Source organism: Rattus norvegicus, chromosome 5 (genome assembly GCF_036323735.1).
Source record: "Rattus norvegicus strain BN/NHsdMcwi chromosome 5, GRCr8, whole genome shotgun sequence".
Taxonomy (NCBI): Eukaryota; Metazoa; Chordata; class Mammalia; order Rodentia; family Muridae; genus Rattus; species Rattus norvegicus.
In genome coordinates this window covers 163709288-163952324 of record NC_086023.1, presented here as the reverse complement: position 1 = coordinate 163952324, position 243037 = coordinate 163709288, and the positions used below count along the sequence as shown (strand labels likewise).

General features: G+C 51.1%; 10 protein-coding genes, 3 long non-coding RNA genes and 2 pseudogenes across 73 annotated transcripts; 8 read left to right on the top strand and 7 right to left on the bottom strand.

Annotated features, from left to right (window-relative positions):
* Positions 1 to 20349: 20349 nt before the first annotated feature.
* Positions 20350 to 26472, top strand: LOC108351059 (uncharacterized). Of its 2 annotated transcripts, none has more exons than XR_001838111.2 (2): positions 20350 to 20661; positions 25859 to 26472. It is a non-coding gene; the product is annotated as an uncharacterized LOC108351059 (long non-coding RNA). The 2 variants fall into 2 exon arrangements; XR_010052009.1 differs by lacking the exon at positions 20350 to 20661 and adding an exon at positions 20672 to 22973.
* Positions 26473 to 70816: 44344 nt separating this feature from the next.
* On the bottom strand, positions 70817 to 76246 carry Fbxo2 (F-box protein 2). Its single transcript, NM_053511.2, has 6 exons — positions 76168 to 76246; positions 72832 to 73209; positions 72347 to 72476; positions 72182 to 72277; positions 71497 to 71626; positions 70817 to 71296 (listed from the first exon to the last, which is right to left on the bottom strand). Exons 1-6 carry the CDS (start codon positions 76187 to 76189, stop codon positions 71162 to 71164), a joined length of 891 nt encoding a protein of 296 aa, NP_445963.2. The 5' UTR covers positions 76190 to 76246; the 3' UTR covers positions 70817 to 71161.
* Positions 76247 to 76396: 150 nt separating this feature from the next.
* Positions 76397 to 85808, top strand: Fbxo44 (F-box protein 44). 11 transcript variants are annotated; one of them, XM_063288301.1, is made up of 6 exons: positions 76707 to 76841; positions 78020 to 78306; positions 80369 to 80495; positions 80587 to 80682; positions 80791 to 80926; positions 84914 to 85808. In XM_063288301.1, the coding sequence occupies exons 1-6, from the start codon at positions 76822 to 76824 to the stop codon at positions 85055 to 85057; spliced, it is 810 nt and encodes a 269-aa protein (XP_063144371.1). In that variant the 5' UTR covers positions 76707 to 76821; the 3' UTR covers positions 85058 to 85808. The 11 variants fall into 11 exon arrangements, 10 of the variants coding, with proteins under 10 accessions (XP_063144372.1, XP_006239460.2, XP_063144371.1 ...); XM_006239395.5 differs by having other exon boundaries at positions 76791 to 76819; NM_001191576.1 differs by having other exon boundaries at positions 76826 to 77113; positions 84914 to 85296.
* Positions 85809 to 86631: 823 nt separating this feature from the next.
* Fbxo6 (F-box protein 6) lies at positions 86632 to 92416 on the top strand. 6 transcript variants are annotated; one of them, XM_006239374.5, is made up of 6 exons: positions 86632 to 86814; positions 88876 to 89161; positions 91064 to 91190; positions 91484 to 91579; positions 91785 to 91920; positions 92057 to 92416. In XM_006239374.5, the coding sequence occupies exons 2-6, from the start codon at positions 88903 to 88905 to the stop codon at positions 92291 to 92293; spliced, it is 855 nt and encodes a 284-aa protein (XP_006239436.1). In that variant the 5' UTR covers positions 86632 to 86814; positions 88876 to 88902; the 3' UTR covers positions 92294 to 92416. The 6 variants fall into 6 exon arrangements, with proteins under 6 accessions (XP_006239436.1, XP_006239437.1, XP_006239434.1 ...); XM_006239375.5 differs by having other exon boundaries at positions 86652 to 86818; XM_006239372.5 differs by lacking the exon at positions 86632 to 86814 and adding an exon at positions 86818 to 87147.
* A 57-nt stretch (positions 92417 to 92473) lies between these two features.
* On the bottom strand, positions 92474 to 105647 carry Mad2l2 (mitotic arrest deficient 2 like 2). Of its 12 annotated transcripts, none has more exons than XM_039110095.2 (10): positions 105469 to 105647; positions 97644 to 97813; positions 96832 to 96881; positions 96634 to 96752; positions 95103 to 95174; positions 94498 to 94598; positions 93760 to 93854; positions 93380 to 93453; positions 92910 to 93002; positions 92494 to 92821 (listed from the first exon to the last, which is right to left on the bottom strand). In XM_039110095.2, the coding sequence occupies exons 3-10, from the start codon at positions 96869 to 96871 to the stop codon at positions 92780 to 92782; spliced, it is 636 nt and encodes a 211-aa protein (XP_038966023.1). In that variant the 5' UTR covers positions 96872 to 96881; positions 97644 to 97813; positions 105469 to 105647; the 3' UTR covers positions 92494 to 92779. The 12 variants fall into 12 exon arrangements, with proteins under 12 accessions (NP_001012106.1, NP_001381170.1, XP_038966023.1 ...); XM_063287831.1 differs by lacking the exon at positions 105469 to 105647 and adding an exon at positions 102115 to 102248; XM_063287830.1 differs by lacking the exon at positions 105469 to 105647 and adding an exon at positions 101727 to 102029.
* A 68-nt stretch (positions 105648 to 105715) lies between these two features.
* On the top strand, positions 105716 to 139017 carry Draxin (dorsal inhibitory axon guidance protein). 2 transcript variants are annotated; one of them, XM_006239423.5, is made up of 7 exons: positions 105716 to 105862; positions 120850 to 121288; positions 123967 to 124160; positions 127121 to 127232; positions 127556 to 127645; positions 129597 to 129686; positions 134710 to 139017. In XM_006239423.5, exons 2-7 carry the CDS (start codon positions 120859 to 120861, stop codon positions 134820 to 134822), a joined length of 1029 nt encoding a protein of 342 aa, XP_006239485.1. In that variant the 5' UTR covers positions 105716 to 105862; positions 120850 to 120858; the 3' UTR covers positions 134823 to 139017. The 2 variants fall into 2 exon arrangements, with proteins under 2 accessions (XP_006239485.1, XP_038967283.1); XM_039111355.2 differs by lacking the exon at positions 105716 to 105862 and adding an exon at positions 115463 to 116273.
* Positions 125044 to 125499, bottom strand: Rpl35a-ps7 (ribosomal protein L35A, pseudogene 7; annotated as a pseudogene).
* Positions 132073 to 141650, bottom strand: LOC102551596 (uncharacterized). 7 transcript variants are annotated; one of them, XR_010066735.1, is made up of 4 exons: positions 141429 to 141650; positions 140575 to 141012; positions 132703 to 138985; positions 132073 to 132312 (listed from the first exon to the last, which is right to left on the bottom strand). It is a non-coding gene; the product is annotated as an uncharacterized LOC102551596 (long non-coding RNA). The 7 variants fall into 7 exon arrangements; XR_010066738.1 differs by lacking the exon at positions 141429 to 141650 and having other exon boundaries at positions 132703 to 132868; positions 133126 to 138985; positions 140575 to 141319; XR_010066736.1 differs by lacking the exon at positions 141429 to 141650 and having other exon boundaries at positions 132703 to 134778; positions 134965 to 138985; positions 140575 to 141319.
* Positions 141651 to 142848: 1198 nt separating this feature from the next.
* LOC102551534 (uncharacterized) lies at positions 142849 to 150058 on the bottom strand. Of its 13 annotated transcripts, none has more exons than XR_010066730.1 (4): positions 149539 to 150058; positions 148366 to 149223; positions 146606 to 146678; positions 142849 to 146234 (listed from the first exon to the last, which is right to left on the bottom strand). It is a non-coding gene; the product is annotated as an uncharacterized LOC102551534 (long non-coding RNA). The 13 variants fall into 13 exon arrangements; XR_010066732.1 differs by having other exon boundaries at positions 142849 to 145042; XR_010066729.1 differs by having other exon boundaries at positions 142849 to 143977; positions 144920 to 146678; positions 148917 to 149223; positions 149539 to 150054.
* A 92-nt stretch (positions 150059 to 150150) lies between these two features.
* On the top strand, positions 150151 to 161760 carry Agtrap (angiotensin II receptor-associated protein). 2 transcript variants are annotated; one of them, NM_001007654.1, is made up of 5 exons: positions 150151 to 150218; positions 154908 to 154942; positions 156806 to 156911; positions 157411 to 157606; positions 158703 to 160469. In NM_001007654.1, exons 1-5 carry the CDS (start codon positions 150192 to 150194, stop codon positions 158819 to 158821), a joined length of 483 nt encoding a protein of 160 aa, NP_001007655.1. In that variant the 5' UTR covers positions 150151 to 150191; the 3' UTR covers positions 158822 to 160469. The 2 variants fall into 2 exon arrangements, with proteins under 2 accessions (NP_001007655.1, XP_038965624.1); XM_039109696.2 differs by lacking the exon at positions 150151 to 150218 and adding an exon at positions 150321 to 150455 and having other exon boundaries at positions 158703 to 161760.
* A 1773-nt stretch (positions 161761 to 163533) lies between these two features.
* On the top strand, positions 163534 to 181830 carry C5h1orf167 (similar to human chromosome 1 open reading frame 167). 6 transcript variants are annotated; one of them, XR_010066727.1, is made up of 11 exons: positions 163552 to 163654; positions 164879 to 165076; positions 165502 to 166606; positions 166720 to 166763; positions 167183 to 167390; positions 167790 to 167923; positions 169183 to 169355; positions 169781 to 169967; positions 170756 to 170942; positions 171674 to 176841; positions 180610 to 181830. XR_010066727.1 is itself a non-coding variant. In XM_008764315.4 (10 exons), exons 3-10 carry the CDS (start codon positions 165560 to 165562, stop codon positions 171944 to 171946), a joined length of 2232 nt encoding a protein of 743 aa, XP_008762537.1. In that variant the 5' UTR covers positions 163534 to 163664; positions 164879 to 165076; positions 165502 to 165559; the 3' UTR covers positions 171947 to 181830. The 6 variants fall into 6 exon arrangements, 4 of the variants coding, with proteins under 4 accessions (XP_008762537.1, XP_006239481.1, XP_006239482.1 ...); XR_010066726.1 differs by having other exon boundaries at positions 171674 to 180026; positions 180148 to 181830; XM_008764315.4 differs by having other exon boundaries at positions 163534 to 163664; positions 167811 to 167923; positions 171674 to 181830.
* Positions 181831 to 181960: 130 nt separating this feature from the next.
* Positions 181961 to 183005, top strand: LOC103692509 (NHP2-like protein 1 pseudogene; annotated as a pseudogene).
* A 1178-nt stretch (positions 183006 to 184183) lies between these two features.
* On the bottom strand, positions 184184 to 203979 carry Mthfr (methylenetetrahydrofolate reductase). 5 transcript variants are annotated; one of them, XM_006239414.5, is made up of 12 exons: positions 203801 to 203979; positions 201267 to 201512; positions 199364 to 199602; positions 198439 to 198549; positions 194838 to 195031; positions 191696 to 191946; positions 191389 to 191523; positions 191108 to 191288; positions 190700 to 190882; positions 189730 to 189831; positions 188345 to 188464; positions 184184 to 188051 (listed from the first exon to the last, which is right to left on the bottom strand). In XM_006239414.5, exons 1-12 carry the CDS (start codon positions 203803 to 203805, stop codon positions 187836 to 187838), a joined length of 1983 nt encoding a protein of 660 aa, XP_006239476.1. In that variant the 5' UTR covers positions 203806 to 203979; the 3' UTR covers positions 184184 to 187835. The 5 variants fall into 5 exon arrangements, with proteins under 5 accessions (XP_006239476.1, XP_006239479.1, XP_006239475.1 ...); XM_006239417.2 differs by lacking the exon at positions 203801 to 203979 and adding an exon at positions 203533 to 203794 and having other exon boundaries at positions 201267 to 201509; XM_006239413.5 differs by lacking the exon at positions 203801 to 203979 and adding an exon at positions 201762 to 203406 and having other exon boundaries at positions 201267 to 201509.
* A 44-nt stretch (positions 203980 to 204023) lies between these two features.
* Positions 204024 to 236732, top strand: Clcn6 (chloride voltage-gated channel 6). Of its 5 annotated transcripts, none has more exons than NM_001106479.1 (23): positions 204127 to 204243; positions 204989 to 205048; positions 211878 to 211943; positions 212922 to 212987; positions 214759 to 214825; positions 217089 to 217195; positions 217826 to 217952; positions 219800 to 219867; positions 220985 to 221043; positions 221839 to 221971; positions 222815 to 222928; positions 223178 to 223344; positions 223805 to 223931; positions 226249 to 226375; positions 226587 to 226740; positions 226839 to 226998; positions 227078 to 227184; positions 228070 to 228256; positions 229796 to 229953; positions 230116 to 230272; positions 231809 to 231916; positions 232006 to 232131; positions 234144 to 234886. In NM_001106479.1, exons 1-23 carry the CDS (start codon positions 204157 to 204159, stop codon positions 234222 to 234224), a joined length of 2613 nt encoding a protein of 870 aa, NP_001099949.1. In that variant the 5' UTR covers positions 204127 to 204156; the 3' UTR covers positions 234225 to 234886. The 5 variants fall into 5 exon arrangements, 4 of the variants coding, with proteins under 4 accessions (XP_038965303.1, NP_001099949.1, XP_006239440.1 ...); XM_006239378.5 differs by lacking the exon at positions 204127 to 204243 and adding an exon at positions 204381 to 204787 and having other exon boundaries at positions 234144 to 236732; XR_592730.4 differs by lacking the exons at positions 232006 to 232131; positions 234144 to 234886 and having other exon boundaries at positions 204032 to 204243; positions 230150 to 230272.
* Positions 236733 to 238831: 2099 nt separating this feature from the next.
* Positions 238832 to 240141, bottom strand: Nppa (natriuretic peptide A). Its single transcript, NM_012612.2, has 3 exons — positions 239946 to 240141; positions 239515 to 239841; positions 238832 to 239122 (listed from the first exon to the last, which is right to left on the bottom strand). Exons 1-3 carry the CDS (start codon positions 240063 to 240065, stop codon positions 239111 to 239113), a joined length of 459 nt encoding a protein of 152 aa, NP_036744.1. The 5' UTR covers positions 240066 to 240141; the 3' UTR covers positions 238832 to 239110.
* Positions 240142 to 243037: the final 2896 nt, after the last annotated feature.

The following is a 243037-nucleotide window of genomic DNA, read 5'->3' as shown; positions in this document are numbered from 1 at the left end:
AGGAAGCTGAGAAGCCCGTGGGGCCAGCTTGGCACCATGTCTGGCTAGCAGTCAAGCCGTGATCAAGCGTAGATCAGACTCCCCGCTGACAGTAAACAATTAGTGTTGGGGGACCCTGTGTTTGGGGATGTTTGTTATGCGGCAGTATGGCAGCAGTAACTCACTGAGGCACTGCCCGCAGCCCCTCAGGAAGATGAGGGTTCCTCGGGGCTCTGCAGGCTCTCACTGATCATGCCCCCATCATCATCTGAAGCCACGCCCTCCATTTTGGCTCTGGGGCCTCTGAAACCAAACTTCACCCCTAACCCGTGCAGTGCTGCGACTCACCCCAGGCCTTCGCACAGCTGTCCTCATCTTGAACACACTGCACTAGGTAGTGCCTTCTTGCCCTGAAGAAGTTGGCTTCCCCTCAGAAGCCTTTGTGGGGACCCTCAGGTGTGGGTTAATCACCACACGGCACCTCCTCGCCTTCCCCTTGTGATGTCTGTTGTGTCCTGCTACTTGGCTGTCTACCCCACGATGAGGGGATGTTCCATGCAGGCAAAGGAGGGATAGCTAAGCTCTCACATAATGTGTTCCTTGGAGCAGTAGCTGAGAGCTTACATCTGACCCTCAAGCAGGAAGTAAAGAAAGCTAGACTGGGTCTGGCGTGGCCTTTTGAAACCTCAAAGCCTACCCCCAGTGAGGCCACACCTCCTAATCCTTCCTAAATACCTACCAACCAGGAACTAAACTCAACTGTGTGAACCTATGGGGACCATTCTCATTCAAACCCCCACAGGGGCAGGGTAAGGTTTAGGGGTTGGAGGGACCGCAGTGTCTTCCACCCCTCACCTACCACTCTCTACTCCTTTTTGTTTTGTAAGAAGAAGCTAGCTACCAGGTTAGCTCCAAACTGCCTGTGTTCCTAAGGACAACCTTGAACTTCTGATCCTCCCTCTATCTCCTGAGTGCTGGGACTGCAGACTTTGATCACCATGCCCAGCTTCTTGCTTTGACTCCTGCCGGGGGTGGGGGAGGGGGCTCAAGAATGTTTCAACACTGCTAGATCCTGAGGTACAACCATTTGGCTCCTAACTTCAGTGCTTTGACCTTGAACATGTCCCTGTGCCTCTGAGACTCTGTGTATCCGTTACTTCTTGGTGCCCGACAAACTTCTTCAAAGTCTACTGGCTTAAAACAACTACCCTGGGCCAAAGAGATGGCTCAGCAGTTAAAACCACTCGCTGCTCTTACAGAGGACCCAAGTTTGACACCCAGTACCCATGTTGGACAAGTCACAACTGTCTACGACTTCAGTTCCTGGGGACTCAGGACCTTCTTCCAGCCTCTGAAGGAACTGCAACACATACACAAAAATACACACACACACACACACACACACACACACACACACACACACACACATCATTAAAAACAATAAAAATATTGTCTACAAAAAGTCATGCTTACCTCATGACCCCAGTACCACATAATAAGCCAGGCTCTTCTGGGCCCCTCTAGGTGGTTTTGTTACCCTAGTGGGGTTCTTTTATAAATCTGCATAAAGCTGTAGGTTAGCTGGATAGCTATATTTTGGGGGGTTGGAGGCTTAGATAGTTCTTGGACTGAAAGATGATGGGTCACTATGCCATGGGTCATCCATCATCCAGCTGTCAGGCTTGCTCACAATGCCAGGTTCCCAGAGGGCATAGGAATGTACACACACACCCCTTTTATGAACTGAACATCCCCCCCCAAAAAAATGATACTTTGAAATCCTGACCTCTGGTGTGTCACCATGTGACCTTGTTTGGAAACAAGCTCTTAACAGATTGAACCAAATTAAAGTGAGGTCAGTAGGGTCAACTCTGCCTGAAATCAAGTATGGCCGGTGCTTTGGCCTGAACTGTGCCCCAGCCCAGCCCAAAAGTCATATACTTAGGCCCTAATCCTGGAGGCTCATGTGTGACTTCCTTGGAGATAAGGCCTTTAGTGACGAATCGTCACAGGGCTGACGCAGAGGCCCTGACCTAGTCCGGCTGCCATCCTTACAGTAAGAAGATATCCGTGTGCAGATATTGAGATCAGGTATCAAAATCGTGTAGGACTGGTCACGGAGGACACAAGGTGAAGGTGCCATCTGCAAGCCAGGCAGAGGGGTCTCGGCAGAACCAGCTCTGCCAGCACCCTGTCATCAGTGTCTGTTGTTGAAGCTCCATTCCGTGGGATGTCGTGGTGGCAGAAAAGGAATGCAGCTGATGCCCTATAAAATGACCTCTGGGGCTGGGCGAGGTGGCTCAAATGACACATAAATGTGAGAGCCTGAGTTCAGATTCCCAGAACCCATGTTGTCAGGAATCTGTGAACTTAATGCTCTGTAGAAAAGTCTACAGATGCTCATGGGGTAGCTACCCCAGCACAGACAGTGAAGAACAAATGGGGGACCCCCATCTCAGAGAGGTGGAATGAGAGGCCCAACCTCAGAGGCTGTCCTCCAACTACAAATGCACTGTGGCACACAAACCGGTGTTTGCACACACGCATGCGCACCCTCACACACAGAGAGGGGGTTGTTTGATGAAGGGTTTGGAGTGTAGACATTTACATGTCCACTTTCGGTGCATCATTAGGCCAGATAGGCGAACGAAACACCAGCATTCTCCCTGCCGCAGAAGGGACACTTGCATCTGACGCAGGCCTGGTATCAGGTTCAGATGGACCAGGAAGTGGGGGTCCATCGGGTCAGATGCCAAGCAAGGAATGCTCTCTGTCCATCCTGCGAAGGCTGAAGAGTCCCCCGCCGCAATAGATTACAGATTCAGAGTCTGTGAGAGAGTTGAAGACTTCCTGCAGCTCACAATCAACCACTCCCAGGGCTTCGTCTGTTGAACAGGGCCAGGATACACCCTGCACAGCATTGTTGCAGACGGATCTCAGTAGGGCCTGTGGCACAGAGACCACAGCACAATGAATTGTTGGAGTCAATATTTTTTTTTAAGCAAAAATCTTTATTCAAACTTTAACTGTAATTTCCAGAACAGCGCTGGCACGGAGCAGAAAGCCAGAGACTAATGAATTCCAGCTGGCTTGACATCGAGGTCCCTGCCTGCCCACAGGGGCCCACCTGATGCTACCTCCTATCCACAGGTAGCCGAGTCCACAGGAAGAAAGCCGCCTCTGACGGCAACAGCCTCATTCCTATGACAACTGCTGTGGGAAACCCACAGGCCATCAGCCACTCTGAGCTCCCTCATCGCCAGGATCTGCTTCACAGGCAGTGCCCCTGCCTCCCGGTCCAGACAGAGGCACTGACCCCTAGTGAGTAGAGCACCGCGCCTGCCACTCTGAAGCGGGCAGAGGCAGCTGAGAGGCGGGTCAGCCCCGCTCTACTCTACCCTCCTGACAGAGCTGTCACTACTGTGGAGGCAGTGGTGTACGTTGGGCTTGCAAGCGCTCGCCAGAATCCCTCTCCTGCCCTAATTATCTTAAACACTCAAAAGCTCTCAAGTAGCTGCAGGTCACCAGTTCAAAAGCACAAGGTAGATGGCCAAGCTTCGTGCCAGAGTGGAGCCGGGAGAGCGGCGACACCCACACTCGCACGGGCCAACCCCAAAACCCAATTTATGAAATGAAAATCTGGTGTGACATTCAACTAAATTAACAATTTATAGATAATTCACAATGCTCATATCATTAAGCAAATGCACTTTAAATTGATTTCAAATTAGTGGGCTAATGATTTCCCTCGGGCCCAGTCTCCTCCAGCCCCCAGCATGGTGTTTCTAATAAGAGGTAGGTGTGTGATAACAGCCTCTTTATTCCATAATTGAAGCCATAATTGAACTCGAGGTCACATCCAAGGGCCCTATTGATCCTCACAGAGAGGGAAAGTGCTGACAGTGACCATCCTTGGGCCAGCGGGGCTAGCCGGGCCACAGAGACTCCTGCAGTTGTAGCAGATTTGAGAACATTTCCTGTATGACCTGCAGGTAACCTGGATGGCTGACAGGAAAGTTAAATACCCTTGAGACAGAGTGTTTCCAAACCCAGATTCAGAACATTCCAAGAAGTGTAGAGAGAATCTACGGGAGCCTCCAGTGTAGAAGAGAACCCACAGGTAGACATGACCTCAGGGTAAGCACTACATCCTACCATGCTATACCTTGAGTCCTTTAACTCTCACCTCAGCCCAGCAAGAGCTCCATGGGTGTCAACTAGGAGAGACAGAGTCAAGAACGCTGCTGACCCATCCCTGGGCCAACATCGCATAGCACAAAACATTGCCTGTCTCCACTGCTACTGCTGAAGGGTCCGTGAGCATCCTCTGCGCCATCTCAAGAGAACTAGCCTTTTGGATATTTTGAATTGGAAATCTTTTCTCCAAAGAGTAAGTGAGGGCAGGGGAGTGAGAGGAGAAACAGTGGAGAGAGAGAAAGGAGGGCAGAAGAAAGGAAGGGGGAGAGGGAGGCCAGAAACCCAGTGAAGAAAGGGGAGTGAGAAGAGAAAGGGAGACAGGCATGAGACACACAGAGACTGGGAGACGCAGAAGAGGTGGATACAGCAGCAGGAAGAGCAGAAGCATGCAGACAGACACACAGATATACATATACACACATATGGACAGACACACTCACATACAGATATACACACCCATAGATGTAACACACAGACCAGTGTGTCTCAACCTTCCTAATGTTGTGACCCTTTAATACAGTTCCTTATGTTGTGCTGACCCCCAACCACAGAATTGTTTCATTGCCACTTTCATAAGTACAATTTTGATACTATTATGAATCATGATATAAATATATGATAGGCAGGATATCTGATATGCAGCCTTGTGGGAGCTGCAACCAAGGTTGAGGACCACTGATATAGACATAGCACCCAAGCATATGCACATATGCAGACCTATGAACACACACAGACACAGACACAGACACACACACACACACACACACAGAGAGAGAGAGAGAGAGAGAGAGAGAGAGAGAGAGAGAGATGAACCGCAGATTGGTTTCACAGAAAAGTAACTGCAGTGTTGAAAACCTCATGACTCCAGAGTCAGAATGTCCAGTCACTAGGGTAACAGGAACAGGGCCTTCAAGGAAGGATCAATGTTGAGGACAGTGTAAAATGTCGCACGTGTGTCCTTGTAATTATTACACTACGGCACAGATTACAGCTTGTGCCTTAGCCTTACCTAAACTCAGAGGCTGGGTGATGGCTTAGTAAGAGCACTTGCAAGCGTGAGAACCAGACTCAGAAGCTGGTTGCAGCCTCAAGCACACCTCTCACCCTAGTGCTGGTGGGGTCAGGAGGAACCCCGGGGCTTGATGGCTGACAGCCAAGCTCCAGGTTCAGTGACAGACTTTATCTCAGGGGAAGAAAATGGAAACTGGTAGAACGAGATGCTCAGTGCCCTCCTCTGTGGTCCTTGTGTGCACACAAATGGATGTGCAAATACACACACACACTTTCCTGGGCACAATGCAACAGCAGTCAATATATCACCCATGGATCTCACAAGACTTGGAGAGAACTGAAAATAACAGTAAAAATGTTTGTACACTTCTCTGCCTCTGTCCCCGTCTTGATTTTGGAGCATGAAGCCCCCTGCTGATTTTAAGTTGTCTTTTCAGTGCCCAGGTGGCTGTCGGGGTGGAGACCGAGACCCGCTTGGCTGAATTCTTCTCTCAGTCAAGATCTAGCCCCGGATGTGGAAGGTGAAGAGAGGGCATTCACTGTGGGCCGTTTATTATCTCATTTAGATTCCATTACAGAGCGGGTCATGTCAGTGATAGAGAAGAAGGAAGGTTCATGGAGATGTCTCTGTTGCAGGCAGAGGTTAGCAGGGAAATCATCTAATCGATATTGATCAGTAAAGTGTCCCAGAAAACTTTCAGGCCTCAATTGTCCAGACGAAGACTTCAGAACATCTTCTCCCCTGGTCAGGAGATGTGGAAAAGGCAAAGCCAGGGAGGAGGAATGAATTTTTTAATGACTGCTCATCAATGTGACCGATTTGAAAACAAATGTCTGTGCCATGACCCATCCATCCCAGTCCTGAATACATATCTGGCACATCTGTGTGTTTTTCCCATCCAAAATAAATGTATAAAAACATCCTTAATTCTCTTCCAAATGGCTCGAACTGGAGACAACCCCACTGTATATCAATGATGATGCAAATGAATTACTGTGGGATTATCACACGCAAAAGTGCCATACAGCAACAAAAAAATGAACACTGGTACCCAACGTACCAGAACTGAAGATCGAAGGAAGGAAGTGAAGCTGGCTGTGACCACATGGTGTCCAGGGCAAGGCCCAGGCACAGTAGGAAACGGAATGAGGCGTTTCAGCACGTTGGACGATGTCATCTTGGAAAGTCCATGACACGAATATTCAGCACCGTGGACAGTGACCCGCTCATTATCTGGCTGTGGAAACTGGCCAGGTCAAGTTTGCAGAGAGCAGTCTTCTCACTGTTTGCTATTTACACGCGGCGCTGCTGTCTCCAGCTTTTTATGACAAATTAAACTCTGACAGTGTTGAAAATGTGTGCATAATGAGAAGATTGTCTTGGAAAACACCCAAATCTACCTCCCACTGCCATCTTCTTCCTCCAATCCAGGTCTCTCCCTAGGTTCCTACATGTCAGGAGATGCTCTGCTAAATTGTGTTCCCAGTAGCTAGAACTATCAGAGTACATGCAAAAAAAAGAACAGGACCCTTAGGACTCACCACCTTTGCCCAAAACCTACACTCAAGAATACGTTCCCGGAGAGTGAAAGGAGAGGCTGTTTTAGAACAGTCCTTTAAAGTTTGACAGGGGGCTGTTTCAAAAGATGGCTCCGTGGTTAAGAACACATATGTAATGAGAACCCGAGTTCAGTTTCCAGCACCCACATCCTACAGCTCAGAACCTCCTGCAACTCCACTTCCAGGGAATCCAATACCCTCTTCTGAATTCTGATGATACACACACACAAATACACACAGAGACAAATACACACACACACACACACACATAGTGCACATAAATGCATGCAGGTGCATACATGTGTGCATACACACACATCAAACACACACACACACACACAAACCATCAATTCACACATTGGACTCTTTCTTAACCCATGTTTTATCTTTATTTTTACATGTATGTGCTTGTGTGTATGTGCACCTCATGTATACAGTGCCCAAGGAGGACAGAAGAGGGTGTCAGAACCCCTGGAACTGGAGTTACAGGTGATTATTAGCTGCCATGTGTGTGGATACTGGGAACTGACCCTGGGTCCTTTGGAAGAACAGCCACAACTCTTAACTACCGAAGAATCCCTCCAGCCCCAACACACTGAACTCTTCTTAAAGTCTACGATGTGCCAGGCACTGGAAATACAGTGGCTAGCCAATGCGCTCTCCTACCCTCAAGAAGTTTGCCTTCCAGTAAGGGTGAAAACATCAATATAAGCCACAGGACTGGGACAACCACACTTGGCAAACCCATGCCAGCTATAAAGCAAGGGACTCATTTGGACCTTGTGACTCTGTAGCAGTAGCATCTGTAACTCTGCAAATGGCTCCTGACCCTACATTCTGGCAATAATTGGTCTTCACACCTGTGTGTCTCTTGGGGTCCTAAAACTCTCAAGTATAGACTGTATGTTTTCTGCTCATTCACCTACCACAGATTGGATGCAAAATGTCTACATTTGGTCCTCAGCCAGTGGCTGTTTAGGAGGTCTTGGGACCTTGGGGTGTAGGGCTTAGTTGTAGGAAGCATATCTCTGGGCTGGGCCTTGAGGTTAACAGCCAGGTCCCGCTTTTGCATCCTGTCTCTGCTGGATCCACCAAGATATGAGCAAGCTGTTACACGTTCTACCTGCTATGAAAGCCAGCCGCTCCCATGGCTACATCTCCCCCGTCATAACGGACTGTACCTTTAACTGAGAACCAAAATAAAACTTGCATCCTTGTCAGAGGCAAGGCTGCAGAGACAAGAAAACTAACATGGTTTTCTAGAACACTGTTTTACAGGCAGGGACAATGAGTCCTGGAGGCCTTGTGCGAATGCTCCCAAGATTTCTGCTGCTTCAGCTACAGGGTGCTGAAGGAGAGTTCATTATAGCTTGTCCAGACTCAGTGATGTGGAGGGCACCAACAGTCTCCCTGCCTCGTTTTCCAGATGTCCTCTTCCCCTCCTCCCAGCCCCTTCTAATCCTTCTCAGGCCCTGGCTGGACTGCAAAATCCTGGCTATCACCAGAAGGCACGACAGGGTTGGGAAGCTGCCCTTGCCCCAGGCATAGCAGATATTCCTTTCAAGGCCTTCGTTGGAGCTCATCACACAGGCCTTTCCACCGTAATTGTTGTCTTGGCTCATTAGCATGGGGAAGAGGAGGAGGACACTGGGTTCTTCCTGAAAGTATTCATTCAGAATGTGTTCCCTGCCAGGCTCCTGGGTTTGGAAGGATGATGTTTGTTATGGAAATCAGCGCTCACCCATTCATGCAAATCTACCGCAGATCATCTTACCAGGTTCTGCACAAGAGGACTCAGAGTCCACACTGGGCTGCAGACACTGAGGTCTCCATCTCTGAACTGGCATGGCCTGGATCTCGGTGACCAGAAGATCCCAGGTCACCCAGGTTCAGGTCCCTGAGAGTTTGTTGTGTGCCTTGTACTACAATTGGCTTGCGCTTCTGGTCTCGTTTAAAAATTTTATTTATGTGTGTGAGAGAGAGAGAGATAGAGAGGGGTGAGGAAGCTGGAGGTACAGGGGTTGTGAGGACTGTGATGGCTAGTTTTATGTCACCTTGATACAAGCTATAGTCAGTTGAGAAAGAATGGCTCCACAAATTGGCCAGTAGGCAACTCATGGTCTTGGGTGCTATAGGAAGGCAGGCTGAGCAAGCCATGGGAAGCAAGCCAGTAAGCAGCATCCCTCCATGGCCTCTGCCTCAGCCCCTGCCTCCAGGTCCCTGCCTTGTTTGGGTTCCTTCCTGACTTCCCTGAATGATGAACTACAACCCATAAGCTGAAAGCCCTTCCTTTCCTCCTCCCCAAGTTGCTTTTGGTAGTGATGTTTTATCATAGCAGTGGAAACTTCAACTAAGGCAGAAACCAAACCCTGGTCCTCTGGAAGAGCAGCACGCACTCTTAACAGCTGAGCCTTCTCTCCAAGCCACAGCAAGTGTGTAAGGACACATGGGTGTGCTAGTGTGTGTATGTGTGTGTACATGTACGTGTGTGTGTGTGTGTGTGTGTGTGTGTGAGAGAGAGAGAGAGAGAGAGAGAGAGAGAGAGAGAGAGAACACATGAGAATGTAGCAGTCAGGGACAACCACAGGTATCATTGCTTGGGTGCCTTTCATCTCTCCCCCAAACCTTTTTTTAAAGATGGGGTCTCTTACCACCCTGGGACTTGCCACATAGGCTAGGTTAGCTCAACAGAGTCCCAAGGCCTCTCATGTTTCTGCCTTCCCACTATTGGGATTTTTAAATACCCAGATTTCCTGTTTTTAAAACATGGCTTCTAAGGATCAAACTCAAGTTCTTATGCTTGCAAGGCAAGCACTTCACCAACTGAGTCATCCCCCCCAGCCCCAACTGGGACATAAAATCACACCGGAGAGAAGAAGGCATAGGGTGGTGATATGCTGTGGATGAGTCCTCCCCTAAACCATCCCTGGGCCGTTTCTCCCCTGAATGATGATGTGCGTCCTCTTCAAGGATGGCTTGGTGGTGCAGTTATCTCTGCTTCCTGCTCAACTGTTAAGAATTATTGAGTAGTGGACATGGTTCAAGGACAGCCAAAGCTATAGAGACCCTGGAGAGAGAGAGAGAGAGAGAGAGAGAGAGAGAGAGAGAGAGAGAGAGAAAGTGAAAGTGAAAGTGAAAGTGAAAAGAAAGAAAAGAACGAAAAGGGAGAAAAGAAATATTACTGTATTACCAGGCAAAGTACTACCTGGAGGGTCAGATAGTGTGCAGACATCTGTCTGTCCAGCGTTCAGGCCTACATATTTGCTGTACATCACCTGCTGCCATGGGCATTCCAGAGGGTCACGGGCAGGCCAGACTCACTTTTTAAGAACATTGCTCTCCCATGTCTAAGGGCCCACTTGACCCATATGTCCATCCCTAATCATGACACCATTGCCAGAGGAATGGGTAGCATGATCAACAAAAACAGAAGCTACCCCTTGGGGGGGACAGAAGGGTACCCTTTAGTGATCACCACACCAGTCTTTCCAGAAGTGTGTGAGGTCAAGATGGAGCCCCAACCCTTCTGCCCTGTGTGCTTTTCTTAATGTGTGGCAGGGATACTCAACAGAACAGATTGGTAGCTAACCTTATACTGGCCTGGAGTAAAATAGCTGAGGGTATTGGTGCCCTAGGAAGATGGGCATGACATCTTCAGTACAGAGACACTGCCCTGGACAGTTGTTCCCCATTCTTCCAGAAACAGTCTTCAAACCTTTAGTCCAGTGAGTCATGTTGCCTCTGAGATATAAGAGGTGAGACAGGGTTTTCCAGCCTTAGTCCAAGTGGAACCCAGTAGTAAGGGAGAGTTATATACATTCATTCATTCATTCTCATTCATTCATTCTCATTCATTCATTCTCATTCATTCATTCATTCATTCTCACTCCTCTCTCCCTCCCTCCCTTTTCCCCTTTCCTCTATCTCTTCTCCCTTCCCTCACACCATCGCCCCCTCCAAGCCTCCCTGCTTTTGATAGTGTAACCCAGGCTGGTCTCAAACTCATGATGGAGCCTTAAACTTCTGACTCTCCTGCCTCCAACTCTCTAGTGCTGTAATTAGTCTTGTGCTACCCACCATGTCTGCAGGGCTGGGGAATCAAACCCAGAGACTCCTCCATGCTAGGTAAGAGCTCTACCCCCTGACCCACATCTCCAGCCCTTTTCTTTATCTCTTTCTTTTGCCTTACAAAGTTCTGCAGATGAGGCCAGAAGTCCTGGGCTGGTGCTACCCTTCCATCCAGGGTCATAACACTTGGTTTAATCTCTTCATGGTCAGATTGTCAACTTCTGCCCAGGGATGCACAACACATCAATGCGGGCTGCACACTGGGCACCAGCCTTGTTGTCTGGTCGGCTTGGCGGAAGGTGAAAACACTGAGGATCTTCTCTGAATGTTCCTTTGTCATTCACTGAGGACCTGGACAATCTTTAAGCCTGCTCTTTCCAAGCAAGCTCTGCATCCTACCCAAGTCCAACAGTCCCCTGAGCTGTACCACACCACTTGGCATCAGCCTTGAGTCCCCTCTCACCCTACAGAACAACATCATTTATTCTCGAAGCACCTCCTTCACAACTCTCCGTGTCCTGTCGTCTCCTGTGCCCACCCCACCTCCGCCACCTGGCCCTGACCTGAGTGAGAACCCTCAGTTCCTTCCTGTGCTCTGAGCTGCTTCTCTCTTCCTTCCTGGCTGCTGAGATCCTGCTGCTGGGACTCCCCCTCCCCCTTTCCACCCGCTGGATTCCCCAAAAGGCTCTGGCTTCTTCATTCGCTGCTTCTCAACTCTGCAAACAGCAGCACGGCCCTACCCCCCTACCCTCCATTAGCAGGGTGGCCTCCGGGTCGGCCTACCGTGCTCCACCATCTGCCAGCCGCGCAGCCTCTGGCACTCTGTCATCTCGGCTCTGTCTCCCTGTCCTGTCTGAGGAGGAGATACAACACAGAGTCCATCCGGCTGTCTATGGAGATCTCGAGATCGCCCGAGTGAAGAATCGCACGGAGCTTGTGGTACCTGTGTGTCCCCTGCGCTCCAGCTCCTGCTTCAGATAGGAATCCCCAGGATTCCTTTTGCTTTCATCGATACCCGTGGCTCTCCTCTGCTTCCGGGACCACTCACAAAGAGAAAGGACAGTCACTTAAAGGGCGATAAATTATGCAGGCAAACAATCTACCGGGATTATTGAATTTTGTTAAGAGTGAAGAGTCTGCCTGGGAAACTCATCTTCGGAAGTGCATCTGCAAGCGCGGGTTTTTCTGAAGCTGATTAAAATCGGCTTCCTATCGCTGGAGGGAAGGCAGAGCACTTGTCCTGCATCTTATCTCACTGAAATGCATTTATAGAAGTTGTACAGAAGCAACACACCTGGATCAAGTGGAAAAAAAAATCTCTTAGGCCGTACGGATGGGAGGCAGGAGGATGGACGCAATCTGATGAAGTCAAATCTTACACTACAAAACGGGAGAGGAGAGCTTGGAGATGTGGCTCAGCGGGTAGAGTGCTGGAAGCCCTGGGTTCCAGCAACAGTACCGTGTAAGCTGGGCATGGTGGTGCACACCCGGAATCCCCCAACTTAGGGATGGAGGGAAGGAGGCCAGAAACTCAAGGTTGTCCATCCTCAGCTACATAGTGAGTCTGGAGCCAGCCTGAGCTATGCAACCTTGTCTCAGAAAATTAAAAATTAAATAGATAAATAAAATTGAAAGGGCAAATCGGGTTTCATCCCTAACCAGAGAAGAAGACAATGAAGAACAGAAGAGGGAGGAGGGCAAAGAGATGGAGCAGAAGACAGGAAATACTCTGCACATAAATAGTCATGACAGTACTAGTGGTAAAGTACCTATGCGCTTAAAATCCAATGTCAGTCTGGAATATGGCTAGGTGACAGAGTACTTGTTTTACATTCATGAGTCTCAGTCCTCTATACTACAATCATGCATACATGCATACACATGCACATACACACATACATGCACACATGCATAAACACACATGTACATACATGAACATGTGCAAACATACATGAACACACATGCATGCACACATGCATTCACATACATACACATACACACATACATGCATGAGCATATGTGTACATGCATATACATGTGCAAACAGACATGAACACGTGCATACACACATACATTCACATACACACATACATGTATGAGCATATGTGTACATACATGTACACATGCAAACATACATGAACACACATGCACACATGTATACATTCACATACACATAGGCAAATGTATATGCACACATACACAAAATTCCATTAACTGGACAAACAAGATGCAGACTAGCCATACAGTGGAATATTATTCAACAGAAAAAAGGAATGTGTCATTGATACCTGGCATGATGCAGGTGAGCAGGCTGAAGCTGGACACTGGAACCACATGTCGTGTGGTTGTGTTTATATGAAATGTCTAGAATGAGTAAAGCCAGGGGGACAAGACGGATCCGTGGTTTTCAGGGGCCTCGGGGTGGGTGTTGAAAACCAGTGCTGAGGGGACTGGGGCTGCCTCAGAGGCGGCTCTGTCGCAGTGTTCAGCTGTCGAGTGAGGAACTATATGACAAAAGAATCACACAGCCAAGTCCTGAACTTAGAGCAGAGAAGCAAGCCAGAGCCCCATTGGTTCATGCTCTCCCTCCAGAGGAGGGTCAGGGAAAGGCAGGCATCCTGGGTGTCCCCTCCCAAGCCTGTGTGGTACCGCTGTACCAGGCCCCATCGAAAGGCCTGAACTCACATCCTTCACAGAAGGGTGAAGACGAAAGGCCCCATTTCCTAAGCATAAGGGAGCTGGCTGAGTACCCTGCAGGAAGCTCGGTCAGTGAGGGGGCAAGAATCACCCCTTCCCAGAGGACCCGGGTGCAGAGAGACTGATTCTGAGAAGGTGCTGTCCAGAGAGGGGGCTTCTGGGCCAAGCTTTGTGGGGGCCCCAGCCTGGGTCAGTGCTTCCCCGCATAGTCTGACAACTGATCAAGTCGGGATCCCACTCAAACCCCGGAGCCTTGCTCTATAGTCTGGGGACCAAGGAGTCCACAACATCCTCTGGATAGGTCAGCTGTTTTCTGGTGTAGAGAAGTATATGATTGGGAAAGGAGAAGGAAAAGACAAGGACAGGAACCCTTGAGAGGTCCAAAGCACTGGGCTAAGGAATCTGAGACTCAGGAAGCACCCCCTCCATCAGCCCCACTGTCCTGCAATGTCCTGGCTGCTGTCCTGAGAGGGACCAAGCATTCAGGGGAGTCCATTCTCTGCTTCCCCAGAGGCTGTTGCAGGCAGCTTTGTTGTGCACTGCGTGTCCAGTCAAGAGCAGCGCCCAGCTCCTCCCTCCCAGCGCTCCTCCGTGGGTCCCCAGAACACTGGAGTGTCTGTTTACAGTTCATTAGCTACTTGACAGAGAAGCTCCCAGATCGAGAGACATAAAGAGGAAGTGTCAGGGCTGGACCACTGCAGAGCCATCAGAAATGAAGATAAAGCCACCCGCCGGGAAGGAGGGCTGACAGCAGGGACCGTAGCTCCCGCTGGGCATACAGCTGTGCAGATGGCTGATGACCACAGCTCAGGCAGATTTTCAGACACACTGTGCCCCCAGCTCTGCGGCTAGCTCTTCCAGCTCCTCACGCCTGCTCTGACCACTGCCACCGTCCTGGAAAAGACCATGACGTCCGAGAGCACTGACTAAGGCAGTGGTTCTCAACCTTCCTAATCCCGAAATGCCTCATGCCGTGGTGACCCCCAACCATAAAACCATCTCATTGCTACTCCAGAATAGCAATTCCGATACCGTTGTGGATCGTAACGTAAATATCTGGGTTTTCTTGTGGTCTTAGGTGACCCTTGTGAAAGGGTCATTTGACACTCAAAGGGGTCACGACCCACAAGATGAAAACCGCTAGTCCAAAGCAACGGCCCCACGTTCACCCTGTGACATTATCTGGCCATTAAAAAATGGCATCTGTGAAGACTTTTCCTCAGGTGGGGAAACAGGCTAGAAGAGAAAACAAGATTCTAAATGAAAGCAAAATGAACCCTGTGAATGAAAGTTACACATAGGAAAAGAGTAGCAATGCCATGGCGAATGCCTGTCATCCCAGCACTGGGAAGGTAGAGACAGAAAACTGGGAGTTCGAGGCCACCCTCAGCCAGTTAGTGAGCTCTAGGCCAACGTAGGCTACATAAAGCCCTATCTCAAAAAACTAAACACGGGCTGTGGAATGAGATTCCCCAGCCCCCACCAATGACGATTGCCACTGGGTGGATGGGACAGGAGAGACTCTATGTCCCTCTCCTTCTAGCTCATTGTCCAAATCCTGTGAGCTTAATAGCTAAACGATGCTTATTTTAAGAACAAAAGACTTGACGCCTATCTCCATCTGTGTTCATCCCATCCTGCTACCCACAAGCAAAGACAGGCCCAAGAAGACAGGAGGCTTTCTCGCCTAAGGTTCTGAGGGCCATTATGTCTTGACTCAAGTTGGGAGAATCTCTGGCATCCACCTCAGAGCTTCCTAGAGGAATCGACAGCAGAAGCTGGGGTACATTTCCACATTCGTCCCTCCAACAGCATTTGGAGATCCAGGAGCTTCCTGAGAGCCAGCCATCACCTCACATGGTACAATCTGACGTCCTCATTGGTACTCACAGAGAGGAGCCCACTGTGGGTACCTGCAGGTTGCCGGGTGTCTGCAAGTCTTTAGCCCCACGATCGAGAGATGGAGACCCAGAACAGAGCCTGTGAAGACTGAAAGTCAACGTCATGTATCTTCCTCCGTCGGTCTCCTCCTTAGTTTCTGAGGCAGGCGGACTCGCTGAACATGGAGTTTACTGAACATTGTCAGCCAACATGGTGGCTAGTGAGCCCAGGATGCTCCCATCTCTAGCCCTCCAGCACTGGGATTGGGAGCGCCCACCGTGAAGCGTAAATTGTTTTCAACGTGGGTTCTAGGGATCAGATTCAAGTCCCGTGCTCGTGCAGCAAACACACTGTCACCGGAGCCAACACTTCAGCCCACAGTCAAGCATCTTGTGATGAGAGTGTTCTGTATGAACCCTGCCAAGGGACATGTATCCTTACCGGAGACAGAAGAGGATCAGACAGAAGAGGATCAGAAGGTCAGGGAGACAGGGATGGAGACAGGCATAGCTGAGAGATAGTCACAGAGGGTCAGGGATGGCTAGATGCCACCAAAGCCAGAGCCCCCTACACACACACCCTCCCTCTACCACAACCCCACCTGAGCCTCCTGAAGAATCAAACGGCAGGTTGTGGCCAAGGCCTTCTTACCATTGCTTTGTCTAAGAGCCTAGTTTCTCTCCTCATCCTCACCTTAGAGAGATACAGAAGCTGCAGTTCAGAGAGCATGGATAACTGCTTTCCAGTGCTTACACAGCTGTGATTACCTAGACAGAACTGCCAGGGTCCCTAACAGTAGCAAGACCTGCTAGACTGCCCAGGTCTTATGTATGCTGTGCGATCCCCATCTAAGTTACTTTGTATCTCTGAAACTCAGTTTCCTCGGTTACAGATTAGGAAGGATATCAGAGATGACTTCGAGAGATGTCATGAAAATCTGAGAACCGAGGCAAGATTTGCTGAGGGAGAGACCCTACCCTGGGGATACCCTCTGCACCCTATCTGCTCTGGAGACACCCCCATGGCTGCAGGAGCCCCGCCTCGCTCTGCCAGCTCCCAGTAGTCTCCAGCTCACTCGGTCTGGCTCTCACAGGCAGCCAGGACAGCACCAGTTCTCTCAGCCACTGCTTGTGCTCATAAATTAGGCTCTGGCTAATTGTGGCTTTACAGGCTGGTGGGAGACGTGCGTTTAAAAACGTCAGTAAACACACAGCGGCCCTGCTGAGTGAGTGCCTGGCTGTATAAAACTCTGTTAGGCAGAAACGTATGAGCTGCTCAGAGCTGGCTCTCGGGGATGGCGGCTCATCTGTCATGCTTTCTCCTCCCAAGCTAAGTGGCACGCAGGAAGCTGCTCCAACCAGCAGCCCTGCCACTGCGTCCTCAGATCGATCCTGCCTCACGCTGTCTCCAGCACAACACATGCAGAGGGCACAGGGGCCAGGGGCAGTTGGGTCTGCCTCCTGCAGGGCCTTCCTCTCATGACGCTGATGACACTGAGGATGTCTGCAGAGGAGATCCGCTACCGGCCCCCTTCTCTCCATCCCAAGACTGTGCCCCAGGCCCATCTTTGTCAAGGTTTCTATTCCTGCACAAACATCATGACCAAGAAGCAAGTTGGGGAGGAAAGGGTTTATTCAGCTCACACTTCCACATGGCCGTTCATCACCAACGGAAGTCAGGACTGGAACTCACACAGCAGGAGCTGATGCAGAGGCCATGGAGGGGCGCTGCTTACTGGCTTGCTTCCTCTGGCTTGCTCAGCTTGTTTTCTTGTAGAACCCAGGACCACCAGCCCAGGGATGGCACCGCCCATAGTGGGCTGGGTCGTTCCCAACTTGATCACTGATTGAGAAAATGCCTTACAGCTGGGTCTCACGGAGGCATTTCCTCAAGGGAGGCTCCTTTCTCTGTGATAACTCCAGCTTGTGTGAAGTTGACACACAAAACCAGCCAGTACAGCATCTATACAGGGAACGAGGCTTGAGGCATCCACAGAAGGATGGCCCATGTTGACTAAGACACTGGAAACTGGCCAAAAGGATAAGAACAGACCTTATCCCTCCCTCTGCTGGGCAAGACTGACACTTTCATGTTTAAGTTCCAAGCAGTGCTCACAGGGCGTTTGCTACTGCAGTCCAAAACTAGTGCACAGAACCTTCCAGAAATCACTTATAAAAGCTCCAACTGTAACGTAGGATCACATGTGGTCTGTGGTTGGGTTCCTGTCATGCCTAGTTTCTGAATTAAACCTTAACTAGTGTGTCTGCTCACAGAGGACTCTGTGCTCTGTGGCTTCCATTCTTCCTGTTGGGCATGGAGCTTGCCCGAATCCTGAGCAGTAGGTACGGACTGCGGCCCTGTTCTGCAGATGCGGAAACTGAGGCACGAGACAGCTGTGAGCTTGCCCAATGCCAACTGCAGAGTGTGGGAATAGGGTCCAAACCCAAGCACCGATGCCAGCCATCCTCCAGCTCAGTATAACAGCTGTGAACTAGCCTGAGCCCCTGTGAAGGGAGTCTGGCCCTCATCTGTGCTTATAGAGCATCGTTGGAAGACAGTTGTGCTTGTTGGTTTATGCTTCTCTACAGAGAGGAGCTGAGTAGTGGTGGTCAGCAGGGGAGGGGGAAAGGAAACAGGGGAGGGGGAGAGAGATCAGGGGAGGGGGGAAAGGGATCAGGGAAGAGGGGTAGGAGGGAGCAGGGGAGGAGGGTGAGAGAAAGCAGCGAAGGAGGTAAGAGAAAGCAGGAGAAGGGTGAGAGGAAGCAGGGGAAGAGAGGTAGGAGGGGTCAGGGGATGGGGTGGGAGGGATCTGAAGAGGGGGGAGAGGAATCAGGGGAGGGGGAGAGGGAGCAGGGGAGGGGGAGAGGGAACAGGGGAGGGGTGAGAAGGAGCAGGGAAGGGTGGGAAGGAGCAGGGAAGGGGTGAGAGAAAGCAGGGAAGGGGTGGGAGGGAGCAGGGGAGGGTAGGAGGGAGCAAGGGAGGGGTGAGAGAAAGCAGGGAAGGGGTGGGAGGGAGCAGGGGAGGGGGTGAGAAGGAGCAGGGGAGGAGGGGTGAGAGGGAACAGGGGAGGGAGTGAGAGGGAGCAGGGAAGGGTGGGAGGGAGCAAGGGAGGGGTGAGAGAAAGCAGGGAAGGGGTGGGAGGGAGCAGGGGAGGGGTGAGAGGGAGCAGGGAAGTGGGGGTCACAGGGAGCAGGGAGAAGGGATGAGAGAGAGGAGAGATGGGGGATGAGAGGGAGCAGCAGTAAGCCCTGGCGATCCACTCCATTGGAGCCATAACCCTACGAGAGGCTTTTCTGCCATTCACACTGAGCTGAAAGTGTCAGCTAGCTTTCTCTACAAACTATGGGTAGCTTTTCAGGTGAGGGGACACATGTCATCACTACCACTGGGGTGTGTGTGTGTGTGTGTGTGTGTCTGTGTGTGTGTCTGTGTGAAGGTGCCCTTAGAGGGCAAAGGGGGGCATTAGTCCCCCTGAAACAGGTTTCAATCTGTCAAGCACAGGTGCTGGACCATACCCAGGCCCTCTGGAAGAGCAGCAAGTGCTCCTAACCCCAGTCCCTAGAAAACTTCTTGTTCTAATGTGTACTGGTGTTTTGCCTGCATGTATGTCTGTGTGCCTCGTGCATTTCTGGTGCCCAAGGAGTTCAGAAGAGGATGTCCAATCTCCTAGAACTGGAGTTCTATATGACTCTGAGCCAGCATGTGGGCTCTGGGAACTGAACCCCGTGAACCCGGGTCCTCTGCAAAAACAGCCAGAGTGCTCCTAACCACTGAGCCAACTCGCTACGCCTAAAAGCATTTTTTAATTAGATTACATGTGTGTGTGTGTGTGTGTGCATTTGTGTGTATGTGGGTGTATGTGCACGAGTGCACGTGTGTGTTTGTGTACATGCGTATGCACACAGGCATGGGAAGGTATGCTGGTTGCTACAACTAGAACTCAGTGGACAACACACAGGCTGGTTCTCTCCATCAAGTGAGTGCAGGAATTGAACTTGGGTCTTCAGACCGCATCAGGTGTCTTTACCCTCTGACCTATCCCACAAGCCCTGGAAATCTATTTTTAAAAGGGAAATTTGATATCCTATTAAGTCTCCAACGGTGCGGCCACACACACGCCAGAGAAAGTCACTAAGTAAACAGCAGCTAATTTGCACAGGGTTGAGCCCTGACCCACTTTAAGGTCTAAACAGCCTCTTTATGAGAGTCTATTTATCACTGACCCAGTTTGCTTCCCTTTTTACCAAAGCTCGGACTCCTCAGCCCTAAGCGAAAACTCAGTTTGTTATTTAAATGATTTGGTTTGCACGGCCAAGCATTTGAACTACGTTATAGTTACAGCTGCAGCCCGTTGTTAAATACATGATGCCCCCAGACTGTCGTGCACAGCCGTGCTGACTGTGCACTGCATAGAGCTAAGGACCACTGCTTACACTGTGCTCCGGGGTTCGGACATGAATTAGGACAGCTGTCTATCAAGCGGCAGGAGACCATCTCAAGGAAGGGATGTGGATTTGCTCAGAGGACCTTGAGCCCGGTGTTGAGGAGACAGCTGTCAACACAAAACCCAGAGTCACCATTCATTCACAGTTTGGTTAAAAAAGAAGTCAGACAGTTGGAGAGGTGAGGACAGGGCTGGCCCTGGGAGGACGGTGGTAGGGGAGCTATGGGAGTCTGGCTATGGAACTGCAAGCTACAGAGATGAGGTAAGGGACGGGGGCAGGAGTGGGGAGGATGTTGTAGCCTAGAATGCAGTGGCAGTGTGAGCTGAAGGGGGTTCTGCCTAACTCATTCCCCTTAGCACAGAAAGCTTTCTATTGGGGCGAGTGCAGCACACCGTCTCCCTGACCCACTGGGAGCAGGGACAATACCTCCTGTCCAGTGGGAGGATCTGGGATGCTGTCTTTCCTCTTGCCTGAGGCTTGCCAGGCAGAATCAGCCAGGAGAGAAGAACATTTGGTGCCAGGATTTAGTCACGGGTTCGGGGGACCTGGAACATTCTGTGTCCGGAGAAATGAGCCCTTGGCTTGGCCGTCACTCAGCTGCCAACTTGCTACAAACAGAACCAGACTCACAGGGGCCTAGTGTGAGCAGGAGTCTAAGGCTTCCATTCAGCTCATCCTGGACTTCAGACTTGACTTCATCCTGTCTGAGCAGCCTCTGGAAACCAGGGACGTCCCCAGAGGCTGCCTCTGCAACCAGGGACGTCCCCAGAGGCTGCCTCTGTTCAGGCTATGCACCTGTCATCTCTGAATTCTGTGGCTCTGGGTGAGTTACTATACCTCTCTGAATCACTTTGTGTTTCCCACCCATCTCACAGGGTTCTCCCTCCTTTCAACCATTCCCTGTAGACCTTCCCCGAGAATCCTGGTGTGCAGGAGGCTTGAAAGCAAAGTTGAGCAGAGCATCCGTGCATATGCAGAGCTTGCAGTCCTGGGCTGGAGCACAAGACTGCAGAGCTGAGAGCTGAGGTCTTAAGAATAATGGGGCTGGGGATGGCGGAGGTGACAATCCAATGGGGACACTGGTTAGAGAAATTCCTCTCCATATGAATGTACACACAGCCGTACAGTGGCCTGGGAGGCTGGGCTACTACTCCCTCAGCCTAAGAGAAGGTGGAGAGCCTTGAGATTTGGGGGATCACTGGCCTTTTGGAGACCTGGAGCTGGGCCACGTGCGGAGGGTCCTAGGGCAGTCACTCTCAGCTCACGCGTCTGACGAAGTTGCACTTCTGACACAGGCTTATCCTTCCGTCCTCTTGGCTACAAATATCTGTTGGTCTGGGCGTCAGTTACTAGACACCAGCCTGAAAGATGTGAAGTCGAGCTTCCACATCCTTGTGGCTGCCATGAGGAGAAAACCCATCTGAAGGTGATAAAGAGAAAACCCTTAGACACTGGGAGCCTGTGAGGACAGTGGCTCAGCAGCCAAGGGTGTGCTTAGCATGGGACAGGACAGGTGGGTCTCTGACCTCATTATGGGGACCAGTCAGATAGTTCCCCGATTGTTCTCGGCTGCCTGGACCCTGGTGTGGGGAAGGATGTTGAGCTCGGTGAGGGATGCCAGGGAACCTCCCGAGACCGTTTCCTGGATTCAACCCATATGCGGGGGAGGGGGGGGGAATGGAAGGTGCTGGTTACCTGCTGGGTGTTCTGTTTCAGACACATTGGGCAGAAGTAAGGGACCTGCAGCCACAGCAGAGATGGGGCAAAAGGCCAGGGAGCCACAGGGGGCACCACCCAGAGTGGCAGCTTGACCATAATCTCTGGAGCAACATTGCGAGGGTACAAAGAATAGAACCCCAAGAAATACACTGCACAATGCGCCACCCGGGTCTGTGCAGGGATCCCCCTCCGAGACTCAAGCTACTAGAATTCTCAGGGTGGAAACCTCTCTAGTCACACTCAACAGCCATGAGGGCTCCCTTAAACAACTGAGGAGACAGGAGAGACTGGGTATGGAAACAGGGCAGGGCTACTACTTGAGCTCTCCAGCTGTTCCTCACAGAGACCCTAATGGAGCTGCTGACCCAAGACTCTGGCAAAGAAGTACCTGTTGCCAAGAGCAAATGGATCCCAGGAGGGGCCCTGTGTGCAGCCTAATGGTCTAGCCTGGGCTCACATCAAGAAGAAGGGATATGACAAGCTTGAAGCCTCCACCCCAACCCCATAGCCACGGCCAAAGCAGGACTGTGGCCTCGCTCCAATCGCCGTCGCCCCAAATCAGGTCCGCCTGATCCGTTGAGGGTTCAGGTCTACCCTAGCCCCTCAGCCTAAATGAGCTCCTGAGGACTGACTCCCAGACATGGCTCCCAATTAAAAATACATCGATCGCTAGTGTGGGACATGGCAATTAAATCTGTTCTCTACTCCCAACACTTTGTTGAGTTTATCTGTGTGGCTTGGGAAATGACCCTAGCTCACGCAGAAGGAATTGTCCCACGTACCAGGCACTCTGCAAATCAATTCTAGATCATGAACTCTTCACAGCCAATCTCTGTGGGTCAGGCACAGCTAAAGCAGTGCAGGAGCTAGGCTGCTGTGAAGTCTGACTGCAGAGCTGGGGCCTGGGTCTCTTCCTCCATTCTGCCTTGCCAATATGGCCGCCGATCTTCAGGCTTCACAGTCAGTTGCTGCTTTAGCCGCATGTTCATGTGTCCCCTCTAACAGCTGAGACAAGGGTCTTAACTCTACGGCTGAAACACACCCCACTCCCATCCTATCAAAACAGTTCCAGGAAACCTGGTGGAGCCTTGAATCTGTTCTAGCTCTCCAAAAGACAGAGGTGTTTGTGTCTCACCTGTCAGCTCTGAGAATCACGTACGTTTGTTTGTTTTTGTTTGTTTCCAGACAGGGGTAGCCCTGGCTGTCCTGGAACTCACTGTGTAGACAAGGCTAGCCTCAAACTCAGAGATCCGCCCGCCTCTGCCTGCTGAGAGCTGGGATTAAAGACGTGTGCCACCACACCCTGCCAGTACGGAGAATCACATTCTAACAAGGTCCTTACACAGTGGGGACAGGAACTCAGAGTGAAATCCATCCCAAAGAGCACAAGGCTGCCATCGGGTGACGGATACATGAGTGAGTGTGGAAGCAACCTAGATAGAATGAAAGAGAGGCCGGAAAGATGGCTCGGGGGCTAAAGGTCTTACTGGCGAGGCTGAGGGTCTGAGTTTGATTCCTTAGAACCCACCTGGTGGAAGAGAACTGACTCCCACAGTTGCCCTCTGAGCCCCGCATGTGGGCTGCTGTAGAATGCATGTGAGCACACACGTGTAATTCATTCGTTTTTAATGAGAGAGGCTCCGACAGAAGGCACTGGCAGGGCCAGTCTGTGTCATCAGGTATGACGGACTGATAAATATTGTAGCGCTAGAGTTGAAACCTCGGATCCTGGTCTGCTGAGCACAAACCACGCCCCGAGTGAGGGACAGACACACCTTGGCTTCTGTCTCTTTTGGAAAAGTGACATGAAGTGCACGATCCAGAAAAGCACGGAAGTAACCCCCTCAAAAGAGGGAGATCAGGCCGGGACTCTGACATCAAGTAACTGGGAGCTGGTCTCAGCTCCACCCTTCCTGGCTGTGTGACCCCAGCCAAGTCTTTCAACCTCTCTTGTTTACCTCTACAGAACGCAGGTGTTGTAGACATTCAATAACCCGGTCTTTACCTACTCCCCCTTTTTTTTCTATAATTACATTTCATAGTATATAAAACCATATGCCTACATCATTCAATATACACGACGTAACACAGACACCATTTCAAATACGCATCAGGCACGCCGCCAACGATAACAGCTATTACCGCTACTGCTACACTTACAGCCATAATTCTATCGCAGGGAGCACTGTTAGAGAGAGACAGCCAGCCTGGGCTTGATGAGGGTTCTGGCCCTGGTGGACAGTGGAGGACTTCCTTCAACACCATTCAACACACGAGTGACTGGGGGCTCTCCAGCCACGGTAATGAGGACCAAGGCTGCTAACACAGCTCACACCTAGGTTTGCTTTAATCAAAAGCAAGCTGAGGCCGTCGCTCGTCTCAGGGTCCCTCGGGCTCATTTCCTCTCCGCTGGGCTCGGCAGGCAAACCCCCGCCAAGTGGGGAAACGACAGCTCAGAAAATTGCAGGAGTCTATGATTGAGGGGACCTCGCTGCACTGGAGGTGAACGAGCTCGACTTCCCCTGTCTCCTCACAGTGCTGCAATTGGAAGGAGGACCACACAGGGGAAGCAAGCCCAGCTGTAGTCAGCCTGCCTGGGTAGGATCAGTGTCCTGTACCCTTGGAGATCACCCTCAGCCGGTCATTTGACCAGTGGCAAGGGAGGGCACAGTCTCTCAGAGATGGCTGGGAAGCAATAGAGAAGCATGGGCCTCCTGGTTCCTCATCCAGGGTGACAGTGTTCCAAAGGTCCCCAGAACAAAGAGCCCTTTAGGATTGGTGGGATGGGTCAGTGGTTAGTGTTACTTGCTGCCTAGCATAAAACAGCAGGAATTCGATCCCCAAATCCCATGTGGTGGAAGCAGAGAACAGACCCTGCTAGCACGCGCGCACACACACACACACACACACACACACACACACACACACACACACACACACACTAAATAAAGAATTTGTTTTAAGAGCCTCCAATCCCAGGATGGTTACCTGAATATCACACACCCAGACTAGTGTCTCTTCTCCTAACTGCTGTCTGCTGAGATCACAAAGGAAATTAACATGCACGTGTATCCCCTCAGCCAGTAACTAGAGAGGTCACCCTCAGATGGCTCGGCTGACCTTTGCCTTGATGACAATCAGAGGGGACATTAATCAGGGGAGACCCTGATCCCCACAGACATCTTGCTAAAGCTGGATTGAGCCGTGGAGGTCACCCACAGACCTTTGGTTTTTTTCCCCCTAAATATTGATGGAATAAAACAATAAGTTGTCTAGACCCTGGCTGCAGTAGAGACATGATTTCTCTACTGGAGTAAGCAGAGAGGGAGACAGCAGCCATCTTTCTCCATCTCCAGGATATGTGCTTTCTACAGCAGCCTCCCCAGGCTCTTTTCACCGGCTCAGGCTTCCTCAACCATGCAGGCAAACTCTCTGAAGCCACATGGGTGAGTCCTCTAACAAACAGCTCTGTCTGTCCTGGCTGCTGAAACCTGATGGAGCCAGTCGGACTTTTTGTCACCATGACTAAGACCTGAGAGGAACCATCCGAAGAGAGAGGGAATGGTTTCTTTGGCTCCTGGTTTCAGAGGTTTCTGTCCATAGCCTGTGGCTCTGGGGTTTCTGGGCTGTTGGGAGGCAGAAGGGCATAGCAGAGAAAGAAAGAAATGACAGAGACAAAGGGAAACACAGGCGGAGCATGTCCTTCTACAGTGCACCCTAGTGACATGCTCCTTCCAACCTAACCACCCCCTACTCTCCCAACAGTACTTACCCCCTCCCAACAGTACTCCCAAAACCTGACTCCGCTGGTTGATCAATGAAGTCACAACCCTCAGGATCCGGTCACTGAGAGAAGACTGGATCCAGTGCCAGTGACCAAGCCTCCAGTGACAGAGGCAGCACCTCATGCACAGACCACAGCACTGACCAAACCATCATCACTCTGTGATCACTGAGACAAAAATGAGTTCTAAGCATTGCAGGGGAATTTCCCCCTAATTAATTGATTGGCTCACAAAGACTACAAGAAGCCAATCACTGGGTGAAAAGGAGGAGGAGGGCTTCCAGGTCGAAGAGAGGAAGAGAGGATGAGGGAAGAAGAAACAGCTCTTTTTACAGCAAGGCAGGGAGCGAGAGGGAACAAGATGTAACCGGGAACTGTTAGACCTGATGTCGGCTTCTGCCACAAGGTTTCCAACATAGAATAGTTGATGAGTTTAGGATGATAGATTACGCACCCAACCTAGCGGTTGTCATCTGTTGATTTTAAACTAAGACTGTCTGGTGTTTTCCATTCTCAGTGACTCAGGTGAACCGGAGGGAAAAACAGAGATGGGATGGAATTCAGCCAGGCTTTGGATGGGAAGATTGAGCAAGGACCAAACTCCGTGGGAGAGTTGAACGCAGCGGACCTCGGGCTGGCATGAGTGCACCCAAGCTTGCCACAGAGACCAAAAGAGAGATCTCAGGGCTCTGGAGAGACAGAGCTGGTGTTTATGGGAGAGGCATTGGCAAGAAGAAACACCGGACTAGGAACAGACAGAGACCTCCAATGCCAGTGCTTAGCCAGTTAGCATGGTTTTTTTTTTTTTAACTACACACTACCATGGGCCACCCAATGTGTCTTTCTAGGGAATTTTGAAACAGTCATAATTGAACAGGGAGGAAATAGTTAAAATTGATTACGTAGCCATAATCTCATTTGGTTGAAATCTTTATAATTGTTACAAAGTTGAAGTTTTAATTTTTTACATTGGTATAAAATTTATTTTGATACAGATTTAATGTTTTCATGGTATGAGTTTCTTCTATCGATACAAAAATTTAAGAATGCAAAGCTTAGACGCAGTCCTTCTATAACTACCATTAGAAACTGTTTCTAGATGATTAAACATGGAAGTTAAGGGCCAGATAACAAACTCCTGGTTCTGAGTTCATTGTAAGGGTGTTTCCATGATATTTCCATTAGAAACAGCTGAGAGTGGTTAAAGGACAACAGTCCAGATTACTTTGCATAGAGAGATAGTTTTCAAAAAGTCAGAAACCCACAGAATGTGACCTTTGATGTTATTTAACCATTTGTTGTTGAGACATAGCCGTTCCTGACAGCTCCCCATTCTTGGATTCAAAGAAACTGAGCATCTTTACCTCCAGGTGAGGTTGTACATCCTGACAAGGTAGCCACCGCGCAGAAACTGCCTATTCATCCACAGACAAAAAAGTTGACTGATAATCTCTGCCAAGACAGGGTAATCTGTCCTTCTTAATTCTGCATCTCAAAGGTCTGTCAGATGATCCTGGGCCAAACAACCACAAGCTGATGCTTCAACGTGTTGAGAAACAGAGGACTGTGTAGACAGGCAGCTGTCTCTGCAATTTATTTCAGTTTGGGAAGCTATGTTAGTGCTTCCTATATTTTCAGGTAAATTTTATGTCGCTCTTGGAATTCTGGTGGGATTGAAGACTAACCATAATCTCTTAGCCAACCCAAGCTATTTAACATTGAGGAAAAAAAATATATATATGGTTTTCATATAGTATAAAGCTAAACCAGGACATAACAGGTGTAGAATTATAAGCCTTTTAAAGTTAGATAGATGGTAGAGTGCTTTATCTAAATTGACAGATTAATGAACTAGATGTCATTTATACCTCACACCATATAATTTACTTTGTTATGATTTTTTTCAATGGTATCTGGGAGAAGAGTTTTGTTTTGCTTTTTGTTTTTTTCTTGGGTTTTTGTTGTTGTTGTTGTTGTTGGGTTTTTTTTGTTTTGTTTTGTTTTTTTGGTTTTTTTTTTTTTTGACAGAAAAGGTGAGATGTGTGGGAATTTCCCCCTAATTAATTGATGGGCTAATAAAGACTATAAGAAGCCAATCACTGGGTAAAAAGGAGGAGGAAGACCTTCCGGGTCCGGGAGAGGAAGAGAGGATGACTGAAGAAGAAACCGACCTTTTTATGATGAGGAGGGGAGCGAGAGGAAACAAGATGTAACCGGGAACTGTTAGACCTAGTGGTGCCTTCCACCACCAGATTTCCAACACAGAAAAGTTGATGAGTTTAGGATGTTAGACTCTGTGCCCAGCCCAACAGTTGTGTCATCTGTTAATTTTAAACTAAGACTATCTGGTGTTTTTCATTTGCAACAACTCAGGGGGGGGCGGAGGAAAAGAACATAGAGGGGTGGAATTCGGCCAGGCTTTGGGACAGAAAAATTGGGCAGGGACCAAGCTCCAGGAGAGAGATAAATGCAGTGGAGCACAGGCTGGAGTGAGTGCGCCCAAGCTTGCCCTGGGACCTAGAGAGCAATCTCAGAGCTCTAGAGAGGCAGAGCCCACATTTATGGGAGAGGCGTTGACTAAGAGAAATACTCAGTCTCCGGCTATTCACCAGGCTAGGAACCTAGGAACAGACAAAGACGGCCAATGCCAGCGCTTTTATTTTTTTGGAGCTGGGGACCGAACCCAGGGCCTTGCGCTTGCTAGGCAAGCGCTCTACCACTGAGCTAAATCCCCAACCCCGGTTCATTTTTTTAAAACTACGTGCTACCAAAAATAGTTTTGAATCTTACTCACCCGGTGCTCTTTTTTATTTGTTTGGGTTTTTTTTTTTTCATAAACCACACATTTACTAAGTACTGAAGAAGGGGCAGGCCTGGTGCTGAGGGCCTTGGAAACAGCAGCATCCCGAGGGAGGTTTTAGAGGCTAATCTGACGAAAATCTGTGAAAGGATATTTGGGGAAGAAAAGAAGGTGGCTGTACAGCATGAGGCCTACATGTTGGGAGGCCCCATGGGGTCGGAGGTGGGGGCTGTATCAGGATTTCCAAGACACCGATGGCGAAGAACAAGAAAGAAAGCTTACAGGTAAAGCCGGAGCTGCAGGGCTGGGATGAGGCTCAAACCATACAGTTCTTGCTTAGGAAGCCCTAAGATTCCATTCCTGGCACCTCGAAGGTAGAAGCAGGAAGATCAGAAGTTCAGGGTCATTCTTGGCTGTATTGTGAGTTCAATCCCAGCCCAGGCTATATGAAACCCTATTGAGAGAGAGAGAGAATGAGAGAGGGGGGAGGGAGGGAGAGAGGGAGGGAGAGAAAAAGAAAGAGGGAAGGAGGGAGGGAGGGAGGGAAGGAGAAAGAGAGAGGGAGGGAAGGAGGGAAAGAGGGAGGGAGAGAGGAAGAGGGAGGGAGGGAGGAAGAGAGAAAGAGGGAGGGAGAGATGTCTCAGTGGTTAAGAACATGCATTATGAGCTGGAGAGATGGCTCAGCGGTTAAGAGCACTGACTGCTCTTCCTCGAGGTCCTGAGTTCAAATCCCAGCAACCACATGGTGGCTCACAACCATCTGTAATGAGATCTGATGCCCTCTTCTGGTGTGTCTGAAGACAGCTACAGTATACTTATATATAATAAATAAATCATTTTTAAAAAAGAAAAAAAAAAAAGATCGTGCATTATTCTTGCAGAGGACCAGAGTTCAATTCCCAGCACCCACATCAGGCAGTTTGCAACTGCTTGTATTTCCAGCTTCAGGATATACCCTTAGCCTCAGGCATGTGCACATATACAGACAGACATACACACATTAATAATAATAATAATAATAATAATAATAATAATAATAATAATAATAATAGAAAGGAAGGAAGAAAGAAAGGAAGGAAAGAGGAGGCTAGAGAGTTGGTGCAGTACTCAGAGTGTTTGCTGCTCTTTCAGAAGTCTAAAGTTCAGTTCCCTGCACCCATGACAGGCAGCTCACAACCATTTGTAACCCCGGGGAATCTTCTGGCCTCCCTGGGAGCATGTGCACACACACACACACACACACACACACACACACACACACACACACACAGAGAGAGAGAGAGAGAGAGAGAGAGAGAGAGAGCAGGTAAATGTGCCTGTCACCAACAGACCTACCCAATGGAAGGAGAGAAGAAGCTTCCAAAAGTTGTCCTCTGACCTCCACCTGCGCTGTCTCACATGGAGACCAACATACACACATTTGTATTCACACACACACACACACACACACACACACACACACACACTAAATAAGTGTAATAAATTTTTAAAAAAATAAGAAGGGGAGAAACATGAAGGGGAAGCTCCCCCATGAGGAGCAGAAGGGTTTAATGGTGATCCCCAGCATGACAGAAGACCCAGGACTTTATGACATTCCCCTTGGGATCATATGTCATACATGGCCACACTCTTTACAATATGCAGTGTTTGAACACCTTGTTTTCAGTCATGAGTCCTGAGATTTTGCTTCTAAAATGTTCTTTGTAAATTTGCTTTTACAGAGAAAAAACGGGACCCACCCATACACATCCTTTAAAAGAGAGAGAGAGAAAATTCGCAACTGTAAGCATTTGGTTAAATAAACAACGGGTTTATCCAGCCTCTGAGACCTGAGAGAGCTATGAATATTGCAGGTGGGAGCATTTATCAGTATGAGAAAAGATCCAGCAAATTACGGAGTGGGGAGGTAAGGAGCGAGGCCGTCTGCAGACTTAGATCTCCCTCCCCCGTTTTGTCCTGTGGTTGATGCATATTTGTTAAGTCTACATAAATGTCCGTGAGGAGGTGGCCCAGGAGGTGTCAGCATTTGCCTCCAAGCCTGGTGAGCTGGGAGCCACGTAGTGGAAGGAAAGAAACAGGTCCAGCAAATTGTCCTCTGACCTCCACCACAGTAACATACCTCCCTTCCCCGCCTGCCTCCACATAGGAAGCCCAGGTTGGCTTTAAACTCAGCAATCCTCCTGTCTCTGCTTCCTTAGCATGGGGATTGCAAACAGAAGACACGATCTTAGATGCTGCTGCTGGGGCTGTCTGCTTAGAGTCTCTTGCCTGCTTGCTTACAGCCACAGACACATTTAAGGAAACCCATTGGCCTGAGCTCTTGAGGCAAAACACAGGTCAGCCCTGCTGCTGTGGATGGGGGTAGCTGCTTTTCTTTGTCCTTTTTTCCCTCTCTTTCTTTCTTTCTTTCTTTCTTTCTTTCTTTCTTTCTTCCTTTCTTTCTTTCTTTCTTTCCTTCCTTCCTTCTCTTCTTCTTCTTCTTCTTCTTCTTCTTCCTCCTCCTCCTCTTCTTCTTCTTTCTCTCTCTCTCTCTCTCTCTCTCTCTCTCTCTCTCTCTCTCTCTCTCTCTCTCTCCCCCCCAGTGCTGGGAATCAAAGCCAGGGCCTCCTGCAGTCCAGGCAAGTAGCCTACCACCAAGACGCACCCACAGCTCTCCATTCAGAAGCCTGACAACCTGAGTTTAATCCCTGGAACCACAATGGTGCCAGGAGAGGATCTACTCCTACAAGTTATCCTCTGACCTCCCCATGTGCACACACCAGTAAACAAATGTGTTTTTTTTTTTAAAATATCTTGTTGGCTTTTTATTTATGTGTATGTGTGAGGGCCTGCTTGTCCGTGTGTGTGCTATATGCATGCAGGTATATCTGCAGAGCAGAAGAGAGTATGAATCCCTGATCAGGAGCTAAATAAGGCTGTGAGCTGCCTACTGTGGGTGATGGGAATGAGAACTGGGTCCTTTGCAAGAGTAGCAAGTGCTTATAACCACTGAGCCACCCCTCTAGCTCCATTTAAAAAAAAAAGTTAAAGAAAATGTTAAGACCCAGATAGTCATATATTGGATTTTTTTCCTGACACCGAAATGTGATTGTGTGTCAGTGACATAAAACATATTCAAGGTTTAATTAGAAGCAGCTGATGGGACACAAGAATAGAAGTCCACACGGTCGTCCTTGGTGAGAGGCACTGACTGTTCCATGGTCACAGCCATCTGAAGTGGCATGGAGCCTGAATCCAGGTGTGATATAATTCCAAACAAAACACATGATTCCCAAGTCTCGGTGCAGACAAAGGCAAAGAGCATGTTTTAGTTAGGGTTTTACTGCTGTGAACAGACACCGTGACCAAGGCAACTCTTATAAGGACAACATTTAGTTGGGACTGGCTTACAGGTTCAGAGGGTCAGTCCAGTATCATCAAGGACAGAACATGGCAACGTCCAGGCAGGCATGGTGCAGGAGGAGCTGAGAGTTCTACATCTTCATCTGAAGGCTGTTAGCAAAAGACTGACTTCCAGGCAGCTAGGAGGAGGGTCTTAAAGCCCACGCCCACAGTGACACACCCACTCCAACAGGCCACACCTTCTAATGGTGCCACTCCCTAGGATGAGCACAAACCAAACAAAACGTAATTAACTACTCACAGGTTTTTCATGGATTAAGTGTCAATCATCTGGACGGTCTGGGTGATACTGCACACACTGGAAAGTCATAGCACCCATTTCTCTTTAAACATGGCCACTGGAACACTTTAAACCTCACTCACGGCCCACATTGCCCTGCTGAGAGGGGCTACCCTGAAGCTCCAGGATGAAGCACAAGGCTGACTTGGGGTGTTTAGGCAGTATGCTCCTGAAAGGGGACCACCAGAGGAAGCAGGGGGGAGGTTGTTTTTTCAAAAACTCATCAGCAAGTTGAAAAGGAATCTGAAAACAGCCCAATGAAGATCTGGAGCTGGGAAGTGTATTTTAGGGGAATCTAAAGTCCTGCGGTGTGAACGGGGCCTAAGACAGAGAGAGGCAATACAGGGAAGCAAAGAAACTGGGGTAGGGGCTGGGAGCAGACAGGGGCAGCACGAGAGAAAGTGTGTGTGTGTGTGTGTGTGTGTGTGTGTGTGTGTGTGTGTGTGTGTGTGTGTGTGTGTCCTGGATGACAAAGACAGGATCAAAGACTGGAGACAAAGACTCCAGTAATTACTGCCTCTTTGCACCAGGGAAGGGTGGGTGTTTCTAGGTCTTTTTTACTAGCTTCCTGCACAGGCAGGAGCCCACGACTAACCAGAAAGACAAATACATTCTTCCAAGACACCAGGAGGCCGGGAACAGGAAGAGAACAAAGAGTGTTCTTGTCCACCACACCCTTGTTCCCCCAGGTCTAGCAGGATCAGAATCCTAAGGTGGAGGCTCCCCAGGAGCTGTAACTAGAAGGGGACGGGGCGGCTGGCTAGAATCTTCCTGCTCTGCAGCACTGCCTAAGTCTCCACATGGGCTTTGGGTTCAAGCAGAGGTGTCACTGGTCTCTCTCAGATCGATAGCCCTCCAAGGTTGCTTGTTCAGCAGCCGTGTTGGGCAGCCACGGCCTGGGAGGACTTGGGGGTTAGACTTGGACCTGGCAGCCTCCCAACCAGGCCTGAAGCCCTGAGGACAGGGTCAGGACTTCCCACTGGGAGCCTGCAGCACTACAAGTACCCAGACCCCCTTGCTGAATCTGATTGCTCTAGACCTCTGACCTCTCCACCCCCAGCCCTTGGCAGGGATCCAGCTGGGCTGCTGTGTTCTGAGTAAAGCCATATCACAGCTATTAGGGAACACTGCAGATGTGCCTGGCAGGACTCAACCCGGTAAGACTCTGTCATCTCACCATCCTCTAATCACAGACATTACCAGCCCGTTTTAGAAGCGAATACATGGGCTGGAGAGATGGCTCAGTGGTAAAGAGCACTGACTGCTCTTCCAGGGGTCCTGAGTTCAAATCCCAGCACCCACACTGTGGTTCACAACCATCTGTGATGAGATCGGGTGCCCTCTTCTGGTGTGTCTGGAGATGGCTACAGTGTACTCACAGAAAATAAATAAATAAATCTTTAAAGAGAAAACCAAACAAACAAAAAGACGACAAGAATTTTTTTTTAAAAGCGAACACTTCCAGGTGTGGAGGGGGAACCACTGTCCAGGAAAAGAAGACCTCGGCCAATGACTGACAGGCAGAATTGGAGCTCCACCTGCATGGCACTCTGCATAGCCTTCCCTAAGCCTCCTTACTTGCCTAACAAGTTGTTCTACACAGGAAGTAGTTTCGGGGTGCACTGCTGTCTTAGGGTTATCGCTGTAATGAAGCACCATGACCAAAAGCAACTCGGAGAGTAAAGGGTTTATCTGGCTTACACTTCCCCATCACAGTCCATCACTGAAGGAAGTCAGGACGGGGACTCAAGCAGGGCCGGATCCTGGAGGCAGGAGCTGTGGCAGAGGCCATGGAGGGGTGATGCTGACTGGCTTGCTCAGCCTGCACCAGCCCTGCGATGGCACCACCCACCACAGGCTGGGCCTCCCCATACCAATCACTAATTAAGAAAATGTCCTTCAGGCTTGCCCGTAACCCAATCTTGCTCAATTGATCTCTTGTGTCGAGTCAACCTAAAACTAACGGGTAAAACCGCTATAACCCTTTCCACACAAAAAATGGCCAATTAGAAACTTCTTTTTTCTTGTCCATTCTGGACATTGAACTCTGGGTCTCATCCATGCAAGACTGTACCACTGAGCTACAATCCCAGCTCTCTTTTTCCTTTCTTTTGTGTGTGGGGGTGGGGTAGGGTTATGCATGCATGTGCACACATGCGCACCAGTGCAGATATGTGCCCGAAAATGGAGGCCAAAAGACCCCACCAAGTTCCATCCTCAGGGACACTGTCTATTTCTTTTGAGACAGACTCTCTCGTGGCCTGGAGTCCAACAATTACACTATACTGGGTGACCTGAGACTCTCAGGAGTCCTCCTGTCATTGCCTGTCAGTATGCCGCCACACCCAGTATTTTGCCATGAGTGCCAGAGAGCAACCTGGGGACCTCATGCTTGCAAGGTGAGCACTGCACCATCTCCCCAGCCCCCATAGCCGTTATTTTGATACTGGGTCTCGCTATGTTACCTGGACTGGGCTTTTGAACTCACTTTGTAGTCCAGACTGGCTTTGAACTTTTTGTTTGTTTGTTTGGTTTGGTTTGGTTTTCTTTAAAGTTTATTCAATGCAACATAATTTCCAACTTTACTGAGGTGGCTGACCAGGTCCTTGACCGAAGCCCCCTCTAAAGTGGAATTCCGTGCTGAGCCAGCCCCAGCCTCAGCTTTCTAGTCAGCTCCAGGGGGCACAGCACTCCTTCTGAAGGTGTGCACATGTTTTTTGGCAACCATCACTCCTTCCTTAAAAAGGAGTTCATAGACAGCAATCCGAGTCTTCTTAGGCATCAACATTGTGGCATCAACATTGTGGCGGCTCTGGCTTTGAACTTTTAATCCCCCTGCCTCAGCCTCCCAAGTAACTGCAGGCTTGTGTCACCATGCCCAGCAAAATGGAACTGCTTTGCTTTTTTTTCCCCCAAAGGTAAGACGCTGCTGCTAAAAGCGGTTGAGGGTCAGTCTCCTGGAAGCAAGAGAGAGCAGAACTCTATTTTCTTCTCTCCTCATAGCCATCGGTCGGCCCTCCCCGACAAAGAGAGGCACAGGGGAGGCCCATTAAGGAAAAAGCCCTGGCAAGGAGGGTTGGGAGGAGGTTCAGTACCGCATCATTTTCAGCTTGTCAGAACTCACCAAACGAATTACAAAATAAAACCCCAACGACAGGATCATGAGCAACCCATTTGAAATGTGAAATAAATAGGTAGGTCTCTGGTGAGGAGGCAGAATAAACGGCATTTGGATGGCATTTGGTGATTAAATTAAACAGTAATGAACCCGTGAATAATGTGCCCAGAGATGGCTGGGGAGGGTGAAGTTTCTTCCCGAAGCCCAGAGATTAAAGCCACAGATGTTCACATCTTGCCTAGTAGCCTCTCGGGGGCGGGGCTTAGGCTCTGAACCACATGTCATCCAGAGGCCCAGGCTTCAGGAGCCAGACACTTGTGTCCTCTTATTTTGCACCTTAGGAAGCCGAGACCCACAAAGGTGACCCTCAGAACCAGGACTGGGATTCAGGTCTTCCTGCGGCATCACCTGTCCACTGTGCCGCACTCCTGTCTGACCTCCAAGTCACACACTCCTGTGTGCCCATTTCCCGGTTTGACCAAGAGACTACATGCACACCTTCCAAGGCTAGGAAGCAAAAGCTTTGTCCTTTCTGTCTAGGGAACTTGAGACATTGCTCCACGGGAAGTCTGTGTCTGTGTAAAAGGTCTTATTCCTTTCCTGCTGTGGGGATGTTCAGGCTAGCCACATGTTGAGCTATTCTCCCATCCCCAGTGCCTTATCTGACACAAGCACCAAACAGCTTTTCTAGACATCCTGGTGAGCTTTCAGATGGTTCCAGCCCCAGCCACCAACTGCTGTAACTGATAGGGGAGAGCAGGGATGAGGTAAGGGTGCTTTCACACTCTGTTATTATAATATTGCACAGAGGAATCAGGATGCACACATTATTACTTGTTGTTCTACTTTCATTTCTGCGGTTGCCATGAAACGCCCTGACAAAAGCAACTTACAGGAGAAGGGGGTTGATTCTTCTAGCCTACAGTTCCAGATTACACTCCATTGCTGTGGGAAAGACGGGGCAGCTAGTCAGATCACAGTGACAGTCAAGAGCAGAGAGAAATGGATGCACTCTCATACAGTTCAGGATCCTCTACATAGGGAATGGTGCCACCCACAGTGGGCCGGGAAGACAATCTCCCACAGGCCAACCCAATGTAGACAACCCTTCGTTGAGACTCCCTTCCCAGGCTATTTTAAGTTTTGTCAAGCTGGCGGTTAAGCTAACCTTCACACTATCTCTTAGCACAGAAACACTCTTAACGATTTGTTCATTGTGAATTAACCCCTCCCAGCCCAGATGCCTTTTTACGGAATATGAGGTTGACACCAGCAGAAACTCTTGACTCAGAATTTCAACGAGTGCCTGAGCCTAGACATCCATAGGTGAGGGAAGAGTACAGGGATAGTAAAAAGAAAAAGGCAGGAATATCTCAAGACTCAAAATTATGGCTGACCACCTGACCAGTGGAGAAAGACTGAACCCTGGAACCACAAATGGCCTTTGCCCACACCTCCATCCCCATTCCTTAGAATGCTTGCTGGCTGCTGTGAGATGGAAGGGTCATGTGACAGTTTCTTGGTTGCCACCATGACTACATCTGGAATTAACTAGATTGGAAGAGCATACCTGCGAGGGATTTTTGCTCAGTCTGAAGTGGGAAGATTCACTTCTAATCTGGATCTTTGAGGTGAGAAGACACACCTTTACAGTCTGGGCCACACCTTCTGCTTGAAGGGCATGGAAAATGGAAATATTTGCTATTTTCCCGCTTGCCCTAACCTCGAGAGCAGGTCTGTTCCTTCACCGGCATTAGAGCCTACTTACTTGGGATTCCAGCTTATACTGAAGACCAGACGAGACATCCAGGCTTCTGGACTGAGAAACTTCTGGATCCTTACGAACTGAAGCTCTAAGGATCCAGAAGTTGGCTGGGCCAAAGCCTGTAAACCATTCTAATAAACCCCCTTTCTACATACAGAGAACGATTCATCCCATAAGTTCTGTTCCTCTAGAGAAGCCTGACTAATACAGGTGTTAACCTGCTGGTTTTTCGGATCAGTGGCTCTCTGAATAAAAGGCAATTTAAGAGTGCAATAAGTATCCTTGCTCATGGTCATCTATGGAGCCAGGAAGCACGTGTCCCTGTACTCCATCCACATAATGCATAGGAGACCCCAGGAGGCAGTCACCCAGTAGAGCCTAGTCAGCCCACAGGACTATGAGTGATCATAGCAGCTCACTGTTACGATCGAGGGAGATCGGGTGAACCGTTATTCATCAGGATACAACTGACTTTCAAAAGGAGCATCCAGAAGGCAGAACTTCAGAAAACGAGGGTTCTTAGGGGCCCAGTTCCGAGGACATTGCGGATGAAATGTGAACTTCGGGTCTTCCCTGAGAACCACCACCCCCAGGTCCGGGAAGCCTGTCTGAGGTCCCAGGGAAACTGGCCCTTTGGTTTATTTATTCACTTGTTCAGTAAATACAGACTAGGTCGGCCACAGAGACATGAACTCGTGACTATGAGGAAAAATAGTCTCTCTTGGGACTTCTAGTAAAACAGACACACTCAGACCAGAGAGATGACTCAGAGGTTAAGAGCGCTGGCTGCTCTTCCAGAAGGCAAGGATTCAGTTCCCAGCATCCAGGTAGTGGCTCACAACCATTTAGAACTCCAGTTCCAGGGGATCCTCTTCTGGTCTCTGGTGCTGTATGCATGAGGTGCGGTCATGCATGCAAGGCAAAACACTCATACGCATAAAATAAAATAAAATAAAATAAAATAAAATATAAAAATCAGGTAACCCAGTGGGTCAGTTGCAGAGAGCTGAGAAGTGGCCTGAGTCCCTCCCACATCCCCATCCAGCCTGGATTACCTGAAGGAGGCGTCAGCTCAGCCCCTGGAGCAACACCTCCCACACACACACCTTCCCATATTCCTTTTCAATAGCTCTTTAGAGTGAGAGCTAGACATACAGCTCAATGGGTACAATGCTTGACTAGAACCCCAAGAGCCCTAAATTTGCTCCTAATCCCCAGAACCTCACAAACTGGGCATGGTCAGAGTGGGGTGTACAGTGATCTCAGAACTCAGAGGGTAGAGGCAACTGGATTGGGGATTCAAGGTCATCCTCAGCTACATGGAGGGTTAGAGGCTAGCCTGGGGTATGTGAATGCCTGCTGAGGGGGTAGAGAAAGGAGAGGGGGGAGTAGGGGGAAGGGGAGAGAGAGAAGGAAAGGGAAGGAAAATGAGAGGAAGAAAAGAGATCTTATTCAATGCCTGGGGTAATCAGAGTCTGATAAATGACAGCTGTTTCTTTCATGTTCATATCTAGCCTTATCATTAATAAAAGTAAAGATGTTCAACCTTCTCCTATTTGTTTCCAAATTAATAGAGAATTTATTGGGTGCCTTCCTTCTACCCATTCTGTGGCCTGCGTGTAGCTGGCTGCCAGCCCAGGCCCTGAAACTTAACATCTGTCTGCAGTCTTCCTCCTCTCTGTTTTCCCACGCTGTCCATCCTGCTTCCATCCCATCGATCCCATCATCAGCTCCAATATCTATGCGTAGGAGATCGATAAGACAGGGGAAGGGATGGACAGAGCTCCCAGGGGACAGACAGAAGAGGCTTCCAGCCAGGAAGGCCAGTGGCACCCCTATTCTCAGCTTCCCCCCAGATCTCTGCATCCCCTGCGTTTCCCACACTGTAGCCTGGGTCAAGTTCCTAATCCAGGAAATGAATTTCTCCCCTGAAAGTCAGGCAGAGCTCACTTCTCATTCAGAGGGAGGCAGTGGTCCAGGAGGGTGTCTGACATCTGTCACTGCAGAGTCCAGGCAGCCCCAGGACCTGTGTGTTGGATGGGGGTGTGTTCTATAGGATAACCATGATCTCTTCAATTTTCTAAACCCTTAATCTACAGGCCCCTCAACCTGCTCCCCAGTGCTGTCCCCCCAATTCTTTCACCCTTGGCATCCTTCTCCACACTCACCTCCACTTACCAAAGCTCTTGCTGCAAATGCCAGCAACTTATGGCCCACATTCAGGGCAGTGCAACCACCCCATGTGGCACTTTTTCCATGGCCATCTTAAAGAGTCAGTTAACACTAAGTTAGTCCGTCTTTGGAGGATCAGGGGTAGTAGGGTTAAATTTGAACCTAGATCTTCCATGGGAATCTCTGCTCCCCAAATTTAACAGCACCAAGATTTGCCCAACCTCAGGAACATGACCCCAAGGTCACCAACCAGATCAAAACAGGCGACCTCATTCAGCCTCAGGTCCTGCGAGTCAGGAGGCACTGAGTAGGAGCCAAGAAGAGACCCTCCAGACCATGCACTGAGGTGCCCCGGAAAATGAGGGTATGGTCTGTGAGTGGTCTTTCCTTTTACCTTTTTTTTTAATGGTTTGAGGGCTGAAGAGATGCGTTAAGAGCACTTAGTGCTCCTGGGGAGGAGCTAGGCTAGTTCCCAGCACTCCCACGGCAGCTGAGAATCATCCATCAGTAACTCAAGTGCCAGGGGTTCTGACACTTCTGACCTTCTCAGGTCCTGCACACAAGTAAAGCATGTACATACACGCATGCAAATTAAGTAAATCGTTTAAATAATTTGAGTGGATTTTTTTTAAGTTTACAATTATTTACTTCGTGTGCACGAGTGTGGGGTGTGTGTGTATGTGTATATATGTGCGTGTGTGTATGTGCGTGTGTGTATGTATGTATGTGTATTGCGTGTGCGTGCATGTGCGTGTGTGTATGTGCGTGTGTGTGTGTGCGTGTGTGTGTGTGTATATATGTGCGTGTGTGTATGTGCGTGTGTGTATGTATGTATGTGTATTGCGTGTGCGTGCATGTGCGTGTGTGTATGTGTGTGTGTGTGCGTGTGTGTATGTGTGTGTATTTGTGTGGAGCACACGAGTCATGATCATGTGTAATTGGTTCTCTCCACCAAATAACTTCTGAGAATCTAACTTCAGGTCAACAGCTACCTTCATCCTTTTAACCATATCATAAGTCCTTTTCTCCTCCTCCTCTTCTCCTTCCTCCTCCTCTTCTTCTTCCTCATCTCCCTCCTCCCTCTTCTCCTCCTCCTCTTCCTCCTTTGTAATTTGAGACAGAGTCTCATGTAGCCCAAGTTCTCTCCAAACTAATGATGTGCCTGGAGGATGACGTTGAACTTCTGATGCCCCTGCCTCCATGGCCCAAGTGTTGGAATTACAGATGTCACAGTACTCACCGGGGAAGGAGCCTAGGGCTTCACGCATGCTGGGCACTGAATTACATAGCAGCATCTTTAAAGAGTCAGTTAACACTAAGTTAAATCATCCCTCCTCTGGAAGTGGGCAGCCTGTGACCCCCCTTGCTTCCCCAGGTGCCATACACTCTCTCCTACTGTGTCCCTTTCAGCCTAACCCACTGATTCTGCCACATCCCACTGGGCTGGAACAGAGCTGAGCAGGAGAACGTGCCAGCATCTGCCTGAAGCCTCACACCGAGACACACAGCAATTGTGACCTCAGTTTCCCCAGCCTCTATTGCTCCAAGATGCTGGGGAAGGAGGGGGAGCCAGTATGTGGGTTCTGACCACAGGTCTATCTCCATGAGACCCCGCCCCCCTGAGGCTTATATAACAAAACCAGGATGAAGGCTTTCTGAGTCAGCGGCAACCGGGGCAGGATGACTTTGTGTGATTGCAGCTAACAGCCCCATTAAGGCATTACACTGCTACATGCTATTACCAGTCCAGCACTTTGTGTCACCGAGCCCACTCACATGCCCTCCCCCACGGTGGCAAAATGAGATCCACAGCTAGCCCCGGGAAGGCCTGCACAGTGAGAGAGCCGCAGAATTCACCTGTCTCTTTCCCTCGGTGAGCCAGCCTCTTGACCCATCTACTCGGTGATTTCTTCTAAAACATAAAAATTATGGGAAAGGGGGAAAGTACCTTTTGCCAGCAGGTTTTCCAGCCCCTGAGTGCATCTGGCCATTTAATCAAGGGAAGTAAACAGTACAGAGTCGGGGGGATACAGACCTATAGGTCTCTCCTGATGTCAGCCTTGGGCACAGCAGACTCATGTACCTCCATACACTTCCTCCAAATACCTCAACCACTCTGATGCCCTCTACCTAGGAGGCCCCTGACCTCTAAGGAACATCCCAGGTACCCCTCCACCTATAGATAGATGGATAGATAGACAGACAGACAGACAGACAGACAGATAGATGATTGGTAGATAGATAGATAATACATACATACATACATACACGGACAGATGATAGATAGATGATTGGTAGATAGATATACATACATACATACACGGACAGATGATAGATAGATAGATAGATAGATAGATAGATAGATAGATAGATAGATAGATGATTGGTAGATAGATAATACATACATACATACACGGACAGATGATAGATAGATAGACAGACAGACAGACAGACAGATAGATAAAAAGACAGATGACAGATACACAGACAGACAGATAGATACACAGATAGACAGGTGATAGATAGAAAGACAGGCAGATAGATGATAGACACACAGACAGATGATAGACAGACTGACAGACAGATACACAGATGATAGATGTAAAGTCTATAGATATGGTTATAGATATGGATACAGATATAGATACAGATATATTTAGACAAGGTTTCACTCTATAGCCCTGGTTCTCCTGGAACTCACTGAATAGACAAAACTGTCCTTAACCTCACAGAGATCCTCCTGCATCTGACATCTCGACTGGCTCTATGTTCTGTTTCACTTTGCTCCTGAGACAGGATCCTGAACCCAGCCTGGCCTCCCTTCGTGTTTGCTGGTGACTTTGAGCATCCCTGAGCCCCTGCCTTTATCTCCCCCCCGGCTGGGATTGAAGGCTGTTTACTCAGTGCCTAGGATCAGACTCTGGGCTTTGCACATGGTAACTGGGCAAGCTCTCTAGCAGCTGAGCCGCATCCCCAGCCTCTCACTGTCTCTCATTACACAGTGAGTTACTTCAGCTCTGTCTCTCCTCACCCTCTGCAGTCCCGTGTCGCCCTCAGCAGAGCCAGGCAGACAGAGAACATTCCGCACAGCAAACTGCTTTCTTCCAAACTACTTATGTTGTCAGCCATACCTTTAAATAAGGGAAGCGGTTGCAGGCTTGGATGTCTGAGTTCAGCCCTGAAGCCCCAGAGACATAATAATGAAAGCCAGCTCTGTGCCCCTGGGAGCCCATGGCCTCAGGATGCAGAGACACCAGGGTAAGACGCTCTAGTGCTTGGTGAGCACACCTTCCACTCCAGTATTCGCCTGAGAATCATAACACACGGTGAGGCAGGGGGAGCACCAGTGGGGAGCACCACTGGGCTACAAGCCTGAGGACTCTGGCAGTGCTCCAAACAGAACCTCGAAGGCTTGGCTCTGAGGAGTGTGTTCTGGGCTCAATGTGAGTATACTCCCTGAGCGAGAGGAAGGCCAACCTGGAGAGAAGGGGCTATCCTCAGCAAGAGCCCGTGCTAGCCATCCTTGCAGAAGGGGTAACAAGGGGCACAGAAACAGAACCCCTGCCTCCTGGTATCAGAGGAGGACACTGTCCTTTCTTTTCTACAAAAGGGGGTCTGAAGTGTCATCCAGGACACAGCTGGGTATAAACCAAGCCACTGTCTTCGCCTGACTGCTTGTCAAGGACTTGTACCCCTTGATGTAGCTGTGGACATCAATTATCTGGCCTAATCGACTCTGATTAAGGCCCTACCAATCGTTAGCACAGGACATAGCCCTGGGATTCTGGGAGAGAGAGAGTCACGGTAGTCTGGCTGTGGGAGTGGAGGGGACAGTGTCTCTGCTTAACCTGCATGGTCTGGTCCCTCCTTGCTTCCCAGGAGTGGGAACTGGGCCATGAGCACCACAGCTTAAACCTGGCCTTCTGTGGCAATGGGGTCCCAGAGTCCTCAGTTCCCCTGCAGAGGACAGAAGCAAGAGGAGATGAGGAACAGCTCAACTGAGGTAGCTGTCCCAGAGGTGTGGTCTGAAGGATTAACAGCAGGGCCAGCCGGTCTCTGAGGGTCCTCCCTCAGGCCACAGGGCAGCTGCTATTCAGGTTGCCTGTCAGTCAGGGCCTCCAGCTCTAGGACCCTGTTCCTGCTCAGTGGTCACCTCCCACCATCCCTGTCTTGGAGATCGAACTCCAGTAGTCAGGCTTGGCCGCAAGCACCTTCGCCCACTGAGCCATCTTGCCAGCCCCCCAACAGAAACTTTTAAAATCTTCCCTCCCTGTACAGGAGCAAAGTACACCAGCAACTCTCATTAAATACGACTTTTTTTTGCCAACAGTTTTTAAAGGGATTTTTCTAATTTGGCTGTCGGATTCGTTGGGCTGTCGGGCCCCGGTTCCATTGATAATTGACTGTGCCTTCCATCCATTCTCTGGCCTACTCTGAAATGTAGCTGACAAATTGCTTTCGCAAGTAATGACACATTTATGAATACCAAATGTGGTAATTAATGCATCTGACCTCGTGTTATTCTGTGTAGACATTTAACATTTATTAATTTCGATTTCCCAGTTTTCTTTCCCCATTTGGCGGCCGATAAATATTTTAAAGGCTCAGAGATTTCTGTGGGATCCCAAAGAGCTCAGACACCTTAAGTGCTGGTGGGACCTTCAACAAGGGTTTGGAGGAGGGGCTACCTGAGCTTCAGTTTCCCCATCCTGTTCTCCAGCTCTAGGCAAACCTGAGGACCTGATCTCCAGCCCAGAGGGGCTTTTAAGAGCCACACTGGGTCAAGGCCAAGGCCAGCAGGAGCCACCAGCGATGCCCACACAGCAAGATCACCATGGTGAAGACCTCCTCTCACCCATGCAGAGCAAAGCAATAAAGAATGTTATATTGCCAGGCTCTCGCTCGCTCACACGGTATGAAGTGTATTTTCTAGTTAATACCCTGCAGCATGTGTCCCCTCCCCCTTCCGAGGGGACAAGGAAAGAAAGCAGGGAAGTCTGGAGGACGGTGGCCATTCCCGTCCCCCACCCCACAACACTGACTGCTGACAGCTGCAGGTCTAATGGGCACCCGACAGCTCTGTCTAGGACAGGCTCCACCATGAGAGCATCTGAGGGGCAGCACCCTATCTGAGTTAGGTCCCAGGGTGATGACATACCTTGGCATGTGGATCAGAGATAGAAACACACCCTGTAGCCCCAGCCCCTTCTGGAGTGTGTCCTGGTCCAGTGACTCACTCGGTAACCCCACCCCACCACCTTCTTCCACCAGGCTTGGAGCTTGTTGCTGGCCACACCCTCTACCTGATTAAGTAGGTTTGTGGGGGGCAAAGCCAGAGAGGTGGGGACATATGCAGGGGAAGAGAGAAGGAGAGCCCCTATTGTATCTGTCCTCAATTATGTATAACAGGATCTAGTTACAAGCACACACACACACACACACACACACACACACACCACATACCACACACACATGCACATATACCACACCTCATACATAGGCATACACATACACACACACACACACACACACACACACACACCACACACCCAGGCACACATACACACACACATACATACATACACATACACACTATACACACACACAGGCACATACACCACACACACACACACACACACACCTCCCTTCTTCAACCTTGTCCTTTCCCCCAGGCTACTGAGGAGACTAGAACCCAAGGCCTCAGCCTCTTGGCCTCAGCCCTTCGCTGCCCTCCGGATCTCAGTCCCAGCAGGGGCTATCCCCATCCACAGCCACAGTCAGGAACTGCCAGGACTTTAGCACCAAGCCCCTCCTTCTCTTCCCTGAGCTCTACCTCCATTACCCAGCTGCCCTCACTGAGGCCTGGCCACAAAGAGAATGGGAATCACAATCTTTTCTCCACTTCTGCATCATTCACCACAGGCAGATGCCGGGCAGGGGCTGGGTGGTCAAGAAGTCAGTGCTGCAGAGCAAAGCAGCCCACAGTCTTCTGCCTGTGTTAGTCACACTAGACCAGGGCAACCATCACAGGAGAGTGGGCCCAGAAGTGGCACACAGACACGACACTCATGGTGGGCCGCCTCCTTGGACAGGGGCTGGGTGTTTAGGGAAGACTTCCTGGAGGAGGAGACAGCTCTGAGGAAAGGAGGAGGGAAAAACATCACCTTCAGGACAGAGGCTGTCTACAGTGGACAAGGCATGGGGCCTAAGCCCAGGTTTGCCTCCAGTAGTAGCGACACATCACAGGGGATGAAGGGAAAGTTGACAGAGCGAATCTAAGCTCCCATGTCGGCTTGCCAGGCCAAGCTCAAATCCTCCACATCTCAGAAAAAACGGAAAGCTGGAGCCTGTCGGCTTGTCCCGGGATTTGCATTTTTTTAAGATTTATTTATTTATTTATAAGTACATTGTGATCCATCCACCATGTGGTTGCTGGGATTTGAACTCAGAATCTCTGGAAGAGCTGTCAGTGCTCTTAACCTCTGAGCCATCTCTCCAGCCCGGGATTTGTATTTTGAGAAGGATAAAAGCTGGGCCTAAGAGATGGTACCCTGGATCAGCTCTGCCACCCTGCCCAGGAACCTGCTGCTACCCCCTCCCTCCCTGATCTCTAGGCCCATCACATAGACCCCCATCTCTGCAGTGAATACCATGGTAGCCCCTGAGTTTGATCCCCAGAACCCACGGGATAGAAGGAGAGAACTAACTTCCTCAAGTGGTCCTCTGACTTCGAAATGCAGTGGGGAATTTCAGAATTTTTCTGTGTGGCCTTGGCTGTCCTGGAACTCACTCTGTACACCAGACTGGTCTTGGACTTGGAGATCAATCTGCCTCTGCCTCCCAGTTCTGGGATTAAGGCGTGCACTACCGCTGCCTGGCTTTAAGTTTATTTCTTAGATAGAAGGACGGAGCCCAGATGAGGCTGAAATACCTACAGATCAAATGACCAGCGGGTCTCAGTCCCTCCGATGGTTGCCGGAGGTATTCATGGCTTTCGCTGACTAGACAAGGCCCACCCCCATGACAGCGGGCACCTTATTTTCCGCCAGCAGAGTTCGATGTTAATCTCATCCAGATATCTGGGGAATGTTTACCTACACCTCGGAGCACCATGGCCCATAAACTTGACTATCCCCGCATCTTGAGATGATACTTTCTCGGTCTTTTAACCTCTAGAAAAAGAAGTTGAGATCCAGGGAGGCTACAGGGGCCATCCGAGGTCACGTGGTTGACTAGCAGCAGAGTTTAGCGGTTTCCATCCGGGCTCCCAGACCAGTGCTCCCTGTGCAGCCCTCTGGCTCTTGCTGTAAATCCTTGGCCCCAGGAGAAAAGCTAGACTAGGAGCTCTGGCCACACCGCTGAGCCGCCCATCCCCAGAGCACCATAGACCGGCTAGCGTGGAATTTACATCTGCGTGATTTGCATATCATTTGCATGTACTCCCAGTAGTCAAAAATGCCCAGAAATTCCCCAGGTCCGTTTTTTGCCCCCTGCAGCTTCTTGGCTTCCGCTACACCGCAGAGGGTCAGGTCCCTGGGCGGGTCACCTCCCCGCTGCACGCTGACAGACCACAAGGGCAAACAGTGCTTTCTCTACTCCATCCTGGGATCTCCATGGCACAGTGGATGCAGCTCGTGCTGTGTGGGAGTTGCTTTCAGAGGACACAGGAGCGGACACTATTTATTTTAATAGTCATGCATTCATTTTTTATGTTTCTTTGAATTTATGACTGGGGTGCCAGTTTCCCTTTTACTGCTGAAATATAAAGTTCCCCTTTAAACCAAATTTCGGTTTTTAAAAAATAAGTCAATGAAAATAAAAGCAGCAAATAAATAACGGAGTAGGCCGCGAGTCGATACGGCAGAGACGGAGGATGGCGGAGGTGGTTAGAAACGCTGGACTCACCACAGCGTCTGCCACTGCCCAACCAGCCCTCCTCCACCCAACTGTCATCTGCCATTGGAGGCCAAAGTCAAGGTCTTTGTCTTAGCCCTGTGTCTGGCTTTCTTGTGTTTATGTGTGCCCGTGTGTCTGTGGGTACACATGTGTGAAGGTGCGTATGTGTAGAAACTAGAGGTCAGCGAGGGATATCTTTGTTTAATATGATAATGTTTATCAATCTTTGAGAATTTCTTACAGGACACAATGTATTCTGATCACTTTTATCCCGAACCTCTTCCTAACTCTTAGACCCACCTCCCTTCTCTCACCCCCTACTCTCAACTTTGTGTCTTTTTATATTAAGAGTTATTTATTTGGGGCTGCAGAGATGGCTCAGCGGTTAAGAGCACTGGCTGGTCTTCCAGAGGTCCTGAGTTCAATTCCCAGCAACCACATGGTGGCTCACGGCCATCTGTAATAAGATCTGATGACCTCTTCTGGTGTGTATAAAAACAGAACACACAGGGTTGGGGATTTAGCTCAGTGGTAGAGAGCTTGCCTAGCAAGTGCAAGGCCCTGGGTTCGGTCCCCAGCTCCGAAAAAAACAAAACAAAAAAACAAAACAGAACAAACAAAAAAAACCAGAACACACACACACACAAAAATATATTTTATGTACACGTGTGTGCACATGTGCATGTGTGTACCGCATGAATGCCTGGTGCCCACAGAGGCTGGGAGAGAGTGTCGGATCACCACCACTAGAGTCATAAATAGTCGCCTGCCACCATGTGGGTGCTGGGAGTGAAACCTAGCTGCTCCACAAAGGCAGCAAATACTGATAATGTCTGACCCATCTCTCCAGCCTGCCTTTTTAAAAAAAATTACTTATGTATAATTTATAAATATTATCATTTATAATAATTTCCTATGTATGAGTATTCTGCCTGGATGTGTATCTGTGCACCACATGTGTGTATGATACCCAAAGAGGCCAGAGAGGGCACCAAATTCCCTGGAACTGGAGTTACCGGTGGTTGTGAGCCACCACACGGGTGCTGGGAACTGAACCTAGGTCTTCCACAAGAGAGCTACTGCTCTTAACTGTTGGGCTATCTCTCTAGTAGCCCCGTCCGCCTTTAAATAACCCATCAAGTCCAATTTGTGCTGTTCATATGGACATAGCTAGACATAGCCACAGGGTATACACATGAAATGACCAAGTTCTGGAATTTAGGCACGTTTCTCAGACAATTAGCACATTCCTCCTTCTGCACACTGACCATTAGCACATCCCTCATTATGAACACTGACCATGAATTCATTCCTCACTATGCACACTGACCATTAGCACATTCCTTATAATGTACACTGACCATTAGCACATTCCTCATTACACACACTGACCATTAGCATGTTTCTCATAATGTGCACTGACCATTAGCACATTCCTTATAATGTACACTGACCATTAGCACACTCCTCATTCTGCACACTGACCATTAGCACATTCCTCATTCTGCACACTGACCATTAGCACATTCCTCATAACGTACGCTGACTGTTAGCACATTCCTCATAACGTACACTGACTGTTAGCACATTCCTCATAACGTACACTGACCGTTAGCATATCCCTCATAACATACACTGACCGTTAGCACATCTTCATTACACATACTGACCATTAGCACTTTCCTCATTCTGCACACTGACCATTAGCACATCCATCATTCTACACACTGACCATTAGCACATCCCTCATTCTGCACACTAATCATTTCCTTGCAGCCCCTCACCCAGGCCCATAACCTATCCCCTCATCTCACCCCAGAGTCCTTAGGTCCTGGGAAAATGGCCTCAGGGTTAAGTCTTGGGTCCCCACATGTCTCCATAAGATCTTTGTGAGCCAGGGTCCCTTCCTAATGGATTCTAGAAGATAACCGTGTTTCCCTACCAAACCTCTACTTACCTTGGAGCCAGCCATCTATTCCCACGGAGGCCTACAAGGTAATTAACACCCTTGCATTGGGCTGGGGCCCCACACTCACCATTAATGAGCTAACTAAGGGCTCTGCTTAAAATGAATAACTTGCAAATGACCCAAGAGCTCTGGGTTCCTAATTCCTTTTTTTTTCAAGTCAGAAAAAAATTACACAGAGAATTTAAATAGAAAAGCGATTTTCATTTATGAGCCAGTATCATTATTCATAACTGGAGAATTGTGTGGAGTAAAAAACCTTTTCCACTTAATTAGAATGGCGAACATCACAGGAAAGGGGGGACTCTGTGCAACACCAGGGACCAGGAGGCAAAAAGTACAGATGAAAGGAAAGAAACTCCCTCCCATGTCACTGTGGGTCTGTGTGGCTGTGCATTAAGCAAGGAGGCAAACAGAACCACACAGATCACAGGCTGGGCAGTGGAGGATGGGGAGGAGAGAGCGGATGGGAGGGGAGGAGGGAGGTGAGGAGGGAGGGGAGGAGGGAGGGGAGGACAGAGGGGAGGAGGGAGGGGAGGAGGAGCTTCGATCTTGATGGTACCTGCCTCATGGTGCAGTTCCTTCTGGTCACTTCATAGTATATGGAGTCTCGTGTTGAATCTAGACTAATATAAAACCTTTGAGCCATAGTTTTGCCTGTGACTCAAGGACATTGAGGACATTGTCTGGAGTCACCTAGTCAAGGAGTGACAAAGCCAAGTAACAGATTTGGGTTTGTGTCTCTGACTGTAAATCTCTCTGGTGGTGCAGCTGGCTCTGCTGGGGTTACTGTCACCTCACTGTCCCTTGTAAACCTCCAGCACGCCAGCAACACAGACTTATCATTGTGCCTCACAGACTCGGAGCTGAAGCTTGGATTAGCAGAAGTCCCGGCCAGGCCTTGGCTGGGACCTCCTCGGCTAGAGAGACCCAAAGGCCAGTACGTGTCTCCTACGAGGGCACAATCAAAGAAGCCTGCGGTTTCACTGGAGATGGAATGTGGGCCTTCAAGTCTTCCACCCAGGGTTGGGTTCCATGCCAAGGCTGCTTAGCAAATGGCGATGAGGCAGGTGCCTCTCTCTTCCAACCCCAGCAGGATTCATGCAAGGGACAGCGGGAGGGCTTTCCCTTTATCTCCCACCCTTGTCCCTCCACTTTCTGTCCTTGAACAGAATCTCACATCTCTCTACCCCACACCACGTGACTCCTGGCTCCCTGAGCCCTTTCATGTCTCGGCCCAGCGGAGCCTGACAAATCTTGTCTGCCAATGTTTGTATCTGGGATGAAGCGATTCCCAGCAATTCAGCCACACTCCTGGCATCTGCATCCTGTGAAGATCAAAACATGTCCCAGGCGCAGTCACCATCCAGACCATGACAAAACAGTCACGGTCTCCAAAGACCCCCAAACTGCCAAAAATTCCGGCCCATCTCCCTCTGACTGTGCCGATTGTGAGAGGGAAGATAACTAGTCTCTTGTGTCGTTAGAGAGTGACAGACACCAAAATAATGCTAACAAAAGTAATTGCCACTTACTGCATGCCAGATACTGTGCCAAGCACTGATTACCCACTCGAAATTGCATCTCAGGCCAATGGGACAGGCATTATTACTATGCCCATTTTACAGATGTACACATGGGAAGACTGAGCCCATCAGACAGTGCAAGGTCAGCATTCTGTCATGCTGACGATGGTTGGGTAAAGAGGTAACTGCTCCCTTAGGTGCTCCAATTGGCCCCAGTCCCTACCACAACCTACTCTTCTTCTCTACTTGTTCACTTAAGCTATTGTCTCAACCTCCTAGGGATCTGGATTTCCAGTCCGAATCCCACACACATATCTGGTTTGGAAAGACCCAAGATACGGGCTGTAGACTTGCAAGAGCCCATACACCTTCGACTTCCTTTAAACCTCCGCTCCCCAGTATCTGTCTGTGCCTAGCCCTGAGATCTACAGGGCCCCACAGGAGGCTCTGAAGCCTGCTGGTTCTGAGCATAACTCACAGCCTTGGAGCCTCGGAATGCTGAGCCCTGGGCCTTTGCCTACTCCCTGGCCTGTAGCGAGCAGCCCTGAACTGCTCTTCCTTTTTGTACCAACGTGAGAAGTGGGCTACAGGCTGGGTCTCCGCACTCAGGGCTGCTCCTCTCCAAGTGCTATTGATCCTCCTGACCACAGGCTGGCGCTGTTACCTCCTGTTGTTCTCTCCGCACTAAAGCTGAGTTTGGCCCCTTCGCCTTCACAAGGCAGAGGATATGGGAACCTCATCTGGCACTGCCACCTCGTCGGCCTGCTTGCAGCATCTCCCTTTTCTTCTATCACAGCCAACACCTTCCTTCAGAACTAGATGGGTCTGAGCTCTGCCCTGAGGTAGTTTGAATATGCTCGGCCCAGGAAGTGGCACTATGAGAAGGTGTGGCCCTGTTGGAGTGGGTGTGGCCTTGTTGGAGTGGGTGTGGCCTTGTTGGAGGAGGTGTGGCCTTGTTGGAGTGGGCGTGTCACTGTGGGTCTGGGCTTTAAGACCCTCATCCTAGCTGCCTGGAAGTCAGTCTTCTGCTAGCAGCCTTCAGATGAAGACGTAGAACTCTCAGCTTCTCCTGCACCATGCCTGCCTGGATGCTGCCATGTTCCCACCTTGATGATAATGGACTGAACCTCTGAGCCTGTAAGCCAGTCCCAATTAAATGTTGTCCTTTATAAGAGTTGCCTTGGTCATGGCGTCTCTTCACAGCAGTAAAATCCTAAGACATGCCCCTAAGATTAGAGAAAGGAACTGGGACCTGGAGTCATACAGGAACTCCCTGCCAGTCAGGGATCAGCTCCTGACCCCTGACCCCTCACCATCACCCCAGATCCCTCCACTGCAGCACTTTACAATCCACTTTGCAGTGACCTCCATCAACACCAAAAAGCGACCTTACATCATCACCATGTGCTTGAGCCTGTCTAGAGTTTGCCTCCTTCTGCATCCTGGGAAGCATCTGTTTCTAGAGTGGGCAGTGGGGGCACAGGATCTCATAAAATCCAGGTTAGTTGAAACCTCGATCTTCCCTGAGGAAGACCTTGAACTTCAGGTCTTCCTGTCTCCATTTAGTTTAATGCGGCACCCAGATGAAGCCCAGGGCTTTGTGCATACTCAGAAAGCATTGCCCACTAAGGTACATCTCGCTGCCTTTCAGCAGATCTCTGAGCTGCCCATGCTCCTGCTATCCCAGGTTGCCCCACCTCTGTCACAGTAGCTGTAGAGGTTGCACAAGGATACCTGGCCCAGCACACACTGTAGGCCTCATTGTTATCCAGCAGCTGACACCGTGCATCCTGTGTGGTGCAGCCATAGCCCCAGGAACTGCTCTGATGCCAGGGCCACACGTCCAGGGAGCCCCCCATCCTCTGTGGACACCCTTCTGTAGGACCGCCAAACTACTTCAGACAACCGGGGAGGGTGGAGGCTGGCAGGCAAGGTCCCCTGTGTGGGGGAATTCTAGGTTGGCCATAATTAAACTCCGCTCCTGTGCAGGCTACAGACAAAAGGGAACCCGTAATGGGATTAGAATTGTCATAAATTAAAACCATACATTCAATAAGCGCCTGTTGGCCTCCCTCTGGAAACTGCTGCCCCACGGCAGCTGCTTTGAGAGGCGACACTCAGGCAGGGGCTGGAGAAGACAGGTCAGGGCAACCCACCCCCAGCATGCACCAAGTTTAGCTGCTGCCCCAGGTCAACTGCAGCCAGGTGGGAGGACTTCATCAAGGGTAAGCTGTGACCCTGAGCACTCTCAGGAGGACAGGCTAGGGTGGCACGATGGTACTCCAGAACCAGGAGTGTCTCCCCGACACACCACAATGTAATCCAGCCTGCCCGCTCAGCAACTTCCTGCCATGGGATTTTATGACACACGACACACACTCCACCACCCACTGTCTGGGCACCCATGAAATGGCCGTGGTCTTCCTATGTGTGGTGTGGCTCAAATCCCATTCCGAGAAACATGGCCTCTACAGGCAACTGTATTCAGGAGCACTGTCCCCTTCCCACCCTGGGAGCACCACCCGGACCCCTCTGTTTGTCTTCCAATGCTACCAGGTACTTATTGAGCCTCCATGAGGCAGGTGAAGTCACAGCTGACGCGGAACGGAGGACGCAGGCACTTTCACAGGTAACTACCATCACAGAGAGTTCACAAAGGGAAAGTCCAGAGACCCAGCCACGTGGTGGCAGAGGTTGGGATTGAGAGAGGGCTTAAGACTGGAGGAGACACTTATGAAGAACTCAACTTCGAGCCTAGTCCTAAAGGAAAAGAGAGAGAGAGTATGGAAAGACAGGTGTGCCCTGCTCTCGGAGAAAGAGGCAGGTGGGTGTCTGTGAGTTCAAGGCCAGCCTGATACATATCAAGTTCTAGGCCAGGATTGCACAGTGAGATGCAATCAGAACTGTAAGAATCTTCCAGGCTTGACAGCTACTCTTCCAGAGAGCCCATGTTGGGTAGTTCTCGACTGCCTGTAGCTCCTGTCCCTGGGGAATGGCCTCCATGTGCACTGTGCACTGACACTTACCACTTATTCTCTCTCTCTCTCTCTCTCTCTCTCTCTCTCTCTCTCTCTTTCTCTCTCTCTCTCCCTCTCCCTCTATCTCTATCTCTGTCTCTGTCTCTGTCTCTCTCTGTGTGTCTCTCTGTTTCTCTGTCTCTGACTCTCTGTCTTTCTCTACTCCCCACTCCCCACACACAATTAAAATAAAATCTTTTTTTAAAGGAAAAAAAGAAGTTGGAGAGGTAGAGAGAATTCTCATCATGGGGAAGCTTCCATGTATAGAGTAGGTTCTGGGGCGGATGAGACAGGATGTTAGGTTAGTAGGAACTGACATCAATCTAGGGGAAGAGTTATGGGGACCTGTAGTTTAAATAATTCAGAGATAAGGGAGATAGCTCAGTGAGAAACTGCTTGCTGTACATGAGGACCTGAGTTCAATTCCCAGAACCCATGTAATCAGCCAGGACTGTGACAGGGACTGTGACCCTAGCTTTGGGAGGTTGGGGGGATCCCAGGGCTGGCATTCCAGACTAGGCAATCAGTGAACTCCAAACTCAATCCCTGTCATTATATAAAGAGGGGGAGGGGCTGGTGAGATGACCCAGCAGATGCAGACACTGATCCTGAAAACTTGAGTTCAATCCCCAAGACCCACAAGGTGGAAGGAGAGAGCCAAGGCTTGCGAGTCATCCTCTGAGCTCTACACATGTTCTCAAGCACACAGGACACAGAAAACAAAATCTCTCCCACCTCCTCAAAGCTACCAAGCCACCACACAGGGACAATCCTACCCTAAGAGAACCCTGCAGTGTAACAAGAGGGCCAATGAATGCCTCGGCCCAGCAGGGATCCTGCAAAACCAGGGCTGAACTCAACAGGGGAGCTTTTCTCCCAGACTCTGCTGGGTCTCAGGAGCCACCCTAGCTCCTCAAGGTGCTGAACCCCACACTCACCCCCATCCCCAACCCAGCCCTTGAATGTCTCCTCTCTCCCACCCTAAGGCCCAAGCTGGGCTTGAGTCATTGGGAGCGCTTATTAAACCACTAATTAATTGAATTTTTCTCCCTCATTGCATGCTGTTAATTAGTTTCTTGTAGTAACAGACTATTATTCTTGGAAGTAATAACTTGCTCCGGGAGGCAGTTTTAATGTTACTTATAATTACCGGAGGGGGCGGGTCCAGGGCTCCGATGTGAGGGCTTACTCTGGAAAAGGGAGGAGCCCAGTTTGAGCTCTCCAAAATTTTCTCCACCACGACTTTTTTTATTATTAGAATAAATGTAACTTTTTTTCCCCAGCAGAATAGGAACATTGTCCTTGAATGAATAAGATCAGGGAGTGGCAGGTTAGGGGTCGGGGGGAAGTGGAGTCTATTGCTTCTGTCAGTCTGTTTCGGGGTCTCCTGTCTGCTTCCTCCCTGTGACCCCAAAGCTAAAGGACACTGAAAGAGGGACAAAAATCAGGATTCTGGCTGAGCCATGATGGTGCACGTCTTCAATCTCAGTCCTTCAAGACAGAGCTCCGAGTTCAAGGCCAGCCTGGTCTACACAGTGAGTTTCAGGACAGTCAGGACTATGCAGAGAAACCCTGTCTGGAAAAACTAATGAACCAGACTGTTTGATTCAGAGTCTGAGGAACTAATGTTGGCTTACCTCAGCCTCCTTCAGCACTGTGGGTTGCTGAGTTGAGGGAAACAGTAGGAGCTTCCCAAGATCACAGATGATCTTTTTTTTTCTCTTGGTACTGGGTGCTCAGTGGAGAAAGGGGACTTCTCTGGAGAGCGAAGAGCAAGGTGTGGTATGTGCACAGCTCTGGTGGGTGGCAGATGACATCATAGACCATGTGAAGCGGAAAGAAACTGAGGTGTGGACTGTAAAAAAAAAATCCTCCTGCCTCAGCTTCCCAAATTCTGGGATTACGGATGTAAACCACCACAGCCAGCTATTATTAAAATTATTTATTATTAATCAATTATTTTATTGTTATTAAAAAATAACAGCAACGACACTTTCTTCTCATGGGACCTAACCCAGTCTTGAGTAATGAATGAGCTGGGCTAAGAGGTGATAAATACCCCATCGCTGTCCCATGCAGTCTCACATGTTAAAAATCTCTACACGTCTGAACCAGCGTGTTGGCACCAAGCTCCCTGCCCTCTGCGACTTTCCAGGACACACACCACATCCAAAGCCAGGTGAGGGAGCGGCGCACACCTGTAATCCCAGAAGGAGGGAGGCCAAGGCAGGAGAATCACAAGTTTGAAGCCAGACTGGACTGGAGAGGGAAACCTGTTCTCAAAGCGAGCAAGTAAGTAAACGCCCACAGCTGAATGGAAGTCGGGAAGAGGAGGCGCCATTGAGGAACTGAGGGGTAAGGGGCAGCAAAGCAGGCGGCTGGGTGGAGTGGAGGAAAAAAGCCTGCAAAGCCTCTGCCCACTGCTTCCCCATCTAGCAGAGCGGGTAAGGAAGTAAATCAACCAAGCAAGGGAGAAGGCTTAGTCAGTAAACTGCTTTTTGCAAGAGCATGAAGATCTGAGTTCGATCCCCTGGCAAATCTGGCCAGAGAGGTGGCTCAGTAGTCAAGAGCCCTGGATGCTCTTCCAAAGGACCCAGGTTCAATGCCCAGCAATCACAGGGTGGCTCAACAATCTGTAACTCCAGTTCCACAAGAAATAATGCCCTCTTCTGGTTTCCACAGGTACCAGGTGCACATGCGGTGCCCAGACACACAGGCAGGACGAACACTAAATAAACTAATTAAATCTTAATTTTAAAAATCTGAACCTCGGGGCTGGAGAGATGGCTCAACAGTTAAGAGCACTGACTGCTCTTCCAGAAGTCCTGAGTTCAAGTCCCAACAACCACATGGTGGCTCACAACCATCTGTAATGCGATCTGATGCCCTCTTCTGGTGTGTCTGAAGACAGCTACAGTGTGCTCATATACATAAGATAAACAATTTTTTTAAAGGTTACAAAAAAAATCTGAACCTTGTAGTTCTCATTTATAATCCCATCTCTAGAGAGGGAGAGACAAGTGGATCTCTGGGGTTTCCTGGCCAGCCAGCCCAGCCTTGATGACAAACCAAAAAAAAAAAAAAAAGTGCTTGTGTATGCACACACGCGCAAACACACACACACACACACACACGCATACACACACGCACACGTAAATAAGTAGAAAATAAATTAATGAGGACATTGTGAGAGTGGAGAGAGAAGCCTGCCACAGACAGGAGGCCCAGGCTGCTCTTGATATGATCGGAGAAGAGGGAAATGGCAGCTCTACGGTACATCTAGGAGTCTCGGCTCCCTCTGGGAAGGAGCCTCTGGGCTCTGCATCATCCCATCCCTGCCTCCTTCTCAGACCCAGAAGCAGCTATCATTCACACTGATGAAAGTACCAGTTAACCTTGAGCAAGACCTCAATTAGCTTAAGGTCTTATCTCCATCGTTAACCTGGGCGTGGGAAGGAAGGGTGGCTGGGAGCCGCATTCCCGATCTTCAAACCACCTGTGATGCTGAAAGTGGCCCAACAGAGACAGAAGCTCCAACTCCTACCTGGGAGCAGCCCCATATCAGTAAGTGGGGCATCACTGGAAGGGAGGGTCCTGGAAGGGAGGATCCTGGAAGGGAGGGTCCTGGAAGGGAGGTTCCTGGAAGGGAGGGTCCTGAAGAGGGTCCTAGAAGGGACAGTTCTGGGAAGGGAGGGTCCTGGAAGGGAGGGTCCTGGAAGGGAGGATCCTGGAATGGAGAGTCCTGGAAGGGAGGGTCCTGGAAGGGAGGATCCTGGAAGGGAGGGTCCTGGAAGGGAGAGTCCTGGAAGGGAGGGTCCTGGAAGGGAGAGTCCTGGAAGGGAGGGTCCTGGAAGAGAGGGTCCTGGAAGGGAGGGTCCTGGAAGGGAGAGTCCTGGAAGGGAGGGTCCTGGAAGAGAGGGTCCTGGAAGGGAGGGTCCTGGAAAGGAGGGTCCTGGAAGAGAGGGTCCTGGAAGGGACAGTTCTGGGAAGGGAGGGTCCTGGAAGGGAGGATCCTGGAAGAGAGGGTCCTGGAAGGGAGAGTCCTGGAAGAGAGGGTCCTGGAAGGGAGAGTCCTGGAAGGGAGGGTCCTGGAAGAGAGAGTCCTGGAAGGGAGAGTCCTGGAAGAGAGGGTCATGGAAGAGAGGGTCCTGGAAGGGAGGGTCCTGGAAGGGAGAGTCCTAGAAAGAAGAGTCCTGGCAGAGGAGGGTTCATGGAGAGAACTTGTAAGTTAGGATTTAAATATTCTGTTGTTTGTCCATTTATGTTTTGTGTATACACATGTATGGTATATGTGCACAAGGCAGTTCCAGTATGTCTCCTTTACACGTGTGTAAAGCAAGATACACTGGGTATCCCACTCTGCCACTTTGTGCACCATTCTCTTGACATGGGGTCTCCCACTGAACCTAGAACTGGGCTTGCACCCAGCAAGCCCCAGGGACCCTCCTGCCTCTGCCTCCCACAGTGCTGGGACTACATGTAACCATGCCTGGCTTATTAAGTTTGCCCGGCATTCAGACCCAAGACCTCATGCTTTCGAAGCAAGTTCTCTTATCCACTGAGCAATCTCCCCTGCACCCTATTTTTGAGACGGGCTTTCATGTGACCCAAGCTGGCCTTGAACTCACGATGTAGTTAGTATCTGAGGATGAACTAGAACTTCTTTTTGATATAGACTAGAGTTTTATTAGGGCGTGGGGAGGGGAGCTGAGAGGGTAGTAGACACAGAGAAAGACGGAGAGACAGAGAGAAGAAGAGTAGAGGCCAGCCATGCTCATGTGGAGAGGAGGGAGGGGAGTGGGGGGAGAGGAGGAAGGGGCGAGAGGAAAGAGCAGGAAGGCAAGAGAGCGAGAGCAAATTCTCCTGCCTCCACCCATCAAGTGTTGGGATGACAGGTGTGCACCACCCCTCCCAGTTTTAAAGGATTCTAGGAATTGAACCCAGGACCTTGCTAGTGCTAGGCAGGCATTCCCCGAACAGAGCTACATCCCCAGCCCCTCCCACCCCCAGATATCTTATATGACCCTCTAGGCAGAGGCAGACTGAGAAGGGATGGGATGGGTAAGGGCAAGAGAGAGACCTAAGTGTCTACCTACCCTCGGACAGCGCTCAGAACTGCCTCACCTGTAGGTAAGGGACCAGGCTGGGCTGCCTCCTCGCATACCCAGCCCCCAGCCCAGGGCACAGCAGGAGATGCTGGAACCCAGTTAGTGTTCCCTGATAAATGGGGAATCACAGCCCCCTGGAAGCAGAGGGTGGCTGCTCCCTTCCCACACTTCAGCCTCCCCCAAACCCCATCCCTGACCCTCCACAAGCTCCCAGCAGCTCCAGGGCACAGCCTGAATCGTGACTCAACCCTGGAACATTTCACCTGGCAAGCCACCCGTTGGGATGCAGGGGAAGTGTCTGGGGCTCCTATGATTCACGGTGGCAAAGGCCCAGGAAATAAATGCCAGGCCTCCCTCACCCTCCCTTCTCAGTCCCCAGCATCCTTCCTGGGATGAGGCCTCGACACTCAGCTCTGAGGTGACAGAAAGTTAATCAGGGCAGGAGATTGCTCCCTGAGGCAACCCAGTCAGAACTCCTGGTGATGGCCCACTATGGGGTCACATGGGCAGGAGTGGGGGCAGGGAGAGTGTGAGGAGGGGCTTTCTGCCCACCACCACCTCCCCCTCCTCAGCTTCCCACGTTGCCCCAGATTCTGTGTGCCGTCTTCGGACCCACATAAAACTGGGCATCGCGGTGCACACCTATAATCATAGCGTGCTCCCTGAGTTGGAATGTCTGCACCCCACTGTTGTCACCTTTCTGGGACAGAATCAGCTTGCGGGTGAAGCACGCAGAAAGGCATAAATCAAACCTGGCGCCTGTAATCTGCTGGGGACCGTTCTTTCCAGAATCTGCCCTCTGCCCCTTCAGATCCCAAATCCCAGGCTTACCTGCCCTGGACTGGGGTGATAGATGTCATCCCCACACCTGATAATATTGGTATTTCCCAACCTTCTCGTTTCATTCCTTTCTTACTAGCCAAAGTATAATAGCCCTTCAATAATTTCCTAGTGGATGAACAGAGAGTGAGGAAGGTGTCAGGGATGTAGTTAGTATAGCAGCCCAGCACTCTGAAATACTGGCTTAGATCCTGACAATCCAAAGCCCCCGTGTGCCCGTGCATTGCCTGCGATCCAGCACTGTGGAGGAGGAGACAGGAGAGTCAGTCAGTCGTTCTAAGATAATCAATCCTTGGCTCTGTGGAGAGTTTGAAGCCAGGGTGAGCTGCGTGAGACCCTGTCTTAGAAGAAGGAGAAGAGGAAGAGGAGGACAGGGAGGAGGGCAGAGACAGATGCCTCAACCCACTCTGCCTTATTCTGTCTCTAATCGCTTCAAAGATGCCCCCAATCACGTTTCCCCTCGGCAGCCACTGTGACTCAGTACTTACCGGGTCGCACTGATTTCAGGCACCTGAAGGAAAGCATAGCTTTGGGTTTTGTTTGTTTGTTTTTTCTTTTTTCTTTCCTCCCACTGTCAAAATGACCCTAGCCCCGAGTCCCCTCCCCCACTCCAGATGACAGGAATCCGAGGCAAAGTGACTCTCGGTGTCCACTGACATCCAGAACAACATCATGTCTTCCCTTACCCTAGAAGTCACCAAAGAATAGCTCTTGGCCAGGCTTCCAGATGCAGAGGCAGGAGAGAAGAGGTGGTCTGAGGGCTGTCCGGTTGCCTGGAAACCTCATGGAGGAATGGTGTTCTGAGAATTAGTGGGTATCTGTAGGGAAGAGAACCCTGAACTTGGGAAGAGTGAAAGACACACGTCCAAATTTCCTGCGAAGTCAGCAGGACTGACTGCAGGGCTGCCCACTGCTGGTCTTCCTCCTAAGTCTGTCTGTCATCCGAGATCCCCTCTAACAAGCATCGAACATGAAAAAAGGGACCCCCAAATGGCCAAAGTTCTCTGTTTGTCTTTGGTCATAGGAACTGTGGGATTGCAACGATCTTGGGAAGGAGGGTGTCAGGTTAGGAGGCAGGGCTCTGACCCCAGGAAGGCAAAAGAGACCCTGTGAAGGAAAGCTGTGCAGTCTGGCAAGGCTGCCCTGATGCTGGGTGGAGATGGAGCAGAAGGCTTTGGAGGTGAGGCAGGGGCTGAGCCCCGAGCCCAGAGCTCCCAGCCCCCATCCGGAGCCTTCTTTACGGGGCTGCCATGGAAGCCAGAGCTCAGCAGGACCAGAGAAGTTATTAATCGCTCCACGATGCCGCAGGCCACGGTCCATTTGCCGTTTCTCTTGGTCTGTTTTGAAACTGTGAAATGAGACCCAGTCTTCAAGGCGGCTGCAGTAACCATCCCTGATTCTGACATTTAAATTACAGATGGCATTTTCAATTAAACAGGCGCTCTCAGCAGGTTTAATTTAGCTATCAGTTCTGGTCTGTTCTTTAAGTGCTTAAAGGGGGGGTGGGTGGGGAGACCAATAGCGAACTCTAGGTCTCTTTCTAGAAGCTGGAAATGGGGACACAACCATCCCATGTCCTAGCTCCCAGGGGCACTCACGTGGCTTCCTGTGAATCGGCACACTGTGGTCCCTTCGCTCTACCTCCGTGCATGCATGCCCAGGAGTACTAAGAGATCCTCTCAGAGCAGCCCCAGGGCCTCAGTGCCCACTGGGTACAGAGGCCATGCTTCCCCCCACCAGATTAGAGAAACTCAGACGGAATCGTGGTTTCGTGCTAACTAGCTATATGATGGTGTGTGTGGCCCTGTCCACCCTGTTGAACCTCAGTTCTCTCCTGTACGCGAGAAGGAAGATGAGAGAGAGCCACACAGATCTGACCAACTGAGTTCAATTCCAGAAGCTTCGGTACAGAGAAGGGACTCCTGAAAGTTACCCTCTGACTCCCACATGCATGCCCTGGCTCTCTCTCTCTCTCTCTCTCTCTCTCTCTCTCTCTCTCTCTCTCTCACACACACACACACACACACACACACACACACACACACACACACAAAGTATATAAACAAACAAACAAACAAGCAAAAAACCACAAACAACCATTCCGGTATACCCCCATTAGGTGAACTTAGGTGTGTAGGCTAACCTTGGTTGTCAACCTGACTGCCTCTGGAACCAACTAGAACCCAAGCCTCTGGGCACTCCTGTGAGAGATTTTCTTAGGTGATTTGAAGCAGAAAAGCCCACCCTAAATCGGGGCCATGCCTTCCGGAGGCAGTCCACCTTAAAAAACATGGAAGGGTTCTTTGCTTTGGGCCTGCTCGCCCTCCCTCTTGGCAAGTTCATCTATCCTGTGTCTGAGGTATTCCTTCACCTGTATTAGAGTTTCAATGCAGACTAATGATCAGCGGGTCTCTGAGAGTCCTACAGAAGTCCAGCAACACAGTGGGAGTGCTGAGACATCCAGCCTTGTGGACTGAACAACTTCCAGGTTCTCGGCCTTTTAATCAAGAGGCAGCGTTGTTGAACTACCCAGAGCCCAGTTTATAGACCAGCCTAATCCATCCCCTTTTACTATAGATGCCGATCCTATCAGTTCTGTGCCTGTAGGGGACTCTTGACTAATATGCCAAGTTTGCTTTAGTTGGCCACTTGGAGTGACAAATGTTTCTGTCATTTGTAGCTGCCAGGGTGGCGATCCAGGATTTTATTTAGCATCGCTGGGAGCGGGGTCAGGACGCCGAGGCCCAGGAAGATGGAGCTCCGTGCCTCAGGTCACACAGCTTACAGATTCAGTGATTCAGAGTGGGAAGAGCTTGCTCAGAGCCAACGTGTTCAATCTGGGCTTCCCGGGGAGGGAGAGGGATGAAGAGGCGTTTCCAGCAAGGCCCAGAGGACAGGGACGGAAAGGTACCGGGTTGCCATGGTTACCTGCTCACTGTGTGGCCTCAGACAGACAACCTGGCCTCTCTGAGCCCCAGGCTGGGAACAAAGCATTTCGCCTCAGCTGAGCACAAGGGACCTCTGCAGCAGGAAAGTGGGCTATCCCTCGCTCCCTCCCTGGACCCCTGCCAGCAGCAGAAACCCCCGAGGCTGTCGGAGCCCCTCTCCATCGATACACACTCCACCTGGTTTTAAACATCTCTCAAAGCTTCGATTCAATTTGGGAGAACTCCGCAGCTCTGCAGTGCAGAATTCATCAGCCGAGGAGGCTGCTTTCGGGGAATAATTCATTTTTCTGGTGTCGGCGAGCAGAGTAATTGGTCCGGGGGCTGGCGCTCCCTCCCTCCGGCGCTCCCTCCCCGGGATGGTCTGATTTCAAACGCAGCCCGATACTGTTAGGTCAAAGGCGCTGCAATAAATAGGAGGGGGCTTCTGCCTCATAGATTGGATTATTCCACTCGCTGGTGACGAGAAAGAGGATTTAATTCCCCTGAAAACGCCAGCCGAGAAAATCATTTTCCCTGCCCGATTCCCTCTTTCTTGTTTTCCTTTTTTTTTAAAAAAAATTTTTGCTTTTTTTTTTTTCTTTTGCCTTTTTTTCCCCCTGAGATATCTGTCTTTAAGAAGCTTGGAGGGTCTCCGGACAAGGTTTTCCTCCTCACACACAGCCCGCTGCCTGAAGCCATCTCCTCCCACACTCAATCACCATCTAAGGTCAGAAGGAAATCCACCAGCATCCCTGTCCCACCATAGAACACCGGTGGGTCAGGGAGACCCTGCGGCCAGGAAGGACCAGGGAGCTGATGTTGCCTAACAGGGAAGGAAGTTCTTCAGCCCAGGAATTCAGAGGCTAACGGCCCACTTGCCTTCTCCTCCAGGAAGCCCTCCCTGACTGACCATCCACACTAAAGAAGCTGTTCCCTCACACCTGGTTCACTGTCCCACATAGTCTATTTTACAGACTGGTGCCCACAAAAGAGAAACTCCTTGGGGGACAGATTACAGCTCCATTTAACAGAGGAGATGAGTCACAGAGTGGGTAATTCCCCCTTTAAAAAAAAAAGTCTGTCTCCCACACAGTCTGAACTTCCATGGATGAGGACCCTTTAGGTCACTGATCACCCATGAGCAGGTGTATCCTCCAGATCATGCCTAAATGTAGCAATCACTGTGGGGAAATCCCTTGTGCAGGAAACCCCCTGGCCGCTATATGATTCCCCCCTGCTCTGTGTGATTGACATCCACTGAGTCCAGCACCCCTGCCGTGTACTATGTGACACAGAACCAGGCTGCCCCTCTCTGAGCCTCCAGATGGGATGACCCAGTACAGAAGTTCACTGACTGGATTCAATGTGACCAGAGATGAATGGTGCTTAGCACACCGGGCACACAGCTGTGACATATCCTGGACTGTCAAACCGCACCTCAGGGACGTTTTTGTTGTGTTCAGAAAATATCAATGACTCACGGATCAAAGTCAGTGAAGCTGTGCTCTCCCGATGGGGTGGTGAGCTTCCCACAGAGCAGGAGAAGAAGGTGAGCCACAGGGCTGTGAGGGGAGCCCCACGTCCCACTGACAGCACGGCTGAGAGCCAGAGAGAAGGTATATGTGTGCCACAGCCTCCCATCTGCCGGAAATAGGGCTTCGTCCATCCACAAAACGTGTGTACCACAGCCCTGTAGGAAGGATTTGTGCCTTGGGAGCCCCTTGGACTCCTGTGGGTCTGCAGGGTACAGTGAGGGAGCTCTGTGAACCCCAGCTTCTTCCTGTACATGTCAAGGTGACTAAGGGAAGCCTCTGGGAAGGCTGTGTGGGGAAGTGGACAGCAACTGAGACAGATAGTATGGGAGAGTCATGATGTGGGCAGCGCCCCCCTCTGCTCCTGCAGCCCTCAGTGTGTGGTGCGCCTTAGCCTGAGCAACATCAGGGCAGGTCCCTCAGGGTCCAGATTGCACCTTTATTTCTATAAAGTGCTATAAAGAGAAGCAGCAAATCCAGGGGAGGCCCTAGTGTGTCTGCTAACCCCATCCCTTTTCTTCTCTCTGTGCTGGGGGTGAAACCCAGAGCCTCCACCCCCACCACCACATGTTGGACAAGTGCTCTATCTCTGACCTATATCCCCAGCCCTCTTTCGCCTCTTATTTTCAAGACTGGGTTTGCCCTCATTCTGTAGCCCAGGTTAGCAATGAACTCACTTTGTAGCCCAGGCTGAACTTGCCGCCCTTTTGTCCTAGCCTTCCCAGTAGCTAGGATTACAGGCCCAGACACGTGGCTTCCCTGACTCCTGGGAGAGGCAGGAAGAGGGGAAGTCAGGGGAGAGAGGGAGGCTTGGCCCCCACATTCACTGGTAGAAAGTGGCCTCAAAAGGCAGGGAAGGGGGTTGGGGATTTAGCTCAGTGGTAGGGCGCTTGCCTAGCAAGCGCAAGGCCCTGGGTTAGGTCCCCAGCTCCGAAAAAAAGAAAAAAGAAAAAGAAGAAGAAAAAAAGAGGCAGGGAAGATCCCAGTTGGGTTGGGATGGGGTGATCCTGTGGCTATAACTTAGGAAGCAAGTGCCGGGGCACACATTTGGAAACAGGGGCTCCACACAGCTCCCCTCCGACCACATCACCACATGGCTGGTTCCACCATCCTCACACCCCCTTCCCCATCCAGGCAGTTCTTCCTTATATCTCTCCGAATGTCTCCTGCTGTGTCAGCACAGGCCTAAGCAGAAGCACCCTAGTTGTCTGCCGAGCTGACAGCAGCTCTAACTCAGTGAGATAATCCTACCAGCAATTAATTGGCTTTTGTTGGAGTAGAATGAATACCATCTTGTCTTAATCTTCTGCATTATTCTCCCTGCTCAGCAGAGTCAACACGAGATTAGGTTTAATTTGGGGGAAGAGGAGGGACAGTGGACTCATTACTCACTAGGAGATTAGATCGGATCTGTCTGAGTATCCTAAGCTTTCTTCTGTCAAGGGGGCTCAACGAAGGCAGAAGCACCGGAGCTCCTAAAGACCACCTCCAAGACCCTCAGGGTCCTTTGGGTCCTGTAAGACTCGGGTCTGAACCTAAGCCAGGCGTCATGGTACATACACACCTGCAATCCCAGGACCAGAGAACAGAAGCAGGAGAAGCAGATGTTTGGTGTCAGCCTCTGGCTGAACTGTCTCAAAACTGTCCCAAAACAGCAAAAGACAAGTCTCATGGAGAAACCCCAAGGTTGAGCCTCTTCAAAGCCCCTGAGGATGGGGGGCTCGACCCTGATTGGGCTTTGGATTCAAATCTCAGGTCTGAGGACGCTAGGCTGGGGACTGCCTTGATGATGCTGCCATCTGGTGGTAGTAAGAGAAACTGCCCTTTGCTTCCCTCTCAAATCTCCATTTACAAGAACTATTGGAAAAAGAAAGAGAATCTGGAAACGGATCAGCGGCTGGCTGTTCTTCCAGGGGATATGGGTTCAGTTCTCAGCATCCACATGGTGGCTCACAACCATCTGTAACACCAACTCCAGAGTATCCAGGCTCTCTTCAGGTCTTCTTAGACACATGCGGACATGCAAGCAGGCCAAACACCCATGCACGTATAATCAATCAATTAATTAAAAAGAGACCTTTCCATTACAAACCTGCCAAACAGAGCTAACCAACAGGAATCTATGAGGAAATCCATTTTACATTTTATGACACCTTAATTAAAGTGTCTTGACACCCCTAATGTTCATTCGATCTGTCTGGGGTATGTCCTATGCCAGAACCTTGAAGTCACCTTCCTGTCATAACCATTTCAGCCCCTAGCTCATCTTTTCTCTGGCCCCAGTGGAGCCCATGTCTGACCCTGTACCATGACAACTTAGATCATCCCTGATCTGGAAACCACTTCCACTTTCCTCATGAGCAAACAGCCTTTCCCACTTAGGACAAGTTAATACTGTCCACTTAACTGCTCCTACAATCATGTAGGAGACAAGTCTCTGGGCTTGTCCATGAGGGAGTTTCTTGTTTAGTTAAATGAGGTGGGTAGATCCACCCTGAATGTGGGCAGCACCATCCCACGGCCTGCGAGTCCTGACGGGGAGAAAAGGACTGTGGATGCAGTCTACCAGCCACCTTACCTGCCTCCAGCCCCCATGCTGGATAGCTCCATGCCTTGGAAGACTGTATTCTCCAACTGTGACCTGAACAAGCCCCTCCTCTCCTTAAATGGCCTTGGTCAGGTCTTTTGTTACAGCAACAAAACAGTAACTGACACACATGATGCATGGGCGTCTCCCAGAAGGGGTTGGTGAGCAGGTGGGATAAACCTGAGCTCTTTTGGGAAGGTGGGATTGAGACAAGGTTTCTCTGTGTAACAGAACTCTGGCTGCCTTGCACTGGCTTTGTAGACCAGGCTGGCCTGGAACTCACAGCACTCTGCCTGCCTCTGCCTCCCAAGTGCTGGGATTAACGGTGTGCACCACTACACCTACCCTGAACCTGAGCTCTTTTTTTTTTAAGATTGATTGATTGATTGATTATGAGTATACTGTAGCTGTCTTCAGACACACCAGAAGGGGGCATCGGATCCCATTACAGACAGTTGTGAGCCACCATGTGATTGCTGGGAATTGAACTCAGGATCTCTGGAAGAGCAGTCAGTGCTCTTAACCACTGAGCCATCTCTCCAGACCCTGGACTCGAGTTCCTTACATGGAAACCAGCACAGGAGTCCTTAGCCTGTGCCTGTTGCTGCTGCAGTGACAACACCATCCATCACTGCTACCATCCAGTCATCTGGTGTTCTCTGGAAATGTGACTTCATGGGCAAGTCTGTAAACTGCTGCTATCCAATCCCCCATTCCCAGCAACTTCCTGTCCCTACAGGAAGCTCATATCGCCCCTTCTCCCTGGAGTATTCACACCATGTAGCACAGTGCACAGTGAGTCCTCAGGAGAGCCTCAGGGCTAGCACCTGCATCTCTAAGCTCATGTCAAACTGTGTGCCCACTGCTCCAGGCGTGCCGGCTGCTCTCCTGGGATATGTGTGTGTACGTAAGTTCATTTCCACCCCAGGGCCTTTGTGTTTGCTGCTTCTGTGGCATTGTTCTCCCAGGCCTCTGTATGACTGGGACCTCCTCATTGTCTTCAAAGGTCCCTTCACAGAGATCCTTCCTATGCCCTGGGCCAAGCAACCCTGTCACCCTCAGTCCTCCTTTGTTGGCAATGCTGTGGAGACCAGGTCCCTGAGTAGCTGGGTAGACTCCTTCTGTGAAGGGCTAGAGGACTGTGTGACCTCGGGGAAATTGCCCGGCTTGTCTGTGCTCTGTCTCACTCATAAAAAAGAAAAAATAGAAATAACATGGACTGGAGAGATGGCTCAGCACTTAAAAGCACTTGGTGTTCTTCCAGGGGACTCAAGTTCAGTTTCCAGAACCCACATCAGGAGGCTCACAACTAATGGTAACTTCCTCTCCATGGGGTCGGGTGATCTCCTCGGGTCCCTGTACACATGCGGCTTATACACAAAGAGACGTATACACATACACTTACGGGAAATAAAAATTGATCTTTAGAATAATTTTTGGGATGGAGAGATGGCTCAGCGGTTAAGAGCACTGACTGCTCTTCCAGAGGACCTGAGTTCAATTCCCAGCAACCACATGGTGGCTCACAAACACCTGAAATGGGATCCGATGCCCTCTTCTGGTGTGTCTGAAGACAGCGACAGTGTACTCATATACATAAGATAAATAAATCCTTAAAAAATAATTTTTTATCCTTTTTGCTATTGTTTTTGATTTGGGGTTTTCTGGGGGAGGGGTTGTGGTTTTCTATCTTGTATTGTTTTGAGACAGGGTCTCATTGTGTAACTCTGGCTGGCCTAGAATTCACTGTGTAGAGATCACATTGGTCTCCAACTCACAGATAGTTTGCCCCCAGAGTGTTGGGTTTAAAGATATATATCACCATGCCCAGACATTAAAAAAACTAATTTTCGCTGAACATTGGTGGTTCACCCCCTTTAATCCCAGCATCCAGAAGAAGCAGAGGCAGATGGATCTCTGTGAGTTTGAGGTCAGCCTGCTCCACAGAGTGAGTTCCGGGACAGCCAAAGTTACACAGAGAAAGCTTGGGGTTGGAGGTGGGGGAGTGGGGGAGATGACAAAAAAGAAAAACCGAACAAAACCAAAGTAAGTAATTGTCCACCTTCTGCTGCTGTTCTGAGTCATTGACACATGCAAAGCTCTTAAAGGGCGCCTGCTGTGTAGGGGGAGTGCTGACCACTGGCTTTATTTGACTGTTTGTAATCCTGTTTCTCCTCTACAGTGCGCATTCCAGCAGAGACTGACTGAGATCCCTGCCTGACACATAGTAGAAACTCGATACATATTAAACTTGTTAAAAAGAGAACTGAGAGAGAACACACACACACACACACACACACACACACACACACACACACACACATACACATGAGCCCTTGGGTGCCACCTGCTGGCCGACGCATGGAATTTCCCTTGAGGAACGCTGACCTCAGCTCCCCTATGAGCCTCCTCTCTGCCCTCCAGGGTGGGTTCTACCCAGTTGAGGATTAAGAATGAACTTTGGAGGGGTCAGGTGCTGGAGAGATGGCTCAGTGGTTAAGAGCACTGACTGCGGGGGCTGGAGAGATGGCTCAGTGGTTAAGAGCACTGACTGCTCTTCCAGAGGTCCTGAGTTCAAATCCCAGCAACCACATGGTGGCTCACAACTATCTGTAATGGGATCCGATGCTACAGTGTACTTATATATAATAAATGAATAAATCTTTAAAAAAAAAAAGAGCACTGACTGCTCTTCCAGAGGTCCTGAGTTCAATTCCCAGCAACCACATGGTGGCTCATAACCATCTGTAATGAGATCTGATGCCCTCTTCTGGTGTGTCCGAAGACAGCTACAGTGTACTCACATACGTAAAATAAATAAATAAGTTAATTGACAAGAATGAACTTGGACCGCAGTTCCCCAGCGGGAAATGTATTTCTATGTTCATTCTGGTTGCCACTTGCAGTCTCCGTTCATCTCGGAGTAGACAGTAAGCACCCTATGCCCCAGAACTCACACTCCACCTCCTGACTCCCACATCTCAGTCAGCCAGCTGGTCTCCCGACCCACTGAATTTAACTGTCACCCTACCCTTCATCCCTCGGGGCTCTTTGGTGGATTCCTGACCCTCCAGAAGCCATTTTTTTTTTTTTGCCTAGAGGCAGAAAGGCTGACCTCAGAGCTTTGGGCTCCCTCCTCTGAGACAGGTAGGCTACACACACACACATCCCAGTCCTTTGCCCTAAAGCTCCACCTGACCTAACATTTATTTCAGCCCAGGAGCTCCTGAGTTCACACTTCCTCCCACTATGCTGCGCCCAAGGTCACCAATTGCTTCCCTTATGGTTAGCAACTAAGGTGGGTATGGACCTTGCCTTCACCACAGACTTGGGGTTCCTTTAGAAAGGACTGGGGTGAACGGGGAACTGGAGAGTTTGGAGTGGGACTGGAGAGATGACTTGGAGGTTAGGAGCACTTGCTGTGATTCCAGAGGAATCATGTTCAGGTCCCAGCAGTTACGGCAGGCTCATAACCACCTGTAATTCCAAATGCGGGTGATCTGATGCTTTGGGGGGGCACCAGAACACATGTCACACACACACATACACACGCGCACACACGCACGCGCGCACACATGTAGACCCGGAAGACCCAACACAGAGACTTAGCAATTAGACAGAAGGGTCACAGCACCACCAAGGCAAACAAACCTCAGCTCAAGCGACTGCCCCACCTCACCAGCAGGTGGCACCAAACCTCCGAATAAAAGATGAAAGCAGAGCGGGAGGTGGGTGTGTGTGTGTTGCTATATTAGAATACCAGTGACAAGACCTCTCCTCACCCCCAGTCAGCCATGGAGCATTCTGGGAAGGAGCTGGGATGCTAGAAAGCAAGTAGCCTAAACCTACAGCTTAACACACTCTTCCCACAGCAGTATGGTGCAGGGAGCCAGCTTGTAGATAAAACCAATACTATCCTGGCCAGGAAAGTTAATATGAATCAGAGATGAATAAGAAGAGTAGCCAAGGGGTTGGGGATTTAGCTCAGTGGTAGAGTGCTTGCCTAGGAAGCACAAGGCCCTGGGTTCGGTCCCCAGCTCCGAAAAAAAAAAAAGAAGAGTAGCCAAGATTCTTCCTCCCAGTGTCGTGTGTGTGTGTGTGTGTGTGTGTGTGTGTGTGTGTGTGTGTGTGCGCGCGCGCGCGCGCCACAGCCTTCATCTCTAGGCCCAAGAGAATGTGTATCCAGACCTGTTGGGGTCCCTGCCAAACTGCTCCAGAGAGGGGTAGGAACAACGCAGCAAGACATAGCCTAACTACTGGGCCAAGAGGGACAGTTGGGCAGGCACCCCACACTCCTTTACCAAGCCCTGTTGTGGATTCTGGGCAGCTTGGATGTCCTCAGGCGCCAGGCTCAGCCAGCCCCTCCTCAGACTCACAATCCTAGCCTTTGTCCGCTGGTCTGCACAGGCTCAGCTGGCCCCACACCAACCCAAGAGCCCCTGGAAACCGGAGCAGCTGGACTGCCACCAAGTACTTTTCCAGGCCGGGCCAGGGACCCTGGGGAGACCGAGAGCGATGAGGAGGCGGGAGATGTCCATTCATCTGCGCTTCCATTGTTGCCTTCTTTGGACAAATATTTATTGAGTGCCCACTCTGAGGCAGGCACAATGCTAGGTGCGCGGGATCCAGCAGCAGCCCCATTCCCCCCTCGGATCGGATCGTACATTCTAGAAGCGACTGCCCATGGGGATGCAAATGGAAGCCATCCCACAGTAAAAGCAACAAATCCTTCTCTCCCCTCGGGGACCAGACTGGAGGAAGGGGCGGGAGAGAGGCAGGTGCAAGGCGTAGACGAGGCAGGTGAGGACGCTACCAACTAAATTAAGGCCATTCTACTCCAGGATTCTGCCCTAGAGGGCAGATGGTGGGGATAGGGGAGGTCCCTCAGGGTTCCACCCACACGCTACTGTTGGTCACCCGGGCCCCGAACCAGCCCTTCCAGTAGACCGAGTCCTGCCCTCCGTGCTCGAAGCGGACGTAGCGGACGCCTGGCCCGTAGTCGGTGAAAGTGTGGGAGATCTGGGGGTGAAAAGGTACCGCGTCAGCCTCAGGGGTCTAAGGCTGTCCCCTGCCGTCCCACTCGGGCGCAGCGCCTCGACCCTAGCTCTGATTGTGGGCTAACGGGGACCACACTCTCAGCGTCCAAACGCTGCGGATGGGGTTTCCACACGCTCCACCCGGAATGTCCCATCCCTGCCCCCTCGGCCCAGCAGGATCACCTCCATCCAGCTGCCATCCTCTGGCACAGCCACCTGTCCCGTATTGAACTCCGCCAGCACATCTTCATGCTCCGACAGCAGCCTCACAGTGAGCTCATACAGGCTGCCGGCATCCGTGCGGCCCGAGTACCTGCAGGGGAGTGCGGGACACAGGGCCCACCTGCTCAGAGCCTCACTCTGCCAGAGATCTCTTAGGCCCAACCCAACATCCCTGCCGGGCCAGTGTCCCGCAGTGTGCCCATTTCACAGATAAAGAAGCTGTGGCCACAGAGAAGAGGAGGCTGGGCCTGCAGAGCCAAGCTCAAAATGAGCCAGACCAAACCTTGGAACCAAATCCATCCTAGGGGGTACACATTGTAGGGACGGTCACACGGACACAAATAGGAATGTGTGTGTGTGTGTGTGTGTGTGTGTGTGTGTGTGTGTGTGTGTGTGTACACGTAGGAGGTAAGCAAGCCTTAAGTTATTAGTAATATCCTTGCCTTGACTTAAACGCGGGCATATGCACAACCTGTTCGCTAACATTTTAAACTCAAGGGAGGAATAGCATCCCACCCGTTGCCAACCCTTGCAGACCCGTGTCCCACGTGGCCACGACACTGCAAGTGTGGCAAAGGGCCAATCCTTCCACTACCACCATTTCCCCTTCCCCTCCAGTCCCGAACCCACCCTAACAGCTGCTCACCAGTCCTTCACCACGATGGCGGGCTGGGTGGTGTCCAGTAGCTCCTCCCAGTAGCCCTCAGCCTGCAGATCAATGACCTGCGCTTTGCGACACCACCTGGGGGAACAGGCGTCAGGACCCGGTGGGCCCCGCTTTCCCCTCCCACTCCCCCTTGCCCCTTCTTACTCGAAGGAGGAGGCGAAGTACTTCTTAACGCTGTCGTCGTGGGTAAATTCCACCCCACTGTCTCCGGGCAGTTCCTCCACTCTCCAGCCGTCCCCACCGTGCTCCACGTCGCACCAGCCCTCCAAGTCCTCTGTAGGGATACGACAGCCCCACCCTGGTCACACAGCCCCTTGCTTGAGGCTGGCTCTTGCTCTGGCACTGGGAGTCAGAGTGGGCATGGGTACTTTCTCAAGGTCTCAGTGGGCAGACGACGAGTGACGGGAATGTAGGCACCTCCATTCTACCCCAGACTCAGTGTCCACAGGACCTGTCTTGCCCTAGTTCACTGAGAGTGGATGCCCTGGGAAGAGATACCCAAGGAAGAAGAGGGATATTCCAGGCTAGACCTTGCACCAAGTGCTTCATATCATTTAACCTTGAAGCGGGCTGGCACCGAGGGCGGTTTTCTAGAAGGGACAGTGGGCATCCAACTGTGTGGCCCTCACCTTCCCCACACGGGTTACGCAGCAGGTTGCGCCTCCTCTTGCTCAGAAAGTAGAACTGTTGCCAGTGGTCCCGCTCGTCATCAGCGCTGCCCTCAGGCACCAGCCCCTCCTGCTGACACTTGAGCAGCCACAGTGGGGCGCCGTCCACCAGCTCCTTCCAGCGCAGGCACACCAGGCGGCAGGCTTGCACTAGCTCCGTAGCGGGCAGCTCTGCCAGCACGCGCAGCAGCAGTGGCTCAGGCAACTCGGCAAGGTACTCCACGGCCTCTGTCTCTTCCTCCTCCTCCTCCCTGGGCTGCTCCTCCTCCGCACTCGCCTCGGCGCCCGCCTCCTCAGGCTGCTCCTCCGGGCTCGCCTCTTCGGGGTGGCTCACACTCTCTGCGGGTCAGGGAGTAAGGGAAAGCTGTGACTGTCAAACTGTGCCACTCCACGTCCCACTTTGAGTAAGCCACAGCAGGGGGCCAGAGGTTTTTAACCGGGACTTGCTGGCTCTCGCCTATAATTCCAGCAATCGGGAGGCAGAGTGTGAGTGTGAGGCTAACACGTGATACTGAATTCCAGAAGGAGCACTGTGTCTGTCTGACTCTCTCTCTCCCCCTCCTTCTCTCCCTCTCTCTCTCTCCCTCTCCCTCTCCCTCTCCCTACCCCCCTCACATACACACAACACACACAAGTTCTGCGGCCCTAAACTGTGCCCAAAAAGGAAGACCACTCAAGACCACAGATACTCTCCCACTCCCCCTAAACCAGAAGAATTGCTTCAAATGCTGCTTCCCCCTGCAGGACTTACAGACACCCACAGGGATCTGGGATTACTGATGGCTTTGTACTGAGGGGTCAGTTCTCCTAAGCACCCTCCCAGACCTCTGGGTCCCTCCCATCCTCTGGGGAGCCTTCCTGGACATACTTTTAGCATACAATCTCCCAGCACAAGTTCACAATCAAGGACTTTCTAGCTTCTGTACTTGGTCTGGTTGTTTGATAACAACCTTTGTGTGCAATGGACTAGCCTCAAGGATGTGGCCTGGGAAACACCACTTCTGTCCCTGTGTAGAGCCAGGAGCTACTGTATTTTACCAGTGCCTATCAAGAGCAAGGTACTGCCCTGAAGATTGGAACTACTCCCTAAATCCTCAAATCATCTCCTCCAGGCTGGGCCCAAGTCTGCTTCATGAGGGGACAAAGAGGCTTTGGTACTGTGGGTGAACATGCTCAACTGTGGATATAAAGTGATTTTGTGTAGGTCACACTGTCAGTATTAGGGTGGGGGACTCAAGCGCTATGGGTGAGGAGAACAGGCTAGAGACCCAGCTATCCCCAGCCAATATTGTATAAGGAGGGGAAGGAAAACAAAGAGAGGTACTGGGTGATTGGGGAAGAGTCTTTCCTCCTTCCTTTCCCATCCTTTGTCCTCAATCTCCTCATCTGTGAAATGGTGTCATCGTTGTGTCAGACCATCAGACTTATAGTGAAATTCATCCCCTCCCCACAGAGGAAGGAGCAAGGCAACAGGGGTAGTCATAGCCACTCTTGCTAAGTCAGTGGGAACTCCTGACCCTACAGAGGGAAGTGGGCACCAGGAAAAAAAAGCACCGTCTCCCAGGCTGGGTTCTTGAGGTCAGTCCATTGAATACCCAGGATGGTGTGGGCAGCTGTGTATCTCTTGGATCTCAGCCCGCCTCATCTGGGCCACCGAAGAAGCCTTGAGTAAGCAGACACTGAGTGCCTAGTATCTCTAAAGGAGAGAGGGCCAGTGGGGAGGGGACCCAGCCATCCTGGGTAATGGAGGCCGCTTCTCTCAGAGTTCCTGAAGACTGGACCCTGAAAAACCAAGGAAATAAGGGGAGCAGGCCTGTGTCAGGTGTCAGGGGAGGGACAGATGGCCAGGTCCCTAAATCCCCTCTAAGGTGTTGCAGCCAGTATCACTACACTGTCTGACCCAGGAAAGCTGAATCAGGATTTCCCCTCTTTCTTTAGAGCACACAACGAATCCTCCATCAGCCATGGTGAATTGTTTACACACACACACACACACACACTCACACACACACACACCCCGGATAGGGGAAGGAGAAAGAGGGAGGGGGAGGGGAAGGGAAAGAGAAGGAGAGAAAACTACTTTCCCTGCATTTCTAACGTGTTTTGGTCATGTTTTCTTAAGTAGGTGTTTATCCCTCCACTGGGAATGAGAAAACAACGGGCACAGAGAGACCTAGCATTTCTTCCAGGTTCCACCACAGGACATCATCAAGCAGAAAGAAAAAGAGTGGTCCCTCCTGCTTCCAACAGCTCTGAAGAGCTGGGCCCACTGTCCTCACCTCTCCACCAGCACCCCAGCCCTGCCCTGGCCCCAGCAGATACCTGATGCTCTCAGGAAAGGTGTACCTCACCCAGTCCTCTCTCCTGGCCCCTAGACCTGGCATTGAGGCCCCAGATCGGATTACAGCCCGCCCCCCTGCTCCTTTGCACACAATTTGCCACATTGTTACGCTAGGAAAGTTATCTAGCCCTGGATGCTGACCCCAAGCTGACTTGCTCACCTGGGTTGGGCCTCTGAGTCCAGGGACTTCCTGGGCCCAGGGAGAAATCTGGGGCCCTGTAGATGATGTTGAAGCGAGACACTGACTGAGAGTGGGGCTTGGGGAGGGGGGTGGACGGGGTTCAGGGATGAAGGGAAGCCTGACCACCTTGAGTTCATCTATTCCCTCACCTCCCTTAAAGAGCGACCACTCTGGGTGTGGTTAGTGAGGAAGGGGCGAGGGTCATGGCAAGCAGGTCTGCTCCCCAGTCTGACTCAGCAAGCCACCCCCTATAGGCCCAGCAGGGAGCTGAGGGGAGAAGGGGTGGGGTCTTTGGTGCCAGAAAAGATGACTGGGCAATCTTTGAGGACCCAGAGCTTCTGCCAAAAGCTGACCTCCTCATCCCCTGCCCGGTCCCCACGGAACAGCCTCTACTCCGATACAAGGCGGCCCCTCCAAAGAAGAGAGTCCCTCGGAAAGCTCGGATGGATGCAGGGTGAGGTTTAACAACCCTAGGACCCCGCGGGGACTCCGGAGGATCAAGAGGCAGGGTGGGCAGCACTAGCAAATGAAAGAAGTTCATGGAAGCAAGAACCTGGCTTTCAAACCCCAGGAAGCCCAGAGCCTGGGATGCCAGAGTCCTCCGTGCCATTTCAGAGACCTAGGCGTCCTCCTCCCTCCACATCCTGACACCCGGCAGAAACCTGCTCCCTAGACTGTCTCCAGGGTGTTCCTGGCGCGAAAGTTTGAGCGCCGTCTGCGGCGATGGCCCGCCCTGTCTCCCGGGTCTGTATCTAGCGGGGCCAGCAGCGGATACCTGGATCACCATCTCCATCCATCGCTGCGGCGCTGACGAGAGTGGAGCCTGAGCGCTGCGGGTGGCGAGTCCTGGAGCTGCCCGCGTCAGCCGGGCCCGCGCCGCCGCGCCTCTTAAAGGCCCCGTGCGCCCCGCCTCTGGCCCCCGGCTAAGGGCCGGGAGCCCTGCACCCCCCGTAGTCCAAGGTGCTGCTTCCGGGAGAAGCCGGGGACCGGAGAGGGGCAGGGACACCTACAGAATGGGTGGGCTCCAAGTGTGCCTAGAGAATGACTGCAAGAGGACATCGGGGGTCGGACTGTTAGGGAACAGAGGGTGTGGGCGCCGAGCCCAGTGGAGTTGGGGGTATCGGAACCATCCCCCCCCCTCAGGTAATTTTCCTACGCTGTGGTGGGGGCGAGTCCCAAGAGTGCGCGGGTGAGGCGGGGCCTGGAGGAATGGTGGGAGGAGTCTTGAGGGCAGTGGGAGGGGCCGCATCCTGAGCCAACACTGGCAGAAAAGCGCCGTTCCAAGACCCAACCTTGCCAGGGCAGCGGGACCAAACGCCGGTGACAGAGAAAATGGGGGTGGGGAGAGGGGCGTGGTCAGACAAACAGTGGGCGGGTCTCACCCCCGCCCTCCATTGACCCGGATGGCTCACTCCTGTGAACCAAGGGTATGGCGCAGCGCGACCAAACGTGGGTGACAAGGAGAATGGAGAGGGAGAGGGGCCAGTGTTGTGGGATTATGGTTAGGGCGGGGTCTGATGAGTAGTGGGCGGGACTGTGCCTTAGGTGCTGTTCTCCAACGCGGCACATTGCAAGGAGCAGGTGACAGCAGGAGGGGAGCAGTGAGGGCCCCAGCAGCGAGAGGTTTAGGGTGTAGTAGGCAGGTCTGCATTCCGGGCCACGCAAGCTCGGGCCGCACAGCCCCACGGTCTGGCAGGATCACTCAGCGCGGCGGATCGGAGGTGACTGCGGGAGGGGGAGCACCCTGCGTGGGGACTGAGACGCGGTAGGCAGAGACCTAGAGGGGAGGAGGGGCGCGCGCGCTTAGCGATCCTAAGTGCTTCAGCGCCTTTAAGGCCCAGGCCTCAGGCTTTGCCCCCACTCATTGTACTGTGAGGCTCCGAAGAACTGGGCTATGGACGCCTTCGGTGCTCAGAGATCTGAATCTGGTCTTGAGCAGGGCGGCCCGTTTTAGGGCCACGCATAAATGAGAGACGGCAGGGGCCCTGGGCGGGGTTGCGGGAGGGAGATAGGAAGGCTCTTTTCCACTCGCACATCTTTCCTCAGGCTCAGGTAAACAGGTCATATTCTCTGCGATCTTGAGAACGTCACTGAGTCTTTTGTACTCCGTGACCGGTCCTGAGGGCCAGTGATAACCTCCGATCATCGCCTCTCCCCATTCCCCCATGTGGGGGATGGGAGGAAATGAAGAGTAGCAAGCTGGAGTGCTCACAAGGCTTTTCATTGTGTCACCCCCCCCCCCTTAAAAGACTGAAAATGGCTGGCTCTACATTCAGTGAGGGCTGGGGCTGCCTCCCCTTCTCTCCTGTTAGTGTGACCTTGGGAAGCTCCCTGGGCTTCCTTAGATGCTGTTCTTGGGTGCCCCCGTTGGAGGGAAACCAGATTTTTTTTTCCGTTTATTAAGCAGCTCCCCAGCCCAGGAGCCTTGAGCTGGCGGTGACCCTGAAGGGAAGTACCATACCCGGCCCTTGTTTAACTGTGGTAACTGAAGGTCAGAACAGCACAGGAATTCTGGAGAAAGTCAGTGGCCGCTGAATTGGGAATCGCTCTATCCCTGGGTGCTGGGGTTGCCACTCACTGGCTAGGGAGAAGGCTGGGTGTATGGCACAGCTCTCCCATACCTGCAGGAACAGGCTAGGAACCGACACCATGGCTGTAGGCAACATCAACGAGCTGCCGGAGAACATTCTGCTGGAACTGTTCACCCACATCCCGGCTCGCCAGCTACTGCTGCGCTGCCGACCAGTCTGCAGCCTCTGGAGAGACCTCATTGACCTGGTCACACTCTGGAAGCGCAAGTGCCTTCAGGAGGGCTTCATCACCGAGGACTGGGACCAGCCCGTGGCTGACTGGAAGATCTTCTATTTCCTGCGTAGCCTCCAGAGGAACCTCCTTCACAACCCTTGTGCCGAAGGTGGGTACAGAGCGTATGCCTCAACAGGACACAGGCTCTGTTAGATGACCACAGTGTGTGCCCTAAACACTGGCTGTGAGCCCTTTACATTACGGCCTTCATTCCACCCACAAGAATTCTTAGACGCAGGTACTACTCTTTTCAAATGGGCAGACTGAAGTCAAGAGTACTATCTATTGTAGATTATTTCTATGCCGGGTCTGAGGGCACACACCTGTAATCCCAGCACTTGTGTGGGAAGTAGACACGAGAGGATAGGGAGTTCAAGGCCATCCGTCAGAGACCAGTCTGGGCTACTTGACTCTGTCTCAAGGCAAGCCAATTACTTCTCAGTTGGTAGTTGTGCTAATACCTGTAACCCCACCACTCGGGAGACTGAGGCAGGAGGATCATGTGTTTGAGGCTCCTCTCCTAAAATCCTCCCCAGGAAAAGAAATGAGGCCGGCTGAAACAAATTGTGCCAAAGACACTAATTGAAGCCACATTCCTCACAGACACCCCCCCCCCAGGTTAGACCTACAGAGTATTCCAGAAGGGGTCTTGCCTATGGATGAAGGAGTGATGAAGTTTCCTTAGCATTATGGTTCAAGAACAGGTGTTTGGGGGCTGGAGAGATGGCTCAGTGGTGAAGAGCACTGACTGCTCTTCCAGAGGTCCTGAGTTCAATTCCCAGCAACCACATGGTGGCTCACAACCATTTGTAATGGGATCCTACGCCCTTTTCTGGTGTGTCTGAAGACAGCGACCATAAACTTACATAAAACAAATAAATCTTTTTAAAAAATGAATTTAAAAGCAAAAAACAAAAACAAACAAACAAACAAACAAAAACAAAAACAAAAAACCATGTCTTCTTCTAGTCGTCCGGATACCCTACAGGTCATGCTGTGACCTGAGCATGAGCCACAGTAGGAAGAAACGTGTTTTCTGTTGCATGATCAAACATCAAGAAAAATGGTGAGGACCTTAGTCCAGGCAGCCCAGAGCATCCAGCTGCCTGGCTGTGTCCTTTGACCCCACCCCTTCCCCACCCCAGGCATGCTGCTGTACAGACTACAGCCAAACCAAGCCAACATATTGAGAAAAGTTTTACGGTTTGATTAGCTTTGTTCGGTAAGGGGGCCGACACAGCATCTCTCTATTATTACAGGAAAGGTAGCTCTGACTGTCCTGGAACTCGTGACATAGACCAAGCTGACCTTTAGCTCATAAAGACCCACCTTTCTCTGCCTCCCAAGTGCTGGGATCAAGGAACGTGCCACCATGCCCAGCTGAGTTTTATGTTTGTAAAGGATTATAAAGACAGAAATAAAGGACTATATGATAGAGGCAGGGCGTAGCCCCAAACCTAAGCTGTGACAGCACTCTGCAGAAAGCTACCCGGAACCTTTTCTTTTGACATTTACTTATGTGTTAGGTTGTGTGGTGAGGGAGCTGTGCATGTTACTGTTCACCTGGGGAAGTCAGAGGACAACTTGTGAGGGTCAGGTTTCTCCTTCCACCATGTGGGATCCTCAGATACTTACCACAGGTCATCAGGCTTAGGGGCCAGAGCATCTGCCTTATGACGCATCTGCCTGCCTTGGTTTTTGTTTTTGTTCTTGTTTTGAGACAGGGTCTTGCTATCTTGCCCCATCTGACCTGGTACTCACTCTGTGGCCCAGACTGACCTCGAACTCACAGCAATCCTCCTGCCTCAGCCTGCTGGGATGGCAGGTGTGTGCAACCACAATTTAACCTCTACGTGTGACTGTAGCTGGCAAAGGGATCAAGGCTCAGAGGAGGAAAGTAACGTGCCTATAGCCACACAGCCCATTGCTGTTGGAGTTGAATGAGATTCAGTACTCTCCATTAGAGAGAGAGAGTCCAGTCATCAAGAATTCTCAGTGGGAGTCTCTTACTTACACCCAAGGCACACAGGAACCACCCAGTGTACCACCTACAATGACAATACACAGGCTGGAGAGCAGCTTGGAAGTCCCAGCTCTGGGCAGGAGGAAGGGGTGTTTGGAGAAGGTGTACCGGGGGGCCTCGTGCATGGTAGACTCTGCTCTCCCCCCAGAGGGCTTTGAGTTCTGGAGCCTGGATGTGAATGGAGGAGATGAATGGAAGGTGGAGGATCTCTCCAAGGACCAGCGGAAGGAATTCCCCAATGACCAGGTCAAGAAATACTTCGTGACTTCCTATTAGTAAGATCTAGGGCCTTAGGGCGGGGGGAGCCGGCATCTTAACATCGGGGTCCAGTGCTGAACTCCAGCCCCCTCCTCCCTCCTCACCCAGCACCTGCCTCAAGTCCCAGGTGGTGGACCTCAAGGCTGAAGGGTATTGGGAGGAACTGATGGACACCACCCGACCGGACATCGAGGTCAAGGACTGGTGAGTGCTGGGGGGAGGGTCTGGGGGGGGCCTGCCGCCCAGGCGCCCCACCCCTGCCCTACCCCCCATCTCCCAGGTCTTCATGGCGCTTCCTTCTCCCATCTGCAGGTTTGCAGCCAGGCCGGACTGCGGGTCCAAGTACCAGCTGTGCGTCCAACTCCTGTCGTCAGCTCACGCACCACTGGGAACCTTCCAGCCGGACCCAGTGATGATCCAGCAGAAAAGCGATGCCAAGTGGAGGGAGGTATGTGGACAAGGACCCCCACAGGGACCTGTGTGCAAGCCAAACTCTGACATCTCACTCCTGGCTCTCTGCCGCTCGGCCTCACTTGCTTTAGTAGGAGAATAGGGGTAAGCGTCCAGCTCAGACACTGGAGGTGGGAGGCAGGGAGAGGCCTGAACCCAAAAACAAACTCCAGAAAGGGTGTCTCCATGGAGAACTGAGTGAATAAACAGTTGGGCCTAAAGACATGCCCTCAGTGGTTCACAATACTTTTGCTCTTGCAGAAGAGTCAGGTTCAAATCCTACCACCCACATGGTGGCTCACAACCATCTGTAGCTCCAGTTCCAAGGGATTCAAATCCCCACTTCAGTCCTTTGCAGGTACCAGACACACGCATAGCACATATACATACATGCTGGGCACATGCATATACATACGTGTATATATTCATATACATACATGAAAAAACATTCCTACAAGTAAAATAAAATGAGATCTAAAATTAAAATTAAACACACACACACACACACACACACACACACACACACACACGCAACCAGAAGTGCCCAGTGTGGGGAAAACTGAGGCAGCAATGGGTAAAGTCCTGGAACTTAGGGAGACCCTGTCTCAAAATTAGAAACGGTAAAAAAGAGGGCTGAAGATAACATTCAGTAGCCAAGTATCTGCCTAGCATGTGCTGGCTCAACTCCAGAATCACTGAGAAATAAAATAAAAACGATCAACGACAGGGTCCTTGCCCTCTTCTGGTGTGTCTGGGTGGTGGTGCACACCTTTAATGCCAGCACTGTCAAGGCAGAGGCAGGTGGACTTCTGAGTTCAAAGCCAGCCTGGTGTATAGCAAGTTCTAGGACAGCGGGGCTACACAGAGAAACTCTGTCTCAAAAAACCAGAACATTGGGGTTGGGGATTTAGCTCAGCGGTAGAGCGCTTGCCTAGCAATCGCAAGGCCCTGGGTTCGATCCCCAGCTCCGAAAAAAAGAAAAGAAAAAAAAAACCAGAACATTAATTAGTCGACTGATTAGTTGAATTTATTTAAAATAAATGGTCAGGGCCATGTATGGCGGTTCATGCCTGTAATTGCAACACGTAAGAAGTAAATGCAGGAGGCTGGAGAGATGGCTCAGTGGTTAAGAGCACTGACTGCTCTTCCATAGGTCCTGAGTTCAAATCCCAGCAACCACATGGTGGCTCACAACCATCTGTAATGGGATCTGATGCCCTCTTCTGGTGTGTCTGAAGACAGAAATAATGTACTCATATACATAAAGTAAATAGATGATTTAAAAAGCAATTTCCAGAACATGTGTCACCTAAAACCCCATCTGAGAGAGAGAGGCGGTGGGGAGAGGGTAGAGAGAGAGAATATTCAGCACATGTGACTGCTCCTAATAATTAATATCTATCATTTCTTCAAAGAGTCCCCAACATATTTTTATGATTTATTTATTTGTATTTTATGTGGATGGGTGGTTTGCCTGAATGTATGTGGACCACTTTCATGTAATGACTAAGGAGACCAGAAGAGGGCATCAGAGCCCATGAAACTGGAGTTACAGAAGGTTATGAGCTGACTTGTGAGGTGCTGGGAATTGAACCCTGGTCCTCTGCAAGAGCAATCAGTGCTCTTAACCACTGAGCCATCACTCCAGAGCTTCCCTGCTCCATTTAAACTTTATTTTAAACTTCTTTCTTTCTTTCTTTCTTTCTTTCTTTCTTTCTTTCTTTCTTTCTTTCTTCCTTCCTCCCTTCCTTCCTTCCTCCCTTCCTTCCTTCCTCCCTTCCTTTCGTTCTTGAGAGAAAGTTTCTCTATGTAGCTCTGGCTGTTCTGGAACTCAGCTCTGTACATCAGGCTGGCCTCAGTCTCAGAACTCAGAGATCCGTCTGCCTCAGCCTCCTGAGCGCTGGGATTAAAGGCGTGTGCCACTGCCCAGCAGAATGGTTTTCTAATAGGTTGTGTGGGTTTTACCAAATTTTCAATTTAGCTGGATTTCAGCATATGGTGGGTCTGTCTGGACCTGCCCACCATCAGTTGAGAAGCAGCTGTGTTATCTACACCATGGTCCTCCTTGCTGTCTTTCTCCTCTTTATTTGATGGGATTAGATACCAAGTCTAAGATCTCAGGACACAGGCTAAGCAAGTGTTTTACCACTGGGGCCAGATACAAAACCTGTTGTGGTGACTGAAGCCTGCACGCACTATTAGTACTTCAGAGTTCGGGGCAGCGGGCTGGAGAGATGGCTCAGCGGTTAAGAGCACTGACTGCTCTTCCAGAGGTCCTGAGTTCAATTCCCAGCAACCACATGGTGGTTTACAACCATCTGTAATGAGGTCGGGTGCCCTCTTCTGACCTGCAGATATATATGCAGAACACTCTGTATATAATAAATAAATAAAAAAGGAGAGTCTGGGGCAAGAGTATCACTGTACATTCTAAATCAGTTTGAAGTTGGTTGGGTTCGTCGGTCGGTCGGTTGGTTGGTTTGGGCTTTTTCTGTTTTTCAATGCAGGGTTTCTCTATGTCGCCCTAGCCATCCTAGATCTCATTTTGTAGACCAGGCTAGCCTCAAACTCCAGAGATCTGCCTGCCTCTGTCTCCCGAGTGCTAGAGTACCACCACCAACGGCAACAGTTTTGTTGTTGTCTTGAGACAGAATGCCTTCGTGTAGTCATGGATGCTTTGGAACTCATTATATAGACCAGGCAGACCTAGAACTCACAGAGATCCTCCTGCCTCTGCCTCCTGGGTGCTGGGATTAAAGGCATGTGTCACCATACCTAGCCAGCTTGAGTTTTGCAGTACATCCCAGGCCTATCTAGGCTACTGACACCTGGTGTTAAAAATAAACTCCTGGGCTGGAGAGGTGGCTCAGCGGTTAAGAGCACTGGCTGCTCTTCCTAGAGGTCCTGAGTTCAATTTCCAGCAACCACATGGTGGTTCACAAACATCTGTAATGGGATTTGGTGCCTTCTGGTGTGTCTGAAGAAAGTGATAGCGTACTCATCCACATAAAATAAATTTAAAGAAATAAGCAAAGAAATAAATAAAACATTTGGACCAGGCAACTCCAACTCCTGGACCGCCATCTTCTGGAAGAAATGGGTATTGCACTCACATGCATAAACACACAGACAGTTCCAAACTTCCGGTCACAGGACTAGCCTCTCAGCTGTGCTGCTGCTGCTGCGGAGAAATCAGCTTCAGACAACAAGTGAGCCCTGTTCCCCCCAAACTTTATTAAAAGAAGTATCACTGGGTCAAACTCTGATGCAAATGTCAGTTGAATCTAGGCCGAGTAACGTGGTTCTTTATTTAATTTAGTTTTTATTTTTGTTTCAATTTTCTTCTGATACGGGGTCTCACGTAGCCCAGGCTGGTCCCCAGCTTGCTACATAGCAGAGGACATCATGAGCTCATGCTCCTCCTGCCTCTAACCCATGCCTTGTTTATGTGGTGCTGAGGATTGAACACAGGGCTGTGTGTATGTGCCTTTTGTGTTACTGGTTTTTTTTTTTATTTTTTATTTACATTTAAAATGTTATCCCCTTTCTCCTACCCAACCACCCACCCCGCCTCCCCAACCTTGAACTTCTGATCCCTGGCCTTTACCTCCTGAGTGTAAGAATTAAAGGCTTGCACCATCTTGCTTCTGGGAATGAAACCTAGGGCTTCCAGCATGCTACACAAACACTCTCGAATCTCCTCCCCCAGCTTTGCTCCGTTTTTCTCCTCCTCTCAAAAGATTTATTTTTATTTTATGTGTATACATGTTTTTTTCTGTGGGCCTAGAGGGCCAGAAGGGGGCTTTGGCTCTCCTGGAACTGGAGTTATAGATGGTTGTAAGCTGCCCTGTGGGTGCTGGGAATGGAACCCAGGTCCTCCTAGACATGGAGTCGTCTCTCTCGTCCCCCTGGCTTTGTGTTTGGAGATAGACCTATAGGCCTACTTCGTAGGCCCTGACTGCTCCTCTCTGTCTGCCCCCCTCAGGTCTCACACACATTCTCCAACTATCCGCCCGGCGTCCGCTACATCTGGTTTCAGCACGGAGGCGTGGACACCCACTACTGGGCCGGCTGGTACGGCCCGAGAGTCACCAACAGCAGCGTCATCATCGGGCCTCCGCTGCCCTGATGCCTCCTGAGCCCCAGTCCTCGGAGCCCTAATTGGTAAACAGTCAGAAAGGGCCAAGCATGGGAAGGGGAGGTGGAAGTCAGTCACTCCCAGACCTCATTGTTAGTCTTCGCCCCCAGCTGCCTCTGTGTGGAGCTTCTAATGTCTGGGCCACCCTTCTCCCTAGCCCTCCAGCAGAGCCGCCCCTCTAAGGGGCACAGTGCCTGAGGTTGGGCAGATAAAAGAGGTTTCCTTCCTTCTCAGAGAGAGGTTCCCCGGCTCGTATGCTTGCTTAGACCTGTTTCTACCCCTGACCCCTCTCCTTGTTCTCCTTAAGGAGCCTCAGAGCAGGGACAGACAGCATATCTGACAGGTTTGGGGACTGCCTTTAATGATGTAGACGCCATAAGGCAGGTCCGGGAGAAGGCCCTGCTGGCCAATCCTTAGCCTGGTTGTTGGCTGCTGTTTGGCCTTCAAGTCAGGCCTGGTACCAGATAGGTAGGATCAGACTGTCCTTGTCATCAGCAAAGCCCCAGAGTCAAAGTGTGTACCAATGAGCGCAGGACTCCCCAGAGGACTCAGGATGAGAGGCAGGATGGACCTGGACTCTGAGAGCTGGGATGGGGAAACAGCAGAAGGACCTGGCCAAGTTCTCTGTGGCTTGGAGATATCCCAGCCCCATCTGTAGGAGCTTCAATCCACACACTACCCCTTGCCCCCAGCACCACCTCACCCCTCCTGTTACACAGCCAAATAAAATGTTTCCAGCCTCCCTGTGCCTGTGGCTTTGGAGGGAAGGGTCGATTTGTGGACAAAATTGCCTGGCCGTAGAAAGGCAGGGGTGTGGTTGTTGTCCCTGCTATAAAGAGGGGTTGACCATTTCAGGCAGAGGCCCTCAGCGCTAAAGCCCTCTCGCCCTGAAGTACAATCCAAGGGGGCTGTGCCAGGCTCCACTCTCGACTTGCCCAGAACCTGACGGATTTCTGGTTGAGCTCAGCACACAACAGGTGCTCAATACTTGTCAAAGTTAATTATCTCACTCAAAAATAGACCGGGTAGGGTTGGGGATTTAGCTCAGTGATAGAGCGCTTGCCTAGAAAGCGCAAGGCCCTGGGTTCGGTTCTCAGCTCCGGAAAAAAAAAAAAAATAGACCGGGTAAGCTAGGATGGGCCAAAGCTCACAGTCACCTGCCTTGACCAGAATTACTGAACTTCCCTTGAGCTGACCTGGGCTTGCACTTGATAAATGTCTGAATTAATTATTTAATTAACTAATTAATTAATTTTCACTAGGACCAGAAAAGGTTTTTCTCCTCAGAGAAACCCAGAAAGAAGCTGGACACCAGGTTGTGTCTCAGGCATTTAATCCCAGCACTCAGGAGGCAGAGGCTGATGGATCTCTGTGTGTTCAAGGCCAGCCTGGTCTACAGAGTGAGCTCCAGGACAGCCAAGACTAAATAGAAAGACCTAGTCTCAAAAAACAAACAAAACGAACACCAAAAAACAAGTAAACAAACAAAAAGCCAAAAGGTACAACTCTGCCCTCCTACTGGCTGGGGCAGATTAAGTCGACTGTCTGGTAGGGACTAGCTTCCTGTTAGCGCTTCCTTCACCGGAGAAGGAGGCAGGCCCGGTGTGGCAGCAGGCTGCTGAGCCGCTTGTCGCCTGGAGGGGGAGACGGAAGCCCAAGAAACCCGGCCGGTGGAGCCCGGGCTGTAGCAGCTTGGCGAGAGGTGATTCGAGGGCTCAGAGCCCACCATCTTCGCACTGACGCGGAAGGTCGGTGCGTGACGCCAGTGGGAGGATGGGCAGGACGGGGCGGGGCGAGGCGACAGAGGATCGCGTAGCCAAGGTCCAGGCCCAAGGCCGAGGATAGCCGAGGCCACCGGGTGCCCAGGTCGCGGCCGCTGGGGTAGCGGGGACCGCGGTGGCTGGCGGGGCCGGGAGCCGGGCGCAGGTCACGCGCTCGTGGGGAGACTCGGGCGGGGCGCGGCTGGTGCTCTCGAGTCCGGTGCCGGGACGCGGGGTCGCCGGGCCTGCTGTAGGTACGCGAGGGCCCCGGACGGTGGCGACACCGGCTTCTCCTTGAGGCACAGGGCTTCAAGCGTTAGGGTAGGTCGTTCGCTCGTGACCCGGCCGCACCCTGGTGTGGATTTTCCCAGTAAGGCACAGCAGGGCCACTGTAGTCTCTCTTGCAAGGTGGCTTGGTTGTGGGGGAGAGTGTCACTGGAGTGGAATGCCATCAGGGCCACCGCAGGGAGAGACCCCCCCACTCGGGGCCCAGTGACTCATTGGTGTAGGAAGCTTTCACGAGTTGCTGACATCTTTTCAATGCGCATAGTTTGAGGGGGAGGTGTTCCTGCTTTCCTTCCTCCCCTTGTCTGGAAGTACGCAGCGCCCGCGAAGCAGCATCGTTCCCAACCCTATTTACTTTTACTTTTTATTTTGAGACAGGGGCTAAATTGATTAGGCTGGGCCAAAAATTTCAAACTTTCCACCGATTATCTGGGACTGTTTTTTTTTTTTTAATTTATTATCATTTTATATTTCGACACAAGACGTTTTTAAAACAAAAAACAAAAAACAAAACGGTAAGCATTTGGAAGACTCTGCCCTCCCTATCTAAGCATTTAAGCAGATCCCTTGTGATCCCTTTCCTTCCCTGTGCTCTCGAGTCCGGTGCCTCCAGACCACAAGGAGGGCCTCCAGAGTGTATCCACTCTCCTGTATTCTGAGACCCCAGCCCTCACAAGACCAGGGAAGCCTCTGAAAATTCAGAGTTTTCCACAGGCTTAGGCAGGTGTGTTCTTTGAGTGACAACAGTGTCCCACCTCTGGCCTGGGGCTATTCCCCGAGATAGCCTGGAGCTTGCAGACAGCCAAGCACCCCTATTCACCCCTGCTCAAAGCAACATCTCTGGCTCAGTGAGGTGAACCTTGAAAGGATGTTTTTACTGCCGTGATGTCATAGCAGGGCTAGACACCCAGAACTTAGAGACAACCCAGTGGTCCTGACTCTTTCCAGGTCACAGGGCCAGCTGGCTCCAAAACAAAGCACTTTGTGAGTGAGGGGTGGATCTTGAGACAGTTTCCTGTAGCCCAGGCTGACTTAGAAAAAACTCCATCCACTTTTTCCCCCACCTCCCAATGCTGGTTTACAAGCAATGAGGCCACCACACGTGGCTTATAATTGTTTTTCAGTGTGTGTGGGGGGGGGAGAGGTCGTCTTTAAAATTCTTGTCCTTTGTTTGTGTGTGTGTGTGTGTGTGTGTTTCTGTTTTGTATGTTTGTTTGTTTTTCTGAGAGGCTGTGGTGCCACTCTGCTGCCCACACTGGCCTAGAACCGCTGGGCTCAAGCAAGTTTCCACCCTTGGCTTTCCCAGTTGGGGCACCCACCTCTACCCTAAGGGCTTTGACTAAAAGTCCTGGGGCACAGTTTAGAGGCAGAGTGCTTGCCCAAGATAAACGAGGCCTTAAGTTCCATTGCTAGCATTGCCAAGAACTTTTAAAAGCTTAAATTTTGTTCTTGTGGTTTTCAAAAACCAACCTAGGCTGACCCGACCTAGTAGCCCAAACAGTCTTCCTGCTTTAGGCTCCTTAGGGCTCGGAGCACGCACTGCCCCGCCTCACACATTATTTACAGTATTCTTTCCAAACACGTAGAACAGCCCCTGCAGATTCCAAGGACCACGCCCCACCCCCAACCTGTAAGTGCTTCCTGGCAGGGTTTCCGGTCAGGGGTGGACCTGCCTGCCTACCGTGATTCAGAACCTGACGGGAGTGGAGGAGTCTGCTGTTTCAGGCCCTCCGCTCAGGCCCTCCTCCTCCCTATCACCTCCAGGCCCTGGAACATAGCTCCACTGCCATCATGGTCAACATCAACGAGCTGCCGGAGAACATTCTACTGGAACTGTTCACCCACGTCCCGGCCCCACAGCTGCTGCGCAACTGCCGCCTGGTCTGCAGCCTCTGGCGAGACCTCATCGATGTGATGACCCTCTGGAAGCGCAAGAGCCTTCGAGAGGGCTTTGTCACCAAAGACCGGGACGAGCCTGTGGATGACTGGAAGATCTTCTATATCCTGTGCAGTCTGCAAAGGAACCTCCTTCGGAACCCGTGTGCCGAAGGTGGGCCAGGGGTGAGCCCTGGGAGCCTGTTCTCCACTTCCCTGACCCTCAGGGCCTCGGCGCTTGCTTTTCCACTCTGAGTACAATGTCCCCATGTCCCTAAAACGTCCTACACTTTGGTTCCCTGTTCTTTGGGTCTCGGACCTGCCTGGATTCTTCATCGGTTAAATTGTTTTGTATGCCTGGTTGGGGGATGGGGACTTAAGCACTTCAGCTTGCTGGAGTTGGTTCTCTCCTTCCATCACTGAGTCCTGGGAATCCAATTCGGGTTGTCCAGCTTGATAACCAGCACTTGACCTGCCTAGCCATCTTCACCGACTGGGCTGACACCTCATCAATGACGGCTTCCCCTCAGTCACCAACTGAGTGACACTTTTCAGAGCCTTTGTCCTTTGCTACAGTGTAAAGGTCTAATGGACCCAGTGTACCACCTGGCAGGGCACCTGTCCTCTGTGGCTCTTCGCAGGCTTCCTGCTGTCTGTCCAGGGACTTTCCGGGGCTCCACAGGTGTAACAGCTCAGCCTCCATTTACAGAGGAAGGATTGGGAGCACAGCAGTCTTGGCCTGAGGCTGTTTTTTCCCCATAATTCTGTCCTCTTTGTTGCTTTTTCTCTCTTGTCCAGTATCTATACTCCATTCACCTCAGTGGCCATTGGGAAGCCTTGTCTGAGCTGGGTATAGCAACTCACACCTCTAATCCCAGCATTTGGGAGGCAGAGGCGAGTGGATCTCTGAGTTCAAATCCAGCCTGGTCTACAGAGTGAGTTCCAGGATAGCCATAATGAGACCCTGACTAAAAAAACAAAACAAAAACCAGGGTCCTGTCTTTGCTTCAGATGTCTGCCATCTTCTCCTTCTCTCCTCACTGTGATTCTGGAAGACGGACCGTAAGTGGCTGTCTCTGCATCAGAGTACCCTGAGGTTTGTGACGTGGCTTAGCACTCAGGACAGTCATCCACCGAGGGCCGTCCTGCCAAGGTTCAGGCCAGTCAGAGGACCCACAGGCAGTGCCTCAGATACTTGATCTCCCTACCTGCCCTAGATTCCACTCAGAAGCTGCCCAGCCAGGCCGCCGGCTCATCTCAGGGCATTTTTACAGAACTACCATGAAGCTTGACTTTGGCTAGCCTAGCCTTGCCCAAATCTCCCATGGCTTTAGCTCATGCTAGCCCAGCTCCTGGAATTCTCTTATTCCTTTGGTTCTTTATTGGGGAGCTTCCGAGAACAAATGAAAATAGTGTGGGCTCTTGGCGGGGGGGGTGGGGGGTAGTGAGGGGACTGGCAGTTCTCCTGGTGATGGTTCTGGGCCACCATTAAGCCACACTAGCATTTTTCTAGGTCCTCTATGCTCTGAAGTGGGGGGTGAACCCCTAGATCTGACCCTGTTCCTGTAGGTCCCTCATACCACAGGACTCCTGCAGCCACCAGCCCAGGGGACAGCAACGTGCCCTCTTGGCATTTGCCCAGGAAAAGGGCATCTGATCATGTGGGAACAGTAGATTCCTTTGGCCCTTAGAATCTGGGTCACCGTTAATCAGGGCCTCTTCCCCTCTGAAGCTGGAAAAGCCAGTGGCAGGTAAGAGGCCATGTTAGGAAGAACTCCCATCACCCATAAGGTCTGCTCCATCACAGGCCTATGGCAATATGAGATCATGCTCTTAGACTGGTTGTGTGCGAAACTTGGCTGCCTTATACACCACAGAAGCAAACTGATTAATCGTTTGGTAACCACAACCCTGGAAATCTGAGCCCAAATAAGCCCTAGTCAAAAAAAAAAAAAAAATCTCACCACCCCTAAAGTCTCCCAGGACCAGAAAGGCCTCAAAGTTTCAAGTGTATACCTCAGGGCTAAGCTGCTGGCAGAGTACAAGGGGATCTCACCTGAGCTTCCGCTTTCCCCAGAGAACCTGAGATCATGGCGGATAGACTCCAATGGGGGAGATGAGTGGAAGGTGGAGAGCCTCCCTGGGGACCACGGCACAAGCTTTCCTGACACCAAGGTCAAGAAGTATTTTGTCACCTCTTATGGGTAAGTGATGATGGGGGGGGGGTGGCTGTGCTGAGGGCAAAGAGTCTGGGAGACTCTGCCAGCTAATGGAATAAGTGGGGGCCTCTGGAAGCTCAAGGAGGGGTCCAGGAGCAGTCATTTTGGGTTTCAGGTGACAGGAGCTCACTGAACTTAACGTCAGGCACAAGACAGACCCAAGGAGCTCCAGCCAGGATCTGTCCTGCGAGTCACCTGGGTGCCTTGAGCCATCTGCCTGGCAAGGAAGGGTTCTCTGTTTAGCATGCTGGCAACACGAGCCTGTCCTCTGCCCCCAGGATGTGCCTCAAGTCCCAGATGGTGGACCTCAAAGCCGAGGGCTACTCTGAAAAGCTGCTGGACACCGTTCGGCCGGACATTGTGGTTAAAGACTGGTAAGTGGTCTATGTCCCCAACCTGTCTTCCCTCTTGTCAAGAGAGAACCCCCAGCAAGGGTTCGCTCTCCCTCACAGTGCCTCGGTAAGAGCCACCCTAAGAGTCACAGGTCAACCCCATCCCCTCTCTGCCTCGTCCCCCTGCCAGTCCTCACTCCAACTGTCCTCATTTTGGTTTTGTGCTTGGCTTCTCTATCCTCCGCAGGTTTGCCCCACGAGCAGACTGCGGCTGTACCTATCACCTCCGGGTACAGCTGGCCTCTGCCGACTACATTGTCCTAGCCTCCTTTGAGCCTCCGCCTGTGACCATCGAACAGTGGAATGACGCCAGCTGGCAAGAGGTGAGGCCCTGACTGCCTGTCTCACCATTCACTCTTCCCAGGCCGGGTCCTAAGGCACAGGGGGGAAACTGTTGTGCAGTACCAGGCTGTCCTCCTCACGGCAAGTTTCAACGGTCTCTTCCTCTCCCCTCCCCAGATCTCCCACACCTTCTCCAATTACCCTCCTGGCGTCCGTCACATCCTTTTTCAACATGGGGGCAAGGACACACAGTTCTGGAAAGGCTGGTATGGTCCCCGTGTCACCAACAGCAGCATCATCGTCAGCCACAGGACAGCCAAGAACCCCGCCCCTGCCAGAACTCTACCGGAGGAAGACACTAGTAATAGGAGGAAGATACTCAGCTTTGGCTCCTGGGAAGACCTAAGCCCTTAGCGGGCAGTCAGGTCCCCAGTCCCACGAGTAGGTCCCCTGCCCTATACAACTTTGGTCAAGCCCAAATCAACTCGGTCACACAGCGCTGACATTTTGTTGTAATAAATGTTTTCAGTAAATCCAGCCTATTTGGGGCTTGATGGAGATCAGGGCAGCTTTCTCCTACTCTCGTTCATCCCGTTCGGTTAACGACAATGCGGTCAGCCCTCGGGGCCACTTTATTAACGATAACACACGGCACAGTATTTCAGGTGGACAGTGTGAGCTGAGCCCTGGAGGCCGCTGAGAAATGGCCGTCTGTCCTGGGATCCTTCCCTCGGCTCCCGGGAAGGCTGCCTCACGAAGGCAAGCAGGGCTGAGCAGCCTGACCGGAGGGACGGCCACACGTCAAGGCAATAAGAGCACTTGGAGTCTGGGGCCCTGCAGTACTGTCCTGGGCCTGGGTCCCAGAGTGGGATGGCTGGGCGTCTGGTGACAGAGGTGCCCTCAGCTGTTTTTATGAGCTCGCTCTTCTACGTAAAGTTGCATCTAGTAGAGAAGTGGCTCTGGTCAGACCATGAGGTGCCTGCTGGGAAGACTCAGAGGAAGGAGGCTTTCTCCGCCCCTGACGGCTTACCTTTAAAATGTCCGAAGTCATGGTTTTCAGGGGTATCAACCGGGGATCATGCATGTGGACATCTTGCTCATCTGCCAGGATCCAGGGGAAGTCCTAGGTGAGAGTTAGGAGGGGTTACATCAGTCTGTCCTCATGCTAACCCTCTCCATCCAGGACCCATACTTCCCTGGGGTTGGTGTGTAGAGCTATTTTTAGGTCCACGGTGGTTCTAAAATGATTCTGAAGCCAAAGGACAAGCCCTCTCTGGAAGACTCCATTCAGAGGAGCCAGGGTGCTCAACACCTCGCCCCACTGTGGTTCTTCTCACCCTTGGTACACACGGATGTGGTCAGGTGCTAATAATGCCCAGGGGAGTCCACCTGATGCCAGGCAGTGCACTAAATGCCAGCGCCAGGCACAGGAAGCACCCTGAAATTGTACCTACACACACACACACACACACACACACACACACACACACACACACACACCTTGATGACCTGTATCTTCTCCATGTTCCGAGTGGCAGCTTCTCTTGTGTGCACGAGAACTGTAAACGTGCAGCCTGCAGAAGAAACGACTGGTCAAGGTCAAAGCTGGGAATCTCAGGTCCCACTGGACTAGGTTGCTTCCCTCCTCCCTCACTGGCTGTGCAGCACCACCCACGGGATGGAAAGTGTAGCCACGGTGCAAAGAAAGACACAGTCAGTGTGGGGAGGCGAGGCTAAAATGGAGAGTCTGTCAGTCCTAGAGAGGTGAACTCTCAGGTGCTGAAGGACGGAGAGGAGGAGGGTGGCTCAGGACAGCCAACTGGGAAGAAGATAGCATGCCACGGTAACCAAGGCAACGGAAGGGGAGTGGGGCGTCTCACCTGGAGGATTATGGTCGAGGACAGCGTCACACACACTAATCTTAAGAATGAAGGCTCGAAGCAGCTGCTCCACATGAGACAGGAGGGAGTCTGAACTGGAAATGGGAGAGGAGGTGGTCCGTCTACCGTGCTCCTCCAGGACCCAGTGCACTCTGGGACAAACCGCTTTGGTGCTGGAGAGAGCCAGCCCAGTCCCACCCACCTGACTGAATAGAGGTAGGGTACAAAGGTCCCTTTAGGTCACTCAAATATTCAGCTGTCGAGAGGACACCCAGGGTACCGCTCAAGTCTGCATACCTCCAGGACCCCAAGACAGTTAGAGAAACGGTCTGTTTGAGGCCACCTAGCCTGGTGACAAGCACAGACAACACACAGCTGAGTAGCTACAAGAGATGCCATGGTAACCAGTCAATTTGGTCAGCATCCTGGGCTCTGCAACCACTGGGTGATGCCAATCAGGTCAATTCTCTGGACCTTGGTTTCTCCATCTACACAGAAAGGCTAGGGACTAACATTCACCACTTCCTGGGATGTTCCAGGAGCGACACAGAGGGGTGACTGTCACTTCCGTACGACTTACAAAGTTTTGTGGCCAGTGTGCTTCCGATGCTAACAGTACGGCATGGCCACTTCAGGGTCTTTGCTAAGGTAACGTGGAGCTGGTAGAGGCATCCCTGTGAGAGACTGCAGCTCCCAGCCAAAGGAGGGTGACCAGCCGAGGGGGGGGTGACAGCTTACTTGATGGACAGCAAGGGTGGCTGAGTGATCTCAAAGACAAACTTCTCCACTGGGCGGTGTTCCTTATCCAAAATCACCACCACCACCTTCTCCACATCGTTCTGTAAGCACAGGAACCCCCACTCCAGAGCTGCGCACAAAGCCCAGGGAGAGGTGGGACAGGGCACTGGCTGAGGCTACCTAGGAGGCCAGCAAGATGGCTCCCAATTCACGAATGGTGCAGGCTGGGGGAGATGTTTGGCTCCCATGGAAGTTCCCCAATAAGTCTCATAGCAGGACAAGGTGCTGATGATGATGATGATGATGATGATGATAATAATAATAATAATAATAATACCCCAAGGGGCCCAGCACAGCAGGGATGGGACAGGCCTTGGGGACAGGAGAAGAACCAGATCTTTCAGGGCAGACCCCACCCAGATCTGGCCCAACCGAGATATCCCAGATGTGACCTCCATGCCCTGGGACCTGTTGCTAGCTGGGGGTGGTCTTCGGACTGAGGCTTTTGACTGTTGAAAGGCATAAGCACTTCCCACAGGGTCAGCCCAGAAGCAAGGAGGAACAGATAGGGTGTGGAGTGTCCGTTAGGACCGGGACCCCCTCACCTTCTCCAGGAGTGGTTTGACGCAGTGAAGTGTGTCCTGGATGTACTGGTTCAGCTCTGGGTGGCAGGACATCTGCACACAACCCCACAGGGCTGTTAGAAACCAAGGCACGAACAGGAGAAACACAGACATAACCTACACACATGCATCTTTGCACAAAGAAAGCCCTTCCTGGGTCTCCCTGCCTGAGAGAACCAACTTCTCCCTGGAGAGATACTCAAAGACAGGCACTCTGACAGGCCAAGTATGGCGGCACACACCTTTAATCTCAGCACTCAGGAGGCAGACGCAGGCGGATCTCTCAGTTGAAGGAAGCCAGCCTGGTCTATGGAGCTGGGGCTATACAGAGAAGCTCTGTCTTGGGGGGTAGTGGGGGAGAAGCTGTGTAGCCACCGGCAAATGACTTAACATCTCTGAACTGTTAACACACAGAAGGTGCTTATTAGCTGGTTGTTTTCTTATTGGCCATCCTTTAAGTACTACCACATCCTGTATTTAGGGTCAGGATGCTCATGTTGACCTAGTGCCTCTGACCCCCTTACAATGGGAAAGGGATCTGAGAGGGAGACAGCATGTCTACTGTTCCACCAAAGTTAAACCCAGGAGCCAGGCATGGTGGCCCACACCTTTAATCCCAGCATTTGGGAGGCAGGTGGATCTCTGAGTTTGAGGCTAGCCTGGCCTACACAGAGTTCAGGACAGCCAGAGCCATACTGAGAAATCCTGTCTTGGAAAATAAAACAAAACGCAGAAAGCTTGGGCATGTTCTCCAGTAATCCTAGTACCTGGGGTGTGGATGAAGGAGGATCAGGAGTTCAAGGCTAGCCCCAGCTTCCTAACAACCGTGAGCCCAGGCTAGGCTACATGAGGTCTGGATTTCTTAAATAAAATACAAAATAAAACAGGGAGATAGCTCAGGAACTAAGAGCACTTGCCACCGGACCGTCAGAGTCAGATCCCCATCTTCCAAATGCCAAAGATTCCCACGCCTTCTTCAAGCCTCAGTGGACACCCCCCCCACCCAACACACATACACACAGACATAGACACACGCACAGACACACATTATTAATATAAATCTTAAAAAGTAAAAACCTAGGCATGGTGGTGGTTCACACCTTTGTTCCCAGCTCTCGGGAGACAGAGACAGGAGAATTGCTTTGAGTTTCGGGCTAGCCTGGCCTACATGAGACACATCTTAAATAACGAATAATAAATATTAAAAAAAAAAAAAACTCTTTTAGAGTTGAGGGAGAATGAGGAGAGAAAGGTGCTGGACACTGTGAGGAATGCTCTCTGTCCAAGCCAAGGTTCCCAGCACCAGAAACCCCTTTAAAATGTAAGCTTGGAACAGGTTTCACCCAGAACCCCTAGCCATCTAACCCAGAGAATTCCATCTAAGATCAGGGCGGGAAGGGCTGGGTGGGCGGGGAGAGGCAGGAGGCTGTCAGCTATCAGCCTCTGTTGAGGAGTGAGGAAGCTTGTAGGTAGAATAAAGGTTTTTAAAATCCAGCCGGGCACCGGGGCTCACCTGAACCGGCACGTTGTACTTCTTGCGCTTCTGAAAGATGCCCACCGGGTAGACCTCGCGCACATAGAGGATCAAGTGCACGGCCACCTCCAGGAACTCGGAGAGCACGTCGGCCACCACTGTGGAAGAGACACAGCTGATGAGCAGGACTCCAACCGGGACCGCACCCCCTCCCCCCGAGCAGGCCCAGATCCATACCTTGGCCGAAGTTGAGGTCTTGGCGCGTGAGGGTGGTCATCCTTGGCTGCCTGGGGGAGGGCGCGGAGGGTGTTTGTAGGGACTCACAGCACCCAGCCGGGCACGCGGGAAACGCAGCCCGGTCGGGGAAGCCCCACCCCCTGAGCGGCCGGATCCCTCTCGGCGGAAATCCCGCCCTCTCTGCGCTCCTCCCCGATTCGCCGGCTCCGGCTTCGACCTCAGGTTCGAATCTACGACCCGGCTACAGGAGCCACCCGCTGGGAACCCTATCACTTCTCCAGAATTCCCTGGCCTCAGTAACCACCGCGGAGCTCCGGCGGTCCCAGCACAACCATAGGCCACGCCCACCCCGGAGCTGTCCAATCCGGACCGCGCCCTGCTGGAGAGGCGGAGCCGCCTCGGGGGTGGGGCTTAGGGGCGGAGCCTCGCCTGAGCGACAAGAATCTCCGACGAGCGAGCTAAGCCGCCTTTGGACTTCAGGTGGGAGCGATAAAGAGATTTCGGTGGCCTCTGCACACGGCCGCTGTGTTTTCTCCTCCCGGGTATTTCTCTTTAGTAATTATAAGTGAGAACCAGCTATAAGCACAGCTGGGTACCAAGGGAGGGCAGCGACATCTGCTGCTAGTCCAGAGTCAACGTTCCCCGGGACTCTTAGCTTGCCCAACCGAAAGCGAATCCGCAGGCTTGGGGGCGGGGACAAGGAAGGGTGAGAAGCACCCGATGACGCTCCACCCCCACCCGGAACCCAAGTGCTGCGGGGCTTGACCTCCCAAGGGAATTAAGTGTCCCATGGTTTCTTCACAATAACTGACCTTTGGAAGCTGCAGCCGAATGGTAGGCGCTGGGCTGGGTGTCTGTGGGTTGACTCAATAAATCTTCAGAATACGTGTGGGTTCCTGGCTATCTTTTTTCTGCTGACGAGCCTGATGAGGACTTGTCAGTGTCGCGCAGCAAGCGGAGGGGGCAGGCTCCGGGGTCCTTCCTGCAGAGGCACGCACTCAATTCCAGAAGAGCCGAAAGGGCCTCAGATCATTTTAAAAGTACGAGAATTACAACCATTATATGGAACCATTGTATGTTACAAACCCTGAATTCTATTTATTTCATGTGCGTAGGTGTTTTGTCTGCATTTATGTCTAGGCAGTACGTGACTGCTTGGTGCAGGTGAAGGCCAAAAGAGGGCGTCAGATCTCCTGAAACTAGAGTTATAAACGATTATGAACCACTACATAGGTGCTGCAAATTGAAAACACACCCTTAACACCCAGTATCCTACCTCCCACCCCTACCCCACCCAACCCCCACCCCCGTCTTCTGAAACAGCAGCCAGTGTATGGTCTTAACCGCTAAATCATCTCTCCACTTCCCCAAATGGATTTATATTAATTCCTTCATCAGCCCTAGAAGCTAAATATTGCCTTTACAGTCCAACTAGATTTACAATAGGCTCAGGAATGTTCCTTCATTCACCAAAGCCACACAGGTAAAATATATTCTGACACTAGGTGAGAATTCAGCTTAACTCACACCCTTCTACTTAACTGATAGAAAAATCTGAGGTTAGAGAAGAGGCCTGGAGTTAGGGGTGACATGGCAGGTCTAGAAGCCAAGAGAATTTAAAGAATCAGCTTAGGGGTTGGGGATTTAGCTCAGTGGTAGAGCGCTTGCCTAGCAAGCGCAAGGCCCTGGGTTCAGTCTCCAGCTCCGAAAAAGAAAAGAAAAGAAAAGAAAAGAAAAGAAAAGAAAAGAAGAATCAGCTTAGGCTGGAGAGATGGCTAAGAGCACTGACTGCTCTTCCAGGGGTTCTGAGTTCAAATCCCAGCAACCACATGGTGGCTCACAACCATCTGTAATGGGATCCAATGCCCTCTTCTGGTGTGTCTGAAGACAGCTACAATGTACTTATATATAATAAATAAATTAATCTTAAAAAATAAAAAGAATCGGTTCAATGTGTGGGCCTCGACCTCTTTGGGGTCAAACGACTCTTTCCCAGGGGTGGCATATCAGATATCCTGCATATCAGATATTTACATTAGGATTCCTAACTTATAAAAATGACAGTTATGAAGTAGCAATGAAAATAATGTTATAATTGGGGGTCACCACAACACGAGGAACTGTATTGAAGGGTCACAGCATTAAGAAGGTTGAGAACCACTGATTTAGACTCTGCCCTCCAGGGATGTAAGAATTGTCCTCCTCTGGCTCTGTAGGAAATGTTGCTTTAAACCTCATCCCTGCAATGAAATGCAACCCCCACCGCAGCTGTTTACATTTTTCTGGGGGGCAGATAAATAGCCAGAGGGAGGATTACCCTGGAATGTGAGCAAAGCAGTTCTCAAAATGCAGACCGACCTTGAAAGTCTTCATCCCAGTCCCCTGGGACCCTATTAAACCCTGGCTGTCCAGCTGCCCTGACTTACCTGACCAGGGCAGGCCAGCAGCGGGGCTCTGCTCGTTAACAAGTTCCCCTGGGAACTTGTGTGCCCAAGAAAATGTGGGAGCTGCCAGTGGAGTTTGCCTGCACTCTGTAACGTGTGCCTATGCTCAACCTGGTAGAATTCTGGTTTGGCTTTAGTAATTGACCTGTCAGTGGGCACAGCAACCCTTCTCAGGACTCAGGGACTCCGCCCACATTATACCATGTTCAAGCCCTTTCTGTGAAGAGTTAGCAGGGCAGTTCACTGCCTTGAAGATCTTAGAGCAGTGAGATTTCATCATGGTGGGGTGAGGAACACCGGAGTCCTTTATCCATCCCACCCCCAGCATTTTCATTACCGATGAGGGGGTGCAGGTGGGGGTTGGGGGATTCCTTGGGGATGGAACATGGGCAGAGGCGGGAGGCTAAGGTAACACTGGAACGCCTTTGGCTTTACAGTGCCTCGGTTTTCTACATTAGCTACATCACCATGATGGATGGCTGGAGGGCAGAGATTGCATTATGAGGTAACATTGTTTCTTGAATCCCCATTTGGCGGGAGACTGTTTCTCAATGTTCTTTGCATGTTTTCACCACAGAGACAGTATGTAATGTGGGGAAGGGAAGTTACATATTAAGGAGAAAAGAATGTGTATATGCATGAGTTTGCCAATTAGAGCAGGTCCCTGGGGGCCAGTGATAGTGATGGAGGGAAAATCACTCCCAGGAGATATAGAAACAGAGAGGACAAACTACAAAACAAACAAACAAACCCTCTGTAAGCCCCAACCTAGCAAAGACTAAGCCTCCAGCTTATGTGCTAGAGAGTTCTTGGGGGTGGGGGTGGGGAGTGCTGAACAAACACATGAATTGGAATAAAACACTTGTCAACAAAGTATGTGGGCCTTTGAGATGCTTCTATAGCCAAGTTCCTGACCACAAAGGGGCATCACAAAAGTATCATCTGTGTGGGCAAGATGAATCAGAAGGCAAAAGGGCTTGCTGCCAAGGCTGACGACCTCTAGTTCAATCCCCAGGACCCACATGGTGGAAGGAGAAAGCCGACTCCTGCCACTGCACACATCCCCCCATCCCCAGTAAATAAATGTAAAAAATAAATTTAATTAACAAACACCATCTTTCCCGCCTGCCTCTGGTTCCCAGGACAAGGAACACATGGGGAGACAGAGGAGGGAAAGAGAACCAGCCACAGGAAGCCTGGTGTCAGTATCAGTACACCCTGAGGCAGCTCCCAGCTGCTTGGCCTGCTCCCTGAGAAGGGACCTGGTCTGTCTGGTTCATTTTGGGGGACTTAACACCCCACCCAATGCGTGGCCAGCTCAGGTTCTCACAGAACGCAGAACGTGTGTTAAGTGAGTGAAGGAAAGGAAGGTGGAAAGAGGCCATAATGGCAGGGACTCCTGCCCAGGGGCCTGATCTGCAACCCAGCTTGCTTAGGAAGAATAAGCGAAGACCTCTGATGCCAGCACTTGGGTTGTAAGCAGAGCCAAACCATGGGCTGGTCCTCCGGGAACCCACCACACCTACAGCCCACTCGTGTGTCCACCTTCAGCTTCTTTCCCACCACCCTCTAGCCTTTTCCTTCCTTCAGCCTTAGCTTGCTCATCCGAGAAATGGAAAATTCCAGATCCATTCCCAAAGGGTTATCTGGGCATGGTGGCACACCCTTTGAGTCCTGGCGCATAGGAGACAGAGGCAGGAAGATTGCCACGAATTTCAGGCCAGCCAACGTTACACAGTAAGAGTCCTCCCCCAAAATTAATAACTAAGATAAAGCTGTTTTAGGTTTATTTATTTTTTTTATTTTCCGTGTATGAATGTTTTGTCTGCCTCTGAGTGTGTGTGTGTGCACGTGTGTGCGTGTGTGTGTCACACATGTGCCTGGTTCCTGCAGAGGTCAGAAGTTGGTATCAGGTAACCTGGAGTTATAGGTGGTTGTGAGGCATCCTATATGGTGCTTGGGATCAAGCCTAGGAATTGTGTAAGAGCAATCAAGCTCATTCCACTGAGCCATCTCTCCAACACAACACAAAACAAAATTCTATACTATCTCGTAAATAAAATGTAAACACATAGCATTTGTATTGGTCAGTTAGTGGCCATATGACCATAGTAATAAGATCTACACAGGACTGATGATCCTGACAACATGAGCTCAACCCCCAGGACCCCCAGGAACCACATAAGGAAGGAAGAGAACCCACTTTCACCTAGAAGTCCTCCGAACACACCCCTAACAGACTACAAGTCCTCAGGAAGACCACGCTGGAGAGACAGGAAGCTGGGTTGGTAGAATACATGCTTAACATACGTGGAACCCTCTGAGGTCTCCAGCATCTCATGATCAGAAGTTCAAGGTTATCTTTAGCTACTTAGGGAGTTCAAAGCCAGCCTAGGGTACACAAACCCCTGTCTCAAACAAGAGCTATATTGTCTATCCCTAGTATCTGACCTTCCTCCTTTCCATTCCTCCATGCAACAGATGGTTCCCCTGGGTGCTCTGGGGGGAGACAGACATATTCTCACCCACGCGATGCACAGAGCAGTGACCAGCACACAGTCCTTCAGTCTCACTTGGCTTTCTGGAGCAGCAGGCCTGGCATACACAGCTGTCCCTGGTCCTAGGATCCGCTGCTGTCCTCCAAACTACACCAAAGTTTCCTCCTCAGGTCCATGACACTGGATAGCTTCCAACCCTTCAGTTAGAGCACGGCACACACACGACATTCCCTCGGGGTGTGTGTGTGTGTGTGTGTGTGTGTGTGTGTGTGTGTGTGTGTGTGCTGGCCTTGCTGATCACCACCAACTATGATAGGCTAGGAGTTTAGCTTTGGAAGTACCTGGATTAAGGAGGGTATTTCTGGAGAGGATTGATTGAGGTAGGGAAGATTTGTCCTGAATGTAGGTGGCAAGCCTCATGCCATGGAAGAGGGACCTGTAAAGGGTGGCCCCTTTCTCTGCTTTGCTTCTCTTTCCTCTTCCTCCCCTCCCCCTTCTTACCCCGTCTCCTTTCTCTTCCCCTCCCCCTCCTCCTTAAGCCAGGGTTTCTCTGTATAACCTCCCTGGCTATCCTGGAGCCCTGGCTATCCTGCAACTCGCTCTGTAGATCATGTTGGTCCTGAACTCACAGAGATCTATCCGCCTGCCTCTGCCTCTAGAGTGCTGGGACTAAAGGCTCCTGCCACCACCACCTGGCTCGGCTGATACTTTTGAATGAATAACTTCACTGAAAAAAAAAATACATAGGTCATAAAGCTCACATTTTTTTTCTGTACTTCAATAGAGTTGAGCATTCCAGGATCCAATTCTAGAACATTCTCATCAATTATAGCCAAAAAAAAAAAAAAAAGAATCAGGCCAGCAAGGTCTCAGAGTAAATATAGATGCTTGGCACCAGACCTGAAAACCTGGATTGAGTCCCTGGGACACATACATTGGAAAGTTGGAAAGAGAAAATCAACTCCAGACAGATATTCTGTGCACACATAAGCATATGTTTGGGTGCACACACACTCACATAATAACAAATGTTATTTTAAAAAAAAAAGAGGGGCTGGAGAGATGGCTCAGCAGCTCAGAGCACTTGTTGCTCTTGCAGAAGACCCCAGGTTGGTTCCAAGTGCCCACATGCTGGCTTACAATCATCTGTGATTTCAGTTTGAGGGAATCCAAGGCCCTCTCTTGCCTCCCTGGGTACCACATTCACATGATGCACAAACACGCATGCGGGGAAAATACTCAAAAGGTTTAAAAGAAACACCACAGGTTGAGGTGGTGCACGAACGCACGCATGCACGCATGCACGTCTTTAATCCCAGCACCCAGGAAGCAGAGGCAGGAGGATCTCTACATACAAGTCCATCCTGATATGTAAAATGAATTCCGGGACAGCCAGGTCTAAACAGAGAAACTGTGCCTCAAGAAACAGAACCCAAACGCAATTGGACCCCTGTGACATCTTATATCTGGCGTGTTTGACTTGGCTTAAAGATGGTAAGGTTTATCCAGGTTGTGATGTGTGTGTGTGTATATACATATATATGTATACACACATATATTTCTTGTTTGATGTTATCGCTGTTTTTAGTTTTGGTGCTGGGAATTGAACCCTGGCCCGTGTGTTTGTTGGTAAGTAAGTGCTCTATCACTGAGCGACATCCCCAGCCTTACTGCAGTTCCTTCAATTAACTAATTAATTTGGTAAATTATATTTATTGGGAGGCATGCACCATTGCGCATGTGTAAAGGTCAAAGGACAATTTGGGGGAGTCACTTCTTTCCTTTCATGTGGGCTTTGGGGTTCAATTTCAAGTGTTCAGATCATAGCATTGAGCATTTGTACGTGTTGGGCCTCCATGCTGTTCTCAGATTCCTTTTTAGGACCAGTTAACATCCCCTTCTCCTAATGGACCACAGTGTGTCTGTCCTTGGACATTTGGATCTTGTTTTGGCCAATCGACTGGCCCATTTTACAGATAGGGAAACCAAGGCCCCAAGTCACCATAATCTGGATGGGGTAGGAGCCTAATCCTCTCCTAACTGGAAGAACTTGGGGAACAGAGTCCCACACTTGGGCAACAGACAGAGCAACATTTGAAACTGCCTCCAAGGGGCATCTATTGTCCATGAACACCAGGCATGGCTGATCCTTGAAATGTCCTTCTCCTTGCTTCCCTGCTTACTACTTCCTCCCCTAAATACAGCCTCTTCTCTGCTAGTTTCTCTCTCTCTCTCTCTCTCTCTCTCTCTCTCTCTCTCTCTCTCTCTCTCTCTCTTTCTCTTTTTAATTTTATTTCATGTGTGTGGGACACACCAGAAGAGGGTATCGGATCTCATTACAGATGGTCGTGAGCCACCATGTGGTTGCTGGGAATTGAACTCAGGTCCTCTGGAACAGGATCTCTGGAAGAGCAGTCAGTGCTCTTTACTCTGCTACAGTTTCTAACCGCTCTACCTGTTTCAGTTTTTTTTTTTTTATTTTTGTTTGTTTTTTGAGATAAGATCTCTCTCAAGTCCTAGAACTCAGTGCTAGGAACTAAACTAACTGCCTTTGCCTTTACTCTCCTGCAATCTATTCTCGGGCTCCAGAGTCACAGCGAAGCCATGTCCAATAGGTGTTCACAGTGGTTTTAACCTCCCAGCTCGTAAGCACCTAGCTTCGCACCAAGCCATTCTGTGCCCGCCATGGTCATGTGATATCCTCAACAATGGCAATGTGTTAATTTCCCCGGAGCCTCTTCTGTGGGCTGGGATGTTCAGAACATTTTTCTTACACAGACCTCTGCCGTTAAGCCTTAAATCCGGAGTTCCCTATAATGACCCCCTCGAAGAAATTAATCTGCCGAAGGTTATCCTTTGGCACCGGAGGAGGAATCTTGCCTCACGCGGATCCGCACTTCTAAAACCTCTAAGCCACAGTTTGTCACACGGGAAATGGAAGCCTCCCCCTCTTCCCACGTGCCAGGTCCGCCCCATTACTCTTTGATCTTTGCAACGTCGGCGGCCCCATTGACCCCATTGTGAGTTATGGGGGCCGTGGGACCCGTAACCCAGCATTCCCGGACTCCCAGGGTCGGCAGTACACGGCGCCCCGCGCGGTGATGGATGAGCCGCCCCGAGGGCTGGCTGGCTTTGTCCGGATTGGGCTGGGCTGAGTAGCGCGCAAGGCCGGTTAGGGACACGAGAGTGGCGAGAAGCTGAGTCGTGTGTGTGTGTGTGTGTGTGTGTGTGTGTGTGTGTGTGTGTGTGTGTGTGTTAGGAGAGAGTGAAAAGAAGGCGTAAGTGTGCCATAGGTACCTACATGAGGTCCGATCACTCTTTGAGGTTCTCGCGCACACCCCCTTGGTAAAGGGACTTCTCTGAGAACCTCCCCCACTCCGCGCACTTTCTAGGCTACAAAGGCCTCGCCGCTGTCGGTCCCGCCTTCCCTGCCGCGGGCATTTCTTCCGTCCCATTTGACAGCCTAGGCGGAATAATCCTTTTGGGGACCCCGCCGGCTTCTGCCCCGCCAGACACGGCCTCAGCTGAACGCCCAGCCTAGATCTATTGTTGGGGGGAGAGGGTCCGCCAGGGACGCCCAGCCGCTGCCCTTTGTCGCCCGCTCTCCCGCGGGGCCACTCCAGATGCGCCACCGCTGTCCGGAGCCCCTCCCGTCCCACGCGCCCCGGGGCCTCGCCGAGGTGGGTTTTACGCACCGGGAGGAGCGGGCCCGCCTCGCCCGGTGCCCACACGGCCGCGGGGCTGCGCTCGCCTTTGTCTGCCTCCTTTGTTTGCCCCGCGCCCTGGCGGCGGCGCCAAGGCCTCGGGGGAGCGGGCGGCGATCGGCGAGCGCAGCTGGCTAGGGCGCAGAGCCCGCAGCGCACGGGGCTCGGCCGGGCCAAGGGCTGGCCCTCGGCGGGAGGTCGCAGAGCCTGGCGGCCCCTCCTACGTCCCCTCCCTGCGCGCCGTCCCCGCCCCTCGCTCACTCCCTCCTTTGCAGCCGGAGCAGCCTCCCGCCACCCGTGCACCTCTCCCTCCGCCCTCAGCTGCGCTCGGCTCCCGCAGGCGCTCGGCCCTGCGCCCTCCGTCCCCTCCCCGTCCGCCCGACAGGTAAGGCTCGGCTCGGCCCGCCCCCGGCCCCGCCCATCGCTCACCTGGTGGAGCGCCCTGACCACGGTCCGCGACCTGCACGAAGGGAGGATGCTCTGCTTTCCTCTGTGCCCTCCGACCATAGCGTCAGTCTGTCTGTCTGTCCGTCTGACTCCTGTCTCCACTTCGTACCTCGTGTCCCCTTGGCTCCTGGCTCTGTGTCCCGCTGCTTGATCTACTCCCTGGCACCGGACTGGACACTCACTTTTCTGTGCTTTGTGGCACTCTGTCTCGCGTGCGCCCTTGCTGCCCTCTCGGGTCCTCCTCTAGTACTAGCCTTCTACCTTTTGGCCCCGGTGCCTTTTTGTCTCTGACTCTGGTATCTCAGTTTGTGGACTCGTACATCACCGTTGAAAGAAGTCTCCAGAGACTCCCGGAGTAGGGGCAAAGCTGACCATGGCGCCTTTGCCCCGGAGGCTGGGTGTGTTCGGAAGCTAAGCTCACGCAAAGCTGGCACAGTCTGGTCTCACATTTTCCCACCCAGGGCTGGACTAGTGTTTGCTTGACCGCCCCGAGGGCACCCTGGCTCCCTTCTATGGGACGGCTTGGTCCTTTCCCACCGCTAGGTTTTTCCTCATCAGCCTCAAGGGCTCAGTTGCCTTCCGGAGTCAGAGCTTGTGTTTAAGGTGTGAATGTGCGTGGGTTTCCCTAACAAGTTTTGTTTGGACAGTTCAGCTGGGTACTCTCTTGGCCTTCACTCTTTCAAGCAGTGACCCTTGTTGCTGCTGGTTGTCCCTCTAGTCCATCACTCCAGTCTGGTAGCAGACAAGATATTCTCAACTGGTTTGCTTCTGTCACTCTGGGCTTGGAGTTCTGGAAGTAAGCAGTCTTACACAAAGGAGTGTGAGCCTTAGTGTTTCTGTCATAAGACAGGGACAATAGGATCTACCTGTAGGGATGGGAGAACCCTCGTAGGTACCTACATGGTGCTGGGGTGACATGAGAGGGACTCTACAGTCCCTGGGTGGGGTGGGGGTGGAGGCGCACATCATGTCAAAAAGTCTAGGCTTGGGGCTGGGGATTTAGCTCAGTGGTAGAGCGCTTACTTAGGAATCGCAAGGCCCTGGGTTCGGTCCCCAGCTCCAAAAAAAAGAACCAAAAAAAAAAAAAAAAAAAAAAGTCTAGGCTTAGGGACCTGGCCACTGTCCAAATCCCTATTGTCTGCACTTTCCCTGTCACATCCCCACACTCACACACATCCCCTGCCTGCGCATACAACCAGCCACACTGACAGCGGCCTCTCCCTCATCGTGAACAAGGTAGTGTGGTTATAGATGTTACCAATGCCAGAAGTGCATTGCAGGTGTCTGAGGCCCTTGTCCCAGCTGTGGACCTCTGTCTTGTCCCCCAACCCTGCTCGTTCCATGGTGCCAGCCATGAGCCAAGGCTTTCTTCCCTTCTGCTGGTAGATTTACTTGCCAAGCCTTGAACCTGCTTTTTAATCCCTCATCCCTCCCCCATCCATCATCTGTGGTACTAGGCTGGCCCGGGAGTCTGACAGTGATAGGGCACACAGGGCAGCTAGGGTAGCTTCTGGAGATGCAGCCTTCACTTAACTGACTGGGTGGGGGCTCCCAGGCTGTTTCTGTTTGAGCTGCAGCCTGTGTTTTCTTGCAACGAGGCAAGTATGAACATAGGAGCCTTCTGTCCTGCCCCATTCAGGGTCCTGAGTCTGCCTGGCACTCAAACCCAGCTTCAACTGTTCTGATCTCCCCACCATCTCTGTTCCTGCATCCTCTGGTCGCAGCCTTATGCAGGAAGCCAGGTCAGCAGTTTCTGTAATCCCGGGGAAGCTTACTCAGACCCTCTGTGCCTCACTAAATGAAGATGACGCCTCCTCTGTCTTCCTGGCTCCGAGTGTGGCCACTAAATTAACTACAGAAACCTCCATTGGCCCAGCCTCCCACTCTGCCTTTTACTACCCCCCCCCCCGTCTACTTCCTATGTTTCAGTAGCAATGGAAGGCATAAGTGTCTCTATCCCCTGACTTGCTTGAGCCCTTGCTAGTGTCCATCCCCTCATCTATGTTGTCTCTCAGCTCTGTGTTCAGACTGACCCTGTCTATCCAGGCAGGCTAAGATCAGATGTCCCCTTCCTGCTCTGCTTGGCCTCTGTGTCTCTCATGACCCCAGGCTTGGTGTGAGAGTCTCTGTTCCCTACATGGGAGCTGGGTCTCCTTTCCGTGTGGTCCCGGAGCCTGGCACCCACTAGTTGTGATGCACACACTCATCTGTCCTTGGTTAAGAGGAGAGGGATTAATAGAAGACTGCAGGCTGTAGCTCCTCCCGGCGTTCTGCTGGGACCCGCTGGCCACACTGGCGGCAGAGCTGGCTCCAGGGCAAGGACTTTGGAGACAGAGCAAGTGGCTGGGAAGTCCCTGTGTTTCTGGAGCTGGGCAGGGCTCTGGAAAAACAAGCCTGTCCTCCTCTTGTGCCTGATCATCACAGGAGAGAGATTCACCATGCAGCTTACCTTTGCCTCCCAACTGGCCGTTAGCTACTATGTCAGCTGGAGTAATGTAACAGAGGTAGGAAGGGTTATACACCCAGACCTCGTTGACCCTCGAATAGAGCAGAGGCTCCCTCCAATAGTAGCCATGGGCATGGGTAGTCCCTGGCTACAGTTCATTCTAGCATCCCTGTTCTGACCAATTTGGCCAGAATCTGCCTCTGCCTTGTCTGGTCTCCCCCTTTGCTGGTCCCATCCCAATCCTTCCTCTATAGCGGTGGCCCAGGGACAGATCCAATTTCCTGCAAGGTCACTGGAGGGCAGCCAAGTACTTGCTGCTAAGGGTCAAGCTTCCCTTGGCCTAGCATTCACCATCTGGTATACTCCCTTGCTAGGGTGAGGATAGGAGAATCTTGATGAGGATGGAGTGGATGAGGAGGTCTTAGATGTTACCTCTGTCCTGGGTACTGTGTTAAGACCCTATAGTACCTGTTGGTGATCCTGGATAACCACAGCAGCTGTATTGGGAATGCTTAAGAACAGTAGCTTCAGGGGACTATTGGACGGCTCAGCATTTAGGAGTACTTGTCGACCTTGGGGAAGACCCATGTTTGATTATTAGCACCTTCATGGCCACTTACAACTGTCAGCTCCAGTCCCAGAGGATTGCATCCCCTCATCTGACTTCTGTGGGCACCCGGCATACATGGGGTACACAAACATGCATGCAAGCAGGACACTAAGAAGTATTGGGTGATGGTGCAGGCCTTAAGTCCTAGCACTTAGGAGGCAGAGGCAGGCAGATCTCTGTGTTCAAGGGCAGCCTGCTTTACAGAGCAAGTTCCAGGCAGGATGGCCAAAGCCATGCATAGAAACCCTGTCTTGAAAACCAAAAACCAACCAAGCAAAAAACCTCCACTTGTACACACACACACACACACACACACACACACACACACACAAATCCTGCACACATAACACACATACACCCTGTTTACCGTGTGTGTGTGTGTGTGTGTGTGTGTGTGTGTGTGTGAGAGAGAGAGAGAGAGAGAGAGAGAGAGAGAGCAAGATATGTCAGTTATGTGTGCAGGGTATGTGTGTGCTATGTGTACAAGGTGTTGTGTGTTGTGTGTGCAGTGTATATGTGCTATGTATGTAGGGTGTTGTATGTTTTATGTGCAGGGTGTGTGGATGAGCAGGGGTATGTGTATGTCATATGTAGAGGGTATGTGTGTACATGGTTTATGTGTGTGTGTGGTGTATATGTTATGTGTGTAGGGTGTGTGTGAGAGCAGGGTATGTGTGTTATGTGTGCAGGGTGTGTGTGTGTATGTATGTGTGTGTATGTGTGTGTGTGTGTGTGTGTGTGTGTGTGTAGGGTTATTCAGAGCTAGTTATGAGCACAATCAACACAGACGGAACCACCTAGAGGGAAGCCAGAATTCATTTATGAAGACAATGGCCCCTTTAGGCTAACCTGGAACTGCCAGAACCATCCTGGTCCCCCATTGATCACCCTAGGAGAACAGAAGGCTACACACACTCAGGAACCTCCCACACCCAGTCTACCCTGACTGGCTCTGGGTCTTTCCCCTCCCCTCAGTGGAAGCAACAATATTACCGTTTCTATAAACCCTGCCTCTTTTGAGCCTCACAATTCCCAGCATATTACAAGAGGAGAAATAGAGGCTTAGAGCAGTTAAGAGATTTGCCCAGACTCCTTTCACTGTGCTTAGTGAAGCTTGCCCAGAGCTCGTTTTGGTTTGGGGTGTGCGGGTGTATGGTGTGTTTAACTTATTTTTGTCTCTGTTGGAGGCAAGATTCCTATCCTAGGCTGACTGACCTCAAGCTTGTTATGTAGCTGCAAGCAGGAGCTTAGAGATGCCATTCCAGGGGTATTCCCTCTCCTGTGAAAAGGAGATGAAAGGGGGGAGCAGGGTCAGGCAATTCAATCCCAAGTTAACTCATCCTTGGTGTCTTTGTCGAAGTACAGAAATGCCCTATTAGAAATGGTTCCCACAAGAAACATCCTCTGGCTGGGTATGGTAGCACAGATTTTTAATTCCAGCCCTGGGAAGGCAGAGGCCCCCAGATCTCTGTAAGTTCAAGGACAGCCCAGTCTAAGTAGCAAGTTCCAGGCTAGTTAGAGCTACAAGGTAATACTTGATCTCAAAACAAGCAAACAAATAAAAGAACCAGCAACATCATCCATCTGACAATTATGAGCCCGGAAACAGTATGGCTGCCAGAGAGCACAGGAGAACCCTTCAGGCAGGCAGAAGAGCAAGTAGTAGAACATGAAACGTAGCAGGGTCAGAGGCCAGGAGGAGCAACTCTACACAGAGGCCCATCTTGTCTGTGGCTGTCAATTCTGAGGAGAGAATTCAGGTTTTGGTCCCAGAATCCCAAAGGAGAAGTTGTAGGATGGCCTGCCATGGACATCCAAGACTGCTGACCCTGGTAGTCCCAGAGGAGACAGCATCTGCGCTGGGTTCTGATGGGTGCTTCCAGGGCTGGGGTGTAGCTCAACTGGTGAAATACTTGTCTGTCACGACGAAGCAGTGGGTTTGATCCCCAGCACCACACAAACCAGGTAATTACACCTGTAATCCCAGCACTCAGGTGGAGGCAGGAGGATCAGAAGCTCAGAGTCATCCTTAGCTATATAGTTTGAGGCTAGCCTGAACTACATGAGACCCAGTCTCTAAAAGAAAAACAGATGGCCATTTTCAGAGCTAGGTCTCCTAAGAGACTCTTTTTGGTTTCTGAAGGATCTAAAGGTTCTTCCCAGCCACCTTTAACAGGATGCAATTGCCTTAAATTTCTTCCAAGCCTAGGCCAGCTTGTGTTTCCGTGGGGAGGGGCATTTGAGCATCTGAGATGTATCCCAGGGGAACTGCCAGCATCAGGACTTTCCACATCCCCCTACTCTCTTCTGATAACCTGAACTTCATTCTGAAGATCCCCTGACAAGATTAGCAGCCCTATCAAGGCCCCATATTGGTCTCTAGGTGCCATCCTATAGCCAAGTCCATAAATGTCTCACTTGTGCCAAAAATCATCATCCACTGGGTGCATGAGTGCAGAGCAAGGCCGAGCTCCTTGAAGACCTGGAGAGAGGGAACAGCAGACATAGGCTGTCAGAATTGGCCTTCTTGGTCTCTACTTGTAAACTTCACAAGTTATCCTTTGAAACCATGCAGGGGTGTCCCCAGTAACTGCTGTTTCTCCTGACCCCCAAGCTCCCAGGGGAGTGTATCTGTTACTTCCCCATCTAGGGAGCTGGCAGTCAGCACAGACAGATGAAGACATGTTTCACTATAGATCATGAATTCCCAGGCTCCCTTGCAGACAGGACTCTGGGCACCATGACATCCGTTCTCCGAAGTTCTTTTTGTACTGGTGTCTTGGGGATGAAGGTCAGGTACTAACTGATGTGTTTATAAAAAGATAAAGAGAGGGGGGATTAGGTTCTATGGAGGTGTGGAGTATGGGGGAAGGGGGTGCCTCTGCGGGTCCATGCTGAGACATCCCTTCCCCTGAGGGACCAGTCACAGGTATAATATAGAGTAGAGTTTATTCAGGGCATGGGGAGGGGAGTTAAGAGGGTAGTCGGGGCGGAGAAAGGCAGAGAGAGAGAGATCAGTAGAGGAATAGAGGCTGACCATGAGTGTGTGTGTGCGGGGGGGGGGGGGGGGAAGGAATGGGGAGAGAAGGGACAAAGGGGGAAGAGGGTAAGAGAGCAAGAGAGTGAGCAGGGGCAAGCAGCCCCTTTTATAGTGTCAGGCATACCTGGCTGTTGCCAGGTAACTGTGGGGTGGAGCTTAGACAGAATGCTAATACTAACAGCACATTAAGCAAGCATTCTACCACTGAGCACAGCCCCAGACCCAGTAGGGATGGGGGCATACACCATGGTGTGCCTGCATAGTTCAAAAGAAACTTTTATGGAATTGGTTCTCTCCCCTCCGTTTTTGTTGTTGTTGTTGTTGTTTGTTTGTTTGTTTGTTTTGTTTTGTCTTTGTTTTTTTGTATTGTTTTGTTTTGTTTTAAGACCAAGTCTCACTCTGTAGCCTAGAACTCTAGCTCCACTTAGGTCTAGCCTGGAACTCACTATGTAAACCAGGCTGTCCCTCCAACAGTGAGAGATCCTTCTGCCTCTGTTTCCTGGGTGCTGACATTATAAAGACACCACCATCCCTAGCCCCAAAATCTTTGGAGCAATACAAATCTTTGAAATGTAACTCGTCCCAATAAGGAGCAGAAAGCCAACAAAGGTATTTTTTGAGCAGGATAGCCCCTGCACACACCAGTAACTCCTTCCTGAAAGCATGAGTCACCCTGACTTAGGCACACACAACTTTAAGCCCTGCACGACGGCTTCAGCCTCACTGAACAACATCTGTGCCCTTATGGCTCTGCATGGCTTTAGAAACTCCTCTGGTGAATCAGCCACAGGAAGGGGTGCCCACTTCCTGTCCTGACAGTTATAAAGTCAGAGAGTAGATGCCAGGTATCGTGCTTATGGTTACTATTGCTGTGGTGAAACACCATGACCAAAGCAGCTTGGGGAGGAAAGGGTTACACTCCCACACAACGCTGCTCCTCACTGAAGAAAGCCAGGGCGGGAACGCAAGCAGGGTAGGAACCCAGAGGCAGGGGCTGATGCAGAGGCCATGGAGGAGTGTTGCTTGCTGGCTTGCTCCACCGCTTTCTTATAGAGCTCAGGACTACCAGCCTAGGGTGACCCCACTCACAATGGCCTGGGCCCTTCCACAACAATCGGTAATTAAGAAAACACCCTACCGGTTTGCCTACAGTATCCAATGGAGGCATTTTCTGAACTGGGATTCCCTTCTCTCAGATAACTCTAGCCTGTGTCAAGTTAACATAAAATTAGCCAGTACACCAGGCATGAACTCAGGCCAGCTTCACATTTTCCTCCGAGCTGGAATGTCCTGGAGGTTGTGACAGAGTTCTCTGTGGGTAGCCCACAGCATTCCTCAGAGAATCAGAAGGAAAAAACCCAGGTCATGGTGAGCGTCCCTTGTGTTTAAACTGGGTAAAGGGACTGGGGACATGGCTCAGTAGGTACAGTGCTTGCAATACATGTGGCTCTGGTCCTATCCCCAGAGCCACAGAAAACAGGTGTGGCGGTGTACCTCAGCAAGCCCAGACCTTCTGTGTGTGGGCGGGGGTGGAGACAAGAGGATCAAAAGTTCAAGGTTATCCTTGGCTACCAGTCCACTTAGACGCCAACCTGGACTATGTTAAACATTAAACCCAGTTTCAGGCAGGTGGGAGTTCTAGACCAGCCTGGTCTACAGAGAGAGAGAGAGTTCCAGGACAGCACTGTACAAAGACACAAAGAAACCCTGTCTTGGGAACTCTCTCTCTCTCTCTCTCTCTCTCTCTCTCTCTCTTTCCCTTCTCTCTCTCCTCTCTCAGTAGAGACCATATTTGAGAACATTTATCATTTTTATTTGTCTTTAAAATAGGTTAAAATTTTAAGTTAAATTTATACATTTTGGGGGTTGGGGATTTAGCTCAGTGGTAGAGCGCTTGCCTAGCAAGTACAAGGCCCTGGGTTCGGTCCCCAGCTCTGAAAAAAAGAAAAAAGAAAAAAGAAAAAAAAATAAAAAAAATTTATACATTTTGTATCGCTGGGGAATGAAACCTAGAGCCTTGTCCATGCAAGGTAGGTTGACCAGAACTCTAATCACTGAGCTACATCCCTACCACTGTACTTCTACAGTAGAGTCTTTTAAAACCCAGTTGTTCGGGTGTGGACACCCATTTAATTCCCAGCACTTGTGAGGCAGAGGCAGGAAAATCTCTGAATTGGAGGCCAACCTGGCCTAGGAGTTTCAGTGAAACCAGGCCTACAGGAGACCCTATTTTGATCACCCCTCCCCAATCCAATAAACAGACTAACCAGCAAACAAAAATGTCGCCTAATCAGACTCAAATGCTTCTGAGCCTTCGAAGTATTTCCATCAAATACTGTAGCTCAGTTTTATGGAAGGAGAAGGAGGAGGAGGAGGAAGAGGAGGAAGAGGAGGAAGAGGAAGAGGAGGAAGAGGAGGAGGAGGAGGAGGAGGAGGAAGAGGAAAAGGAGGAGGAGGAGGAGGAGGAGGAGGAAGAGGAAAAGGAGGAAGAGGAGGAGGAGGAGGAGGAGGAGGAGGAGGAGGAGGAGGAGGAGACAAGGGTCAGGGGTCAGGGGTCAGGGAACTGGTGTTGCATCCAAATCTCTGAGTGAACTTGGATCAAGCTGCCCAGTTCTTAAGCTCCCCTGCAAAGCAGCCTTCCCACAAGATGCTTCAGCCAGCGTCTACCCCAGCCTGCCGAGCAACCAGTGGGTACAGCCAGTCAGCAAGGCAGGAATGCAGGCTCTGCAGCTGTTGTAGGAGGCCGGGTGGTCAGACTCCACAGTTGTCTGCCAGGTTGGTATGGCAGGAGCCTCCTCCCTCGCCAGCGTTGTGCCCCATCCCATGCAGGGCTGTTGGTGAGAGAGGTCTCGGGAATTAAACCTCGCTTCAGCTTGAGTGGATGCCTCATTTGCATATGACACTGCCTCCCGCTGCCTCCTGGACGGAGACAGGCTACTAGACAACTCTCTCCCCACTGTGCCAGGCAAGACGGAGCCTGAATTCAAGCCCTCCCTTTCCCCTTCCTCCTCCCTTTCCCCCTCCTTCCTCAGGTTCATTTTTTCCTTGCCAATTGCTGGCTTTTACTCCTCAGCAGGACCACTGTACTCACCAGTAGAGATACTGGTCACAGAAAATACAGGCAAGAGTGACATCAGACGTGATCTCTGGCACTGAAAACAGCTCTGGGGATAATCACGATGTCCCCCGTGCATGGGGTGCCAGGCAGCCCAGGCTGGGAACTCTGTTTCACTGTCAAAGAGCCTCAGTCTCTTCTTGCATTTATTTTTGTTGTTACTGTTTTGAACTTAGCTCAGGCTGCCCGGAATCCACTAGCCTAGGCTGGCCTCAAATGAATGGTAATGGTAATCTCCCCACTTCTGTTACCCAGATGCTGGGATGGCAGGTATGAGCCACCTTGCCCCGCTAGTATCCTCATTTTTTAAATGTGGAAATGGTACCAAGCAGTCGAGGGGACTAAACCCCACAGCGTGGATCACACTCATATCTGTTTTGGTCTTGATGATTCACTGCTGGGCCTCCCTGGAGACTGAGCCATCTTTGGGGGCCATCTTTAATGTGGGAAGGAACAGTTCTAAGCCCAACTCAGACTTTGGGAAAAAGCCACAGGCAGAGCTACAGGGCTAGAGCCACAGGGCTAGAGGACAGGAGCACCTGCCTTGCTTTGTGCGCAAACGCTGGGCGCTTTGTGACAGAGCCTCCAACTGGCTTTCATAGTGACAGGAATGGATTGGAGCCCATCTTCACTGGGGATCCTTGGCACAGTTTCTGTGGTGGCCCATGTTTCTCGAGTGGCTCTCTGCCAGACTGGCATCCTGACAGCTGGGCTATGCCAAGATCTTCTTACAAATCCCTGGTGTTTGGAGAGGGGGCTCTACGAAGTCTGCCAGCTCCTGTGTACTCACACCCACGCGCATGCGCATTTGCGCACACGCACACACCAGGGATTCACATCCATCCACAAACCTGGCCACTAGTACTTATGCGAACAGAATCCTAGATACGCTGCAGTTCTGAGGGTGGCTTGGGCACACCCTCTCGCCCCTCACTGTGCCAGGGAAGTCAGGCACTTCCTTACGAGTGGATAATCCCAAACCAATATGGCGCATGAGATCTCGAAGCCATAGGAGACACCGGCACGGAGGAGAACCATCATCATGGGTGGGGGAGCATCAGCACGGTGGGGGAGCACTAGAGGGAGCACTAAAACGCAAGAGGAACATCACACCCAGCATCGAGGCAAACTGATTGAGGTGGGGCTGATTGAGGCCTTATAAAGGAAGAGGCATTTGGGATGGATGGGCTTCTCAAAGAAAGGTGGTGTGGAGGGGGGACGTTGTTCTAGGCAATAGAGTGTGTCTGAGGTGTCCCCACAGGCTTCGAAGGGGAGGAAGCAGGCGCCAAGGGCATGCTGGGCTTGTGTTACACAAAGTTTTCGAATGTTAGGGTGAAAAGACGGGTTAAATGGGAAGATAAGGGAGCCAGGGACAGTTTTTTAGCGGTTGAAAGTCATGGAGGGCCTGCAGCTGCGCATAAGAACCGGGGCAGGATGGTGCTGGTGCTGTTAAGGGATGAGAAGAGGGTGGGGCCATGTGGGTGCGTTGGTGTGGTGAAGGTTGAAATCCTGCCTTCTGCCCAGCCTGGCTGCATGTGTGATTAATCCAGAGAGAAGGGTGGGAGGGAACAGACACTGTTGAGTTGGGGTTCCCGAATGCAACGGATGAACCCAGAACCACACAGAACAGGACAACGGGATGTCCGCCAGCGGGAGCAGGAGGGTGAATTGTCTGGAGTTCTTTCCCCCCCCCCCCTTTTTTTTTTTTTTTCCGAAGCTGGGGACCGATCCAGGGCCTTGCGGTTGCTAGGCAAGCGCTCTAACACTGAGCTAAATCCCCAACCCCCTTGGAGTTCTTATATGGGTAGGTCTAGGTTTGTTTGTTTTTTTAAGATTTATTTTTTTGGGCTGGAGAGATGGCTCAGCGGTTAAGAGCACTGACTGCTCTTCCAGAGGTCCTGAGTTCAAATCCCAGCAACCATATGGTGGCTCACAACCATCTGTAATGGGATCTGATGCCCTCTTCCGGCGTGTCTGAAGATAGCTATAGATAAAAGTAAAATAGATAAATCTTAAAAAAGAAAAGGGTTTAAATATTAAAAAAAAAGATTTTTTTAAGATTTATTTTTTTAATTTTTATTTTATGTGTTTGTCTGCATGCGTGTTTATGCAGTTGCCCAAAGGTATTATAGTCCCTGAAAGTGTTCTTACAAGCTGCCATGTGTGTGCTGGGGACTGAGCCTTGGTCCTCTGTAAAGGCAACACATGCTGCTAGCCGCTGAGCTATCTCTCCAGTCCTGTGTCTGTTTTAAGTTTTTGTTACATTTGTTTAGTTGTGTTACATTTGTTACATTTTGTTACATTTGTGTATCACACACACACACACACACACACACACACACACACGGGGTGGGGAGGCATAGTGCTCAAATACAGGTCAAAGGATAGAGATCAGTTCTTCCTTCCAACATATGAGTCACAGGAATTGGACTCAGGTCATCGGGCTTGGCAGGAACCCCTTTCACCTGTTGAACCATCTCATAGGCCCTGTTGTCTAATTTCTCTTTAAAAGAGCTCTCTCTCTCCTTTCTCTGCCCCTGCCCTCAACTCCCTACATAGCCAAGAATGGCCTCAAAATCCTGAACCTCCTGCCTCCACCACCTGAGTGCTGGGATTACGGGTGTGTACCACTGCACACCAGCCTGTGCAGTGCTGAGGACCAGACACAGGGCTTTGTACATGCTAGGCCTTGATGTGCCACGTGTCATTTTTAAAAGGGAAATCAATGAAGACTCGGGAGCCAGATGCTGTGGTGAAAGCCTGCTGGCTCAGAGAGAAAGAGAAAGCTCCCAGCTGACCTCCCCACTCCACCCACTTTCCAGTTGGCAAAGGCTCTTTCTCCTTACCACGCTGCCTTAAGACCCTTCAACTCAATGTCCCTCCTTTCTTTTTTTTTTTTTAAATTACTTTTTAATATATGTGAGTACACTGTCGCTGTCTTCAGACACACCAGAAGAGGGCATCAGATCCCATTACAGATGGTTGTGAGCCACCATGTGGTTGCTGGGATTTGAACTCAGGTTCACAATGTGGTCAAGTGTCCTGCAACAGCCAGGGAATGGGCTTTCTCACTTGACTCTGCAAGGGAGGAGCTGTTCTCCAGGACCACACCCAGGCTGGTCGGGAAGCTCTGAGGGTCGCTGACTTTGTGACTGCACTGCGACAGCTAGCTGGCTTCGAAGTACCTCGGGTCAAGACAGCAGCCGAAGCAGAAAGCAGAGAAATCTGGTAACATTCATCCAGTGGCTCTGGGAAGAGCCCAGGGCCTCAGAATGAAGAGGAGCATAGTGAGAAGTTTGCTTCTTTCTTAGCCTCAAGTGGGTCAGCCTAGTGGTGATGCCAAGGCTAGACATGGCACCCCTTGCTTTGAGCTTGTCAATGAAGAGTCTGACTGGGCTAAGCCTGAGGGCTTAAGAAGCTGAGCCAGCTAGAGCGAGGGATTCTGGGAACCGGGGAATCTTCGAGACCTGACAACTTTTTCTAGCCCCCGGGCAATTATAAAGCCACAAATCACCAAGAAATGGTGTCGTCAGCACCTTGGGGACCCTAATGGAATCCTGAGCCATAAAAATTCAATCAGTCAGCTGACCCGGCATGAGCCTGGCTGGGGTGGATATGGTTGCTACAGGTAGGAGACTCCTCAGGGACTGACAGACATCTCCCATCTACCCACTGAAACAGTCGGGCCCTCTGAAACTGTCCTCTGGATCCACCGGGGTCAGCCTCCTCCCTGGGCACTGAACCTCCAAGAGGCTCTGCCTGGCTGAGAGGGGTACAAGAGCTGGCTTGCTCCATCTTGTGCGTATGTGGCAGAGGGGTGTGGTCAGAGTCATTTTTGCACAGCCATTCCCAAAGCCCTCAGCTTCACGGGGCAATGCCAGTACCTCTGGGGACCTCAAAGCTCATGGGAACTGAAAAACAGGTGCACCCTTGTTGTAATCCTAGCACTAGAGAGGCAGAGAGGCAGGAGAATCGGGAATTCAATGTCTCCTTCCACGATATAATGAGTCCCAGGCCAACCTGGGCTCCATGAGATTCATCAAAGGTGGGGACCGGTGGATAATAGGGACAGAGCTAACCCACTCTGGACAGCCATGAAAGGCCCAGAGGGCAGACACTTACTCATAAGGTGTAACTCACCATCCTGCAACCGCCTTCCACATCGGAAATATGGGAAGAATGACAGGAGTCACCATAGAGAGGTGCTAAGAGGACAGAGTACTCCAGTTTCTGGATATGAGATGCAGGTCAAATCTCAATGGCAAGGTGTAAGTTCTGGGCTCTGAGGGGCTCAGCTGTGTCTCAGAGGGCTTGGCCAAGAGCAGAGGCAGAGAAACGATATCTAGATTAGTCTGGAAGCCAAGGATCCTCAGTCTCAGGTGATTTAAAATTTTTATTTTATTTTATGTGTATGGGTTTTTTTGCCTGCATGTGTGTCTGTGCACCCTGTGTGTGCAGTGCCTGTGGAGGCCAGAAGAGGGCGTTAGTCCTCCAGAACTGGAGTTACAGACGGTTGTGAGCTGCCATGTGGGCGCTGGGAACAAAGCAATAAGTGCCCTTAACCACGCTCTGAGCCATCTTCCTAGCCCCGCAAGGGCTATCCTTTGTTGGGGAACTGAACTCTGCATCATGGTGTGTTCAACTGCTTTCTTGGCCTCCTCCTATCAGAAACCGTCTTTTTTTTTTTTTTTTTTTTTTTTTTGGAGGTGGGGACCGAACCCAGGGCCTTGTGCTCGCTAGGCAAGCGCTCTACCGCTGAGCTCAATCCCCAACCCCAGAAACCATCTTTTTGACACGTGGAAATGACCCCAGCAGCACGTGGTGATTCACGCCTATCATGCCAGCATGCAGGAGGCTGAGGCAGATGGAGCAGCATGAGTTCAAGGCTAACGTGAGATACACAACATGATCCTGTCAATAATAATAATTATGATAATTAATAATAATTATTATTTATAATAATAATAAATAATAATAATTTGGTTTAAAGGGGGGAAGAAAGCAAGCCAGATACAGTGGTGTATTCCTTCAATCCCAGCACTCAGGAGGCAGAGGAAGGTGAATCTCTGTTGAGTTTGAGGCCAGCCTGGTCTACATAACAAGTTCCAGGCTAGCAAGGTCCACACAGCAAGACCTCGTCTCACAGAGGGAAACAGAAGCTGGAGAGATGGTTCTGTTAGGTTGAGAGTGCTTGTTGCTCTTGCAAAAGACCTGAATTTGGTTCCCAGCACCCATATCATAACCCAGCTCCAGGGAGATCCAGTGCCCTCTTCTGGCCTCCCCAGGCATTGCACTCATGTGACACAGACACACACACACACACACACACACACACACACACACACACCATACATAACAAATAAATAAATAAATGTAAGCTAATGAATTTTTTAATCCTCCCCCTAAAGGGAAGAGGCTGGGTGTGGTGTTTCATGCCTGCAGTTCTGATGCTTGAGGGATGGAAACAGGAGGGTCAGTTCTCCTCCTGCTATCCCAGGCTACACGAGACTGTCTCAAAGACAACATAAAACCTCAATTAATAACCACAATCCAAAAACATTTTCAAAGTTAAAAATCAGAAATGTGTCCGGGGAGCAGAGTTTCCTCCACCCACAAGGGAAAAGCAGTTTGCATAATGTGGTATAGATATGGAGCCTTAAGAGGAGTGTCAGGGGGAGCTGTGTACAGCACTCATGATGCTGGTTTTCTTTTAGGGAGAGCCAATGGCAGGGTCCGTCCTCAGGGTCCCCATGCTGTTCCTGATCCTCCTGCTATTTCCAGAGCTCTACATGACAGGCACCCTGGCCTCTGGATCCTCTGCCCGGAACCTGCCCGAAACCCACTCCCACCTCCCCAGCTCTGCACTATGGGTGCCTCAGACAAGCCATCACGGTCGTCGAGGCCTGGGGAAGAAGGACAGGGGCCCAGGCAGACCTCGCCGGACCCAGGAGGGAGCCGTGGTCACTGCCACCAGGCAGGCTTCCCAGATGACACCTGGACAGCCCCCTGCTGGCCTTCTGCAGAACAAGGAGCTGCTTCTGGGGCTGGCATTGCCCTACCCGGAGAAGGAGGCCCGGTCTCCTGGTTGGGAGAGGGTGAAGAAACGTGGCAGAGAACACAAGAGGCGCAGGGACCGTCTGCGGCTGCATCGAGGTAGCTAGAGTCCTGGGAGGGGGCGGGGGCTGCACTGGGGAAAGGCTCTAATCCAAAGCCAAGAGCAGGAAATAGTGATAAAGTCAGTGTTTTAGGGCCCCAAAGAGGCCCCATTTAGAGGTCTCTTCCACCCAGGGCAGAAGGAAGTTCCCAGAAGAGGGGAGGCACCTTACTAAAGTCAGAGTGGTCTGGCAGGAAGAGATAAAAGGGAGAGAAACAGAGGTGGAGGAGAGGGAACTCACATAGAAGTTCTGTCCCCTTAGGCAATCAATCACCCTCCTAAGTTGGGAAGATCTGCCTTGGATCTGACCTAAATCTACCCTACTCACAGCCTCCCTGCATACAGGCAGAACTGAGAGTCCTCCTCCAAACACATCCTTTGATGAGCTCTGGAATAGAGTGGGGGCTGAGACCTTGGGCTCTGAAGCCAGATCTACTGAAACCAGTGTCTGACTCTGCTATTAGTTTGTCCCTTGGGCAAGTCACCTTCCTAAGCTTCGGTTTGTCCTGCTGTGAAGATGCCACCCACCCTTAGTGCAGGAGGGACCTGATGCTCAGAAAGCTTAAGGTCTGCCTTCGTCAGAGAACTTGCTACCAAACCCACAGCTCCCTAGGCAGCATCCTCCAACCCTGAACACCAGTGACACCATGTGGCGGTCAGCCGTCTGTCACGGTCACCGGGAAATTCGTCACAAAGCAGGAGAGAGGTTGATTTGGGACGGAGAATTCAGAACATCCAGCCTCTGGTTGCTTGGTTGTGAGACAAAGCGTCATACAAGAAGCATAGAACTGCTTGCCTCATGGTGCCTGGTGGTCCAGAGAAGGAGGAGAAAGAGAGAGATGCAGAGAGAGGAAGAATGAGAGAGGAGAAGGGGGAGGAAGGAAGAGACAGCACAGGAACGCCTGGGTCCCCATATCCCCTTCAAAGGCACCCCAGTGATTCAAGTTTCTCCACTAGGCCCCGTGTAGACGCCCTACTCCTCCCATGTAGAGCCACGGTCTGGAGAATCAAGCTTTTAAAGATTTATTTTTATTATTTTTAAGTGTGTGTGTGTGTGTGTGTGTGTGTGTGTGTGTGTGTGTGTGTGTGTGTGTGTGTATCTGTGCATGTTGAGTACGGGTGCCTTCAGAGGCCAGAGTCATCAGATCCCGTGGAGCTGGAGTTAAAGGAAGTTGTGAGCCGCCCGACATGGGTGCTGGGAATTGAACTCAGGCCCTCTGCAAGAGCAATGCATCTCTTAGCTGCTGCATCATCTCTCCAGCCCCAAGACCAAGTCCTGGGTCCTCGGGCGACATCAAAGAGGCAAACTTCAGTGTCTTGGGAAAGGAGTCACTGTCCCGTGTCTGCCTGTGTTCAACTTCCTTAACCTGTTCTCTGCCTCCATTCCTCGAGCTACTGTGGTCACCCAGGCTGAGCCTCCTTTGGCCCAAACAGTTTCCAGCCAACCTGAGCATCTCCAAGCAGCCGGCCCCTCCCCAGCCTCACCTGGCGGGGTTTGCAGGGTATTTCTCTAGGAAGAGACTGGAGCAGCCCTCCTCCTTCAGATAGCAACAGGGAGGGCACTTGCCTCCCTGCCAGGTTGACTGAGAACGCACACCCTTCCATTTTTGGGGGGGTCCCCTTTGCCAGTTTGGGAGATGTTGATGCCTTGAGGACCAGCACGGGGCCCCTAGTTTCCACGAAGCTCCTTTGGCTTCACTGAAGGGGCAGGGATGTCCTGAGGGAGGGTGACATGGTGGCAGATGATAGATGAAGTCCACAGGCCAGGTCATTTTATCAGCACTTGTGAAGCCTCAGACTGACTGAGGTCCATTTCTGCATGGTGGGGTGACCTCAGGAGATCCGGATCAGCTTACAACACAGCTGTAAGGGGTAGATGATCTCCACCTGCACCCACTTTGAGCCTCTGTCCTGGTCCCATTGTTTGTGACCTCGTGCTGACCCTGTATTGCTCCCTGCCACTCAGTATCCCACACCCAAGCATCTTCCAAGGTGACCCCAGGAGTTAAAAGCATTGGCTTTGTGCTCAGGACTGAGGTTCAAATCTACACTCTGCCAGGCACAAGCTGTGTGTCCTTAGTAAAACTACCTAATCTCTCTGGCTCTGGTTCCTCCTCTGTAGATGAGCAGCAACTAATTCCCAGAGTTCCTGCAGTGGTTAGATGAAGTAATTATTGTGATGTGGCTCACTGGGAACCGAGCATAGCAAGTGCATTCTCAAGAAGCACATGTGTGTGCATGGGCATGCATGCATGCGTGCGTGTGTAGGGTGTGTGTAAGCAGTGACTCTCTTGCCAGCTATCTCAAAGGCTTCTCCCTAAACAGTGTCCCTCAACCTCCATAAACCTCACCTCCTCCAGGAAGCCTTCTACAGTTTTATGTCTCTGGATACCCCCAGGCATCCTGGATCCAGACTTACTAGAGTGCAGCTTCTAAGGGAGAATCCTCTTCACACACACACACACACACACACACACACACACACACACACACCTCCCTCCTTCCACATGACTGCCCTGTTTCCAGGTCTCTAGAAGGGTAGATAGCAAGGATGTTGGATAGGCCAAGGAAGGGTTCATGATGCCCAACAACCCTTGGCTTACGGCAGAAAAGACTTGATGACCTGTAAGTAGACACTGAGCAGCAGGTAGGTCAGCCTGTGTTTGTCTTGTCTCAGGCCGGCCTGCCATCCGTGGACCCAGCTCCCTCATGAAGAAGGTGGAACCCTCTGAAGACCGGATGCTGGAGAGTACCATGGAGGAGTCTTCCACTAGCCTGGCCCCTACCATGTTCTTCCTAACCACAGCCGACGGTGCCATGCCTACTGTGGAAGAGTCCCGGATCCTGCCCGTCACCTCCCTGCGGCCCCAGGTAGGGGCCGCACGTGGCCTTGAATCTCACACAGATTGCCTGTAAGCGTTCTCTAGATGAACAGAACCGAAAGTGTGAATGTGTCTGTCTAAGGGGATTTATTGGAGTGGCTTACAAGCTGTGGCCCAGCTAGTCCAAGAGCAGCTGTCTTCCAGTGGAAAGGCAAGGCTCCCAAAGTTAGCTGTCTCAGCTGGCCTTTGCTCTGTGTTGGAATGCTGGAGAAGCAGGTTCCAACACCAGCAAAGGAACGCCTCAGCTGCAGGATAGATGAACTTGCCGGTGAGAGTGACGGCAAGCAGGCAAAAAGCAAAAGATTCCTTCTTCCACGTCCTTTCATGGAAGCTGCCACAAGAAGGCATGGCCCACACTTAAGGCAGGTCTTCCTGCTCCAACCATCCAGTCGAGGAAAACCCCTCACAGGTGTGCCCTGCTTCTTGAGTGTTACTCGATTCACCTCCTGCTCTACTTAGGTAAATTGAGGCACAGAGGGTGTGGTAGTGGGAACCATTAAGGTTTGACCCCACCAGGTATTCTGTCTGCAGAAGGGCTGCCAACACCCAGGGGACATGGTTGGGGCTTGGGCTGGAGCCAATTTCACCTCAGCAGGCTGCTCTCTGCACACATAGAGGTGGGGCTGTTGTGGAGGACTTTTAAAGTCTGCAAGAGTGATTTAAAGCCCAGATCTAGGGACTGGAGTGATGGCTCAGTGGTTAAGAGAGCTGACTGCTCTTCCAGAGGTCCTGAGTTCAATTCCCAGCAACCACATGGTGGCTCATGACCATCTGTAATGGGATCCAGCACCCTCTTCTGGTGCGGCTGAAGACAGAGACAGTGTACTCACATACATAAAATAAATAAGTCTTTTTTTTTTTTTGTTTTTTGAAAAAAATACAAGAGCACAAATCTACTTTTATTTATTTACTCTCCATTAGTTTAAATCCGGGATGGGTACAGCATCACACGGATTCTGTGTCCAATGGCCTTTGCAGGAAGGTTGCTTCGGAATTTGGCACGAACCATGCCACTGTTTCCATGGGCCCGAGTTACTTTTCCCCAGATCACTCTGGTTTTGTTTGGTTTGCCTCCAGGAGTCACTGTATTGTTTTTTGCTTTGTACACATAAGCACACCTCTTGCCTAAGTAGAACTCAGTTTCATCTCGGGCATAAACACCTTCAATTTTAAGAAGAGCCGTGTGCTCTCTTTGGTTCCGGAGGCCTCGCTTGTAGCCAGCAAAAATGGCCTTGCACCACAGCCTTCCAGACATACTTGTTTTTTTAGAAGTCCTGTTCCCAGCAGGCCTCCAAAGACGCCAAGATGGCGGAAAGAGCATAAATAAGTCTTTTAATAAAATAAAAATAAAATCATTCCATGTCAGATGTGGTATCTCACATCTACAATCTTAACACTTGGGAGACTTAGGGGCAGTAGCATCACCACAGGATTGAGGCCAGCCTGGGCTACACCAAGAACTCTAGGCCAACCTGGATGATGAAGTGAGACCGTGTCCCAAAACAAACTAAAACATTGTTTTGCTTTCAAAATGAAGTAAGAGCATTGAAATGAATTATATCTATAATCTATTACATACTGATGATATAGGATACAGTGTGCAACCCTGCTGGTAAAATGCTTCCTTAGCACTCCTGGAGCCCTAGGTTTGATTCCCAGCGCTGTATGAAACGGACATGGTGATACATGACAACTGGTATAACCCAGCATTCAGGGGGTGGAGGCTGGAGGATTAGGAGTCTGAGATTGCCCTTGGCTACATAGTAACTCTGGGGCCAGGCAGGGCTATGTGACACCCTATTTCAGAAAGGAAGAAAGAAAGAAATGGAGAGAGAGGGAGAGAGGGAGAGAGGCAGTCCACCGCTGTGCCGTGCTGTCCTGCTTTGTGAGTTCTTGTTCAGCTCTTGACATGCCTTGTTTAAACTGATTTTTTTTATTTCAATTATGTAAGTCTGTGGGGAAGAGGGTATGTGCCCATGAGCGAAGGTGCCTTTGGAGGCCAGAGGCAACAGATCTCCTGGAGCAGGAGTTTACGGGCACTTGTGAATCACCTGATGTGCATGCTGGGAACTGAACTGTGGTCCTCTGCAAGAGCAGTATGCACTCTTTTTTTTTTTTAAAAGCATATATATATATATATATATATATATAACCGTTATATATATAAAACCATTATATATAAAACCATTTTATATATAATCATTTTATACATATATATATTTATATATAATGGTTATATTCAGACACACCAGAAGAAGGCATTGGATCCCATTATAGATGGCTGTGCGCACCATGTGGTTGCTGGGATTTGAACTCAGGACCTCTGGAAGAGCGGTCAGTGCTCCTAACCACTGAGCTATCTTTCCATCTCTCAGTATGCTGCTCTTTACTGCTGGACCAGCTCTCCAGCCTTGACTGTGCCTCATTTGCAAGTTAGACTCATAAGAGGCGTGAATGCATACAGTATACATACAGGCTTTAGCCCTTCCAGGCATCACTGGCAAGTCGGACCACATCTTCTGAGTACCAGGAGATGGCTGTAGATATTCTTTTTCCTCTTTCTTCATCTGTGACCAGGAGCAGGTAGGTATGGTCCGTGCCATGCTGTGATCGTGTACACGAGGACCCAGTCATGGTATCTGGTCCTCAGTAGTCTCCACAGTATTGGTCAGGGTTGCACGTGGAACTGAGGCCTGTGCATGGTCTCTCCAGGACCTTCAGAGGAAGGGGCAGGGAAGTGAGCAGTGGGCCACTTCCGGTCCCCTCCCTGCTGTGTTTAGAACGCCGAGCAATTGGAACAGCCTGTCTTCTGCATCGTCAGCATGGATTCCAGGGTCCAAGCAGAGAACAAGGTGGCCTTGCCCTTTGCTCTCTGGCCTTGAGACCCCAGGTTTCCACTCCTTTCACTTCCAAGACTCCAGCTCCCCTCTCCTGCCTCATCTTCTGCAGACACAGCCCACGTCTGATGGGGAGGTGATGCCCACACTGGACATGGCCCTATTTGATTGGACGGATTATGAAGACTTAAAGCCAGAGGTTTGGCCTTCTGCAAAGAAAAAAGGTATGTCTACTTTGCTACCCCACCCCCCACGCTTAGACTCCTCTCTCCAGCATCTGTCGATGGAGGGCATTTGCTGAGTCCAGAATGACCTACAGGTGTCCAAAGGCGAGCTAGAGTCCATCGATCTAAGCTGGACCTGACACTTGTGCCAAAGAGTACCCCTCGCTCACTGCACACTACTCAGCCCCATGTCTCCTTAGGGAAGAAAGCGGAGCAAAGAGAGTCAGAGGGTCTTGTCTGAGTCACACAGTGGGAGTGGCCGTCTGGCACCATGACACCCAAGTCTTGAGCCTAACCTGATCGCAAATTTTCTTTGTCCCCAGAGAAACACTGGAGTCATTTTACCAGTGATGGTAACGAGACATCACCTGCTGAGGGAGAGCCGTGTGACCATCACCAGGACTGCTTGCCAGGTACTGTGGTACCCAACACCCACCCTTGAGTCCTCAGGTGTGGGGGAAGATGGCAAGGTCATTGAGACAGGGCTTGGGAACAAGCCTGAGAGTCATGCCCCTTTATTACAATACTTAGAAACTACAGTACCAGGCTGGAGAGATGGCTCAGTGGTTGAGAGCACTGACTGCTCTTCCAGAGGTCCTGAGTTCAAATCCCAGCAACCACATGGTGGCTCACAATCATCTGTAATGGGATCCGATGCCCTCTTCTGGTGTGCATGAAGACAGTGACAGTGTACCCGTATACATAAAATAAATCTTAAAATTAAAAGAAAGGAAGGAAGGAGAAACTACAGTACCCACCAGTTTTCTGAGAGTCCTTATCAGCAGTTACCAATTTCCTGAGAGACACTACCATACACTGACTCATAGAATGATGAGAGAGAGAGAGAGAGAGAGAGAGAGAGAGAGAGAGAGAGAGAGAGAGAGTTAAGTTCCAGGGAGGTTAAGGCCCTTACCAAGATCGATCACACAGCCTGGGCCAACTTGGTTCCTAAGCCTCTTACCCATATCCCATCCTGCCCTGAGTCAGATGGTCTGTTCCAGGGAGGTTAAGGCCCTTACCAAGATCGATCACACAGCCTGGGCCAACTTGGTTCCTAAGCCTCTTACCCATATCCCATCCTGCCCTGAGTCAGATGGTCTGTTCCTGACCTTGTCCTCCGAGGAGTCCCCTCACTGTGGCACCAACTGGCTTTCTGGGGACAGTTTCCATGACACCATTGCACCTTCAGCAGCTCAGCCTACCAGAGGATAAGTGCGAGGGGCCTGCTGTTTGATTAGAGTCTGGACTCCTGTGGGATCAGGAGGACCACGTCAGAGCAGACTGAGGTAGAATTAGAAGCTGTGGAGAGATAATGCCTGTCATCACAGCACTTGGGAGGTGGAGGCAGGAAGATCAAGAGTTCCAGGTCATCTTGGGGTACATAGAGAGTTCCAGCCAGACCCTGTCTTGGGTTCTTACCTAGGGCATTGGTGGCTGTATTTATTAAAGGCAAGAGAGGAAACAAGTTGACAGAGAAACCTTGGGTCTGATGTCATGCTGGCTCAGCAGGGGCTGTAAAGAAAAACCTCGCCTGACAGGGAAGCCCAATGCGGGGTAGAGTGTAGCCCTGGTCTCTGGTCATTAGCTGGCCATTGTCTGGAGCTCCTCAGGAAGGGATGGTTGGGACATGAGCCAAGGTGGTCCCTGCAACTGCTCACATCAGAAGACCAGTGACTCATGTCCCTTCTTGTCACTGAATAATGAGTGCTTTGGGAGACGAGGGCTGGGGAGACCCAAGGGGCCATCTCCATGGTACCCCATCAGCAGGACATTCTGCAAAATAGTAGCCATTCAACATTGCAGAAGACACAGAACTTAGACAGGCAGTCCTTTCCCACAGCACTGCACCCTAAGTGTGAAGAAAAGGCACGAGTTAAGGCCAACAGGACGGAACTTGGAAGCTAGCTTTGTAATTGGCAAAGAGATGTCTCAGCTCTGCCCAGATCTGCCCAGATCTGCCCTGAACCCACCCCCCACCCCCAAGGCTTCCGTTTTCCCATCTGTCCAAGAGTATGTTATTGGTCGGTGATCCCTGAGGCCCCTCGGAGCTCTCAGCTGACTCTACCTCTGGCACCCCTAGCTATTACAACCTCATCCCTGGGAGGTGAAACCCACACCACCTTTGATCCTCCCATGATCAATCAAGTGGCCCATCTGGGGAGGCTCAGGTCTCTGCCACCTGCCTCTCGGGACTTCAACCATGACATCCAGCAGCAGTTCCGGCCTGGAGCCTTGCACACCAGATGGTCTACTAGGGCATGGCCTGCCACACACATGATGGATCTCCTGTCCAGTGGGACTCTGTAGGGCGGCGGGGAGGAGCCGCTCGGCTTGGCTGACCACACGTGCTTACTATGTTGCCAGGAACTTGCTGTGACCTCCGGGAACATCTCTGCACACCCCACAACCGCGGCCTCAACAACAAATGTTTCGATGACTGCATGTGCACGGAAGGTCAGTCTGGGAAGGGGAGAGTCCTCCCCCACAACTCTGCTCCCAGAACCGTGAAGCCTTTGTTGTCCAGCCAGCTCTGCAACGAGTGGGGCACGGGGTTTCCTGGCAGAGGGTGGACTTGGATGGAGGGGCCGGGGAAGAGGGAGTGGGTAAGAGAAGCCCCGGGGAGCTGAAGGCTCCGGTAGAAACAGCTCTGCTGGGGACTTCCAATCTGTCAGCTCCATGTGCTTCCATCCCTGGCCCTGGTTCTCAGATTTGTATTTCTCACCTCTTGAAATCCAAGCTGGCGTGATCACTCGGGATCAGGACGGGGAGAAGGGAGGAGACGGGAACGTATTTCTTTAAAAAAAAAGATCCAACCTGAGAAGGCTGGCGCACATCTCAGTAGAGTTCTAGATGGGAGGCGTTCCAGGTGAGATAGTGGGGAGCCGGGAGCTGGGTGGGTTTCCCGACAGTCACTGGAAGGGGTTCACTGGACTACTCGTTCAACGGTCCTGTGCACCGCCTCAAAAGGAAGTGTGTGTCCAGTGCCCACGTGTGCTGTTGGTGCCTGCTTTACACTGAGTTCTTTCTTTCCTGGAAATGTTGTAAGGCAGAGCTAGGCGGTTCTCAAAGTCATGATCCTGCTGCCTCAGCTTCTTAAGCAGCTGGATTACAGGTCTATGACACCATGGCTGGCTCTTCCTCCTTCCCTCTTCTCTTCGGGTTTTTTTTTTTTTTATTTAATCACAGGAAGAAAGAAAGGATTGAGGAGGATTGAGGGAAGGAGAGGAGAGGAGGGAAGAGGGAAAGTGAAAAAGAAGAGAAAAAATTGGGCTGGAGAGATGGCTCAGCCATCAAAGGCTAGGCTCACAACCAAAAATATAGGAGTTCGGTTCCCAGCACCCACGGCTGAAAGAAGAGAAAAAATTGGCTATGTCAGTACAACACTTGCAACCCTCAGCACTTGAGAGGCTGAGGCAGGGGCATTATAAGTTTGAGTCCAGCTTAGGGTGCACAGTGACAACTGGCTTGGAAAAAACAAACCAGGGCTGGCAATTGGTTCGGCATGTAAAGGGGCCTGCCCTGTCAGCCTGATGACGTAGTCAATGGCTGGAACCCATATAAAGGCGGAAGGACACAGCCAACAGAAGTTGTCTTTTGACCTTCACCTGTAGACTGCAGTTTGTGAGAGCCCCGCCCCCGCATCAATGCACATCAATAAACAAAAATAAATGAAAATGAACCAAAAAAGGAAGAAAGGGGATAAGGAGGGAGGAGAGAGAGAAGAGAGAGAGAGAGAGAGAGAGAGAGAGAGAGAGAGAGCGCACAGTGATGCCATCGACCTATAAGCCCAGCTGTTTGAGAGGCTGAGGCAGGAGGATCAGGAGTCTGAGGCCTGCCTCTGCAACTCAGCATAACTCTGCTTCAGGAAAAGAAATTTTTTTTGGAGATAAAGTTTCTCAGGAGGCAGAGGCAGGTGGATCTCTGTGAGCTCAAGACCAGCCTGGTCTACAGAGTGAGACACAGTCTCTAAATAAATGCCTAAGTTGTGAAGGTGTAGCCCAGTGGTCGAGCTTGAGTTCAATCCCCTACCTGTATGAAAGGCAGAGCCAGAGACGGTCTGGAGAGGTGGCTCAGTGGTCAAGAGCACTGGGTGCTGTTGCAGAGGACCTGGGTTCAGTTCCCCACAGCACTATGGCAGCTGACTACTATCCAACACTCCAGTTCCAGGGGAGCTAGTGACCTCTTCTGACCTTCAGACACCACACATGCATGTTGGTACACATACAACATAGACATACAAGCAGACAAAACAAGCAGACTCAAAACAAATCCTGTTTGTTTGTTTCAGACAGGGTTTCATGGTGTAACAGCCCAGGCTGGTCTGGGAGTTGCTTTGTAGACAAGGCTAGTCTTGAACTCACAGAGATCCTTCTCCCTCTACTTCCTGAGTGCTAGGATTAAAGGTGTGTGCCATCACTGGCTGACTTCAAAATAAATCTTTTTTTAAAATATTTTTTAATTTATTTTTTCTTTTATGTTATTAGTACACAGTCGCTGTCTTCATGCACACCAGGAGAGTGGCATCAGATCCCATTATAGATGGTCGTGAGCCACCATGTGGCTGCTGGGATTTGAACTCAGGACCTTTGGAAGAGCAGTCACTGCTCTTACCCGCTGAGCCATCTCTCCAGCCCCCAAAACAGATCTTAAAGAAAAAAATTTAAATAGAGAAAGATGAAGGGATAAGGTGGAAAAATAATTTTAATTTTATCTTCAGAGAATCTTCAGACCTACGTACACTAAAGTAGCCACAGTATCGTGAGCACCTGGTTCCCATCACTGAGATTCAATAAAGGCCAAGGTGGCCGTCGTGAATGGGGTTGTCACTGTCACAGGCTTCCCTTGTTTCCATACGATCTTTATTTATTTATACAGTGTTTATTTCGGCACACAGCTCTGAGAAATAATCACCCTTTTAAATTACAAGGTATCAGAATGGACAGGCCATCGGAATCCAACCTTCCTTCCGGGCTCTGAGGGCAAAATCCTCTCCCAGCTGCTGTGAGAACCTGAGTCACATTCCAAGTCTAGTTCCCAGCCACAAAAGAGCCCGTGCCTTCTCCATTCCTGAGGTCCGTTCCTGTGAAACGAGATAACAAGAAAACAAATCCATAGATAAGCTGTCCCTGGAGCCAGGCACAGCGGCACAGGCCTGTGATCTCAGCACCCAGATGGGAGACTCATGGCTTCAAGCTCATCCTCAGCCACCTACGGAGTTTCACCCATTCTCTATAGCTTGGGCTATACAGGGCCTTGTCCATCCATCCCAACCACCCTACACCCACCCCCAAAGAGAAAAAGAGAAAGACAAGGTCCTTGAAAAGTCGTGGGTCTGTAAAGGCTGCTTCCCCCTGGTAGTCTCACAGGATGTTAGGTGGAGCCCTCAGGAAGGTCAGAAAGAGTTGGGTGATGGAGGTTGAAAAATGGGCAGAAGGGGATTTAATAGGAGGCAGAAGGTGAAGGCAGGGACCTTGGGCAGGAACGGCCTGGCCTGGTCTGGCTCCGACCCCTGGAGAAGGATGAGAGAAGTTTCCAGAAGAACCACACCGTGTTGCCCTTGTTTAGATTTTGTTTGATTGGTGATTGGAAGTCAGGCCCACATGTACGCAGGGAAGCCGCATGGTCTAGCTCTGTGGCTGAAGATGAAGTTCTGTTTAGGTTACCTTGCGTACACTAGGCCCTGGGCTCCATTGCCAGTGGAAATTGGGTGTGGGCACAATCTAAGCACTTGAGAGATTAAGGGGCGATTGGGATCTCAACTCCATTCACAGGTGGACAGCCTGGAATGCATGAGACCCTGTGTTCCCCACAAAAAAAGTTATCTCTGATTGCAGGACTGGGGACGGTGGAGGACAGGGGACAGGCTGGGAGATTAGAGAGGGTAGAGACAGACCAGAGTGAGGAGATATAAGACGCCACCGTCGCCTGTGGTGAGAGCACAGGCAAGTTCGCAGTGTACAGGTGAGCCGTTGAGTCCTCCGTGTTGGCCTGGTAAGGGGGCCGTGGGAGGCTCTGAGGAGGAAAGCCTCCCCTGTGGGCCTCAGACGGCAAGCCGCTCACACTGCTTTCTAGAGGTCCTCAAGGTGTCCACATCCAGGGCCTAATCGTGACCCCTTAAATTGATTGGTTCCACCCCCTGCTTCTTCCTGGACACTCAGGTTCCAGGGACAAAGGGGAGAATGTAAGCTATGGGGCTTGGATACCTCATTAAACATGGCCAGAGAGTAAGGGAGTTTATCCAGGTGCCACACAGAAAGGACCTTCAAGGGACCAGAGCAGGCCTGGCCGGCAGAGCCTGGAAGTTCCTAAGGGCTTCTGTAGCCACCTAACACTCCTGCTCCTGCAACTGGTCCTCCGGTGTCACTTTGACCAAGTGCTGGGCCATGGGGCTGGGAATCTGGCTGAGCTGGCAGAGTGCTTGCTTAGTTACGAAGAGCCTTGGGTCACTCACCCAGCACCACATAAAACTAAGCTCAGTGTAGCACACCTGTGATCCCAGGGCTTTGGCTGTGGAGACCAGAGGATCAGGAGGCCAAGGTCATCCTCAGCTACATAGCAAGTGGGAGGCCAGCCTAGGTTACGTGAGACCTTGTCTCAAAACACACTCTAGGCTTCCAATCACAAACTTCCCAGCAGCCCCTCTTACCCCCCACCCCCTGCAGCCGATGACATACGTGGATCTTGAAGCAGAGGTGTCCTCTCACCCCCAGTCACTCCAACCCTGAAATGCAGAGGTTTCTTGGGCCACAGAGATGGCTCCTTTCCTGTTATCAGGAGGGTGGGGCCTACTATGATCTTAAATGAAAAAACATCTATTCACACCTCAGGTAATAATAATTCACACAGCCCTGATAAACAGAGCCATGGGCGGGATACCCACCCACTGGCATCAGCAGGGCCACACTTAAGTTAATTAGGGTGTTCGAGAGAGACTTCTTGTGTTTGCGCGTATGGCGTGCTTGTGTAGTGTGAGTTTGAAGTGTTTGTGTGTGATCTATGTATGTGCTTGTATTTGAGTGTCGATGAGCCTGGCCCATGTGTTGAGTCGAGGGCAATCCTAGGTGTCAGCCCCTGCCTTCTACGTTGCTAGAGACAGGGTCTTTTGTTTGCTGCTATGGATGCCTTCTGTTTTGTTTTTGTTTGTTTGTTGTTTTTCCCCAAGACAGGGTTTCTCCGTGTAACCCTGGCTGTCCTGGAACTCACTCTGTACACCAGGCTGGCCTCAGTCAGAGATCCGGTTGCCTCTGGGGCCTCCCAAATGCTGGGATTAAAGAGTGGGCCACCATGCTCAACTTTTTTTCTAAATTTATGAGGTTGTGTGTAACTGTTGGGATGCTGTACAGACCTGTCCCAGTTTCTTAAGTCTTTTCAGATTCGGTGTGTGTAGGAGCTGTAGGATGAGAAGCCTGAGAAGGCTGGAGGAGAAGGGAGGGGACAGTCACCCTCAGTTCTGACTCCCTTGCCTTCTTCCACTCAGGGCTGCGCTGCTATGCCAAATTCCACCGGAACCGCAGGGTCACTCGAAGGAAGGGGCGCTGCGTGGAACCTGAGACAGCCAACGGGGACGAGGGATCTTTCATCAACATCTAGCGCCCTAGTGGTGCCTCCCCACCGGCCCGGGGTCTGAGCCAAGGAGGTTTAGGACAAACAGGGCGTGTTAGTAACTAGCTCAACTTGAGGCTGAGTGGGGAATCAATGGTTGAGGCTGTAGGTGCAGGCCCAATTCCCTCACCCCCAAAGCAGGAAGGCCGCTTGGCTGAGAGCAGTGCGCCTGCGCCCGCCCGCTTGCAGACCGCAGCCAGGGACGGGGCGGGGCCGGTCCCCAGCCAGGACCCGGCTCAGCTAAGGGATCCTGCTAAACTCGGTGGCTGTGTGGAGCGCACCCTCTTCTGCTCTACGCCAGCACTGCAACAGTTTCAATTTGTGAAATCAAGAAGGCTCCCTTGACTGGAAAGGGTTGGAAAGAGAGGGGACACCTGACAGGCGTGCATCTGGAATGCTGTGTTCCAGGCTAACGCCAAGCACCACGTGTATTTTTACTGAATTTCCACAGAGACCGTGGTAAGAGATCACTGACGCGCACCCGAGGTGCATGATCGTCGTGCAGGGTCCCACGTCATCCATGGTCCTCCAGTTCTGGCAGCAGAGACAGCTTGACTGTCTTCAGCCTTTCCCAAGAGAGACTTACGTCTTTTTGATGGACCGAGTCTTACTCTTTGGCCAAGCTGGCAACTCAGACAATCCTCCTGCCTCGGTCTTCCAAATGCTGGAATTATAGGCATGGGTCGGCATAATTCGGCAGGTGTATCTTCCTTAAAAACAAAACATTGGGGTTGGGGATTTAGCTCAGTGGTAGAGCACTTGCCTAGCAAGCGCAAGGTCCTGGGTTCGGTCCCCAGCTCCGAAAAAAAGAAAAAGAAAAAACAAAACAAAACAAAACATTAGAGCTGGGGATGTGGCTAAGTTTGTACTGTGCTTCCTTAGAATGCATGAACCTTGCCTGGACTGGGCTTCTTCCGATCATAAGTGTGAGGTCAGACTACAGGAGACGACTGTATCTCAAGCAAAACAAAGTAAGCTGTTTGCCTAACCTGCACAGGGTCCTGGGCTTGATCCCATCCCGTTTCCTCCTTTCTCCACTTCTTTGTCTGAGCCTCTACACAGGGCACCCTTTTTTCAGGTGAAGGAAGATCCTGGTGGCTGGGTCTTACCATGTGACAGGTGCTAATTGAAGTCATGAATAGGGGAAACAGTAACTTTCCTCCTGTGCCTGTAGCCCTGATCATCCAGTCCTGGGCCACCGGTCACTCCCTCCTGAGCTGTCCTCAGTTTCTACTCCACTGGAAAGGCATACATGCATCCCCATGTGCTCGCTGGACGTACTGTTTAATGATCCCCCCTCCCGCCCCCCAGACTCCATCCTTCCACATCAGCACCAATGCCCCTTGGAAACTCTGAGACTGGGGTACGGTGTGAAGCACCCCTGCAGGCTAGAACCATGACGACAGCCCACCTTTACCACCACCACCTCTCGGAACATGTTTCAGCACATCTGGCTTCAGGAGAACCCTTTAGATCCCTGCACCCGGCATCTCCCGCCTGGTCAACTTTTGCAAAGGACAAAAAGCCTTCGCAGGCCAAGCCCTCCCCAGCCTGGACCATATCCATGGGATGCCAGGGCTGTTTACTGCTTTGGGGTAACCAGTCTGGTCCAGGGTTTAGGCACCAAGAAAGATCTAGAAGAAATCAAATAGGCTTGTTCTTCTTTCCAAGTTGGGTCTGATAGGCCTGGGAATGGGGAGGGGGGCAGGAGCTGGAAGGATCAAGTGCTAATACAGACTTATTTTCCTTTTCATAGTACCAGGGCCTTGCGCGGCCCAGGCAAGTGCTCTACTACTGAGCTACATGCTAACTGGTCTGGGCTTCAAGGTCTCCAAAGCTCCTCGGGAAGCTGCCTTGGTGGCCACGGCTGAGAACATTGGTCCCCTGTCTTCTCAATTACTGCAGTAAACAGCCTGTTCCTCCTCTCACACCTTGCCAACCTTAGGGAAGTCACTTAAAGTCTCTTTGCCTTGACTTTTCATCTTCGAAATGTAAATGCCTGGGTCTTGGTTCTTACCAGGCGCTTAGTGCAGTCTCTCTCCCTCCCTCCCTCTCTCTCTCTCTCTCTCTCTCTCTCTCTCTCTCTCTCTCACACACACACACACACACACACACACACACACACACACACACACACACACCCTACCGAGAGTGCCAGCTCACAAACTTCAACAGGCCTTCTCTTCCACAGTGATCCATCATATAGCCAAGGATTTTTTTTTTTAAATGATGTCTCACTGTACAGCCCTAGCTGATCTGAAACCGCTAATGTAAGGCAGCTTGGCTTGGCCCGGAGCTCACAGAGATCCACCTGCCTCTGCCTTTCCTGTGTTGGGATTAAAGGCGTGCACCACCAGGCACAGTTCAGGATGGTTTCTCCAAAGTGCATGAATCCCAGCACTCGGGAGGTAGAAGTAGGTGAATCTCTGTGAGTTCAAAGCCAGGCTGTTCTACATAGAGAGTTCTAGGACAGCCAGGGCTATGTAGAGAGACCCTGCCTCAAAACAAAACAAAACAAAACAAAACAAAAACCAAACTAACAAAAAAATCATCAACAACAACAAAACCTAGAGTGTATGTCACAAAACAAAGTCACTGTGCTGGAGAAGCATTTAGATACCCAGGCGGAGGAAGGGATAGAAGAACTTGTGGCTAGGCAGGAACAGGTTTGTGAATGTAAAAGGGGACGGACCCTGGTGGAGAACGGAATAGGGCAAGAGGAGGCTAACAGCTGCCTAGACGGACACCTGAGCTGAAGCCTCAGGAACACTCTGACAGACCCCCATTGTCCCCAGACTGGCCTTGTCTGGTGATATGAGGGTGGTTCTCACGGCTGGTAGAAAGGGACTGAGGGCCCTATGACCTGAGATGCAAACTTCAAAGAAAATGACAGCTTTGCCAGCTCCTTGGGGAGGTCAAATTCCAAGGCCACACCCCTTCTGCTGAGAAGCTGCATGGGAGTCCTTCCCCAAACCCCTTAGGTCTTCCCCATACTCCCTCTGCAGCTGCCTTACAGCTAGCATCTGTGGAACCTACAAGGAGCAGGTTTAGAAACTGAGGAACCGGGAACTGTGGGTGCCAGAAAAGTGGAGTCTTGAGAGGCCAAGAGCTGAGGCTCCCTTTTGAGGGTTCTGGGGTCTGAACTACATTAATTCTGGCCCTCCATGACAGCCTTCATGCTCACAGACCATAGTGAGTGCGTGCTTACAGGCCACGGCAATTGTGTGGACACAGAAAACAGGAAGTCAGAGCAAGCTGGCTGCATGCAGAGCAAGGGGTTTATACTACAGGGAGTGAGGTTTCCAAGTCTCAAGGAAGAGCAGGTGGTCTGGGACCGATCCATGGCAAAGGCATCAGCTGGGTGTCCCAGAGCCTCCTTCAGCCTTTCCTAGGCTATCTCTGCAGGTGCCAATAAGCACCATCTACATAACCTGCAAGAAATATGTTTAGAAAGCAAAGGACCAGGAGCCCTAGGTACCAGGAATGTGGGTCCTACACCTACTGATGCACAGTCACAGGGCTGCCATCTTCCCCACTCCCAGCATCTGGCTTCTAACACAATCTCCGGGTTGCTTTTGGGTGTGATGGGGTGTCGCAGGTCCAGGATACAGATGGAAGACAGATGCTGGTTGTGTGTGTGTGTGTGTGTGTGTGTGTGTGTGTGTGTGTGTGTGTGCATTTGGACAGTTCAGTACTCTTGCAACTCTGAGGTCTGTTTCCGAGCAACTTAGCAGCAAGGACAAACTCCACCATCCAAAGGCCTGCTTCCTGGACTGTTGGCTCTGCTTAGAGGCCACTAGTGGGGCTTAAGAGATGGCTCAGTGGTTAAGAGCACTGAATGCTCTTCAGGGGACCCATGTTTGATTCCCAGCACCCACGTGGTTTCACAGCTGTCTATAACTTAAACATCTGACACCCTCACTCAGACATACATGCAGACAAAACATCAATGCATATAAAATAAAAAATAAAATGACATTTTAGAGGACACCAGGTAGGGCTCCAAGACCTGGACCCTTTTATCTTTGTACTTTTGGAGTCTTGAATAATTCCTTGGAGGGCTGTAGCTCCTCCTTGAAATGTGGGAGCATCAAGGGAAGGGGTGTTGTTGCGCCTTGGTTTATAATGCCTCCTTGCATGGATTCTCCAAGCTGTAAATAAAGAGGTGACAATTGCTAAGTCATTTCTTGTCCCTGTTCTTCCAGAAGATGGTCTGGCAGGGCTATTTCCCTTGTCATTTCCTGTCTATTGACTCCACATGTTTGCCCCAGGTCTGCTCTGAGCAAGCAAAGCAAACGTGGTCCTCCCTCCCTCACCCGTACCTCACCCATAGTCCCTTATAGTTGGATATCCAAGACTGCAGGGTTGCAGCTGGGCTTCCCAGAGATTGGGGGCTGGGCACAGCAGGCAGATCAGCCACAGCCGCACCAGTTACCTGCCTCGATGTGGTGCAGAACAAAGCCCTGTCACTCTTGGCAGGTCAGGGAAGGCTCAGATGCCACCTTGCAAACGCTTGTGAACTGCTTGCAGTGGCCTGGTTTGGCACCTGAGGGAACATCTCTTACCTGGGTACTGTTCCTGCCAGTACCCTGTCTGCTCACCAGTCCTCAGATCTGACCAATCAGAGCAGTTCTAGCTCTGGTGGCAATGGCTTTGATATCCCAAAGCCAAGGATGAGCCAAGACTCTTTTGGGGCCTGGTGTCCCTGCAAGACTTCTTTGCCCAGCTAGGCAGAGAGGTAGGGGACCAGCTTTCCCCAACCTAGGGTTTCTTAAATCATGGGCCCTTCTAGCCAGCTTCAGCAACCTCCCGGACATCTTGGGTTTCCAAACTACGAGGGTCACTGTCTCTGTGCTCCCGGGACTTAGCCTGTTTGATTTCAGGACCATAGGGTCTTGCACCAAACTTCTCTTCCTGTGCCCCTGCCCAGTGAGCCAAGGTATTCCAGCTGAGGGTTGGGTCTAGGAGATCAACCCCAGAATGTCTCCTTTGTGCAGACATCAAAGATCATGCCCTCTCTGTCCCAACTGTTAAGTTCTGCCATTCGGTGGCAGGAAGCAGATGTTGTGTTCTAATAAAATTGTATTGCCATGATAGAGCAATGGGCCAGATTCGGTCTATGGGTTTCGGTTTACTCACAGCCGACCTCTAGACAGTGGCCACAGAACGGCCTACGGTTTCCCCACACCCTTTCTACCCTGGCACGACGACTTAAAAACACGTTTCTAGATATTAGTGGCCCTGCCATAAAAGACCAAGGCCAGACAAATCCAAGGTCAAAGGGGAGTCAGCAGCCCAGGTACAGGCCTCAGAGGTCTTGTCAATTCGATGGGGGCAGATCTGTTGGCTAGCCAAAGCAATGGAACCAAAACTAGACCCGGAGGTCCAGTGCCCGCAATCCCAGAAGGTCAAGGTCACCGTCTCGGAACAGAAAAATCAGAGAGGAAAAACAAAAACCCAGCAGGCATTTACAATCATCTACTTTTAAATAGCCGTGTGTTTCTATACCGTACATGTATGTGTCTGTGTATGCATATCAACACACACAGCTTTTTGCTTTATTTTAAGCATGTAGCTGTCTAGATTATATGGACTAGCAGGTCCACAATCTGTGGAACAGGCTGGCAGGCCAGAAACTGAGGCAGAAGTTAGCATTGCCTGAGGCTAGATTTCTTCTCCAAGGCCTCTTTTTTTTTTTTTTTTTTTAATCTTAAAGCCTTCAACCCATGAAACTGCTTACCACAGAGGCCCTGCTGCTTGGCTCTCCAGCCCATCATAACACCTCATCACGGGGCAAAGGGCAAAGTCTCTCCGGCAGGCAGTGCAGTGCAATTCTGGGATTCCTTACTCTGTCCGCCATCCCAAGCTTTGGATGATAGCAGTGTCTGATGCTGTTATCTGTGTGGGCTCTTGTGCCTGGAGTGCCCAGGACAAGAAATCCCAGTTAGGGCTGGCATGGGGAGAGGGCAGAGCGAGTGGGTAGGACATGAATAAACAATTCGTTCCTTTTCCACCTTTATCTCCTCACACATACGCGTGGCATATCTTGAAGCTCCCACATATGCTCGGGGGATTGGAAACAGGATGCCTGAGTTCTTTGGGTCCTTGTGACTGTCAGTGCAGCCTTGTACACGACATCCTGACTGCCTTCCCGTGCCCTCCACCTTAACCTTTCAGCCTGATTCAGAGAAGGGAAGGATTCTTTGCAAACCCACGTACATGGCTTCGGTTTATTGAAGGAAGCCCCCACCCTCTTATAATTAAAAATGCTTGGATCTTCTTTTCAGAGCAGAGAGAATAAGGCACAGGAAAATACCCGTTCTTTCAGTCTCTTCACCAGAGTTGTGCTAAGCTAGCTGGTGGTGGACTGTAGGGCGGCCTGAAGCGGCAGGCGCAATGGACCAGCTGCTGAGGCAGCGGCTGCGGTGGAAGGTGGAAGCAGTTCTCCCTCCCTGCCTGACTTCTCTCCCCATCCCCAGAACCAGCACCCCCTAGCCACGCCCCCGCCACGCCCCCGCCACGCCACGCCCCCGCCACGCCCCCGCCACGCCCCCGCCACGCCCCCGAGATCTCCGTGGGGAGCCCCCGGCTCACGCAGCTCCACAGTGGACCTGGGGCTTCATCGATGACTGACTCCAAATCCAGATGCTACATCTTTAAGGCCTTGGCCCTCTCAAATGGTACCAGTTCACGGAGTACCTACTAGGATGCGATGATTGACAGATACCCATCTCTTCCCGGTAGCCTGGAGTGCCATCTTTCGGGATAGGCTGCACCGTGGGGATGCTTCCTGGGAGGTACTTTCCACTAGTGGGATATGAAGCCCCCCACCCCACCCCCCCACCCCCCCACCCCCCACCCCCCCACCCCCCCACCCCCCCACCCCCCCACCCCCGCTTCTCATTCCTCTCTTATCTCTGGCTGCCTCTGAGCTGCCTGGGTACAGAGTCAGGCTCCAGCATCTTACCACACGGTGCAAGGAAGGCGATCCTCCTAGAGACTGGGATCAGATACAAGGAAAGCAAACACCCCGAGAAACTGCTAACTGATGGGCATCTTGGGGTGGCAGTGTGTACACAGACAGAGCTCCTAGATGCTCCCAGAAATGGAAATTCCAACACTATCCAGGCAGAAAGATGTTAGGCCGGATAAAGGGACGTCTGGGGCCTGAGGTCCTGAAGCCTTGACGTGCTATGGGGCAGTTGGAGGAGCAACAGGCCTTCAGGGAGGCCTTGGCACAGGCTCAGGAATGCAATCGGACAAGATGCTCAGCGCGAGACACAGGGAGAACAAAACATCTGAGCACATGTACACAGCATTAGCACACACATGTACATGCACAGACACACACGCACACACACATGTGCACACCCCCACCCACCCACACACTTAGTGAAAGGGAACACTACAGAACAGAGAGCTGTAGAGAAGGCCTCCTTCCTCCAGGCATTGCTCTCTGTGTCTGCTCTCCCTCTGGCCAGTTTCCTTGGATACAGAAGGACAGAGGCCATTTCCCCTCTGCCTTTCTTTTCCTCCAGGCCTTTGGGTATGTCCATCACTGCGTAACTTGAATGCTCCAGTCTCCGGCGCTCCAGTCCTAGCACTAAGTGACTGGACAGGTTCCACTAGTGTGAGCCTCGCCCGCTGGCAATTCAAAACTGCCTTCCCTAAACTGCTCTGACTCCATACTTGAACCCACCATGTAACTTATGCCAGGATGAACGCCTGGCCTCTCTGCCTTCCCATTGCACCTCTCCTCACTGTGGCTCACCTGCTCCCTTCGGCACAAAGGCACATAAATCACGCCGGGATATCCTAACTCTCTCCTTGCCCCTCAGGGCATGGAGACAAGAGTAACCCAGGTATCTCATTGTCCACTTTTCTTTGATGTGTTTGAGTGTTTTGTCTACACGCATGTGCATACACTGCATGGATTTCTGGTGCCCAGGGAGGTCAGATAAAGGATCCTTTAAAATTAGAGTTACAGATGGTTGGAAACCATCTTGTGTGTGGGTGCTGGGCACCGAACCCAGGTCCTCTGCAAGACCAGCAAGGAAGTACTCTTAACCATTAGTCCATCTCTCTAGCCCTTCACTGTCAGTTTTTTTCTTTCCGAAACAAGGTTTCTCTGTGAAGTCCTGGTTGTTCTGGAACTGGCTCTGTAGACCACCCTAGCATCCAACTCAGAGATCTGCTTGCCCCCGTCTCCTGAGTGCTGGGATTAAAGGTGTGTGTGACCATCGCAGGCCTACTGTCTGCTGTTTATCCTGTCCCGTTCCAGACTCTCTAAAAGGCACTTAAAAATGGTCTCTTCCAGGGGATCTGACCCCCTCTTCTGGCATTCTTGGGCACTTCACACACACACACACACACACACACACACACACACACACACACACACACGCACACAAAGTGCACAGACATACAGGAAGGCAAACGCCCATAAAACAAAAATAAAATCTTAAAACAACAACAAAGGACATGGGCTCTCTCCAGTCCTGACAGATCCAAGGCCAAGAAACCCAGAGCCATAGGGCAGCAAACTGAATCTATCAGAAGACATTCCCCGAGCTGTTGAGGGGCCAGGGCCCTGCTCCTTAAGGCCCTTCTCTGAAAGGCTTCTTGGTCCCCACTTCCTCACAGGCGTGTGCCTTCAGATAAGTTTGGGTCTATATTCTCTGCTCTGTTTCGTCCAGATCTGCTTGCCCTCTTAGGGAAGGACGTGTCTGGGACTCACATTAAAACTGGTATCTTTGGGGTTGGGGATTTAGCTCAGTGGTAGAGCGCTTGCCTAGCACGCGCAAGGCCCTGGGTTCGGTCCCCAGCTCAAAAAAAAAAAAAAAAAAAAAAAAAAAAAACTGGTATCTTCTACCTCTGGAAGCACCGGTCAACTGGAGTCATTTTAAAGACCTTCACCATTTCAAGCCTCCTTCGAGGCCCACAATGTCTTAGATCTGATGTCACTGCCCCATTTAGGACCAGTGACTCACTCAAGGACACAGACACCCAGTGGCAGAGGGTCAGAGGACAGGGAGGTTGGGGAAAGTGGTAGGGATTCTGACCTTAAGATTCCCAGTGCGGATGAATGTTCTGATACACTTTACACAGCCTTTGTTTGTCGTTCACTGGTGCTGTCCCCAGCCCTCGGGAGAGAAGCTCCTTATGGTCAGTCAGTTAGTGCAGAAGCCTCTGACTGACCCAAAGTGCCTAGAGTAAGTGACTGCAGAGTGCTTAGCCCTAATGAGATAGCTTCATCACTCCCTCCTGGGCTCAGTGTAGGGCTGAGGAGGAAGCCACAAGCAGAGTGTAAGAGACAGAGTATGGGCCTGGACATGACAGTGGCATTGCACTCCTGAACACACTGCAGCTGTGGTTATCTGTGTAAGACTTGCACATGATAGGGGAGGGGCTCAACATTTCCCCATGGTGGAGGAAGGATCTGCAAGGCCCCACCCCTCCAGGAGGGACCACTGGCAGTTTGCAGTTGTAGGGGGAGGAGGTATTGTTTTCTTCAGAAGTGTACCCTCTGATGACTGGCTCTGCCCCAGGAAACCGTCTCCCACCCATGCTCTGCTGAGAAACGTGAATTAAACCCAGCAGTCACACACAGAGAGAAGGCTTGAAGTAGAAGGGGAACTAGATGGGAAGATGGGTTTCATTGAGGGAAAGGGGGTGGGGTAAGGGAATAAAGGGTGACACAACTAGAACTGGGGGCTGAAGAAATGGCTCAGCAGTTAAAGCACACCCTGCTCTTCCAGAGGACCCTACTTCAGCTCCCAGCATCCATATCAGATGGTTCACAGTGACCTGTAACTCCCGCTCCAGGGGATCCAATGCCCTCTTCTAGCCTCTGTGGGCACACAGCGTGTACATCGCATACATACATACATACATACATACATACATACATACATACATACATACATACATACAAACAAACAAATAAAACTAAATCTTTAAAAAATGAAAATGGATGAAAATTGTTGTATAAACTATGAGGCTGTCAAACAATAATTTGAGAAATTATGAAAAAGTCCTCAGTGTGACAGGTCCCCACCACAAGGTGACCCAGCCCCCTGGCTTACTAATAGGAGAGCATCTGGATGCTACTTCACCACCCAGTAGATATTCACCCTTCCTTCAATTCACTGGGCGTTGCAGTGCGCCAGGGATGCTGGGAGGCTGACAGACACCATGCTCTCAGGCAGCTAAGGGACAGACAGACAGTGCCATTACTCTGTGCTAGGAGCTGTGTGGCATGGCATCCTACATAATGAGCAATGCGATCCTACGAACACTCCCGAGGCTTAGCATCACTCAGGAGGATCAGTGTTCAAGGCCAGCTCGCTGCAAAAAGGTGCTCGTGGGCTAGAGAGATGGCTCAGCGGTTAAGAGCACTGGCTGCTCTTCCAGAGGTCCTGAGTTCAATTCCCAGCAACCACATGGTGGCTCACAATCATCTGTAATGGGATCCGATGCCCTCTTCTGGTAGGTCTGAAGACAGAGACAGTGTACTCACATATAATAAATAAATCTTAAAAAAAAAGAAGAAGAAGAAGAAGAAGAAGAAGAAGAAGAAGAAGAAGAAGAAGAAGAAGAAGAAGAAGAAGAAGAAGAAGAAGAAGAAGAAGAAGAAGAAAGAAAGAAAGAAAAGGTGCTCGTGACAAACTGAGACCGGAGTTTTTAATCCCTGGAACCTGCATGGTAGGAGAGAAATGACTTCTGCAAGTTGTCTCCCCCCGACACATCTGTGCTTTAGTGTTTACACACACATAAATAAATAAACAAATAAATACATGTAATACAAACAAGTCTCTTTTTTTGTTTTTTGTTTGTTTGTTTGTTTTTTCCGGAGCTGGGGACCGAACCCAGGGCCTTGCGCTTGCTAGGCAAGCGCTCTACCACTGAGCTAAATCCCCAACCCCTACAAACAAGTCTTAAAGTCATCATATTGAGTTTTAGTCAGCCTAGAACTCTGTCTCAGGAAGGAAGAAAGGAAGGAAGGAAGGAAGGGAGGGAGGGAGGGAGGGAGGGAGGGAGGAAGACAAATATAAACTAATTCCAAAAGTACATTCCCTAAACGTCCGCCGACTCTGAAACCTTACAGAGTATGGGGGCCTTTTATCCTCCCACAACCGGGAACAGGTCACAGCAGGAACCCTGGCTCCTGAGAGAACAGTTAGCTTCTCTCTCCTTTATTCCTCTGTGTACTCACTGCGTGCCAGCCCAGCCTACCCAGCCAGCTGGTTCTTCCTGTGTCCTCCCCCACCTCTGGCCTCAGCTTGCTGGGATGAAGACAGTGAGTACCCACGGGAGCAGCAGTGTCTGTCTGCAGTCCTGGCCTGGCTCCAGTCCTTCCATCTTGGCCTGGGTTGTGTTCTCTTTACAGAGTGACCATGCCTTCATTACATAGAAAAGGCATGACATATACAGAAAATCCAAGGTCTATATGACATGGGAGCTTTCAAGAACAAAGACCCGAAGACCCCAGGGAGCTGTCTGCTTTATACGTAGGTACCTTGAAAGCACACAGTCATATAGAAGTGTGAGGATCTGATCTTGTGACAACAGACTATGCAGGCCATGCAGGGCCTGTCCGCTTAGATGCGTCCCTGCAGCCTTCCTCCTTCCAAGTGTGGGGCAGGCCCCTGCAAGTGCGTTGGGAGTTTTGTTTTGGGGTGGTGGTGTCTGAGTTGTTTTTCTATTGCTGTAAAAGCACCATGACCACAGCAGATCTTAATAAGGGAAGCATTTCATTGGGGCTGGCTTACAGTTCAGAGGTTCAGTCCATCGTTGTCATAGCGAGAAACATGAAACACGGTGCTGAGAGCTCTACATCTTGTTCTGAAGGCAGCAGGAGAGAAACTGATGCACTTCCTCCAACAAGACCATACCTACTCCAGGAAAGCCACACCTCCTAATAGTACCATGGGCCTGTGGGGGACTATTTTATTCAAACTAGCACAGTAACTTATAAAGGAAAATGTTTAATGGGGCTCATGGTTACGGAGAGTAGAAGTCCATGATTATTATAGTAGAAGCAGGGCAGTAGGCAGGCAGTAGCTAAGAGCTCGTATCTTGGCCCACAAGTTGGAAGCAGAGAGACAGATAACTGGGAATGGTGTGGGCTTTGAAACCTCAAAGCCTGTCTCAGTGTCAACTCTTCCAACCAGACCACGCCTTCTAATCCTCCCCAAACTGTTCTACCAGCTGGGACCCCAAGCATTCAAACATATAAGCCTAGGGGGGCCACTCTCATTCAAACCACCAGAAGGGAACAGGGTTTGATTTAGCCTAGGCTGGCCTTGAACTCCTGAATCCTCCTGCTTCTACCTCTGGAGTGAGTGTTGGGACTCTAGATGCATGCCACCACATTGTTTATACAGTTCCAGACATCCCACCCAGGGCCTCATGATGCTAAGCAAGCATTCTATCAAAGGAGCAAAATCAACAGTCTCTCTCTCTCTCTCTCTCTCTCTCTCTCTCTCTCTCTCTCTCTCTCTCTCTGTGTGTGTGTGTGTGTGTGTGTGTGTGCTGTTGAAATTCACTGCTACACACATACACATACTAGACAAATACACTACCACTCCACTCTGCTACACCCTAACCCTTAAAATATGGTACCGAGGGCTGAAGAGATGCTTCAGCAACTAAGAGTACTTGCTGCTGTTGTAGAGGACCTGGGTTTGGTTTCCAGCATCCACAGGGTAGCTCTTAGCCTTCTGCAACTCCAGTTCCAGAGGATCAGTGCCTCTTCTGACCTATGCAGACTCCTGCATACGCATGTGCACATAAACACATTCAGGTACATACACACACACACACACACACACACACACACACACACACACACACACACACCAGTTATATAAATAAATATTCCCAGACTAAAGGGCCTGGGAGATGGCTATGTGGTTAAAGGCACTTGCCACACAAGCCTGCTGACATGGGTTTGTTCCCCAGGACCCATGCCAGATGCCAGATGTGGTCGTATGCATCTGTAATCCCAGCACCCCCACAGAGAGTGGGAGATAGAGACTAGAGGATCACCCAGATTCTAGCCCGGTGTGCTCAGAATGGCAGAAAGAAGGAGAGACCTTGGCTCAAAAATAAGTTGGTCCTCCTCTTACTTCCCTGTAGGGGCATGGCATGCAGACTTACATATCAACATAAACTAAATAAACATGACTAAGATATAAACATTCGAGGATGTGTTGCTGTCCATTTGTGGAAATACCTTGCCAATGTGTATAACGTTTATGTCAGTTAAATAAACTTTTATAACAAATCATAATCAGACCCATGTAAAGGCACGTGCCTCTGATCCCAGCCCTGAGGAGGATACAGCAGGGGCCCTCTCAAGTTCAGTGCCAGCCTGGACTATGCAGAATTATTCTGCCTAGAAACAAAAACAGAATAGTTGGTCCATTACAATGGTACACTTGTCATGGCTTTCCTTCTGGGTTGAGGGTTGTGCTTTAAAAGGGGTAGTAAACTAGGCCTCCGCCCACCCCAAACTCTCTTCCTCTACCTAGAAAGAAAACCCTATCTGGGGATCTGTGGTCTGGATGTCATCATGTGTCCACTCAGACGGTTTCATAGGTTCCCATGTGCCTTCTATTCTGGAGACCAGAACAAGTTGCAGTTGTGCCCTGAGAGGACTCACACCCAAGAGCCCGGGCAGGGCAGTTTCCTCCTCCTGAGAGCGCTCACAAGGGAGACTGTCTGCTAACTGTCCAGACCAAATGCTCTCCAGCTTTTGCTATGCTGAGCAAGTGGACGTCAAGTGGCTGGCTCCTGGTATATTGACAGTACAAAAGTTCGTGAGCAGGCTGGAGAGATGGCTCAATGGTTAAGAGTGCTGACTGCAACTTCCAGAGGTACTGAGTTCAAATCCCAGAAGCCTCATGGTGGCTCATAACCACCTGTAATGGGATCTGATGCCCTCTTCTGGTGTGTCTGAAGATGGCTACAGTGTACTCATTAAAATAAATGTATCTTAAAAAAAAAAGAAAGAAAGAAAAGAGCTTGTATGCATGGGCCGCTTACACAAGGCACAGCTCTGATCGCTTGGAACCTTACTTAGGCTATGATGATATTGTCCCTTGTCTGTGCTGTGGTAAATAGATGCTATAACACTGGGCCCTGACCCCCTCTCTTTTGGACAAGGTCTCGCTCGGTTGCCCAGGCTGGCTTTGAACTGCTGGGCTCCACAGTTGTCCGGCCTCTGCTTTCCTCATGATGGAGGCTGTTCAGTTGTCAGCTGGAAAGCCTTTTCCTTGACTTGGGGTCCTGTCTTCCTTTCCTTTCCCAGGCTTCAGGACCCTGGATGGAAGGAGAGAACCATCCACACTCTCACCTCCACACTCATAGTAGGACATGCATCCACCTAAACAGATAAAGAAGAAATAAACATGGTCTCATTTTATAAAGCCAAGCAGGCTTTGATCTCGTGGTATTGCCTTGCCTCGACTTCCCAAAGACTCCTATTTACAGGCTTGGCTCGATGTACCTCTTTTTTTTTTTAATTTTTTTTTTTTTTTGCTGTACCTCCTTTTTACCTTTCTTTCTTTCCTTCTTTTTTTAAATGAATTTTATGAAATTCTCTCGAAATCCAATAAGCTTGAAGCAAAACTTTAACACAGTAAGAACTAATCTTCAATTTCTTTTGTATTTATTTATCTTATGTATATAAATGTCTCACCCGCCTGTATGTGCGTGAGGCCGTGTGTCTGGCGCCTGCGGAGGACAAAAGAGTGTGGTCGGATCACATGTACATGTACACCGGGTGGGTGCTGGGGACTGAACCCAGGTCTTCTGAAAGAGTAACAAGTGCTCTTAATCACGGAATCACCTCTCCAGCCCTCGCTTTTTTCCTTTATGGACATAAATTAATTCACCGACCCTCACGAAGATGATGAGGTAGGAACTGTACTAATTCTTGTGCAAGGGAAGGAAGAGAGGAGAGAGGGTGTCCTGGGCAGACACCAACTGTTATCACACCAGCAGTTTCTGCCTGGTTGCCCCCAGGCTCTTATGGCTGCGGGAGGTCCCACCACCTCGCCCCGATCCCAAGTAGGCAGCCGGTTGAGCCCTAGTCTGTAGAAATCCCGTCCTTCTGCTTGAAGCACAGCAGCTGGTAGAGGCCTAGGCAGTAGCAGGAGCCTGAGCCTTGCAGCAAGGGCAAGCTGCTAGACGCCGTCTCCTAGCAACCGACTGCAGTCACGTGGCCGCGCGGATTGGCCTCACGCCGTTGGAACTGGCGCAACGCGACGGGCGGGGCCAGGAAGTTTGTTCCCGAGTTCGGAGCCCAGGAGTCCCCGTGGCCGTCGCTCAGGTGCCCTCCGCCGGGTCGGGATGGAGCTGCCTGCCGTGAACTTGAAGGTGGCCGCGCGGCCGGGTCGGGCGGGGGTCCAGGAACCTGGGGAACGGAGTCGGAGCCGAGGGGAAGGCGCAGAGCCCCGGGGAGGAGGCGGCGGACACCGAGAGGGACACCTGGGGACAGAGACGGACAGGGCCGCCCCTCCCGGATGGACCCAGGCTGGCACGGGTCCCGGACCGTCCGGGCCAGCGCTCCTGGTGTCCCCCACAGCAGGACAGGGACACCTCTCCTCCTGAGAGGTCAGTGCAGTCCGGGTGGACCCCTCTGGGTGCTGGCTGAAGTTAGGAGAAACTCGGTGTTCCCAAACAATTGCTTCTCCCTAATTTCCGCATGCAGCGTCTTTATTTCATAATTAAGAAGCAGGAACTGTAGAGGTTTCCTAAAAGCAAAAAACCCCAGAGGCTGTGCTGGGCTCCGGGTAGCAGGGCTGCCTACGATGTCTTCATTTCCTAAGTTCTTTTTCTCTCTCAGCCCTCCTCGTTTGCAACAGAGGTGCTGGCCACTTAGCTTTGGCAAGAGCGGTGTGAACCTGGAAGTAAACCGGCCATCTTGGTTTCTTGGCGCAAGTTTCTTGAAACCCTAAACCTTCTCTCAGGTGTTAAACCACTAAGCACCCTTTGGTGTCTGAGACGAAAGGGACAGAAGATATAGGTGGCATTGGAGCAGCTGAGTGATTGATTGCACGCGGGCTGGGCTGTGACTTGCTCTGGCCGGTTTCCCATTCCTAAGCTGCTGGCTAAGCAGCTGGAGGGAGATTGGAGTAAAGGAATGGGTTTGAGTGGATCCGTTTTCTAGGGACAGATTTATGGGCTACTGCAGGTCTGGGAGGCAGCCTTAGGGGTCAGGCTCTGCCTTATTCTGCTTGAGCCTACCCTCCAATAAGTATGAGGACAGCATGAGTCTCTATGGTAGAACATTTGAGTAGCCCACACCAGGACTGGGGTTCCATCCCAGTACCACACACTAACAAATAATACTAAAACAGAAGCAGGTGGGAAAAGAGCTGGTGTTTATGGGCTGATATGTCTTATTCATTTGAGTTAGGGTCTCGTGTGGTACTGGCTAGCCTCAAACTTATTATGCAGCTGAGGATGGCCTCAAACTTCTGGTCCTCCTGCCTCCACCTCTCCAGTGCCAGGATTGCACGGTACTGGCAATAAAACCCAGGGCTTCTTGCTGGATAAGGAAGCACTACCAACCAAGCCATATCCCCAGCCTGTGTTGCTTTTATTCATCTCAGTCCTACACTGAGAACACTGAAACTGCATTCTGTTGTTTTTGTTTGGGGGGGGGTCTTGCTATCTAGCTCTGGCTGGCCTAGAACTCGCTATATACATCAGGCTGTCTTTGAATTGACAAGAGATCCTCTCGATTTTGCCTCCCGAGAGTGCTGGGATTAAAGGCACGCAGCACCACGCCTAGCCAGAGGAGCTATGCTCTTTCATCGGAGTGCAAACTTCAGCTTAGATCATCCAAGTAATAGCAGGTGCAATCGGGATTCGAACCCCCGAAGACCTAGCTCCCGTGCTTTGCATTTCGTGGTTATCAGTTGCTTAGGGCTAACTTTTGGTTTTCGTCGGCCTACATCAACATTTAGAACCTGATAGGCACAGTGTATCCACCACAAATGTGAGCTAGCAGGCAATGCAAAGACCAGGCCCCTAGGACTTGATTGACAAGCTCTGTGGATCTTGGCAGGGGCCAGTCAGAAGCAGGTCAGCACCGGGGGGGTTGTGAAGTAGCAGGTAGGAAGGACTTTCAGTCACTTTTGGGCTTTGCGCTGATGACAGCGTTTTACTGTATGTCTCGGTATTGGGGACACGCTGAATTACTCACAAGCTGAAATTCAGAATGAGCCCGAGAGCTCTGTTGTGTTGCCTGCAAGATCTGCAAGAACCCCATGGAAGGCAGCTGGGACACCATGGCTGCCCGCCTCAGTCCACCCTCAGCCTTTTAAAAAGGATGCCCTGCTCTGCTCAGCACTTGGCCTGGGCTCTGTGAAAGAAGTGGGTCCCTGACTAGGCCTCACCTACCCATGCTTCTCTTTTTTTTTTGGTTCTTTTTTTCGGAGCTGGGGACCTGGGGACCGAACCCAGGGCCTTGCGCTTCCTAGGTAAGCGCTCTACCACTGAGCTAAATCCCCAGCCCTGTACCCATACTTCTCTTAAGCAGAAGCTTGTAGCAGCTCAGGTTGGAGGAGCCTTGTGAAGTCCTGGGAGGAGCAGTGGGGGCAGGGAGGAGGCAGCAATGAGGCCTGCTGTGTAGAGTGTCCTCCACACTGTCCTCCAGAGCCCAGGAGTCCCTGCTGTGCTGAAGAGCAGGTGGCAGTTTATGTCAGACTTGCCCAGGTTCGTGTGGGGAGCTAGGATCCATTCCATGGTTTGCCTCCAAAGTCTGTCAGATGACCAGGGCAGGACCTGCCTCTCTCCTGGGCTACCTGAGTAGCCCTTAAACTTAGCTGTCCTGGGGGCATCCTATCTTGTCTAATAGGTCACCAAATGTTTTCACAGGACACACTGGGATGTATTAAGTTGAGGTCAGGGACATCCCCAACCCCTCCTCCTTTGGGACTGGTAAACAAAGACTTGCTTTGTTTTCTCCTGGTAGGGTACCACATCCCAGGCAAGTTTTCTACCACCGAGCCATAGTCCATAGCCCGGAACAAAGGGTTAATTAATACTCAGGGCCCTTAGACTTCTGCTGACCCACCCTTTTCCAAGTTAAATTTCACTTCCCTCTGCCCTGCCTTTGACCTTAAAGATCCCGACTGGACAGAGTGCTGGTTTCGGGTGAGGTTTTAAGACCACAGAGTTAGTTATCTGTGTGACATTGAGGTTTCTTGACTTCTCCGCTGTGTCTTCTAGGGTGATGAGGGGCTTAAAAACCCAGACCAGATGTCGGGAAGTGGCAGTGTGTGAAGAGAGACAGGGATCTCTGTGAATTTGAAGCCAGCCTGGTCTAACAGAGGGAGTTCTAGGACAGTCGGGGCTGCACAGAGAAACTGTGTCTCAAAAGACTGAGACACGGGGGTTCGGGGGGGGGGCAAGAAAACAGCCCTCAGGCCAGGAAATGGGTTTACCTTTGCAAACCCCTGAAACAAAGCCAGCCAGCCAGAAAGCCCAGAACAGGGCGGTTGATCAATGTGCATCTGAGCTGTTGTTTGGCTTTCTGACTGGACCTGGTGTGCTGAGCCTCTGTTCTACTCCAGGTTGCCCTGGAGGCAGTGTAGGTAGAAGGTTCCGTGGAATAGGGCTTTGACAGAATTACTGCAGAGAATGAGGTGGACCATCGTAGGGGACCAAGGGTGACAAGAACTGAAGCCCCTGCTTCCCCTGAAGCCAAGGTTCCCTTTCCATAGATGCTCCCTGAGTGATACACACGATCTCCACCACACAGAGAGGGGCCTGCATTTCCTGTCCAGCACTGCCCTGGCCTGTTGATCTTGTTTGGGAAAGAGAGTTCCGGGCTCTGGCTCTGCTCCCTTCCACCTGTGGCCTGGTCCTTCCCAGTTTCTCTTAGAGAAGCCTCAGACTCCTGCTTCCCTGAATAGGAGCTAGCAGGCCCCTGGCCACTGGCCCTCCCTACCACTGTGCTTTTCCAGGAAGGGTGGGCTGCTTGACTCTTGTTTTTCCCTGCTGCTTTCTTGGAAGTCGTATCACTGTATCACTGTATCCGAGGGCTGATTATATTCCCTGATAGGGAAACTGAGGTATGAGAGGCCTCGTCTACTTTTTCTTTTTCTTTCTGTTGTTTTGTTTTTGTTTGTTGGTTGGTTTGTTTGTTGTTGTTTGAGACTGGGTTTCTCTGTGTAACAGCCCTGGTTGTCCTGGAACTCACTTTATAGATCAGGCTGGCCTCAGACTCAGAGAGACCCATCTGCCTCTTCCTCCTGAGTGCTAGGATTAAAGGTGTATGCCATCATGCCCAGCCTGCGATGTGGTTTCTTTCTTTCTTTCTTTCTTTCTTTCTTTCTTTCTTTCTAAGATTTATTAAATTAATTTATATGAGTACGCTGCAGCTGTCTTCAGACACACCAGAAGGGGGTGCCTGATCCCATTATAGATGGTTGTGAGCCACCATGTGGTTGCTGGGAATTGAAGTCAGGACCTCCGGAAGAGCAGTCAGCGCTCTTAACCGCTGAGTCATCTCTCCAGCCCTGAGGAAAGTCTTGAACTCCTGATCTTCCTGCCTCCAAACCCCACTCACCCCCAGTGCTGAGATTACAGGTGTGCACAAATGTGCCTGACTTGAAGTTTATTCAACTCAGGGGTTGAACTCAGGGCTTCAAGCATGCCAGACAAGCATTCTACCAACCGAGTCCCAGCCCCACCCACCTCCTTGCTACCCACTCCCACCCTCTAGCCACTGTGGCTGCCTTGCAGTTGATCCATAGCTCTGGCTCCAGATCCTAAGAGCTCTCCCCTTGTTTGAGGCCCCTTCCATTTTCCCATTTAGAGAATGAATCCAGGGCTCACAGTCTGGGCTCCCTAGAAGAAACAGGGAGGGAGAGCGGTGCCTGCTGCTAGCCAGGCTCCTCTTTCGTTACCACAGACTCTTTACCGTTGCCGGAATTTAAGACACTTGTGAGATCCCTGTAGGTGCCAGGCGGGGGCCTTCTGTGTGTTCCAGTAACATTGTACCACCTGTGACTGCGCTCGTAGACTTATCCAACCCCTGTCCTTGTACCACAGGTTATTCTCCTGGTTCACTGGCTGTTGACAACCTGGTAAGTGACTCTGAGTGTCTGGCCACATCCACATGTGTCCTGGCTGTGTGTTGTGTCACCTGGCGTCTTTGTCCACACTTCCCTGGGGTCAGTGTGTACGTGCTCCCCGGTCCAGTTAGCCTGATCAGGTCTCATTCTGCAGTGTTCCAGCCCATCACATTTAGGAGTCCCTTCTGCTTGGGTGGGGCTGGGTCTGCTTTCCGTTTGCACAGTGGGATAAGGATTGGCCCCTTGCTTACCAACCAAGTCCCTAAGTGAGGCTCCGGGACACTTCAGGAGTGTCCGCTAAAAACAAGTCAGAAAACCACTGAGATCACATGCAGGCTTAAGGGCAGTGCCCAGGCCAACAGCTAGCTGTGAGCGACGTAAACTGCGGAGGTGGGGTGTCACTTTCCCTGAAGCTCCACTTTGGTAACAGGATGAGCTCACACTTGCTTTCCCGAGACAGAAGGTAGGAGGACTGGAAAACATCGGCCTCTTAGCCTAATTGCTAATTCCAGTGATCCAGTCCCAGCCCTGGTGATGGTTGGGTCCCCAAGAAACCCAGACGAATCTCATCAGTATCCGCAGCCCCTCCCAGCTCTCCCTGCATCTCTCAGTACCTGTGGCCCCTCCCACCTCTCCCTGCAGTACCTGTGGCCCCTCCCACCTCTCCCTGCAGTACCTGTGACCCCTCCCACCTCTCCCTGCAGTACCTGTGGCCCCTCCCACCTCTCCCTGCAGTACCTGTGACCCCTCCCACCTCTCCCTGCGGTACCTGTGACCCCTCCCACCTCTCCCTGCGGTACCTGTGACCCCTCCCACCTCTCCTTGCGGTACCTGTGGCCCCTCCCACCTCTCCCTGCAGTACCTGTGGCCCCTCCCACCTCTCCCTGCATCTCTCAGTACCTGTGGTGTCTCCCAGCACTTCTCACTCCGCCTAAACCTCTCCCTACCCTAAACCTCTTCAGCTCAGCATCTGGGCTTCCCTTCCCGCAGCTTCTGATTCCTCTACAACTCAGCTGTTTTGGCTACCTGCGCTCTTGGTTCTGCTCTTGGCTCCTCTCCTGGACCTCTCTTTGTCTCTTTGCCCCCTCTCCCCTTTCCTCGCTTTCTCTTCCTCTGATGATCTCCTCCACACCTCTCATGGCCCTATTCAGTTTGCTGGCCATGCTCAGTCTGGACCCTTGCAGATGCCTCTGACTGTCTCTCCCGCACATCTACAATAAAACCTTCTTCTCAACCATACCTAGGAGCGGTGTGTCCTCGTGCTCCTTCATTGTGCAGCCTGTGACCTGGTTAGTCACTTAGGTCTGTGACTTGAGTCTATAAAATGAGGCTCACAACACCGCCTCCCCGCCAAGAGCAGCTGTGAGCTCTTGTATAGAATACCTACGCTATCAGTATAGAATGCCTACGCAGGGCAGAGCCAGGTCCCAGGAAGGGCCCTGTGTTAACTGTGACAAGCCGGCTCAACAAGCAGACTAGTAGGTGATGGCAGTTGATGGAGGTAATCTGAAAACTACAGCAGGGAGGGGCTCGGTCAGTCAGCATGGGAGCAGATCTCTCAGGCAACGCTTGAGCTCTAAGATGGCTGTGTGTTCAGGAAAACGGAACCTCAAGGGTGTAGCAGCCAGGAGCAAGGGTGGGGCTCTCGTGGGAACCCCATAGCGTACAGCAAAAAAAGGTATCTCATTCCAAACGGTGGAAAGGTTGGAGTGGAGGAGTCACATGGTCAGATTCACACACTGCTTGCTATTTCAAGAACTGCCTGCAGGGGGCAGGAGTGACACAGAAGACCTGTGGCTAAGACCCTGGAGCAGGGGAAGGAACTGGGAGGGGTGGGCAGCTCAAAGCGGTGACTGATAGTGTCTCTCTATGCAGGGGCTGCTTGGCGTTCTCAGGCTCCTATGCTTGGGGCAACTTCACTATCCTGGCCCTGGGTGTGTGGGCTGTGGCCCAGCGGGACTCTGTTGATGCCATTGGCATGGTGAGTTGGCGGTGGGGAGGTGGCTCCATCCGTGGGCCCCTCATCTGCCCCAGTCTTCTCTCTTCCTCACACCCCATCTTTTTCTGTTCTAAAGCCCTGCACACGGCAAGCCTAGCCAGGCCAGCTACACAGCGACCCACCTCTGCTGTTGTCCCCCCAAGACAGACATGGGGGGAGGTCACAGAACCCCAGTGTCTCCTTAGGAGAATTACAAAGGGGTTTGTTTCCCTTGTTTTCTTGCAGCGAGACCAGATGTTATGGGCTCCAAGGAAGTGTCCCTCTCAGAAATTCTGGAGATAGGCCCCTCATGATCTCAATGGCAGGAGATGGGGGTGGGGAATTATGGGGCAACAGGTTAGAGCCAGACTCTTGTGTCCATGCTCCTAGACCATGCAGGTGTCAGTCACAAGATGCCGGTCACCAGCCTGGTGTGTGTGAGGGAAACTTGGGGTCTGGTTGGGTGTCAGTGTCCGTGATCCTGTGATGGTGTTCCTTGCAGTTTCTTGGTGGCTTGGTTGCCACCATCTTCCTGGACATTATCTACATTAGCATCTTCTACTCAAGCGTTGCCGTTGGGGACACTGGCCGCTTCAGTGCCGGCATGGCCATCTTCAGCTTGCTGCTGAAGCCCTTCTCCTGCTGCCTCGTCTACCACATGCACCGGGAGCGAGGGGGTGAGCTCCCGCTCCGCTCGGGTAAGTCCCACTCCACCCCGCCTGCCCCCGGCCCAGCCACCAGTCTGGTGTGACTTCTTCCTGTTGTCAGGCAGACTTGGTGGCCCTCCCTCAGTCCAGAGTACAAGTGGAGGCGTGGAGTTGCTCAGCTCGCTGTGGCAGCAAGGAGCCTCTGCTGCGGGGCTGCAGATGGCTGTGGGGACAACTCCTTCCTCCTGTTTCCACCCAGCCCTGCCTCTGGAGGTGTGCGCTCCTGCCATGTGGGGCGTACCCTTTCTGAGCAGGCAGGCCAGGGAGCCCTGTGTACCAGCCTTCTAGACTCTGGCTCAGCCCACGCTGTCCTCTTTGGTGGCGGGCCAAGCCATTTTCCTGCCCTCTCTGACCCTGCTCTCCTGTGGGAGCTGGGTGTGGTCTCCAGGTGACCTGAGGATCCCATGAGAGAGTGCTGAGCCAGTGCCAGAGTGGCCTACGGCTGCCCATTCTGGTTTATCTCTGTGCTCACCTAGACCTGCCCGGGTGTGAAGGGATCAGACAGGAGAAGGAAGGTCCACTGCTCCTGGGACTTGTCCATGGTCTCAGGGCAAATATACAGAGGGAGAAATGTGAGAGACACAGGTGCCTTCTGTCCTGCTCTGTACTCTCAGCCCCAGCCTTCTGGGTACAGCAACTGTGTCAGGCCCTGTGGCTTCTAGAAATGGTGATTTATATGGGTCCTAGCGCCTGGCAGACAGCAGGAAGAAAGTCTGTGGGCTCAGGACTGACCCCCTCCTCAGGTACCTGAGCGTGTGCTTCCGGGGCAGATGTGACACAGTAGCCATTGACCACAGGAGCTGCTGTTTAGGTTGGACCCCAGTGTCATCTGCTTCATGCCACAGGGTCTTAAATCAGCCGGTCTCTCTGACCCTCGCATTTCTCTCATCTGCAGAGCCACCCATACCGATGCTAGGCTTGAGTGGACGCTGCTTGGTAAAGGCCTGGTGTCTGGGCTTCTGCCACTGCCCATTGTCCTTGGTATCATGATGCCAAACACTAGCCATGGCAGATGGTGGATCTGTCTGTGCTTAGCAGAAGGCCCCATGGTCTCATTTTCTCTATCCACTTGTTCCCTGTCCTCTAGATTTCTTCGGACCTTCTCAGGAACATAGTGCCTACCAGACAATTGACTCGTCAGACTCACCTGCAGACCCCCTTGCAAGCCTGGAGAACAAGGGCCAAGCTGCCCCCCGGGGGTACTGAAGCTGTCCCTGGCCGTCCTGGGGCCCAGCAGGATGCTTGTCACCTTCTTTACTGGACCTACAATGGGGTATCCTCCATTCCCTGCCACAGAGGTGGCCTGAGTCATGTGCCCTCGGAGGTCCCAGCTGAGAAGAGCCCAGTCCTAATTCTCCATGCTGCCCCTCCATTCAAGACACCTGTTAACCCCTGGGCTAGAACTGTGGTTGGTTTCTTCCCCTCCTCCCCATCACTATAACACACAACCGCCGAGCTGTGCAGAGTGTTCAGGGCCATCCAGGCCTTATGGGCCAATGATCACTGCCTCTCAGGCTACCCCAAGGTGACCCAGCCCTTCTGGAAGCTCTGTGAGCTTGTGGTCCTGCTCAGCCTGTTCTGCACAGGAGCCAAGTCCCTGTGCCTCTCAGTGCCTCATGACAGTGCCTGAGAACCCCAGGCCCAGATGCAGTAGGTCTGTCTGCAGAGGAGCCCTGACATTAAAATGCAGGGCCTCTGGGCCTGCACTAGGTTCCAGCCATGTTTGTGCTCCGAGCTGGGACCCACCCTGCCGTCTGGGTGTGACTTCGCCCTAGACTCAGTTGCAGGTGGAACATAGTTTCAGCCACCCATTATATCAGCCAAATGGGGTGGCAGAGGAAGTGCTGGTCGGTGTGGCATGTAGACAGACATCTATCCTCTGATTCTAAGTGACTAATTTCACTGCCTCTGATCCTGAACCATGAGGCAGGGCATGGGTGGCTTCCTCTAGCCTCTGCGTTCTGACCACAGTCGACTGCCTCCTGAGGTGCCAGCGCTCCCACTCTTACTCACCGGCAGACGTCTGGGGACAGATACTTGAAGACTTATGGGGAGCCGCAGGCTGAGGTGAGAGTCCTGAAAGCACTCTCTGCACACGAGACAGGCCGGGAGGCTGAGTGACAGCATCATTGGTGGGGTCACTGCGTCCATCTGCTGCGTCAAACACAATCCCATGCAATCAGCACCTAACCCAGACCTGGTTGGCATCCACACTGAGCCCAGTGTGAGCAGAGTGAGGAGCGGTAGCTGTGATTTGTTTAGGCTGAGTGCAGCACAGTGTAAACAAGAGCTGGGGCCCAGAGACTCAGAGGCTTAGAGGCTCAGCCGCAGGTAAAGGAGTCTTCTACTGAGCGTCACGATGTGTGTTTGGTCCTTGGAACCGACTTGCGAAAGTTATCCTCTGACCTCCACACTCTTTGTCATGGTTTGAGGTTTTACACACACATACAAACACACCACAAACAGATAAATGTAAAAACAAACCCAGAATATTAAAAACGTGCCTGGTGGGTGGTTAATGCCAGCACTTGGGAGGCAGAGGCAGGTGAATCTCCGAGTTAAGGCCAGCCTGGCCTACAGAGCGAGTTCCAGGACAGCTGGGGCTGTTTCATAGCTCTGGGACACGTGTCAAGTTCAAGACTGCAGAGGCCTGAGGAGAAGGGAGCACGTGGCCTGAGGCAAAGAAGACAAGAAGCCCAAGATGTTTTCTCGTGTTTCTGGAAGGGTTCTTGTCGGAAGGAAGGCCTGGGGGCTGGGGATTTAGCTCAGTGGTAGAGCGCTTACCTAGGAAGCGCAAGGCCGTGGGTTCGGTCCCCAGCTCCGAAAAAAAAGAACCAAAAAAAAAAAAAAAAAAGGTGTGCGGAAGGAAGGCCTGGAGTATCAGTGCCTGTGTCTCTTGGATAGGCCATGGTTGCAGAGACTTAATAAGGTGAGGGAGGGCTTGGCCTACGTAGCTAAGACAGGTCACAGATCTTAGGGAAGGGTAGAGGAGGATCTCTGGAGAAGGTCCCAAAGGCAGACTAGAGCAGGGTGGGCTGGGCTTTCTCATTGGTCATCGGCTGTCCCACAGTAAGTGACAAACTTCCAGCTGACAGAGGAGAGGCCCTGGGGCGAGCAGAAGCATGGAGGAGCATCAGGTGCCAGAGTTGGTGGGTGAGGAGAAGAGACATGCCCTAGAGGCAGTAGTGGACTAGAGAAAGCCTAAGTGGAGGGGCAGCCGCCAGGAAGCCTGACCTGGAGCATTGGCCTGCATGTGGTTAGGAAGCCCGTGTGGCTGGAGCACTGGGTGTCAGAGTAGAAGAGCAGGTTGGGAGCCACCTTGAGCACTGGCTTCCACTGAGTGAGCTCAGGAGGATAGTTTGTGTTTGTGGGCTATGGGAATGTGACAGGCTATCAACTCCTGAACACACTTTGAAGGTAGGCCAGCAGGGTCTGCAGATGCGCTGAAGAGAGAAAAGCCAGCAATCACTAACAGCAGGATTGGGACTGGACCCTGTTGTTGTCACTGACTGGAGGGCGAAGAGAAGCACACAGGCTAGCCAGGCAAGGACCAGAAGGGCTGTGCTTGTGCAACGGGGCTCTTCAACCAACCAGCTGTTCTCATCGGCACCTGCCTTTGTGCCTGCCACAAGTCCCTGTGGTGATTTGGAAACAGGCTGGCTTTCAGGTTTTAGTCTAGAGTGTTGTTCTAGGGAAGTCTCTTACCTGATGTCTGCAGAGCTGAAGTCACTTGTCCAGTTTGCAAATCAGTTGCTTGTTCGTACGGAGTTGAGTCTTCCTGAGAAACTGCAACAGAGGCACTCAGTGTTCTTGTCTGCCGAACTGCTGGTCTGCTCCTACTCAGAGCTGTCCTCAGTATCCAGAATAGCCCTGCAGGTCCAGCCCTCTCTGCAACCAGAGAACCTTGTTTTGAATCTCAAAGGTGGGCCAGTGAGATGGCCTGCCAAGGAAGGGCCCTGCCACCAAAATATGAGTTTGATCCCTGGGCCTCACACGGTGGAAGGAGAGAACCGACTCCTGCAAGTTGTCCTATGACCTCCATGTTTGTATATTGGCACACGCCCCCTCCACAAATAAATATAATTAAATCTTAAAGGTACCCTGAGACTTTTGTATAATAAACAACTGTTGTTTTTCAAATCTCACCATGTCTCAGTTTCCTGATCTGAAAAGTCTGGATAAGATGGGCTATTGAGATAGCTCAGGGGGTAAATGCCAAGTCAGATGACCTGTGTTTGATTCCAAGGACGTGTATAAGAAGAGAAGCTGCTCCTGAAAGCTATCTTCTCACCTCTGTATGAACGCCATGACACTTGGCACATGTATGTGTGTGTGGGCAAACACACACACAAGGTAAACATGTAAATTAAAGAGGATAAGAATCATGCACCACTCAGGGACTCGTAGTGAAGGTTGAGAATAGTGGGACCTCAATGGTCAATAAATGTTCAAGCTTGTTGTGTGTATTGCTGTGTGATTAATCACAAGGAAAAGGATGAGCAGCCTGCCCATTAGATACCTATCATTTATCAATCGTGTAAACATCCTGGGGCACCTCTATGCAATATCAGAAGGCTGGAAGTATCCTCTGAGGCTTTGTTCTGCGAAGCTCATATGTGAGCCAGAGACCATCTACAGAATCGATGGATGGTTCTAACCGTCCATCGTTCTCTCTGAGACCGGATCTCAGAAGCCCAGATCTGAACCTGGAGAGAGAGCTAAGCACTTTCCTGCCCCGGTGCCTTTGAAAATGGACTTCATTTTAATTCTTTACAGAATAGAATTGCCTATGATTCAGAATCTGAAAGGGAGTCAGTCTGTTGGAGGACTCTACACCCCCTCAACACACACAGTACCAGGGAATGTATGGTTCCCTAGCTTCCCAAAATGAAACAGATCTGGGGACATGGCAACTTGGACAGAGGAGCCTCAGACAAGAGAACCCATAGAGCTGGTCTCCGAGCTGGAATGTGCTTTACAGAGGCCTGGGGATTTTACAAGGTGGCAACCATTCTACAGATGACGAATACGGCTTAAAGCTGAAATTCAATGCAGCAGACTGAGGACAGGTAGCCTGCAAGACAGGTTTGAAGGACTCTCTCAGAAGACATAAGATTCAGTGCGGTTTACAAGCTGAGGCTGTAGAAAGGTGGCCGAAGGTTCCATCTACCAGGTTTAAGAAGATATTCGACAAGGATTTTTTTTTTTTTTTAAATTTACTTGTTTTTGAGAGCTGGCTCACTATGTAGTGCTGGCCTGCCTGGAACTCACTTATGTAGATCAGGCTAGCCTGGAGCTCAACACAGATCTGCCTGACTCTGCCTCCAGAGGGCTATCACACACTGGCTTGACACAGACTTCAAAGAAAGAGGTAGGAGGAAGGCTAGAGATCGAACTCAGTGGGAAAGATTTTGTCTAGAATGCACAGGTTGTGGGTTCAATCCCCAGCACCACTTTTAAAAATGGGTGGGGGGTAGACTTGGGGTGTCACAGGTTTGGGATTTGGCTAAAACCACCCACCAGCACAAACCTTGTGACTTGAGCCCAGGCTCTTTCGTCTTCCTACGGGTGTCACAAGAAAAGCACCCACGGCAGGGTGCACCATCGAACAACCCCGGCAAAGGCTTGTAATGTGGGAATTGTGTGAGGTTTGGAGGGAGGTGTGAACAGCCCAACATCAAAGTATGCAAGGAAAAGACTGGGTGATGTCCATCTACTTCTGGGGAGACCTGAGGCCTGGAGACCATAGACAATGGGGGTGGAGAGGGAGTCTGTCGGCTGGCACACGCCTTGTAACTGAGATGCAGATCCTGGGACTAAAACTCAGCAAAGACCAGTGAGGTTCAAGCATTCGGACCTACGCATGCGCAGACCTCTGCAACTTTTACTTGGGAACGCGCAAGGCACACTGGGGACGGGGCGGAGCTAGGCGAGCACGCGCTTGTGTTTGAAATTCTTTAACCTCACACTTATCCTAAACGTTAGCGGTCCCCCAAACCTGATTGGTCAAAGGAAAGGTCCCAAGGAAGACTGAAGCATGTGAGAACAGGTCCTGAAAGGCAGGAAACTGGCCCCGGGTTCCATGGTGGGAAAAGGGAGGTCTAAGTGTCTTTATGTAGGCGTGGGCATGAGAGGGCTGGACTTAATTCGGGAGAGGCAAGGGAGACCGCCCATCCTTAAAAAAACAGCCCCTTCTCTGGGCTGAGCAACGGGCCGGTGGCCTTTCCAAGCCTCAATATTCTTTCTAGAACCAGTAAGCTCAATCTTAAGACTGACCGCGGTGCAGAATGCCTCTAATGGCTGAGCTGGTGTTTAGCAGTAGTTCAGTCACTCAACACGTGTTTAAGCCCCAGCCATGTGGCAGGCTATTCTGTACGTTGTATGCGTACGAAACCATCATATCTTCAGTAGACACAGTAATGGCACATGCCAGGTGGAGCTCATGCAGGGCACAGAGGGTAAGGGTGGGTAGCATGCTGCAACTGATGGTAGAAGCGCTTACTATGATGTTTGAGGCAGGACTTAAAGGCGGGAGGGAGGCAAAGAGGGAGGGAGTAAGGAAAGGAGGGAGGGAGAGAGAAAATAGTAAACTAAAAAGGCTGGTGTTGGAACTCAGTTTTTAGTGTGCTTATCTAGCACAAAGAAAGCACTGGGTTTGAACTCCAGCGCTGCACAAGGTAGGCATGGGGTCACAGCCTGTAATCCGAGAATTTGGGAAGTGGAGTTCAGTATCATCCTTGGCTATACATAGTGAGTTCAGGGACAGCCTGGTCTACATAGAGAATCTCTCAAAACAGAAAAGAGACTGGAGAGATATAACTCAGTGTTTAGGAGCACTCTGTTGCCCCTAACCCAGGCCCCAGGTTTGGTTCCCAGCTCCTGCAGGCCGGCTCATAACCATCTGTAACTCCAGTTTCTAGGGATCTGATATCCTTAGGTGGTCATGGTGGTGCATGCCTTTAATCCAAGCACTTGGGGGGCAGTGGTGGGTAAACTTTTATGAGTTTGAGGCAAGCCTGGTCTACATAGTGAGTTCCAGGACGACGAGGGTCACATTGTCATTGCCTCAAAAAACCAAAACAAACAGAAAAAGAGAAGAAAATATTACAACAGAAAGGGGAAAAGCTATGTGGGGCAGTGAGCAGAGACCCCCCAAGAGGCCCATGCAGAGAGGAACTGTGTCCAGAATAGCTGAGGATGTGACCCAAGGGTGTTAGAGGGAACAGGGCCCTGTAGCCAAGTCATCTTGTTCTTTCTCCACAGAAAGTGCCCTTTCTCTGTTCCTATGCTGAGAATCTAAGCCAGGGCCTCAGGTGTGCAGGTCAGTGCTACACCCTGAGCTACACCTCAGCCCAACCCATCTAACTGAATGCACAGATGTTCCAAAACCCATGGAACCAAGACCTGTCACTGGATATAAGGAAAATGTACCCCCAAAGACTGTGGCTGTTCTGAGGCCAGGTAAGAAGCTCGCTGAGCCTGGTTAGGCTGTGGCTGCGGGTCCTCTCCAGTCAGCCACCTAGCACCTTTGTATCTCTAGAGGTTTGCTTCCTTACTTAGGCTGGCTTGATTGGTATAGCATCAACCACCCCAAGGGGGAGCTCTTTAGAAGGATGGAAACGTGGGACCTCAGGAGGGAGAGGTGCCAAAGGGAAGGGTCTTGGGAGGGCACCTACCTCTGAAGGGTGGAGTTCCTGTAGAATAGGGGCCTTAGGAATGTAAGTCTCTGGGCCGGAGTCTCTGGAGGGTGAGCTTCTAGGAGTCCTGACTCCTCCTACCGAGAGTCCTGCCACTCCTCAGCTCTGGGGCCAGGATACCCGCTTGTCTTACCTGAGAAGATATCACCGGGTTCGTGCCCCAGGGTGTGGCTGTCTCTGTTCTTATAGAGCTGAAGAGACCCTGAAGAAACCTGGACATCAGCCTGGGATTGGAGGAGGCCAGAGGATGCCCATGGGCCAGGTCACCACACACTCCCAAGACTCAGTGCTATGCCAGAAGCCCTACCAAGTCCAAAGTAACCTAGCCAGCCCACGTCCCCGCCTGGCCCTTGCCCTGAAGGACACTGCTGGCCGACTAGGTGACACAGGGCTCTGGCAACAGAGTAATCTACAGCTGCCAACAGGGAGGTCCCAGGGGAGGACCCGAGAGCCTTCTGTACAGCAGAGTAACCTGTGCTTCCGAGGGACCACTAGCCCTCATCTGCAAAACAGCTGCCTGCCACCAACTGGCCCATCCTCCCACCAGAAGCAGACACTCCAGGTCGCAGACACCTTCTTGAGTCTCCCTGGGGGCTTGGCACCTCTTGATGGGTGCACATGGCCTGGTCCCAGGTCCTGGTGTGGCTCAGGGAGCTGGGCCCCCAGGCTTGTGGGGGAACCTCTCACCTTGGAGGATCTGTCTATCTCTGCCCACAGTCAGTCTCAGGCTTCATCCCCTTCCTCCTGCAGTACTGCCGACTGGCTGCTGGACTCCATCCAACACCTAGAACCTGAGGCCACCAGTTTAGGGAACCAGATATCCTGGGAGCACCCAGGCCTTACCCAGAGTGGACCCCACACCCGTGGTAACCAGTCAACTCCTGCCCAACCTTGGCCCAGCCACTCTAGGGAATGTATAAGCTTCCTGGAGACTCTGGGGGTCCAAGCTAGACTCTCTGAGTCCCCTATATATAAGCCCCTGTCACGTGAGACCACTCTGGGAACACTGGCTGGGGTTCTCTCTGACTCAGACCAGGAGGTTCTACCTACCCGGCACCTTGGGACAAGAGAGAGGGGTCCCCGAGGCTTTCTATGTAACAAGAGGCACAGAGGGCACTTCAGTGTCACCCTTGAGGCGGGCAGCAAAGAGACCAGACTTGAATCTACAAGGGTCTTCAGTGTCCAGCCTGGCAAAGCAGGAAGAGAGAAGACCCCACAGGGACAAACAGGCAGGGATGGGGAGAGGACGGCCTCCTGCCTGTCAAATACAGCCCCGGCTCACAGCACTCTGCAGGTACAGGCCTAGGGAGGCTGTGGGGCGGGACACTCCCAGAAGATGGGCTTGGCTGAAGTTGTCACTCCTACTCCTTGGCCTGAGAACTGTCGTGGTGGCTTTTGTTTCTGTAGGATAAGGCTCAAAGCACTGTGACCCTGGACTCCCAGGCTGCTTGGTGAGGCCCTGCTGTGTGGGAGTTGGGGTAGAGTGGGGCCACTTAAGCGTCTAACCCATCTGCCTGTATCATAGGGACTTGATGAAATTAGACCTCTGATGGCAGAGCCTTGGCAGGATTTCAAGGGGATAGAACTGTCTTCACACTGTCCCTCATGGGTAGTCAGGGGCCTCCAGGGCCCAAGAACTATGAGTTTGGATCACCGGGAACTGTACACATCAGTGTAGTGGGGAAATTATCCTCTCTGTGGGAGCCTTTTGCCCTCCGGGAGTCCAGGGCATCTACAAGAGAGTTCTTTGGGTTTTCTGCTATGGAAGGGTGCATCACCTTCATGATTACTGGGAAAGTTACAAGAATGGCGTTCTGGGGGAGCTGAGCATTGGGCCTAGCCCCCTCATCAGTCCTGTTTTTGTCCCCAGCTGGAAGCTGCTGTCCAAAAGTTTCAGAGTCTGGAGGTACTTGTCACAGAGACTCCAGGCAGTGGCTAAGGCCACAGCTATGAGACATAGGCAGCTGATTGGAGAGAGCCCCAGAGAACTGCGTTGGGCCCCATGGCTCCAGGAGACCCGGCTGGAGGCAGCTTGGGGTCAGCATGCGAAGGCTCTTCTAGCCTGGAGCTTCCGAGAGGTCTGGGTTCTCCAGGTTGTGGTTTGGGTGGAATGACATGGCTCTGGTATGTCTGAGGAGACCACTTCTACTGAGAGGGGGTGCCTGCTGGGCCCAGGTTGATCTCTCCAACCCCTTGTCTGCTAGTTTTTGTTGGATATTTGCCAGCTTGGGCTGAGAGGATGTGTGGGTCTTCCTCCCTGGGTACTGGGTAAGGGAGGGTGGAAGGTTTGGCTCCAACGGAACTCTCTCTTGGGATTCTTTCATTCATTCATTCCCAAGGAAATGGGGTGGCCTTGTGGTTCTGGCCAGAACTTTGGTATACAGTTGTGACTCCCAGCTGCCCCTCCCTGTTGCTCTCTTGGGAGCCTCATTCCAAGCCTCAGCCACCATCCTTTTGCCCCTTGTCTTTTGACCCAGTGGAGATGTGTCACTTTGCAGCAGAAACTGGAGCAAGCTCATACCCAGGCTGCGCCAACATTCCTTGCTCCTAGGGGGAGCCTTTCCTTGGAAAGAAAAGCAGCCACAGATCTTGCCTGGAGATGCAGGGACAAGTAAGGGACAGTAAGCTTGGACACCAAAACTGGGCAATGTGGCCTTAGGCAGCTGGTAGCCTGCTTCCCCCCACCCACTGCCCTCTGCCCTGCTGCTGCCTCTGCCCCTGCCTACCAGCACCTAGAACCAGGATGAGGACAAAAGGTTGGACAAAAACACACCAGTCATGACACCATGACACCATTTATAATTATATAAAAAAAGGACAGTCTAGGCCTGCCTAAACCGTCGAGTTACCAGCCAATATAATGCTGTTTTATTTATTTATGTTTTATACTTATTTATGTGTGTGTACTTGGATGGTTGTACGTACACCATGCGCATGCAGGTTCCCAGAGAGTCCAGAAGAAGGCAGTGGATCCCAGGGGAGGGAAGTTACAGGTGGTTTGTGCGCTTCACAGATGTGAGCGCCGGTAACCGAACCTGGGTCCTCCACCAGAGCAGCCAGTGTTCTTAACCACTGAGCCATCCTTCCCGCTCCTATACGCCTGTGGGCTTTTAAATTCCACACCCTCATGTCGATCGCTCGCCCCAACAGTAACTTTTAATGCTGGCAGTGACCTAACGACCTAGACACGGTGAGTGACTTGAGGGATGACATGAGGGATGACCCAAACCTTCATGACCTGTAGGATCATGGAGGGACTTGGGTACCACACGAAGGAAACAGAGTGTGCAGAGGCCTCAGCAGGAGCCTAATGACCCCAGGAGCCAGTGTAAAAGTAAAAGTTCACAGTCCCGGCTACTCAGGAGGTGGAGGCAGGGGGATTGAGTGGATCCAGGAATTCAAGGTCATCTTAGGCAAGCTAGGAAGACCAAATACATTAAGGAGAAAAACCGGTCCGAGATGAGAGGAAAAGGTGTTTGGGGTCAGGTCCCACCTACCCTGGGGGGCCATGGGGAGGAGCTGAGTTTTTAGGAACAGAGGAGACGCCCCAGGAGGCTGAGCAGGTGCTTAACCCGATTGGACTCAAGAAGAAAGGTGCCAGTGGTCGCTGAGTCAGAGCCAGCAGAATGAGTGGGGCAAGGGTGGGTGTGGGAGGCAAGACGGGAGGATGCCGGGGTCCTCCAGGCACTCAGGGATGACATTTGAGGCCTGAGAAGACAGGCATCATGCTCAGTCTCTCACAGCCTTCCACCTTATAGATGAGAAATGGAGGCTCAGAAAGGTGAAGGCTGGGGCTCTCCAAGTGTGAGCGTGTCAGGGGCAGGTGGCCGCCGCTGCTGCTGCCAAGGGCCGTTCCCCTCCACGCTGTAGGTGCTTTAGGGCCTGGCTACGGTTCGTGCAAAGAGGGGCCCAGTGCAGAAGACATCTGGCCCACCGAAGAGTGAGGACCTTAAGGGTATGCCTGGGACGGTGGGTGGAGATGAAGCTCCAGGGCTCAGATGTGACGGAGGTGACTCAGTTGGCCCTCTACTGGCAGAAGGCAGGTGAGCCTGTGGCAAAACTTCCCTCCAACCAGAGCCCCCATCAGCTAAGAGAGGACTTTGCTGAGCTGGGCCTTTTATGGGTGGGAGGAACCTTGCTAGTACCAGAGGTCTGGGAGGAGTTCCCGGAGGGAGCAAACCTTGGCTAGGCTGTATCCCTGTCTCCATGTAAGCTGTTCTGGGTAGGGGACTATTCTGGCTTAACCCTGAGTCATCCATCACACATTCTGCCTGGAAAGCCTCTGTTGTGTGGTAAGACACATACAGCCTCTTCCTCAGCTGGGGAAGGTGGGGTCTTGAGGCAACCTTGCGGGGAGCTGTGGAGGACACAGGAAGGCAGTGCCCATGATGGGGAGGCCCAGGAGTCCTTAGGCTGCAGCCGTATGTTTGTGACAAGGAACTTAACCACCTCCTGCCTTCTTCCCCAGGGAACGAGGTTCTCAGCAGCTTAGTCCCAGGAACTTCCATGGTCCCTGGCCTGGAGACAGAGGCCCAGGTCCAACAGCCATACAAGGGGCCAGATCTGTGCTCCCTGTGGGAAATGTGCCAGAAGTTGGCCCTGTACCGGGCCCTGCTGCTCTGGAGGACACGACTCTACCAACACCAGCAAGCTGTGTAAGCGTCCAGAAGCTGATGACCCAGGGTCAGCCGGGGGCATGGTGGGTACATAATCCGAGTCCTTTAGAGCCCGCTCAGCATTCCTTAGCCTTCCCATGACCTTGACGGGAGGCCTGATACGATACATTGTGTGGCTAGCAGTTATCAGGCCCTGGGAGGTGGCCGTGGGACCCTGAGACAGTGACCAAGCAGAAAGCTTCTGGGGCCACTTTCTCCCAGCCGCCTTCACAAGGACTCTGAGACCCAGCTGATTGTGGGCTCTGAGGAGGCTGGGGTCATCAGAGGTCAGCTTCTAAAGTAGGCTGTCTTGGAGAATAAGCCAGTAGTTTGCGGGTTAAGAATCCCGTTCTAGGGGCTGGGGATTTAGCTCAGTGGTAGAGCGCTTGCCTAGGAAGCGCAAGGCCCTGGGTTCGGTCCCCAGCTCCGAAAAAAAGAACCAAAAAAAAAAAAAAAAAAAAAAAAAAAGAATCCCGTTCTAGCAAGCATAGTGGCCCATAGTTCAGGATGGCTACACACTCTTGGCAATCCTCCTGCCTCAGCTTCCTGAGTGGAGGGCAGAGTGGCTCGCCTGTGTCTTTCGTGGGGCTGAGCATCAGGTCCTCAGACTCATCCACACTAAGCAAGTGTCCACCACTGAGCTATAGATGGCATCGTTATTTCCTGAAGCTCCGAACGATCCCTTGGTTTACACTGGCTACAGTCAGCCAGCTGGGCTCTCTCACAGCAGGCCTGTCACCATCGTGGGTGCTATGAATCCCAGGGACTCACCCAGCTCCCTCCCCCAGCTCCTCCTTTCAGGGCATGCAGAAGCGGGTTCTGCAGCACATCCTGAGCCAGTGGCACTTGAGGGTCTGGGGTCCAGACCCTCCCTCAAGCGACATGAAGGCCAGGTTACCCCTGGAGGCACAGGGCAGTAGCCCAAGATGGGAGGCCTGGCTGGACTGCAGAACTTCAGGAGGGGCGCTGGAGAAGGTGAGGGGCTGGAGTGGGGTGGAGGTGAGAGATGCAGGATTCGTCTCTCCTCCCTACTTCCTAGGGCCCCTATCCTCCTGGAGACCTTCCTGGTGGGGATCCTGGGAACATTCAGGTGGTGGAGCAGGAACTATGCCCAGGAAGGGGGAACCCCATTTTCCATTGTGTAGTAGAGTCATTGCCTCTTGACAGTTCCTCTGACCCATCACTTCATCACTTCGTCTTTCCAGCAGCAGCCCTGTGGAGCCCGCATATTCAGGAGGCTCCCTGCTCACACCCCAGTCAGCATGGCCCCCAGAATCTCATGCTCTTTCCTGCTGTGAGGGGTGGGAGCAGGGCAAGGCACTCTGCCTCTGCTGTGTCTGTTTCTCTCCGGAAGCTCTCATAGGGCAGAGCTTGAGAGGGGACTGCCTACATCCCTTTGCTTTGTGTCTCTGGCTGTGTGATTTGGGGCAAGTTAACTAACTTCTCTGTGCCTCTGCTTTCCTATCTGTAAAATGGATTACAGCACCAACCCCAATGGCTGAGCTCTGGGCATTGGAGGTTGAGGGCCCTTTTATAGTCCTGTCACCTGCCATTGTGTCCTTTGGAAGGGCCCCAGACCCCTCTATTCTGTTCATCAGAGCCGGGAAAAGATCCATCCAAGCCATACCTGTTGCTGAGGGAGGGAAGGAAGAGGTGAAACTGGGCCAATGGCTGTGCTCAGAGTGGATATTTCTCTTCCTCCCCAGCGCTCTCCTCAGCTGGAGCCACTGGACTGCAGCTCAAGGAGCCTGGGAAGACCTAGTTGCTCACTGAGCCTGGATCAGAGCGTCGGGGCTGTGATGGGTCTGTGCAGGCAGCGGCTGACGCACTCGTGGACAGTGCAGGAGAGTCCAGGAGCGAGGCCAGGGACTGGTGCGAGTGGCCCTGAGCCACCAGCTCTCCTGCTGACAGAGGGAGCCAAGGACTGGGCGGGGACACCTGGGAGAGGAGAAGGCCAGGGTTCCTTAGTGACACTCTGAGTTCCAGACCCATCTCAGAGCCCAGGATTGGATCATGGAGGGTACACCCAGGAGCGGGTCTCTGCTTTCTCATCTTTGACTGTGTGGATCTTGAACAAGCCACTTAAGCACTCTCAGTCTGTGCTAGGCCATTGTAAACCAGGAATAAGACTGTGCTCTCTTTACAAAGTGCCTGTGGGGATCCTGTCAGACAGTCCACAGCAAACTCTGGGCCGGAGCATCAGCACCTCCCTCCTCTTCGCCTGTCACCTTTGCCTTGCCTGGCCTCCAGGTGTTGCTGGCCTAAGGTCGAGGAAGACAGAGTCCTGGTGCTCTCAGGGCCATGATGCCAATAGGCTTGCGGAGCAAGCAGCCTGGGAGAGGAGCCTGTGTGGGAAAAGAAGGGGTTGAACCCCCCTAGCTTCCCAGATTCCTAATCCTTTGTCCTCAGTTTGACCCCAGCCAAGTTGCAGTCACATCTCCAGGAGGCGCCCACCCCTTCCTGAGCAACAAATAACACCAACATTTTCTGTAACTAATTAACTTCAGTTCTGGGGATAGAATCCAGCGCTCTGGTCTACCACCGAGCCACACTACAGCCCCTATTACAGTTTTGTCTTAATTAATTAGTTAATTAGTGGGTTGTGTGTGTGCTGCAGCTCTCGTGTGGAAGTCAGTTCTCTCTATCACGTGCATGACTCCAGGGGACTAAACTCAGATTGCCAGGTTATACTTTTAAACCACAGACCTTTAGCATTTCATGGTGTCAATGGAGCAAGAGGGAGTCAGATGGCTTAGGGGACCCCTCTGTCTCTCTCTCTCCCAACGGACTGCCCAGTGAGGGGGTCACCTAGGGCTGGAGCTACATCTGAAAGCTCTGTGGGGGGCTAGGCACCCACTTCTAAGTTCCTTTGTGAGGGTCCTGGTAAGTCTCACCACAGAGCGTCTGCAGAACCCACTTATTCAAGGTGAGTGACTGAAGAGGTGGTAGAGCATGTCCAATCAGAAGCTCCTCTCTCTGTCTCTCTCTGTCTCTCTCTCTCTGTCTCTCTCTATCTCTCTCTGTCTCTATCTCTCTCTCTATCTCTTTCTCTGTCTCTCTCTCTGTCTCTCTCTGTCTCTCTCTCTCTGTCTCTCTCTGTCTCTCTGTCTCTCTCTGTCTCTCTCTCTGTCTCCTGTCTCTCTGTGTCTCTCTCTCTGTCTCCTGTCTCTCTGTGTCTCTGTCTCTGTCTCTGTCTCTGTCTCTGTCTCTCTCTTTCTCTCTCCACCAGAAGAGGACACGAGATCCCAGTGTTGGCTGTGAGGTACCATGTAGTTGCTGGGATTTGAACTCAGGACCTGTGGAAGAGCACACAGTGCTCTTAACCACTGAGCCATCTCTCCAGCCCAAAGCTCCTGTCTCTTTACAACCTAATCCTGTATTTTTACTTATTGAATCATCTTGCTGGTTCGTTGGCAGCCATCTTCAATGTCCTGTACGCCCACCGGTCGCAGCAGTGAGCTGTTAGGCAGGTTTGACCGTCTTAGGCAGCTGGTGTCCTGCCCACTGGAGACAGCTGCTTCTCTAGCCCCATACTTGTCTGTTAGGGATGAACGGCAAATCTTCTGGTTTTAAAAGGGAGATCTGGGAGCTGGAGAGATGGCTTAGGGGTTAAGAGCACTGGCTGCTCTTCTAGAGGTCCTGAGTTCAAATCCCAGCAACCACATGGTGGCTCACAACCATCTGTAATGGGATCTGATTACTTTGTCTGGTGTGTGTGAAGACAGCTACAGTGTACTTATATATAATAAATAAAATAAATCTTTTTAAAAAGAGAGAAATCAGAATCTAAATTTAAATATATATATTTATTTTCTTTTTAATTGTGTATGCGTATGTGTATTTGTGTGAATGTATGCCATAGACATTCGTTCTGGTGCCCACAGAGGCTAGTGGCATCAGATCCCTGAAGCTGGAGTTAGAGGCAGTTATAAGCCACTTGATGTGGGTGCTGGGAACGGAACTCAGGCCTGTGGAAAACTAATACATGCTCTTATGCAGAGCCATCTCTGCAGCCCCTGGAAATCTAGATTTAAAGTTTATTTTCTTATTGTTTGTTTGAAAACAGGGTCTCTTGTGGCCTCCTCCAGTTTGTTGTGCAGCTGACAGAGGGTAACTTTGAACCCTCGATCCTCCTACACCCACCTTTCACGTGCTGGGATTATAGGTCCTGGGACACCAGGCCTGGATTGTGCAATGCTGGCGATCGAAGCCAAGCCTTTATACACAGGAGGCAAAGCACGTGCTTTTGTAACAGAGCTATATACCCAGCCCCTAGATTTTCAAAACTCTGAATTCCTCTAATGTCTAAGCACTGTCAAAATCTTCAACAAAACATCTGGGGATGCCATCCGCTGGGGAGTGTGGGTTTAGCGAGGGCCGCATTCTGCGTTCAGTCCCCAGCACCAAGAAAAACAAAACAAAACAGAGTCTCAGCTCCCTGAATACAGTACCTGGTGGCCAAGAGCATTTTAGCCAGGCAGATAGAGTATAGGGCAAAGGGCAGGCTGAGCAGGGTACAGGGAAGAGGCTGGGGGGTCCCCAGTGGCTCTCCATCTCTCTGGCCCCAGGGCAGCAGTTTCTCCATAAACAGTACCAGAGGTGGGGGCAAGTCCGCATCCAGGTTCTTCAGCAGGTTGTGTCTAGGGACTGGCAGCAGGCTGTAGCTGAGATGACTTCAGAGGTAGGGCCTTGAGGGATAGGAGGGGTCTGCTTGTCACCCGGGAAAGGCAGGGAGCCCAGGGCATGAAGAGCTCTGGGGATTCTGACTAGAGGAGGTGATGTGGAGACCTGAGCCAGAGGCGGTGGTCAGCAGCCTCTGGTCACTTTTCAGGTTGGTAACAAGCCTCACAGTTCACCTCCTGAGCAGGCCAGGCCTGTGACCTCCACAGGCCAGTGAAGGTGACAGAGGTAGGTGTTTCCTTTAGCTATGAGGAGGTCCAGGCCCTCAGTCCTCTTAAAGTGGCCAGAGTGGGGTGAAATCTATAGCTCAGGCTGGCCTCCCACTCCCTGTGGTTAGGCAAGGATAGCTTGATCTTCCTGCCTCTATATAAGATATGTTGGGCAGATGCTGCCATGCCCAGTTTATTTGGCGCTAGGGATTGGAACCCAGACTTTGTGCTAGGGATTGAACTGCAGGCTTTGTGCATGTGAGGAAAGCACTTTACCAACTGAGTTAGATTCCCAGCCTTGCAAGGTCTTCAAGCCTGGGCTAGCCTCAGAAACCCCCCTATTTCAGTGCTGGGATCACAAACATATCTGCAGGGGTTGTTTTGAATAAACACACACACACACACACACACACACACACACACACACACACACACACACACACACACACACACACACCACGGTCATTTCCAGTCCCGGTGTGACCATGTGAGGGACACAGGAGTGTCCGAGGACCAGCATGAAGACTTCCAGGACAGCCTGAGAAGAGACCTGGGGGCCATGCCTGATAGCTCGCAGGAGACCTGCAGAGCAAGGACCCTGGCGCGGGACCAGCTTGTGGCCTTTGTCCTGGACTGGAGAAGCTCTGTGCAGCAGAGTGGAGTTGTCAGGCAGCTGGAGGACCCAGGCCCAACAGGCTTTCATGGTGTGGTGTGTCACCCTAGGGCAGTGCCATGAGGCCCAGCAACAGGCAGGAAGGAGAGCTCAAGTCTTGACCTCGGTCCAGGTGGCCCCGTGCTGGACCCTGTGGATGTCCCAGTCCTGCCTAAGCGGGGTCCACCAAGCTCATGCTGCCTAGCAACTGACAACCAGGTGAGTGCCTGAGGCCGGAGGGCAACCAGCTTAGGTTTTTGGTAACGGCTGTTGAGTGGCCGAGTGGTGCCTGAGTGTCTGGCTGTCAGGAGGAGAGAGAGACATCCTGATGTTTGGAGCGGATCCCAATTCTGTCACTTTCTAGTGTGACCCATCCTTGGAAAAGCTCCTGACTTTAACCGCCTTGCCTTGGGGCCTGGGCAAGTGTGCGCGTGCACCCTACAGGAGAGGTGGGCAACACTCTGGCATTTGACAGGGGAGAGGACAGAATGTAGCTGTTAGGGCTGCCCTCTCTGTCTCTTGAAACAGGACAGTTGCCTCTGCTGCGTGATATTTTACCCCTTTCTGGTCCTTCTCATGCATGTTTGGTGAGGTATCCAGACTAGGGATGGGAGGGCCAGGACTGAGCATTTGTTTTTTTTGCAGAGTCCTTGAATCCTAGCTCTTATAGGATCCTCCCTTGTCTCTAGGGTCCCAGAGGTCTGGATGCAGTTAGCAGCCCAGGTGAAAGACCCCCTCCCAGAAAGGGAATTGTACAAGCCCAAGGCCCTCAACTATAGAAGTAAAAAGTAAGTTTTTAGATATGTGGGACAAGCTGACCCATCATTTAGACGAAACAGACCAGAAAAGAAAACAAAATGTAGAAACCAGACTAAATTATGGGCATTGCTCCATGGGCCACCTGGCAGGGAAAAAGAAACAGTCCCTGACCCCCCAGGAGACCCGACCACCATGTACTTTTCGCTAACTCATTGTTATGATTATAGCCAAAATAGGTAACATACACGTATGTTTCATTTACTCCACCAATCACATCCCTGTAACTATGCATCTGCTTCTGTAAGCCTGCTTCTGCTCCCCAAAATACTATAAAAAGCCCACCCTGGCTCTGTTAGGCGCGCCAGTCTTCCAAATCGACTGGGACGCCCACAGATACCTGTGTATCCTGATCAATAAAAATCCTCTTGCAGATTGCAGCCGGTGGACTCGGACTGGTCATTGGGGCTTGAGGATCTCCCTCCTGAGGGAAGATTCTCTCTGAGAGTCTTACATATGGGGGCTCGTCCGGGATCGGAGATCCTCTGCCTAGAGACCACCGACCATCCACCGGGAGGTAAGCTGGCCAGCATTTGTCTTGTCCTGTCTTGTCTTGCTTTGTGACTTGTTCTGTAAATGCTTAGTTACTTGGCTTGGGTCTAGACCGTTTGTATTTGGGCGGGCCAGAGAAGGAGCTGACGAGCTCGGACTTCTCCCCCGCAGCCCTGGAAGACGTTCCAAGGGTGTTTGGAGCCTGGTTTTTCGGGGCTCAGCCTGTATCGGAAGGATACGTGGTTTTGGGTTGGAGGAGAGAGGAGAGAGCCAGATCCACTGAAGGATCTGGACCCTCGTCGCCTCTGTCTGAATTTTTGGTTTCAGTTTGACACCGAAGCCGCGCGGTGCGTCTGTCTGTCTGACTGTTGGAATTGTTTGTCTTCTTTGTGTCCTAATTTTCTTTGAATATCTGTGGAAATTGGTTATAGGATGCTTTGTCTTGGTCTTGTTTGTCTGGGTTGTTTTCTGTGGTATTGTCCAGTGTCTTTTTGACTTTTGTTTCGTTTTTGGACTTTGGATAGACGACTGTGTTTAAAATCTTGGACTGACGACTGTGTTTGAAATCATGAAACTATTTGCTTTGTTTGTCAAGGAGTTTTACTTGGTCCTCTTGGTGCTTAACTTGGAAATAATTTGCTTGAGAAAAATTGTTTTCTGCCGGGGAGTTTTATCTTTCTCTCTTGAGCCTCCTCCCCAAGGAGAGATGCCCCTCCCTTTGCTCCCCTTGTCTAGTCTAGCTGCTGTTAACAGTTGTGTATGAAGAACTCCAGGTTAGTGAGTGACCCTGTCTGAAGCAGGTATTAACAAGAGCCTGAAGGGACAGCACAGAGTAGGAAAATGTAGGGGCTGAGGGTGACAAGCATGCAGGCCTGCTAGCAAGCTGCAGGCTGCGCGTGGGCAGTGGCGCAGCTCTGGCCAAGTCAGCATAAGAGGAGTTTCAAGGTGATGAGGCCGGCTGGCTTTGACAACAAAAAGATAGGTATAGAGTTAGTGGTTGTTTTATGAGACTTTTGGCCCTGAAATAATATATAATTCCAGTTGCTGCCTTCAGTGACCAGACCTTCAACACTTGCTCACAGAAGGAGAGTGTTCATTAAGAGAAGTTCTTTAAGGGAGCCTGCTATATCTGCTGGCCCTATTCCAAGAGAGGAGTTGATCTCCAACATTAAGTAACCTTCCCTGTTAGTCATCATTGACATGGAGAGTGCCTTTGATCCTATCCCCTCAGCAGCCAGTTCCTGCCCCTGTGGTCAAAATGCCCCAGGTTGGGGGACAGAGAAGCCCCTGAGATAGTTTCAGAGGGAATCTACAACAAACTGTGATGAACTTTGTTTTGCCAGTCAAAATTTAGAATTCAGGCTTTGGCTGTGGCCAAGGTCAGGATTAATGTTTTCTTTTCCATGGACCTTTAGCCCACTGAGACAGTTTGGTAAAGGGCTGCTACTGAGGTCCTGAAAGTCCCAGGTGAACTGGTTACAATTCTTTTGTCAGCCACTTGGCATCTAGCACCCAGGTCCTAACCATCTCTCCATCCTTTTGTTATTAGTTCTTAAGTCCAGAGAGATAGTCGGTAACAGATCAGCTCCCTCTCTGCTTGCCGTTCTGTTTCACAGACACAAAGCTTGTGCTTATTTTTACAACGGCCTTTTTATCCCAAAAAGTCCTCCTGGTTTAGCTGTATGACTAAATGCTATTTGTCCTCTTCAGTGAACCTCTATTCTCTAGATTCTCTTCTTGTTTTCTCACATCCCATTTGAGATGCTTGTTAGTAACTGTTACAGGTCTTCTTTACCACTGAGGAAAGACGGAATCCTACTGGAGGCCAGAAAGAATGTTCCAGACATGGATGGAAGACCCTCACTCCTGACTGTTGACTTGAATACCCCTGAAGGTAGGGAGTGCTCCAGGTCTGCCACCAGGCTCCAAGGGTGGGTCTCTGAGGGGCTGGAAAATGCCCCACCAATCTGGCTAAGATAAGGAAAAGATATAAAGAGAGAAAGTTACAGAAATTTAAAGGGTTAAGCTAAGTTGCTGAGAGTTAGTGTAAGTTGCAGAGAAAGTAAGTGTAGTTACATAAGTGGACAGCATCTAATAGCTGTAGAGGAAGATGCAGAAGATATGAGAGAGAGACTGAGGAAGAGAAAGAGGAAAGAAGGTAAAAAGAGCAGGAAGCTAAGGAAGAAAAGAGACAAAAGGAAGAAGAAGCTAGAGAGCTAAAGAGAGATAAAAGATAGGAGAGGAATATATACTGGCCACAGTAGTTAGGGAACCTAGGAAGACAGTACCTGGCAACAGAAGAGAATTCCTAGCTAAAGATCAGTGTGCCTATCGCAAGGAAAAAGGACACTGGGTCAGGGACTGCCCCAGAAAGAACAAGAGGGGCCTCTCCAGCAGCCTGGAAGGCAAGCCTCTTGGTCCTAGAGTGCTGGCTATGCACTAAGATAGAAGGGAAGCCTGCCCAGTTGTTTTGTGAATACGGGGGCCCAACACTCTGTGCTCCTACGCCCAAATGGGCTAGTGTCCAGCAAAAGACCTTGAGTACAGGGGACTACCGGCAACAAATGATACTCATGGACTACCTGAAGAACGGTGGACCTTGGCGTGGGCCGGGTATCCCACTTGTTCCTTGTGATTCCAGACTGCCCCTACGAGTCTAAACCCTGCAACCCTGCTCCCGGACCCCGACCTAGACACCCCCCTTCATGACTGTCAACAGGAGCTCACTAAAGCACAGGAGTGGCATAAAGATCAGACTGATCAGCCAACAGAGGGGGTAGATGCCATCTGGTTCATAGATGGGAGCAGCTTCTTAGAGAAGGAAAAAAGATGGGCTGGGGCAGCAGTGGTAGATGGAAACAGAGTCATTTGGGCTCAGGCCCTACCAGAAGGCACCTCTACTCAGAGGGTAGAGCTCGCTCCCCTCACCAAAGCCCTTGGGCTGAGAAAGGGACTTAACATCTATGTGGACAGCATGTACGTATGCCTTTGCTACAGCCCATCAGCAGAGGGGCCTGCTGACATCTGAGGGCAAGAAAAAAAAGAGATTCTGGCTCTGTTAAGGGACCTACATGACCCAGCCAGGCCGAGGAAGAGACTCTGGTACACCTCAATGAGAAAGAAGATCCTGCTACAATTTTTACAGGCAGAGGCCATGGTCTCAAGTATCTCGTGGAACAGATAGTGCACTGATGTATACCATGCCAAAAGGTAACTGTTTTCAGGAAAGTTGACTGTGGTAGGAGGCTCCGTGGGGAACGGCCTGGATACTACTGAGAAGTGGACTTCACAAAGATAAAACCAGGAAAATATGATTTCAAATGTCTCCTAGTGTTTATAGATATCTCTTCGGGAATAGATAGAAGCTTTCCCCACCAAGCAAGAGATGGCCTCAATAGTCATCAAGAAGATACTAGAAGAAATCTTCCACAGGTCTGGAGTGCCCAAGGTAATCTGGTCAGACAACAGCCCTACTTTCGTTGTCAAGGTAAGCCAGGGTGTGGCCAGGTATTTAGAGGTCAATTAAAAATTATATTACATCTACAGACCTCAAAGTTCAGGACAGATAGAGAGAATAAATAAGACTCTAAAAGAGACCCTGACCAAATTGACCATGGAGACTGGCGTAGACTGGGTGACACTCCTTCCCTCTTGCTCTCTTCAGAGCAAGAAATACCCCTTCCAGAGTCAGCTTTACCCCCTTTGAGATCTTATATGGGGCCTCAGCTCCCCTGACTATATTAGATGATGTTACTGAACCAGCATGTCATAATAATAATGATTTGTATGCCAGGCTAAAAGACCTACAGGTGATACAGAAAGAAATCTGCTCACAGCTGACAGCAGCCTATGCCCCGGAGACCCCTGAGACATGTCATCAGTTCCAGGTCGGAGACTACAGCTACACTGAACCCAGACACTCGAGCCTCACTGGAAAGGACCATACCTGGTGCTGCTGACCACCCTGACAGCCGTCAATTCTCAGCCCTCACCAGCAGCGTACTAGCTGTTGGGGCTGAGAGCTGGGACCTAGAGGGACACTCAGTTCTTCAAAAAGCTCCCTAGACTTAAGTGACTGGGAGGTTGCTATAATGCTCACTTGAGGAGTGTGTTTTAGAAACAAGAATTTCATGTTTGCCTGTTTGCCCTGGGTTCCCTCGGAATAGGTGTAGGGATAGGCTTGATTTTTATTGCAAATGATGTAATATTACATATATTAGTACTCCTAACACTTCTTGGGACTGTGCCTCAGGGATCACAACCTATATAAGTTTAAAAGTTCTAAAAGACCTTGGTATATAGGTTCAGATAGTGTCCAGATTAGACCTGATATTCCTTAAAGAAAGAGTCTGTGTGCTACACTAAAAGAAGAATGTTGTTTCTATACAGATCAGACAGGAATAATAAGAGATATAGTCTTTCAGTTATTCAAACTTTTGTGCTGAGACAACAGTATCAGATGGTGAAACAACAAAAAAACAGAGGTACCTTAACCAAGTTGAGTGGAAGATTCCACTCAAGGACAAAAAGAAAATGGGGGAATGAAAGACCCCCTCCCAGAAAGGGAATTGTACAAGCCCAAGGCCCTCAACTATAGAAGTAAAAAGTAAGTTTTTAGATATGTGGGACAAGCTGACCCATCATTTAGACGAAACAGACCAGAAAAGAAAACAAAATGTAGAAACCAGACTAAATTATGGGCATTGCTCCATGGGCCACCTGGCAGGGAAAAAGAAACAGTCCCTGACCCCCCAGGAGACCCGACCACCATGTACTTTTCACTAACTCATTGTTATGATTATAGCCAAAATAGGTAACATACACGTATGTTTCATTTACTCCACCAATCACATCCCTGTAACTATGCATCTGCTTCTGTAAGCCTGCTTCTGCTCCCCAAAATACTATAAAAAGCCCACCCTGGCTCTGTTAGGCGCGCCAGTCTTCCAAATCGACTGGGACGCCCACAGATACCTGTGTATCCTGATCAATAAAAATCCTCTTGCAGATTGCAGCCGGTGGACTCGGACTGGTCATTGGGGCTTGAGGATCTCCCTCCTGAGGGAAGATTCTCTCTGAGAGTCTTACACAGGCTTATGCCCAACAAGCTGATATCGCCCAATGCCGGAGGAGTCTTCAGCGTTTCCTTAGGATCCACAGGGTTCAGTCGAAGTCAATTCTGTTAAAACAGAAGCTGGAGCCACAGACTCAGGCACAGGGCATGGATTTCTGGCACTGGCTTGGGCTGGCCAGCAGAGGGCACCTGCTGCTACTGATGGACATCCCAAACCTTTGGAGGCAGGTGAGTTGGGTGTGTGTGTGTGTGTGTGTGTGTGTGTGTGTGTGTGTGTGTGTGTGTGTGTGTGTGTGTGTTGTATATGCGTGTGTTTATTGAGGGAGTCAACTTTCCCAGTCTTAGAATCACTTGGTTTCTGCCATCAATGGCATCGTGATCGTGGCTAGACATTTCTCCAGGGGCAAACAGACCTACAGACACCACACAACCCCGTTCATGGTGGCCAACAACATGGTGGAGGCAGGGCCCGTTAGCAGACCTCTTGAGTGACAGCCCTGTGCAGGTCTCTACCTTCTAAGGAGATAGACACTGTTTACAAGTGTCTGTGGCTGGCTCCTGATTGCCGCTCCTCTGTCTGAGGTGGGCTGTTATGGAGTCGTGGCGAGGCCGGCGCGTCCGCAGTCACGATGCGGAGGCTGATGTGGATCCGAAGGCCTATCCCCTCGCTGATGCCCACCTCGCCAAGAAGCTGCTGGACCTTGTTCGGCAGTGGTGTAACCGCAAGCAGCTTCGGAAAGGAGCCGATGAAGCCACCAAACCTCAACAGAGGCATCTCTGAGTTCACTGTGATGGCAGCAGGCGCTGAGCCCCTGGAGATCCTCCTGCACCTCCCTCTGCTGTGTGAAGGCAAGAATGTCCCCTACGCGTATCTGTGGGCTCCGAGCAGGCTGTGGAGCCTCCAGGCCGGTCAGCGCCTGCTCCGTTACCATCAAAGAAGGCTCTCAACTGAAGTGGCGGATCCAGTCCATTCAGTGGTTTATGGAAAGGCTCCTGGTGTAGGCTGTGGGCCTCTGCCCTTTCCTGTCTCCTCCCACCCTGTGTTTGTCTGTTAGCGTGTACTGTTTTCACCCAGTTTCTATCGTATTGAATTACATCTGGTTTTTGTATTTTTATTTTATCTCTGTCTTAATGGGGCTGTTTTTCACCATCTTCTCACCCTCTTCGACCGTTTTTTACTCCTCTTTTAAAAAGCAAAGTGAGTGATAGCTAAGACAGGTGAGAGGCAGAACGTCACCATTCAACGACAGGAAGAACCAGGAGAAACTTAACGACAGGGACAGTGTATACTTACATCTGCAAGTTTCTTCCACTGCGCAGGGCAGGATGACAGTAGCACTGATCCCTTGTGCCTTTGATATAAGATCTCCATAAATGTTACCGTCACTGAGGGACGTTCTTCGGGTAGCAGTCCCTCCCACCCCTTAACACGTGAAGACGTTTGACAGTTAGGCCTGTGTCCGGGTGCCGTTTATTAATGTCCTGTGTGTTTCTGGTGTGTGTAGCCTTATATCCTCCGTATCTGAGGCGGTAACAGCTCAAAGGGATTCTTGGGAAATAGGTCAGCAGAGACAGTGAAGAAACATCCTCTCCTTGGTAAATGGGGGTTTCTTGTGGAGCAGTTTGACCCCCGTGTTGGGAGCCCTCATCCTGTTCCACCCACGTGTGATAACATGAAAGTGATAACATGTTCGTTGTGTTCATATTTCATTTTAAATGAAAAAAAGTGTCTGTGGCTGCACATGGAGTGCATGCCTTAATCCCAGCAGTAAGAAGGCATATATATATATATATATATATATATATATATATATATATATTCATGCCAACCCAGTGACTTGATTGATCATCAGAACTGCTGTAAAGGTGGAAGGAGAGTAAACCCCCATCGAGTTGTCCTCTGGCCTCCATGTGTACCGAGGCAGGCAGGCAGGCAGGCAGGCAGGCAGGCAGGCAGGTGTGCCCCTCCCTATACAAATACCACAAACACTGACTTTTTTAAGAGAGAGAGATATAGACAAGTGTCCCGCTAAGCTACATCCCCAGATCTTAAACTCAGTTATAGCAGTCTGGGGGCTGGGGAGATAGCTCCATGGTAACTAGCTGCTCTTTCTGGAGGGACCCGAGTTCACAGCACCCACATCCACATTGGTGGCTTACGAACCTGTGAAGCTCCAGCCCCAGGGGATCTGTTGACTCAGTGGCCTGGTCTGCCTTCCACAGGGGTGTGCACACACCCACACACACCCACAAATCATGCTAAGTCCTTAAAAACAGCTATATGGAGACAGAATTTATTTTTTAATTTTTTATTTTGGAAAAATGAAATGTGCTCATTACAGAAAATAAAGTAGAAAGTAGGGTTTTGTTTTGGCTTTTTTTGTACAAAAATGTCACCTTCAGACCGGAAGTCCTTAGCTTTGACACAACAGTGAGAGGCTGATGGCCTATAGGAGGGAAGAGAATCACAATGCCAGGTGCAGGAAACAGTACCACCTGGACGTCTGGAGACGTAACCAGAGGACCCGAGATCCTGACAGGCTACACAGTGTTCCTAAGGACAATTTGGCGTCACCAAGAGTCTTGCTTCAGACTGCCAGAAGGAACAGACTTTGGAAAGAGCATAAAAACTCATCACAGTGGCTTTGCCTTTGAAATGGAATCGCAAGACTAGCATTGCTGGGTTTCAGAATCCCCCTGTAGACTTGTGGATTGACTTGATGTTCCAGGCTTTGACCCATCTTGTATAGCCCAGGTGGCTTCAAGCTCATGAGTCAGCCTCTGGTCCTCCTGCCTCAACCTTGTGAAAATTTCACTAGTACACTACCACCTTTTAACAGTATATATACTTTCACTCTCTTCTTCTTAGTGAAGGCAAGGCTGATACGCTGATAAACTGAGGTTTCTAGAAACACAGCAGACACTGAGAATGGTACCCAGGGTCCTGCTCTTCATCGCAGGCACACACACGCCCAGGTAACCTCTCCCTGGCAACATGTGCAGGTGGTGAGCCATTCTGTGGCGGCTGGGAGTCCCCTCCGTCTGTTGCATTAGTTGGGAGCCCAGACTTTGGGGTCAGGCCCTATGTGAGAGGCAAGGCTTCAGCGACATCCTAAAGCTTAACTCAGGAGCACAACATCAGTCTCAGGGCTGGCCTGAGCTCCACCACAGGGCGGCTCTTACTGGGCCAGCCTCTGCTTAATGCCTTCAGTCAACTGGGGGAGGGGGAGTCAGGGAGAGTAGTGCCACATATGGGGGTCTTGGGACTCCTCAGTATCAGGTGAAGCACCCCATTATGCACACGGGTGGGAGCCTGCTCTGGCAGGAGGCAGGCAGGACTCCCTCTTGGTGAGTAGGCTCAAGCCCACTGCAGTTGATCCTTCAGACTCACAGCTACTGGTCACCTGTTGTAAAGAATGTGCTGCCCAGCCTGACATGGGCGTGTGGAAGAGGCCTACAGAAGACCCATCCTGGGCTTTGAATAAGAAGCTGGGTCCTTGGGTCTCAGCCCTCAGGTCAAACCCTGTGAAACAATGCCCTGTCCATCTCTTCTCGAATGCCCCAGCTGTTTGGAGAAGTCCCTTCTTTTCCTATTAGTCCCTTGGGCCAGCCCACAGCCTGGAGACTTGAGGGGAGCTTCTGTTCTCCTAAATCAAGGCATCATCCTCTCCTGACCCAATTCTCCTTTCCAGGTGACACAGAGAAACCCCTCTGCCCAACCCTCCAGTTCTGGCAGCCACTGCCTGCATAGGCCCTCCGATGGCCCCCTACAGGATGAGGTGAGCTCTGTAGCTCTGAGATCAGATCCTTGGAGGGCCAAGGCAAGGCTCTTCAAAGGTGACTGGGGCAGGGTCACGATCCTGTGCATGGGGAGGGGTGGTCAGTCCACTCAGGCCACTGGCTTTCAACTCTGGCAGGAAGGCCCTGGGGCTCTTGCTCTTTACCCTCGCTGGGTTCCCAGCAGGCCTGGAGCCTGGCAAGGGCATGGCAGGGCTGGGTGGATGTTCACTGGGTGGAGCAGCTGTCTTGGTCAGGTCGGTAGGCTCAGTTCCTCTCTACCAAGCAGCGGCCCTGGGAGCAACTTCCCATTCATTGTACCTAACCTTGGCTAACTGGAGACGCTAACTGCATCTCATGCCCAAAGCCTCAGGGATGGGCCAGGCCTCCTCATCTGTTAACGGTTCTTAGCGATGGCCCCTGGAGTGGCAGTAGAGGGCCAGGCTGACAGGATGGTAGAGGGTCTTTTCTATCCACTCTCTGTAGCTTAGACAATGGCAGCCAGAACTGGCGTAGAGGACATGGTGGGAAAAGGTCCTTCAGTTCTGGGTGGCTCAACAGCTGCTACTCCAAAGAGAAGGCAGCTGTGTCTTTCTCCAGGTGACTTTATCTCGTGTCACCCAGACAGTCTTCCAAAACCAGTGTCACCTGCAGGCTGTCCTGGGAGGGGTGGGGTGTCCCTGCTCACCACTGTGGGGTTTCCTCATGCAGTTGAGTTGGCTACTGGTTACAGAGTACAGGACATGAGAGCCCTTGACTATGGCCTTCAGCCCTGCCCAGTGTCAATTTCACTCAGTCTGAGAACCAGGCTGTTTGTGGCGGTGGCTCACCATGCTGGTCCCTGTAGGCCCAGGTCCAGCACACGAGTCTTACTTTTTTTTTTTTTGGTTCTTTTTTTCGGAGCTGGGGACTGAACCCAGGGCCTTGCGCTTCCTAGGCAAGCGCTCTACCACTGAGCTAAATCCCCAACCCCCAGCACACGAGTCTTATTGGCAGGTCACTGGGCATAGCTTCCCAGGTCACAAGTCCAGTCTATTCTGAGCCTGGATTTTTGGGTAGAGACAGGGTGGGCTGGCTGCCAGGGACACACAGAACGTGGCTGAGGTGACAGGCCCAGTACAGGCCCTGGGGGAGCCAGAGTCAAGTGGCATTTCTTGTTCTGCCCAGCTTCCAGGCCTCTGAAAAGCAGCACCAGAGAGTCCACAAGCCTGTGCCCCTGGAGACAGTTGGCAGTGGCCGGGCCAGACGGCACAGGTGTGCGGTGAGTAGGGCCCAACAGCAGCTATGAAATGTTCCTGAGGAATAAGCAGAACCAGGCCTGGCCTTCCGAGGGAGGGAACAGGCCCACAGTTGGAGGAGTCGGCTCAGCACTGCAGTTGTGTAGGCCTGGGAGACAGGGGGAGGGAGGGTCGAGCCCCTGCTCTACCTAAGGACAGCCTCCTCCCCTTCCCTGACTCAAAAGACCAGCAGGCTGGGAGCCCCGCCTCAGAAGCAGCCATCTGTACCTGCCAGTCACTGCCCCAGGCAGCGAGGCCTGAAGGCTGACTGGGGAGGAGTGCCAGGGACAGCTCCTAGTCTAGGCCAAACAGAGAAGGCAGCAGCTGGCAGGAGTCTGCTCAGAAGGCAGGGAGTGGGCTGCACACCGCCACAGGCAGAGTGGGGGAGCCCTGCCCAGGTGAATCTCATTAAGAGGACATAAAACAAGGCCAAGAGGATGCCTCCACTGAGGACAGAATGCCTTTAACCCTTAAGGGGCACTTTCTTCCCAGCCACAGACTAGACAACCTTCTGAGCCCCATGGAAGAGACAGACCTCCTGCACTCTTTGGCCTGGTCCGCTGAGCAGGGGGAGGTTTCTGTACCCACCTTGGCACATCTCCTCCTACCTCCTTTAGTACAAGTGCCTCTGCCTGTCTCACATAGACCCCAGAACAAAGGTCACCCCCTAGAGGCTGCCTTGGTGCTTGGCAACCTCCCGTTGAGGATGGGGGCCCTTGCCACTGCAAGAACATGGGCTCTGGGCTTGAGCAGAGAGCATCAGCCTCCTCGATGGGACATCTGAGGTCCAGCCAGAGCCTGGATGCTTCCTGCCAGTCTAGCTGCCAATACCATGTGTAGAGAGATGAGGGAGAGAGGGGCCTCCGGGAGAGGACGATACCGGACGCAGCCTCACGGAGCCTGTGCCTCTTTCTTCGTGGTGTGCCTGTTGAGAAGCTCAAACGTGTCCTCTACCACCTGCCACAGGCAGTTGTCCAGCAAGAACTCGTTGTCCACCAGGTTGACCAGGAAGTAGTTGTCGTGGATGTACTGGATGATCATGCGGGACGGGGACTCCTCCTCGTATAACTTGCCCCACTGCTCGATCCACAGGGCAAAGGCCTCATCCTACGTGTGGACAGAGACGTGCATAAGCAGGGTCCACAGGGCTAGCACCTCCAGGTCTGGGCTCCTGCTGTCTCCCCGCAGGCTGCCCAGAGAAGAGCAAGACAGTGCCACTCCAGCAAGCAGAAATACATGCCGTGGGCTAACATACGGCCTCCTCGGCCAAGTCTATCGTGCCTGGGGCATGGTTTTCAGTCTCGTGTTTGGCACTGCTCTCTGCCCAGGGCTCTCAAGGGTACACACACACACACACACACACACACACACACACACACACACACACACACACCCATTACCTTCCAGAACATGAAGCTGATGGGATCCACCACAGTGGGCTGGACGATCTCACGGCCAGGGAAGATGCCCCACGTGACAGCGTTGGGCTGCAGCTCAGGGGCATTAGTGATGTTCTCTCCCTGAGAGCAGAGGCAGAGACAGGGCTGAGGTAGGGCAACAGCAGCCTCACCCTGCTTGTAGGCCCCCCTGGCCTGACACCACAGACAGCACCACCCTCTACTTAAACCAGAGCCCTACAGGCATCCTGACTGGACTTTAATTCTGCCTTGCACTTTAAAAAACAAAAGCAAACACACAAGGGCTTTCGTATAATCAGGGCTGGCTGTGAACTAATGATCTTCCACCAATTGGCTGACCAATTGCCGGGATCACCTGGCCTTTCTGCTTCCTACCCAGACCTACAGTAGCAGCCTGGCTTTCTACCCGGGCCACAAAGGTCCCCACTAGGTTCCATGGTCCTTGCCACTCTCATAGCTGCCTGCTGCGATCTTTGTAAAAAGAAATGGAGGTGCTGTGCAGTGCTGGTTTACATCTTTAGTCCCAGAGGCAGTTCAAGGTCAGCCTGGTCTGCAGAGTGAGTTCCAGGACAACCAGGGCTACACAGAGAAACCCTGTCTCAAAAAAGAAAAGAAAAGAAAAAAGTGGTGGCGATCCACTTTGTCCCGGGGAGAAAGGCTCCTTTGTGTTAGATGGTCTCTAGGCCTCAGGCAGGACAGCAGGACAACACTACCAAGTCCTCCCGCCTGCAGCTTCTCCACAGGCAGTGCCTTCTCTTCTGCCTTCTCCCCAGAATGCCTTTGCTTAGTCTTTGTCCTTAAAATGATTCAGACCAAGGCCTGGGGACACGTGAGTAAGAGGCTTGCTGTGCATGTTTGGATCCCAGCATGTAGGATGCTGTATGGCTCTGCACGTGCCTGCCACCCTAGCCCTGCATCTGGTGGACGGGCGGACTGCTGGGCACGTTGTCTGTCAACACAGCTCCGGGTTCAGTGACAGACACTGTCTCAGGGGAATAAAGCAGAAAGTGACACAGCAGGACATCAGACATCCTCCTCTGGCCTCCAGGTGAGGGTACACACATGCGTGTGCACACACACATACACACCTGCACACAGATCCAGCCCACACAGGGTGCCTTCTAGAAGCCCTGGACCTCCCCAGTGCGGCATCTCTCTCAGAGCCTGCAGCATCCTGCCTTGAATCTGCCTTTCCTACTTACACAGATTTGTCACAGCATATATTCATCTACCTCACAGCCTGGGCCTGCCTCCATCTGTATCCTGTCTGTCTTGTACAATATGCCTGGCTGGGGCTGGGTGTTTGAATAAACGTAGGTGTTCTCAAGCCTTGCTGCCATCCAAGCCCGGAGCGGGACCTGGCTTACCTTCACGTCCACGATGTGGTAATTGACTCGCAACTCATACGTCTTCAACACTTGCAGAAGAGCCTCCACGGTTTCTCGGGAGGTGAAGAACTCGAGGTAGGCCTGAGGGAGAACACACCCATCATGTCAGCACGGCTCCTTGCCAGGCTAGGTTCTCCGCCTTCTCACCCTGCTCCAGTCTGTTCCCACATCTGACTAGATCGGCCCACTCCATCTCTCTATCCTCCTAGACATCCAGGGAGAGAACTGTCAATAGAGTGTGGGACAGTGAAGGCTTTGGGATCAGAGGTGGCACTGTGGACCAGGATGAACGGTGGGGTTGGGCGAATGCAGAAGGAAAGGGGCTTCTCTGTGTGGAGTGGTCCAAGTGGTGGTCCAAGCCACTTGTCCCAGCCACTAAAGAGAAGCCTGTTAGGAGCTAAACAGAAGCCTCTACTCAGACAGGCTTAGGACGAGGGAGGAGCCTGGCCCAGGCCAGCTTCCTCAGCTACTGGGTGAGAATGATGCCCACAGAGCTGAACAAGGCACTTCGTCCACACAGGGCCTCTGCCTTCACTCTTTACAAAGTTCACAATACTGCAGGGTGGGTCATTTGCCTGAGGAGGAAGCCAGGTTTGGGGCTACACCCAGGTCTTCTGAGTACAAGGCTCCAGGCCTTGATCCAGAGTAATTTAGCTCCAGCAGGGCTGGGATTAAAGTCATTCTCATTAGCAGTAAGAGTTCCTGAGAGATGACTGTTTCCTTGTTCTTCCTCCAGGAAGATCTGTCATATTCTTTATTATATTTTGCCCCAGATGTAAATTACACCTGGTCCCACTGAAGGACAGCCTGGGCTCACACAGCCTGTTACTTGCTCTGCTCTACAGTCACTCAGAATGCAGGGCCAGGAGGGAAAGGCCAGGGACCATGCCAGCCTCTGGGATATCGAGAGTACTGGACAGGTTGAGTAGCCTCAAGCATCCCCACATACCTTCTGGAAGACATAGCCCCCACTGGGGCCCCAGCCTACAACAGGGTCTGAGGACGGCTTTCCGTTGATGTTGGGCTGGGAGTTGATGGTGAGGATGCCCAGCCTGTTCACGCGGAGCAGCTCCTCCTTCATCAGGCTGGTTTCCGCCGCCAGGGGCTCATCGTTCCAGGGCAGGCAGGTAACCTACAGGACGGGGTGAGCTGAGCTAGGGCAGCACTGAGCATGGGACTGGGCTGTTTCCCCTCTGCCCAGTCTCTATAGAGAGCTGGTCTGTCTGTCTGTCTCCATGGGCTCCCCAGTGGGATCTCTTACCCCTTCCCTCAACTGAGGTGCACATCTCCAAGAGGGGCAATGGCCCAGCCCCATGTCCAGCTCAAGGCTGAGACTGTTTCCTCCTCACCCACTCACTCTGTAGCCATGGCGATTCGGCTCTCCTGAGAGGTAGTGCTCAAAGACCTCAAAGACACTCTCTTCGCTGGTGAGCTCCTCACCCCACATCTTGAGCAGCTCCTCCCTGGGGGACTTGCTTTTCAGGTAGAAGAGGTAGTAGTCTTTCAGCTCCCCGAAGGCTGGTGAGGAAGAATTACCCCTGGCAGGAGTAAAGGGGACAAGGCATTTTGCTGTAAATCCTGTCCCTAATTCCACCCAGGCACCAGCAATTCCTAACAGGGAGTGGCTTCTCTCCTCACCAGCGGCCATTGGGAAACTCATCCCAGCCCTGTGTGCGGTAGATGTAGCTTTTTGGTCTGGAGGCCCAGAAGATGGGACGCACATCTTCCTCCCTGCGCTTGGGGTGCGCACTGACAGCCCAGGGCAGGGGACGCCTGGTGAGAAGGAAGAGGAAAAGGTCAGGCTTATGTGGACTGAGCTGGGGGAACTCGACAAACCCGGCCAGTGCGACTGGGGCGCCTAAGGGCACCCTTGGTGTGGAGCTGGCACTACACCTCTGCGGCTCTGGTATTGTCATGGGCCACCCCTCCAGCTTCCACTTCTCACCTGGGGTCCTCGGTCCACATGCCCAGTTGCTTCAGCACTTCCATGGTGGCCACCTCGCGGTTGAGAGTGTAGAAGTGGAGGCCCGGCACCAAGCCACTGTCCAGCAGTTCCCGGCACAAGTTCACAGCCAGCTCAATGCCGTAGTTGCGGATGGCAGCATCGTTGTCTTTGATCGGCTCGATCACATCCTTGATCGTCTGTGGTACCTCCAGCTTGGACAGTTTTACAAGCTGCCGAAGGGAGGTGTAGCCCTGCCCAAGACACAAGGAGCATGGGGTCATCTCCAGCCCATGTCACGCTTTATTTCCTCCCTGGACTCTTGGCTAGTTAGTTTCGTTAGGAAAGACCTGGGAAAGGCAGGCGGTATTGCAAGGCAGTGCTTGGCCTGCCCTTCTTTCTGTCTGACCTGTAGAGTCCCGAGTGGCCTGCTGCACTCCTGCCGCCAGGGCTTGAGTTCAATCAACGCACAGCAGTCATCTAACTCAGTTACTCCTAAGCCTCACCAGCCAGTCGTCTGCCAAACCTAAGGTTTAGATCATAGATCCCACCTCAGGTTGTGTCTTAGTCAGGGCTTTACTGCTGTGAACAGACACCATGGCCAAGGCAACTCTTATAAGGACAACATTTAATTGGGGCTGGCTTACAGGTTCAGAGGTTCAGTCCATTATCATCAAGGTGGGAGCATGGCAGCATCCAGGCAGGCATGGTGCAGGAGGAGCTGAGAGTTCTATATTTTCATCTGAAGGCTGCTGGTGGAAGACTGACTTCCAGGCAGCTAGGGTGAGTCTTAAAACCCACGCCCACAGTGATGCACCTACTCCAACAGGGCCACACCTAATCGCACCACTCCCTGGGCCGAGCACATATAAACCATCATTACATTCTACTCCCTGGCCTCCATAGGGCTTGTTCAAACACATGAGTCTATGGGGGCCATATCTAGACATAACACAATGAAAAAAATACATTTACCCCAACTTCCAAAGTCCCCATAGTGTACAGCAGTCTCAACAACATTAAAAGTCCAAAGCTCAAAGTCTCTCCTGAGATCCATCCATCACTTAACTGTAATCCCCAGAGCAAGACAGGAAACCACCTGGGCAAACTCCAAACTCTGCCTCCATGTCTGATGTCAAAGTGATCTTGACTCCGTCTCCATCTCTGTTGACTGCAACAAACGTCTTTCTCCTGGGCTCGTTCTACTCCCTGCTAACTGTTTTCTTCAGCAGGTATCCCACAGCTCCGGCATCTTTAACATCTTTGGATCTCCAATGCAATTTCAGTGTTACAGCTTCCTCTTTCAATGTCTGGGATCCACAGGGATCCACACATGATCTTCTGGGCTCCTCCTAAGGGCTGGCATCACTTCTCCAGCTCTGCCCTCTGTAGCGCTCTAAGCTCAGGTTGATCCGCTCCACTGCCGCTGCTGTTCTTGGTGGTCAACCCATGGTACCGGCATCTCCAGTACACAGGGGTCTTCCGCTGCAAGCAGGCTTCACCAATAGTCTTTCAGGTTCTCTCCACAGTGCCAAGTCTCTAATCTTTTGCATGACCCCTTCAGCCCTGGGCTGTGAACTACAACTGAGGCTGCACCTTCACCAGTGGCCTTCCCTGGCCTCTCACAGTGCCAAGCCTCAGCTGCTCTCCATGACCCCTCCATGCCCTCAAAACCATTACCACCTGGGTGACTCTTACCCATTACTAAGTACGGCTACAGTATGAGATACAATCATGGCTACCTTTGGAACACAGCTTCTTTGTGCTCTCAGAAAATACTTCTCAGAAGATTTCACCTCAGAGATGCTGGTCTCTTTTTAATTACTGATTTCTTAGCTCCAGCTAGCCACCATCAATTGTCCCAGTCATCCCTTAATTCAATATCCTTTTACACAGGATTCAGCTCCATTTAACTTCCTGGTGTCCCTTTAAAACTCAGACTATACACTTTGTATTTGTCCTTTCTTCACTTGCTATGTTTGTTCAGAATGCTCTTCAGCAGACTTAACCAGAAGACAACGTCTCTGTTGGGCTTTTTGTGACTTCCTTCGTCAATGCAATTAATCTGAGTCTCTTCACCTTGGCCTCAAGCAGACTCTTTAAACAAGGGCAAAAAGTAGCCACATTTTTTCACCAAAATACAACAAAAACAGTCTCTAGGTCACATACTAAAATTCTCCACTGAAACCTCTTGGGCCAGGTCCACACAACTGAAATCACTCCCAGTAACAAAGTCTTTTATATTCCTAGTAGGATAGCCCCACTCAAAGCAGTCCACTGCTCTTCAAATCCAAAGTCCCCAAATCCACATTCTTCCAAACAAAAGCATGGTCAGGACTATCACAGCAAAACCCCAGTCCTGGTACCAAATTTACTGGTTAATCTTATGTCTTAGTTAGGGTTCTTCTGCTGTGAACAGACACCATGACCAAGGCAAGACTTATAAAGGACAGCATTTAATTGGGTCTGGCTTACAGGTTCAGTCCATTATCATCAAGGCAGGAACATGGCAGCATCCAGGCAGGCATGGTGCAGGAGGAGCTGAGAGTTCTACATCTTCATCTGAAGGCTGCTAGCAGAAGACTGACTTCCAGGCAGCTAAGAGTACGGGTCTTAAAGCGCACGCCCAAGTGACACACCTACTCCAGCAGGGCCACACCTCCAAATAGTACCATTCCCTGGGCCGGGCATATACGAATCGTCACAGGTTGTCACATCAGAATGCCCTGAAGTGGGGTCTGGGGACTCAGTTGTGGGACTACCTTATTAAGTATATCTGGTGAGAGTCACGGCTGCAAAACACTGTTAATCCTCTGGATTTTGAGATAAAGAGTCATGGAGCCGAAGCTGCCTCAAACTCCTCCTGCCCCTCTTCCCTCTAGCTCCAGGATGCTGGGATTACAAGTGCATGCCATCAGGCTCGGCTTAACCAAAACGGCTGATGAGAGGTAGTAATCACTCTCATACAAGCCCTTTATATACGCCATTGCTGTCTCAGGGGTCACAAACGAGGTGACAAGATGCTGCGTGTGGACAATTCCCGATGGGCAGTGAGCACCTCCAAGGAAGAACTTCCACATGACCTGGAGCCCCGGCCCAGGCAGTGCACTGGAATGAGCCAATCGGGTCCTCCCAAGCCTCTCACCTGGATAGGGAAGATCCCAGGCAGGATAGGGCAGGAGATGCCTATGTCTTCGCAGGCCTTCACGAAGCTGAAGAAGGAGCTGGCCTCAAAGAAGAGCTGAGTGATGATAAAGTCGGCGCCTGCTGATACCTTCTCCTTCAGGTGCTTCAGGTCATCCTCGAAGCTCTCTGCATCCGGGTGGCCTTTGGGGTAACCTACCAGGAGAGGAGAGAGTAGGGAGGCTGGTCTCAACCTACCTGCTGGAGGAGTGCAGACATCAGAGAGCCCAGGCCTGAGCAGTCCTCAGCCCAGGCACAGCAGGTATTCTTCCGAGAAGCAGTGCGGCCAGGTGAACTGTGGGTGTCCAAGACCACTGTGGGTGTCACTGTCCCTGTGGATGAGCCTCCAGGAGGCACTTTGTGGCCACAGAAAGACTGCCACATTGAATACTGACTGGGTTGTTTCTAGGGAGCTAGACTGGACTCTGAGCATTGGACCTAAGGAGCTGGTTCATGTGGGTTGTTCATTTTTGGTTTTGGTTGGGGACTGAACCCAACATCTTAACATCTTACTCATGTTAGGCAAGCATTCTTGTGTGTGTTTGTGTGTGTGTGCCTGTTTGAGACAGGGTCTCATTATATAGCTATGTATTCTGGACTGCCTTAGAACGGTGGGACCAAGCTAACCTGAATTCAAAGAGATTGCCTGCCTCTGCCTCCCAAATGCTATGCTAAAAACAGCACCACACCCAACCCTATTATATTTTTGGAAGTACAAATGACACTAAAATCCCCGTGAATCCAGGACACTGAAAGGCTGGGAATTCCTAGGGCTAGAGAGATGGCTCAGCTGTTAGAAGCACTCACTACTTGTACAGACCCCTTCCGGCCTCTGTGGGCACCAGGCATGCACATGGCACACGGACATACATGCAGGCAGGACAAACATACACATAAAGTAATGACTTAAAAATCACACCATGTGAAGAATTAAAGAAAGTGAAATCTTGCTTCAAGAAATGAACAGAGGCTGGAGAGAGAGCAGTTAAGAGTGTTTACTCTTTTGCAAACACACACACACACACACACACACACAATAAATAGGCAAAATGTATTTTTTTTCATTGCAGTCTCATGGACAAGGGGTGGGACTGTGGGATGACCTTAAGCTGACCATGCAGAAGATAGGGTTTCTAAATCCACAGAGACTGGGACCAGAGGCTCTCTCATTCCATTGGTGGCTTATGAACTCTACAACTTCTCCTCTCAATGACCAAACTCATTAGAAGCTTTATATATCCTGAAAGGTACAGCTCTGTGGCAAACTCAGGGTTGGGGGTGGGGTGGGGGAAGCACTTTACACAAGCAGAAAGGCAGGAAGGCACAGCTTTGAGGCAACCTCAGAAGGGGAGAGAGGGAAATGGGGGGGAGTGAGGGAGAGAGGGAGAGAGGGACAGCGAGAGAGCGAGAGAGCGAGAGCGAGAGCGAGAGCGAGAGCGAGAGCGAGAGCGAGAGCGAGAGCGAGAGCGAGAGCGAGAGCGAGAGCGAGAGCGAGAGAGAGAGAGAGAGAGAGAAAGTGTGTGTGGGAGAGGGTAGAGATAATCCTCTGCCTGAACTGCACCAGGAGCAGAGCTAAGCTGAGAGCCAGCTTGAAGCCAGAGCCTGCTGGAAGCCAAGCTGCTTTACTTTGATAAGGTCATTTGGTTCTTAAGAAACCACAGTCACCAAGGAGAGATAGGAAAACTATTGTGTGGAGATTAGGCACCAGAACTTCAACTTTGAACAGCAAAGAGCTTTCCAGTGGGACATTTCTGAAACCACACAGCCAAGCAGTTTGAGCCTTGCCAGGCAAATCCACACTGGCCCATGGTTGGGCTTCAATCACTTTGCTGTGTTCTTTTTCTGCTGTGACCAGCTTGGCAGTTTTAAAACGTTTTATTTGCTTACTTTCAGTTCTATGTGTATGTATGTGTCTATGTGTGTGCAGGTGCCCACGGAGGCCAGGGCAGGGTACTGGGTCCCTGGAGCTGGAGTTACAGATGTTTGTGAGCCACGTGGTACGTGTGCGACAGGGTGTGGGTGCTACGAGGGTTCTCTACAGGAGCAGCAAGTACTCTTAGCTGCTGAACCCTTGCTCTACCCCCAAGCTTGATACTTTTTTTTTCTTTTCTTTTTTTTTTCGTAGCTGGGGACCGAACCCAGGGCCTTGCGCTTGCTAGGCAAGCGCTCTACCACCGAGCTAAATCCCCAACCCCCAAGCTTGATACTTTAACCAGCCAGTTTTACCGCCCACTTTACAACAGGTAAGCACAGAACCACATGACAACTGTGAGCTCAGCTCTGCTAGGTTCCCCTTACCACCTCCTCACACCCACAGCTAGAGGCAGTGTGTGCTGCCCCAGGTTGCTGCATCCCGGCCAGCAGGAGCAGTGACGATCAGAAGCTGGTAATGCCTGTTCCTTCAATTCTTTAGCAGTGCTTCCCAGTCTTAGCAGGTTACGGGTTACGTGGCCTGCTGAGAGGAGCAGGCATGCGCATGGGAGGCAGGAGAAAGCCCAGAGTCACACGTGACAGTTTTCTCAAACTGCAAATTTTGTTTTTAAATTATATTATTTGAGAGCCCATAAGTTGCTCAGTAGATAACCGCCTGAGTTTTGAATCCCGGGACTGACATGGTAGAAAGAGAATGGATTCCTGAATGGTGGCCTCTGACCTCCACTCGAGCGCACACACACGCACACACTCCATAACTTAGGCATTTATTCATCTATCTACTTTGTCACTGCTGGGGATGGAACCAGGGACCTGACACATACTAGTACCTCTAGCCAACATAAGTTCTCTAGCACCAAACTACAGCTCTAGATTCTCTCTTTTTTCTGGACAGGGTTTCTCTGTGTAGCCTTGGCTGTCCTGGAACTAGCTATGTAGACCAGGCTGGCCTTGAACTCAGAGAGATCCACCTGCTTCTGTTTCTCGAGTGCTGGGATTAAAGGCTTGTACCACCACCTCCACACTCCAGCTCTAGATTTCTAAGACAAATTCAGGCTGGTCTTGAACTTGGGTCTTCCTCCTCTACCTGCCTCCCCATCCCTTAGTGTAAGGATTAGAGCTAAGCCAGTGTGAGTCCCACTTCCTAGAAACTGAGAGCTAACACTGAGGACAGTTGGAGACTGTCTGGAGCTGATACTGTGCACACACAGAAGCAGCACTCAGGCTCAAGACAGTGCGTCTGTGAGGGCCTCTCATGCCACAGATGCAGTGAGAAGCCAGCCCAGGACCCTGTGGGTACAGAGGGAATGAAGGACCTCAGTTCCTGATGCCTTTCAGGGCCCAGTGAATCCTGTCCCTGGAGTCTTTCATAACTTATCCTCCCATCTTTCCCCCTCTCCCACGAGAAGATGGGGCACAGAAGGCAGAGGAGGGAAGCTTTGGAAGTGGGAGTAGCATGTGGGCGGGCAGCAGGTGGCAGGAGGAGTCCAGGACTGGTGCCACCCTGTTCACCTCTGTCCCCCCCATCCCGTCCCCCGCCCTCTACCCACCATATCCACCCAATCAACATGTCTTCAACTGAAGATTGGCTGGCTCTCCTCTTATCCTGTCCCTTCCCTGTCCTCACTCACCTGCCACACAGATGTCAAAATAGTCTCCAAACTCGTTCCGGATGTGCTTCACCAGGTCTGTGGCATAGCTGAAGCCTCCTTCCTCTGCTTCCCAGTGGTCACCTACAGGGTCTGCAGGGTTGCTGGAGGTCATGGTCACTGGGTGTCCCCTGACCTCCAGAGTCTTCTTGTTCCCTCTACCTACCCCTACACTTGGCTGAGGGCCCCTCAAAGGCAGAGACTTCCTATTACATGAGTCTAGCATTAAACCTGGCAAGTAGGAAGTGCAGGGCAGTGGTCAGTTGTCAAATGTCTACTAAGGCTTACTCTGCAGGTGCCCTATTGGTGGTGGGACCAGAGAAGGCTCTCCACTGAGTCTGGAATATTGGAAGGCGTGGCTCTTCACTGAGCCTGGCCTTGCCCTGATGCCCTGGGTGTAGTCAGACACGCTCTCCTACCCCTCTGCTGTCTCAGAGCTCCTGGACGCTGGGTGGATTTTCTACTCATCATGAGGAGCTCTGTGGTGGGAGCAGAAGCCAGCCACTGACCCCCCGCTCCCCTCCTACCCGTCAGGCCGAACCTCCCACTCGAGTGCCCTGAAGATAGCAAACACCCAGTTGCTCCTGGAAATTCCAACATAGCAGTCTATGACTAGGTCAGACAGTGCCGAAACAGACTGATGGCCCTGAGTAATTGTAACAGAGGGTTATCAGGCACAAGTCACATCCCAACCGAACTGTATACAGGTCAAGCTGTGGAAGTGGCCATCCCACCTGTGTGAAACCCACAGAGGACTCATTACCCACAATCATCACTGATCCTCTGGCAGCAAGCTGACCCTGAACGTGTTTAGTGTAGAGCCCAGGGACAGTGAAGGACTTTTCTAGGGACAGGAGCAGCCTTCAGGAAAGCAAGAACCCAAAGAGGAGGGGTGCTGGCGCCACACCTCCCCTCAGCGCCATTATATTCTTCAGGCCGAGCTGCTTGGCTCTGTGCAGGTGGCCTGAGATCTCCTCCTGGCGCTGCTGGCAGCAGGTCATGTGCAGGATGGTTTCCAAGCCACAGTAGTTCAGTGCTGTGCTGGCAATCATCATAGATGAGGTCTCCTTGTCTGAGCCAGGGTCTCCAGCTGGGTGCCAGGTGACATCCACGAAGAGGGGGCCCCCTGCTGCCATCCGGTCAAACCTGTAGGGGATTTCCTCCTTAAGTAGGGTTCCTGGGGGAAACGGCTGTTCCCTCACACTCCCTGGGGGCAAGGGAGCTGGAGCCCATAGAACGCAGGTGAGCACCTTGTTCACCTTCCGGGCTCGCTACCTAATGATCTATCCGAGCCACAGCATCTCAGTCTGTAGGATGTGGCAGATAACAGTACCTGCTCGACATCCATCGAGGTTCTGGGTCAGATGGCTGTGCAGCCCTCCGAGCAGGGCCTGAGCTCAGTGAGTACTGCTATGACGATCGCACTGACGTACCACAGTGTCACTATTTTGTGTGAACAGCGTTCTGTGCTTCTGTGACAAGCTTCAGAGTCTTGACAAGCTGAGGGTTCGGGAATCTCAGCAGTGGTGGGCAGAGAGCCTCAGTTAAGGGAAGGCGGAGAAGAATCAGCAGACTCTTGTGCCAACAGAACTGCAGAGAAGGGCTGAGGTCCTGAACTAGACTCAAAAGCTTTCGTGGGCACCCGCTATAATGGTGTGTTTAAACATCGGAGCCTTGATTTCAGGACTGAGAAAGCAGCATATGACAAATACGGGTTAAAAGGCATTAATGTGGGGCTGGGGATTTAGCTCAGTGGTAGAGCGCTTACCTAGGAAGCGCAAGGCCCTGGGTTCAGTCCCCAGCTCCGAAAAAAAAGAACCAAAAAAAAAAAAAAAAAAAAAAAAGGCATTAATGTTTGTGGTTGTTCCTGAGACAGGGTCTCATGTGGCCCAGACTGACCTCAAACTCCCTACGTAGCTGAGGATGCTTTTTGTTCACTGTTTGTTTCCAAGACAGGGGTCCCACTATGTAGCCCTGGCTGTCCTAGAACTCATGTGTAGACCAGGCTGATCTCAAACTCTCAGACCTGTCTGTCTCTGCCTCCCAAGTGATGGGAATAAAGGTGTGGCCACCATGCCTGGCTCTCCACCGGGTTACCCTTGACCTCAGATCTGCTTGCTTTTGCCTCCCGAATGCTGGGATTGTATAATGCTAGGGACCACATTTAGGGTTTCTGGCAAGCTCTATACTCACTCCATCCACTTAGCTATACTGCAACCCCCTTTTTAAGACACCGAGTCATTACATAACCCTGGCTGGCTGGCCTGATCTTTAGGTAGCCTAGGCTGGCTTTGGACTCAGAGCTATCCTCCTGTCTCTGAGGGTTGGGATTAAGGCATTGCCAGTATGCCTGACTTTCCTTTCTCTCATCTTTGAGATGTTGCAGATGTAGCACAGGGCTCCTGTGGTCTAGCAAATCACTCTCTGACTTGAAGAAAAGGAACTGGAATTCAGAAAGTGCTATCACAAAGCATGTGGTGTTTCCAGATTTGGAAGAGCACACTCTCTGTGTCCAGCTAGCTCAACACATTCCCTGAGTTGCGGTTTGTTGACTTCCTATGCTCCTCACGAGCCAGCCCCAAGCTCTGCCAAGAATGCAGCCTGAAAATGAACATTTTTGGCTTACAGAGAGTGCGTCCAAACATATCTAACGCTGCTTCAGAGGGACTTTCACAGCAGACAAAACTCCCTGTCTCGACTCTGCTTCTTCCTGCCTCCCCCACCCCACCCCCTAGTGCCTTTTTCCTGCCGGGTTAAAGGGCAGCTCATGTTCCCCTGCCCCGACCCCCATTATTAACCTCCCTACTCACCTCGAGATGAGGTTAACAGCTCCCTCAGCTGTCCGAGGAGGGAAGAACTCCAGGGAGAACCACTTGTCACCAGAGTCCATTCTGCGTCTCATCTTCTCCCGCAGTCTCTCGTGCCGGTCCGGGTCCAGGCTGGGGGTGGAACATCTGGAACTGTCCTTGGAACTCTCGCTGCCACTGCTGCTGCCCTCAGATCGGGGGCTGGGGCTGCCACTTCTTCTGGCCTCGTTCGACATGGCTGGATTCCTGCTGTAGAGGGTGGGGGCCGGGGTATTAGAGGGTTTGTACCCAAACCCCATGCACACCCAGCACCTGGGTAGGCAGCTCTAGTGGCAACCACTCCTTCGTCAGCCAGTACGGATGAGACTCACAGCAGCTCCTACCCAGAGGCTCCATGCGCTTTGCCCCCCACTGCTGTCGTCTGGCTCTTTGTAGGACGACCTCCCACTAAGCACTGAGCCGTGTCCTTCATCTCACGGATCCTTGGTGACAAGCTACCTGATAGAGGGTGGCACAGAAAGTCCCACGCAGCCAGCCTCTGAGGCCCACATCCCCAGGGATGTGTAACAGTGCCCATCGGGGAGGACCCCGGCTTTTTGATGGTTCATCCCGATCTGCTTAGACCCAGAGTGAGTGGCGAGGGAACGGAGGAACCTTTCCTAGAGGGTGTGCCTAAGTGGGCGGAGCTGTGACAAAGAGCCCTGAGCTGAAGCTGGGGCCACGAAAGGGGGCGGGAGTAAGGTTTCCAGGCTGGAGAAGGCTCAGGCGCAAGTCAAAGAAGGAAGATGAATGGGGGAGGGGAGGGGAGGAGTGGGCAGGCAGGGACTGCAGGGGTTAGTGGAGATTAGGCTATTAGCCTATCAGGATCACTAGGTTTCCCCCTCCAAAGAAAGAACAGCTCGCTGTGGCTGACCCCGCCTGGAACGTGTTACAGGTTTTCTGCAGCCTGGCTAGGCAGCCTGATCTCCTGAGATCACACTACTTCAAAAAGACTGTTGTGTTTGTCGTGAGCTAGAACTTGAACGGGCCTGGGATGCAGAAGCAGGTGGACTGAAGTCACCAAGGGTAAGGCTTTATGTCCAACTCTGAACAAAGGTTGTCCTATCTGTGTCTGCCCTGCTAGCCGCTCTCCCTAAACACGCCAATTAAGTCAAAAGGATCAGTGACCACAGTCACTGCACCTTTGCAGTGCACATATGCACCCTCCCGGTCACGGCAATCACAGCCTGGCTAACAGGGCATAGGGCCATACTGCAGTCTAGCCTGGAAAAGACAAACGCCAAAAAGGAAAACAAACACTACGGCTGCAGCACAGTGATGGGCAAACACGGTAGTGGCTATCAGTATGGTGACGTGGAGCAAGTATGGTGACGTGGAGCAACAGAGGAACGGTCAGGTTTGTTTCTTTCCAGAAACTTCCACCTCCAAGTCAATGTACTATTTTGGGTCTCAGCCTCAAGAATCGGATGAAATCCATTGCTCCTTCCCCTCCCAGACGCCAGACTTAGTGCCAGTGTTATTCCCAGTCTATCTGTGCCACTTCTGTTCTAACCTAAAACTGCCAGGTTCTCACAAAGGGTGAGAAAGACGGTAACCTTTCATATCAGCCAAGACCTTCCTCCTCCACCCAAAGAAGATGCTTCATTTTCACTGCTGGAACAAAACCGGAGTTGCTGACTCAGGCACAGCAAACTGCTCCAAGGTTTAATTTAAGCATTTCTAATATGTTCCACACATCAACCAGCACCCACCGGCTATCCACTATTAGTTGAGCTCCCATAACATACAAGGTTGAGACTGTGAACTGACAAATTTTTTTACCCTTCTACTGTCCGGTCCCCTGCCTGGGATCGGGACCAGAGACCAGTCTCAAGCGTGGCATCCCCAGTGCCTGGGCCCCAAACTGCCAAGACCTCAGTCTCAAAATGCCCCTCTGCCACCTACTGATCATTTAAGACTGTGGCAAACACTGAGTGCCCACCACTCCCAGAAGCACTGTGATAGATGTATGTGAACAGCAGGACGCTATGGGCACCTGGGCACTGAAGCTAATGACCCATTGTTCCCCAGCTCTCAGGAGGCAACGGAGGCCTGATATACAGAGAGTTCCAGAACAGCTAGGGCTACACAGAGAAACTGTCTCGAAAAACCAAACCAAACCAAACCCCAGATAGATGGATAGACAGCAAGCGAGATAGCAAGACAGACTGACACAATGGCAGGCAGGCACTTTGCCGCTGCGTGGCCTGAGGGATGGGAATTCGGTCACCTGGTGATTGGGTCAGAGGCTCGGGTGGGGATGCGGGTCCCAGACGGCTGCAGGGGCTGGATCACTGTCCCAGATCCAGGACTCCTTAACTTTGGGCTACCTTCGTGCAGGTAGGTAGTGGGGCTGGGGTGACAGCCACCATAAGTTCATAGGCCCTAGGAACGACCGAGCTGTAAAGTGCAGAGGGCGGGCCCCACAGGTTTAGCCTGCGGCGAGGTGTTCCCGACTCCGCGAATCCCTCCGCGGCGTCCCAAGCCTTTTGCTTTACCTCATGCGTCAGATCGCTGGAGGCGGGGGTGCCACCTCCCGTGCACATGCGGAGAAGGCGGGGCTTAGCTGTCGGTTGCTAAGGGAAACAGAAAGAGCGGGAGGCGGAAGCCACAAAAGACGGTGCCCGGAAGTCCCGCCCCAACATGGCCGCGCCCGGAGGTCTCTTGGGAAGCCAGCCAAGTACCGCGTCATGTGACGCGAGCTCTCGCCCCACCCGTCTGCAGCCACTCCCTGTCTCCGGACCCAAAGCTCGAGAGGGCCACGTGACCCTCCCGGGGCCAGTCACGTGAGGCGCAGATCCTGGGTGGGAGGGGGGTTGGCCTAGGTGGTCCGGAGTGGCAGGAAAGGAGGAAGATGGCGGGGTGCAGGGGGTCTGTGTGCTGCTGCTGCAGGTGGTGCTGCTGCTGCGGCGAACGCGAGAGCCGCACTCCCGAGGAGCTGGTGAGCGGCAGCCTGGCTGGGGAGGGGGTAGTTGCTGAGGGATGACAAGATGACAAGAGGCGTTGCCGGGGGTGGGGCCGCGCCGAACCGCGCCTGCAGGTGGCTGCGGGTGGGGCCCGGGGACCGCTGCCTGAGCTCTGGAAGCATCCGTCTTTCTTGGCGCGCCCAAGTCAGAGTTCTATTCTCATAACCTCTCTCTGGACTCTGAGGGAGGATCTCGGCCAGCTTGGGTTGATGCCATGCATAATCTATTTTATCGGAAAGGAGTTTTGAATGAAACAAGCGTTTTAGAATGAGCCCTTTCGGAGAACTTGATGCTCAGGCAGTTGATTTAGTTTCTCCAGCCTTTTCTTATTCTACCCTTCACTCTTTCTGGGTCACTGATGATCCAGCTTCCCCCTGCAAAGCAACCTGGGAAAACTTGAGTTGTGTTCTCAGAGTTGATACATTTCCCTCAGATTTCATATTCAGTCTGTTGTCAAACGAAACGTGAATTTTCTCCTTCAACTAAGTTGCTATCAGACATCTTTCAGGTGTCCCGAAGGTGAGTATTGTGATTTAGAGAATTCATCAATCAACAGAAATATAGAGGTCAGCTGGTGACTAAATATCCATCCCGACGTGTTGTTGAAATTTAGTTCCTCCGTGAAGATGGCTCTAGCTAATTTCGATTTTAATAATATTACTCCCCCTTCTACTCTTAACCAATAAAAAAGGTCTCCATTCTGCGATTCTGTTTTTCTAGACCATCCTTGGGGAGACACAGGAAGAGGAAGATGAGATCCTTCCAAGGAAAGACTATGAGGTGAGGTGTTGCTGTCTTGGGTAACTAAGTAGTGAGAGGCCTGGGTGCTTCAGGCCTACAACCAGAATGCTCTTTGACCTTCTGCCCCAGGGAGTGGGGGCGGAGGAGATAACCGACTTGGGAAGTGCTGCCTAGCAAGTCCTTTCCTCGACTTAACCTCATGTTTGCCATTAAACTTTTATCCGTTACAGAGACCCGGGTCGAAACTCATTCCTGTGACTGCTCATAACAGTCATGCTCATGAACTGTTAGGAGGCCTTGCTTCTCTCTCTTCTGACCTATTCTTGATTATAGTTTCCTGTTTCAGATATGGGACTTTTAAGAGTATGGGGTGGTGTCCCTTTAATCCAGCACTGGAGAGTCTGAGATGGGAAGACCCCTTCTGGGAACCCACAAAGGCTGCTCCATCAATTCTAGCCAACCTTTTTTTTTTTTTTTTTCTCCCCCGGAGCTGGGGACCGAACCCAGGGCCTTGCGAACCCAGGGCCTTGCGCTTCCTAGGCAAGTGTTCTACCACTGAGCTAAATCCCCAACCCCCAACCTTTTATTTTTATTTTTATTTTTTTTATTCTTTTTTTTGGAGCTGGGGACTGAACCCAGGGCCTTGCGCTTGCTAGGCAAGTGCTCTACCACTGAGCTAAATCCCCAACCCCTTATTTTTTTTTTTAAAGATAGATAGATAGATAGATAGATAGATTTATTTATTTATTTATTTATTTATTTATTTATTTATTTATTGTATATGAGTACACTGTAGCTGTCTTCAGACACTGGTTCCCATTACAGATGGTCGTGAGCCACCATGTGGTTGCTGGGAATTGAACTCAGGACCACTGCTAAGCCATCTCTCCAGCCTCCCTATCCAATTTTTTGAGTAATTCTGTCACTCCTATTTGTAGCTCTCTTGCCTTAGGCTGGTAGCATGTTCATGTGAATTTTTTTATGGATACATGTTTTTTTCACTCAAATCTTCAATATTTCCCATTTAACCACCTCGACATACAAGCATAAGAGCAAATCCATTCAGACACTTAATCAGGAAAGTCTGCTCAGCTTGTACCTAAGGATCCACCAGAAAACTCCTCTGTTGAGATGTTGGGTATACCGGCACATTTCATGAATGGAAATTACAAAATGCTAAAGACTTCAACTGTGGAGGTTAGGGTGGAGGAGTTGCTCGTCCCCCGAACCAAAGAACAGCATATACAGCAGAAATACCAGGTCTGTCCTAGTGGAAAAGGGAAAGCCTGTGGTCGACAAGGTAACATAGGGCCTGGCACAGGTGAACCAAATAAGGATCCTTGGCATTGCCTTGTTTCTTACCTCCCTCAGCAGCCTGACCAAGGTGTTAAATGTAAGGACATTATGCAGTTTATCCAGTACAAGTAGATCATCCCATGTGGATTTTAGTATGTCTGTAGAAGAATTTAGCAGTCACTCATCAATTTTAGAACATTTCCCTCCATCCCAGGAAACCCATGCTCATTAACAGTCACTGAGCATCATTCCTTTTGACCTGCTCTTTGTTCGTTTTTGACACAGGGTTTCTCTCTGTAACCTTGGCTATCCTCGAACTCCGAGTTCCACCTGCCTCTCTCTCCCAAGTGCTGGGATAAAAGGCATGTGTCACAGACACCTGGCCCTCTGAACAGCTTTTTAAAATTTATTTGGGATGGAGGGGCGATGACATTTTTCTTTTTTAGTTTTAAAATTTGTTGTGAGGGACTGGGAAGATTGATAGCTCAGCAGTTAAGAGCACTGAGTGCTTTTTCCAGGAGTCCTGGGTTCTTTTCTGTCTGTATTCAATTCCAGGGTATTCAGTGTCCCTTTGTGGCCTCTGTGGGAATAGGCGTGCATGTGGTACACAGATCTGCATGCAGGCAAAACACTTGTGCACATAAAAATAAAATCTATTGTTCTTGTCAAGGGGTCACATGTGGAGGTTGGAGAACTGACTCTGTGGAGTCAGTTCTCCTACCTTTTCTTGGGTTTTGGGGTTGGAACTCAGGTTGTGGGTGTGTGGTTTTGCTCACTGAGCCATCTAGTCAGCTTTTTTTTTTTTTTTTTTTTTTTTTTTAAGACAGGGACACTCTATGTAGCCCTAGATGTCCTCCAATACAGCAGTGCATTTGTTATAGCACCACACCCAGTGTAGGCAGCGCTTAATCCGTCTGCCTCTGTAGGTTTGCTTCTTCTGGACAACTGAAACTTGGTTGTGGAGCCCTGGTATGGGACAAAGACCATTCCCATATCTCTGTGCGGGAGATCAACTAGCCATGCCTGGATTAAGAACAAAGAGGCAGATACATACCTGTGAGCCAGGCACAGCAAGAGACATAGATTGGGTAGCATTCTTCTCAGGGCAGATGGGTATAGGCAAGTTCAGAAGAGAGAGAACTTGGTTTTAATGTTTTGAAATTTTGACATTTAAAATAGAGGCATCTTTATTGGATGTTACATGGGTTTTAGGGTGAACAGATGAATGAGTTTAAAGAATAGATATTTACAGGACAGAGTGTGGACTGTTGGCTAGATCTCCGTCCTGCCTTGTGATTCTGTCTCCATTGTCTGTCTGCCCCTGTTGACAGGCAGTCTGGAGAGGGATTCCCAGCATTGACTGTCCTGTGGCAAATCCTGACCTTAGGTAGTCAGGGGTGTCAGAGAAGGCACTCCCTCTCACTCTCACCCCACTCTGTACCCCATTTTTGACACCAGATGCAGGAGGCTTACTTACCTGTGTCCCAAGGAGATCTCCAGCAGACACTGGCTGGTTATCTGGAGGTAGCAACAGATCCCACAGGTTGAGGGGTACATTTGCCTGCTGAAAGCGTTAGGAAGCTGGGTGTGGTGGCACACACCCTAATCTCAGCATTTGAGAGACCGAGGCAGGCAGATCTCTGAGTTCTGAGCCAGCTGGTCTATGTAGTGAGTTTCAGAACAGCCAGAGCTACATTGTAAGACCCTGTCTTGAAAAACCGTAAATAAAAATAAAATAAAATAAAATAACATAGATATGTCTAATTTCTTAAATGTGCGTGTGTCTTTCTCCTATTACCTGAAAACCAATTCTTTCTACCCCAGTCTGATTACATTGGTGAGCCACTCACAGCAGTCAGGGAAACATGATTTTGAGTACCCAGTTTATTTTTAAGGTATTTAATAAAGGGTATAGATGTACAGGCAGATAGAGGTGTGCAGGTAAGGTTGTGGGAGCTCCCCTGCTCTCCTGGGGGAGCCGTCCTTCCAGCCAGTACCCTCCTGTGTCAGCAGTCTGGAAGGTCTTGGGACCTCGTCCTCTTAGCTTAGGGGCTTTGTTACATAGGTGTGACTGATGGCATCCTTGGCCATTGGCGAGCAGTTTAGCCTTTTGCCTCTCTTCTCAGAGGTCAGAAGTTACAAATAAATCTCTCCCTCCTTCCCTTTTTCTGTCTGAGACACAGTTTTCTAGGCTCTGGGAATGTATCTCAGTCGCAGTTCACTTTTCTAGCAGGGAGAAGGTCCTGGGTTTGATCCCAGCACAAAAAGGGAAGGAGGAAGGATGGGGGAAGAATAGAAAACCAAACAAAAGATTGTCTGGGTCTTGCCGTGTAGCCCAGGCTGGCCTTAAACTCAAACTCTGAGTGCAGGTTAATAGGCATACGCCTGGGTGAACATGGAACTTTCTGTATCTTTTTTTTTTTTTTTTTTTCTGGAGCTGGGGACCGAACCCAGGGCCTTGCACTTGCTAGGCAAGCGCTCTACCACTGAGCTAAATCCCCAACCCCAACATGGAACTTTCTAACCATGTCTCAGTGCCTGTGGTGGCCAGCCACATCCTGATTCTCTTCAAGGGTGCAGCCCTCAACCTAGTCATTGGAATAACATACAGAAGGCCTTCTTCACATTCTGGAGATCCAGGGCTCTGAAAGAATTGGTTTTCAGGTAATAGGAGAAAGACACACGCACATTTAAGAAATTAGAAAAAAATTCTTATTTTTTTAAAAGATTTATCATTATAATTATTATAATATTATTATATGAATTTGCTGTAGCTGTCTTCAGACACACCAGAAGAGAGCATCAGATCCTATTACAGATGGTTGTGAGCCACCATGTGGTTGCTGGCAACTGAACTCAGGACCTCTGGAAGAGCAGTCAGTGCTCTTAACCACTGAGCCATCTCTCAAGACCGGAAAAAATTTCTTAAAGCAAAATACGAGCCTGGTGTGGTAGCACATGCCTTCAATCCCTTTTACTGCCATAGTCCAGGGTCTGGACTATGACCACTGCATCCAGGACCCTTGCCTGGAGATATTGGAGCCACAGCTCTTGGTCTCTCAGACTGAAGAGGTCTCAGCAGCTTGTTTACGTGTGACTCAATGAGTACCCTTCTCTTTTCCTTTAACACAAAAAGGGATCAATAGATTGCAGTGTTTTCATTTTCCTAGTTTGTTCCTAGGAAGTAGTTACTCTGATTGACTTTCTAAAGTGTGTGTGTGTGTCTGTGTGTGTGTGTGTGTGTGTGTGTGTGTGTGTGTGTGTATTTGTAAATCTGTTGATATGTCTAGTCACTCATGAGTGAGTTCTATTTCCTCATAGATTTTCTTCTGTGTTCTGCTTGGGTTTTTGTTTTTACAATTTCATTAATGTTGGTGTGTGGGTAGGCACACGAGTACACATGAATTCAGGTGCCTGCTGAGGCTAGAAGAGGGTTTTGGATCCATAGAACTAGAGTTAAAAACTATTGTGAGCCACCATGTAAATGCTAAGAAGCAAACTTATGTCTCTTGGAAGAGCAAGTGCTCTTAATAGCTGAGCCATCTCTCCAAGCCCAGCTATTTTCTTATTTAATATAAAAACCAACCAGAGGCCTAGAGTTTGCATGAGTCGCATGCATAGCCTCCTGTACTCCATCCCCAACAGGACATAAACCAGGCATGATGGTCCGGACTGTGGTTACAGCACTTGGCAGATGGAGACAGGGGGATCAAAAGTTCAGCATCATTGTTGGCTACATAGTAAATCTGAGGCATCCTGGGCTTCAAGAGATCCTGTCTTAGGAGGGAAAAAAAAGCACATACCGAAAGAGAATTTCTGTACCCAGTTTGAACATCAAACAGTACTTACAGACATTTTCCCATTATGTATGCCAAATTCTGTTAAATCAAAATAAGATCGAGCTATTCATTTCAGGTTTTGTTTCTGTGGTGCCAGGTAACCTCTGTGTACATCCCTGGCTTCTGATTATATATTTTACTCTTCATCATGCTTTCTCCTTTTGTCTTTTGAGAGTGTCTCACTGTGTAGCTTCAGCCGGCCTAGAACTTCCAATATAGACCAGGCCGGCCCGCAACTCAGGGCCTGCCTCTGTCTCTCAGAGAGAGAATTAAAGGTGTGTGCCACCTCACCTGGCTTGCATCTTGCTTTAAGAATTTCTTGTTTTTAAATTGTATGTGTGGAGCTAGAACGATGGCATGGTGGTCAGCAGCACTCGTTGCTCTTGCAGAGGCCACAGTTCCGTTCTCAGCATCCTCATGGTGGTTCAGAACCATCTGAACCTTCCAACACTCTCAGACACCAGGCACACATACGGTGCATGTACATACAGGCAGGAAAAACATGTACGTGCATGAAAATAAATCTAAAATTTTACATAAGAATTATATGTGAGTGTCTGAGTATGGATCTGTGTGCGTAAGAGCAGTGCTTGAGGCTGTTGTGAGCGACCTGATGTGGGTGCTGGGAATTGAACTCAGGTCCTCTGCAAGAGCAGCAAGTGCTCTTAACTGCTGAGCCGGCTCTCCGGCCCCTACACCTTGCCTTTTATCACTTTTTTTTTTTCTCCTTAATGAGTCTGAACATTTTTCCTTTCTGGTGATAAAGATTTTACTATAACAGTTTGATTGTTACCTAGTCTTGTGTTGAGATGTGTGATAACTGATTTACTCCAGGACTTTTATAAAAAAGGAATTTGGACTTGCTCTCAGCAGTCATGGGTGGATTAACTTGTCATACATCACACATATATTTGGCTAACTTGGAACTTGTGCTTGGGAATAAGGCCACAGGCCAATGTCTGGCTTGCTCATTAACTAATGTGGCAGTGGGGCTGGTTGTGGAGAAGAGAGAGCATAGGTTGGACCTTTTCTTTGTTGACAGACGGCTGCTGCTCTCAGGAGACTTAGAGTGTAGATGGTTTCTTTTGACTGACTATCCATGGCGTACCCGCACACAGCCTGCAAGATGTCTGTGATCTCTGGAGCCTGGCTGAAGTGATACTGCCAGGAGGGTAGAAACTGGGGGAGTGGGTTCAATCTGTGTCTCTCTGACAGACACGAGAAACTGCTTTTAAAAATAGAGTCTGTCTGGGTCTGTTTTGTGGCTAACCTCATTTTCATGGAGGCCACCTATAAAGAGAATTACAATTAGTTGATTTGGGTTAACTTGGTTCTGGTTAGTCGAAGGTTTGTTCACATGTAAGGGAATAAATTGTGCAAGACTGGTGATAGCCAAAGGTCTTTCACTATTTTATAGAAACAGGAAAATCTGTCTTTTATTTTTTTTTCCCAGTGTTGGGATGCAGCACGGGGCCTTGGGTATGCTATCCTAGCCCTGAGCATTACTTCCCAGACCCTAACAATTTGCTAGCAAAAGCTTTCTTCTGAGCCTGAGGCTTCTCAGGAGCAATGCTGATGACTCTTACTGCAAATATGGCTCACCTGGGGGTCCTGTTCATGCACCAAGCATTCCCTGGCACTGCCGATGCCCACGCCCTGCCGAACAGGAGGAACTGGAGCTTTTCTTGGTTAGGCTTTGCTGAGATTCCATGACCGTTCTTGTGTTCTTTCAGAGTCTGGACTATGACCGCTGTATCAACGACCCTTACCTGGAGGTATTGGAGACCATGGATAATAAGGTGAGCCCACAGCTCTGGTCTACTAGCACGAAGAAGTCTCACGAGACTCCATAAGTGCCCACTTTTGTCTTTGAACCTTTTCATGAAAGAGTGGCATTTAAATCCCTAAACCGTGTTGCTGAGCTGTCTCAGCAGGAAAAGGAGTCTATTGCCAGGTGTCAACATGAGTTTGATCCCCAGTACCCAGATGGTGAAAGGAGAAAACTAACTTCAAAAGTTGTTCTCTGGAGGTTGGAGATTTAGCTCAGTGGTAGAGCTTGCCTAGAAAGTGCAAGGCCCTGGGTTCGGTCCCCAGCTCCGAAAAAAAGAACCAAAAAAAAAAAAAGTTGTTCTCTGGCCTACACACACACACAGACATACACATAGACACACACACACATGGACATACACATAGACACACACACACGGACATACACATAGACACACAGACAGACATACACATAGACACACACACAGCCATACACATAGACACACACACACACACAGCCATACACATAGACACACACACACACACACACACACAGACACATACACACAGAGACACATACACACACACACACACACACACACACACACACACACACACAGCCATACACATAGCCACACACACAGACATACACATACAGACATACACATAGACACACACACATACATACATGGACACACATACAGACACATACACAGACATACAAACATAGACACCACGTACACACAAACACACACACAGACACACATAAACACTCATACACACAGTGTTGGTACATGCAGTCCCACCCATATGTACAAAATTCTTAGACTTCCTCCTGCCATCTAGTGCACCCTGAGTCACTACACCCAGGTCATCAGTGTCATTGTGGAGCACCTGCAGCTGTTCCCCCCCACCAGGCTTGCTGTTTCTGTAGATTTAGTCCAGAACTGGTTAGCCAAGATAAGTCTTTTTCCCATCACCAATGGAGCCATTCTTTTCCCTGTGAACAGAAAGGGCGAAGACATGAGGCGGTGAAGTGGATGGTGGTGTTTGCCATTGGCGTCTGTACTGGGCTGGTGAGTAGTGGAACCTGGGGTGATGACAAGCTGGGTGGGTTGGGATTAGAGGGAAGGCCTTGTCTGGTGAATGACCCTTGTCATCTGCCTTTGTGACATTTGGGACAGTTGTCACTCTGTTCAAGATTGCCTGTTCTTTTCCCCCTTCCTTTGAAAGTTAATTATCCTGGCCTGGTTTTTCACGTGCCCTTGCACTTGCTTTGGGTACTACAGAAGTGAGTCGCAGACTCTGAGCTCCCCCAGCACTCAAGGCTTGCCTGGTCAGAACTAATAAGTGAGCGAGTCCTTCTTTGTGGTGGCAGGTGACACATAGCAGACAGCCCAGTGGATGTTGAGGTCACACTGTCCCCTCACACTGAGTTGGCAGTGGTAGATGAAGGGCTATGGCAGAATGAACAGGGCTCCTGGATTCCCCAGGTCCACAGATGGATCACACATAGGGACAACTGGACACATCACCAAAGATTATGATAGCAGTTATGTCTGGTGCCATAACTGTGGCCTTAGCATCAGTAAAACCAAAGACGAGAAGCTGGGAAAGTCAGTACCCAGTTGGAAGACACATGCCAAGTCTGATTTGACAGAGGGAGGGGTTCAGCCTCCTGACTGCCTTCTCAGGACTTGGCCACAAGTCTTAGGCTTAACTCTCAGTGGCTTATCTAGGTATACATGTGTATTTCATGTCCCATGACCCCAAGTGACAACCATTTTCCATTCATGTTGTGGTCATGGGAGTTTACTATCATAAACTCACAGTGACATCTAGTGCAGTGATGCACTCAGGAGGCCTGTTTGCCAATATTCCGAGAGCATCCCGGGAATGAAATTGGGTTGGTTTAACTGTGTTCTATAATGTCAGCATCCATGTGGGAACAGGGACTAAGACAGGAGTACCCATCCTGTGTATTTCTGTTTGTGGTTCTCTGTAATAAGCATCATTTGCATGTAGTTGTCAGTGTTTGTGTGTTGTAGCCTTTTAACTGCCTCTTCAATGGCTTCATCCCATAGATGCTAAGAAGGCGGCCTCCTCTCTCATGCAGCCTGAGCTCTTCTTTCAGAGCCCTTTGATCTGTCTTCTCCACTTCTGCTTCAGTTAAAGGCTTCTAGGCATTAGCCGGAGGGAGGCTGGAGTTAAAGCAAGACCTTTAATCGACACTCTGCCACATTAGGAGGCTCCCTGGGCTTCCCATAAACTCTGGAGTAGCACAGTGGCTTGTAGGTTCCCAGGTAACCAGCGACTGACAGAGTGGTTCTCACTCGAAATGACTTAGAAAATAAAAAGAGCTAATACCAAACCCAGAGACCACTTATACCCACATACATGTCCTTTAAAGTAGCATTCTAAGGTGAATGCTTGGCGAGCTGGACACCACTCAGGACATCTTGGCTAGTTTTGAGATTCCTCCTTTGGAAATTGGAAATTGTTGAGTGGCTCCCCATGTGACTGAGTCTTACCCTCTCTAACCACAGGGCTCTTCCTGTCCCTTTCTGCGCCTTCTTTCTTTACCCTGCTTCATTTCCTCTTTTCTTTGGAGAGTCAGTGGGGTTATTCTGGGGCAGAACCTCCCAAAAGCCAGGGTGACTAGCAGAGTTCACTCACCTGCTGCTGCTGCTGCTGCTGCTGCTGCTGCTGCTGCTGCTGCTGCTGCTGCTGCTGCTGGTGCCATGAGTGACCGACCGATGGAAGTGCAGTGAGGGCAGGTGAGGCCGTAAGAGAGAGGGCCTGTGCCTCACCTGGAGATGAAGAGGTCTGCTTTCTTATCCTCTGCAGGTGGGCCTCTTCGTGGACTTTTCTGTGCGACTCTTCACCCAACTCAAGTTCGGAGTGGTTCAAACGTGTATCCTTTCTACGGCTCCATTGTTTCAGACCCTTGGATTCTCGAGGCTCTTTCTTGTTGAGAAATTTATCAGTAAATGTGGTATTTGGTTCTTTTTTTTTTTTTTTTTTTTTTTTGGTTCTTTTTTTCAGAGCTGGGGACCGAACCCAGGGCCTTGCGCTTCCTAGGCAAGCGCTCTACCGCTGAGCTAAATCCCCAACCCCAAATGTGGTATTTGAAAGGCTGTTTATTCGCCCTTCGGGCAGGAGATTTTAAATTGTCACTGAAGGACAGGAAAGCAAAAATCTCCAGTAGCTAGCCTTGGCTGTCCTACAAATAGCTATGTAGCCCAGGTTGGACTCAAACTCAATGTATGGCAGAGACTGGCCTGAAACTCCTGATATACCAGTCTCAGCCTCCCACATGCTGGGATCACGGATCCGCATCACCTCTCTGGGTTTGGGATGAAGATGAAAAAGAGCAAACCCAGAGAGTGGCTGACGGCAGGAGTGCTGTATAAGTTCTTAAGACTCTGGAGATGTGGGTTGGAGGCAAAGACATTCATCTTGGACCTTGATCTTGAAGCCTGACCACATTTAAGTAAACACTCATTCATGAAGACAAATAGAAACCCAAGCAACAACAAGAAAACTCTACAAGTAAAGGGAATCTGAGTTCACAGCCTGGAATTGCTTTTCCAAGCATTTAAGAAACAAAGCTCGACCTCTTGGTGCTCTCTACCAGGGAGGCTGAGGCAGGAGATGTGCAAATTCCAGGCCTCCGTGGGCTACAAAGTGAGTCTCAGGCCAGCCTGGGAAGCATAGAGCATGTCTCAAAATGAAAAGCAAAACGGGGCTGGGGTGTAACAGCGCTAGAGCCTTTCAAATACCACATTTGGGGTTGGGGATTTAGCTCAGCGGTAGAGCGCTGTGCAGCCATAGGAGGCCATCTTTCCAACCCCTACTACCACACAAGAGAGACAGACAGTCAGTTCATCTCCACACACTAGAAAGAAGGCCTGCATCTTACCAGCACAAATCAAACCCCTCGAGTTCTCAGGAAAACATGGAGAGGCTCAAAAGCTCTGGCAAGAAACAGAGGTGTGCTCATCCTCTGTATGTGCTTTTAAATTCCTTCTCAGATGGATTTCAGGTATATTAAAGGCAGCTCTGGTGACAGCTTGTGACAGCAGAAGACTGAGCTAGCGGATGAGGGAATGGAGAAAGTATGATTCCTTGGTAGCGCTGTAATTGTTTGCAGAAGTTAGCTAAGCAGAGCTGTGTGTATCAGCATGGCTAACGCTCATGGTGTAGCACTGAGGGATACTGAGGGATGATACGGTAGTTGTGGGGACACGAGATACAGCAAACGGGGCGCTGGACAGGACAGTGTAGAGGTTTGTTCAGGTGGGGCTTTGGAAGGTGTTGGTCACTTTTTGTAATGTTCGGGGTAGGGGATTCTGTAAATTTAAAGTAGTTCTTTTTAAATTTATTTATTTTGTGTGGGGGTTGGTGTGCACATGCTCAGTGTGTGTGGAGGTCAGAGGACAGCATGTCATCTCCTTCTCAGACTCACGCTGTTGTCAGGCACGGAGCAAGCACTTTTATACAAGGAACTGTCTGGCCAGCCCCTAACATGGCTCATACAGGCCTGACTGCCTGGAATGATCTGTGTAGACAGACTGATTTTGGACTCACAGAGACCCACCTGCCTTGATCTAAAGATACTCACTGCCACACCCAACTAAAGCAGCTGTGGGCTGGAGAGATGGCTCAGCAGTTAAGAGCACTTGCTGCTCCTCCAGAGGTCCTGAATTTTGTTCCCAGTACCCACAACCTTACAACCACCTCACAACTTTACCACCACCTGTAACTCCAGCTCCAAGGACCCACTACCTTCTTCTGGCTTCTTTGGACACCAGCATATAAGTGTATATACACCTGTCTTCACACATACACATGCGTGTGCACACACACACACACACACACACACACACACACACACACCCCAAAGTAAAATGTTTAAAAGCTGTTGTATGTAGCCAGCCACGGTGGTACACATCTTTAAACTAATCCCAGCACTTGAGAGGCAGAGGCAGGTGAATCACTGAGTTTGAGGACAGCTTGGCCTACAGAGTGAGTTCTAGGACAGCCAAGGCTACAGAGAAAGCCCTGTCTTGCAAGAACATTATAAAAAACTGCTGTATGTGGGGCACAGGGAGATAGGCTGAACAGCAACTGTGGCTGCCCCATTTCAGGCCCTTTTCCTTGACTCGGCTCTGCAGCGGTGGAGGAATGCAGTCAGAAAGGCTGCCTTGCCCTGTCTCTCCTGGAACTCCTTGGCTTTAACTTGACCTTTGTCTTCCTGGCAAGCCTTCTTGTCTTGATAGAGGTAAGGTGGCTTGAAAATTGACTGTCTATGAGGATGTAGTACAGTGCACCTTGTGTGTGTGTGTTTGAGACAGGGTTTCTCCATGTAGCCCAGACTGTCTTGGAACTCACCCTGCTGGCCTTGAACTCAAGAGATCCACTTGCCCTACATCCTGACCGCTAGGATTAAAGATGTGCGCCACCACTGCCCAGCTAGAAGAACTCCATGTCCTTCAGCTGTGTGATGGGAAACAGGGGCATGAGGCTTGTAGGTTATTACAGAAGTTCTCTGTATTGTTCACCCGGAGATCTTTCTAGAAGTTAAGTGTGCGGTGAGGTTAATGAGTAATATGTAGATGGGAAAGGAGCTTTTTATCCTGCTTAGCCCCTTGGAATGGTCTGGAGAGTGTGTTGATCAGAATGCGGGGAAGGTGGTTCTGCAGTGATGTTGACTGGCCCCATGTGACCAGACTCCACGTGCATTGAGGAGCTTGTTAGATGCTGAGTCAGGGCTCAGGCTCGGGTCTAGCGTCTGTGTGTGGACCAATCCTCGGGAAGGAAGATGTAGGCATCCCTGCTTAGCTTTCTGGCTTGTTGAGTGGAAACTGCAGAGTGGGTTTTTAATTTATTTGTGTGTTTCCTTTCCTGACAGCCGGTGGCAGCAGGCTCTGGAATCCCAGAGATCAAGTGCTATCTGAATGGTGTGAAAGTGCCAGGAATTGTCCGGCTCCGAACCCTGCTCTGCAAAGTCTTTGGGGTGCTGTTCAGTGTGGCTGGAGGTGAGGAGAGGCTTTCTACTCCTCCCATGGAGTGTCTAAGGCATCCCATGCATTGATTAGACTTGGGCTGTGGCTACTCCTCATCTGGTAATGACTTTTTGTCTGTGTTAGCTGTGTGTCTGTCACAGTATACATGGCAGAAACAGCTTGAGGGAGGAGGGGTTTGCTTTTACTCACAGTTCCAGGATTTCAGTCTGTCATTGCTGGAAAGATAAGGGACACTTCATGATGGAGGGAGTATGTTGTGAGCACCAGCAAGCAGAAACCAGGGCTGAGCTATAACCTTTGAAGGCCACCTCAAAGTAACCCACTTTTGCTAGCCAGGCCCTATGTCCTAAGGTTCCACAGCCTTCAAAACAGCCCTACATACTGGGCTTCAGAACGTGAACCAGTTGGGAGAAGCTCAGAGTCAAATCCCAGTGCAGGTCATGTCCACACAACTATGTTAGTCCTTGCCTTACCTTTCTCTTTTCTTTTCTCCACCCCTCTCTCCTGTTCTGTCCACCCTCTCTGCCCTCTCTTGAGATAGTGTCTCACTATAGCCCAGGGTGACTTGACTGTGGGCTTTCAAACATAGACATTGCTAGTACAGGTCACTCCAATGTCCCCAGTGACACTCCCATTCTGTTTATAGAGGAGATCACGCAGTGGGTTGTAGGCTGTCTCGGGCACAGTCAGCCATGTCTTGTGTAAATGCCCAGATGGCTGATGCTTTAGCTTTGCAGGCCAGGAGGGACGATTGAGGACGTAGCATAGGAACTGACGGAATTGCACACTGAACCTGTTTAAGAATCCAGCTCTTGGGAGTCTTAGGTACAGGATCACAGTGGTTAGAGGCAGCTTGGGCTATATAGTTCCAGGCCAGTGTGGACTATGTAGTGAGAACCTGTCTCAGCCAAAGGATAAAAAGAAAGATAATACACTGGGCCTAGTAGCATAGCCTTGTAATCTTTACTTCTTTTGAACCCAAGGCAGGAAGATTTCAAGTTTAATGCTTGAGTGAGTTCAAGGGCAGCATTGGTAACTGTGTGAGACCCTATGTCAAATAAAACAACCATACGGTACAGTGGCACATAACTGTAATCCCAGCAAAGGCAACAGAGTAGCTTCAAGTTTGAGCCAGCTTGGTTTTACATAGCAAATTCCAGGACAGCCATGGCTACATAGTAAGATGCTGCCTCAAAAGCCAAGAATAAACAAAGTGCTGAGTGCATAGGTAGAGCACTTGCTGAGAATGTACAGGGCTCCTGGTTTGGCTCCCAGCACCATCAATGAATAAGGGGGTAAAAGTTTAGTTCTCAGGATGTACAGAAATAGGCAGGATGGTCCCATCCCACAGGCCGTGGTTCCCCAGCACGGGAATGTGAAAATAAGGACTATTATCTCTTGTAACAAGTGGAGCTTGTTGGAAGAGAATTTGGCCTAGCCTATGTGTGGTGGGGATGGGCTGAGGCTCAGGGGAAACCACTGATGTCACTTTTTAGGGGTTACCTGTCTTGGTCTTTGCCATCAGCTTTCTCACTGGCCTAGAACTTTGTCCCTTAAGCTAGGCTAGCTGACCAGCGAGCCTCAGGAAGCTCGCCTGCCTCTAGTTCCCCAGTGCTGGATGACAGGTGGACACTACTTTCCTGGGCTCTCTGTGTTGGGGCTGCGGATGGATCTTGGGTCCTTCTCTCTGTTCAGGAAGTGTTTTACTGATCACCATGTCCCTGGCCCTGGCTCAGTCCTTCCCTTAGAGAGTCAGTTGTATGCTTGCCTGCATTTTCTAGTTGCTGAAAGGTTTACATAGCAAAATCTAGGCCAGAGACGCTCTGCTGACTGTGCCCTTCCTTTCTCCCCATTCCTAGGGCTCTTTGTGGGGAAAGAAGGCCCCATGATCCACAGTGGTGCCGTGGTAGGAGCTGGCCTCCCTCAGGTAGGGTTGGTGGGGCAGGGGATGCATTCCTCAGAGTGGGCTTCTTGGATAGACCCAGGTGGTCTGGAAAAATTCTTTGTGATATCCCTGATACGATTTCAGAACCTGTTGGTGCCTTTTGGAGTCGAGGTGAAAACTGTGTGGTCTGTCCCAGCAAAGCATGTGACTGTTGCTCCTCAAAGTATGGCATTGCTGCTAAGACTTTGGAACAGAACAGGGAGCAGAGGAGAAGCAGACAGTCAGTGTGCTGACAGGTGATCACATGCTTCCAAGTGCCACGTGTCTGGAAGAGTTGACTGGCACAGCCTGAGGCCACCTCTGCTGAGCCCACATTAGGTGATACAGTCATAGCCACAGGCTGGGCAGGTGTCACCTGTGCGCCAGACTGTGTCCCAGTTCCTTCTGCTCTGTAGTCATGGGCTGATTAGACCCCTAAGATAGATGAGGATGCCAAAGAGCTACCTCAGGCCTCAGTGTCTTCTAAAAACGAGGTTTCATTGACTGACTGGCTGAGGTAAGGTATGTTTTTACTGACTTTGAACTCTGTACCTCCTTGCCTCAGCCTCCTACATACAGGCCATCACACCTGGGCAAAGCTCCTGGTTTTAAGGGCTCCTCTGGACATGTGGGCTTCCATTTGCAAAGTCTTCGTCCCAGAAGAACTTCACTTTGGACTCCCCCCTGTCTGAGAAAGGGACTTGCCTGGAGTGTGAGCTGTTGGAATGAGGGATGAAGGCTCTCTGCTCCAGGCCCATCTGCTTGTCCTGCTCGCTGTCTTGCTTTACTCCCAGGTCTCCCAGAAACGAGCCTGGAAGAGGAAAGAGGCCAGCATGGCATGGGGGCCTGTGTGAGCATCTAGGGTGCCAGTGACATCCCCTGAAAGAGCTAGTGACATCATATGCAGCAGCAGGCCTACATCCCTTCCAGTCCTTACCTCTGTTGTCCCCTCCTCCTGACTCGTTGACACTACACAGGGGAGAGCCTGAAGCTTCCCACCCTATGTGACTGCCCTCTTGCAGCACTGATGTAGCTGTGCAGATGGACAGGGGCCTCTGTGGGGCTGTGAGGTCCTGTGCCCTGCCCTCATGGCTTCTCTGACACTGTTCCCCCATTTCAGTTTCAGAGCATCTCCTTAAGGAAGATCCAGTTTAACTTCCCCTACTTCCGCAGCGACAGGTATGGGAGTCGTGGGAGGCTTGGCCCAGCTGCACTGCACACTCGCCTGACTTCTTTAGACTGGAAGCCGTCAGAAAAGGGAGCGTGCTATGCTTTTCTCTTTCTCCTGAGAGTGAGAAGCAAAGGACCTAGCTGTTGTCCTGACTTTAATTTCTACTTGTCATAAGATCCATTTCAGGCAGTGATGATGGTCCCAGACTGAAAACCCAGTCAGAGAAGGGTGCCCTGCTGGCAGACTCTAGCCTTGTGGGTTTTCATGTTACTGCCCTGCACTGCTCTCAGCTCCCAGCTCCCATCCCATGTTCCTAGACTGAAGCCGTGTCAGGTCAGGGAGCCCTGGTCTCCAGTGAGGAGCTGTTCACCTGGAGTGAGGGGATGCAGTGTGTTGGCTTTTGTTACAGTAACACGTATCTGGGATGGGCAGCTGAAATGAAAGGAGTATTTTCCTCACACTTTTGAGGGTTTTAGTGTCCTTCATGGAGTGGCTTGGGATGGGTCCCAATACCTCCATTACAAATATCCTTCAAAACCTAGGCCTCACACCTCAGGTCCTACCACCTACGAGCAGTGCCTGAGGGCGGCAGCTGAACACACTGGAGGATAGTGCACATTCACTCTCAAGCACGTAGGGAGTCTGTGTGGCTCAGAGGCAGCTGTGACTACTGTCCAGGACCATGACACTCCTAGCTGTGAGGGAGAAGGTTCATAGTTAAAAAGTAAGAAACTGGCTCTTCAGTCAGAAGGCTCTTTCTTGAATAAACAAACATTCTCTTCCCCTTCCCTCCTCTTCCTCAGAGACAAGCGTGACTTCGTATCAGCAGGGGCGGCTGCTGGAGTTGCTGCAGCTTTTGGGGCCCCTATAGGGGGCACCTTGTTCAGCCTGGAGGAGGGCTCGTCCTTCTGGAACCAGGGACTCACGTGGAAAGTGGTGAGATATCTGTGGGCGCCACCTCTTAGACCCAAGCATGAGTCCAGAACGCACCCAGCGTCACTGGAAACACGCAACTGTCCTTTTGCTGCAGCCGACAAACTGGCTCTGAGGAACTTCCTGTCAGAGCAGCCATAGCCTCCAAACAGTAGGCTTTGTGTTCTTCCTGTGAGCCCACCCCACCCCCAAGTAGACAGCCATGCCAAGCAGCTGCAGTTCCCTCTTTGTGAACCCTCTGTCACAAGAATGTGCGAGGCTCAATGGCAGGCCTGTGACTTGAAGTCACCTCCTGTTGTCCTCCTCTGCGTGGGGCACAGGGCCTGCCCCATAAGGAGTTCTTGGCATCTGGCACTGTGGAGGATCACAGAGAGCCTGGCTCAGAGCCTGCCTTCAGTTCTCTCCCCAGGGCAGGTCCTGAACGCAGCCACTTCTGAAGGCCTCTTCTGAGGCCATGGGTTTTCATTTCTTTGTTTATTGTTGTTACTGTTTTGGTTTGGTTTTGAGACAGGATCTCACTCTAGACCAAGCTAGCCTCAAACTCACAGAGGTCTACCTGTCTACCTCCTGAGTGTCTGTGCCACCACACCTAGAGACTGTCAGGCTGGCAAGATGACTCTAGATAGAGGCATTTGGTGCCACTGCAGACCGCAGTTGAACCCTTGGTCCCACATGGCGGAAGCAGAGAGCTGATTCCTGCACGTTCTCCTTTGACCCCCACATATGCACTGAATGAATGAATGAATGAATGAATGAATGAATGAATGAATGAATGAATGGTGTAAGAGGGAGTGTAAAGGAGAGGGTGATGTCACCAGTGTCCTTGTTTTGTTACTTATCCCCTAGCTCTTCTGTTCCATGTCTGCCACCTTCACCCTCAACTTCTTCCGCTCTGGGATCCAGTTTGGAAGTTGGGGTGCCTTCCAGCTGCCTGGACTGCTGAACTTTGGTGAATTTAAGGTAGGTCTTAACCTTCCTCCCAGGATTTCACTGTACCCATGAAACTTGCTCTTAAGTAAAAAACCAGTGGGGTAGGTGGCCTCGCTCCTGCCTGCGCACACCTGCTCCTGGGAGCAGAGTGCCTGGGCAGCCTGAACCCTCGGCAGGGAAGGAAGGCATCCCGCTCTTGTTCCTGTCTCTGTTTCTTTCCCTTCCTGTTCTCATGGCCACTCTGGTTTTTCTCTCTCCCTCCCTTCCCCCTTCTCTCAGTGCTCTGACTCTGATAAAAAATGTCATCTCTGGACAGCTATGGATTTGGGTTTCTTCGTCGTGATGGGGGTCATTGGGGGCCTCCTGGGAGCCACATTCAACTGTCTGAACAAGAGGCTTGCAAAGTACCGTATGCGCAACGTGCACCCGAAACCTAAGCTCGTCAGGTATCTGCAGCGAGCCCCTTGTGGGCAGGCCATCTCTCCAAGGAAGATGGTCCTGTGAACAGGCCCTGCTTCCACACCCACTGTGGTTTCTCCTTTGAGACTAAGCATATAAACAAGTTCATAAGTTGACCCATGGAGGCCAGAGAAGCCGAGGCTGGGTTTAGCTCACATGACCAAAGGTCTGGAGGGTCAGCAGATTCTGCTGAGACGCTGTCTGTCAGGAGTCGCCCTTCCTGGACTTAGCCAGGAGCGATGGGTGTGCAGCAGCCTCCTTCATCAGCTGCCCGCCCTTTATTGCAGCCGACTAGACACTGCCAGTCAGGAGTGTCTAGTCTGGATGTGTCCTGATTCTGTTTGGGCTTGCCTGTGGGGGAGGGGTGTGGGGGCAGGGAGAGTGATTGCGTGTTCTCAGGCCAAAGCATCTTTGGTTGCATTGTAACAGCTATGCTCTGCCTTCTAGGGTCTTAGAGAGCCTCTTGGTGTCCCTGGTGACGACTGTGGTGGTGTTTGTGGCCTCCATGGTGTTGGGAGAATGCCGACAGATGTCTTCCACGAGTCAAACGGGTAATGGCTCATTCCAGCTCCAGGTAACCTTCACAAACTTACTTTTTATCCTCCAAGCAAAAATGCGTGTCTATTTAGAAGCATGCTGCTCCTGCCTGCAGCTGAGTGCACTGTGTCCTTTACTGAAAGGATGAGCACACTTGCCTGCCATCTTTTCTACATCGTCTAAAGCTCAGGCTGTTCTTCATGGGAAGCAAGCATCACTCATTAGCCTACCATTGGCTCTCCCTCTCCAGGCCTGCAGGAACACACTGGCTCAGGGCCCCACCTCCCACCACCTCACCTCTGTGATATGAGAGTCACTCATAGGGTGATGCTAACTCATCCCCTGCTGGCTGCTCTCCTTGGCACATAGCCCGCTTTGCACTTCTAAAGGTGGTCATGGGCGTGTACTCTACCTGCTTATCTTGGTCACTGCTGTTGGCCAGAGCAGCATGTGGCTTGATCTCCAGGGCAGGAGCTGCTGAACAGTCTCTGAACTCTGTCTTCTTGTTCCTGAGTAGCAACTCAAGGCTCTCAGAGCCCTCTGGAGCTCGTCTGGGAGGGAAGCAGTCTGTGACTTCAGGATGCTTTAGATGAGAGGTCAGCAAGCCTTAGCCAAGGGTACCTGGGACAAAAGAAGGTACCACACAGAGTAGAAGTTTACTAATACCTTGTATTCCCAAGGCCACTTCATTTATGAGACCAAACTTTTCAAAATGTATTTTGTTGTGGAACACTAATAATATGAAAAACACAAAACATTCTGTGCTCAAGTTGGCTAGCTTTAAAAAAATTAACTATAACCAGACAAAGGTGGCTGTCCTGGAATAGAATGACTTTCTTGGCTATAGGACTCCTGGGCCCGCGATAGTCCAGCAAGCACCAGAGACGCTCAGGCGCTCTGTGTCTCAGATCAAGTACTTCACACCACTACTATTATTTTTATTTTTCCTCTACTGTGCTGACCGATAATAGTACCCCACCTTTCAGGAAAGAAAACAGAGGCAAAATGAAGGCTTGTCCAAGATCCCTTAGCTGGTAATGTGTAGCATAAAGAGGAAGGTATACTTCATTCTGTAGATGAGGAAAAGCCAGAGTTTCCAAAGTAAAAGTTCTTCACGAGGTCTTTAGAGAGTGCAGAGTTAGTGGTGAAGCCATCTGAATTTGTAGTCAGTTCTCTGCCAGCAGACAGGTGGTCTCAGCACTGCAGCTGACCTCAAGACCTTCCCCAGAGGCTCTGGGGCACAGGCTTTCCTTCAGACATGTTCTGGGAAACCCTGCGTGTGTCAGTTATTGAGCCGCAGCCAGCGATTTGTCCACCATTCCCTGCACTCATGCCTCTCTGCCAACAGAAGGCGCTGTCCTGCTTTCTAGTGCGGTCCACCTCCTTACTGTCCACATTCAGACAGCAGTGCTGTGAAGCTCGGCCACTGCACACCACTAGCCAGAAGTCCAGAACCATGTCTCTGTAGATGCCCTGCTTCCACACAGTTTAGGAGGCATGGGAACCCCATGCTCACACAGGGTGGTGAGCATGTAGAGACTTTTCTTCCTCGTTTGGCTTTGTTCTCCTAGTGTGATTGGAAGAAAGGTGGCCCAGAGCATGATACTGCTGTTGGGCCTCATGTTAAGGTTGGTTTCTTTTGTAGAAAATCCAGAATAAAGGTTGGTTGGTTGGTTTTATTTGCAGCCAAAGTTAGGTTTCAACTGATCTCTAATCTTCATTATAACCCCACAGTCCTTGGGGCTCTCACTCTGAGCTCTTAGCTGTGGTACTTCAGAATCTGCACGTGGAGGAAACCAAGTCTGTGGTGAGCCCTGCTGTAGTTATGCTCAGTGATGGTACAGCAAGTAAAGCCCGTGCCGTACGAGGACGGGACCTGCGTCAGGTCCCTCGAGCCCCGATTGGAAAGCTGAGCTCATGTCTGTGACCCCAGTGCTGCCTGCCATGGCGAGATGGGCGGTAGAAACAGGCAGTTTGTAGGCCAGCTAGCCTGGCATGTGTGCTGGTGAATAAGAGTCACCCAGCTCCATGTCATGTGACCTTGACACTCACGCTACGGCAGTCATGCACCTACTCACATAGACGTACACAAAACCTTTTTAAAAAGCAGATGAGCAAAGGCCTTCACCCTTACCCATATTATTTCACTCCATATTCAACGTGCAGGAACCAGCATCAGTCAGCCGCCATCTAGTGTCCATAGCAGAGTGTACCTGCTTCCTCCTCCAGCTAGAGCCAGTTCCTCCCACAGGGAAAGCTGCCCAGCCAACTCTTGACCTCTTAGGAGACAGCATTGAAGACCTGTTTGTCCCAGTCAGGTGCCTCTGGGCGACTTTTTAATACCCCCTTTTCAGGTCACATCGGAAGATGTGAATTCAACTATCAAGACATTTTTCTGTCCCAATGACACCTACAACGACATGGCCACACTCTTCTTCAACTCCCAGGAGTCTGCCATCCTGCAGCTCTTCCATCAGGATGGTGAGTGTCTGTGCTGCACACCCCCAGGGTCGACGCCTGCTCCCACTCAGGCATCTCTGCAGCAGTGCCCCATGCCAGAGGCTCAGGTCCCTGCCTCCAGTGTTGGCAGGGACCAGGCTGCTGTGCAGAAGCTACCTCAGAAGACACAGCACAGTTTTCTGAGCCTGTGCAGGTGTCTGCTGGTGTGACTCCGTCTGCTCTCACCCTGCAGGGACTTTCAGCCCCGTCACCCTGGCCTTATTCTTCGCCCTCTATTTCCTGATGGCATGCTGGACTTTCGGCACCTCTGTCCCCAGTGGCCTCTTCGTGCCTTCCCTGCTGTGTGGAGCAGCTTTTGGACGTTTAGTTGCCAATGTCCTGAAAAGGTAGTTGGATTGATGAGTGCACATGTGCCCTCATGGTTACAAGTGTGTGAGCCCATACCACCACTGTGTCTAAGCCTGGCTGCTTCTCTCTCCACCAGCTACATTGGACTGGGCCACCTCTATTCTGGGACCTTCGCCCTGATTGGTGCGGCAGCTTTCTTGGGTGGGGTTGTAAGAATGACCATCAGCCTCACAGTCATCCTGATTGAGTCCACAAATGAGATCACCTATGGGCTTCCTATTATGGTCACTTTGATGGTGAGCACATCCCTCTGGTTGCCGACAGGCTGGGGCCAGGCTCACTTCTAGGACTGTCTTCAGGTCTCTGCTTTCTTAGGTGGCCAAGTGGACTGGAGACTTTTTCAATAAGGGCATTTACGACATCCACATTGGGCTGAGAGGTGTGCCTCTTCTGGAGTGGGAGACAGAGGTGGAGATGGACAGGTAAGAAGTTGGCCTCTTGTTGGGGACTTAGCTCAGTGGTAGAGCACTTGCCTAGCGAGCGCAAGGCCCTGGATTCAGTCCCCAGCTCCGGAAAAAAAAAAAAAAAAAAAAAAAAGAAGTTGGCCTCTTCCCCCGACTTTGCACCAGTTTCTAAGCTGCTGGGCCCGCAGGGCCGGAAACAGTTCTGATTAGAAAGCACACTTGTCCCTGTGTCCTGTGTGTTTAGGGATGTTGAGCAGCTTGAGTACGGTAGGAATCTGGGGAGTAGGCCCCAGGACTGGGTAGCAGGGTGGGGCACAGGGGCTCCTTAGCTTGATGGCTAAGTCAGCTTCGAGAACTCTTCAAGCTTTTAACATTGCTAGATGTTCACACTGAGAACATGCAGAGCCCTGGCCATGCACCAGCCTACTCACACATCCAGCCAAGCACCACTCTTGGCTGGGACCATCCACAGGATATCAGGATATCCATCTGGATATCAGGCAGGCCTATCAACCCCACAGCCCTGCCCGAGTGTGTGAGGCTGGGATTGATCCGCGTGCAGGCTCTGGCTTGCCATCCTCGTCTAAATAAGGGCTCCAGAATTTCCCTTTAACTCCAAGATAACTAATGATTAGTGGTGCTTGGTCATAGCATGTGATGTGGTGTGTTAGGAGTGGCTGGCCAACCCTTGGGGAAGCAGGTGCGGTTCATGGACGGGTGGGGTTCATGGTACAGTGAGGAGCAGTATAGCAGGCTTGGTGGTGGAAGTTGGAGCAGTTGCTGGGGATGGTTCAGAAGAGAGGCTCCAGTGATCCAGACGGAGATGAGGGGCACCGTTGTCTAACCCAGCCTGTTCCCAATGGCAGTGGTGTCTTTGAGGCTGTTACAACTTCCCCTCTGCAGGCTGAGAGCCAGCGACATCATGGAGCCCAACTTGACGTATGTCTACCCACATACTCGTATCCAGTCTCTGGTGAGCATCCTGCGTACTACAGTCCACCATGCCTTCCCAGTGGTCACAGAGAATCGCGGCAACGAGAAGGAGTTCATGAAAGGCAACCAGCTCATAAGCAACAACATTAAGTTCAAGGTAAAGAAAATGGCCCAAAAAGGAAGGCCAGTGAGGCAGGACCCTCTGGCCCAACACTGACGCTGTGTAATGATGCCTCTGAAGCTGGGCTGTGCTCAGACTGAGTCAGTCTAGGGGAAGTCCTCAGCACGCTCACACAGTGGGCCTCATGGAGGATGTGTGCTCATCTGGGCAGCAGCTGCAGGTGATAGCTCCTTTTGGAAAAGTCAGCAGACTTGGTATTATTTACCGTATACAAGCATCAGGGAGGGTTCTAGAGTTGCTGACACAAATGGACTCTGGCCAACTTAGGAAAGTGGGGGCCCAGGCAGGGGGATCACTGTGAACTCTGGGCCAGCTTGGGCTCCATAGAGAAACTCTTATCTCAAGAAACCACAGAGAGAGAAAGAGACAGACAGACAGAGACACAGACACAGACAAACAGTCACAGACAGAGACACACAAAGAGACAGACAGACAGGCATACAGACACACACACACACACACACACACACACACACACACACACACACACACACACACACACATACACAGGGGCTGCGAGCTCTAAGGATACAGATACTGACCTCATGATGCCATGTGGTATACAGAGGTGGGATGGGCGCCGGCTGGTCTCTGACCTTGGGTAGCTCCCAACTCTCAGCCCAGGGAGGGTAGGTTCATCACCTCACACAGGCTATGTGGCCACCAACAAACATAAACATTGACAGTCCCTCCAAGACAGGATGTAAGAGAAAGGTCGTTTCCCCTCTGAAGAATTGAGGTGCACCTCCCCAGATGAGAGGAGGTGAAGCCTTAGGCCAGTAAAACCATGAGGTTTGTTGTAGTGGATGACTTTACATCACTGTGACAAAACACGTGATGTGCCTGCACTTAGACAAGACAGGCCAGCCGGTGGTGCTGCTGCTGGCCTTCAGTCCCAGCCCCCAGGAGGCACAGGCAGACAGCCCTGCTACACAGAGAAAAGGACAGTAAGAACTAGCCACTTAGAAGAAGGACATGTTTTGTCCTGTGTTTCAGAGGTAGCTCTCTGTCCTTCAGGGCCAAGAATATACAGAGTGGACTGTCTAGCAGCATGGAGGGAGAAAGCAGACAAGAGTCCAGGGAGGGGTCAGAGCAAGAAAGCCCGTGAGGACACAGCACACACGCGTGCACATACAGCTGTGACCTACTTCCCTATCGAGACCCTATCTTTCCGAGGTCAAAGCCCTTGGGCTCTGGTCCTGTGAGAAGACCCCAGACTGCTTCAGTGTCACTAAACCCGGGTCAGACTGACCATCAAGATCTAGGGGCACGTTTGGGCTGGGCAGGGTCACACAGGATGCAGGGTAGTGAGTGGTAGAGGCTTCCCTCTCTTGTGTAGGGCCTCAGTTTCATTTTCCAGTCTAAGGACTGACTGGCCTGTACCTCTATGGCTTGCAGACCTCCATGAAAAGTCCTATTGCCATCAGCACAGCACTAGAGACGCTCCTGTGTCTATATCCCGCACCACCATCTTGGCACTTGTAAACACTGTCATTGCCCCACCTCCATCCATAGAAGTCCAGCATCCTCACCCGTGCTGGTGAGCAGCGCAAGCGGGGCCAGTCCATGAAGTCTTACCCTTCCAGCGAGCTGCGCAACGTGTGTGATGAGCATGTGGCTTCTGAGGAGCCAGCAGAGAAGGAGGACCTGCTACAGCAGATGCTGGAGAGGAGGTGAGGGCCTCACACTGGCTGCCTATGGCCTCCATGCCGAGCACCCTGCACACAGGGTGCGAGGGAATCTTCGCTTGCTGGAGATTACAGGGAGGCAATGAGGATGTGACAGAGTGGCCCCGCTGAGGGGATACGAGGTAGCGTCTGGTTTTTGTGTAACAGATACACTCCCTACCCCAACCTATACCCTGACCAGTCCCCGAGTGAAGACTGGACCATGGAGGAGCGATTCCGTCCGCTGACCTTCCATGGCCTCGTCCTGCGCTCCCAGCTCGTCACCCTGCTCGTCCGAGGCGTGTGTTACTCGGAAAGTCAGTCCGTAAGTGTTGGGCTCTGGTGTTCTGGAAGGCAGGATGGTGACAGGGACAAGCCTGTTGTTGGGAGAGGTAGTCAGTGCCTGTGATGTGCACAGCTGCTGGGCAGGGAGCTTCGCTGCACAAGCCTTTGCTGTGCGTGAGGCCCCCAGGTCATGAGGGAGGTGAGGGCAAGCTGATTCCAGTTGTCCCTTGTTTATCCACTGCCACATTTTGTCCAGGGTCTCCTGCCTGCAGGCCTGTGAGCTTTCATATCCTGAGGGGGTTTTCCTTTTGTTTTCTTCTGTTGTTGAGGCAGGGTCTCGTGTAGCCCATCTGGTCTTTACCTCACAGCTGGGATCCCAGGCATTGGCCGCCATACCTGCCTTTAATCCTGCAGGATTTGAGTACTGGCACAAGTGGATTCTTCTGCATGTGTTAGTGGGAGAAGCACCCCTCCTCCTGCCAGCTCCACTGTAGCCATTTTCCTCTTCCATTTGGTTTTAGGGTGACCCCATGACACCCAAAATTCACACCTTTTTGGCAGGAGCCTGAGCAAGCCACCAGAGCCCTGCCTTCCAGAGTGACTGCTGATGGCAGCTGCAGGCTTCTCCCTTTGTAGCCACCTGAGTGCTTCTGTGGTCTGATAAGCCTGCAGAAGAGCAGTTGTCCAGGCACAGGGTTCTGGGTGGAGTGTGGGTGGCCAGCCTGGTTGGAGTGGGTTGACACTGATGGGGAGTTTAGAGGCAAGGAAGTTAAGAGTGGTGACAGCTAAGGTCCTGAAGCACCTGGTCTGGCCTGCCAGAGCAGGTCAATTCTGGGGCCATCTGCCAGTTGGGGTGAGCCATGTGAGGTACACAGAGTGGAGTTGAGGGGACAGGAGCCTGCTCTGATAGCGATGCTGGCGAGCACTTGTAGCCATGTGCTGTCCTGTGAGCCCTTGCACTGACCTGCCTGACCTGCCACACAGCAGTGAGATCTGAGGGACGGTGACAGTGCTTCTGTGACGCTGTCTGTAGCCATTGTGCCAGATTGCCATTGGCCTGGGAGCTTGAAGCAAGGTCTTCCATAGTTCAAGAGCATAAGGACAAGATCCAGATGGGCCAGCTCTCAGAAGGAGCTGTGAGGGGTCCTTCCTCGCTTCCTCTTAGCTCCAACAGTTCCTGGCCGTGCAGGTCGTAAATGTCACTTCAGTATTACTTCTCTCTGCTACCTCTCTCATCTCTAAGGATGCTTGTTAGAGTTAGGCCCCTAGTCCATCATGAGCTCATTGTAAGCAAATCTGCAGAGCCCTGTTTTCAGCAAGGGCACCTGAGAGGTGCTGGGATTGGCACAACTCAACCCATAACACCTAGTAGCAGTTTTATCATTCATTTTCATTAGCACTGGCTGTCTCCCTCCTCAGCACCTGCACACGCGTGCACACACACACACACACACACACACACACCGCCTTGGCATATGACTGGAAGATGCTATAACTGGGGAGTCGAGTGACGTCAGAGTGACCCTCCTAGCAGCTGCTGTTTGTTGCAAAGACGTTGTCTTGGTTGGAATTACAGAGTGCCAGCCAACCACGCCTTTCTTATGCTGAGATGGCTGAGGACTACCCGAGGTTTCCGGACATACATGACCTGGACCTCACACTGCTGAATCCCCGCATGATTGTGGTGAGGAGGGCATTCCTCGGGCTGTTCCTGTGCTGCTTGTATGCCATGCTTATCCCAGGCTGTGGGTGATTCCTGGTTTTCTGCTACAGGACGTCACACCATATATGAATCCTTCACCATTTACTGTCTCCCCCAACACCCACGTTTCTCAAGTTTTCAACCTGTTCAGAACCATGGGCCTGCGCCACTTGCCGGTGGTGAATGCGGTGGGCGAGGTGAGTGGCTTGGGTGGAGGAAGCAGTGTCCTTGGTAGCCTCTCATCTGTCCACCCACTGTGTGCTTTTCCATGTGCTCGTCAGTCCAGCAGGGGGCACCTTGTGCCCTGCCTTCCGTTCTTCCATGCCTGTTCTTGACTTCAGGGTGTCTCTTCCTCCTCCTGCTCTGTGTGTCTTGGCTCCCACCTCTTATGGGCAATTGTAGCATTAATAGAATTTAAGGTAGAGTGCTCAGAGGGTTTTAAAACAAAGCATACCCAGTGATTATTTTTGTAGGTTTTCCATTATTTCAGGGTTACTTTAAAAAAAAAAAAAAAAAAAAAAGCCAAAACCAAACTGTTTATGTGAGCTGTGAGCACAGCTCTGTGGAGTTGGTTCTCTCCTTCCACTTCAGTGAGGTCTCCTGGGATTAAACTCTGGCCACCAGGGTGCAGGGCAAGCGTGGTTTCCCACTGGGCCACCTTATCGTTCCAACTTAATTTTTATTATTTAGTTATCACTGTACAACTATTACAGCTAAGATACAAATAAATAAACCAAGCCGTGATCCCTGCCCTGCTGAGGCCTCACCTCCTCACCTCTGCTGTGCACAGGGTCTGCATCCCCAAGGTCTCTATGGTCACCATGCAGAGTGGCTTTTCCTGCAGGTACCCATCCCTGCGGGATGTCGTCTACTTATAGGCATGCTGGGCAGGCACTCTCCAAGCCACAACACTCCACCTGTATGACAGTTGAGCACCGTGGCTACCTGTTCCAGTTCCCAGTCCTTCTCACTTAGTAACTTTTCATTTCCCCTTTGAACTACCCAGTCCTTTGTCACCAAAATGACCCTTTAGGAAGTGGTTGCTGTTCCAGGGGACAGCCTGCCTTCCTGCCATGCTTCCTTGCTGGCTTGATAGGCAGTCCTCTTGACTCAGCCCCCAAGTGCTGCTGCTGTAGGTGTGTGCCGTCGGGCCTTGCATGTATCCTGTTTACGGACACTCACTAGCCAGTTTTTATGTCAGCTTGACACAAGCTAGAGTCATTCGGGAACAAGGACTCTCGATTAAGAAAATAACCTCCGGGGTTGGGGATTTAGCTCAGTGGTAGAGCGCTTGCTTAGCAAGCGCAAGGCCCTGGGTTCAATCCCCAGCTCCAAAAAAAAGAAAAAAGAAAAAGAAGAAAAAAAAAGAAAAAAAAAAAAAGGAAATAACGTCCATTACACAGGGCTGTAAGCAAGGCTGTAGTACATTTCCTTAGTAATGGATGTAAGAGGACCCAGAGTTCATCCCTGAGCTGGTGGTCCTGGATGCTACACCAAAGCAGGATAAACAACCCAGGAAGAGCAAGCCAGTCAGCAGCACCCTCCATGGCCTCTGCATCAGCTCCTGCCTCCAGGTTCCTGCCCTGCTTGAGCTCCTGCCCTGACTTTGCTTAGTGATAGACTATGAAGTAACTGAAATAAATTTTCTCCGAGTTGCTTTTGGTCATGGCGCTCCAGTACAGCAAAAGAAACCTAAGAGGACATGGCTTGACTTGGGGTGTAGCTAAATGATAGAGCATGTGCCTAGGTTTATTTATAAACAAGTGCATAAGATAAAATGCAGGCTGGTTATGCCAGGCGTTGTGGCACACACCTGCAGTCCCAGCACACAGGCAAGTTCAAGGCTAGCCTGGGCTGAGTTGTGATGAAACCCAGGTGGCTCACAGTCCCCTTCCAGCCCCTCCCCCTCCCCTTCCCCCTCCCCCTCCCCTCCCCCTCCCCCAGAAGACTCCCATTTCAGGACCCACTGACTCCTCTGGTGCAGCTCCATGTGTCCCCAGGCCTCTGGCCTGTGACTCCTAATGTCCCCTGAGAGGAGAAAGTCTATCCTGAGCACAGAGCTCCTGTCATGCCCTTACACTGTCCAGGTCCCAGTTAGTCTTTCTGGTTCTACATCCTGTGCTACATTGACAGGGACCAGTTCACTTTACACTCGTCATACTGATGCCTTTTACCCCGTGGTGACTTGGGTGTTTTCTCCTTGCTCTAGATCGTGGGGATCATTACACGACACAACCTGACGACTGAGTTCCTGCAGGCCCGGCTACGGCAGCATTACCAGACCCTCTGACAGTTGAGCCCGGCTGCAGCCAGCCCACTGTCCCAGAGATGCCTCTGCAGTGGCCAGCTCACTTGCTGGCCTCCACAGCCAGCACGAAGGCTCCCAGTCAACCATTTGCTCAGATGCCTGGAGTCCTGGAAGATGGGGGTCAGAGGTTTTTGGGGATGTGCTGAGCAGGAAGTTGGGGTTTTACTAAATTCCTCTGTAAGAATCTTCCATTCCCCAGCTCCCCTAGAGAGAGATCAGGGTACTCTTGGGCTGGATCCTAGGTGGAACTTGGTGCCTCTTTGTTGCTGTTTCTCGGAGAGCCCCGCTGTTGCCCAGACCTTTCCGGGAAGGAGTTGGACTGAGGCCGACACTGAGGATCTTGTTTGTATATCAAGAATTAGGCACTAAGAACCCTTCCCCGTGTCTGGGGAGGCCTGGGATCAGAACCAGGACCTCATATACACTCTGCCTCTTCAGTGTTCTGTTTCCTAGGAGTGAGCTCATGCTCTTGACCCTGGGGCTTGAATGTCCTTAGAATCATTCCTGACCAGACCCCTGATGCTAACATTCCAGCTAACAGCCTCTAAGCATTAAATCCCACCACAGGAACCACAGCGTCTCCCCTCTGTGAACATTCAGTAGTCCCCACTCACTGCTTACACCTGCTCTCCCAGTGACCTGCGCTCTCCCAGTGTCATTCCTTTCCTCTCCACAACCACTCTACTTTCTAAGCCTTCATCTCTCTTCCTAGTGGGGCAGCCGCAACTTATCTTGGATTCATTCCCAAAGTTAGGCAAAATTGAGGAACCCCTAGACAGAGCCACTGCCCAGAGCTCTAGCAAATTTGGGATTGCTCTAAAAGCTGGCAAGCAAGCTACCCTGAGCCAGGGCCAATCAAGGTTCGACCTTAGCAGAAAGCCAGCAGCTCCTGTCGTGGTCACTGCTCACGCTCAGCTTCCCCTCCACTCCCCACTCAGCCCTCTTCTGAGGACTTGGCGAGGAACCTGTCTGTGCAGCTGCTGGTCCCAGGGCTGGGGAGGGAGGGGATGCTCTTGCCCTTGTGCCTCACCACATCATGGCTTCTTTCTCTCCTGGTCCTCTCTGAGTCAGCACCTCAGTGAACATCTGGGTAGGACATTGCATTCATCTTCCTGCAACCCAGGGCCCCTGTGGCAGCTGCTCTTGGGTACAGGTGGCATTCATTTGTGTTGGATACTTTTTAAATCATGGAACTTGCTGGAGGGCATCTGTGCTAAGCCTGGCTTCTAGCGGTGAGACCGCCAGGCCTGGCAGAGTCCTCTGACCAGCACTTGGGAAGTTGTTCCACAGCCTTGGTTGGGGGCTACCTTGGATCTTTAGGTCTGACAGTGACCCTGGCCCTCTGTTTTCCCCATTTGATTATCTTTTTACCAGAATGAGCGTGACTTACTCTGTTTTCAGCTTCTAACTTGGGGTGGGAGTGGGAGTGTGGGAGGGGGAGGGGGTTGAAACCTCCCCACAAGTACTTGGAAAAATAGCTAAGCAGGGTTGTGTTTGGCCTGCTGCCAGCTTCATTTTATGGCTGATTTCAATGCCTGCCCTGCTTTGTGCTCCACCAAGAAGGAAACCAGTTGCCCACACTAAGCAAAGCATGACACACCACAGAATTATCCTCCAGCCTAGTGGGTTTGCAGAGTTGTAGCCTGTGGAGGAAGGGCCTCAGTCCACAGCTTCCTCTGTGTGTGTGTGTGTGTGTGTGTGTGTGTGTGTGCGCGCGCGCGCACACGTGCGCACATGTACAGTCACCATTAGTTTAACCCCAGAATGGACAGGGTCCGCACATCCCCACCCTGGAACTCATGTTCCTCTAGGACACTCAGTTTTCTGTGTCCCTCCCTGCTGAACCTGCCTCTCCAGAAAAGCCCAAAGACGACAGCTTTTTCACCTGTGAACTATAAGTGTAAGCCCTGGACCTCTCCTCCCATGGCAGTCCCTTGGAACTAGTGACTTAGTCTCTTAACCTGTTGCAGCTCTGTTCCCCCACCCCCAGTGCCACAGCACCTTGTCAAACACAGCTCCTTGGAGGGACACCGAAATTGGCTTGAGGCAGTTTTCCTGGCATTTGTGTGGCTCCCTGGTACTGCTGTGGGAGTTTGGTATTTTATGAGATGTCTGCATGTGACCTTGTTAAGCAGTTCCAGCTGGAACGGACATTAGCTTGACTCAGCTAGCCATGTGACATTTTGATGCGGACCTTGGTGACAAGAAAGCTTCCGGAGAAGCCAGCACAGCCCTCCTGGCCCAGCCGTGTGGATGTGGAGTGTTGCCCTCAGCTCCTGTGGACCTCAGTGACTGTCTGTCCAGCTGCAGCTTCTTCCTTTCTGTTTGTTCATACTGTCTGTTTGTATGGTAGCATTAGCTGATGTCACTGTGTACATAAATGGTACCTTTTTTTAATTTGTAAAGGTCTATTTTTATTTGGCCCTTTGGAAGGTGGACGTTCTTGTGGTCACTCTTAAGTCAGAATAAAATGTCTGCACCTTCTCTGTAGGCCTTGTCTCTATGGTGATCTTTCTTTCCAGAGGAAAGTTAGGGTGCTCTAGCAAAGCAGTCTGTTTCTGAGACAGAGTCTGATGAAACCCAGGCTAGCCTCAGACTCGCTGTAACCGAAGGTGACCTGAGCTGCCCTGCCCCTCCATCCCACATGCTAGAATTCCAGGTCTATGCCATCACACCCAGCCAAGAAACCTAGTCTGCTGGCCTGGCACCTCCCTTTCACTGCCTGTCCCCACCCATCTGTCTACCGTCTTTGTAAGCCCTCTCTTATGTGGCACCTATCACCCATGCACCCATCCACTTGGTCTGTTATCTTTTCCTGCCAGCTGCACCAGGGCTACAGTGGACTGTCTGGGTCCTCAGCTGCCTGTTCAGGGACTTACCCCACAGACAAGAGCCCTACAGCCTGAAGAGAGCTTGCCCTCGAAGCTCTCCTGGTGTGCGCATATGTGTGCGCTTGCCCATCTGCCTGCTCTGCTCCCTTGTCTTTAACAAAGAATACAGCTTGCTGTGTCCACGGCTGTGGTGCCATGTCACCAGTCACAGACGTCCCATCAGGCCCCTCTGTCAACCTTTCTGTCCCTTTTGTTACCATGACATCTGGGAGACACCCACAGCAGCTCGTTCTTTTTCTTTCCTTAGCAATTAGGACTCCTGATGCAGGCTTAGTGCTTTTCCTTCCCATTCACAATGGTCCTTACGTCACTCTCCACTGCCTGTCTCTCTGCACCTTCTAATTTGAGATCCAGATAGGGAGTGGTTTTTTTGTTTTGTTTTGTTTTGTATTTTGAGTCAGGGTCTCACTGTATAGCACTGGCTGTCCTGGAACACACTGTGTAGACTAGGTTACCCTTGAACTCACAGAGATCTGTCTACCCCTTTCTCCCCAGTGCTGGGACTAAGGTACGTGTGCCCATACCTGGCTCAAATAGGAACATTTTGATTGGAAGTGGTTGAAGTCCCTCTTCCACTTCTAGCCCATCACTCTCTGCCCCTGGCCTTGCCACCCCTCTACAGGTGTGTACGAATACTACTTGCTTTCTCCTCCCCATTTTTGTACAACATGCCCAGTATAGGTTAGGAACACAAGCACACGTGCATGTGTGCATGCGTGTACACACACACCACACACACACACACGGCAGAGGGTGTGTGGCAAACCATGTCCTATTGGAGTTATAAGATGACTTGTGTGATCTCAGGGAAGAAGCAATGCTCACTATCAGCCTTGAATGTATTCTCTGCTTGGGGTGGTACCTTTCACAAGCAGATATAAAAATACTGCACCTTAGCCAGATTTGGTAATGTCACAAGGCGGGAGCAGGCAGATCTCCCTGAGTTCAAGGCCAGCCAAAGCTACATAGTGAGACCAAAAGTAAGTAAAGCACTGCGTGTTTCCTGGTGGTGCTCTCCTCCACGCAGCATGCAAGCTCAAGTTCCACGGTCCTGGGTTAGGGAGACCATGGCTGTTTTCCAAATGCGTTTGGCTCCCTGAGTTTGATCTCCAGCACTGAGTGATAGACATTGGTAGGTAACGATGCACTAGTGAGGTAGCTCACAAAGCGTTTGAACTTGCCACCCGTCCGCCTGGAAACCTTCCTCTTCCCAGCTGTGTAACCCACCCTCCACTCACGCTTGTCCAAACTGAGAGTGTAATCCAAGTGGTCACAGCAGCTGGTACTCTGTCACAGATCTGGATAGTCCCTGGTCCTCTAAATGCCCCTTAAAGCCACCCAGGCTGTAGCCAGACAGTGAGAGGGATTCGTGAAACTAAGCATACGTATCATTGCCTCTGTCCTCAGGAAAAGGTATTTTAAAGGTAATTAAAAATAAATGCCCTTTTCAGTCTGGGCGAGCTTTTCAGGGTTCTGCAATGGAGGCAGAGCATGTTGAGGGCCATAGTGTGAACCCCCTCACCAACACACACACACACACACACACACACACACACACACACACACACACACACACACACCATCACACACACACACACACACGCCCAGCAAGAAGAAGGAGGGAAGGAGGGAGAAACGAAAGATCAAGGTTGTGGACCGCAAGGAACTGGTGACAGAAAGGAGCCAAAGAACCGCAGCCAGGCCTCAGCGTCTGTCCGTGGTGCTGAAGTTTATTCGGATTTATTTTTTTCCAACTGCTTTCTGAAAGGGGTGAGGATCTACCTTAATATGCAGAGTGGGAGAGGTAAGGCCTCACTAAACCACTCATCTACACTTAACATCGATCGTGATAGATGAAGACAGGAAGCTGCAGCTCCAGGAGGGTATTCACCACCTCTCAGTGGCAATGCGACCAAGCTGTGTGACACACCGCAAGGGCTTGGGATCTTTTGCGATCTGCTCGAGCAGATTTGGCTGTTATCTTCGGTACTACAAAGAGAAAAATAAATCGGTCTGATGATCTACCTTCACTGGGCTAACCTGTTCAACCTGACCAGTGACCAACTCTTTCCCACCAGCCACAGTCTGGCCTCTTCGGTAAACTGGCAAACAGGGCGCCGGTAAGCGTTAATGTGGGCGGTCTTGGCCCTGTATTCTAATTTCCCAGTGCTCGTGGCTCAGATCCTGCAGCAGCTGCTGTCATTCTCTTGAAACTCAAGGGACACCCATCAGGGTGGGGCAGAACTCTCAGAGAACATAAGACTCACGCACTGGACTCTGTACTGCCGAAGATGCAGACTGGCACTAGTCCTTGGCAAGGTCGGAGCCCTAACAAGACCCCACCTGGCCTCTATCCCGTTTCCACCCGCAGCGCCTCTTACCCGGAAGCTGTTGCAGCCTAGTCCGCTCTGGGCTCCAATCCTGTCAATCCTACCCCCGAAGCAGCTTGACCTTCGCAGGCTCCGAGGGCCAGCGAGCAGAGCCCTCAGTTTGCTTTTCAAGAGGGCAGATCTATCGGAGGGGTCCCAGGGGCCGCGCCCGAGAGCACCTCCATCTCTCTGAGACGGGTTGACTTCCCCAGTCCAGGGAGGCACCTCAGAGAGGGAGCTAAGTGCCGCCCCCGCTTCATCGGTCTGCTCGCTCAGGGCCTGCGGAGGCATGACCTCATCTTCTACCGGCATCTTCTCCTCCAGGTGGTCTAGCAGGTTCTTTATCAGGGGAAAATAAATGCAGAGAAAGGGGGATGTCTCAGGAATGGACCCAGTACCAAGGAGACCCTGGTCCCAGTCCATGCCCCACTTCCTGGCCCTACCTTGAAATCCATCAGATCTGTGTTGGACACCGCACTGTATACGGGATTTGCTCCAATATGGCCTGGGAGCCAAAAGGCCAGGAAGAGGAAGAAGCCCTTGGTGATGGAGAAGGAGCCCATGCTGGCGTGGGTCGGGGCACGATCTGATGTTTGCTGTCTCGGCTCACTCTCTGGTTTCTCTCTCAGCCTTTGTCCGTCACTGTCTCCCAGCTGCCCGGCGTCTCCCGTTTTTATAGCCCCCCAGCTCCCTGAGAACGCAGGAGAGCTGGAACCCTCCCCATTCTGTCACTTGCGGCGGCCAGCAGAAGATGCCCTTTTAAAGTTATCAGTCCAGCGAAGCTTGTCACAGCCCCTTTGCCTTGAGCAGCTCCAGTAACCCTCCCTCCCCCAGACCCTCAGCTGCAAGAGTCACATTCTTGATGATTTGCCTCAAGAGGCCCCCACTTCAAAGGTGTGAGAAGAGCAGAAAAGAGTCCTTGGTTATCTTCCTGGGCGCTCGCCTCAGGATTCCTTCTCCCTGGCAACGGGACCCATGCAGGGAAGCAGAGGGTGACGGCTGGCCCACACCCAGCTCCCTCTGCTTGCATCTCAGCTGTCAGGGGCTCCAAATAAGGGCGGGAGGAGAGGCAATGACAGGCAGCTGGGAGACCAGCTAGGCTGGCGGGGGAGCCCGCATACTGGAGTTACCTTCACACCTGATTCATTGGCCTCGTGGGTGGACCTCTGGCCCCAGACAGCCCACCCCCACCCTAGATGTCCCTGTTAGCAGTCAGGTGAAAGAGCTATTATATTTTTTTAGAGTATGAAGTCAGCCAGGAAGCCAACATGATACAGGCTCTAAAGAATTCAGCTACACGTGTAAACACCAAGGGACGTTAGAAGAGTACGTTTCCTCTAAAGCTTATTTTTACCGTCTCCCACGACTTGTGTCCGAGGTGCCGACAGGACAGGCCTGGAGGATGAAACCGCTTTTCCTTCTCGGCCCTGTTGCTTTCCAAAGCTCAGACCCTGAGTGTGAAACGAGAGGTGGTCCCACCCTTCCCAGGGAAACGGAGGGAGGAGGGAGTGGGGATTGAAGGGGGCATACACCATTCTCTGTAATGTCCTTCATGACCTCTGAGACCAAGGAAGTGATCCGTGAAGGCCTCTATTCCTCTGGCATCCTCAGGAACACAAACAGGCAGTCTACCTTTAATGATTGGTCTCTGTACCTCAATGTTGCCATATTAAATACTACGTATGCTTTGTGTGTCTGAGAAGTGTGTGTGTGTGTGTGTGTGTGTGTGTGTGTGTCTTTACTCTCTCCTTTCCGACAGTCTATGGGCTATTGGAAGACTTCCATACCCACATGTATCAGTCCCCTCTGGCATTTATGTATTGGACGGCTGTTTCCATCCTCAGTGCTGCCGACCCTGAGACTGTCTGGTGGGGTTGTCAAGTGGCTGGAAGTCACAAGAGGTGTCTGTGGTGATAGAAGAAGGAGGGAACCCTTTGAGAAAGCTGGGGGTGGTAGGCGACCAATTTGGGTTTCTCTCCTTGAAATCTGAAGTCAGTGCAAGTCCAAACTGTCGCCTCCAGATGAGTCCCTGGAACGCGCTTACTGCCTAATTGTGTGACTGTGGATTATTATTAGCAAAGAGGACTCAGAGAGCAGTCCCACTGGACTCAGGCTCCTTGCTGTGTGTTTCACATGGCCTATCTCCTGGAGACAGTCTTTGAATCAGGCAAAGACTTGAAGAATGACTGTGGTAGGCGACCTCGATCGACTGTTGCTGCTTTTCTGTCCTCAGCCACATCTGAAGTCTATAAGTGGCTCTGGGAGAGCTACGGTCCAATTTCAAGGTTTGCCCATCTTCTTTGGTTAGAGTCAACTTCCCAGAGTGGAACTGGAGGGGACATGAATGTCATCCACTGAGACTCTGTGGCCTCAGGGTTTCATTGAGGGACGCGCGAAGGATGCTCTGCTGTGATGCTCTGCACGTCTCCATACCTCAATGCTACCATGCTCAACACCGTGTACACTCTGAGTCTGACAATTGGTGGAGTCCATCACACACTCAGCTCAGTCCCTAAGAAGCCTTTGATTTGAGCGCCAATTGGAAGGCAACCCAATGTGATGTTTCCTCCCATATCCCTCGCCCTGCTCTGCTTCGGGGTGCAGAGGGGCTAATAGTTCTTGAGATATTCAGAAGCCAGCCAACCTGAGCTTTAGAAATGATACAAAGAAAAGCAATAGGTGGGGCTGGGTATGTGCTTGATCTTCCAAGCATGAGGACCCAAGGCTGAGTCCTTAGCATCCTTCACAGACCCAGGCGAGGATGCATTCGGTGCACGCTGGGAGACAGAGACACGAGGCTGTCTGCAACTCGCTGGCTGCGGGCCTAGCACAAGCAAACACACCAAAAACTGACTTCGAGTTCAGCGAGAGACCTCACCTTCTAGCAGTGGCCCTCAACCTTCAGTGCAAATATCTGATATGCAGGATATCTGAAGTGTGACCCCTGTGAAAGGGTCATTCAACCCAACCATCAAAGGGGTCATGACATCCCTTGCCTAATTGGAATATGGCATAGAGTGTTAAAACAGGACACTTAATGTCCTCCGGCCTTCCCATGTGCTGGGTGCACACATGTGCACATACATCATGTATACATATGCACGAGAAATAAATAAATTAAAAAAGAAAAGTAAAAGACATGGAAAGGTTCACCTTCTCAGACCCAAAGTCTCTCCGTTGCTCATCTCAGGGAAGAAGAAGTCGACCCAGTCAATGGTGGGCAGAACGAACCTTCTATATGGGAATCCCAGGTCTAGAATTTTGGTCTGTACAGTTTGTAGTCTTGGGTATAATTTCGTAACTATCCCTGGGGACACTGTGTGCTGCTGCAGGGAGGCTTGGTGTCCCTCAAGCCACACATCCAAAGGCTGGCATAGAAGAAGTAGGACTCTCAGGCTGGGCAGATAAGATATTGTGAAGCATCTCAGCATGGCCGTTTCAAGCAAGGAATCAACGTTTAGCTTGGTCTTGTGGCACATGCCAGTGCTGCCAGCCTCTTTGAGGCTGAGATAGAAGGGTCAGGAGTTTAAGGCCA

Coding starts and splice junctions, on each gene's coding strand:
- Fbxo44 (XM_006239392.3), top strand. CDS start 76,910: ATGAGTAGTGGGCGGGACTGTGCCTTAGGTGCTGTTCTCCAACGCGGC. Junction 80,496..80,586: donor TACTTCGTGACTTCCTATTA/GTAAGATCTAGG, acceptor CTCCTCACCCAG/CACCTGCCTCAAGTCCCAGG. Junction 80,683..80,790: donor GACATCGAGGTCAAGGACTG/GTGAGTGCTGGG, acceptor TCCCATCTGCAG/GTTTGCAGCCAGGCCGGACT.
- Clcn6 (NM_001106479.1), top strand. CDS start 204,157: ATGGCGGGGTGCAGGGGGTCTGTGTGCTGCTGCTGCAGGTGGTGCTGC. Junction 212,988..214,758: donor TTGGCGTCTGTACTGGGCTG/GTGAGTAGTGGA, acceptor TATCCTCTGCAG/GTGGGCCTCTTCGTGGACTT. Junction 219,868..220,984: donor TAGGAGCTGGCCTCCCTCAG/GTAGGGTTGGTG, acceptor CCCCCATTTCAG/TTTCAGAGCATCTCCTTAAG.
- Draxin (XM_039111355.2), top strand. CDS start 116,178: ATGGGTGGGGGAGCATCAGCACGGTGGGGGAGCACTAGAGGGAGCACT. Junction 121,289..123,966: donor CCGTCTGCGGCTGCATCGAG/GTAGCTAGAGTC, acceptor GTCTTGTCTCAG/GCCGGCCTGCCATCCGTGGA. Junction 124,161..127,120: donor TCACCTCCCTGCGGCCCCAG/GTAGGGGCCGCA, acceptor CATCTTCTGCAG/ACACAGCCCACGTCTGATGG.
- Nppa (NM_012612.2), bottom strand. CDS start 240,065: ATGGGCTCCTTCTCCATCACCAAGGGCTTCTTCCTCTTCCTGGCCTTT. Junction 239,842..239,945: donor CAGATCTGATGGATTTCAAG/GTAGGGCCAGGA, acceptor CCCCTGATAAAG/AACCTGCTAGACCACCTGGA.
- Agtrap (NM_001007654.1), top strand. CDS start 150,192: ATGGAGCTGCCTGCCGTGAACTTGAAG. Junction 150,219..154,907: donor TGCCTGCCGTGAACTTGAAG/GTGGCCGCGCGG, acceptor CTTGTACCACAG/GTTATTCTCCTGGTTCACTG. Junction 156,912..157,410: donor CTGTTGATGCCATTGGCATG/GTGAGTTGGCGG, acceptor TGTTCCTTGCAG/TTTCTTGGTGGCTTGGTTGC.
- Mthfr (XM_342975.9), bottom strand. CDS start 201,871: ATGAACCATCAAAAAGCCGGGGTCCTCCCCGATGGGCACTGTTACACA. Junction 190,883..191,107: donor CGAATCGCCATGGCTACAGA/GTGAGTGGGTGA, acceptor CCCGTCCTGTAG/GTTACCTGCCTGCCCTGGAA. Junction 189,832..190,699: donor GGGGCTATGTCTTCCAGAAG/GTATGTGGGGAT, acceptor GTTCTCCCTCAG/GCCTACCTCGAGTTCTTCAC.
- Fbxo6 (XM_006239374.5), top strand. CDS start 88,903: ATGGTCAACATCAACGAGCTGCCGGAGAACATTCTACTGGAACTGTTC. Junction 89,162..91,063: donor TCGGAACCCGTGTGCCGAAG/GTGGGCCAGGGG, acceptor CGCTTTCCCCAG/AGAACCTGAGATCATGGCGG. Junction 91,191..91,483: donor TATTTTGTCACCTCTTATGG/GTAAGTGATGAT, acceptor CTCTGCCCCCAG/GATGTGCCTCAAGTCCCAGA.
- Fbxo2 (NM_053511.2), bottom strand. CDS start 76,189: ATGGATGGAGATGGTGATCCAG. Junction 72,477..72,831: donor GCGTAACCCGTGTGGGGAAG/GTGAGGGCCACA, acceptor GTATCCCTACAG/AGGACTTGGAGGGCTGGTGC. Junction 71,297..71,496: donor AGGATGGCAGCTGGATGGAG/GTGATCCTGCTG, acceptor TTTCACCCCCAG/ATCTCCCACACTTTCACCGA.
- Mad2l2 (XM_063287824.1), bottom strand. CDS start 96,871: ATGACCACCCTCACGCGCCAAGACCTCAACTTCGGCCAAG. Junction 95,175..96,633: donor AGTACAACGTGCCGGTTCAG/GTGAGCCCCGGT, acceptor GGTTGTGTGCAG/ATGTCCTGCCACCCAGAGCT. Junction 93,003..93,379: donor AGAAGATACAGGTCATCAAG/GTGTGTGTGTGT, acceptor ACTCTCACCTAG/GACTTCCCCTGGATCCTGGC.
- C5h1orf167 (XM_006239419.5), top strand. CDS start 165,560: ATGCCCATGGGCCAGGTCACCACACACTCCCAAGACTCAGTGCTATGC. Junction 166,607..166,719: donor CGGCTCACAGCACTCTGCAG/GTACAGGCCTAG, acceptor TTGTTTCTGTAG/GATAAGGCTCAAAGCACTGT. Junction 170,943..171,673: donor CAGGAGGGGCGCTGGAGAAG/GTGAGGGGCTGG, acceptor CTTCCTCCCCAG/CGCTCTCCTCAGCTGGAGCC.